The sequence below is a fragment of the Nerophis ophidion genome, linkage group LG17, assembly GCF_033978795.1.
Source record: "Nerophis ophidion isolate RoL-2023_Sa linkage group LG17, RoL_Noph_v1.0, whole genome shotgun sequence".
In the NCBI taxonomy this organism is placed as follows: Eukaryota; Metazoa; Chordata; class Actinopteri; order Syngnathiformes; family Syngnathidae; genus Nerophis; species Nerophis ophidion.
In genome coordinates, this window is record NC_084627.1 from 27,177,497 (window position 1) to 27,465,854 (window position 288,358).

The following is a 288,358-nucleotide window of genomic DNA, read 5'->3' on the forward strand; positions in this document are numbered from 1 at the left end:
AGGGTGAGGACATTGATGGGCTGACTCACTGTCTCACAGATTACCTCAATTTCTGCGTGGACGTGATCTGCCCTGCTAAGACTGTTCGGTGCTACCCTAATAACAAGCCCTGGGTAACAAAAGAAGTTAAAGCTGTCCTCAACAAGAAGAAAGCTGCTTTCAGGAGTGGAGACAGGGAGGCAATTAGAGCAGCACAGCGTGAGGTGAAACGACGCGTGAGGGAGGCTAAGGACAGCTACAGGAAGAAGCTGGAGCAGAAGCTGCAGCAGAACAACATGAGGGAGGTCTGGGAAGGTGTGAAAACCATCACAGGCCACAAGACAAAGACCAGAGCTGTTGTGTGGACAATAGAGAGGGCCAATGAGATGAATAACTTCTTTAACCGGTTTAACCAGCCCGTGTCCTCTCCATCCCCCACTTCCCATCACAGCCAACCCCTCTTCTGCTCCCCTCAACGCACCTCCCCCCCCAGCCATGGCAGCACCCCCCTCCACCACCTCTACGCAGACATTAGTCATCTCTGCGGACCAGGTCAGAGGTCAACTGAGGAAGCTACAGCCAAGGAAAGCAGCAGGCCCAGACAAGCTGTGCCCCCGACTCCTGAAGACCTGTGCTGCAGAACTGGGTGAACCACTTCAAAGGATCTTCAACCTCAGCCTGCAGCTGGGAAGAGTGCCCACCCTCTGGAAGACGTCATGTATCGTTCCAGTTCCCAAAAAGAACTGCCCCAGTGAGCTGAACGACTACAGACCAGTGGCGCTCACCTCTCATCTAATGAAGACATCGGAGCGGCTATTTCTCAGCCTCCTCAGACCACAGGTGCAACATGCCCAGGACAGCCTGCAGTTTGCGTACCAGGAAGGTGTTGGTGTGGAGGATGCTATCCTTTACCTGCTGCATCGAGCCCACTCACACCTGGATAAGGGAAATGGCACTGTGAGGATCCTGTTCCTGGACTTCTCGAGTGCCTTTAATACCATCCAGCCCCGCCTCCTTCAGGACAAGCTCTACAAAATGCAAGTGGACCCCTGCCTGGTTGCCTGGATTTCAAACTACCTCACCGACAGGCCACAGTACGTCAGACTGAAGGACATCATGTCTGACACTGTGATCAGCAGCACCGGAGCACCGCAGGGAACGGTGCTGGCCCCTCTTCTCTTCACCCTGTACACCGCTGACTTCTGCTACAACTCAGAGCTGTGTCACATCCAGAAGTACGCGGATGACACAGCCATCGTCGGGTGCATCAGGGACGGCAGAGAGGAGGAGTTTCGGAACCTGGTGAGGGACTTTGTTGTCTGGTGCCACACGAACGTCTTGCAGCTCAATCCGTCAAAGACCAAGGAGCTGGTCATTGACTTTGGGAGGTCGAGTCCACGGTCACAACCTATTGTGATCGAGGGAGTTGAGGTACAGACCGTGGACTCATTCAAGTACCTCGGGGTTTGGGTGGACAATAAGCTGGACTGGACTGTTAACACGGACCACCAGTACAAGAAAGGACAGAGCAGGCTGTACTTCCTCAGGAGACTGCACTCCTTCAACATTTGTAGAAAACTCCTGTGGATGTACTACCAGTCTGTGGTTGCCAGTGTTCTGTTCTACATGGTAGTGTGCTGGGGGGGCAGTACATCTAAGAAGTACAGCTCCAGACTTGAGAAACTGATCAGGCGGGCCGGTTCTACAATCAGAATGAAACTGGACTCACTGGTGACGGTGGCAGAGAAGAGGACTGTGGACAAACTAGTGAGCATCCTGGATGATGCCAGTCACCCTCTGCATACAGTTATCAGTAGCCAGAGGAGCCTGTTCAGTGCTAGACTGCTTCATCCCAAGTGCAGGACTAATAGACTCAAAAACTCCTTTGTCCCACACGCCATTAGACTGTACAACTCCTCTCTGGGACGGGGGACGGGGGGTATTAGGATGACAGGGGATGCAAAACATTAACAGTGCAATACGTTTTCATAACATGGTCACTACTGCCTACTTTGTCTTGTTATATTCTTATTTTACTGTTATATTGTTATTCCCATTGTTTTTATTCTTTTTGTAATATTTCTCTATTTTGTTTCCTTTTAAACCCCCATTATTTACTTTTTTTTTAAATTGATCTCAACTCTGTACACTGCTGCTGGAATTTTAATTTTCCTGAAGGAACTCTCCTGAAGGAATCAATAAAGTACTATCTATCTATCTATCTATCTGAAACCCACTACTACCCACCACGATGATGAAATATTAACATTGCAACACATGCCAATACGGCCTTTTTAGTTTACTAAATTGCAATTTTAAATTTCCCGGGACTTTTTTCTTGAAAACGTCGCGTAATGAGGACGTGTACGCGTAACGTCACAGGCTGTTATGAATATGAGCGCTGCACACACACAGCTAAAAGTCGTCTGCTTTAACTGCATAATTACACAGTATTTTGGAGATCTGTGTTGCTGAATCTTTTGCAATTTGTTCAAGTAATATCCGAAAAGTCAAAGTACAACAATGAAGTTGGGAAGCTTTAGCCTTTAGCCACACAAACACACAGTGATACCTTGTTTAAAATTCACGGAGTTGAAACTTTAGTATGGATGACAGTGAACATGGATCCCGACTACTTGTCAACCACCAGGTTTCGGTAGAGAAAATTGTTGTTAAAAAGTCGCCACTTACCGGATATCAGCTGAGCTTGCGTCTCCCGTACAGCTGCCATCGACTTCCCTGAGACACTGGCGTCAACACCCGGCCGTAGACATACACACCTCCGACTATCAGGTACTGTTAAACTCACTAAAACACTAGCAACGCAATAGAAATTTAAGAGATTTCCCAGAATTATCCTAGTAAATGTTTCTAAAAACATATGAATCCGTCTCAATGCAACGCGATTGCAATCGGGTTTTTTTTTTTTTTTCTAGTCCGTCGCTATCAATATCCTCAAACACAAATCTTTCATCCTCTCTCAGATTAATGGGGAAATTGTAGTTTTCTCGGTCCGAATAGCACTTTTTGTTGGAGGCTCCCATTAAAAACAAAGTGAATATATGAGGAGCCATCAACATGTCACGTCATCTTCTGCGACTTCCGGTAGAGGCAGGGCTTTTCTCCAGTTGCTAACTTTATCATGGATGTTCTTTACTAAATCCTTTCAGCAAAAATATGGCAATATCGCGAAATGATCAAGTATGACACATAGAATGGACCTGCTATCCCCGTTTAAATAAGAAAATCTCATTTCAGTAGGCCTTTAAAGAGCTACAACTTTGCCATAGGAGCCCACCCCACCTGTTGTAAGTCTTCTGGTTTCTGTGTTATACCATGTTTATGTGTGCTTATCGGCTATCGATTTTTTTTTTCTTGGCCCCAGTCCGTCCCCCACCCCAACCCCACCTTTTTCCCACCTTTTACGGGGCTGCTTTTACGGGTGTTGGAGTGAAGCAGAAACAATGTCATCATCAAATCATTACAGCATCCATCCATCTATTTTCTGCCGCTTATTCCCTTTGGGGTTGCTGGTGCCTATCTCAGCTACAATCGGGCGGAAGGCGGGGTATACCCTGGACAAGTCGCCAAATCATCGCAGATCATTAAAGCAACAAAATAGAAATTAAAGTGTTTTTTTGTCAAATTAACCACAGTCCTGGTTGGTTTTTAGTAAATTCAGGTAAAATCAGCCATCAGTAATATTGGACACATTTGTTGCCTGTGACGTAACATTCAGTTCAGCTCAAACATTTGAATGGCATGCAGCCGTATTCCTAGTGGACTGCCTCCAGGTAGCTGTTGACATTTTCCATGCCAACAAAACAAGCATTCCTGATAGAAAGTGCTCAAAAGAAAACATCACTTTTCAAGCTAGCTCAATGCTTATTACATTACAAATCCCAGAAGCACAATAGTAATTACCATTGGCAATAGTACATGGCCATTTTAACGCCTTCAAATTTGATAATCCAACTCCAACTAAGATGCAGGTTACAATCAGACAGCTGGTGTGTAATAAATACAACACTTATTGTACAAACACTTTGTAGAACTCAACGAAAGACAGAACTGCCATTAACAATGTAATGGCAAAGACCACATCCTGACTACAGCAACACATCAAGGACAAACTGAAATAAATGTGTAAGAAGTGTACGAAACCAAATTGTATTAATGGGACAGCTCAGTTATCAGCTGGGTGTTAAATGTAAATAAAATTATGTATTATTATTAATCAAATCAACAATTATTGTCACATGAACACACACAAAAGTACCAAAAATTGATATTGTTGAGCACTAATACCGATCCCCAAGTAGCAGGAATTGGTATCGTATTGGTTCAAATGTGAAAGGTACCCATCCCTGCTAACTATAAAGATGTTTAACCATGATATTTCATGTTTTGGCACTGCTACAGACTAAAATTAATATTTTAGGAATAAATTCTTATAAATGCTATGTTAAGTTTTTATTTGTCACTGTCACCTGCAGCCTCCCTTAGGTGACAGTCGAACATGTCAAGATAAAACACATCTATACCTAACATACAGATAAGAAACAAACCGTATAAACCCAAGACATCTAATGACAGTAATTTAGAGGGGAACATTATTGCAATTTCAGAAGGGTTAAAACCAATAAAAATCAGTTCCCCGTGGCTTATTGTATTTTTCGAAGTTTTTTTCAAAACTTTACCCGTCCCGGAATATCCCGAAAAAAGGCTTTTAAGGTTCTGATTTTCGCTATCTGCGAAGCCACCGTCCATTTTCCTGTGACGTCATCCAGTGATGCCAATACGGATAGCACAGCAAGATATAGCGACATTAGCTTGGATTCAGACTCGGATTTCAGCGGCTTAAGCGATTCAACAGATTACGCATGCATTGAAACAGATGGTTGGAGCATGGAGGCAGATACCGAAAACAAAATTGAAGAAGAAACTGTAGCTATTCGAGCTATTCGGCCATGTCTGCCTTAGCATCCCCGGTAAAATGTGCAGACTAAACGATCGGGACTTTCGCATTGACACTGGAGTAACTTAAATCTGTCGATTGGTAAGTGTTTGTTTGGCATGAAATGTGGGTGGAGGGAAACGCTGGATGCAAATACAGCTACAAATGTGCATACAGCTAACCTAAATAGCATGTTAGCATCGATTAGCTGGCAGTCATGCCGCGAACAATTATGTCTGATTAGCACATAAGTCAATAACATCAAAAAAACTCACCTTTGTGATTTTGTTGACTTTATCGTTAGAAATGCATCTGCTTTGAGTGTCGCAGGGTATCCATTCATCTCTGTGCCATGTCTGTCGTAGCATCGCCGGTAAAATGTGCGGACCAAATGAGGGACTTTCGCAGCTCTTGACACTGGCGCAACTTAAATCCGTCGATTGGTAAGTGTTTGTTTGGCATTAAATGTGGATGGAGGGAAAGGCTGGATGCAAATATAGCTACAAATGAGGCATAACGATGCAATATGTACATACAGCTAGCCTAATAGCATGTTAGCATCGATTAGCATGCCGTGCTAATCGATGCACATTCTACGTAAATCAACTTGAATCCGTCCCTGATCGTGTTGTTACACCCTCCGACAACACACCGACGAGGCATAATGTCTCCAAGTGACCGGAAAACAGTCGAAAAAACGGAAAATAACAGAGCTGATTTGACTTGCTGCGTGTAATGTGTTTGAGAAAATGGCGTTGACTACCTAGGTGACGTCACGTTCTGATGTTATCGCTCCGAGAGCAAATAATATAAATGCGTTTAATTCGCCAAAATTCACCCATTTAGAGTTCGGAAATCAGTTAAAAAAATATATGGTCTTTTTTCTGCAACATCAAGGTATATATTGACGCTTACATAGGTCTGGTGATATGCTCCCCTTAAATGATTGGATTCACTGTAAACACAGCACCATGGTAAGCTCCTGCATAACCAAAGTATATTGTGTAAACCTTTATCTTGGATTTCTTAAAAAGTATAGTAAATAAACCGTCTCTAAGACAAATATCTTGTGAACGGGCTTCGAAAAATAGTTTTACTATTTAAAAACCTGGTCCTGTTAAGCCAACCACTAATCCCAATAAATATATTTGACTCAGCAAAGGAGTCCAAGTTGATTTTTAATGCTTCCAAACAAAAATGACAGTCGCAACATCAGTGCATCCGTCCAGGTTGGCTCCATCCTTTTTCACCTGCCAATCATGGCTGGGACTGAAGGTATCAAGCTTGTCTCACTTGTAAACTGGATGTGAGAGAGGCGATCAAGTCAAGGGGTCATTTGTAACACAGTTTTTTTTTTGACATGAAGAAGATTTTAAGATTTTAGTGGAATTCTTTGAAAGTCGCTCTTAGAATGTCCTGAACTCCTGCTTCCAATGGCAACGTTGCCATTATAATATAACCCATTGAAGTGATGAAGCCATTATACATGCTTTTTGTCAAAAACGTTTAGAAAAATATTTTACTGATGTCAAATTTATTTTGCTGTCCTATACAACCTGGCTGCTGATCATGACCTCAACAATTGGATTAAGACAACAAAACTGTATTTTCATACTTCCTTCAACCTCCAATGCACATATCAAGAGATCTCGTTTCGAAGCCATCTTTCCTATTAGGTGCCACGCCATATATTAATTTCTCTGTGTAAGAAGGCATTGTTGTTGCCGTCAAGTTTCCCCTGGATTTCTACATTGAATTAAATCTTGCTTGCCAAAGGAAATAATGAAAATAAAAAAAATAAATCAGTTCCAGGACCCAAGTCAAGTCATTTCAAACTTCATTTTTATAGCACGTTTAAACAAACTAAGTTGACCAAAGTGCTGCACATGCCATATCAGTCTAAAAAACAATAAAAGCAGCGGAAACAGTCAATAAACACAACATAGTCATAAACAGAAAGCAAAGTGTAATATTTAAATACACTATTATACAAAATAAAGCAGCCATATAGGATCCAGCTATTGACCTCATTAAATCGCTATTTGCTCTACAGGAATATTTTAAAAGTAACATTCTTGGCATCTTACAGTCTGTATTCGTCAGGTTTGTCACTGACAGTTAAGTTATGTTTTGGTTTTTCCTCTGTCTTTATTTCCTGTCAGCGTTCTTATTTTGGTTATTTCCTGCTTGTCTCCCTGAGCGCTGTTTCCCCACAGCTGCGACTCATTGGCACCTGACCACACCTGGTGTCAATCAGCTAGCTGCTATTTAAACCTGCTTTGCCATCCTGTCTGGGCTGGAGTATTGTCGCTACTACCTGTCATGCTAATACTTGTTGATCTCATTGTATACTACTTGTCATTGTTTGCGGTAAGCTGTTCCTGTTTGATAGTTCCTAATAGCTATTTACAGTTTGCTGTCTCCTAACTCTTTTGTTTCGTGTTTTCCTGTTAGCTAGACATTGTTAGCCATTAGCTTTTTCCAGATTTTCTTTTTGCTGGTTCCTCTTTTCAGTTTGGCTATTCCTAGTTCCTGGTTTGTGTTTTACATTTATTTTTTAACATTAAATCATGTTTTTCTGGACAAAACCTGCCATCTCTGGATCTTGGGGTTCGTCACCAACACTTTGTGACAGTATTGGTGTTATTGGTCTGGACCCCAGGATGCAGAGACAGCAGGTTGTAGGGGAAGATTGTGATCAGTGCACTGTTGGAGTCAAGGACAGCGACACCTTCTGGGTGACTGGAGACAGCACACCCTCAGACGGGGGCGTAGCATGTGCTGGCTGAGAGACGCAGCTGTCAGATGATTAGTCGCGCAGGTGGTACGTGTTAGAGTAATCATCTGTTGTCCTTAACAGTGAGCGGCCGGGCGCAAGGAGTTGGATTGAGACCGGGGAGACGGAAGCAGAGACTGGTGAACAGAAAGCAGAGTGACTGAAAAGTCGATGCATTGTGGATGTGTGAGCAATCGGAAGAATAAATCTCCTGTCAAACCCGAACGACTGGATTCCAGTGTGACCGTGTGAGTAGGAAAGCTTACACAGGTAAACTGCAAGTAAAAACCTTATCATCCCTAAACCCTAAATAGTGGAGCAGGGAAGTGCACAAAAATCGGCAAGGAGCATTCAGGAAAAGCTGTGCAGAATGCTATGGTACAAGGCAAAATTATTCTGATTGCCACTCAGGGTCAGGTGAGGGAGCCAGCGCTTGGGCAAGACAAGTGAAGGAAGCTAAGAAAAAGTAAAAAAACATAAAATAAGAATGCTCGACGGGAATTAATACAGAACCTATGGAAATTAACTATGAAGTCCAAACTGTCATGTGAGATCATGACAGTGGGAATAAACTCACCCTTAGTATTATACTGACCTAAATATTAGATGGCATTATTTTCTTGAAAAATGAATAAAAAAGAGATGTACAGATTGCAGCTTCATAATGTCGCAGTTTGTTGAGCACATTCTATGGATTTTGGGCCTACATTAACCATGTTTCGGCATAAATATTGATATATTAACTAAAAGTATTAATACTACAGTAGTTTAGGCCAGTAGATGAGACCAAACCAATCAGAGTGCGCTGTTCAGTTTGGTGACCACTGATTGGCTGCATTACGATATCTTACTAAAGGAGTGTAAAGGTGACTAAATGGGTGTTATTTCATGTTTAGAGGGCTCTCATAATGTTAAAAACTATATTTCAAAGTTTGTAAACTGTTTTTCTAATGCTCCAGCTACAAAAATATGAGATGTGTAATTATCAATTCCAACTTAGCAGAAATTGATTTGCCACAGTCGGCCCCACAACTAATTGACATCAATAAACAAGGGTTTACTGCAGGGATAGGGAACATATGGCTCTAGAGCCAGATGTGGCTCTTTTGATGACTACATCTGGCTCTCAGATAAATCTTAGCTGACATTGCTTAACGCGATAATTATGAATAATTTCGCTGGTAATCACAGTGCTAAAAATAACGTGCAAAATATAAAACATTCTCATGCATTTAAATCCATCCATCCGTTTTTTACCGCACCTGTTCAAGAAGTCGCATTAATGGTAAGAAGTATTTTATGTCACGATAGAGAGGGTTGCAGCTTGCTGCGGGGTCGTTCTCCCAGGAAGGCAGACAGACTACTCGGGACATGGCATTTAGGTAAAAACATGATTCAATTTTAACTAAAAAAATATAGAAACAAAAATCGCTCACAGCGGAGGCACAACTTGGGCTAAGGAACAAAGCTAACACATAAACAGACTAAGAACATAAATTTAAAAAAACTTACTTGGCATGACATGAAGCACGAAACTATGGCAAGGCATGAAACAAGTCAGCACAGGGCGACTGACTGGCAAAGACGAGCTTAAATGCTGCCTCTGATTAGTGCTCGGGAAGCAGGTGAGCGGGCATTTTGTCCACCAGAGACAGGTGGGCAAAATGAGTAACCAAGGAAACCAGACAAGGGAGTGGAAAAAAACAGGAACTTAAAGAGTCCAAAGGACAAACAGCACATGGCCAAACAAAAACATGATCAACAGACATGACATTTTATTTATTATTGGTTAGCTTCAGAATAACAATGTTATTAAAAAGAATAAAAGACTTATTATACTCAAAAAATGTTGGTATTACTTAAAAATGCGCGCATTTAGTTGTATTCAGTGTTAAAATATATGATATGGCTCTCACGGAAATACATTTTGAAATATTTGGCTCTCATGGCTCTCTCAGCCAAAAAGGTTCCCAACCCCTGGTTTACTGTATTGTACAAAATAAAGCGGCTATATAGGATTCATCTATTGACATCATAAAGCCTTTACAAGCTGTACACAGATTTGTTTAAGGAGACATTTTAACATTCTAAGCAAAATACGTAGCTAAATAAACCCTCAAATACCACAGTGACCCAAATATTGGATGGTATTATTTTCTTAGAAAAATGAGATGTACAGTCCTTCGCCACATCTATGGAAGTACAATTGTCTCACATCAACTTATATATAACAATATGATATTAATACATATGCATATATTAATACTAATACAAATACAAGTGTGATATAAAAATCAATAAATAATTTGTATAAATAAACGCGTATTTGTAAATATATTTTTGAGATTTGAAAATATATACAAATGAAATGTATAAATATAAAAATGTGACGTACAAAAAAATCAAGAATTTGTATAAATACATTTTTGAGATTTGAGTATAAATATGTTTGATTTTGTATTTGGATTTCTATTGAATTTGCATATGTGGATTGCTTTTTTGCTTTTGTGTCGATGAGACATTCCTACCACAAACCAGATGCACAAATAAATGGAGCCTGGTTTGAAAGTGGAGTTACACACTCCCCTGAACAACCAGCAGAGGGCACTGCAGCCAGCACAGATACAGCATTTCAGTACTACTACCACTAGTGAAGTACGCCTTAAAGGCCTACTGAAATGAGATTTTCTTATTTAAACGGGGATAGCAGGTCCATTCTATGTGTCATACTTGATCATTTCGCGATATTGCCATATTTTTTGGTGAAAGGATTTAGTAGAGAACATCGACGATAAAGTTTGCAACTTTTGGTCGCTAATAAAAAAGCCCTGCCTTTACCGGAAATAGGAGACGATGACGTCACCCGTGTGAGGGCTCCTCACATTGTTTATAATGGGAGCCTCCAACAAAAAGAGCTATTTGGACCGAGAAAACGACAATTTCCCCATTAATTTGAGTGAGGATGAAAGATTTGTGGCTGAGGATATTGATAGCGAAGGACTAGAAAATAAATAAAGTTTAAAAAAAAAAAGCCGATTGCATTGTGAGCGATTCAGATGTTTTTAGACACATTTACTAGGATAATTCTGGGAAATCCCTTATCTTTCTATTGTGTTGCTAGTGTTTTAGTGAGATTATATAGTACCTCATAGTCGGAGGGGTGTGTCCACGGGTGTCTTGACGCCAGTTTCTGAGGGAATTAGTCACGGCAGCAGCAGCACGACAGAAGTTCAGCTGATCTTCGGTAAGAGGCGACTTTTTACCACAATTTTCTCACCGAAACCTGCTGGTTGACAAGTGTTCGGGATCCATGTTCGCTTGACCGCTCTGATCCATAGTAAAGCTTCACCTCCGGGAATTTTAAACAAGGAATCACCATGTGTTTGTGTGGCTAAATGCTAAAGCTTCCCACCTCCATCTTTCTACTTTGACTTCTCCATTATTAATTGAACAAATTGCAAAAGATTCAACAACACAGATGTCCAGAATACTGTGTAATTGCGCAATGAAAAGAGACGACTTTTAGCCACTAGTGGTGCTGCGCTAATATGTCTTCTCCAACTTGAGACGTCCCAAGCACGCGTCATCATACGCGTCATCATTCCGCAACGTTTTCAACAAGAAACTTAGCGGGAAATTTAAAATTGTAATTTAGTAAACTAAAAAGGCCGTATTGGCATGTGTTGCAATGTTAATATTTCATCATTGATATATAAACTATCAGACTGCGAGGTCGGTAGTAGTGGGTTTCAGTAGGCCTTTAATAGCCATGGCCTTAGCTCTAATTTGCTAGCTGCCTAACGTTGCCAGACGTCATCGTCACTGTGGTGTTGATGCAAAATCAATACACACACAAATACACAATCATGAAAATGTACATTCAAATCTCAAAAATAAATTTACAAATACACGTTTGTTTATACAAATTATTGTTTTATTTGTTCGTCACATTTTTATATTTTTAAAATTTAGTTGTATATATTTTCAAATCTCAAAAATATATTTTCAAATATGCATTTATTTTTTACAAATTATTTATTAATTTGTATATCACATTTGTATTTGTACAACTCAGCTGTGTTGAAATTAAACAATGGATGTCCGCTCATTTTTTGCAACTTAACGCCAAAAAAACGGAAATGCTGATTAACGGTCCTGCTAGACACCGACCTCTATTTAATAATACAAATGTAACATTTGACAACCAAATAATTAAACAAGGTGACTCAGTGAAAAATCTGGGTATTATCCTCGACCCAACTCTCTCCTTTGAGTCACATATTAAAAGCGTGACTGAAACGGCCTTCTTTCATCTCCGTAATATCGATAAAATTCGCTCTATTTTGTCCACTAACGACGCTGAGATCATTATCCATGCGTTTGTTACGTCTCGTCTCGATTACTGTAACGTATTATTTTTGGGTCTCCCCATGTCTAGCATTAAAAGATTACAGTTGGTACAAAATGCGGCTGCTAGACTTTTGACAAGAACAAGAAAGTTTGATCACATTACGCCTGTACTGGCTCACCTGCACTGGCTTCCTGTGCACTTAAGATGTGACTTTAAGGTTTTACTACTTACGTATAAAATACTACACGGTCTAGCTCCAGCCTATCTCGCCGATTGTAATCTACCATATGTCCCGGCAAGAAATCTGCGTTCAAAAGACTACGGCTAATTAGTGTTTCCTAAAGCCCAAAAAAAGTCTGCGGGCTATAGAGCGTTTTCCGTTCGGGCTCCAGTACTCTGGAATGCCCTCCCGGTAACAGTTTGAGATACTACCTCAGTAGAAGCATTTAAGTCTCACCTTAAAACTCATTTGTATACTCTAGCCTTTAAATAGACCTCCTTTTTAGACCAGTTGATATGCCGCTTCTTTTCTTTTTCTCCTCTGTCCCTCCTCCCTTGTGGAGGGGGTCCGGTCCGATGACCATGGGTGAAGTACTGGCTGTCCAGAGTCGGGACCCAGGATGGACCGCTCGCCTGTGTATCGGTTGGGGACATCTCTACGCTGCCGATCCGCCTCCGCTTGGGATGGTTTCCTGTGGACGGGACTCTCGCTGCTGTGTTGGATCCGCTTTTGACTGGACTCTCGCGGCTGTTTTAGATCCACTATGGATTGAACTTTCACAGTATCATGTTAGACCCACTCGACATCCATTGCTTTCGGTCCCCTAGGGGGGGGGTTGCTTACATTTGAGGTCCTCTCCAAGGTTTCTCATAGTCATCATTGTCACTGGCGTCCCACTGGGTGTGAGTTTTCCTTGCCATTATGTGGGTTCTTCCGAGGATGTCGTAGTCGTAGTGGTTTGTACAGTCCTTTTAGACATTTGTGATTTAGGGCTATATAAATAAACATTGATTGATTGATTGATATTTATTAATATATGCATATGTATTAATATCATATTGATAGATATAAGTTGATGTGAAACAATTCTACTTTCATACACATCACGCATCAAAGTTTGCAGCTTCACTACATCATTAAACACGGGAAAGTGTAATCATGTACAAGGCGGCTTCTACATCCAAGTGGAATGCAGTGTAAGAACATTGCAACTTCGCTAGAAAGCATTTGTTATCTGAGGAGTGAGGATTATTTTGAAATTCACCAGCTCAATGAAAGCAGAAGTGCTGAAAGATACAATCATCCCCGTCAGTCGGCATCTCAGTGAAAGCGGACATTGGAAGTCATTATTTTATGGTCTTATTTGAACCGATCAGCAATAGTGCTGCACGATAACGCTCTGAGGCTCCCACAAAGTCAGCCAGTAGTGGTAGCAAATTATTATAATTATCATCATAAGCGTTATAATACAAAGGAGAGTAATTGCGCTGGTATTTTGTGGTGTTGAATTTTAAAATGATAGTTAAGTAAAAATATAAATTATTAATCCTTAAAAGTCATGTTTATTCTTCCTGTAAAAGGAATACAAAAGAGTGTAAGTGATAGAGTGTGTGTTCCAGTTCAATGACAATATGATGTTCATAATCCTACAGGGCAAACCAATTTGTCCCCAACATGTGCACCATGTAAGTGGCAGCCAGTGAGAGAGAAGCATAAATTACGCCCATAAACGCCTTCACCGTAGGGTTAGCTTTTGCTGTGTAGCTTTCTGTCTCGTGATCAGCTCTTATACCCACTCCTGATGTATTACCATGCCTTTGAGGGAAACTCCATATCAGTACCAGTCCATGAGAACCTGTAAAGGTGAAATAATCCGTTATTACCAAACCTGTAATGACACCGCTATTTTCTCACCTGTCAGGTCTGTGGGCAAATTGGAATGTGACTTTGCCGAGGGAACTTTCTGAGGCGCTTTTAAGATGTGAAGATGTAGTGATGTATTCATTGTGAACCCTCAAAAGTACAACACAGCAGGTAATTCTGAAAAAAGTGGTGCAAACATCCAGTGTTTGATGAGAAATACACACCGGCGTGAAGTTAGTTTCAATCATTTGTGCTGTGCTGGTGTGTCTTTGGTTGAAGCTTTAGAGCTGTGCTATTTAACTGGTGGCTCGGGGGCCAAATTCGGAGTGGGGATGACACTTACACCAGCCACCGAGTTGAGTTCAAAACTTGGGCGACGAACATGCAAATCATCAGATGCAGTCAGTAGTCATCTGGTCAAGGCTCCAGCTTTCAGCATGAGAGTCATGCAATTTAACCCATTCTCACGCCACACCTGACGTTTTTCAGGCTTACATTTCCCCATTCACTAGTCTACATTTATTTTTTCATGTTTTTTTGTCCTGTCCAGCTTCTCAGGCAAATCACATAGTTGATGTAGATGCCCATATCGGCTGCACAAATTTACTTTACAAAAGAGAAGTGTGGGATACTTTTGTGGGCGGCATAGCTCGGTTGGTAGAGTGGCCGTGTCAGCAACTTGAGGGTTGCAGGTTCGATTCCCGCTTGTACCATCCTAGTCACTGCCGTTGTGTCCTTGGGCAAGACACTTTACCCACCTGCTCCCAGTGCCACCCACACTGGTTTAAATGTAACTTAGATATTGGGTTTCACTATGTAAAGCGCTTTGAGTCACTTGAGAAAAGCGCTATATAAATATAATTCACAATTCACACTTCTTGTTGCCTTACTTGTATTTGACTTCATTAAATGTATTTATTTTATCATTTGGTGCAGGAGGGGATTGAAAGCGAAAAAAAGGAAGCCAAAGGGGACATTGTGGGGATAAGAGGGGGATTAGACGGAGAGACAAAAACAACAACAGCAAACAAAACAACTGTCACGTCTATGGGATCATGTTTCGTTTTGGTCTTGTTCGGTTTAGTTTTTTGGACAATCATTTCCTATTTTTGCACTTCCTGGTTTATTTTGTTACCATAGCAACTCATAGCTAGGGCTGGGAGCTGTTCAGATGATGTCGCCCAGCGTCATACCAAGCCACAGCCCCTAGCACGGCTGCCGCCACCAGTTCCTCGGCCTGCCAAGCCACAGCCGCCAGCCCTGCCGCCGCCACCGGTCTTTCGGCCTGCTAAGCTGCAATCTCCGGTCCGGCCTCCGCCACGGGTTTTTCAGCCTGCCAAGCCGCAACCCCCAGCTAGGCCACCTCCACCTGCAAAACAGTTATCACCTGTCGCTGCTCCAAAGCTAGCACCACGACCTGCACCAAGTCCAAGGCTAGCACAAAGTCCAAGGCTAGCACCAAGTCCAAGTCCACGGCTAGCACCAACTCCACAGCTAGCACCAAGTCCACGGCTAAAACCAAGTCCAAGTCCACGGCTAGCACCAAGTCCAAGTCCACGGCTAGCACCAAGTCCAAGTCCACGGCTAGCACCAAGTCCAAGTTCACGGATAGCACCAAGTCCACGGCTAGCACCAAGTCCACGCCAAGCTCAAGTACCTGCACCACGCCGGGCCCCAGTGCCTGCACCACAAGAGGTACCATTGCCTGCACCACACCAGGTACCATTGCCTGCACCACGCCAGGTACCATTGCCTGCACCACGCCAAGCTCCAGTAGCTGCACCACGCGGCCAAGCTCCAGTGCCGCCAGTAGCAGCTCCACGCCGCCAATCTCCAGTGCCGCCAGTAGCAGCTCCACACCGCCAAGCTCCAGTGCCGCCAGTAGCAGCTCCAAGCCAAGACCCGCAGCCTGATGCACCACGCCAAGCTTCGCCGCCTGTCACGATGACGACCCGTCCGCCTCCTCGTCGACCACGCATGTGGCCAATACGTGGTCGGCCGCCACGCCAAGGGCGCCGACCTCCTCGTCGGCCACAGATGTGGCCGTTACCTGGTCGTCCACCATGTCAAGTGCACCGACCTTCTCGTCGGCCACGGATGTGGTCCTTCCCGGGTCGCCCACAACGTCAGGTACAGCGGGCCTCTACGCGTCGCCGCCACCTAACTCTGCCTAGGTGGATATGGGCACACGTGGTATGGCGACCCACCACCATAACCCTTCCCGCCCTCCCATGACTCTTGATCATAGTTTTTTTTTGGACATCAGGGATCTGTCCTTAAAAGGGGGGCTCTGTCACGTCTATGGGATCATGTTTTGTTTTGGTCATGTTCGGTTTTGTTTTTTGGTCAATCAGTTCCTATTTTTGCACTTCCTGATTTGTTTTGTTACCATAGCAACTCATTAGTTTCACCTGTCATGTCACGCACCTGTTCAATCACCCGTATTATTTAAACCTGTAGTTGCCAGGTGGTCAGCCTGGCGACTTTATCTCTACTCCCTTCATGCCATGCCATGCCTGTTAACCACACTGTCCATAGTTTCCCTTCTGCCCATGCCACGTTAGTTTTTTTTTTATGTCACAGTTATTGAGTTTTATCTTTTGTCCATAGTCATGGCTTTGTGCTAGTTTTTGTTTCCAGTAGTCAAGTTTGTTCTACGCCATTGTGCGCGCCGTTTGTTAGTTATAGTGTTAAAAATAAAGGATGTACTTACATTCACTTCTTGCTCGTGTCAACTTTCCTTTGCCTCGGAAAAACAATCCACACCCAAGTCCAAGTTTGACTACAACAACAATAACAACAACAACAATAGAGCAACATCAGCAAATAGGATATGTACAAATATGACGGTAAAAGTGATATCAAAAAAGCCCTTAGTGAAATAAATAATAATACAGAAATTACAATTAGCATTATTACACTACAAATGGAGCAATACAAATACCAATAGAAATAACGGTATTGATAATGAATAATACCAATAATTTAACTGTATTATAAACAATACCATTTTTCAAATGCAACAATACATATATGTGATGATAACTAGAAATACAAAAAAAACAGATAAATGGAGTGGAAGAAAGAAAGCCAGCCTTATTAAACTTGTAGGTTGTTATAGTTATAATAGGTTAAGTTTTGTCAGTGTGCCATTTGTTACCCAGTTTACCCTAGGGTAACAACGTTAATATATGTTTGATGAAACATGATTATATGCATGAGTGTATGTATGTATGTATGTATATGTACAGTATGTGTATATGTATGTTTGTACAGTGAATGTATATGTACAGTATGTGTATATGTATGTTTGTACCTTGTATGTATAGGTACAGTATGTATATATGTATGTTTGTACCGTGAATGTGCATGCGGATGTACGAACTTTGAGTATGTACTGTATTTGTGTATGTATGTATGTATATATGTATGTATGAATAACTGTGTATATGTGAGTATTTATGTGTATTTGCATGTACAATATATTTGACTCCCAGTATGTGTGGGTGCCAGAGTACGGCCCCATTTTTAATAAAGTTTTTTTTTCGCGTCCTGTTGTAGTTTGAGTCACTGATGGATTGACCGAAATAACCAATCCACAAACACACACGGAAGGCACCAAGCAATGTAAACCAATCGGAAGCAACATAAGGCGGGTCTTGTTGTCTAAATCTTTTACACAAACCTTATTGGCCCTTTTCAACATGTGGCTGGGGACGTAGGTGGTCCGTGGAATTTGTGACTGTAGATTTGCCACTACTCTAATTGGCTATTTCGGTAAATGTCCGTAAATTGCTTTTACGTCATCTGCAACTACAGACACCATAATAACGTTCCTGTCTTCTGTCTTTGCTCGTGAGGGAAATCCCTGTGCCAACACAACAAATAACGGACCACAGTTTACGTACTCTGACGTTCTTGACTTTCCGAAAGTGAGGGGAATATAACACATCAGAACAAGCGTATACCATCATCAAGCTAATGGATGTGTCAAGTGCTTTAACAGAGTGCTCAAGGACTGTATTCAAGCAGCTCAAGCAGCCCATTGCCCATGGTAACCAGCAGTCACTAAAATTAGAGATGTCCGATAATGGCTTTTTTGCCTGTATCCGATATTCCGATATTGTCCAACTCTTAATTACCGATTCCAATATCAACCGATACCGATGTATACATTAGTGAAATTAACACATAATTATGCCTAATTTTGTTGTGATGCCCTGCTGGATGCATTAAACAATGTAACAAGGTTTTCCAAAATAAATCAACTCAAGTTATGGAAAAAATGCCAACTTGGCACTGCCATATTTATTATTGAAGTCACAAAGTGCATTATTTTTTTTAACATGCCTCAAAACAGCAGCTTGTAATCTGGGTAATGCTCTCCCTGAGAGAGCATGAGGAGGTTGAGATGGGCGGGTTTCGGGGGGCACAGTTTGAGGTGAGGGGGTAGCGAGGGTGTATATTTTAGCGTCCCGGAAGAGTTAGTGCTGCAAGGGGTTCTGGGTATTTGTTCGGTTGTGTTTACGTTGTGTTACGGTGCAGATGTTCTCCCGAAATGTGTTTGTCATTCTTGTTTGGTGTGGGTTTGCAGTGTGGTGCATATTTCAAACAGTGTTTGTAACGGCCACCCTCAGTTAAGCCTGAATGCCTGTTGACCAAGTATGCTTTGCATTCACTTGTGTGTGTAAAAAGCTGTAGATATTATGTGATTGGGCCGGCAGGCAAATGCAGTGCTTTTAAGGTTTATTGGTGCTGTACTTCTCCCGACGTCTGTGTACCACTTTGTACAGTGGTGTTTTATAAAGTCATAAATTTTACTTTTTGAAACCACCACCTACAATGTCTGATATTAAAATTTAAAGCATTTATCGGCCGATAATATTGGCAGTCCAATATTATCGGACATATCTAACTAAAATGGTACAGAGCAACAGCTCATGCGACAACTGGTCAATCTCCTTTCCAGCTTCTGAGAGGACGGCCGATGTGGACAAAACTGAATATTGTGCCAGAGTTGCCCTCCAACAGGAAAAGACTAAAAGCTACACGGACTTATCCAGGGTGTACATCCGGGATAGGCTCCAGTCCAACCTCCCCCCCAAGCGACTTTGAGAGGGACCAGCGGTAGAAAAAATGGATGGATGTTTTTCAACAAAACTGTCAATAAAATTAAAGTGCTAATGAAAATACAGCTACACCACTTTAGTCATATTTTTGGCGCTTAAAAAACATCTCTATAGGTTTAGCTCCAGACTTTTTCTGCTGTTGTTTTGTTTTGATATTGTGATTACTGCCACAGGTGGGGGAAAAGTGTATTACAATTAAGAATCGCTACGGCCCTTAGAAACCACTTTCAAGAAACTGATAGGGGGCGCTCACTGCTCAACAATGCCCTATTGCTAAGAAACACCGCTGTAGTGTACATTGAAATGATCGATTGGAATTGAATGGGATTTCACTTCAGAATTGCATTCTGCTTCCTGTTTGCGACCTCAGTTCAATTCAATGGAATTGAAATTTGGGAGACGTTCTCAATAGAATTTGAGAACATTTGGTGTTTACATTAAGCACACTAATGGTAATAGATTTACTGTATTCTCCTGATTGGGTCTCATAACAGCCTTTTAATGGGTTGCTAACAGCCTATTCCATTCAGTGCCATTGCAACAAGCGCGACAACGGGGCGACAGACAACTCACTTAGCCGGGTATATTATGATGCAGTATGTCGTTTGTCCTAGTTACAGCTGTGAGCACTAACACAACCAATGTGCTTTTGCAAGCCTCGGTCTCTTTGCACCTTGTTTCACGCTGCTTTCATGAGGGTGTTAGGCTGTGCCTATGGATAGATTGGAACAAAACACAAGCAGACAAGCGGTACAAAATGTATGGATGGATTGATGGACAAGCATGGCTACAAAATAATACGGAGGGGGGGATAAAAGCTTTGAGAGTTACAAGGCTTTGCTGCATTTTTCACTGGAGCATACAGTTACTGTGGTAATATTGGTGAGCATCAGTTTTGATTGGGGGTTGTTTTCTTATAGATTTAATGTTTTGTTGCGCTTTTATGGTACATACTGTGTCATAGATAATACATAATGGGAGGATGCCCAGAGGGATACATTATGGTTTTCTCAGACCATATACAGTACAGTATTTCTTGTTTTATACAGTATTTACATTTGATTCTTTTCCAGGGTTGTGTTAGCTATTATACAAACTAAACTAAAACCATTTATGTAAAGGAAAATAATGTGAAAAAATGATTGAATAAAAAGACATGACGGCTCGGTGACCCGTATAGCCTAGCGCAGTGTTTCTCAAACTTTTTTCACCAAGTACCACCATAATGTAGAACATTTAAATACAGTAGCGCAGTAGGCCAATGTATTCATTAAAAACAAGACAAAGCTTTTATTTAACAAGTACATTTAAATTTGTTGCCACTGTAAAATTGCACACTGTTTGAACAGTAACACTGTGTTTGAATATTAATTAAGTGATTGTTTGGCGTACCTCGAGATGGAGCCCATGCACCACTACCACAGTGTGAGACTCTTGTTTGCACTTATTGTCTGTCATGACACCCCTGCGGGAATAAAATTTGGAACCCCCCCTGGATTTAATTACTACTGACAACTCAATAATATCTATATATTTATTCATACAACGCACTGTGTGAGTTACGTTTGTTGTAGAATGGTATTATCAAAGTAGAGCTGGATAAAATGAGCTGATATACCATCCCCTACATTTTCTTTACCATGTGCAATTGTAACAATTAAACAAGACTACTCAGTCAATGTGAATTTCAATCCACAGAAAAAACAAGTGTAATTGTAAAAATTGGTTACTTGTCCGCTTCATTAGCTTATTATTTTTCAAAAAGAGCTACAATGTTTTGGTTTTATTAGCTTTGTGCAAAATTTGCAATATGGTTTGTATTGCATCTTATCCAAAGGGATGAAAAGTGAATATTTGCATTTACTGTACTTTCCTTAAACAAATAGTCTATTCAGTAGACCATTAATGACAAACTGTCAGAGTGAGTTTGTGGCGAACCCCAAGATGCAGAGAAGGAGGCAGGCATTTTGCAGGTAAGCAAGTTGTAATTAAAATACTAGAACAAGAACAAAAGGGGTACAACAAAAAGCGCGCACGAGGGGGATAACAAAACTAAAAGAGCTAGCATGGGAGCTAGCAAACAAAAGGAGCTTAGCATGGGAGCTAGCGGGTAGCGAGCAGGAAAACAGAAGTTGTTACTTGTAGAATGAAAACAAAACGTAAGCAGGGAACAAAAGACAGTAAGCTACAAACATATACCAAAATATAGCTTACCGCTACGCTGCAATGACACGACAGGAAACGACACGACACGACAGGAGCGACAATACAATACAGCCCAGACTGGATGGGAAGGCTGGTTGAAATAGGTTCTGGCTGATTGACACCAGGTGTGGCCAGGTGCCGATCAGCCACAACTGAGGGGAAACAGCGCTCAGGGATAAACACAGGAAACAGACAAATTAAGAACGCTGACAGGAAATACTACACGCACAGAGGAAACAAAGACAATGCAGAGGAAAAAACTAAAACATAACCAAACTGTCAGGGACGATCCTGACACAAACTGCACTTTTTCGGAAGCTTGTTTGTCATTCCCCTTCCCTATCTGAGAAAAGAACACATATATTTCTTTTTTTATGCATTCCAAATTGTAGATAAGTATGATGGGGCTAACTCTGGCGGTAATAAAATCCTCTCTAATAAAATAATCTCCATCAATGTTTTATATACATACGCTGTAAGTATGTACTGGATGAAATGTAATAACAGGCACATTCATTATAATATGTGATAGTTCGGTATTTGGTCTTTTTAAACATACTGTTTCACACACGTGTCATTTGCTATTTCCTTCAACAACAATCATGACAGACTTTATCAGAGCCAACAAAGACTACTTGAGGACAAAGGATGATCCAGGACCTTATAATTTTTAGCCTGAGCGACCAGTTTTGGAAGCTAAGTTAAAAAGCAGTATCTTCCCGTTTAAATGGAAAATGTCAAAATTCTCACACAGGTAAAAAAGAAAAAGGTGGGCGCAAACAAGCATCTTTTCTTGTCTTTCTCACATTTTCGGGTATATGTAAGATTTCTAAATTGACTAACTTCTTGGTTTATGGCCACAACCTTCTACTATATACATGAGAGTTAACTTTTACCAACTCAAAGGCGATGCAGCAGTTCATTGGCACTGTATGTCAATATAGCTGCATTAGCTAGTTAGCTCTCTGTGATCACGGCACCATTAAAAGTAGTTCCTCTGCGTTAGAGCTTATAATAACAATATTGCTAATACTTGGGCAATATGCAGGTTTTTGGATGTTTTCCTAGAGGGCTTTGTGGGCCTAATAGATTACTCCCATTAGATAACCAGCTGGTAGTTGCTGTATATTACCAATTAGAATGCATACAAAAAGAAAAATGGATGTGTTCTTGCCTTTCATAAGGATTGGAAATGATTGGCAAAATTCCCCAGAAAGTGCAGTTCCCCTTTTAAAAAAAAGAAGCCTTTTTTCAAACCGTAAACCGTACATTGGTTTGACCATATTTCTTTTTACAGGAGCATATCGCAACTGCATTCGGGCGGATGGTGGGGTACACCCAGGACAACTCGCCAACTCATCGCAGGGCATTTCACAGTATTTGTCTCTCCTATGTGAACATTTCAATTAGATTTGCCATCACAGAACCAGATGCACAGAAAAGCCACAATATAAATAAAGCAGATGATTGTACTTATAATGGTTGCAGTGAGCCCATTTTGCACTGCACATTATTTCAAACCTGGGCTTCAAACTCGATATTGCTACTCTTAACACTTGCACAATATTAAATTGGGATCTGTAGTTTGTTCTTATTGTAGCAACAGTAGAAAGGGCCTTCTCGCATAGGTAGAATGGTAAAAAGGCTAATAGAAGAGGATAAAACACACACTGATCTTTTCTCTTTTCCTAATGCGGTAAACCCAAAGGGTTTCGTCGTACCTCAGAGTATTTTAATCCTAGTTGACATTACTTGTTTTCCTTGTTGCTTTTGTCTTTTCGTTCCTCTCACAAACTTCTCCATTTCTCTGTCTTTGTTCGCTCTGTACACATGTGTTCATGTGTGCTTATGACTTTTACTGGGTAGAACTGGCACCCTGTTGATTAGACTGAGCACTGCTGCCACCTAGCTTCAGGCTTGTGCAACATTCAAACATGAGTACTAGCGTGTAGACATAAATTAAAAAGTAGCTGTTGACATCCATTCATCCATCCATTTTCTTCCGCTGATCCGAAGTCGGGTAGCGGGGGCAGCAGCTTAAGCAGAGAAGACTTCCCTCTCCCCAGTCACTTTGTCCAGCTCGTCCAGGGGATCCCGAGGCGTTCCCAAGCCAGCCGGGAGACAAAGTCTTCCCAACGTTTCCTGGGTCTTCCCCGTGGCCTCCTACTGTTCTGGCGTGCCCTAAACACCTCCCTAGGGAGGCATTAGGGTGTCATCCTGACCAGATGCCCGAACCACCTCATCTGGCTCCTCTCAATTTGAAGGAGCAGCAGCTTTACTTTGATGACAGAGCTTCTCACCCTATCTCTAAGGGAGAGCCCCGCCACCCTGCGGAGGAAACTGATTTTGGCCGCTTGTACCCATGATCTTGTCCTTTCGGTCATGACCCAAAGCTCATGACCATAGGTGAGGATGGGAACATTGACCAGTAAATGGACAGTTTTGCCTTCCGGCTCAGCACCTTCTTCACCACAATGGATCGATACAGCGTCCGCATTACTGAAGACGCCACACCGATCCGCCTGTCGATCTCACGATCCACTCTTCCCTCACTCGTGAACAAAACTCCCAGGTTCTTGAACTCCTCCACATGGGGCAAGATCTCCACCCCAACTCTGAGATGGCACCATTACCACAAACCCCCAGGGGTCTCTAGCTACTTTTTAAGAAACACAGAAACAATAACACAGCCACCTCTTTGACTTCAGACAGACAAATAATCATTTTCCATTAGGCTACAATTTGACTTTAGAAAATAACAGTGTTTTGAGAAAAAAAGCTTCTTTCCATCAACTTCTGTTTTATTTGGATGATTAATCACCATCTTATATACAATTATTTGAAATCACTGCCAACTGTAGTTCGATTTCATAACAGGTCAACACTCCACTCTATGGGTCACTCTATCCGTAGGGGGAACTGTTTCAGGAGACAATGTACTAAATTAATCACATCAACAACCACGCCCTGTGAGTGCAATCAGAGCCTGCAATCGCTTTTTCAGTCTCTTTTTCTTTTTACTGGAACGCCTTGAGTGTGGTTTCTCAAATTGAACCATGTTTTGTGAAAATATTGATAGAGATACGTATACTGTATATGCCTTCTTCCTTCAAGAACAGCTTGTTGCTGCAAGTGAGGAAGAGTGCATGGATCGTTGGATCGTTTATGGAGTTATATTTATTTTGTGGCGCTGCGGGGAACCTCTTTTCCCGTGAGGCTGAAATTGTTTGTTGCGGTTTTCGACCAGGCAAGGAGTGAGAAAAAAAACCCAACAACTTAGCCGCTGCGGCCGCAAGGTTGTATGCTACCTGAGGCTTTATCAAAACCTGTTTTTTCTGCTGAGAGGCTGTCTTGCCGTACCAGACCATGTCAAAGGATGATGATGGCACAATGTTCCCCTTGGCCAAGCAAGTCAGCAGGCGGAGGGTGAGATTGAAATGGAGGCGGCATGTGGCTGCTAGTTCCGCAGTCCTCCCAAGGACTCAGCTGACACACTGTGAAGGATGTACCAGCTTCACATTTGTGCTGGAGTTGTGGGTGTTTTCCGGGCTCCACGACACCCAAACCCGCCACCCGATGGCCCCAGGGGTGGCCAGGCTTGCCAGCGTTCCTTTTGGAATGAGAGCCACAATGGGACCCCCCATCTCAGGGGAATCAGACCTCATTCAGCTGGCGGTCGTTCCCGTTACTGACAGTAATTCTCCTGTCCAAAGGCAAAACCCAGTAACTCAAATTTGGTCAAAACTGAGCTGGTAATAATTTTGGAGTTCCTAGGTGATATGCTTTACATTAGTGTATGCAATATTGTAATTTGTTCCGTAAGTAAGCTGTTACGCGCATGGCAGGACCTAGCAACTACCACATAACCGCGTAGATACAACAGAAAAACCTAGTCTCTCAAGGGACCAATCGGAGCTTCTTTGTCAGTCACCTTATTGTCTTTAATGAGACATTTGCACGAATGGGGGCCGACGGTCAACCTGATTATGTTATATTATGGCACGAGGGGATATTTGGAAGATTGGCCCAGGACGTTGCAAGCACTTTCATTAAATGTATTGTTCTTGATTCTTCCCCTTGCATACTCTTTTGGGCAGATAACTGTGGAGGTCAAAATAAAAACTGGACGCTGTACACGGCTCTTGCCCAATGTGCAAACGCAGAATGGGGCCCACCCGAGATTGTGATAAAATATCTGGAGAAAGGGCACACGTTCATGAGAGCAGATTCAATCCATGGCTCAATCGGCAAGAAAATGAAAGCTCAAGAAAACATCTATACGTTTGATGACTTTGTAGATCTTTGTAAGACAGCATCAAGATAGATTGGTTTTCCTTTGTTTTCTCAAAATCAGCTAGAAGTGAGTTACTAGGTTTTGCCTTTGGATGGGAGAATTGGCCTCACGCTTCACTTCTCAGGAACTTGCTCCGGTGACTCCAGTGTACTCGCTACCCTTGGGTACTGAATATATTGAAGTTGGGGTACAAACTCCTGTTTCGAACCAAACAGCGTTTTCCGGAATTATTCCTACCCTCCTAAGCAACATGACAGATGGTCAGTCCCTTGTGGCAGAGGTTTTGATCCTTCTGCAAAAGTGGGCAATAACACCCGTCCCCAACAGAAAGATGTGCCAATTCAACCTCCTTCCTGATTTCAAAGAAGGACGTAGGCATCCGCCCTATCTTGAACCGCAAAGGTTTCAACTGCCTTCTGAAACGCCTGCCCTTCCATATGCTATCTGTCACACCTTCTGTCACCTGTAAGGCACAGGGATTTGTTCACTACAGTGGATCTGTGAGATGCATACTTCCACATTCCTGTACACCGAGAACACAGGAAGTACCTCTGGTTCTTCTTCCAGGGCACAGCATGCAAGTACACCGTCCTTCCTTTTAGCCTGTCCTTGTACCCTCACAACTTCACAAAGTGCATGGAGTTGGCACTGGGCCCTCTCTGAAGCCAAGGTATTATATCTTGAATTACCTGGACGATTGGTTGGACAACTTGTTACATTTAGCTATTGGCAAACACATAACAGTGAAGCATAGCCGAAGGCTGCTGGGCCTCATGGCGGATTCCTCTTGGGTTGCTTCATATGCGGCCACGGAAGCAATGGCTTGCCAAGCACAAAATGAGCCCCCATGTGTCTTTTATTTGCCTCCAAGCCATTGCATGGTGTACCATGGCTCTGGGCCTCAGGGAATGTGTTCCACTAGGCCCAGTGTGCTCAAGGGTGACCATCACTACGAACACCTCAGAACCATCCTGGGGAGCTCTATGTGAGCACTCTTTGACCCGGGGTCACTTTTAGAGGGGGCTCACATCAACCTGCTCTAACTGGAGGCAGGGTATAGGGTCTTAGTTTATTTCTGTCCCATGATTAGGGGTAAGCATGTGTTGGTTCAAACTGACAATTCAATCGTGGTTGCCTAGATCAACCACCAGGGAGGTCTGCAGTCATGGTCCAGGCATGACCTAGCACACAAATTCTTCCTCTCGGCTCATGCTAATCATATGTCCCTGAAAGCCATCCACTTGCCGGAGGAGGTAAACATGGCAGCAGATCTCCTATCCAGTGGTGGCCCCGGGCCAGGGCAGTGGCAACTTAACCCACAAGTTGTGGAAACCATTTGGTGTTGATTCAGAAAAGCCCAGATAGACCTGCCTCAATAGACACCAGAGACCACCCACTTCCCACTGTGGTATTGAATATTGGGACCACTGAGATCATTGGGGCTGGACGCTCTTGCAACCCGGGGGCCCCAGGGCGTGTTGTATGTGTTTTTTCCCCTTTCCGCTAATACCAGCTGTTCTGGCCAAGATGGGAAAGATGGAGGCCAGGGTTCTGTTTGTGGCTCAAGATTGGCCATATCTTCCATGGATAGCGACCTTGCAGAGGCTGCTGGCAGGAACCCCATGGTGTCTCCCAGTCAGGCAAGACATGCTGTCCCAGGCTCAAGGGCAGCTCCGGCACTAAAACCCGGGGACTTACAGTCTGCATGTCTGGCCCCTAGACGGAGCCCACTCTATAGCTTGAGTCCTGCTGTAATGGCAACATTTCAGGCAGTCAGAGTTTCTTCTACCAGGGTGATTCACACTGGGAGATGGAAATGGTCTTGCTAGTGATGTGCAGGTAAGGGCTGGAATATGGATTATCTTATTTTTACAGACACTGCTGGACAAAGGGCTGATAAAATCCACCTTAAGGGGCTATGTAGATCCCAGATTTGACCATCATATCCAAAATGAGTGTAGGATAGTGGGATTGCAGCGCCTTGTTAGCCAGTTTTTGAAGGAATCTTGGCATGTACTGCCACCAAGGTTGGTGGCAGTATACGCCAACCTGGGCGTGTACTGCAAATCATCTACTGCAAATCCCATGATTTGCAGTTGATGATGCAGGCTCTGTCGGAGCCTCCTTTTGAAGCTGAAAACAGTCTTTTTCCATGCTATGGCTTCACTGAAGCTGATCTCTGAACTGCATGCCCTGTCTGTGCATCAATTTCTTGTCTGAGATCAAGTTAAAGTTAAAAAGTTTAATTACCAACTATTGTCACACACATGCACACATGTGGTGAATTTTGTCCTCTGCATTTGACCCATCCCCTTTTTCACCCCCTGGAAGGTGAAGGGAGCAGTGGGCAGCATCGGTGGCCGTGCCCGGGAATCATTTTTGGTGATTTAACCCCCAATTCCAACCCTTGATACGGAGTGCCAAGCAGGGCGGTAATGGCTCCCATTTTTATAGTCTTTGGAATGACTTGGCCCGGGTTTGAACCCATGACTTACCGATCTCAGGGCGGACACTATAACCACAAGGCCACTGAACAGGCTTGGGTTGAAGGATGTTTCTTTGCTTTTTTGTGTTGAGGGCTTTGGTTCTGGAGCCCTATCACCCTCCTCCACATGGATCTGCAGAAGATTCATAATGTTCCCAGGGCTCTGTGCATGTGCAGGCAGGATTTAAAGATAATGTGCATGTAATTGTATGTCTAATACATCAAAATAAACATTATAATAACAGAGGTGTAATGCCACAACGTCAGCTGATGCTGCTTTTTTCAGGCCTCTGATTGGACAAAAGTTTAATGCCAGAAAGTGTATGCATTTGTGTGAAGACCAAAACAGTTTTGAACTTACACTTGTGGATGGAGATCGTTTCAACCTTGGATCTGCGTTTTTCAAACTCTCTCTGTTTGTGTGGACATGGCCTAAATTTTGTGCTAAAATTCCTCACAAGTACAATTAATGATTGAGTAAATATCTTTGGCCCCCAGCTAGAGGATTGGCCTTTTAGTTATGCTATTAATACACTGCTCCCAGCCAAATTATTGATTGAACTTGTGCCATTTCGCACTTGGCCCGCGGACCGTAGTTTGGACACCCTGCTCATTTTTATTAACTTTGATATGCGAAACTACAAGAAGTGACACTCTTTTAAATGTATTTACGGAGGGGTATGAGGTCGAACTGGAAGCATTGACCTCGGCTGCTTATGACTCCGAGACTTTGTTGGAAAAATGTGGAAAAAAAGGAGCCAGCACACAAGTGCACAAAGGTAAATAACACTATATTACATGCTGTAAAAGTATTCACTGACACTCCATTTGTGAACTCAATGCTAATGCTAACAATTGCTAACGCTAAAGCCGATGTGTTTGTGTTGTCTGCGTGAGATAAACACTGACATTTAGTATCTATATTTTGGTATTTACAGCTGAAATGGACCAAAATGAATCGCCTGACCCTCATGAATTCATAATTTATTGAGATGACGACTTTCTGGCTGTTGGACATTGCGGAAAAAAGCCAGATTTTTTCTGAACAATTTGGTACATTTTATTTTTTAAATCATTTCATTTTGTATATATTGAATTTCATTAACTTAGACTTCAGTGACATAACTCTGACCAAATATTGTCTGTTTATGCACAGTGTAGACATACAGTATACTAAACCCTCCTCCATACATCATCAGCCTGATTTGTATAAACTACCTTCAACTGTGAAATGTGGTGGAAACAAAAACCACACACTTCCACAGGAACATATCATTCCAGGAACTAGAGGTTTCAGGAACCCAAACTTTTGGGGGGGGGGGGGCAATTGATTAAGAAGATTCTGTTTAAAATGTTTTCTTTCACAACACTTGGTCTTTGACTGTTTAATCACAAACTTAAGCTTTCCTCGGTAAACTATGTTTTCAAACAAATTATTGTCCTTAGTGTTTTTGACCTCACTACAACTCCTGCCTGACCTTATTTGGTATACTGTTGACCAGGGGTCCCCAAACCTTTTCACCCGGGGGCCGCATTGGGTTAAAATAATTTGGCCGGGGACCGGGATGTTTATTCATATATATATATATATATATATATATATATATATATATATATATATATATATACCGCTTATTCTCTTTTGGGGTCGCCTATCTCAGCTACAATCGGGCGGAAGGCCGGGTATGTACATATATATATATATATATATATATATATATATATATATATGTATATATATATATCCATCAATCCATTTCCTACCGCTTATTCCCTTTTGGGGTCGTGGGGGGCGCTGGCGCCTATCTCAGCCACAATCGGGCGGAAGGCAGGGTATGTATATCTATATATATATATATATATATATATATATATATATATGTATGTATATATATATATATATGTATGTATATATATATATATATGTATGTATATCTATATATATATATATGTATATATATATATATATATACATATATATATATATATATATATATATATATATATATATTCCATCCATCCATCCATTTTCTACAGCTTATTCCCTTTTGGGGTCGCGGGTGGCGCTGGCGCCTATCTCAGCTACAATCGGGCAGAAGGCGGGGTACACCCTGGACAAGTCGCCACCTCATCGCAGGGCCAACACAGATAGACAGACAACATTCACACTCACATTCACACACTAGGGCCAATTTAGTGTTGCCAATCAACCTATGCCCAGGTGCATGTCTTTGGAAGTGGGAGGAAGCCGGAGTACCTGGAGGGAACCCACGCATTCACGGGGAGAACATGCAAACTCCACACAGGAAGATCCCGAGCCTGGATTTGAACCCAGGACTGCAGGAACTTCGTATTGTGAGGCAGACGCACTAACCCCTCTGCCACCATGAAGCCCATATATATATATATATATATATATATATATATATATATATATATGAGGTGGCGACTTGTCCAGGGTGTACCCCGCCTTCCGCCCGATTGTAGCTGAGATAGGCGCCAGCGCCCCCCGCGACCCCGAAAGGGAATAAGCGGTAGAAAATGGATGGATGGATATATATATATATATATATAGGGCTGCGAATCTTTGGGTGTCTCACGATTTGATTCAATATCGATTCTAAGGGTCGCGATTCGATAATACATCGATTTTTTCGATTCAACGTGATTCTCGATTCAAAAACGATATTTTTTCAATTCAAAACGATTCTGTATTCATTCAATACATAGGATTTCAGCAGGATCTACCCCAGTCTGCTGACATGCTAGCAGAGTAGTAGATTAAAAAAAAAAAAAGCGTCTATAATTATAAAGGACAATGTTTTATCAACTGATTGCAATAATGTAAATTTGTTTTAACTATTAAACGAACCAAAAATATGACTTATTTTATCTTTGTGAAAACATTGGATACAGTGTGTTGTCAAGCTTATGAGATGTGATGCAACTGTAAGCCACTGTGACACTATTGTTCTTTTTTATTATGTTTTATAAATGTCTAATGATAATGTCAATGAGGGATTTTTAATCACTGCTATGCTGAAATTATAACTAATATTGATACTGTTGTTGATAATATTCATTTTTGTTTCACTACTTTTGGTTTGTTCTGTGTTGTGTTTGTGTCTCCTCTCAATTGCTCTGTTTATTGCAGTTCTGAGTGTTGCTTGGTCAGGTTTGGTTTTGGGATTGGATTGCATTGTTATGGTATTGCCTGGTAGTGGTTTGTTGGATTGCCCAAAAAAAAAAAAAAAAAAATCGATTTAAAAAAAAAAATGGGAATCCATATGTATTCGAATCAATTTTTTCCCACACCCCTAATATATATATATATATATATATATATATATATATATATATATATATATGTATATATATATATATATATATATATATATATATATGTATATATATATTTATGTATATATATATACACACACACACACATATATATACATATATATATATATATTTAACTTGGGACTTCCCGCGGGCCAGATCTCGAACGCTGGCGGGCCAAATCTGGCGCGCGGGCCGTAGTTTGGGGACCCCTGCTGTTGACCCATACGGTGGCGTGTTGACCTGATATGAAATAGAACGGATGGTTATGAAACACGGCAGTTTGCAGTGTCATACAGAAGTCTACTTCGGCCTCAGTCGGAGAAAAGAGACCAAACAGGCGATTGCACAGCTGTGTATATAAGCTTTGATTGTGCCCACAGGGCAGAGGTGTTTTTGTGAAAATTTCGCCACATTGTCTCCTGAAACCGATCACTCATTGAGAAAGTGACCCCTACAGTGGCGTGTTGAAGTTTAGTTATACAACCACTTTTATCTTCCGTAAACATCCGTTTTACCTTTAGCTTTCTTTTTTTTTGGTGCTGTTATTGGCCATAGCAACTAGGCTGCATTATTGAGGCCACAAGTAACAATCACAGTTGTTTTCATGAATGTTGAAATTACAATTATGAATCACTATTGTTAATTTTCTTAGGAAAAAAATGTTTTTTTACAGGTAGGCTATGTACTTGCAGTGGTGGGGTTGTCACGTCGTCATGCATTTTGTAATGAAATAGTCTAATAGAAAGGCGAAACAAACGTTTTTCATATTTAAAAGTAGCAATGATTGTCACACACACACTAAGTGTGGTGAGATTAACCTCTGAATTTGACCCATCATCCTCACCCCCTGGGAGGTGAGGGGAGCAGTGAGCAGCAGCGGTGGTCACGTCTGGAAAATTATTTTTGGTGATTTAACCCCTAATTCCAACCCTTGATGAAGAGTGCCAACATTATACATATACGTATACACAAAAATTTGAAAATGTGGCTTATCAACGCCTACAGCTGCCAGCACTAAAAGATGAGACTGTTTTGATGCTAAGATAAATGTTATGTTGTGATGTATTTTATTTTGTATCATATTGTGTATGTATTGTGTGCTTTTTTCTTTTTCTCAATTTTTCTTTGAAATTGTAATTTCACTGCCTGTTTTACATCATGGCCAGGGGACTATAGATGAAAACTAGCCTTCGGACTAATTTTAGGCTTTTTTAACCATGTGTATTCATGTGTTTCATGAAATTGCATTGTCTCCTTTGAAATGAACTAATCTTATTATTTATATTAAAATACATTTGTTTTATTCAAGCTTTTTATCATGATATTATGCATTTAAGTCTATCAATAAACAGGCTGTAAAAGTGCTTGATTTGATAAGTAACAGAGTCTTCTTTGAATGCTAATATTGTTACTAGTGGAAGCCTTAATCGTTATTAACATTAGATTAATTATAGCAACTTTGCTTAATTACCTTCAGAACGATTTATATTTAAATCAATAAATGGGTTGTACTTGTAAAGCGCTTTTCTACCTTCAAGGTACTCAACGCGCTTTGACACTACTTCCACATTTACCCATTCACACACACATTCACACACTGATGGAGGGAGCTGCCATGCAAGGCGCCAACCAGCACCCATCAGGAGCAAGGGTGAAGTGTCTTGCTCAGGACACAACGGACGTGATGAGGTTGGTACTAGGTGGGGATTGAACCAGGGACCCTCGGGTTGCGCACGGCCACTCTCGGACTGCGCCACTCTGTCCCTTTCCATTTAAGGTGCTACAATATAAAGAATACAATGTTTATTTTATTCTCTCGTCCAAAAGGACAATTTTTAAAAAGATAGGGAAAAGTGGTCGAAATGGATGGATGAATGTAACAAAGGTCGATTGTGTGTTGTTCTGTAGTCCAGTGTTTTTCAACCACTGTGCCACAGCACACTAGTGTAACGCGAGATGTTGTTTGGTGTGTCGTGGAAAATTAGGAAATTTCACCTAATTGGGTCAAAAAAAAATTTCAAACCAGTAATTATTGTCTGTGCTGTCAAGAGCTTGCCCGTTTAACGGTGTAATACTCTTCTACATCAGTTGGTGGCAGAAGGTAGCTAATTGCTTTATAGATGTCGGGAACATGGTTTGTCATGATCACAATATACAGACGACAGCGGGAGGCAGTGTGAAGGTAAAAAGGTATCTAATGCTTAACCAAAAATAAACAAAATACATTGAAGCTTATGGAATAGATATGGTTAATGATAAAAAAGGTTATAGAATATATTTCAGAACCTTTTACATATATCAGTAACGTATCATTTCTAACCGGCAAATTCCCTGACAAAATGAAAATTGCAAAATTTTGTACCAATTCATAAGAATGGAAACATAGACCAGTTCACTAACTACAGACCAGTTTCATTACTTCCACAATTCTCCAAAATTATGGAAAAACTATTCAATAGCCGATTAGATAAATTTATCAACAAAAGTGGGACGCTAGTGGAGAACCAATTTGGATTTAGAGCAAATATCTCAACATCAATAGCATTAATCAAAATAACAGAGGAAATTACCAATGCAATAGACGGTAAAGAATGTGCAGCCGCAGTATTCATGGATTTACAAAAGCATTTGACACAATTAATCATGATATTTTAATACAAAAACTAGAACTATATGGCATCAGAGGTTTGGTATTGAACTGGGTAAGAAGCTATTTAACCAACAGGAAGCAATATGTGAAAATGGGTGAAAATATGTCAACACGGTTGGATATATCTTGTGGCATGCCCCAGGGATCAATACTGCAACCAAGATTGTTCAATCTTTATATAAACAATATTTGTAAAGTTACAAAGGACTTGAAGTTAGTTTTATTTGCAGATGACACAACTACTTTCTGTTCAGGAGAGAACACACAGAAGATAATACAAATAATAACAGAAGAAATGAACAAATTTAAAAAATGGTTTGATAAAAACAGACTATCTTTGAATCTCAGTAAAACTAAAATAATGCTATTTGGGAACAGTAGAAAAGAGCATCAGACACGAATACAAATAGACGGAGTAGATTTTGAAAGGGTAAAAGAAACCAGATTTTTGGGAGTATTAACAGATGATAAAATAAACTGGAAATCTCGTATACAAAACATACAACATAAAGTGGCAAAAAATATTTCAATAATGAATAAAGCAAAATACGTCCTGGGCCAAAAATCACTTTATATTCTCTACTGTTCGCTAGTGTTACCATATCTGTGTTATTGTGCAGAAATATAGGGAAACAACTAAAAATGTGCGCTACATTCGTTAACTGTGTTACAAAAAACATAAATTGGATTAATTCATAATGTTGGATATAGAGAACATACAAACCCTTTATTTATTGAGTCAAAAATATTAAAGCTCGATGATTTGATAAAATTGCAAACAAGTAAAATGATGTACTCTTAACTCATTCTCTTTCTATGCCACATCAATGTGGAATGCACTCCCAACAGGTATAAAAGTAAGTGCATCTCTATATTCCTTCAAAACCGCTCTAAAACAACACCTCCAGGCAACTTCAACACTTTACTAATACCTTCCTCCATTCACATCCCATCTCCCCGGATTATAAACAACTCAAATGTACTTCTAATGTATATACTTGTTCTTATGCTATGTGAACTCACTATGTTCTCTGTTGGCTGTACATATCCTACTAAGTCACACCTACACTGTTACACTGTTTCAATGTCCACATTTCTCTGTTGATGCAATTGTTGATGACTGAAGTTCTGATATCAACCAAAGCTCCTCATCCCACCCCCTGGATTGTAAATAATGTAAATAATTCAATGTATATACTATGATGATCAACTTGTGTGATGACTGTATTATGTTGATAGTATATATTTGTACCATGAATTGATTAACGTGGACCCCGACTTAAACAAGTTGAAAAACTTATTCGGGTGTTACCATTTAGTGGTCAATTGTACGGAATATGTACTGTACTGTGCAATCTACTAATAAAAGTATCAATCAATCAATCAATCAAAGCAAATTATAACCTCCTACCAAAGAATGTACAACAATTCTTCTCAACTAAAGAGGAGAAATATAACCTTAGAGGAAAATCTAATTTAAAACATTAGTATGCACGTACAACACTTAAAACTTATAGCATATCAGTATGTGGAATTAAATTATGGAATGGATTAAGTAAAGAAATTAAACATTGTACTGATATGATCCATTTTAAGAGGATGTTCAAATTAATAGTGCTTACAAAGTACAACAAAGAAGAACTATGAGAAACACTTTCAACCTTATTGAAAATAAGATATTCTTCATCTCAGTATGTTGGTAATGACTGATTTACTTAGTTACATGTTGCAGGACTGATGTATTACTCATTCACGAATGTCATTTTGCTGTAAGGAGAGTCAGTAGATGAATGTATGTATTTGTGGGCGCTCTGACGTGGGAAAGGGGTAGGATTAAATAAGCTTTGCTTCTTCCTATTCCTTTTCGGACATGATGCGATGTAAGGTGATATGAAACTGATAGGAATTTGCTCATGTTCGAAATAAACTATGAAAAGAAAAGAAAGAAAAGAATGTTGGACGACAGCAAAGACTTACAGCGTGTGGAGCAGACGGCGTCCACAAAGTACATCTGTACATGACAATCAACACCAAAATAGGAGTGCAAGACAAGAACTTACAGACTACACACAGGAAAACACCAAAAAAGTCTAAATAAGTCACAGTGTGATGTGACAGGTGGTGATAGTGTTGTAAGCACAATAAGGCACAATTTGCAAAATGCGCAACCGCATTTTGAAAATTTAATGTCAAATCAAAGTCAAATCAAATCAAATCAAATCAAATCAAAGGTTTATTGGCTTCATCACTATACAGTGTACATCCACGACTAAACTACTGACTAAACTACTGACTAAACTACTACCACAACTTGGTTTACTATTTATAAAATATAATAATTTAGGGTTACCTGGAACTTGAAATAGGCCACCCAGCCTGAATCCACACTTCCCTCGCCAAACACCTTAGTTTCCCAACCCTCACGCTTGGATAAATAGGCCTTGATGCCATCTACGCAGTGTTAGGAGACTGTTTTGCTGTTAGATCACATCCAAATTTGCAAAGTGCGCGAGATTGGTGAAATGCTAACAACAATAGTACACCTACATTGAGAGAAGAGCTATAGTGATGCATGGTTGGTTATGATTTGAATTCATATCCAACAATTGCGAGAACGACTTTTTACCGTCAATATTGGCTGCTGAGTTTCATTGTTTTCTGCTGGTGGTGTGCCTCGGGAATTTTTTCAATGAAAAAAGTGTCCCTTGGCTCAGAAAAGGTTGAAAAACACTGCTGTAGTCCAATGTTTTTCAACCTTTTCTGAGCCGAGGCACGGTTTTTTTCATTGAAAGAATTCTGAGGCCCACCACCAGCATAACACATGAAAAAATGAAACTCAGTAGCTGATATTGACAGTAAAAAGTCGTTATTGTTTGGTATGAATTCAAAACATAACCAACCATGCATCACAATAGCTCTTCTCTCAAGTAGGTGTACTGGCACGACCTGTCACATCACGCTGTGACTTATTTTGAGTTTTTGGATGTTTTCCTGTGTGTAGTGTTGTAGTTTTTGTCTTACGCTCCTATTTTGTTGTTGATTGTCATGTCATGTACGGATGTACTTTGTGGACGCCGTCTGCTCTACACGCTGTAAGGCTTTGCAATCGTCCAGCATTCTGTTTTTGTTTACTTTGCAGCCAGTTCAGTTTTAGTTTTGTAGAGCCATCCCTAGGCTTCAATGCCTTTTCTTAGCGGTCCTCGCCTTTGGTTTAAGCCAGGGGTCGGGAACCTTTTTGGCTGAGAGAGCCATGAAAGCCAAATATTTCAAAATGTATTTCCCTGAGAGCCATATAATATTTTTTAACACTGAATACAACTAAATGCGTGCATTTTTAAAGAATAGTAAGTTTCCTATTCTTTTTAATAAAATTGTTTTTCTAAAAGTTAACCAATAATAAGTATAATACTTCTTACCATTAATGCGACATCTTAAACAGGTGCGATAGAAAACGGATGGTTGGATTAAAATGCATGAGAATATTCTATAATTTGAAGGTTATTTTTTAACACTAAGATTTATTTGAGAGCCAGACGTAGTTATCAAAAGAGCTACATCTGGCTCTAGAGCCATAGGTTCCCTACCCCTGGTTTAAGCATTGGATACTTTTTTATCTGCAAACCATTGTCGCTGTTCCCGACATCTACAAAGCAATTATCCTACTGATATGGAAGAGTATTACATGGTTAGTCTGCCGAGCTCAAGACAACAAAGATACTCAACAACGGCACATTTGCGGATTATAATTACTGGTTTGCCAAAAATATTTTTAACCCAATTAGGTGAAATTACATAAACTCCCACGGCACACCAAACAATATCTCACGGTAAACTAGTGTGCCGCGGCACAGTGGTTGAAAAACACTGCTGTAGTCAGAAGTTCAGAGTAGAGTGGACTGACTTCCGAATGCGCTATTTAGGACAAGCACATTCACCACACTCACTACCCTCCAAAACTACGAATTTAATAAAACTTCCACCTAGTCCAAATTCCCAATTTACCTCTAAATATACGTTCCGATACGTATTAACAGTGTATTGCGTATATTTAGAATTTATTCCAAGCGATAACTATGACGCAAGTGCCGAGCAGACACAATGGTACGTTTACTTACTTTCAACATGGCGACTCCAACCCGTAGAATTGTGTGTCAGAAGCTTTTACAAACACATCAAAGCGGCATCTAATTACGTTGTGAGGCTTTTGGCCATCTAAGACTCACAAGTGCTATTTTGCTACATACTACAACTTGTTATTTGTATGACCTATTTGGAGATGTATCGTCGCGGGACGGAAAAGAAGGAGCCCAACAGCCAGCCGGCTAAGGATGCTAATGACAGTGAGAAGTACGCCGATCTTTTGGTGTTCGGCTACGCCTGCAAAGTGTTCCGAGACGACGAAAGGGCTCTTTACCACGAACATGGAAAGCATCTTATTCCATGGATGGGGGACAAGAGCATCATGATCGATAGGTCGGTTGAACACTTGAACCGAAACACTATGCTAACTATCTATCTTGCCTATTAGCCTGTTTCAAAGTTAAAGGAACTGCTCGGAGTTTGTCTTACAGAAGCCCCGAAGCCACCTGAAACTGACGACAAATGTTGCATTTCCACATGTAGACATGCTTTTGGATGATCTGTGCCATTTGAAAGTCATTTCCAGAGTAACGTGTTGATATGAAAAAGGCCAGTATTTGCATAGCCAGCAGACAAATAGTATTGTCTTCAGTTGATTAACTAAAACTAATGCGTTTTATTCAATACATCACCGATTTGCACTAAAAACACAATTGATAAGTATTGTCAACGTCTAACTAATTTGAATTTGGCATTCTAGAAGTATTTCCTCTGGAAATGGTAACTTACGGCATATTTCGCAGCTTAATGCGGGAAAATATGTGACTGTTCTATTTGGTCTGTCCAGTTCAAATTAAATTATGCCTAAAATTCCTGTCTTCACTAGCACCTGTTTTACCTACAAGGCCAGAGTTGCTGCAACAAAGGTGATTCATGGTGACTTGTATCATTGTTAGCCATTGTATGTTGCCTAGTGCAGTGGTTCTCAACCTTTTTTCAGTGATGTACCCCCTGTGAACAATATTTTAAATCAAGTACCCCCTAATCAGAGCAAAGCATTTTTGGTTGGAAAAAAATAGATAAAGAAGTAAAATACAGCACTATGTCATCAGTTTATGATTTTTTAAATTGTATAACAGTGCATAATATTGCTCATTTGTAGTGATCTTTCTTGAACTATTTGGAAAAAAAGATATACAAATAACAACAAAACTTGTTGAAAAATAAACAAGTGATTTAATTATAACTAAAGATTTCTGCACATAGAAGTAATCATCAACTTAAAGTTCCCTCTTTGGGGATTGTAATAGAGATCCATCTGGATTTATCAACTTAATTCAAAACATTTCTTCACAAAAAAAGAAATATTTAACATCAATTTTCATGGAACATGTACACAAAAAAATTTAGCTGTCAACACTGTGAATATTGCATTGTTGCCTTTCTTTTCACAGTTTATGATTCATATTTTGTTGAAGTATTATTCAATAAATATGTTTATGAAGGATCTTTGAATTGTTGGTATTTTTAGAATATTTAAAATAAATCTCACGTACCCCTTGGCATACCTTCAAGTACCCCAGGGGTACGCGTACCCTCATTTGAGAACCACTGGCCTAGTGCACACACACGCCCAGTTGACTTTTTGAATCACCTTGCCTGGCCCAAGTTGTTTCATGTGTGTGTGTGTATGTCTTTATCACATAACCCAGTTCTTTCCCCCAGAAAGGTAGGTTAAGGGGTCCCGGCAACCCCGAATGCCAACCTCGGCACCCCATTTCTTTGTCTCCGTGAAGAAACTCCAACTGAGAGATGGCGTGGACGCACCCAGGAAAATGTCGTCCATTTGCGTTCTTGCGGCTAGGTATTTATGTACTCGGGTTTGTGTGAATGTAATTCTCTTTGCAGATATTGATGAGGTATACAGGGGGAACCCTGTAAGGTAAGGGGAGTTTCCTTTAATGTAGGGTTCTGTTTTTTTTTGTTTTTTTGCCTTGGATGGGAATATGCCAAATATTTAATTAGGTAATTATTGTATTTTTAACCCTGAGAGAAAACATTACACTTTCGTTATTACAAGCTCAGGCCGACAGAATTTTGTATATAAAAGTTTAGGGGTTTTATATCCCACCCTCCCCTGGTAAGTAGGTCTTCTTAGTGGCTAAAAGTATTTGTCTTCTCGCTAATCCTGCATATCTTCCAACAGATATGATGGGCGTGGTCATTTACATGACCTTTCAGAGTATGACAGTGGGTCGTGGAACACATCCTACCAGCTGTCAGAGGAGGAGGCCAGAATAGAGGCCCTCTGCGATGAAGAAAGATATCTGGCCTTGCACACTGACCTGATGGAAGAAGAGGCGAGACAAGGTAGACATGTACACTAAAGCAGTGGTATGAATATTACATTTTTTTGTAGAAAGGCTTAAAAAAGTGATACGTATTCAAAAAGAGTTTGACATCGTTTGAGTTTGATAATTTCCAGTTCATCATTTTAAATCCTGCTCCAATTGATTCTCAATTTTCATTCTTTAATACATATATATATATATATATATATATGTATATATGTATACATGTATACATGTATATATGTGTATGTATACAGTGGGGCAAAGAAGTATTTAGTCAGCCACCGATTTTGCAAGTTCTCCCACTTAAAATGATGACAGAGGTCTGTAATTTTCATCATAGGTACACTTTAACTGTGAGAGACAGAATGTGATAAAAAAAAATCCAGGAATTCACATTGTAGGAATTTTAAATAATTTATTTGTAAATTATGGTGGAAAATAAGTATTTGGTCAATTACAAAAATTCAACTCAGTACTTTGTAATATAACCTTTGTTGGCAATAACAGAGGTCAAACGATTACTATAGGTCTTTACTAGGTTTGCATACACAGTAGCTGGTATTTTGGCCCATTCCTCTATGCAGATCTTCTCGAGAGCAGTGATGTTTTGGGCCTATTGCAGAGCAACACAGACTTTCAACTCCCTCCACAGATTTTCTATGGGGTTGAGGTCTGGAGATGGCTAGGCCACTCCAGGACTTTCAAATGCTTCTTACGGAGCCACTCCTTCGTTGCCCGGGCAGTTTGTGTGGGATCATTGTCATGCTGGAAGACCCAGCCTCGTTTCATCTTCAAAGCTCTCACTGATGGAAGGAGGTTTTGGCTCAAAATCTTACGATTCATGGCCCCATTCATTCTTTCCCTAACACGGATCAGTCCTCCTGTCCCCTTAGCAGAAAAACAGCCCCAAAGCATGATGTTTCCACCCCCATGCTTCACAGTAGGTAGGGTGTTCTCGGGATGCAACTCAGTATTCTTGTTCCTCCAAACACGACGAGTTGAGTTTATATCAAAAAGTTCTATTTTGGTTTCATCCGACCACATGACATTCTCCTAATCCTCTGCTGTATCATCCATGTGCTCTCTGGCAAACTTCAGACAGGCCTGGATATGCACTGGCTTAAGCAGGGGGACACGTCTGGCACTGCAGGATTTGATTCCCTGTCCGCGTAGTGTGTTACTGATGGTAACCTTTGTTACTTTGGTCCCAGCTCTCTGCAGGTCATTCAGCAGGTCCCCCCGTGTGGTTCTGGGATTTTTGCTCACTGTTCTCATGATCATTTTGACCCCACGGGATTAGATCTTGCATGGAGCCCCAGATCGAGGGAAATTATCAGTGGTTTTGTATGTCTTCCATTTTCTGATAATTACTCCCACAGTTGATTTTTTCACACCAAGCTGCTTGCCTTTTGTAGATTCACTCTTCCAATCTGGTGCAGGTCTACATTTCTTTTCCTGGTGTCCTTCGACAGCTCTTTGGTCTTGGACATAGTGGAGTTTGCAGTCTGACTGCTTGAGGCTGTGGACAGGTGTCTTTTATACAGATAACGAGTTCAAACAGGTTGCATTAATACAGGTAACGAGTGGAGGACAGAAGAGCTTCTTAAAGAAGAAGTTACAGGTCTGTGAGAGCCAGAGATCTTCTTTGTTTGAAGTGAACAAATACTTATTTTCCACCATAATTTACAAATAAATTCTTTAAAAGTCTTCCAATGTGAATTCCTGGATTTGTTTTTCACATTCTGTCTCTCACAGTTGAAATGTACCTATGATGAAAATTACAGACCTCTGTCATCATTTTAAGTGGGAGAACTTGCACAATCGGTGGCTGACTAAATACTTTTTTGCCCCACTGCATATATATATATATATATATATATATATATATATATATATATATATATATATGTATATGTATATGTAAAATATATATATATATATATATTACATATATATAAAATATATATATATTTTACATATATATATTTATATTTACATTTCTATATACATATATATATATATATATATATGGAGTGGGGCAAAAAAGTATTTAGTCAGCCACCGATTGTGCAAGTTCTCCCACTTATATATATATATATATACAGTTGTGATCAAAATTATTCAACCCCCACACAATTTTGGTGTTTTAGCAAGTTGGACATTTATTCCGTATTTTGTTTATAGTCATATCAAATAAAGATGCATTAAATATCAATCAATCAATCAATGTTTACTTATATAGCCCTAAATCACTAGTGTCTCAAAGGGCTGCACAAACCACTACGACATCCTCGGTAGGCCCACATAAGGGCAAGGAAAACTCACACCCAGTGGGACATCGGTGACAATAATGACCCAGTGGGACGTCGGTGACAATGATGACTATGAGAACATGATACTGTGATACTGATGATACTGATGACTATGAGAACATATGAGAACATGATACTGTGAAAGATCAATCCATAATGGATCCAACACAGTCGCGAGAGTCCAGTCCAAAGCGGATCCAACACAGCAGCGAGAGTCCCGTTCACAGCGGAGCCAGCAGGAAACCATCCCAAGCGGAGGCTGATCAGCAGCGCAGAGATGTCCCCAGCCGATACACAGGCGAGCAGTACATGGCCACCGGATCGGACCGGACTCCCTCCACAAAGGAGAGTGGGACATAGAAGAAAAAGAAAAGAAACGGCAGATCAACTGGTCTAAAAAGGGAGTCTATTTAAAGGCTAGAGTATACAAATGAGTTTTAAGGTGTAAATAAGGTGTAAATAAACAAATGCCACTTGAATTACAACATTATATTTTGTAACATACCAAACAGTGTCATTTCTCTTAATATTTCATTGACAAAATTATTCAACCCCTTGAAGATCATAACTCTTAAGAACAGAATTTGAATAAGGTATTTTCAATCAGGTGTTGAAAACACCTGTAGATGTGATTAAAACCATAACGACCAACAATTAAACTGATTGAAAAAGACTGTGACGCTCAGCTTCTTGTAGATGGTCAATGGTGTATTTGCAACATGGTGAAGTCCAGGGAGTGGTCAAAGAAATCAAGAGAGGAGGTAATTTCTCCTCATAAGAAAGGATATGAATATAAGAAAATAGCAAAGACATTACACATTCCAAGAGACACAGTTGGGAGCATAATTCGCAAGTTTAAAGCTAAAGGCACAGTGGAAACACTACCTAGGTGTGGTAGAAAGAGGATGCTGTGTGCGTACAGTGGTGAAAACCCCCCGGGTAACAGCTGAGGAACTACCACAGGACATTGCAGAGGGAGGAACACAGCACTACGAGATAAAGGCCTCCGTGCCAGAACTCCCAGGCGCACCCCACTTCTGACTACCAGGCACAAGTAAAATATACTCCAGTATGCCAAAAATCATCTGGACAAACCCCAAAGGTTTTGGGAAACTGTTCTATGGAGTGATGAGACAAAAGTGGAACTCTTTGAGCCTATGAATCAATGTTATGTCTGGAGGAGAAAAAATGAAGCTTACAAAGAGAAGAACTCCTTGTCTACTGTTAAGCATGGTGGGGGGTCAATCATGCTCTGGGGCTGTTTCTCTGCTTCAGGTACCGGGAATCTCCAGCTCTTTCAAGGCATTATGAATTCTATTTCCTACCTGGATATATTAGCTGCAAATGTCATGAAATCAGTGACGAAGCTGAGGCTTGGGAGAGGTTGGACCTTCCAACAGGACAACGATCTCAAACATACCTCCAAATCAACATCAGAGTGGTTGTAGAAGAAGGGCTGGAAGACCCTGGAGTGGCCTTCACAGTCGCCAGACCTAAATCCTATAGAAAACCTGTGGTGGGACTTGAAGAAGGCAGTTGCAGTACGCAAGCCCAAGAATATGAATGAACTGGAGGCCTTTGTCCAATAGGAATGGGCTAAAATACCTGTAGATCGTTGCAAGAAGCTTGTGTCCGGTTATGTATCACGTTTGAAGGATGTAATTACTGCCAAAGGGTGTTCTATTAAGTACTAAAGATTCATGTAACTAGGGGGTTGAATAATTTTGTCAATGAGATATTAAGAAAAATGTCCTTTTTTGGTATTTTGTAAAATACAGTGTTACAATTTAAGTTGCATTTGTCTATTTGACACATCTTTATTTGATATGACTATAAACAAAATACGGAATAAATGTCCAACTTGCTAAAACACCAAAATTGTGTGGGGGTTGAATAATTATATTAAACTGTGTTTATATATATATATATATACATATGATAGATATATATATATATATAAACCATATGTTTAGGACTATAAGTCACAGTTTTTTTCATAGTTTGGCCAAGGGTGAGACATATACTCCGGAGCGACTTAGGAGTGAAATTATTAACACATTACCTTAAAATATCAAATAATATTATTTATTTCATTCGCGGAAGAGACGAGGGAAATGTAAGCAATCGTCACATACACGGGGAGGGTCATGGCAGAAGTGCATTGTGGGTCATGGAATGGTAACTGCTATATGCTACTGCTGTAGCTATTAAAATGGATCATTTCATCGTTGGCGGTGACTTATAAAAACTGAGAGGGGCTAAACAAAAATGGCACCGAAAAGGAAATCATGTACTGCAGATTACATGCTGGACGTAGTGAAATATGCAGCAGAAAACGACAAGAGGACGCAGCCCATACCTTTGGAGTTGGCAGAGTTGTTTAGAAGCAGAGGTGGGTAGAGTAGCCAGAAATTGTACTCAAGTAAGAGTACTGTTACTTTAGAGATTTATTACTCAAGTAAAAGTAAGGAGTAGTCACTCAAATATTTACTTGAGTAAAAGTAAAAAGTATGTTGTGAAAAAACTACTCAAGTACTGAGTAACTGATGAGTAACCTGATTACGGCAACAAATAATGTACAATGAGCAAATTCAGAGCCAGGAATATCTCTTAAGAAACTAAAACAATAATATATATTAAATAATAGTACATTAAAATAAAAAAAATTAAGGCACATTGAGCCACAATAACTTAACAGCACCATAGGCTCAGTAGGCATTGATTGATTGATTGATTGAAACTTGTATTAGTAGATTGCACTGTACAGTACATATTCCGTACAATTGACCACTAAATGGTAACACCCCAATAAGTTTTTCAACGTTTATCAATTACTTAATAAATGACCAAGTCGAGGTGCTCTACCTCATATATACATACACATACATACACACATATCATATATACACACAAATATCATATAATTTATATATACATTATATAATTTATATTTATTTATTTTGCCGTTTTTGTTGACATGTTCAAAGTTGTTTTAATGAATATACATGCATGTTTAACACATAGATTCCTATCTTTCAAGAAGACAAGAATATAAGTTGGTGTATTACCTGATTCTGATGACTTGCAATGATTGGAATCAGACGTCCACGTTTTCAAATGGAGGAGAAAAAAAGTTTCTCTTTTCTGTCCAATACCACATTAAAGTCTTTTTTTTTTTTTGGCATTTTATTTGTCCAGCTTCCATATTCGTTTTTATACACTTTACAAGAAATACATTGTCGGCAAACTCCGTAGCTCTCTAGCTTGTTTGCGCTGGCTTTCAGAGACTCTTATTTTGTTAGCGCAGGCGCAATGGAGCGGCACTTTTATTGTGAAGACAGGAACTGTGCAATCAGTCTTTAGGCTTTTGACGGGAAGTACGGTTGAAGTAAAAAGTGTCTTTTTTCCTTTACACTTTTGATTGATTGATTGAAACTTTTATTAGTAGATTGCACAATACAGTAGATATTCCGTACAATTGACCACTAAATGTTAACATCCGAATAAGTTTTTCAACTTGTTTAAGTCGGGTCACGTAACCGCCTGGCTCTGTTTGATTGGTCCAGCGTCACCAGTGACTGTATGTGATTGGTGAAACGCAGGCATGCGTATCCTACGTTGAAGCTCTGTCATAAACCAAAACAAACATTAACAGATCGATAAACAAAAGTAGCGAGTAGCGAGCTGAATGTAGATAAATAGAGCAGAGTAAAAGTAGCGTTTCTTCTCTATAAATATATTCAAGTAAAAGTATGTTGCATAAAAACTACTCGTAGAAGTACAATTTATCCCAAAAGTTACTCAAGTAAATGTAACGGAGTAAATGTAGCGCGTTACTACCCACCTCTGTTTAGAAGCGACATCGAGGAAGAAGATTTCATGGGATTTATTGATTAGGAGTGACAGATTGTTTGGTAAACGTATAGCATGTTCTATATGTTATAGTTATTTGAATGACTCTTACCATAATATGTTACGTTATCATACCAGGCGCCTTTTCGGTTGGTTATTTATGCGTCATATAACGTACACTTGTTCAGCCAGTTTTTCACTATTCTTTATTTATTTTAAATTTACTTTCAAATGTATATTCTTGGTGTTGGATTTTATCAAATAAATTTCCCCCAAAAATGCGACTTATACTCCAGTACGACGTATGTATATTTTTTTCCTTCTTTATTATGAATTTTCGGCCGGTGCGACGTAAACTCCGGAGCGATTTTTATATATATATATATATATATATATATATATATATATATATATATATATTTATATATATATATATATATATATATATATATTTATATATATATATATATATATATATATATATTTACATGTTTATACACACACACATGTATGTATGTGTATATATATATATATATATTCTATACATATAAAAGAATGTTGAAAGATGGCGCCTGATGGCCATAAGAGGTAACTGCACTTTTTGTCCATATAGATAAAAATAGTGTTCATGTATGAGATCTAGGGCTGCAAATTACAACCAAAGTATTGATTAAGATTATTGGTATCAATATTGAAATCATAATTACCGATTGTTAGTTAAAGCAGTGATGGGGTTGTCATTTGTAATATCTGATAAAAAGACTTAAGATAAACATTATATATATATACCCAAAAACAAATATTAGTTTTTTTTTTTAATTATTTTTCAACTTTTCAGCTTTTTGTCCTTACATGATGCCTTTATCTCCATGTTTACATTTTGATAATGGGAGTTTTTTTAAATTATTTATTTAAGTTATGTACCTTATATGTACATGTAGATGTTGTATCGGGACCGATCCATAAAGAGTCTGAGCAGAAATATGTTGTATAAGAGTTAACTACACACAATAACACATTAACAACGTGCTATGTCACATGGATGGTTTTTGAAATAATACCTTTGTGACATGAAAAAAACACGAGTAACGTAAAAATAAAACCTTGTGTTTACTTTTTGATGTGAGAATAAAACACAAGGTAGTCAAACAAAAAGGCTTTGTTCTTCTCCAACGCCTCCTATCAGTACAACAGTTTGGCCAACAAAAATAAAGAGTGATCCCTCTCACATCAAATACACAATCTTCACAGCCTGCGTTCAATTCGAATAGATCACAAAACCTTTTAGATAGTATTGATGTTAGTTGAACACTGATGTAGTTTGCACTTAAATAAAGGACGAGTGAACAAACTAAATACTTTATAAACTAGTTGTGACAACATTTGACGACACATTACCTGCTGCATGTTTCTTCACGTCATTCACTCTCAGTCACAGCAGCTGATGAACGCTGTCTTGAGAAAATAAAAGCAACATCAAATAGTTTTCTCCTTCGTTGTATATTTTTAGTGTGGGGACAAGTGCGTCTGTCTCCAATATTGTCCACACTTGTCTCCATATAAACACAGCAGTGCGTTCTTAAGCGCACGGCGGGAAGAAAAGGAAATATGACGTTAAACTAAGCGCTTGGCTCCGTTTCCTCCGAGGGGAAATCTCCGGAGTAAAGTCTGTGTCGTTGGTCCGCCATGATTATCCACACAAACGACGCTAGTGTACATGTGCCTGACTTTGTGTTGCCTAAAATGCATTAATAAATGCATTTTTTCGGTAATCAATAAATTAGACTGTGTTACTAATTGTCTGAAATGTTATCCCTAATTATCATTGTACCGTTTACTGTTACATCCTTAGTCCATTAACAAGTAAAAAGTCAAGGGCGGTAACAAGACTAACGGCATGTTCATGCTGCCGATGTTGGTCAATTTTTTAGGGGCATGACGGAAAATAACGAGGGCTGATGCGACAGTTGCTGCGGTTGCCGTGGTTAAATCCGAGCCCTTTTATGATACAAAGTACAAATGCCATATATATAGTCGATACAACAATGATTGCATTGCTAATTTTATTATCACAAAATCTTTTGTCTTTTATTGTTGTTGTTTATAAATTCTGGAAATACGTCCCTTGAGACAGAAGTGCTTGAATTATGAACAATGTATGACCCTATAACTACTTGGTATTGGATCCATACCCAAATTTGTAGTATCAACCAAAATTTACAGGGCATCCACATTTTGTTATGTTACAGCTCTATACTAAAACGGAAGTAATTCATGGTAATTCTACACACATTACACCATAATGACAATGGAAAAAAGTTTTTGTTTTTAATAGAAATTTTAGCAAGTTTATTACAAATTTTAAAAAATAAAACATTACATTTCAAAATATACACATATAATACCGGTCTCTAGTATATCAAAAAAATAATTAGGAAAGGATAAGAGTAATAAAGATAATATAATGATAATAATCATTGTTCAGCGCTCACACAGCCACGCTCTACCCCACCATGCAATGTTGGTCATTTGTACACAGTATATCTCTTCTGCTTAACTATGTACTACTTCCTGTCGCATGGGACAAACTGCTTCCTGTTTTAAGCGTCTCTCTTCCAAGAATGACTCTTATCAATCAATGTTTACTTATATAGCCCTAAATCACTAGTGTCTCTTATGCCTCTTGAGAAACTCTGCAGCCCTTGTTGATTGCTGCACGCCAGTTGGATCTTTCACTTGAAAGAGCCTCCCAGTTGTCAACATTGATGGAGAAATATTTCAGGTCCCTCTTGATTACGTCTTTAAAACGTAAGTGAGAATGTCCCTGTTTGCACAGAGCTTTGGCTAGTTCGCCATACAATACGAGTTTGGGGAGGCAAGCGTCATCCATACGATGAATGTGCTCATCTTTGATTGATTGATTGATTGATTGATTGAAACTTTCATTAGTAGATTGTACAGTACAGTGCATATTCCGTACAATTGACCACTAAATGGTAACACCTGAATAAGATTTTCAACTTGTTTAAGTTGGTGACATGGTCCTTTCAACAAACGACCAGTATGGAACAAAGGCAGCGGAAGTGAAATGTATTGAGGCGTTGTTCATTCCTGCGGTATGTTGTCCATGACTCAGATGCTAATAGTAGGGTACTAAGTACGCATGTGTGGTATACATGTACCTCGAGGTGCAAAAAATTGTCCTTGTTGTGCCAGACACGCTTTCTCAATTTGCTAAAAATTGATAATGCGTATGTCAAGTTCTGCATCAAGGTTGTTGGTGTTGGAGATGGTGGATCCCAGGTAGGTGATTTTGTCCACCACAGATAGGTGTGTTGGCGATGGAGATAGCAGGGCTACAGGTTGCATTTTGGACAAGGACAACTGTCTTTTTTTAAGCCAATCTGCAGGCCAAACTCTTGACATCCAGAGTCAAAAGATGTGCAGAGCAGGGGTAGTTCAGCCTCTGAGTGGGTGGCAAAGGCAGCATCATCACCATAAAGCAGTTCACGCACTATTACATGATGTACTTTGGTCTTAGCCCACAGTCTGGATAGATGGAAATGTTTTCCTGAGCTCCGGGTATGTATGAGGATGCCAGAGTCATTGGGGAAAGTGCGATGTAGTAGGGCAGAGAAAAATATTCCAAAGAGGGTAGGAGCAAGAACACAACCCTACTTCACCTCACATCTCATCTACAATTTGTCAAAGCGAGTGCCTTTTAACTTTACTATTTCCTTAATGCCATTATGAAATTCAGTAATCATTTTCAGCAGTTTAGGGAGGCAGCCAAGTCTTTGCAGAACAAAGACGATTCCAGATTGACTGACATAGTCAAATGCCTTAGTCAAGTCCACAAACACCAGAAACAGAGGTTTTTGTTGTTCAATGCACTTTTCCTGTTGTTGCCAAACACAGAACTTCATGATTACTGTGGAGCGACCGCTTCAAAACCCACATTGGCTTTCAGGGAGGATATGGTCTGTAAGGACTTATAGTCGTGGTAGATCAGTTCCAGCAAATATCTTTCCGGCAACACTGAGCAGAGAAATTCCTCTGTAGTTGTTATAGTCTGCACGGTCCCCTTTGTTTTCATAGATCGTGATGATGTTAGCATCTCGAAAGACATCTGGGAGATATCTATTGTTCCAGTAAGACACAAAGAGTTGGTGTTAAACAGAGACGAGCACATCCCCACCTGCTTTAAAAACCTCAAAATGGAGACTGTCATCGCTGATAGACTTGTTGTTTTTAAGGGTGTGTATGGCAGATTTGACATCCTTAATGGTAATGTCAGCATCCAGGTCAGTCACAGGGAGAGGCTCAGGATCAGCAGCCGCTATTGCCAGTGTGTTGGCTGTGACGGGCTGGCCATAGAGAATGCTAAAATGTTCGACCCAACGTGTCAGATGAGATTCCAGATCAGTCAGGGATTCACCATCTAGGGAGCAGAGGGGAAAGTACTACTTGGGGACTGGGCCTAAATCTTCTTTCAGGCCTACGAAAAAGACACCTCTTATGTTGCTACTGGATGCACATGACTCGATACGGTCACATAACGTGTTCCAGTATTCTTGCATGGCAGTATGAGTGGCCTTTTGGACATTGCAACATGTCTACCTCCATACTGCCTTATTTGAGCGAGTCTGGCTGAGCGTTTTGAGGCAATTGCTGGGAGTAGCAGATTGGCATGAGCCTTTAATCAGTCTGGCTTTCACTTGGATAGCTTTCCAAAGGTGGATAATGCAGCTTTGGTGGTAATATAGAGTGGAAGTGCTGCCAGGCAGAGGTGATGTGATGTCCGCAGGTGAGAGGGATGGGTCAGTGTTATCTGCAAGCAGTGATGAGGCGGCATAGCCAGACACAATCACTTCTTTGAATGCATGCTGCAGTGCAGTATAGGTAGCTTGGGCCTGGCGTGATGAACTTTTTTGGGCTCAACCTTAGTTTGCAGCGCACAAGAGGATGATCAGTGTCACAGTCTGCTGAATGCAGTGATCGGCAATGGGTTACATCCTTTAAGTGCTCACGCTTCACCAGCACATGGTTAAGTTGGTGCCAGCGTTTAAACGAGGGTGACACCAGACGACTTTGGAAGAATTTGAGCCCTGAAAGAAGGAAGAGGGGATACAGAGTTCACACCCACTCGGGCACACAAGCCACAGGTTGGAACTCCCTTTATACTAACAGTAACAATGTGGGGTCTTTTGAATGATGGAGCTCAGTTGATTGTAGAAAGTTTCCTGTAAATCCAGGTCAGAGGTCAATGGAGGGGCATAAGTGGCTGATTGTGACAGGGCCACAGTTTCTGTGAAGGTGCAGTGAGGAGAGGCATGGGGAGATAGGCACATGTTTTTCCACTGAGAGGAATAGCTTGTTTTGAATTGCAAAGCCAACTCCATGCATTGGTCTTTCGCCATCTGGGAAACAATCCCGGAATAAAGTGTAGTTTTTTTCCTGGACAGAGCCAATGCCGGTCAGCCAGGTGTCACTAAGGGCAGTGATGGAGTTGTTGAGGCGAAGTAGTTCTGCAGCAATGAGGGCTGATTTGCGAGGTGAGGCACAGTCCATCTCAGATGCAATGCTAAGGGAACGCACATTCTAGCATGCAATGGATGTATATGTGGCAGTTGCAGGATGTTGACCAGCCTGCCATACATGTGGGCATTGCCGAGCAATGACAGCGCTTTTGAGAACAGAGCGCTCCCGAGTTGCCAGTCGTGGAGGCATAATATTTGAATATATGAAAATAAGAGATGCTCATAACGGAAAGCGCCGGGGCAGAATCTTGTGAAAGCATGCTTGCCCAAGACAAACTTTCACCTCTGGACTCACAACTACGGGTTCCAACGGAACACAAGTGTGTGACAGTTGGCGTTGTTTGTGAGTTGCCCTGCAGTGACCAACTATCTAGGTCTTTTGCCCCGTGACCTTTGGCGATGTGCTCGTCTGCTTAAGGGGGCGGCTGAGACGGGCCAATTCCAATGCTGTGACAGCAGACACGCCCTGAACTCAGCCTACCAGCCCCTGCTGCCAGGCTAGCTAAGTGGACTTGTTTTTTTCTGGTCTCTCGCCTTTGACCTGTCTGGCTTGCTAAGAGCTACCAAGGGGGGGTACAAGCCCCCTGCCAGCATAGCTCTCAGGGTCATTTACACACACAAGCTTTTCCGCCGCACCAAAGCACTAGTCCATAGAACAGCTAACTATTTAAACTTCCATTTTCGACAGGAAATCCAGTTTTTTTCATATACTCACCACGTCTTACTAGATTCATTTTGTTTGTTTTTTACTACTGCAGTGAGACATATCGACAAGTGTCCGTCCCCAGGAAAAGGTGCGTGGGCTCATTAAAGGAGCACACAGATATTCATGTTCCATGATTAAATCAAATAATGCCATAGAAATGGATACATTTTAAGGCGACATATCTCTGACAAAAATCCAAACTTTATGTAAAAATATTGACGAATAGCTGACCTATTATATAAATAAAGAAGAAAAGGCAGCATTATCATCCTTTCTGTGACACCTAGGAAGAAATTATGTCAGCCAGCTTAAAAAATATTTCACTTTTAACAATGCGAAAGAGACATGAATTTAAATTTGTTTAATGTTTTCAATCTTTCAGTAACAAATCCACAAACTATTATAAAACTGAGTAGCTAGCGAGTTATTGTGATGTAGAAAAATACCATATTTTTATAAATTTTCCCTGGAGATTTCCCATATTTTGAAATGCAAATGTGGATGCTCCTCTAACCTGCAGCATTAGAAAGACATAACAAAGATGTTTGTTAAATCCCCCGTTTTTTGCTGCTAGATGAAGCACAATATTTATATTGCATAAAACATTATGTCACTACTGGAATAGCTGGACAATTAAATCAAATTTTGATTATTGGGCCACGCATCGTTAATGTAAATTTCGGAGCTTGTGATGCTGAAACGCACGGAGTGAATGTGTGAAAAAAGCCCACGTTTACTTGATGTTTTGGAATCTCACCATAGTTGCTACTTTTTATGTGGCACAGCGCTAGTTAGGGCTGCACGACTAATCAAAATCAAATCAACATCAAGGTTTTCTTTAGTGCGGTAAATAACCGCCAGAGGTTGAGGTGTTTTTTTGTCCACCGTCACCGGCTTTTGATTGACAGTCATGTTCGCCAATCAGAATTGTTGAGCCTTGCGTTTTTTGTCTCTCGCTTCAAACATGAAGAAAGACCTCTTACTTTATGTTTATTTAAAGGGGAACTGCACTTGTTTTAGAAATGTTTCCAATCGTACACAATCATTAGGAAATTATGAATTAAAAAAAAAGATTTGCATTCTAAATATTAAATGAATGCAATCAAAAGTCCACTTACAATGGATCATATAGGAGCCGTTCAATTCTGACTATAAAGTCCTTAAAAAGACATCCAAACACCATTGAGGTTTTATATACATGATGTAAGTATATATATTAGTAACGGGTACATTAATAATAATAATAAATATTTACGTATTTTGATAATTTAAAGCATAAGCGGCACATTAATTTCAAAAACGCATCACGTTCACTTTTTTTTTTCTTCATCACTGAGTATTACTCCCTGCAGACTTCATGAGTTCCAACAAACATTATATAATATCACTTAGAGTGCAAGGTCTGCTGTCATTTGAAAGCCGACTGCTGGGATGTTCATATATTCCCATTTCAGTGAAGAATGTCTCATAATTCTCACAAAGAAAAGGGGTGGAGGGACCAAGCGTCTTTTTGTGTTGTCCTTGCCAGTTTCGGGTCCAACATGGCTGTCAAAGTGTACCAACTTGTCGGAATACCTACTCAGACTTGCAGGTGAGATGCAGGATTTGTGATCTATAACAAACTTACAATGAGCAAGGAAGCGAGGAAGCAGCAGACCACTCAATGATGTAAACATTGGGACACAGAAGTGATCACTGCGCCGCTATAAATAGTTTGTCTGCGTTAGTGTTTGTAAGAACAATATCACCAATACTTGGTTAATATTGAAGTCATGAAATGTAAATGGAATATTGTTGGCGCTTTTGGAATTGGTATTTATTGGATTTATTGGTTAAATAGTGGAGCTCCCATTGACTGCGCTGTAAGCAGACTTTTATTTACGTTTGTTTAATATTTAGAATGCATTAAAAAATCTATTAGTCGTCATGTCTTTAATAATGATTGTGAACGATAGGCAAAATTCCATAAAAGTGCAGTTTCCCTGTACCTGTAGAACTAACTGAACGGAGTGACCCCTCTTTTCACTCATTCACATTCTTTGTCTCGGCAGAGACGAGAGTGGGGCACTGTCGCCAACATACTCACAATAAAGAGACCCTCGCGACTCGTCAGTGAGAAGTGCTGCAAATTAACACAAATTGGGAAGTAAAGAAAATGATTATAAAGCCAAATGTCCCGTTGTGGGATTATTTCAGCTTCAAATCAGATGGGCGGTATGAGCCCATTAACACGAACGAATGAGCGAAAATGCTGTGCACACTTAATAGCAATATACAAAAAGACAACGTCCAACCTAATTTTTTCAACTGGGAAAAAATGCACTATAGGAGGTGCAATATCTATTTAGGTAAATTTTTTGCTGACAGAAATGAGTCCATTGTATTTTTTGTTTGTTTATTTAGGATAACAGTGATTTACCTTCCAATTACAGTACAGTTCTACAGTAATGATAAATAAAATTGTTTATCCCTTTAAATAAATGCTTGCATTTATAATATATATTATGATTACATTACATGATAAACACTGTTTAGTTTTTATCGATTATTTATTCAGTTGAAGGGCATTCTGTACACAGTAGCTCTGAGTCTGTCTGCACAAAGCCAAATATTTTATGTAAATTATTACATATTGTTTTCCAGGGTGTACGCCGCTCTCTGCCCGAGCGACCCTGAGAGGGACAAGTGGTAGAAAATTGATGGATGGATTGATGGGTTTTAATGTGGGGCACCTTGAGATTACAATATGTTAAAGTTAAATTACCACTAATAGTTACACACACACTTGGTCTGGTGAAATTACCCTCTGCATTTGACCCTCCCCCTATGTTTATTGACATTTTTAAAATGACATGTCTTCCTTCAATTACTATTCTCCCAATTGTATGCATGTTTATGTATACGATTTAAGAATTGCAAATTAAATCGTAATTGCAATTTTGTAGACAAAAATTTCAATTATGTTTTTTCTCAATTGCGCAGCCATACCGCTAATATGCCTAATCAATAGTTACTTTTTTTAAATATCTTTTACATTCATTACTCATGATTTCTGCATTTGCATAATAATTGCAAATTGAATGGTAATTGGAATTCTATAGACAAAAATTTCGAATGTGTTTTTTTTCAATCGTGCAGCCATACCGCTAATATGCATAATCAATAATTACTCATTTTTTGTATTTTTTACATTCATTACTCATGATTTCTGCATTTGCATAACCACGGTTGGAGTCACATAATTGGCCAATAAAATGGAATCGGATGATTAACGTAAAATAATACCAAGGAAAATGACATTAATGTGAGGTAAATGCTGTAAATATAAAGAGAAGGTACATTTGTTTGGGAAAGTATTAGTATCCGGGACCGCTCATTCATCCCCAAAATATGTCCTGAACTAAATAATGTTGAGATGGCTAGTTTGAAACAACGACTTGAGGGTTCCTGGTTCGATCCCAAGCTTCCACCATCCTAGTCAGGTCCGTGTTGTCCTTGAGCAAGACACCTCACGTGGTTAGGGCCTTGCATGGCAGATCCCGCCATCTGTTTGTGTGAGTGGGTGATTGTGGAAATGATGTCAAAGCACTTTGAGTACCTTGAAAGTAGAAAAGCGCTATACAAGTATAACCCATTTACCATAGAAATCCATACACCCACAACATATCTCAACTGCTTGTGTACAGCCTCAAGTTGCCTCTACTCATCAAGCTGAGAACAGCATAGCACACTTCTTCCTTCTTCAATAATAGTGCTGTGCGCCACATCCAGTCTGAATCCATCCATCCATCCATTTTCTACCGCTTGTCCCGTTTGGGATCGCAGGGGGTCGCTGGAGCTTATCTCAGCTGCATTCGGGCGGAAGCCGGTGTACAACCTGGACAAGTCGCCACCTCATCGCAAGGCTCCGTTCTGAATGTGCTAACAAAATAAAGGTTTTAAAAAAGTACCTTAGCCAAGCATAATTTACTTAAAACATACATTTACACAATTATGGTTTGACCTAAAATACTGCTCAAAATTGTCCAAAAATGTATAGTACCAATAACTGAGGATTTTGCATTTATTGTAATTAACAAAAATGTTATTACATTTTATTTGACACAAAAAACGAATGCAGTGGAGATAGGCTCCAACGACCCCGAACGGGACAAGCGGTAGAAAAAGGATGGATAGAAAACACACTCTATGGTGGCAAATTCAGGGTAACAGAATTAAAAACAAAACGGAACACTAAATTTTATTATTTTTTATATTGCCGTTGTTTTTAAATTGGATATAATTACTATTATTATCATTTTACTTGTTGTGGTTTATTTGTTAATGATTTATATAATTTTTTTAAATGTAGACCGTGGGCCTATAAAGTGATTTGCCTTATTCCTTGATCATTCTCAGACAAACACACACAAACCACAATTTAACTGTCTTTTCTGATGATAGTGATGGTGTTTTTTTGCAAAACTCAATTTCTTTTGATAATTGCTTGTTATAAATCTATTTGGTTGTCTGGAAAATGTTTTAAAAAACATTTTTTTTACAGGTCTGTTCTTTCTGTCTGTACAAAATTACTTACTGGCTTTGTCACTGAGCGTATGAGCAACTTCTATTGAAATCCCTTTTTGAATTAGCTGGATTACTTGCAACCCCAACCATTTGACATTCTAATGAAACAGGGTGTTTTGATCTGAAAGTACACTCCTGAAAGAGATACTCTTCCTTTCTTTAATTGATTTAATAACCCATCATTTCAACAGAATTATGTCTTGTGCCTAAACTTACTGGGCAGAATGATTAGTCTAATGATTGATGTTGCACACAGTCACATCGAGAGGGTTCATCCAATATGACTTTGTTGCCCTTGAATTTGAGAGGCTGATTCCCAATAATTGAGTCTATTATTACCCATCTGGCCACTAAAGGGACAGCGTGAGAGCATTACAGATATTGATAGTTTTAGTAGAATTTTTGTCCTTGTGGCTTTGATGAAGGTATATGTATACTTTTCATTAGGAAAGAGGCAATGTTCTGGTCAAACCAGCTGTTTTTATTCATTAAAAAAACACTTTGCCATGTGTCTTCCTCATTTATCAAGGCTTCTTAAGCAATTTCATTTGTTTTGGTATTGTTCTGTAGCGTTTAGGGGTGTTCCGAGCTGATGTTGATATCAGGTATGAGCAAAATAAATAGTCTTGCATTTATAATCTGATAAAAGGTCTAATACAATCTGTCCTACGGCGCGGTTACTTGTGCAAAGCTGGACAGTCAGTTATCAGCTAAATAACCTCCAATAAGCCCACAAGGTCGGTCTTTCCTTGTATTTTAGTAAAGCCATTTACAACAGGTAAACATGGTAGACAGTATTGCAGTCTAAACCACAACATTTGTCAATACTGTTTAAGTATCAGATACTTATAGTTGCATATTACTTAGATACAAAGTCTCCAAGGCAAGAGCCTATTAAAAAGTATGCAGTAACAAATGTGTCTGCATCATTCTACTTACTGTGTCATGAGTTCACCTTGATTAATTATTTTAGCCACTCGCTGTTGCCAAAAATGCTGTGAGGAGATGGCGACTTGTCCAGGGTGCACCCCGCCTTCCGCCTGAATTCAACTGAGATAGGTTCCAGCACCCTCCGCGACCCCAAAAGGGACAAGCGGTAGAAAAAATGGATGATGCCAAAAAACAATTACCACTATAATTCAACTTGGGCCATTTTCACACAAACACAGATACTTATTAAACACATACTTATCTCTGTGTTTAGGTCTCTTGTCCACATGCAGACCCATACTTTTGTCTTAAAAAACGCAGACTTTTGCAAGTGCTGGCCAAAGTTTAAAGATCCAAAACTCTCCGCTGAGCGTAGGCATGCACACTGCACAAATAAAGACTTGTGATGACGTCACGGTTGTGTGCTGTCATTTCCAAGCTCAACAATACTGTCTTGCTGGCTTTAAACACACTGTAAGAGGAATTATTGTATGTTTGAACTCAACATTCACTCAACATTAATAAAAAAGACACATCAAAATGAGCTTTGCGACACAAAATTACAGTCAGCTTTTTTCTAGCTGTTTTGGATATGATCACTGTCGAACATCCACCTGATGGGACGATTTTGACTAGCAGGACCTTTTGCTCAGTCATAAGAAATGTGCAACATTAGGTCATGTTTTTAGTCTTTGTTTAACAACAAAGCATGAGGTTAACTTAAGTCTGTTGCTCCCATTCTTGTAGATGGTAAAAAGTGAGCAAGCAACTAAAAAATAAAACCATATAGCGTCCTCCTTGTAGTGTGTCATGATGTTAACGACAAAATACACTTCTTTACACATGTACCATATCACTATATCGATGATTAAATGCTTTATAATTTACTTTAACATGCAACATGGTTTCTTTGGCTAGTTACGTGTGCTGAATTTAGAAAAAATGTACACTTCACTGCACATGTAATACATCACCATGTTGCTGAACATGTTAGTTCTATGAGTGTTGGGTTTCAGCAGCGCAGGCGTGCATTCGCTCTTTACTAATGTTCCCAGGGCTCTGTGTACATGCAGGGTGGTTTTAAAGATAATGTACATGTCATTGTACATCTAAAGTTGCTCAAACATAATATAAGGTGTAATGCCACCAAGTCAGATATGGCTGCTTTTTTCAGGCTTCTGATTGGACAAAATGTGCAAGACAGCAAGTGTATGTGTTTGTGCATAGAGACAGTTTTGAAACTACAGATTGAGATTGTTTTAAGTCCAAATATGTGTTTTTGAAACTCCGTGTTCATGTGGACATGGCCTTAAAGACTGCATAAGTTAATTCCAAATGCTTGATAATAGATATGTTAATGTTTTCCAAACCTATACATTTTCATTGTTTGACAACTCTAACTTGGTCAAGCCTTTTCGAAAATTCCACATGACAAACTACCAAAGCTATGTTTGATTCGTGCTGATGTACTATCGGATGAATATCGGTATTGGCCAATATCAAAATCTCCGATATTGACATCGTATTGAATGTGAAAAAGTTGTATCGGACACCACTAGCAGCATTACATTCTATTTGCGCCAAATCTTTTGGTTTTGTAGGTTTCAATGTTAATCTTTGTGTAAAATATTCCAACATGTTTTTTCCACAGAAGAGGAATACAAACGTCTGAGTGAGGCCCTGGCAGATGAAGGCACCTATAACGCAGTGGCATTCAAGTACAGCGCGGACTACTATGACCCCTCCAAGCCGACCGAGGAGGAGGATGCTAAAAAGGTCAAAGGTAAAAAAAACGTGTACTCACACTTAGGGCTGGGCGATATGGCTAAAAACTGTATCACAATGTAAGTGTTTTATATCAGTCGATAGCGTTAATTCTTTATATTTTTTATGACATATGTAAATTAAGGAACAGAATAAATATATATTAAATGTAAACATTTTTATTTAAAATATTACCTTCCTTTGATTATAATCCCCTCAGCTATCAAGGCAGAAAAGAAAGGATATGTTAACACAATGGAAAACAATTTAATAACCAACATAAACTAAATTCTAAAGTTAAATTAAACACAAAAAGTTAACCTTTTAAAATTAAGGCGCAAAAATAAGGAATAAGCAAGAAATAAGAAATGCCTATTAAAGTGTAACAAAATTGTGCGAAGTGTGGAAATGTAAACATGTTTAGTGCCAGGATGATAAGGCTCAGTAGTGTGCTCAAAGTGAGGGCGGCTAAGGTGGTGTAGGTCTTTGGTTTGACTACAGTTTGTTCAAAAGAATCCAAAAAACTGCCCTTTTGTTGAGGCCGTGCTGTACAGTGCGACAAATGTGCCTAAATATAGACTGTGCGACTTAAAAAAAAAACTGTCACAATGTGCGAAAAGGGATTTCAACCCTTTTATCGCATTTTGCTCCTAAAATAAATCCATCCAAATTTGATCAAACTAGAGTAAAATTTTCGCACATCTGTATAGCATGTTTGAAATAAATTTAAACTATAACCAAATGATTGATCATTTGCGCTGAGAGCTGTGTATCCCCCCAACCGCTCCTTGCACAGAGGGGAGCGGGGCTCCTACTCCAAGCTCACACACTCGCTCCAACATGGATGAAACTAGATCTTAGTTGAAGGAACTGGTCTATAAAAGACAACATTTTTTTAACCACCACTTGAAACAAACTGCATTGCGATCTAGTACCTACGTGAGTCGCAGGTAATATTGAACAACAAATAAATGATGGAAGTGACAAACTTGACATTCAAATTCTACCGTGTTGGCTGACAAGGCCATACAGTCATGGAAGCACATTTAATCTATTAAACAGAGGTAACACAAACCAGTGAAAGATTCAAAAGATCTGCCGTCAGAGCCGATAAACTGCTGTTGCTAGTTTGCTAAGCTAACAAAGCAGCTAAAACTCAGACTACTGATTGGCCTCGCTGACACGTCACTAGACAACATGCACCCCCTTTTAAAAGGCACACGCACACCCTGAACCTTATTTTAACTGCATTATGTCAGATATTTAAAGTTTGTTTTTTTAAATGAGACAATAATTAATTTCCCTCGTAATTATCGTATTTCCTTGAATTGCCGCTGGAGCGCGAATTAATTTAAGACCTCTTCTCACTCCTGCGCTTAACAACGGCATGCGGTAAAAGTAAGCATGCGCTAATTATTTTTAAACCTCTTCACTCTGGCACTTACCAAAGGCATGCAGTGAAAATTTGAGTGTGATGTAAGCTTGGACCTTAAATCCTACTGAATAGCTCTTAATCTTCTTCCCTTTATATGATTTCAAATTACCGGTATTGAAATCAGCCTCCTCCATTTTGAAAATGATGACAGGGGAAGTGTCACTCTTGATGTCACGAGTTTGACCAGGCGGTAATACTAAGCATGCGCTAATTATTTTGCAAAGCGAGTTTGACCCGGCAGTAATTCAAGGCAGGCGCATACTATATACCCTGCGGCAATTAAAGGAAATACGGTATTTACATTTATTAAACAGTAATTATGTTACATTTTTGGTAAAGTAAAGAGTAACTATAATTAATGACTTTGTAAAAGGTAATTTTCAGAACACCATTTGCCACACAAAATTATGAAGCAGTTGGCAGGTTGGTGTCCCTGGCTAACATCTTTGTGTGTATGTCTGATATTAATGATTACCTTTAAAAACACAATTGTTAAAGGTCAATTTTTTTTCATGTTGCTGCTGACGTTTAAACATGTCTTAAACCAGGGCACTTTATTTCACATTTTGTTCTTTTGTGTTTTTGTTACCTGAATAATTAAGCATAGCTACATGTTTTTTAAAGAAGATTGGAGATTATATTTGACTTTTCTTATATTATTTTTCAAAACACCTCCTAAGCTTGGGTTCAGCTATACAAAACTTGTTGGTATCTGTTTTTGTGAATTTGGGATCCCCATCAGCCCCAAAAATTGAAAAACAAGGCATGGTGCAGATATTTATTTACATCAACGAATATTTCCATTCATGAGTTAGTTTTTTATCCAAAGTATATAAGTTTTGATCCAAATTGCGCAGCCCTACACTTGTGTTAGTGATAGTGATAGCTAGCACAGTTTAACGATGTTCTGTACGTTTAATTGAGCATTACAGTAGTCCTTATGATGGCATTGTGTTTATATGTATGAGTGTTAATAATAAAATTGTGATATTTAGGAAATTTCATATTGATACAAAAATGTTCTGTCCTACAAAAAAAATTCTGTGCTACTAATTCATTTCATTTAGTAGCACCGGTGCCACTATTGGAAAAGCAAGCGTACAGCACTGTGAGGGGACTTTTCTCGTTTTATTAACACTTTCTTCGCTCTCTGTAGCACTCACTTTTAGCGACTCAATAAGATGGCGCAACCAAATTTGATAGTTGATACTCTTATCTGAATTAGCTGTTTGCTTGTCACTCCCGCTGATCAGTGATCACTTCCTGTTTTGCTCAGTTACCACAGAACAAATGCCTTTGTTCATGGAACCAACCTTACTTCACAACTTCCAATTACTTACATCATTAAATAAATATATGTTGAACATTTTTTATTGATATTGATTACATGTCTTTCGTTATCAATATTGATAATTTATCACCCAGCCCTACTTGCTAATATTGCACATACTGCATGGTGTTTATTCTTAAGACTTGACAAATACACACATACGACTCGTAAATTGAACAACAGATGCCACACGCCTCCTGTATATTAGTGTAGCCGAGGTGAATGTATGGGCACACATTTCAACGTTTTCAAAATAACAACATAAATTGTTATCACTAATAATTGTAGGATAATCTGTGAGGGCCACATGAGTCGGAGGATGTATTTCAGTGTAATAAATGATTGGTCGGAACATGGCGTATGTTTGCTTGTGTTGCGCTTACTAATGTAATCCTAACCCATTTAGTCACCCATTTAATTTAGCCATTAGTCAAACTATTGACAAATTTGACACTTTGTCATTCCTACCAGCTTCCAAAACAAACCTGTCCGCCTATAACCTGGATAACTATTCTGTCTGATTAATTTTTTTGCTATACTAAATCTAAATTGTTTATATTCGGAATGCAGAATAATTAATCCACTTCTGTTGTCCACATGCATAGAAGAGCCTGAACCAGAAGAGAGTGAAGAACCATTTGTTGCTCCTGAAGGACTCGAAATCCCCCCCGATGTGGAACTGGTGAGTATTAAACATCCTATTGATGGGGATGGGCACAGAATATGGTACCAAATCTCGCCGGTCCAAATGGGCACCAATTCACGTAAAATCCAACGGTGCCATGTTGTGCGTGACGTCACGTCCAGTTCCAAACTCAGCCGGTTCTAACTCGGTATGTAGTGATTAATGGTATTAATCTAAACTAAATTAAATCTCCTGACGGTTAGTATTACCTTTTTAAATAAAGTTGATCGAAAAACCGTGATTGATAACTGCACTTTGATAGACTCATGGAATGACTGATGCTAGCTTGCCATCTTAAATGCTAATATGAAAACAAGGTACATTAATGTCTTTCTCCATTAAGAAATGACATGCCTTAGTCTAAATTTATACAAGCACTTTGCTGTCTGAGCAACTAAGATGTTCAATTGAATCCTCTGACCCTACAAGCTGTCCTGTCATGAAAAATAATGATTGTTCGGAGAAATATGAGACAGAGGCCCGTTGAATAGAGTAGGACAAGTAAGTTTATCAAAACAAATTAAATAAATAGAGTAGGACAAGTAAGTTTATCAAAACAAATTAAATAATAAGACTTTACACTATCGGTGAAGCATAAAAAAAATACAAAACATGCAAAATAGTTGCTTTTATAACAGTAACAATAATAAAACAATACATCACAAATGAACAGAAATGATCATAAACAGCTCATTTTTAAATGTTACAAGAAAAAATTGATTTCACTATTAAAAACAATTATTATTTATTAATACACACAAAAGTACCAGAAATTGATACAGTTGAGTACTGGTATTGATTCCCCAGGTACCAGGAATTGGTACCATATCGGTTCGAATGTGAAAGGTACCCATCCTTACTTATCAATACGCTTGTTTTTCTAACTGTTTGAAATACAGAAAATACACACCAATTAAGTGTAAACACATATTATGATAAAGCGCACAGCCTTGCCTGATGGATATTAATTTCAATCAGAACAATCAGTAATTACACTCATGGTTCACAGACTTTGAAGAAGAAACTGCTCACAAGCATAAGGAGTGATTGCCAGATTATATTATTTGACCTGAAGGTGCCCTTGGTAGCTTCTAAGATTGCACAACATAAAACTCTGCTGTCTGTCAAAACTTTAAGCCACATTAGATCAATGGTTTTCTAAGGGCCTTATTATACTTACTGCTGGGTGACATGAGAAAATGTGTATATTTTCTTGATGTCAGTCAATGTCCATGTCTATCACCATATAAATGACATCACTATTTTGTCCAGTGATATATGAAGACATCAAAAGGTTATTTTTGATTAAATATATTTTCTTTCAGTGGTTGAACATGGTAGATGTGCTGAAGAACATACAACTGTTTCAGATAAATAAAGTTGGTGCATATTTAGACTTAGACAGACTTTAATGACCCACAAGGGAAATTGTTATAAACAGTAGCTCAGGTACAAATGATGGAAAAAGATAATCGAACACTCAGGAGGGCACACAAAGTGGGCGAAAACAGTAAGTAAAAGATTTACCAAAATTGACCATTTACAAGAGATAATATAGAGGTGAAATACAAATCCCGTTTCCATATGAGTTGGGAAATTGTGTTAGATGTAAATACAAACGGATTACAAGGGTTTGCAAATAGTTTTCAACCCATATTCATTTGAATGCACTACAAAGACAAGATTATTGATGTTCAAACTCATAAACTTAATTTTTTTTTTGCAAATAATTACTAACTTTGAATTTCATGGCTGCAACACGTGTCAGAGTAGTTGGCAAAGGGCATGTTCACCACTGTGTTACATCACCTTTTCTTTTAACAACACTCAATAAGCGTTTGGGAACTGAGGAAACTAATTGTTGAAGCTTTGAAAGTGGAAATCTTTCCCATTCTTGTTTTATGTAGAGCTTCAGTCGTTCAACAGTCCGGGGTCTTCGCTGTCGTATTTTACGCTTCATAATGCGCCACACATTTTCGATGGGAGACAGGTCTGGACTTCAGGCGGGCCAGGAAAGTACCCACACTCTTTTTTTACGAAGCCACGCTGTTGTAACAATTGTCTTGCTGAAATAAGCAGGGTCGTCCATTATAACGTTGCTTGGATGACAACATATGTTGTTCCAATACCTGTATGGACCTTTCAGCATTAATGGGGCCTTCACAGATGTGTAAGTTACCCATGCCTTGGGCACTAAATACACCCCCATACCATCACAGATGGTGGCTTTTGAACTTTGCGCCTATAACAATCCGAATGGTTATTTGCCTCTTTGTTCTGGAGGACACCACGTCCTCTGTTTCCAAATATAATTTGAAATGTGGACTCGTCAGACCACAGAACACCTTTCCACTTTGCATCAGTCCATCTAAGGTGAGCTCGAGCCCAGCCAAGCCGGGGGCGTTTCAGGATATTGTTGATAAATGGGTTTGGCTTTGCATAGTAGAGTTTTAACTTGCACTTACAGATGTAGCGACCAACTGTAGTTACTGAAAGTGGTTTTATGAAGTGTTCCTGAGACCATGTGGTGATATCCTTTACGCACTGATGTCGGTTTTTGATGTAGTACCGCCTGAGGGATTAAAAGCCGGTAATATCATCGCTTACGTGCAGTGATTTCTCCGGATTCTCTAAACTTTTTGATGATTTTACGGACCGGAAATGGTAAAATCCCTAAATTCCTTGCAACAGCTCATTGAAAAATGTTGTTCTAAAACTGTTCGACAATTGGCTTACAAAGTGGTGACCCTCACCCCATCCCTGTTTAGTGAATTACTTACCATTTCATGGAAGCTGCTTTTTTACCCAATCATGGCAACCGACTGTTCCCAATTAGCCTGCACACCTGTGGGATGTTCCAAATAAGTGTTTGATTGGCATTCCTCAACTTTATCAGTTTTTATTGCCACCTTTCCTAACTTCTTTGTCACGTGTTGCTGGCATCTAATTCTAAAGTTAATGATTATTTGCAAAAAAAAAAAAGTATCAGTTTGAACATCAAATATGTTGTCTTTGTAGTGCATTCAACTGAATATGGGTTGAAAAGGATTTGCAAATCATTGTATTCCGTTCATATTTACATCTAACACAATTTCCCAACTCATATGGAAACAAAGTTTGTACTTGACCCTGGAACAGACTACTGTTGTGCCTTGAAATAGAAATTTAATTAATTCTGTGATGCAGCTCATTCCTTGAAAAACCTGTATTGTGCTACAGCATTTTTTCGGAAGCTGTTTTTATACCCAATCATGGCACCCACCTGTTCCCAATTAGCCTGCACACCTGGGGGATGTTCCAAATAAGTGTTTGATGAGCATTCCTCAACTTTATCAGTATTTATTGCCACTTTCCCCAAATTCTTCGTCACGTGTTGCTGGCATCATATTCTATAGTAATGAATATTTGCAAAAAAATGTAAAATGTTTATCTGTTTGAATATCAAATGTGTTGTCTTTGTAGCATATTCAACTGGATATGGGTTAAAAATCATTTGCAAATCATTGTAATCCGTTTATATTTACATCAAACACAATTTCCCAATTCATAGGGAAACAGGGTTTGTGTGTGTGTGTATATATATATATATATATATATATATATATATATATATATATACATGTATGTATGTATATATACATGTATCTATATGTATGTATATATATATATACATGTATGTATGTATATATACATGTATCTATATGTATGTATATATTTGTATATTTATGTACAGTCAAGAAAATAAGTATTTGAACACCATGCTATTTTGCAAGTTATCCCACTTAGAAATCATGGAAGGGTCCGAAATGTTCATGGTAGGTGCATGTCCACTGTATGAGAGATAACCTAAAAAGAAAAATCCAGAAATCACAATCTGATTTTTTAACAATTTATTTGTATGATAAAGCTGAAAATAAGTATTTGAAAACCAACATTAATATTTGGTAGCCTTTGTTTGCAATTACAGAGGACAAACGTTTCCTGTAGTTCTTCACCAGGTTTGCACAGACTGCAGGAGGGATTTTGGCCCACTCCTCCACACAGATCTTCTCTAGATCAGTCAGGTTTCTGGGCTGTCGCTGAGTAACAGACTTTCAGCTCCCTCCAAAGATTTTCAATTGGATTTAGGTCTGGAGACTGGCTAGGCCACTCCAGAACCTTGATATGGTTCTTACGAAGCCACTTCTTGGTTTTCATGGCTGTGTGCTTTGGGGTCATTGTCATGTTGGAAGATCAAGCCACGACTCATCTTCAATGATCTGACTGAGGGAAGGAGGTTTTTGGCCAAAATCTCACAATACATTGCTGCAGTCATCCTCTCCTTATTACAGTACAGTCGTCCTGACCCATGAGCAGAAAAACACCCCCAAAGCGTGATGCCACCACTCCCATGCTTCACAGTAGGGATGGTGTTCTTGGGATGGTACGCATCATTCTTCTTCCTCCAAACACACATAGTGGAATTATGACCAAAAAAGTCAATTTTGGTCTCATCTGTCCACAAAACTTCCTCCCATGACTCCTCTGGATCATCCAAATGGTCATTGGCAAACTTAAGACGGGCCTTAACATGCGCTGGTTTAAGCAGGGGAACCTTCTGTGCCATGCATGATTTCAAACCATGACGTCTTAGTGTATTACCAACAGTGACCATGGAAACAGTGGTCCCAGCTTTTGTCAGGTCATTCACCAAGTCCTGTCGTGTACTCCTGGGCTGATTCCTCACCTTTCTTAGCATTGTTGAGACGCCACGAGGTGATATCTTGCATGGGGCTCCACTCCCATTGAGATTGACCGTCATGTTTAGCTTCTTCCATTTTCTAATGATTGCTCCAACAGTGGACCTTTTTTCAACAAGCTGCTTGGCAATTTCTCCTGAGCCCTTTCCATCCTTGTGGAGTTGTACAATTGTGTCTCTGGTTTCTTTGGACAGCTCTTTGCTCTTAGCCATGCTGAATGTTTGGGTATTACTGATTGTATGGGGTGGACAGGTGTCTTTATGCAGCAAACGACCTCACACAGGTTCATCTGTGTGAGGTGATTCAGGATAATACAGTGGAGTGGAGGAGGACTTTTAAAGGCAGACTAACAGGTCTTTAGGGTCAGAATTCTAGCTGATAGACAGGTGTTCAAATACTTATTTTCAGCTGTATCACACAAATAAATTGTTAAAAAAATCATAGATTGTTATTTCTGAATTTTTCTTTTTAGGTTATCCATCATACAGTGGACATGCACCTACCGTGAAATATTCAGACCCCTCCATGATTTCTAAGTGGGAGAACTTGCAAAATAGCAGGGTGTTCAAATACTTATTTTCTTGACTGTATATATATATATATATATATATATATATATATATATATATATATATATATATATATATATATGTATGTATATATATATATATATATATGTATGTATGTATGTATATATATATATATATATATATATATATATATATATATATATATATATATATATATATATAAATATATATATAGATATATACTCAGACCAAGTAAAAAAAAAAAAAGATTTAAAACAGCAAAACAAAATCAAACATTTGAACATGTCAATTAATGCACTCAGTATTTGTTTGGGAATCCTTTTGCACGGATTACTGCATCAATGCGGCGTGGCATGAGGGCAATCAGCCTGTGGCATTGCTGAGGTGTTATGGATGCCCAGGATGCTTCAATAGCGACTTTTAGCTCATTTGCATTACAGGGTCTGGTGTCTTTCAGCTTCTTCTTCACAATACCCCACAAATTCTCTATGGGGTTCAGGTCAGGGGAGTTGATAGGCCAGTCGAGGACAGTAATGCCATGGTCAGTACACCAGTTACTGGTAGTATTGGCACTGTGGGCAGGTGCCAGATAATGCTGGAAAATGAAATCATCATCTCCATAGAGCTTTTATAACAGATACAGCTACAATAGCCGTATTCCCATGGTCAAGCCACTCCTGAACTCAAGACAATGGAAAAAGCGTCTGACTTGGGCTATGGAAAAGAAGCACTGGACAGGTGCAGAGTGGTCCAGAGTCCTGTTTTAAAGCTATTAATGCACTTTTGTGCATGATGTCACGCAAGATATTTCAATAACTGTCAAATTAAAATGAGCTGCATTATAGAAAATCAAATAGTGTATGTCCTTTGCTATGTGATAGGTTCCTGCGAACGTTATCTCCTGTTGTTGACAATTTTTTTCATACGGTGTTGATCTGGAAAGGGTTGCTATGGCATTTTGTGGGTGTGGCACTGGTCGAGATGTTGACATGCAGTGTTTCCAGAACTCCTCATTGTCTAGTGGGTGACTTTTCAAATTATGCTACATATTAGCAGTGCTGCTACTTTTTGTAGCAACGCTTTGCCGCATACTTAACATATTACGGTTGTCTGTTCGACATATTCCCACTTGAAGCCAAACCACCGTCAGACGATGGACCCCCTGCTGTTTTTTTGGGAATTAATTCTTCCTTCATTTGTTACCAGTTTCGCACCTTCTTTCTCTCGTATTACCACTCCCACCGCACCATTAGCACCACAGTTAATGTTACCCATGTCGCGACCTCTCTGCTCGGCGAGAGTGTGTCATGTGCGACAGTATGTGACATATGTAAGAAGGTGCGCTACTTTTATCTCTCTGTGAGTAGGAGAGACAAGAAAGAGAGAGAATTGCCTGTAGTGTAATGCCCGCAGCTAAAAGCAACTGCGTGACAACGTTTACTCGAATATCACGATATAGTAATTTTCTATATCGCACAGAGACAATCAAGTATATCGATATATCGCCCTGCCCTACATACAGTACATATATACCTTCCCGTACTAGATTATATTCTATAAACCCGTCTCTTCGAGAAATGCTAAAATATTTAGTTTACTGCGGAGTTACCCCTTTGAGAGTTACTTTTCGCGCTTTCTCTCACTCACCCCTTAAATGCCGCACACTCTGAAAAAAAAAAAACAAAGCAAAAAACCCACCGCGTTAGCGTTGTATGGATGTGAGCTCATATTAATGGCACTGTTAATTCTCATTGAAAGGGTGTTGTGATGACTTAGATGCGCTGACACCAACATATTGCCACAAGACAGCTATGATTTTTCTAATAGGTATTTTACGGATGAACAATAATTTCCCCTCAAGGTTTCTTTAGCTTCTTTTTCATGCATGAGAACAAAGATCTGCTTTTATGGGTTTTTTTGCATTCTGGACACAACACCCCTGTGAATACATAATTCTTTATGGAGAGATGATGAGCCATGTGTCACGAAAGAACGACTCACCGGGATGTAAAGTGCCACTGCTAAAAGCTGCTTGTACAACATGTACATTTTAATCAGTTAACCATTCATTACCATATGACTTTAAAAGTGAATGTTATTTAGTAAATAACTCAATACTAGACATTAAAAGGTGAATGGTATTTCGTAAATAATTCAATACTAGAAAAGTTATCTGGTGAATTGTAAATATCTGTAAGAAAATTAGGTAATGAAATATCTTTATGACAGTTACATTAGTTATGTATTGCCCTTTGATTTTGGGTTGGAAGCAATGTTTTACTGTATATTGCGTAAGCATTTAATTTCTATAGCATTATGCACACATTCCATGTGTAGTAAAGTTCACAATTTAGAGCGCATATTTTCCTTGTTGTTAAAAAAAATCCATGGTAGCATAGAGAAAAAATAATATACGATAATGTTTGACCCTGACAGTTTTTTGGCTGTTGTATTTAAAATCTAGTATTTATTATAACTGTCATTTCAATACGATGTGTGTTGGGTCGCCAAGTGTCAATACTGTCAATGATTAATCATTAAAAACACACCAGCAGAACAGTAATACATTAATTATAGGCCATTTTTTGTTCCACTCATTTCCACGTGTTCCCCAAATGTATGTAATCAAAATGAGCATTGAAGTGCTTTGTATAGAAATGACTCAGAAATAAAAGAGCTAGTAGCAATAGTGAAGTATTTTATCCAAAGACACTCTCTATGAGGCGATATGAACGGCTCATACGAGTAGTTTGTGTTCTTCTTTGCTTATTACAATAGGTCGAATGCGTTCATCCAGTCATTGCATTATTTTTGATGTTGAAATCAAAACCTGCATGACTGTTAGAATACTTTATAAAATATTTTCATTTGGTTCAGTTCATTTATTTATATAGCACACCCCAGCGGTTGCTATATAAACAACCCCAGTTAGCCAAAGTGCTGTACAGACATAAAAAACAGGATGAATAAAATACAATAGTAAAATATACCTTAACAGAAGTTCAGAATAGAAAACCTAAAATATTAAATAAATAACAAATGAATAAAACAAGAAAAAAATACTTTGATTGTCAGATATCCTCATCAGTTATAATGTCCATGCATCCATTTTCTACCGCTTATTCCCTTCGTGGTCGCGAGGGGCGCTGGAGCCTATCTCAGCTACAATCAGGCGGAAAGCGGGTACACCCTGGACAAATCACCACTTCATCACAGGACCAACACAGATAGACAGACTACATTCACACTCACATTCACACACTAGGGACCATTTAGTGTTGCCAACCAACCTATCCCCAGGTGCATGTCTTTGGAAGTGGGAGGAATTAATGTCATCATCCACAATTGTATATTGTTTATTACAACGGATAACAGGGATCGGCTTTTGTTGTCCTCGTCTTGAGAGTCTTTGCTCAGACACAAACAAATGTATGAGGTGTGTTCTAAAGGACATTTTTGTCGGCGAGTTGTGACACTTTGATACAAAAGTGTCGAACTACATTGGTTTTAATTGGATGTGTAGGAGAATTTTAGAGCTTTGTCTTTCAACCACTTACTGCAATCCTTAATGTTGGTAAAGTTTCAAAATAGGATTCGTGAAAAATGTTGTAAAGTTGTCACTACTGTCAAACAATTAGGTCGGTACAACTTTTTGTGTTTTTGTTAGCTGATTGGCTGACTGATTGGTCACAGTCAGCTGTGTCTTGGAACCAGATTCTAACAACATGGGAAGGTTGTAAAAGGCAATCACACTGGAAGACTAAGAAAAACATTAAAGCGTCAAGACAGAAAACTTAAAGCAATACAGTATTTCTTGAAAATATAAAACGCATTGCAAAACAAATGAAAAAAAAAAAGGGTGGGTGGGGGAGGCTGGAGTCACCGTCTATGACTCTGGAAGAAAGCACCTAAAGGAAATGGGACTTGAATTCAGAAACGCTAAACGGTAGTCCTCATTAACAACTAAACAGAAAAAAATAAGGTTGCAATGGGCTAAGGAAAAGTAATTGTGTACTATGGATGACTGAATGAAAGTTACATTTACAATCCCAAAATCTGCATTGTGCAAGGTGATGGAACTTTTCATTCATCCATCCATCTATTTTCTACCGCTTGTCCCTTTTGGGGTCGCAGGGGGTGCTGGAGCCTATCCCAGCTGCAGTTTATTTATAAAACTCAACTGTCTCAAAGGGCTGCACAAGCCCCAACAACATCCTCGTCTCAGATCCCACATTAAGGCAAGAAAAAACTCAACCCAGTGAGCACAATGAGAAGGGTACTGCAGATGTGGGGTGCATGAATAACGATCGCAGCGTCGGTGGTGGAATAAAATGGAACACATTTTAGCGGTATTACGGTCAGGAATGAAGGCTGTTTTAGCATTAATCACAAGGTTACTCTTGATTTATCTACATTTATTACAATATAAATATTTTTTATTAGTTATGTCCATATATTCATTTAAAAAAAATCTGATTATCACACTTTATTTGGATTAATCATGATTAATCACAGGTTATTACTCGCTTGCATAGTTTAAATTACCTTTAAAAGAGACCCCACTATTTGGACAGAATTCCCTATATTGTCAAAATATCGTAAAGGAACATTTTTTTGTTGTTTTACTTGACTGTATTTATGTATTAATTTGCACAAAACTTGCTAACAGTTTTATCTAAAGTCCTCTTGAGTTTTGGCATATGCATTGACTTGATCTGTCTTGTTGTTTTAATATTCAAATGTATCATGGGGTAAGCGTTTAATGTTTGGTGTTAAGTGTCTTCCATATTGACTTGTTTGCTTCTGGAGTTTGTCACTACTGGATCAACTGCTCATTTGCGCATGCTTGGGCAAATTGCTACAAATTCATTGCCAGAGACGTTTCAGTAATTTCTTTGTTGGGTTAATTTCGTTAAGTATTTTTTATCAGATTAATGATGATCGTTGGTTATTTTGTATTAAAGTATTAATTTTGACAGCCCTATTTTATTTATTTGTTGCTTGTCCTTTTTTTTCTTTTTATAGCCGGCAACCATCAAGACTCACAACATCATCGAGCGGACAGCCAGCTTTGTATGTCAGCAGGGTGCTCAGTTTGAGATTGTGTTAAAAGCCAAGCAGGCTAGGAACTCCCAGTTTGATTTTCTGCGTTTTGACCATTACCTGAACCCTTATTACAAACACATCCTAAAGGCCATGAAGGAAGGTCGGTACAATTTAGCGTCTTCCAACAAACAAGAGCAGCCAGAAGGTAAGTTAACTCCTCTGTCTCAATCTATACTTCATTTTTGGCAAATTCTGATCTGCTTTTCGTCAACGTTTTGCTCTAGAATCTAATTCTGATGATTCAGATGATGACGGAGACGGCAACTACCTTCATCCCAGTCTGTTTGCACCTAAGAGGTGCTCTCGTCTGGAGGAGCTGATGAAGGTAATCAAGTGTATTAAGTGTTGTTGGATTGATATACAACCCCTGAAAAAATATATGGAATCTCCTAATCATTTCAAACATTCCGACTCTAAGAAACACAAACAGAAATCAAGAATATAAATTGTGGTAGTCAGTTTCATATTTAGATAAAAACAAATATTATAAAATTACTCCATTCTAATTAAAATATTATGGAATCACCCTGTTCATTTCCTAAGCTAACAACTGCATCAGATTAAACCTGTTCATTAGTCTGACGTTCAAAAGTAGATTTCACTCCTTGGTTGCACTATCCGATCATCATTGCCATGTATCATGTCTCCAACACAAGAGGTGTCAATCAAAACAAAGATCAAACTTCTCAAAATCATTTTTGTGCTTTTGTTAGCTGATTGGCTGACTGATTGGTCACAGTCAGCTGTGTCTTGGAACCAGATTCTAACAACATGGGAAGGTTGTAAAAGGCAATCACACTGGAAGACTAAGAAAAACATTAAAGCGTCAAGACAGAAAACTTAAAGCAATACAGTATTTCTTGAAAATATAAAACGCATGGCAAAACAAATAAAAAAAAAGGCGGGGGGGTGGGGGGGTAGGGAGGCTGGAGTCACCATCTATTACTTTGAAAGAAAGCACCTAAAGGAAATGGGACTTGAATTCAGAAACGCTAAATGAAAGTCCTCATTAACAACTAAGCAGAAAAAAATAAGGTTGCAATGGACTAAAGAAAAGTAATTGGGCACTATGGATGACTGAAAGAAAGTTACATTTACAATCCCAAAATCTGCATTGTGCAAGGTGATGGAACTTTTCATTCATCCATCCATCTATTTTTCTACCGCTTGTCCCTTTTGGAGTGGCAGGGGGTGCTGGAGCCTATCCCAGCTGCAGTTTATTTATAAAACTCAACTGTCTCAAAGGGCTGCACAAGCCCCGACATCCTCGTCTCAGATCCCACACCAAGGCAAGAAAAAACTCAACCCAGTGAGCACAATGAGAAACTTCGAAAGGTACTGCAGATGTGGAGTGCATGAATAACGATCGCAGCGTCGGTGGTGGAATAAAATGGAACACATTTTAGCGGTATTACGGAGATGAATGAAGGCTGTTTTAGTAACACTCAATGTGTGACTCAGTTGAGAGAGTTTATTTTGTTTGATTCCAATGAGATTAATGAAGACGACTGCCTGAAGAAAAGATGCACATTTTCACAGTCATTGATAAAACAATGGGGCTGCATGTCAGGTAATGGCACTGGGGAGATGGCAGTCATTAATGTGTTGGATCCATTATGGATTGATCTTTCACAGTATCATGTTCTCATAGTCATCATTGTCACCGACGTCCCACTGGGTCATTATTGTCACCGATGTCCCACTGGGTGTGAGTTTTCCTTGCCCTTATGTGGGCCTACCGAGGATGTCGTAGTGGTTTGTGCAGCCCTTTGAGACACTAGTGATTTAGGGCTATATAAGTAAACATTGATTGATTGATTGATTACGTCTTCAACAAATGCACCGGGTTTTGGATACGTTTCCTATTCCATCAATCTAAAGCAGGGGTCTCAAACACGCGGGCCATTTGCGGCCCGCGAGACATTATTTTGCGCCCAGCACCTTAATTTGTAATTTAGTGTTGGTGCGGCCTGCGAATTTTATATGAATGACGCTTTACAGTGTCATACTTGTATACCCTCGATTTTTCCGGGAAATTCCCAATTTTCAGTGCCCCTCCAGGGGTAAACATTCACCCGAATTTCACCCAAACAACAATATTAAGGGGGCACCGTGGAGGTACTGCCTTTAGCGTCCTCTACAACCTGTACAAACAGCGTACCATCCCAGTCACATGTTGTATTTGGCTTCTGCAGACGCAGTAAGCAACTGCAAGACATAGTTGATCAACAGCCATACAGGTCACACTGAGGGTGGCCGTACAAAAAACTTTGACACTGTTACAAATATGTGTCACACTGTGAACTGTTGTGTTTGGACCAGATGTTCCTCCAAGGGAATTTAAGTTGCTGGTTAATCCCAAGTCGATTTGATGACACATAAACTGAGTTTAAATGATCACCCAGAACAGAATAGGTATTTTGCAATGTATTCCAAAGCTTTGGAGAGACCAACCTAAAAACAACACATTCAAATCACATCGCCAAGTTGATCTGAAAACATTACGGACGCGCTGTGTTTTTCAATATGTCCTTCGCCCCCACCCTCCAGAACGAATACACATGTCTATTGTTCTCTTTAGCTGGAGACAGGATGAGATAAGGAAAAGGAGTATCTTTCCTCCTCACATTCCTAAAGCCAAAGTTAACTTGCAGTGTACCATGGACATGAGATTAAAAAAAAAAGAGTACAAATGGAAAACACTAGTTATTTCAAATATGACTATTAAAAGAAATAACTCTTAAATATGGATATATGTAAATATATATATGTCCGTCAGAACCCACACCAAACAAGAATGACAAACACATTTTGGGAGAACATCCGCACCGTAACACAACATAAACACAACATAAACACAACAGAACAAATACCCAGAATCCCATGCAGCCCTAACTCTTCCGGGCTACAATATACACCCCCTCAACCCCACACCCTACAATAGGGGGCGGGGTTAGTTGCATGTTAGATTTTTTTAAAGAAATCTCTTCTTGCGGCCCCGCCTCACCTAGTTTCTGCATCCAGTGGCCTGCAGGTAAATTGAGTTTGAGACTCCTAATCTAAAAGATGTTTGGGAATGACGTCATCATTTTTTGAGATCTTACTACATCTTGCCTTAGAGCAAAATTAGTAAAAACATTTTTTCAAAAAAGTTGTATGAGGTCAATATATACTGTCCTCTGGACCCCCTGTAAAAAGCTTATTTTAGCTTATTTGGGGGACCCTTTCACGTACCAACATCTTTAAATGATGACATTTCACCACTACTGTAATTGTTATATGGTATTGTGAATAAACTTGAAATTAAACTAAAACTAAATGTCATGACCTGCAAACAGTCTGGATCTCAATCCCATTAAAATCTGTGGTGGAAATGTAAAAAAATGGTCCATGATAAGACTCCAACCTACAAAGCTGATCTGACAACAGCAATCAGAGCAAGTTGGAGCTCGCTAGTACTGTTTGTCACTCGTGATGTCCATGCTTCAGAGACTGCAAGCTGTTACAAAAACTGGAGGTATTACAACATCCGTCCATCCATTTTAGTTAAGCTAGAACTAGCCAGCGCCAGGCTGGACGATCCCTGTACACATAGCAATTTTCGTAGAATAATACACAACTCACAAAATGTTTTTTCTACTGTGTCTATGACTACGTCAGAGTTAGACATGCGTTCTACTTAGGTGGCAAATTATGATGCGTTCAGTTTATCGCAGCGCCAAGTAGACAATCTGAAAATTCCCGTCATATCAATTCCTAGATATGGTCGTAATTATTTTAAGTACACTGCGCATAATAAACGCAACATTATTAATATTGCTACTACGGATAATTTTATCAACAACTCCTTAAAACAGCCCACTACCTATAATATGGGCTTTCTAAACATCAGATCTTTGTCTCCCAAAACGTTATTAGTCAATGAGGTCATTAGAGACAACAACCTTAACGTCATCGGTCTTAGCGAAACCTGGCTTAAACCAGACGACTTTTTTGCGATAAATGAGGCATCCCCTCCTAACTATACGAATGCGCATATTGCCCGTCACCTCAAAAGGGGAGGGGGTGTCGCACTAATATACAACGAAAACTTTAAGTTTAGTCCTAACTTAAATAATAAATATAAATCGTTTGAGGTGCTTTCTATGAAGTCTGCCACACCTCTGCCTCTGTGCCTGGCCGTTATCTACCGCCCCCCAGGGCCCTATTCGGACTTTATTAGTGAATTCTCAGAGTTTGTTGCTGATCTAGTGACGCACGCCGATAATATAATTATAATGGGGGACTTTAATATCCATATGAATACCCCATTGGACCCACCGTGCGTGGCGCTCCAGACTATAATTGATAGCTGTGGTCTTACACAAATAATAAATGAACCGATGCATCGCAGCGGTAATACGATAGACCTAGTGCTTGTCAGAGGTATCACCGTTTCCAAAGTTACGATACTCCCGTATACTAAAGTATTGTCCGATCATTACCTTATAAAATTCGAAGTTCAGACGCATGTTCGTCAAACTAATAATAATAATAACTGCTATAGCAGCCGCAACATTGAAGCTGCCACAACGACAACTCTTGCGGACCTACTGCCCTCGGTAATGGCACCGTTCCCAAAGTATGTGGGGTCTATTGATAACCTCACTAACAACTTTAACAACGCCCTGCGCGAAACCATTGATAGTATAGCACCGCTGAAGTTAAAAAAGGCTCCAAAAAGGCGTACGCCATGGTTTACTGAAGAAATTAGAGCTCAGAAATTATTATGTAGAAAGCTGGAACGCAAATGGCGCACGACTAAACTTGAGGTGCACCATCAAGCATGGAGTGATAGTTTAATAACTTATAAACGCATGCTTACCTTAGCTAAAACTAATTATTACTCAAATCTCATCCGCATTAATAAAAACGATCCAAAATTTTTGTTTAGTACAGTAGCATTGCTAACCCAACGAGGGACTCCTTCCAGTAGCTCCACCCATTCGGCAGATGACTTTATGAAGTTCTTTAATAAGAAAATTGAACTTATTAGAAAGGAGATTAAAGACAATGCGTCCCAGCTACAACTGGGTTATAGTAACACAGATACGATTGTATATGCGGCGGATACTGCAAATATCCAAAATAGTTTCTCTCGTTTTGATGAAATAACATTAGAAGGATTGTTACAACGTGTAAATAGAATAAAACAAACAACATGTTTACTTGACCCACTTCCTGGGAAACTTATCAAGGAGCTTTTTGTATTATTAGGTCCATCAGTGCTAAATATTATAAACGTATCACTTTCCTCGGGCACTGTTCCCCTTGCATTCAAAAAAGCGGTTATTCATCCTCTCCTTAAAAGACCTAACCTCGATCCTGACCTCATGGTAAACTACCGACCGGTGTCTCACCTTCCCTTTATTTCGAAAATCCTCGAAAAAATTGTTGCAGAGCAGCTAAATGAACACTTAGCGTTTAACAATCTATGTGAAACCTTTCAATCCGGTTTCAGGGCAAATCACTCGACTGAGACAGCCCTCGCAAAATTGACTAATGATCTATTGCTAACGATGGACTCTGATGCGTCATCTATGTTGCTGCTCCTCGATCTTAGCGCTGCTTTCGATACCGTCGATCATAATATTTTATTAGAGCGTATCAAAACACGAATTGGTATGTCAGACTCAGCCCTGTCATGGTTTAACTCTTATCTTACTGATAGGATGCAGTGCGTCTCCCATAACAGTGTGACCTCGGACTATGTTAAGGTAACGTGTGGAGTTCCCCAGGGTTCGGTCCTTGGCCCTGTACTCTTCAGCATCTACATGCTGCCGCTGGGTGACGTCATACGCAAATACGGTATTAGCTTTCACTGTTATGCTGATGACACCCAACTCTACATGCCCCTAAAGCTGACCAACACGCCGGACTGTAGTCAGTTGGAAGCGTGTCTTAATGAAATTAAACAATGGATGTCCGCTAACTTTTTGCAACTTAATGCCAAAAAAACGGAAATGCTGATTATCGGTCCTGCTAGACACCGACCTCTATTTAATAATACAACTTTAACATTTGACAACCAAATAATAAAACAAGGTGACTCTGTAAAAAATCTGGGTATTATCTTCGACCCAACTCTCTCCTTTGAGTCACACATTAAAAGCGTTACTAAAACTGCCTTCTTTCATCTCCGTAATATCGCTAAAATTCGCTCCATTTTGTCCACTAAAGACGCCGAGATCATTATCCATGCGTTTGTTACGTCACGTCTCGATTACTGTAATGTATTATTTTCGGGTCTCCCCATGTCTAGCATTAAAAGATTACAGTTGGTACAAAATGCGGCTGCTAGACTTTTGACAAGAACAAGAAAGTTTGATCACATTACGCCTGTACTGGCTCACCTGCACTGGCTTCCTGTGCACTTAAGATGTGACTTTAAGGTTTTACTACTTCCGTATAAAATACTACACGGTCTAGCTCCAGCCTATCTTGCCGATTGTATTGTACCGTATGTCCCGGCAAGAAATCTGCGTTCAAAAGACTCCGGCTTATTAGTGATTCCTAGAGCCCAAAAAAAGTCTGCGGGCTATAGAGCGTTTTCCGTTCGGGCTCCAGTACTCTGGAATGCCCTCCCGGTAACAGTTCGAGATGCTACCTCAGTAGAAGCATTTAAGTCTCACCTTAAAACTCATCTGTATACTCTAGCCTTTAAATAGACCTCCTTTTTAGACCAGTTGATCTGCCGCTTCTTTTCTTTCTCCTATGTCCCCCCCTCCCTTGTGGAGGGGGTCCGGTCCGATGACCATGGATGAAGTACTGGCTGTCCAGAGTCGAGACCCAGGATGGACCGCTCGTCGGGACCCAGGATGGACCGCTCGCCTGTATCTGTTGGGGACATCTCTACGCTGCTGATCCGCTTGAGATGGTTTCCTGTAGACGGGACTCTCGCTGCTGTCTTGGATCCGCTTGAACTGAACTCTCGCGGCTGTGTTGGAGCCACTATGGATTGAACTTTCACAGTATCATGTTAGACCCGCTCGACATCCATTGCTTTCGGTCCCCTAGAGAGGGGGGGTTGCCCACATCTGAGGTCCTCTCCAAGGTTTCTCATAGTCAGCATTGTCACTGGCGTCCCACTGGATGTGAATTCTCTCTGCCCACTGGGTGTGAGTTTTCCTTGCCCTTTTGTGGGTTCTTCCGAGGATGTTGTAGTCGTAATGATTTGTGCAGTCCTTTGAGACATTTGTGATTTGGGGCTATATAAATAAACATTGATTGATTGATTGATTTTCTCATACTACTAATTTGGTGTACATTTTTTTTCATGATTCCATATTTTTTTCAGAATTTAATGATTCTTTAGTTTACCCAGCAGATGAAGTGTTTTAGACCCTAAACACCTTTTACAGTATGCCGTGCTGATCTATTAATAAAAGCCTTTAAGCATAGGTATGTTTTAAAATATTTTTTAAAATGTTCTTTAAGGGTCCTCAATGTCTTGAACAGCATGTATTATCGGTGTCATTGATAGATAGACAAGCCCGTTTTTTTAATTAGAAAAGTCAAGTTTTAACTCTTTTAAATCATCCTTTCGCAGCCACTTCGAGTTATGGACCCGGACCATCCGCTTGCAGCGCTAGTTCTAAAAGCCAGAGCGGAAAGAAATGGCTTGGCGGCAACACCAACCGTCCCTGAGGAAGCATCAGATCCTGCAGCATCCAACCCAACAGCCCAGTACACTGCTGATCGTGAGTGTTGACTTGTTGTGTCTCAGGAAGTGACACACCTTCCTATCTGCCGGTTTTAATTGGTGTCCCCTTGGCTTTGAATTAATCCCTAGACATGTAAATGTACTTGAACATACTCAATTTTTACTAGGTTTTACTAAAAGAAGAAAACATTTAATGATCTGGAAATAGAAGGATGTGCCGATCGATCAGCCACAGATCAATGTCGGACAGTTTTCTTTAAAATGTATCTTATCGCCATTGCCAGTTTTTTTATTTTCATACTGATCCCAAAGTTTTAGCCCCTCTCGTTGACGCTGTATATGTGTTTAGCCCCCTGGCTGAATAATTATGTTTCTGTTATGCGCCCCTAAGATAATAATAATCACCTCCGTTACAACACACCCCATATCTTAGTATCCTAAGTAAACTTATCACTGAAGGACAAGGATAAACATGTTACACAACAAGAGCAAGCCAAGAACAGTTATGCTTATAGCTAAGCTAGCTTTAAACAACACCAAGAATTAAGTGCATAGTAAACTTCAAGACTTGTAGATGGAACCGCGTTACAGCTGAAATTCAGCAGATTTTAACAGGAAATGATCAAGTAGATTAGTAAGAGTCTAGTGACAGAACTACTGTTGGTGTGCCAGCATTGTCACAGCCAGTACACAACACAAAGTGAGGGGTGGATTGAGCCATAAATTAATGGTGTCAATACCGAAGGCAGTATCAGTATATGATATATATATTAGGTCAATATTTTTTTTTTCTCAAATTTTTGTTTTTTAATTTTTGTTAATTATTTTTCAAACTTCAGTAATAGTTCCTGGGACATAGTAAGACTTTAAGGGTAATACCAAAGGATTTAAATGAGTAGTAGATAGTAGTTTTTGTTTAGTTATTGTGTACTGTAGACTTTGATTTGCTCAAACAGTTTTATGTAATGAAAGATAACAAGGAGCAAGTTTAAAACCCTGATCTGAACATCCCAAGGAAGAAGTTGTAAAATCATTAAGTAATGTGGCTCATGTCGTTATGTTCTAGTAATAAAGTTGTGATATAACAACAATTTCAGACTTCACATTCTCTTTTTTGAATTAGATCCAATATAACTTAATGCAGCTGATAAACATTTATCTCCAAATGTGCACTGAGAATTGTCTTCGTAAAGACTTTATTTCATGGCCACTGGTCCAGCCTGACCCATGAGCATTAACTAGTCCTTGATTGCGATTTATTCATCCATGACAGGGTTGTAGTGGGAGCTCTTTGACCCGCTCTTTGCTTCAGTACTATTGCTGTTGTTTTTAAATTGGCATCAGATGACCTGAGCACTCATCGCCACTGATGTGCATTTGTCATCTAGGTTGCAGTGCTTTGCTTGTCACGGAAACAACAACAAACTCCCACGTTTGGTTTCAACACCTGTAATGTTAATTGTGGTATTCTGCTTAGGCTGGTTATTGCATTTTATTTTTGTGGGAATTCTGTAGAGATATATAAAATTATAGATTTTTCGATGCATCCAGAAGAAAATGTGGGTGATTCATGAATTGATGGACAAATTTAGATTTTTTTACATATGCTAAATGAAATAATACAGAACGTTCCAAAATGCGGCATTAATGCTAATGTTTTGTAAACATTACTTCTAACTGACCATGGGACACCTATTAGCTAGCATCGTTTTAATGTTGTGTGTTAGCTGCGTTAGTGTGGACACACACGGAGGAAAGAGGATGAGAGGACAAGCTAGCAGGAGACCGTCGTCATGGAGTCACGAGGAGTTCTGTCAAAAGGGCACGGCATGTTCAGATGACGCTATATAAGCGCACATTGGTGCGCTTTGCAAGGGTCAAGTGACCAGTGGACCGGACCGACCAGGTAGTCTTAATTTGGATTTATTTAATGATGGTGTTGTTAAACTAAGTGTCATTAGTTAGCTGTATTGGATACATGCATATAGAAAACCCCAAACCAGTGAAGTTGGCACGTTGTGTAATTCGTAAATAAAAACAGAATACAATGGTTTGCAAATAATTTTCAACTTATATTCAATTAAATAGACTGCAAAGACAAGATATATAATGTTCTAACTGAAGAACATAATTTATTTGACAAAAAATCATTAACTTAGAATTTGTTGGCAGCAACACATTGCAAAAAAGTTGGCACAGCAGCATTTTTACCCATTGTTTTACATGGCCTTTCCTTTTAACAACACTCAGTAAATGCTTGGGAACTGAGGAGACCAATTTTTGAAGCTTTTCAGGTGGAATGCTTTCCCATTCTTGCTTGATGTACAGCTTAAGTTGTTCAACAGTCCGGGGTCTCCGTTGTGGTATTTTAGGCTTCATATGGGACGGCGTGGCGCAGTGGGGAGAGTGGCCGTGCGCAACCCGAGCGTCCCTGGTTCAATTCCCACCTAGTACCAACTTCGTCACATCCGTTGTGTCCTGAGCAAGACACTTCACCCTTGCTCCTGATGGGTGCTGGTTGGCGCCTTGCATGGCAGCTCCCTCCATCAGTGTGTGAATGTGTGTGTGAATGGGTAAATGTGGAAGTAGTGTCAAAGCGCTTTGAGTACCTTGAAGGTAGAAAAGCGCTATACAAGTACAACCCATTTATATTGCGCCACGCATTTTCAATGGGAGACAGGTCTGGACTACAGGCAGGCCAGTCTAGTACCCAAACTCTTTTACTTTGAAGCCACGCTCTTGTAACACCCTTGGCATTGTCTTGCTGAAATAAGCAGGGGTGTCCATGACAACGTTGCTTGGATGGCAACATATGTTGCTACAAAACCTGTTTGTACTTTTCAGCATTAATGGTGCCTTCACAGATGTGTAAGTTACCCATGCCTTTGGCACTAATACCCCCATTCCATCACAGATGCTGGCTTTTGAACTTTGCGCCTATAACAATCTGGATTTTGTTTTCCTGTTTGTTTCAGAGGACACAACGTCCACAGTTTCCAAAAGCAATTTCAATTGTGGATTCGTCAGACCACAGAAAACTTTCCCACTTTGCATCAGTCCATCTTAGATGAGCTTCGGCCCGGCAAAACAGACGGCGTTTCTGTGTGTTGTTGAAACATTGCTTTACCTTTGCATAGTAGAGTTTTAACTTGCACTTACAGATGTTGTGACGAAATGTAGTTACTGACAGTGGTTTTCTGAAGTGTTCCTGAACCCATGTGGTGATATCCTTTACACACTGATGTCGCTTTGTGATGCAGTGCGCATGAGGGATCGATCCCCAGATTCACTGAACCTTTTGATGATATAACGTACCGTAGATGGTAAAATCTCTAAATTCCTTGCAATAGCTCTTTGAGAAATGTTCTTAAACTGTTCGACAATTTGCTCATGCATTTGTTCACAAAGCGGTGACCCTCGCCTCATCCTTGTTTGTGAATGACTGAACATTTTATGGAAGCTGCTTTTATACCCAATCATGGCACCCACCTGTTCCCATTTAGCGTGTTCACCTGTGGGATGTTCCAAATAAGTCTTTGATGAGCATTCCTCAACTTTCTCAGTCTTTTTTGAAACATGTTGCAGGCATCAAATTACAAATAAGGTAATATTTGCAAAAGTAACAGTTTTCCAGTTCGAACATTAAATATCTTGTGTTTGCAGTCTATTCAGTTGAATATAGGTTGAAAAGGATTTGCTAATCTTTGGGTTAGGGTTAGATAAGCGTAAGAAAATGGATGGATGTTAACTGGTATTCTCATCATCAGTTCTTTTGAATTATGACACAGGGGTTAGTGAATGTGCCTCACAATACGAAGGTCCTGAGTAGTCCTGGGTTCAATGCCTGACTCTGGATCTTTCTGTGTAAAGTTTGCATGTTCTCTCCGTGACTGCGTGGGTTCCCTCCGGGTACCCCGGCTTCCTCCCACCTCCCACCTGGGGTTAGGTTGATTGGCAACACTAAATGGTCCCTAGCGTGTGAGTGTGAGTGTGAATGTTGTCTATCTATCTGTGTTGGCCCTGTGATGAGGTGGCGACTTGTTCAGGGTGTACAACGCCTTCCGCCCAAATGCAGCTGAGATAGGCTCCCGCAACCCCGAACGGGACAAGCGGTAAGAAATGGGTGGATATATGGAAGACGTTTCTCTGCATTGTAATGCAAGTTATGAACACACTTCATCTACTCTCATCAATTAGAAATTCAATCCATTGCGTACTCTGCTTCCTCCCACCTCCAACGACATACACCTGGGGATAGGTTGATTGGCAACACTAAATGGTCCCTAGTGTGTGAATGTGAGTGTGAATGTTGTGTGTCTATCTGTGTTGGCCCTGCGATGAGGTGGTAACTTGTTTATGGTGTACCCCGCCTTCTGCCCAGTGCAGCTGGGATTAGCTCTAGCACCACTGCAACCTTAAAAGGGACAAGCAGTAGAAAATGGATGGATGGATGTACCATATCTGTTTCACTCATCTGAATCCCTTTTTCTACTTACCATAAAAGTTCTCATGTTACTAGCAGCACACTTTTTTCTTGGAGTGTTTGTTTTACATTTTCCTGATTAAAGACAATTGGATTTGCAATTAAAGTTAACTAGCTCAGTGACTTATTTGTTGTGTGTTACCCTCCCCTCATTGACACTGATCATTTACTTTGTCCATCCCACTGGAGCCTTCGTCTGCTCTTCAGTAAAACAACGTTGATAAGGCGCTACATACTCATGTGATAAGTCACACATGTTATTGGATGAGCCTGAACACTGAACAATAAAGCGCCTCAGCTACAGTGAAAATATCACAGCCTCATAATGAACACCTCTACTCTGATTTACTCTTGAGGTCTGAACACAAGCAGCGTACTGATGTGTTGCTCTCGGGAGACCAATTTAAATGCAGCTGCTCACACCCAGCTCCATTTACATGCTCTCTACCAAACAGTCGTAAATCTTAAACCCAGGCTCCCATTTGATTCAAATTCTTGGCCCATACCTTTTGTCAAATTGCAGAATTGTGTGATGTTTATGTAAAATGCATAGGTCACGTTAGTATCAACACTGAAATGAGGCAAATCACTACTAATACAGTAGCACACAGATGTGTTACTAGAAAAAAAGAGTTATTCCGTGTTCGCTCTTCCAATAAAAAATGTTGCTACAGCTTGGTTATTATACAGGTTACGGAACGTAAATAAAGTATTGTTAGTTTTTGAATGAATTTTTAAAGTGATTTAGAGGTAGAATGTATTGCTCCCATTAGCTGCAATGCTACCCACGTAGAACGAGCCGGTTTTTACATGTTAGAAAGCGAAAAAAAAAAAGACTTGTCTTCTTGTCTCTCATAATGATTGTGAACGATTCCAAAAAAAACATGCAGTTCCCCTTTAGGGCTAAGCGTTTTGGTATTTTTTTGTTTCACAGTGATCTTTTCTTTTTACACCATACACTAACATATAAGTCACGTTAAACCGTTAGCATTCTGTCACTAATGCAAACCTAAATATTTGATGGTTTTTACAACATTAACATATCTGAATACTCATATAAATGATACTCAAATGTTTGCAGTAGGGCTGGGCGATATATCGATATACACGATATATCGCAGGTTTGTCTCTGTGTGATACAGAAAATGTTTATATCGTGATATTGGAGTATACGTTCTCGCGCAGTTGCTTTTAGCTGTGGGCATTACACTACAGGCTCTTCCCACTCCATCTTGTCTCTCCTTCTCACAGAGTGTAAGTGCACCTTCTTACATACGTCACATACTGTCACGTCACAAGTCATACGTATTTGCCATCGCGGAGCAGATAGGTAGCAGCATGGGTAACGTTAGCTGTGATTTTAGCAGAGCCATGCGAGTGGTAATAGGAGAGAAAGAAGGTGCCAATCTGGTAACAAATGAAGGAAAAATTAATTCCAAAGAAAAACAGCAGTGGGTCCATCGTCTGGCGGTGCTTTGGCTTCAAGTGGGAATATGTAAAACAGACAACCGTAATTTGGCAAGTGTGGAGCACAAGCGTTGCTACCAAAAGTAGCATTACTGCTAATATGTAGCATCATTTGAAAAGTCACCTGCTAGAGAATGAAGAGTGCTTACTCCGCATGTCAAAATCTCCATTCAGTCCCACATGCCAGCATCATCAAAATGCGGAGGCAAAATTTTCCAGATCAACACCATATGAAAAACATAGTCAACAACAGAATTTAATAACGTCTGTAGTAACCTACCGCATAGCGAAGGACGAATACTATGTAATTTCCTATTATGCAGGTCATTTTTATTTGACACTTAAAAAGTCTCTGACAACCTTGCACTTTCTGTTTTGAAATGGCATGGATGTTTGTGCCACTGCTTAATAACTGTTTAATAAATATACTTTTGGTCAATTGACTTAGTTGTGATTTCCCTCTCTGCATGAAAGTTTAAAAGTAGCATATATTAATGCAGTAAGAAGAAAAATGTTTTAATGTAGACACATAGAATCATCATACTGCTGTGATTATATGTATCAAGTGTTCATTCAAGGCCAAGGCAAAATATGGATATATATATCGTGTATCGCGAATTGGCCCAATAATATTGAGATATTAAAAAAGGCCCTATCGCCCAGCCCTAGTTTGCAGGACATTTAAACATGTTAAATCGGTTTCATGATGGCAAATACTTGACCCTGGAACAGACTACTGTTGTGCCTTGAAATACAAGTTTAATTAATTCTGTAACGCAGCTCGTTCCTTGAAAAACCTGTATTGCAAAAGAGTCATTGAATTTGAACTTAATTAAAATAAATTTAATTTGTTCTCAGCACCTCAAAACACCCATTTTTCCATCCACCCATTTTCTGCCGCTTGTCCCTTATTGGGGTTACGGGAGGTGCTGTAGTTTGTGCCGGCGGCACATGGTCAGAAAGCGGGTTACATCTGGGTACAAGTCGCCAACTCATCGCAGGGCCAACACAGATAGACAACATTCACACTCACATTCACACACTAGGGACCATTTAGTGTTGCCAATCAACCTATCCCCAGGTGCATGTCTTTGGAGGTGGGAGGGGCCTATCCCCAGGTGCATGTCTTTGGAGGTGGGAGGCAGCCGGAGCACCCAGAGGGAACCAAAAACAATACAATAAATTGTACTACTAACTTTTACAGGAGTTTAGTTAAGCAATGTAATCATGTACTGCATTTACCTTAGAGAGCGGCCTTCTGCTTTATCTCCTTCGAGCTGCTACCCAGTCAAACACACCATTAGCAGCTTCGCCATATTATCATGGATTAATGTCTGCCATTGAGAAAATATTTTAACGTCTTTGTCTTTCGTTAGGGGACAGCGTGGCGCGGTTAGGAGAGTGGCCATGCCAGCAAGCCGAGGGTTCGTGGTTTAATCCCCACCTTCTAACAACCTTGTTGTGTCCTTGACACTTCACGCTTTCTCCTGATGGGTGGTGGTTAGGGCCTTGCATGGCAGCTCCCGCCATCAGTGTGTGAATGTTTGAATGGGTGAATGTGAAAATAGTGTCAAAGCGCTTGGAGTACCTTGAAGGTAGAAAAGCACTATACAAGTATAACCCAGTTACCAGTTATCTGCTCATTTTGATTCAGTATTGTGTAGCTTAGCAATGCTATGCATGAACTGAACAGTTGGTCATGTTTTTGATGATTTCTTTCTTTAGTTCACTGACTATCATCAGTTTTTTTTCAGCATTGTCCTTCATTCTGAATTTCTTAGTTCCCATGATAGGAAAAGCAAAGTTATGTCGATATCTAGCTATACGCTATTGTTTTTGAGTGAGACTCTGGATGTTTCCGTGGGTTGTACTGGGACATTTGCGACACCAACGAACAGCGATGAGGCTTGTTACCCGGAATTTTACTTGCAAACTTAAGACAGTGGACCACTCGTTTCCCTAAAAAAACGTGTATGGTGGGCACTAGGAAGCCAAGTCCCCACGCTGTTTGTATCTAAATAGAAATCTAGTGTCCTGTATGAAAGTGTTTTAAGATCCAAACAAATCCATTTTCAACCAATGTATTCATTTTTCTTTGTTCCTTCATGAAAAATCTTATATATAAATGTAGCATTTCTTAAAGTTAAAAGTTGAATGATATATTACGGCTTATATCTTTTAAATGAATGTCATGGTCAAACAATGACCAGATGGTTTGAATGGCAATATCTTATTCAAAAAGGCACTAAAAATTATTTTCTCCAAATTTCCAGACATTTCCTTCTTTTCATATTTATAGCGTCACATGTTAAAGGGATGAGTTTTTTTGTGCTTTATTTACACTTAGTCATTTGTACTGAAGTAGAACAAATATTTGTCATGCATACGAGTGAAGCATTTATTGATGATGCGTCATGCCATGATATCTGTTTACAGCAAATGCACCTGCCATGTGTTATGGCTACTACATGCTTCCTGATGGAACATACTGCATGGCCCCGCCTCCCCCAGGAGTTGATGCCAGCTCCTACTATAGCAGTGTAGCCTCTTCTGGGATCACTCCCTCGTCTTCCTCTGTAGCTTTTCCTCAGTCAGCCATGGCTCCCATGGTACCGACAACTGCTGACCCTTCTCAAGTCCCCACCTCTGTTGCACCTGTCACCATTGGAGGGATGAGGTACAGTATGAACTATATTGTTACATTGCAAACATTTAGAATGTGTAATTAGGGGTGTGCCATCTTTGTTACCACATGATTCAATTTGATTATAAACGACTAATGATTCTGGATCTATTAACGATATTATAAATACCACGGTATTGTAAAATTATCACAATAATATTGTGACTTGATACAGTATTAATAATAATAATAATGGATTAGATTTATATCGCGCTTTTCTATTGTTAGATACTCAAAGCGCTCACAGAGAAGTGGGAACCCATTATTCATTCACACACGAGGCAGCAGCGGCGGCGGAAGCGATGACCAAGAAGAACACGGACTTGGAATATAATTACAACACTTTATGTACACATTTATATACATATTTATATAATATTTACATATTTATGATATGTAACTACAAGCTCCATTCACAGACAGAGTCCCATTGCTTTTATGAGCGGTCGAGCGAGTCAAAAGCCTGACATTTCTTTTTTTTAAATGTATTCATTTTATTTTTTAATTTTTTTTTTTGTGGCGGCCATAACTCTTTCGTGGCGGGCCGCCACAAATAAGTGAATATGTGGGAAACTCAGTACATCTCCCAAAATTCCCTGCGTAGTGCAAGTGTGCGAGGTCCGTGTGTGTGAGAAACAATAGGACATGCTGTTTAAAACCTGAAGTTTTTATTAAAATCTATCCATACCTCTTTGAGTTATGTTGCTAACAGACCGACAAACAAATACGGGCGAAAATGTAACCCCTTTGGTTTGCGTACTGCAAGGCAAGGTAGCCGCTTTCATCTGTAGTTGTGATGTTTTAACCCACATTTTTTCCAGTAACATTGAATCAACTTGTGGTTTGAATTGATTTGTTATGCATGTTTTAAGTAGGTTATGTGCAAGCCTGCAGCGCAAACAATAAAAAAATATTGGTGGCACTGCACTGCGGGGAAGACAAGTAATATGAGAAGCAACTTGATAAACCACCACCCGGAAAATGTATTTGATGCCAAGGAAGCCAAGCATCAGTTTGTGAGGCATTTACATTAGTAAACTTTTAAATTGTCAGGTAATTTTTGGAGGATCCGCATTTTCCAAAGTGAAATAAGATGTCCACTACAGAGGACACTTTTGCTCTGAAGTTAAAAGTTGAAAGACACTAATTGTGAACATAAGTTTTTTACGACACTGGATGTTTATATTGTCAGTCTAAAGACACTTAACTGAAAGTATATTTAAAAAAATAATAATCATCCATCTATCCATTTCCTACCGCTTGTCCCTTTTTTGGGGGTCGCGGGGGTCGCTGAAGCCTATCTCAGCTTAATTCGGGCGGAAGGCGGGGTAAACCCTGGAGAAGTCGCCAACTCATCACAGGGCCAACACAGATAGACAGACAACATTCACACTCACATTCACACACTAGTGACCATTTAGTGTTGCCATTCAACCTATCCCCAGGTGCATATCTTTGGAGGTGGGAGGAAGCCGGAGTACCCGGAAGGAATAATAATTCAAAAACAATAATATATATATATATATACACACTTATATACATGTATTTGTTTGTAGTAATGATATGATTAGAACATTTGAGCATTTCTGAGCATTTGTGTTCAATTACAGTAAGTGTGTTCATCCTAAGCATTCTTGCTACTCCATTTTACACTCTCTAGCATTTTTAAGTACATTTTTTGGGGGCGGACATTTACTACAAAAATATTGTACCATGAGCTTAATATTGTACTGTGAGATTTTGATACCGTTACATCCTTACTTCACAGGAAATATTTTGAAAAATGTGTTTGTTAGCATTCATTACATGTACTAAACATACATTTTAGAACGATCAATTACATTTTCCCAAACAAAAAGCTTATCTTCTTTCTAAAATATTCATACATAAACTGCCTTTAGAAATAAGATTACTTCAACAAAAATTATCTGCTGTTTTACAGATTGTATTACAAACAAGTTGAATACAAAACAAATAGCTCTTTTGCTTTTTCTAATTTGATAAATAATTCATTACAAAACATCCTATACAAATAACCTGTGTTTAAAATATGGTAATCAGCTTTTTGCAGTTTTACAGGGTGAATACTGTATCAACCTGTCAATCATAGGTATACATTCTTGTGATGTCCGATTGTCTGGCTTTTTCTGTGGCTATGAATGCCCCAGTGGCTCAGTCTGGTGTGAGTGTTGGTGCAAGTGAAAGGACAGTTAGGAGTAGGAAAAAAAGGATTGTTGCTTTGGCGTGGTTGCGACTGACATTAACCAGTTTTACAATAAAGCGATTGTTGATCGACCACCTACTTGTAATCCTTAACGACACAGTAGTCACTACAATCAAATTTGTCTCTTAAAACTGTCCAGTCTGTTTTTTTCTTGGGTGCTGCAGATCTGTTTAGTTTGCTCTCATTAATATAAATTCTGTCTCATCGTGATGCATTGATATATCGGCACACCCCTAATGTTAGTACTTGTATCATGTCCTAAACAAATGTGTCTTTGAGTTTTGAGACCGACACCAAACGCAGGTCACTAATGACTAACTTGGTGAACATCTTTCAATTCTACCAAAAGCAATTACAGAGCTGAAGCTCAAGTCTCCACAGTGGCAGCACCACCAGCTATTATCCCACCACCGCTGGACATCCAGGCTGTCATAGACAAGCTGGCAGAATACGTTGTCAGGAACGGTCTTCAATTTGAATCCAGCGTCCGTGCCAAAAACGATCCACGGTGAGTGCGCTTACCATGAGTAACAAACAATGTACCTTTCAGCGCTTTTCCCTTTTGATCAAGTCGAAGCCATTCATCAGCCTTTTGGCTCTTTGTGCAAGAGCGCAGTTCTCACTCAGCATATGCTCTTCCACTTTAGGTTTGACTTCCTGCAACCTTGGAATCAGTACAACACCTATTATGAGTATAAGAAGAATTACTTTATGCAGAAAGAAGGAAAAAGCTTGACAGAGGTATTGTAACTCCTACACGTTTAACTGCTTTTTTTCTTTATATAGGGCCCCCTTATTCAGCTTTATTAAGCACTAAATGTTGCTGTTCTAGCTTTGATGCATACAACTGGTTGTTATAATAAAGTTATAAAAAGATGCTGATTTGACAGTTTGAGTAAACTACAAATTCAAGAAAAGAATTCAGCAGACCTCCAAGGTGGGAAGACTGATCTGCATATTTACGTAAAGGATTCTTACCGTAGTTATTTTTCAGTTGATTTCGAACCTCTTTAATATAATAGTAAAATGGACAATGATTTGAGTACACTTGCACAGTTCAACATGACAATTACTAATAATCTAAAAAAAAAAGAAATAAATTGTATATTATAAGACACATACAGTAGATAACATATTATATAATGAAAACATGACTCAAATAGCAAAGGCTGAGGGAAACATTTAATGAATAATTTAATACTGAATATTTAAGAAATAACATTAAATAATAGATAAATGAATGCAGGAAAAATTTTAACAAAAGCTGGTTCTCTAGATTCTGCATTACTTGTATAAAATATGTGTTGTGTAGGCATACAAAGTCTGTTGTTGGGAAAAAGGCATGTGTACTATTTTCTAAGCTGGGCAGATAATGATTGAAAACAAATATGTTAACATGTTATGTACAGTAAATGTCAAAAGTTTGAACACACCTTCTCATTCATTGCATTTTCTTTATTTGTGGCTATTTACATTGTAGATTGTCACTGAAGACATCCAAACTATGAATGAACACATGTGGAGTTATGTACCTAACAAAAAAAGGGGAAATAACAGAAAACATGTTTTATAATCTTGTTTCTTCAAAATAGCCAACCTTTTGCTTTGACTACTGCTTTGCACACTCTTGGCATTCTCTCAGTGAGTTTCAAGAGATAGTCACCTGAAATGGTTTTCCAACAGTCTTGAAGGAGTTCCCAGAGGTGTTTAGTACTGGTTGGCATCTTTGCCTTCACTCTGCGGTCCAGCTTATCCCAAACCATCTCAATTGGGTTCAGGTCCGGTGACTGTGGAGGCCGGGTCATCTGCCACAGCACTCCATCACTCTCTTTCTTGGTCAAACAACCCTTACACAGCCTGGAGGTGTGTTTGGGGTCATAAATGATTGTCCAACTAAATGCAAACCGGATGGGATGGCATGTCTGTGGTACCCATGCTGGTTCAGTGTGGTTCAGTGTGCCTCCAGTTTTGAATAAATCCCCAGCAAAACACCCCCACACCATCACCCATCCTCCTTCATGCTTCACAGTGGGAATCAGCCATGTGGAATCCATCCGTTCACCTTTTTCTGTGTCTCGAAAAGACACGGCGGTTGAAACCAAAGATCTCAAATTTGGACTCGTCAGACCAAAACACAGATTTCCACTGGTCTAATGTCTATTCCTTATGTTTCTTGACCCAAGCAAATCTCTTCTGCTTGTTGCCTCTCCTTTACAGTGGTTTCCTAGCAGCTATTTGACCATGAAAGCCTGATTCACACAGTCTCCTCTTAACAGTTCTAGAGACGTGTCTGTTGCTAGAATTCTGTGTGGCATTCATCTGGTCTCTGATCCGAGCTGCTGTTAACCTGCGATTTCTGATGCTGGTGACTCGGATGAACATTCCTCAGAAGCAAAGGTGACTCTTGGTCTTCCTTTCCTGGGTCAGTCCTCATGTGTGCCAGATTCGTTTTGCGACTCGACTTGGGGACACATTCAAAGTTTTTGCAATTTTTCGGATTGTCTGACCTTCATTTTTTAAAGTAATGATGGGCACTTCTTTTTCTTTAGTTAGCTGATTGGTTCTTGCCGTAATATGTGTTTTAACAGTTGTCCAGCTCTCGACTGTATAGTAACCTGACTTCTTCACAACACAACTGATGGTCCCAGCCCCATTGATAAAGCCAGAAATTCCACTTATCAACCCTGATAAGGCACACCTGAGAAGTGAAAACCATTTCAGGTGACTACCTCATGAAGGTAATCGAGAGAATGCCAAGAGTTTGCAAAGCAGCAAATGGTGGCTATTTAGAAGAAACTAGAATATATAACATGTTTTCAGTTATTTCACCTTTTTTTGTTAAGTGCATAAATCTACATGTGTTCATTCATAGTTTTGATGTCTTCAGTGACAATCTACAATGAAAATAGGCATGAAAATGATGGAGAACGCATTGAATGAAAAGGTGTGTCCAAACATTTGGCCTGTATAAAAAGAAATGCTGTATGACGACTCCCTGCCAAATCCAAACGGCAGCGATGGGTAAATGACGTTTCGGTGAGTGTGTGGCACACTCATTGGCTGTATGACAACTGCTGACACTGTGTTGATGTTTCGTAATGACACAATCTGCTGTATTAAAAAATATACTACAGTTGACTATAAAATACAATTATTAATAGTAAGCTATGGAGAAAGAAATATGAAATGTGCAGCTTTGGTCAATACGCTAAAAGGTAAACCGGAAATTACATTTTGTTTGGCGCTGTGAGATCCCACACTTGGAACTTTTCTTTTTTTTTTTTTTTTTAGTTATTTTTTGTTCAAAGACGTGACACGCCGCTCCTATTACGTCTTCCAGTACAAGCTGTTGCTCATGAGCTGAAAATAGATACAGTTGTGATCAAAATTATTCAACCCCCTCACAATTTTGGTGTTTTAGCAAGTTGGACATTTATTCCGTATTTTGTTTATAGTCATATCAAATAAAGATGTGTCAAATAGACAAATGCAACTTAAATTGTAACACTGTATTTTATAAAACACCAAAAAAGGATTTTTTTCTTAATATCTCATTGACAAAATTATTCAACCCCCTAGTTACATGCATCTTTGGTACTTAGTAGAACACCCTATGGCAGTAATTACATCTTTCAAACGTGATACATAACCGGACACAAGCTTCTTGCAACGATCTACAGGTATTTTAGCCCATTCCTCTTGGGCAAAGGCCTCCAGTTCATTCATATTCTTGGGCTTGCGTGCTGCAACTGCCTTCTTCAAGTCCCACCACAGGTTTTCTATAGGATTTAGGTCTGGCGACTGTGAAGGCCACTCCAGAGTCTTCCAGCCCTTCTTCTGCAACCACTCTGATGTTTATTTAGAGGTATGCTTGGGATCGTTGTCCTGTTGGAAGGTCCAACGTCTCCCAAGCCTCAGCTTCGTCACTGACTTCATGACATTTGCAGCTAATATATCCTGCTAGGAAATAGAATTTATAATGCCTTGAACGCCCTGGAGATTCCCTGTACCTGAGGCAGAGAAACAGCCCCAGAGCATGATTAACAGCAGGCAAGGTATTTTTCTCTTTGTAAGCTTCATTTTTTCTCCTCCAGACATAACGTTGATGCATAGGCCAAAGAAGTTCTACTTTTGTCTCATCACTCCATAGAACAGTTTCCCAAAGCCTTTGGGGTTTGTCCAGATGATTTTTGGCATTCTGGAGTCTATTTTACTTGTGCCTGGTAGTCAGAAGTGGGGTGCGCCTGGGAGTTCTGGCATGGAGGCCTTCATCTCGTAGTACGTGCCTCATTGTCTGGGACGAAACCTGCGTTCCCCCCTCTGCAATGTCCTGTTGTAGTTCCTCAGCTGTTACCCAGGGGGTTTTCACCACTGTACACACACATCATCCTCTTTCTACCACGCCCAGGTAGTGTTTCCACTGTGCCTTTAGCTTTAAACTTGTGAATTATGCTCCCAACTGTGTCTCTTGGAATGTGTAATGTCTTTGCTATTTTCTTATATCCATATCCTTTCTTATGAAGAGAAATTACCTCCTGTCTTGACTTCTTTGACCACTCCCTGGACTTCACTATGTTGCAAATACACCATTGACATCTACACAGTCTTTTTCAATCAGTTTAATTGTTGCTCGTTATGTTTCTAATCACATCTACAGGTGTTTTCAACACCTGATTGAAAAGACCTTATTCAAATTCTGTTCTTAAGAGTGATGATCTTCAAGGGGTTGAATAATTTTGTCAATTAGATATTAAGAGAAATGACACTGTTTGGTATGTTACAAAATATAATGTTGTAATTCAAGTTGCATTAGTCTATTTAATGCATCTTTATTTGATATGACTATAAACAAAATACGGAATAAATGTCCAACTTGCTAAAACACCAAAATTGTGTGGGGGTTGAATAATTTTGATCACAACTATAAATGCAGTTTGGCGCTTTAGTCATCGGTCATGTGATATTTTTTTTTCCTAAAGTGACACACACATTGAGGGATAAGGAACAGTACAAACAACATCACTGCTTCAGTATCATTAAACCATTCACTACTAAACAGGGTTATGCTTAGCTTAGCTAAGCTAACCTTATATGTTTGAGCTTTGCAGACTAATTATAAGGGACTCTGTTGACAGTAATGTACAAAGCACAAACACTTTGGATGAAAAATAAATCATTTAATAGCCCAATTGAAACAACATTTCAAATTACAATGCTAGTTTGTTATGTGGGGAATTTGTTATGAGTTCAGATAACCTAAACAACCTGTTTACAACTCCACCCCTGCAACATTTTTAAGTGAAAACATACACGCACACATATTTATCGGACAAAGGGCAGACATGGCATGTATGCCTCCTGACAGTACATAAAGCCCAGGTGGCCTGACATTTACCATTGTGTGCTTGAAAGCACCTTTGGTTGAGCAACCCATCTTTCACCAGCATTAAAATTCCAGTATCCCACCAACAATCAACAGTGAAGACCTGACCTCTCTCTGTCACCACGCACGAGCGCGCACACACACACACACACACACACACACTCACACATACATTCAACCACTGCAGGATCAACAAGTAATCATATTGTACAGTAAACGTAATAGGGTAGGGTATAGAATGCTGAGCGAGCCTTACTTGGTAGCCCCTAGCAACCCTTCCATTCAACAAACTGCAGTCCATTTATCTTAAATTTAGTTAAAATCTTTATTTATTAATTTTAAAATGCTTCATGTAAACACGCCATTCGGAATACTCGGTTTATGCCGAAAGTAATTGTGATTGTTGCACCTAAAATCACACCTTCCGAAATTTGGGTTAAAATTATCCTTACTGCGCATGTTTTTGATGTCTGCTATACTTTTACGGTGGAGCAGGACTGCATTTAATAATCTCAGAATAAAGCGTTTGTCTTGCTGATTGTCTCGTTAAATGGGGAAGACCCCCCATATAACATGCTCAGACTCAGCATTATATACTGTAGTATTGTATACTTTCTTTAAAATGAGACTAGCGAAAATAAAAGTATGGTCTGGAGTGTTACGTGTCGATGTAACAATAAAAGACGGGATCCAGTTGTCTTAATGAGCTATTGTTCACAACATTACAGCTACTCAAAGTGCTAACTGCTAGCCTCAAACACATACACAGAATGTCGTAACATGAAGACTAGCTGCAACCCATACATAATTACAACTTAAAAAGTACAGAACACCTCCTTTTAAAAGAAGAGAGGTAAAACAAAAGTAGTTAACATTGGGGAAAAATGATACACCGTGATAAGCCGAAATGCACAAATCCATGTTTGTTTAGAGTAGAAGTCTACTGCTGCTTCAGCACCTGCAGTGAACAAACTTGTCCAATACATGGCGTCATAAAACAATAGATAACACACCTCCCTGTGTGTTAGGTTCTGCGTATGTGAAAGTAAAGTATTCCGATTTAAGGTCATAAATTACATCATTTTTTTTCAGGGTCCACGTACACAGTAGCATTCTAATCAGAAAAATTATCAGATTAGATAAATGTTTTCCATATACACGTGGCTATAAAGTACTGTATATCAAACAAACATAATAAGTGGGTGATAGATCAAGTTTCTATGTAATAACAAAGCCAAAAAAACAGCAGCTAAACTCCATTTTCCTATGCAGCTGCCACATGCCACAGTCCACTAGCCCTGTGGTGCACTCACAGTTTAAAATCACAAAACTCCTTAACTTTAACAGCCAGGTCGCTACAATGACTAAGAATTCACAATGTATAAATTATACAATACAAATATTTAATTTAGTAGAATACACTTTACCTTGTTGGTTTATCTCTTCCACCGAAGAAAGTGGGAGTAGGGGCGTAGGCAGTGTTGACAACGCTGTGGATACTTCCTAAATGTTTTCAAACCACATGTTAGTTGTCTGTTTATTTGGAATTACATTGAGCTAGAAAAACAAGAGAAAAACTGTAAAAAGGCTAAAACACTGAAAAAGAATGTATAGTCACTATTAGCACAATAGCTAACAATAGGACTGCTCTGCTGATGGAGCTCAATAAACCTGCCAGCAAAAAATTTGCTGCACGCACAAAATGGCTGCCATGTAGGCACACAATAGGTGGTTCAAACTTTCGTACACGGAGACAAGGTTGTACACCAAGCATTTTTCTTGTCGGCCTGTGGTTATAAGGGGTTTTTCAATCCAGGTTCCATTGTATATATTTTTACATTAGGCATTGGAAAAATTCTGCCACCTGAGTCACTGCTGTTGTTTCCTTAGCAGGGCTGTACGGTGCGCCTAAATTCGCCTAAAAATACTGTGCGACTTGAGGAAAAAAAACTTGTGGCACTAATAGGGATTTCAACCCTTTCATCGCATTTTGCTCTCAAAACAAATCCACCCAAATTTGATCAAACTAGAGTAAAATGTTCACCCATCTACATAGCATGTTTGACGTAGACTTAAAATCCCAGTTTCGCTATGAGTTGGGAAATTGTGTTAGATGTAAATATAAACGGAATACAATGATTTGCAAATCCTTGTCAGTTGAATGCACTACAAAGACAAGATATTTGATGTCCAAACTCATAAACTTTATTTTTTTTTTGCAAATAATAATTAACTTAGAATTTCATGGCTGCAACACGTGCCAAAGTAGTGTTCACCACTGTGTTACATCACCTTTTCTTTTAACAACATTCAATAAACGTTTGGTAACTGAGGAAACTAATTGTTGACGCTTTGAAAGTGGAATTCTTTCCCATTCTTGTTTCATGTAGAGCTTTAGTCGTTCAACAGTCCGGGGTCTCCGCTGTCGTATTTTACTTCATTATGTGCCACGCATTTTCCATGGGAGACAAGTCTGGACTGCAGGCGGGCCAGGAAAGTACCCGTACTCTTTTACTACGAAACCAAGCTGTTGTAACACGTGGCTTGGCATTGTCTTGCTGAAATAAGCATGGGCGTACATGATAACGTTGCTTGGATGACAACATAAGTTGCTCCAAAACCTGTATGGACCATACAGCATTAATGATGCCTTCACAGATGTGTAAATTACCCATGCCTTGGGCACTACACCCCCATACCATCACAGATGCTGGCTTTTGAACTTCGCGCCTATAACAATCCGGATGGTTATTTTCCTCTTTGTTCCGGACGACACCTTGTCCACAGTTTCTAAATATAATTTGAAATGTGGACTCTTCAGACCACAGAACACCTTTCCACTTTGCATCAGTCCATCTTAGATGAGCTCGGGCCCAGCAAAGCCAACGACGTTCCTTGCTGTTGTTGATAAATGGGTTTTGCTTTGCATAGCAGAGTTTTAACTTGCACTTACAGATGTAGCGACCAACTGTAGTTACTGACAGTGGTTTTATGAAGTGTTCCTGAGCCCATTTGGTGATATCCTTTACACACTGATGTCTGTTTTTTATGCAGTACCGCCTGAGGATCAAAGGTCCGTAATATCATCGCTTACGTGAAATGATTTCTCTAGATTATCTGAACCTTTTAAAGATTTTATGGACCATAGATTGTAAAATCCCTAAATTCCTTGCACAAAATTCCTTGCACAACATTTCTCAACGAGAAATGTTGTTTTAAAACTGTTTAACAATTTGCTTACAAATTGGTGACTTTCGCCCCATCCTTGTTTGTGAATTACTTAGCATTTCATTGAAACTGCTTTTATACCCAATTATGGCACCCACCTGTTCCCAATTAGCCTGCACACTTGTGGGATGTTCCAAATAAATGTTTGATGAGACTTTCTCAACTTTATCAGTATTTATTGCCACCTTTCCCAACCTCTTTCTCGCGTGTTGCTAGCATAGAAATTCTAAAGTTAATGATTATTTGCACACAAAAAACTGTTTATCAGTTTGAACATCAAATATCTTGTCTTTGTAGCATATTCAACTGAATATGGGTTGAAAAGGATTTGCAAATCATTGTATTCCGTTTATATTTACGTCTAACACAATTTCTCAACTCATATGGAAACAGGGTTTGTAAATAATAACCAAATGGAGACATGATTAAAGGAAGTGTCACTGATCACTCATTGAGGAGCCCCGCTCCTTCTAGCTCACACTGTTTTCCAACACAGAAGAAACAAGATATTAGTTGGAGGAACTTGTCAGTAAAAGACAATGTTTTTTCACCACTTCAAACCGTGACACAAACTGCACTGCGCGCTAGTAACTACGAAGGTCGGCAGGTATATTGAACAACAAATCAATGATTGAAATGACAAACTTGCCATCCAAACAATACCCTTTTTGGTGTCAAGAAGAAACAGCCCTGGAAGCACATCCAATCTATTTATTAAGCAGAGGTAACAAACCAGAGAAAGATTTAAAGGAGCTGCCGCCAGGGCCGACAAACAGCTGCTGCGAGCCTGCTAAGCCAAAAAAAACAGGTCAAGCTAAATGCCTGTGAGACTCAGACCGAGCGTAGCCTCGCTGACCTCATACGACTCTAGGCAACAGGCAGCGCTTTTTTAAAGGCACACACGGACGCACACATTGCTCTCATATGAAACTTATCTCAACTGCATTATGCCAGATATATCTGACATTTTTTTTAAGTAACAAATTAATTACTTTCTGTAGTAATTAATTACTACAGAAAGGGGGGGGGGGGGAATAAAAGATTAAAATAAAATAAAATAACAAAATCGGTCTAAGCCTGGGCCCTTAGAGAGGGGGTACAGACTGAGCCCGAGGAAAAAAAACAACTCATAGCCATAGTACACATCCCTCTTACATGTCTGTAAGAGGGAAACATCAAAAATCTTTAGTTTTTGTTAACTGAATAATTAAGCATAGCTAAATGTTTTTTTAAGAATTTAATATTATGTTTTACTCTTCTTATATTATTTTCAAAGCTTTTCCTTTTTTGTTTTTTTACCTCAAAACATTTCTTAAGTTAGAGTCCTATTATGCAAAACCTACTTTTCTTATTGGTTCCTGTTTTTGTGTATTTGGTATCCCCTATCCATCCATCCATATGTTTTCTACCGCCTGTCCTTATCAGTCCTGAAAATGTGAAATCAAGGTATAGTGGAGATATTTAGTGTTATTAACAGATATTTCCATTAATGGGTTAGTTTATGGGCCAAACTATGAGTTTTGGTCCTTATCGCCCAGCCCTACACTAGTGTGACCGACAGTGCTAACACAGTTTAGGTAAGTTCTCTGTGTTTAACTGAGCGTTACATTAGGCTTTATAAAGGCATTATGTTGTTTGAGTTTTAATAATGAAATCTATACATCCATTTTCTACCGCTTATTCCCGTTTGGGGTTCGCGGGGTGCGCTAGTGCCTATCTCAGCTACAATCTGGTGGAAGGTGGAGTACACCCTGGACAAGTCGCCACATAATGGCAGGGCCAACACAGATATACAGATAACATTCACACTCACATTCACAAACTAGGGCCAATTTAGTGTTGCCAATCAACCTATCCCCAGGTGCATGTCTTTGGAAGTGGGAGGAAGCCGGAGTACCCTGAGGGAACCCACGCAGTCACGGGGAGAACTTGCAAACTCCACACAGAAATATCTCGAGCCCGGGATTGAACCCTGACTACTCAGGACCTTCGTTTTGTGAGGCAGACGCACTAACCCCTCTTGCCACTGTTAAGCCCAATAATGAAATTATGATATTTAATACATTTTGTATTGCTACTGAATTTTTTCTGTGCTACAAAAAATGTTCTGTGCTGACTACACTCGTACAGCTCTGGTCCTTGGGCAACCTTGCTCCAAGTGCCGCTCTCACTGATGTGTTGATGTATATGTTAATGTTTGTTAGTGGTCAGACAGGCCGTAGGCATAAATTGGCAGCCATGTTTCTGTCAGTCTACCCCAGGGAAGCTGTGGCTAAAATGTAGCATACCACCATCAGCGTGTGAATGTGGTGTGAATGAATGATAGGTTCTCAGTTCTCACTGTGAAGCATTTTGAGTGTCTAAAAAAAGCTCTATATAACTCTAATCCATTATTATTATTATTAATTGATGATTAAAAAGTGTGTCAATAGAGCTAAATTATTTGTGATGAATTGTGTCTTGAAGCACAGTGGACCCAACACAACAAATACTACTATGTTGAGAGCATGCAAACTACTTGTCTGCCACTTATTATTCAGCTGGTACAACACTCTAACCCAGGGGTGTCAAACTCAAATACAGAGTGGGCCAAAATTTAAAACTGAACAAAGCCGCGGGCCAACGTTGAACAAATTAACCTTTTAATAGGGGCCCAAACAAGTTTTGCATTGGACATTAAACAAGCAAGGCTTATATTCAGTAACTTTATAGTGAGGTGCAAAATCGAGCTTAAAATAATAATAATAATAATTAAAAAATATCAATGGCTTTTCAAATAAAATTTAAATACAAATATAATGCCTCTTTTCTATTTGCAGCCTTCTGAGGTAAATATCAAAATATATTGCAGCGTCCCGAAAGAGTTAGTGCTGCAATGGGTTCTGGGTATTTGTTTTGTTGTGTTTATGTTATGTTACAGTGCAGATGTTCTCCCAAAATGTGTTTTTCATTCTTGTTTGGTGTGAGTTCACAGTGTGGCGCATATTTGTAACAATTGTAAAGTTATTTATACGGCCACCCTCAGTGTGACATGTATGACTGTTGACCAAGTATGCCTTGCATTCACTTATGTGTGTGTAATAACCGCATATATTATGCGAGTGGGCCTGCACGCTGTTTGTATGGAGGAAATGCGGACGTGACGACAGGTTGTAGAGAATGCTAAAAGCAGTGCCTTTAAGGCACGCCCTCAATATTGTTGCCCGGGTGAAAATCTGGAGAATGCTTGCCCAGGGAGATTTTCGGGAGGGGCACTGAACTTCGGGAGTGTTGGCAAGTGTGAGAAATTGCGGTGTTCCAGCACCACCGCTGCTGTGTAATAACAGCGGGCGAGCTGTAATGTTAATTTGATATTGCCTCAAGGGCCAAATTAAATTACATGGCGGGCCAAATTTGGCCCGCGGGCCAGAGTTTGACACCCATGCTCTAACCCCTTACTCAAGACGTGTCTGTTCATGCCTTCAAGGCAGATGACCTGCAGTACACCGCCACACCTGCTGTTAATTCTCTCACCTTGCAGTGTTCATTAAGATCATGAAGGTTTTTTCCTATGGAGCAATTTACCTTTGAGGGATCCAATTTAGCAGCTTGTCAGGGTGACCCATTACAGCAAATCTCTGGATGATGCCATTATACTGTCAAGATACCAGCGTTTCATGTGTGCTTCATGAGTAATTGGCTGCAGATAATGGTCACTCAGAAAATGCTTTTTCTGGAAAATAAGACTTCCAATTAGGCGTTGGGCAATGGTTCTACAATGTATAATTGTCTTGACATTTTTTTAATTGCACTGCTGTTTATTAGGTCGGGTGTTTTTGGTACAAACTTGGGAAATAAATATCTTCAAATTTGCTCTGACTTGCAGTAAACTTAGTAAACAAATCCTGCCCTACTTAAGGGAAAACTTCTGCATTTTAAGGAAATGTAGAAGAACAAGCATCAACCCATCCCATGTAGGACACTTTGGGAAGTTAGGATGCAAGTAGAAGCCTTGAAAACGATCCAGTTAAAAATAAACATTTTCAAGGCAGACGGTGATGCTTTGACTTCAAGATAACTTCTAAAAGTAGCATTTCAAATTTATAACATGTTATGATTAGCCATCTGAATCTGAGAGGCTGATTTATTTATTTGCTTTCCCGCTGTCAGACTCGTCCGGCATGGCCTCATTCTGTGTCACAACAGGAAAAACGGCTAAATCCCTGCTGTGTTAAAGGGGCCTTAGATACTACACATGGAATTAAAATTTTAAGATTTATTTTTAACGTTAGTGCAAAAGACGGTACATATATAACATTTTAAAGGTAACTTTAGGAGCCTAGTTACACTAGACCAGGGGTGGGCAAATTTTTGGGCCCAGGGGCCACATTGGCTTTTTGAAAGCAAGCACATGATGCATTTCAAAGCATATTATATCTGTTGGAACTAAGAGTAGGCTTCTCTAACATGGGCTATCTTATTCATAATCCATCTATTTTCAACAATATCGTATCAGAACATCAAAGAAACTTACAAATGGTATTAAAGGGTAAAACTCTTTTATTGAGAGCAGTGTTGTTGATCACCTTTTTTGCCAATGCGTCAAAGTCTAGCATCAGTTTTGTTTTGGCAATTCTCAAAACAGATCTTTGCTCAATTCTCCATCCATCCATCCATCATCTTCCGCTTATCCGAGGTCGGGTCGCGGGGGCAACAGCCTAAGCAGGGAAACCCAGACTTCCCTCTCCCCAGCCACTTCGTCTAGCTCTTCCCGGGGGATCCCGAGGTGTTCCCAGGCCAGCCAGGAGACATAGTCTTCCCAACGTGTCCTGGGTCTTCCCCGTGGCCTCCTACCGGTTGGACGTGCCCTAAACACCTCCCTAGGGAGGCGTTCGGGTGGCATCCTGACCAGATGCCCGAACCCCCTCATCTGGCTCCTCTCGATGTGAAGGAGCAGCGGCTTTACTTTGAGTTCCTCCCGGATGGCAGAGCTTCTCACCCTATCTCTAAGGGAGAGCCCCGCCACACGGCGGAGGAAACTCATTTCGGCCGCTTGTACCCGTGATCTTATCCTTTCGGTCATGACCTAAAGCTCATGACCAGAGGTGAGGATGGGAACGTAGATCGACCGGTAAATTGAGAGCTTTGCCTTCCAGCTCAGCTCCTTCTTCACCACAACGGATCGGTACAACGTCCGCATTACTGAAGACGCCGCACCGATCCGCCTGTCGATCACACGATCCACTCTTCCCCCACTCGTGAACAAGACTCTTAGGTACTTGAACTCCTCCACTTGGGGCAGGGTCTCCTCCCCAACCCGGAGATGGCATTCCACCCTTTTCCGGGCGAGAACCATGGACTCGGACTTGGAGGTGCTGATTCTCATTCCGGTCGCTTCACACTCGGCTGCGAACCGATCCAGCGAGAGCTGAAGATCCCGGTCAGATGAAGCCATCAGGACCACATCATCTGCAAAAAGCAGAGACCTAATCCTGCGGTTACCAAACCGGAACCCCTCAACGCCTTGACTGCGCCTAGAAATTCTGTCCATAAAAGTTATGAACAGAATCGGTGACAAAGGACAGCCTTGGCGGAGTCCAACCCTCACTGGAAATGTGTTCGACTTACTGCCGGCAATGCGGACCAAGCTCTGGCACTGATCGTACAGGGAACGGACCGCCACAATAAGACAGTCCGATACCCCATACTCTCTGAGCACTCCCCACAGGACTTCCCGAGGGACACGGTCGAATGCCTTCTCCAAGTTCACAAAGCAAATGTAGACTGGTTGGGCAAACTCCCATGCACCCTCAAGAACCCTGCCGAGAGTATAGAGCTGGTCCACAGTTCCACGACCCGGACGAAAACCACACTGTTCCTCCTGAATCCGAGGTTCGACTATCCGACGTAGCCTCCTCTCCAGTACACCTGAATAAACCTTACCGGGAAGGCTGAGGAGTGTGATCCCACGATAGTTGGAACACACCCTCCGGTCCCCCTTCTTAAAGAGAGGAACCACCACCCCGGTCTGCCAATCCAGAGGTACCGCCCCCGATGTCCACGCGATGCTGCAAAGTCTTTGCTCAATTCTGTTTTTTGTATTTGGTGGGCCGGATTAAGGGGACCAACGGGACGGATGTGGCCCTCGAGCCGTAGTTTGCCCGACCCTGCATTACACCATTTGTGCTGTGCCAGACTTGGGTGCGATGTCCCTGCCTTTATCCTCCCTTCCTTTCCAGTTTTCTTCACAGTTTATTTGCACTCTGCCTTATTCTTGTCAACAGTTTTTTTTTCTTTACAGCACTTATATATTTTCAGACGTAGATTAGCACTATTTTTTTTTTTTTAAATCTTGACCGTCAAGGTAAAATACTACTACTACGATACCTATATATTGTCTTAGTAAAATAAACGGGTAGTATATAGAGGACATAATTACTAATCAGGAATAAATTACACTGATCTGAGTGTATAAATGGTGTAGAGCAGGGGTCGCCAACCCGTCGATCGCGATCAACCAGTCGATCTTTGGGAACCCACCACTTGATAAATGTATGTATTGATGTGACATCAGTGACAGCCCCACCCGAAGAGTGACCAACAGATTTGCCAACATGCACTCATTTTAATCCCTGAACATGTCTCTCTTCAGCCTCTCATCCTGATGCGTCCCATATATGACCATAGGATGAACAGTACTAAGACTATAGTGGCCAAACACAGTATTTTATCCAGCTTGGGCCATCTATGATCCATCCATCCATCCATTTTCTACCGCTTATTCCCTTTTGGGGTCGCGGGGGGCGCTGGCGCCTATCTCAGCTACAATCGGGCGGAAGGCGGCGTACACCCTGGACAAGTCGCCACCTCATCGCAGATCGATGATCCATTACTTGTTTGTCATTGGCCATAAGCACATTCAAAAAAACTAAATTGTGCCAAAATTTGGGAAAACGGCAAGAAGCACAATGAGAAAAAAACAAAATCGTAACATCAGCCAATAATGACAAGTTTTGTCTTTTAAAAAAAAACTTAAAAACATACATAATTATATATACTATGTATGTATGTATTTATATAATTAGTGAGTATATATATATATATATATATACATACATACATATATGTATGTATATATATGTATGTATATATTTATATACACGCATGTGTGTGTGTATATATATATATATGTGTGTATATATATATACGTATATATACACATATATATGTATATATGTATGTATATACACATATATATCTGTATACGGTGTGTATATATATATATATATAAAACTACACACAGAAAGATCCTGAGCCAGGCAGTAAAAAAGTCCTTAATCTAAAATGTAATCAGTTGTTTTTTATCCTTTCGTTTCCTGAAAGCTGAATAAATGTTATGAGTTATGCCATCCATCCACCCATTTTCTACCGCTTGTGTTGCTAAGTAATTCACTAACTGGCCTTTTGGCATAGGTATTAAAGCAAACATGTTTTCAAGAAACTTGTTTGTGTTATTTAAAAGATAGGTTAGTGCTCTAATGTATGTACACGTCTAAATATTTAATTTTTATTTAAAAAAAAAAACTTTAGTTATACCGGTCATTTTTTTTTCCTTCGTAGTCTTAGTTACGCTTTTAGTGTTGTTCTTTTTATTGCTGTGTTTAGTGTATTAATAATTGTATTTTTGTGCGGATGTACAGTTTGTATTTGATCAACACACAACCTCACATTGTCCTTCGAGATGATTTAGGTACTTATTTCCCTTACCTTACTTGCCAAGTACCCTCTGTCTCTAGTCGCATTTGTTTTACCTGTAAAAATGAAAAATTAACATTTTGTGTGTAATTCTTTTTTTGGCATTTCCATGTTTAGATGAACATGCTTCAGTGGGATGAATCCGGCAGTGATTCCAAGATAAGCAAAGGTATTTCTCATCTCCCTTTTACCGTTCCTGCCTGGATAGGTACTATGTTGTGCTTTTTTTAATCTTGTTTTTTTCACCAAGTATCCAGAAGTCTGGTGGTATTCACACTAGCAATTTTTGACAAAAAATTTCTGGAGTCGGACAGAATCCCTCAGATTGCACATGCTTGCAAATGAAGACAGTCTTTTACAAATAATTTTAACAGACAGCAGGCTAGAGAGTATGATTAGCTAGTGATGGTAATATACAAAGAGGATTTCAAACTAAAGATATGGCGTTTTGTGAACACGTTGAGTCTAATAAATGAATCTTATCTGTTTCTGTGCTGTTTGCAGCCTCTTTTGCCCCAATCTGTTTTGCCATCAAGGCAAAGGAGAATGACCTATTGCCCCTAGAGAAAAACAGAGTTAAGCTGGATGACGACTCGGACGAGGACAAGGTTTTTATTTTTCTGCTTCAAATTGAAACGGGACTCTTGACATCATGTGATTTGAAATAATTTGTCCCAACGAATTAATGTGTTTATAGTTGCTGGAAAGCGAGGGTCTGCAAGCCGCGGTTGCTGCCGCTGTTGCTGCTGCTGAAGTGGTTGTCAAGGAATTACCTTCTGTTACTGTGGTAGAGGAGAAGAGACGGTGTCTCACTTTGGAATTGATGGAGGCCAAACAAGGTACTGGTAACAAAAAACATCCCTGGATTTGTTTATCGGTTTTTATGTCCATTGTTGTCTCAAAGGGAAACTTACATTTATACATAGATGTCTACCTTTCTGCTGTAAAATTGTCCATGAGGATGAAACAAAGTACAATCAGAAGAGTAAAAACATAATATTGAATTAAAGCAAGTGGAGGAGTTCAAGTACCTAGGAGTCTTGTTCACGAGTGGGGGAAGAGTGGATCGTGAGATCGACAGGCGGATCGGTGCGGCGTCTTCAGTAATGCGGACGTTGTACCGATCCGTTGTGGTGAAGAAGGAGCTGAGCCGGAAGGCAAAGCTCTCAACTTACCGGTCGATCTACGTTCCCATCCTCACCTATGGTCATGAGCTTTGGGTCATGACCGAAAGGATAAGATCACGGGTACAAGCGGCCAAAATGAGTTTCCTCCGCCGGGTGGCGGGGCTCTCCCTTAGAGATAGGGTGAGAAGCTCTGCCATCCGGGAGGAACTCAAAGTAAAGCCGCTGCTCCTCCACGTCGAAAGGAGCCAGATGAGGTGGTTCGGGCATCTGGTCAGGATGCCACCCGAACGCCTCCCTAGGGAGGTGTTTAGGGCACGTCCAACCGGTAGGAGGCCACGGGGAAGACCCAGGACACGTTGGGAAGACTATGTCTCCCGGCTGGCCTGGGAACGCCTCAGGATCCCCCGGGAAGAGCTAGACGAAGTGGCTGGGGAAAGGGAAGTCTGGGTTTCCCTGCTTAGGCTGTTGCCCCCGCGACCCGACCTCGGATAAGCGGAAGAAGATGGATGGATGGATGGATGGTTTGACAGACGAGAAAAGGAGGAAAAAGGGGGCAACCAGCTGTTTATTTACCTAATAAAAATCAATATTTAAAAATATCTCCTGTTAATTTGGTGAATGTGTTGGCAAATACAGTACTTTATTTAACACTAATACCACCTTATTTGTATTTCTACAAAGATTTTCTTCTCAATTGGCCTAAAGCCCACGGAATGTGGGCCATTTGCGGCCCATAGGCCAATATCTTGTGGCCCTTCATAGTGAAAAGTTAAGATTTGCACACCCTGTAATAGTTATATATATTTTGGCAAACTTGAATACAACTACACTGTAATTACCGTAACGGTAAAAACACAAAAATTACAATGAAAAAACAATCATTGGGCAACACCAAAAACATCTTCCCATAAGAAAGCGGAAGTGTCTCTGTCCATCTCATGGAGAACTAAACGGTTTCAAAATATATATTTTTTTTACATCTAATTTTACATTTATAATGATTTGCTCTAGCTGCTGGTAGAGATAATTAACAACTTTAGTCACGTGGTTAAAACGGGACTCTGAAGTGAATACGTTGTGTGGCTTGTAGGTAAATTGAGTTTAAGACCACTGACCTACAGCCCTTATAGTGATTTGTAATCCATCGAAAGATTGCAAAGTAGATGATTTGAGAAAGTGCTGGCCAGTTATTTCTTGTTTTAACGTTGGTGTACACATTCAGGCACTATACTTGTAGGCCTGCAGCAGTCCAGTCAGCTTCTCTAAATAACGTTTTGACATCAAGCCTCTGATCCGTTTGACGGTTAAAGACTTTTTTTTTTATCCACAATGCTGCTCCTGGATTTCACATGAACTTAAGAAAACTTGGAATTCTCATGTTCTTATTCTACGTGTTAATTACTGAATAATTAAGGTTTTTCTTACCCTGTGATGCAATGCTTTTTTTTCCCTTTCCTGCAACCTTTTGCTGTTTTATCAGAAGAAAAGTTACCTTGTCATACAGGTTCACGGACTTTGACCCAGCTTCAAAACCTTTTTTGAGATCTTCATCCCTCTTGAGTGCATCTTAAAATGATCACAAAGCAGCTGACATAACACCTGGTCAAACATAACAGTTGCATTTAACCAAGCAAATTGTATTGTAGATCCTAAAAGGGACAAGCGGTGAAAAATTAATTGATGAAGTTTCCGAGTGATTGTAAACTAAGGCATTGAATAATCAAACCTTCAGAATGGAAGGTTGAACTCTGAAGGAAAGAATACAGGTCATGGTGTCTGAGTCAACAATTAAAGGAGACTTTATGATTTTGATGTTTATTTAAAATAATTTGGTCTGGTCTAGTCTCTAGATAATATGTATATGTACATGTGGATATGCTTTGGTGTAAAATGTGCTCTTCAGTCAATTTTATAACCCATATTTGACTCTGTCTGTAAGAGGTTGGATTGTGGTCTGGAGGCGTTTCCAGATTGCAAATGAAATTGAGACCCACCCTCTCTACATTTTCAAAAAAATAAATCGTGATACTTTTAACATGATTTTTTTTTTAAATGTACTCTGTTTAAATATTTATATTTAAATGGTCAACACTTTTTTTTCCAGACATAATCGGAAATCAACAAACCATATAAACATAGTGTAAATTGAACTAGTCACATTATTAGACACACCTGCACACACTGATCGTTTCAGAGAGCGCATTAACAAGTTTTAAAGATCATAATTCCACCAACTTTAGGATGATTAACTTGAATTATATCTGAAGAAAACTTTTGTGTTTATTTTTTATTATCTGACGCAGTGGTTATTTTTTTCAATTTAGATAAAGCAGGAATTTCAAACTCACAGCCTGTGGGCCAATTGCTGGTCCATATTCTGTGGCCTTTTACTCAAAGTGGAACTGCTTTTTTTTTTGCCTATAAATCACAATCCTTATGCAAGACAAACACACATGTTTTTGATAAATTTGTATGCACTCTAACTAGTAAATACATTTGAGCAAAAGTAAGCTTACAATGGAGGCTATTGGAGTCACTCTATTCCGCTTATAAAGCGCTCAAAAACACATCCAAAAACACATCCATAAACCTCCAGCTTTTTGTAAAGCTTCTGTAAGTATATATGTAGTAGAGTAACAGGCACATTCATGTTAACATGTAATATTTACATATTTTGATCATTTTAAGCATAAAGCGGTACATTATTTTCACAGAGACATCGCAACGATAATTGTTTCCTTCAACAACATCACTGTTTATTTACAATTCATGCAGAGACCATGTTGACATAACAAACTTATTCAAACATCACCTGCTGTACAATGTCTGCTCTCACTTGGATGCCGACTTTAAGGATGTTGATATATTAATACTTGCGAAGATTAAAAAAAAAAAAAGGGGGTTTGTGCAAACCAGCGTCTTTCGTTGGTCTTTCTTTCCTTCTCTGGGTCTAAATTGGCTTTCAAAGTGTACCAACTTCTCAGTTTGTGTCTACATCATTTTACTATCAATTTAAGAGGCATGATTTATAATCTAGAATTACCTTTCACAAGCCCAGAGGCCAGAAAGCAGCTCACCAGCTGTTGATGTCAATACAGCAGCAATAGAAATATCCCTATCTCTGATCGATTTGCCATTAAATTTTGCTCCTTGACGTTAACGCTTATAATAACAATATTGCTAATACTTGTTAATATTCAGGTCACGAAATGTAACTGGAGTATTGTTGGCGCTTTTTGGATCTTTATTTATTGGGTTTTATGGTCGAAACAAACACAATTAACACATTGGCCACATTGTAAGCAGATGTTTATTTACAAATTAGAATGCATAAAATAAGAATGTGGGATTAATAACAGTGTCAAATTGTACACTTTTTACCTATAATTATGCATTGTTGATAGATAGATAGTACTTTATTTATTCCGTCAGGAGAGTTCCTTCAGGAAAATTAAAAGATGATTTAAGGTCTACCATAGCTCAGGGTCACAATAGCTGCTAGTAGAAGTATTTAACAAATTTAGTCACGTTTTCAAAACATGATTCTTAAGTGAATACTTTGTGCGACCCAGCCTTACCCAGACTCTACCTCCAGCATCTCCAGTAAATTGAATTTGAGACCCGTGGTCTAAAGCATTTAGTTTTTTTTTATGTTTACCATTAATGTTGGAGCGTAGCATTGTTTTTGTTGCAGATGTAGCTATTTCCTTTAAGTGCCAAATACGCTTGTATATTTTCAAATTGGTTCCAATGATTGACAACAGTTATGCATGTTCAGATAGCACCGTTGACCATGGTCAACTTAGATTACTAAATGTGTTCCTCTGTAGTTGATATCGTTTTTTACTGTAATCATGGCGTACCAGAGGAGAAAGATTTAAGTACCAAACAAAAACTGCATATTTATCTAGGCAGATTGTTTGTAGAATTTATTAGATAAAGAGGGAAAGAGCAAGAGAGAAATAACTTGCCCTGGATCATAACGACAGTTCCTAACTGGAGCCTTGAAAGACAAACAGACAGACAGTTCAGACAAATGTGCTACTTTTCAGCATCAAGGGAGCTGACAGGTCCACTTAAGGTCCAACGGGCAGGTTTCAGAGTGTAATCGTCTCTTTTCAGAGCTGACCGACCGCCAGAGAAAGAGGCTTGAAAAGCTTAATAAATAACTGATTGAATTTGTTTGGCTATGTGGCAAAGTGGCTGTCGGTCAGCGGGCCAAACTTGATCAGATAGCAGGAGAATCAGTGGCAGACAGCTGAATGCTAATCTGTATCGATGGGCTGGAAAACAGCCACATACACCTAAAGTGGCTTCCTGTGATAAGTGGACCAATTCTTTGGACTGTGTTTCAAAATGTGAAACACCAGTGGGGCGTTTTCAATGTAGATTTTGTACATAGTGGCACCTTGGTTTTTGTTCGTAATCTGTTCCAAAAGGTCAGACAAAAACCAAAGCCATTATTACCATACAAAATAATGTACATTCAATTAATACAATCTATCCATCCATTTACTACCACTTATTCCCTTTTGAGGTCGCGGGGGGTGCTGGCGCCTATCTCAGCTACAATCGGGAGGAAGGCGGGGTACAATCTAGTCACCCAAAATATTAAAACAACATATTCAGTAAGAAATAAAATATAGTTTAACTTCTATCCCGTGCGTCACCTCCACCTCCATCCCTAACAGATCATGACATATTTGGCCCCATTGTGGGTTATTGCACTTTATAAAAGGCGCAGAGACTTGAGTCACCAACATACAGGATACTTTGTCTGGGCCCCCAATTCCGCGGAATGATACCAGCCTGGGTACACCACAGTTTATTAGGCACAAAGTTAAGCCATACCATAACTTCGATGGGGTACAAAAACCTGGGGAAATTTTAGTAATTATGTGTCGAAAATTAAATTGTCTAAAAGGTTGAGCGTACAAAAATCTAGGTACCACGTTACTTATTTTCTCTTGCCTAATTGTATCCTTCCCGTATGTTGTTTTGGTGTTTTCTAAGCCCTTTCACATGTTCTTTCACCCGTTTTTGTTTCTCCATCTTTCTTTATCTTCATCTCTCAGAGCTACTAATGTATTCCTCCCCCATTGTCGTGCAGATTTCTCCTCGCCTATTCTAATATGACCCTTACTCGGATTTATATGTCATCTCTGATTTCTCCAGATTTGTCCGCCACCACAGGCGTAGTTTGGCTTATCATTAAGTGCAAAAAATGGCAAACTGCAACCATCAACTTTTGTTTGATCTGACAGCATGCGGAAAATAAATCCCACCATCGATTGCATGTAAATTTTTTGGCTTACATTTCCACAGACCAATAACCATCTTGTATCTGACAAGGTAGCGTGAAAAGTAGAGCATTTCTTATTCTTCTTCTTCATATTGTTTATTTCCGTCCTTAATCGAGTGGAAATATATTTCAGCAATGGTAAGAAAACAATATTGTTAAAATATTCCCTCTTTCATCTCAGCCAAACAGAGACTGGAGGATCGTCTGGCAGCTGCAGCCAGAGAAAAGCTGGCGCAGGCATCCAAAGAGTCCAAGGAGAAACAGCTACAGGCTGAGAGGAAGAGGAAGGCAGCGCTATTCCTCCAGACTCTCCGCAGCCCATTAGCAAGGGAGCCAGAGGCCAAGAGAGCTGAACTAGACTTATCTACACGGCTTGAGGTAGATAAATGATTGATAAAGGGGCTTCTGTAATTGTCATTGTGTTCATGTTCCTACATAATTTAAACAGACTATTAACCTACTCACCCCTGCTGAAATTATGGTTAAGCAATCCTTAAAAGGACAAATAGTTGGCACCCGAAAAAGACAGCGTCACTGTAATTTGTCTCTTCTGTTCCTGCAGTGGGGTACAGAAAATACAATTTGTACATTTACATAATATCCATTTGCATGACATTTTTTTTAATTAATTCATGAAACATTTTTCTTAAATCATCAATTACTTCTAAATTATAAACTATTATTGTGACCCCAAAAAACTGAAAATAGTTTAAATGTCATATCCCTAAATTTGGTCATTAATTTGATTGATCCATACATTTAATTAGGAATGGTCCTAATATTGATTAGTTGGGTAACTGATCAATAATCATGTACTTGATTTTGTCTATTTGATTGTTGATGGATTTCGAATTGAGCGCACTACGTAGCTGCAACTAGCAGAAGTGCTGTTGTTTCAGTCTTTACTAGTTTGATGTCTGAAGAAGATTTCTAACATCTATGCAGACTTGTAAAACAGTGCTTCTCCACACGGCGCTGGCCTCGTGAAAAAACATAAATAGCTTTTCAAACAACAATGAATCAATTTCCATCAATCCATCCATCCATCTTCTTCCGCTTATCCGAGGTCGGGTCGCGGGGGCAGCAGCCTAAGCAGGGAAGCCCAGACTTCCCTCTCCCCAGCCACTTCGTCTAGCTCTTCCCGGGGGATCCCAAAGCGTTCCCAGGCCAGCCGGGAGAAGTAGTCTTCCCAACGTTTCCTGGGTCTTCCCCGTGGCCTCTTACCGGTTGGACGTGCCCTAAACACCTCCCTCGGGAGGCGTTCGGGTGGCATCCTGACCAGATGCCCGAACCACCTCATCTGGCTCCTCTCAATGTGGAGGAGCAGCGGCTTTTCTTTGAGTTCCTCCCGGATGACAGAGCTTCTCACCCTATCTCTAAGGGAGAGTCTCGCCACATGGCGGAGGAAACTCATTTCGGCCGCTTGTACCCGTGATTTTATCCTTTCGGTCATGACCCAAAGCTCATGACCATAGGTGAGGATGGGAATGTAGATCGATCGGTAAATTGAGAGCTTTGCCTTCCGGCTCAGCTCCTTCTTCACCACAATGGATCGGTACAACGTCCGCATTACTTAAGACGCCGCACCGATCCGCCTGTCGATGTCACGATCCATTCTTCCCCCACTCGTGAACAAGACTCCTAGGTACTTGAACTCCGCCACTTGGGGCATGGTCTCCTCCCCAACCCGGAAATGGCACTCCACCCTTTTTTGGGCAAGAACCATGGACTCGGACTTGGAGGTGCTGATTCTCATTCTGGTCGCTCTAGTGAAAGCTGAAGATCCCGACCAGATGAAGCCATCAAGACCACATCATCTGCAAAAAGCAGAGACCTAATCCCGCGGCCACCACCCGGAACCCCTCAACGCCTTGACTGGGCCTAGAAATTCTGTCCATAAAAGTTATGAACAGAATCGGTGACAAAGGGCAGCCTTGGCGGAGTCCTACCCTCACTGGAAACGTGTCCGACTTACTGCCGGCAATGCGGACCAAGCTCTGACACTGATCGTACAGAGAGCGGACCTCCACAAATAGACAGACCAATACCCCATACTCTCTGAGCACTCCCCACAGGACTTCCCGAGGGACACGGTCGAATGAAGTGAAGTGAAGTGAATTATATTTATATAGCGCTTTTCTTCTCAAGTGACTCAAAGCGCTTTACATAGTGAAACCCAATATCTAAGTTACATTTAAACCAGTGTGGGTGGCACTGGAAGCAGGTGGGTAAAGTGTCTTGCCCAAGGACACAACGGCAGTGACTAGGATGGCGGAAGCGGGAATTCAACCTGCAACCCTCAAGTTGCTGGCATGGCCACTCTACCAACCGAGCTAAACCGCCCCAATGAATGCCTTCTCCAAGTCCACAAAGCACATGTAGACTGGTTGGGCAAACTCCCATGCACCCTCAAGAACCCTGCCGAGAGTATAACGCTGGTCCACAGTTCCACGACCAGGACGAAAACCACACTGTTCCTCCTGAATCCGACGTTCGACTATCCGGCATAGCCTCCTCTCCAGTACACCTGAATAAACCTTAGCGGGAAGGCTGAGGAGTGTGATCCCACGATAGTTGGAACACACCCTCCGGTCCCCCTTCTTAAAGAGAGGATCCACCACCCCGGTCTGCCAATCCAGAGGTACCGCCCCCGATGTCCACGCGATGCTGCAGAGTCTTGTCAACAAAGACAACCCCACAGCATCCAGAGCCTTAAGGAACTCCGGGCGGATCTCATCCACCCCTGGGGACTTGCCACCGAGGAGCTTTTTAACTACCTCAGCAACCTCATCCCCAGAAATAGGAGAGTACACCACTGATTCCCCAGGCACTGATTCCTCATAGAAAGACTTGTTGGTGGTCCAGAATCTCTTCGAAGCCGTCCGGAAGTCGTTTTCCATGGCTTCCCCGAACTCCTCCCATGTCCGAGTTTTTGCCTCCGTGAACGCTGAAGCTGAACACCGCTTGGCCTGTCTGTACCTGTCCACTTCCCCTGAAGTCCAATGAGCCAAAAGAACCCGATACGACTCCTTCTTCACCTGGTGTCCACCAACGGGTTGTAGGATTACCGCCCCGACAGGCACCAACTATTTTGCGGCCACAGCTCCAATCAGCCTCCTCGACAATAGAGGTGCGGAACATGGTCCCCTCGGACTCAATGTCCGGCACCTCCCTCGTGACATGTTCAAAGTTCTTCCAGAGGTGGGAATTGAAACTTTGTCTGACAGGAGACTCTGCCAGACGTTCCCAGCAAACCCTCACAATGCGTTTGGGCCTGCCAGGTCCTCCCCCACCATCGCAGCAAACTCACCACCAGGTGGTGATCGGTAGAAAGCTCCGTCCCTCTCTTCACCCGAGTGTCCTAAACATGAGGCCGTAAATCCAATGACACAACTACAAAGTCGATCATGGAACTGCGGCCTAGGGTGTCCTGGTGCCACTTTTATGTTTGAACATGGTGTTTGTTATGGACAAACTGTGACCAGCACAAAAGTCCAATAACAAAACACCACTCGGGTTCAGATCTGGGCGGCCATTCTTCCCATTCACGCCTCTTCAGGTTTCACTGTCGTTGCCAACATGAGCGTTGAAGTCCGCCAGAAGAACAAGGGAATCACCCGAGGAAGTACTCCCTCGAGTGTACCCAAAAAGGGTAGGTACTCTGAACTGTTGTTTGGTGCGTAAGCACAAACCACAGTCAGGACCCGTCCCCCCATCCGAAGGCGGAGGGAGGCTACCCTTTTGTCCACTGGGTTGAACTCCAACGTGCAGGCTTTGAGCCGGGGGGGAAACGAGAATTGCCACCCCAGCCCATCGCCTCTCACTGCCGGCCACGCCAGACAGTGGAAGAGAATCCAACTCCTTTCAAGAGAAGTGGTTCCAGAGCCTTGCTGTGCGTCGAAGTGAGTCCGACTACATCCAGCCGGAAATTCTCTACTTCGTGCATTAGCTCAGGCTCCTTCCCCCCCAGTGAGGTGACGTTTCACGTCCCAAGAGCTAGCTTGTAGCCGAGGATTGGACCGACAAGAGCCCTGCCTTCGGCTGCCGCCCAGCTCACATCGCACCTAACCTCTATGGCCCCTGCTACGGGTGGTGAGCCCATTGGAGGGGGGACCCACGTTGCCTCTTCGGGCTGTGCCCGGCCTGGCCCCATGGGAACAGGCCCGGCCACCAGGCGCTCGCCATCGTGCCCCACCTCCGGGCCTGGCTCCAGAGGGGGGGCCCCCGGTGACCCGCGTCCGGGCAAGGGAAATCTGGGGCCTTTGTTTTTACTTTTCATAGAGGTTTTCGAATCATTTTCCCTCTTTTTATAACTAAAAGCCTCACTTAAATTCTTCATTTAGTCAAAAATCAACAGTGCGCCTTAACCTGGTGCGCCTAATGTACGGAATGGTTGTGCTTACCGCCCTCGAGGCAGTTTTATTTGGTACATGGTTTAATATATGTGACCAGTAGATTGCAGTCACACAAAAGAAATATGTGGGGACTGCGAATTGACACCAGCAAGCAAGCCCAAAACTTTGATGTTTGAGAATATAGAGCATTACACACGGCGCTCAGAAATCTGTCAAAATGTTTTACCACAAAGCCGCATGATGGATTGTCGCCGCATTACGGCCACCGTTGTCAGACGTACTGTGCTTCAACCAAAGGGAATTAATATGCTCTAAGAACTCCAAAATGGCACCTATTAGGAGACATCTGGTTTTGCATTATTAAGCAAACCAACTTTTTCTTACCTGTTGGTCCCTGCTGGTGTGTATTTGGGATATGCATCAGTAAGTCTCGAAAATGTGCATGCTTCCGCCGTTGTAGCCCGCGCCGTAGTCAACAGGCTCATTATTTTTCTTTATCTTCTTTTTGCGTGGCATTTATCCTTTGCTGTTGTCATTTCTAATACAAAGTAGCGTACGGTTCTTAATTATATCTGTCAGCGAACTCTCTACGGAAACGCCAAAACTAAGATAGATAGATAGTTGTAAACAAGATCGCCCACAAAATGGCGCATCCCGAAGAGACGGTAAAAGAGCGACTTAAAGTTGGTCTGTAAAACATTTGGGCCAAAGAACCTCTATTACATGTTATGTAGACTTCAAGATAGTGTTTTAGATGTAGAAGATAAAAAGTCATAACATGACACCTTTTAATCTGGTGCTCCTTTGTTTAAATACAGACCTGAATAGACCTGCTCATTTGCAGTGCGCCTTATAATCCGGTGAGCCCTATGGTCTAAAAATGATGTTTTTCATAGATAATCAAAGACATTACCTCAAGGCTCACTCCTGATACTTCTCGTCTCAAAAATAAATATAAGAACAAGAATTACACTAACATTTACAGATTTAAATACATTTTCCAGTGCATTTAAATAAGGGAGTCTTGATACAACTTGTTTAATTCCGATACTTACTGTATATTGGAGCCTTGAGTATTGATATATTAAAATATTTGCTCCAATCTTACATTTTTTTTATATATTTTGTTGTGTAGAATGAACAGGCTTGATCAAGGGAAATTACTCAAAAAACAATGTAGATATGTAAAACACTAACCTATTTATTATTAGCCATCTTGAATGGACCTATGCTCTCTTTAATTAAGTTTATTTGGTTATTCTTTTTTGGCAATACCTGAAGGTTACAATAATTCATAGAGTGAGAATCATGCCGCCATAAGTTGAATGAAGCTATACAGACACATTTGCTAGTGGTTATGTTCTAATTTGTGTGGCACAACAGAGTCCACACAACAGCCCAGTGGGTTATGCCTTCCTGAATGTTGCCATCAATGTTGGGAAAAGTGTGGTTTTAAAAACCACACTTCAGTTGGAATGAGAATCTTTGCTTCAATTAGCATGTTTGTATTGGCAAACTTCAGCAATCATACTGTATAATTACGGCTGACAGGTAGAGCTACTGCATGCCACTTTGAATTGGAAACACGCGGCTATGGTGACAATGTAGGTCTTCGTCCTAATAATGTCTTGCTCAATTGGCAATGGGAGCTCCAGGCCGCCAGCTTCAAAATCTGTGAATTAAAGATTCAGTATTTGTATTTCATGTGAGATACAAAGTATTTATTACAGATGCAGAAACACGTTTGTCTTACCATTGTACTGTATAATGATGCAATATATATATATAAATAAAAACCCAGTTTCCATATAAATTGGGAAATTGGGTTGGATGATTTGCAAATCCTTTTTAACCCATATTCAGTTGAATATGCTACAAAGACAACATATTTGATGTTCAAACTGATAAACATTTTTTTTTTGCAAATAATCATTAACTTTAGAATTTGATGCCAGCAACATGTGACAAAGAAGTTGGGAAAGGTGGCATTAACTACTGATAAAGTTTAGGAATGTTCATCAAACACTCTTTTGGAACATCCCACAGGTGTGCAGGCTAATTGGGAACAGGTGGGTGCCATGATTGGGTATAAAAACAGCTTCCCAAAAAATGTTCAGTCTTTCTCAAGAAAGGATGGGGCGAGGTACACCCCTTTGTCCACAACTGCGTGAGCTAATAGTCAGACAGTTTAAGAACAACATTTCTCAAATTGCAGTTGCAAGAAACTTAGGGATTTCAACATCTACGGTCCATAATATCATCAAAAGGTTCAGAGCATCTGGCGAAATCACTCCACGTAAGCGGCATGGCCGGAAACTAACATTGAAGGACCGTGACCTTCGATCCCTCTGTATCAAAAACCAACATCAATCTCTAAAGGATATCACCACATGGGCTCATGAACACTTCAGAAAACCACTGTCACTAAATACAGTTGGTCGCTACATCTGTAAGTGCAAGTTAAAGCTCTACTATGCAAAGCAAAAGCCATTTATCAACAACATCCAGAAACGCCGCCGGCTTCTCGGGGCCCGAGATCATCTAAGATGGACTGAAGTAAAGTGGAAAAGTGTTCTGTTGTCTGACGAGTCCACATTTAAAATTGTTTTTGGAAATTTTCGACATTGTGTCATCCGGACCAAAGGGGAAGCCAACCACCCAGACTGTTATCGACGCAAAGTTCAAAAGCCAGCATCTGTGATTGTATGGGGTAGGGCTGCAACTAACGATTAATTTGATAATCGATTAATCTGTCGATTATTACTTCCATTAATTGATTAATAATCGGATAAAAGAGACAAACTACATTTCTACCCTGTCAAATACTTTATTAAAAAAAAAAACTGCATACTGGCACCATGTCCTTTCGACTTGCCAAATAAAACAAGGCAAGTGTTACAAAAACGTTTTTTTATAAAGTGCACTATTGTCATGCACAATAGCAACAATTTTGTTTAGGGGAATTTCAAACCTTGCTACTACCTATTCCAACCATTCTGCAATGTTGGATGCTGAATGCATTTCCTCTAGTGGCATGGTCGTAAGGCAGATTGACTCCATGTTCCATTCATCTCCAATGTAGTGGCATGTATTGCCAAGGTAGGCTACACTTCTCCACACATCAGTAGTGAGAGCAAGTTTGCTCTGGGTGGCTTTTATGTCAGTTATCACAGCATGAAATGTCTGCTCGTACTTCCTCTCCATCAGTTTGGTAAAATGGGTCCTAGAGGGAAGAGTGTAACCAGGGTTGAGGACATTAATAATTTTTCTGAAACCGTCATCCTCCACCATTGATAGTAGCCTCATGTCAGTTGCCAACATATTCAGGATCGCATCAGTCAATGCAGCCGCTTGCTATGGTGTGCACACCTTCCTTTGTACCAAGTCTCTAATGCTGGCTTGTTTCTTTCTGAAATGAGAGAAACAATATTATGAACGTACATAGTAGCATCATTTACATGTAAATTAATACACACCTATTTGATTTATTTAATAATTTCTGATGTAAAAGGCACATTTTTTCATATCATGGTCACTGCTGCTTAGTTTTTCTTGTTATATTGTTATTTTTACTGTTTTATTTTTAATCTTATGTTGCTTTTTTATTTTTTATTCTTATTGTAATATTTTCTTTTTCTATTTAAACCCCCATTATTTACTCTTTACTTTTTAAATTCGATCTCAATTTTGTACACTGCTGCTGGAATTTAAATGTTCCTGAGGAAACTCCCTGAGCGAATCAATAAAAGTACTATCTATCTATCTATCTATCTATCTATCTATCTATCTATCTATCTATCTATCTATCTATCTATCTATCTATCTAAATACGCCAGCACATTAAAAAAAAAGCAAAATTAAATAAATGGACATAGGGGATGCAGCATACACCAATAATAACACAGACATGTAACTCATCAGATCAGAACTGAATCAGATATTGTACACATTTCTGTTATGAATAATAAAGGATTCATCTTAGGCTGCCTCTGAATAATAGCACGAAATATTCCAGCACCTTCATAACGCTTAGTTAAACTAAAGCGTCACTCAAGTCTAAATATATTGATATAGCTTTATTGATCCATTATGAAACCAACCTCAGATATTTCTGTCTGTTACGTTTATTTCCAAATTGGTAAACGTGCGTTTTCTTTCTCAAAACGGAGTCAAATGTGCCGGAGACACATTATCAGCCCCGCGTTGCAACAAAGGGATAACGTTAACGTTACTCACAAAAAAGCTGAACTTATGAATGCCGGTTGCCACTCATAACAACACAGAAAATGAAGACGTCGCATTCTCCAAAAAGTTCTAACACTCTGCTGCGCTTACTGAAAAAAATCTCCTCGTTAACAAAATATTAAAAAGACACAAAGACGGACACAACGGATCGATGTACTCGGGACTATGGACTGAAAAAGTTATATAAACCATGAGATCTTCCCTTCATCCATGGCTCCCACATGCTTCCTGTTCAGGTGCTCCCGAAGCGATGTAGCACTACCGTGCCACACAGGAAACGGTCTTCTTTGCAGTGTTTAAAGTGAAGTATTCCCACACTTTTGACGACTTAGGTCGTACACTTTTCTCCATTGCAGCATTGACCTCTGGATGTTTCTGCGCCGAACTATCCGTACTGTTACCCTCCGCCATTTTTTGAATGTCTCCAAACAAACGAGACTGCGTGGTCACGTGAGCTGAACATAACACTTCATGAGGCGTAGCCTCAGCGCCGCCCTGGTGCTGTTTTGTACTGTTTTTGTACTTATTTTGATTATTGTTTCTCAGCTGTTTGTAAATGTTGCAGTTTATAAATAAAGGTTTAAGAAAGAAAGAAAGGGAAAAAAAAACCTCATCGCATGTGAATTGCATATATCCTATTAATCAATGACTAAATTAATCGCCAACTATTTTTATAATTGATTTTAATCGATTAGTTGTTGCTGTCCTAGTATGGGGGTGCATTAGTGGCCAAGGCATGTGTAACTTACACATCTGTGAAGTCACCATTAATGCTGAATGGTACATACAGGTTTTGGAACAACATATGCTGCCATCTAAGCGCCGTCTTTTTCATGGACTCCCGTGCTTATTTCAGCAAAACAATGCCAAGCCACATTCAGCACGTGTTACAACAGCGTGGCTTTGTAAAAAAAGAGTGCGGGTACTTTCCTGGCCTGCCTCCAGTCCAGACCTGTCTCCCATCGAAAATGTGTGGCGCATTATAAAGCGTAAAATACGACAGCAGAGACCCCGGACTGTTGAACGACTGAAGCTCTACATAAAACAAGAATGGGAAAGAATTCCACTTTCAAAGCTTCAACAATTAATTTCCTCAGTTTCCAAACGTTTATTGAATGTTGTTAAAAGAAAAGGTGATGTAACACAGTGGTGAACATGCCCTTTCCCAACTACTTTGGCACGTGTTGCAGCCATTAAATTCTAGGTTAACATTGTTATTCATAATATTTTTGTCGTAGTTGATAAGTTAAGAAGCCTGGTATCTGTCAAAATAAACACTGAAAAGCAGGCAGGGAAACCCTATTAAGTAATATTCAGTATCTAACATGTGTGCATAGCCGGTCTGTTGCCTTATAGGCCAGTTGTGTGGGGGTTACTCCAGATGTTTGTTAACTTCCGCATCGTAGTGTTTCCAATACGTTCATGTATTTGTGGCGGCCTGCTACAGGAAGTGTTGCTTGTGTCATGCATTTACTCTGTAATCAAATAGCAGTCACAGAATTGCATGTATTTACAGTGGGAGCGTCATGCAGCAGCCTTGGACTAGCGGGATTCATGACTAGCTATATAGTATTAATAATAGAGCCTGGAGACATTTTTCTGTCATTTAGTAACCCTTCACTTTCTCAGTGTGTCGTGGTAATTGTGCAAATTAGACAATAACAATATGTTTGCCATGTATTCCTAACCCAAACAGAGCTCTGACCTCAACGTCATTAAAAGCATCTTCTATATAAATTAAAAAAGGAGACTTACAAACCCTCTTCGAGATCAAGAGATTTGAATTCACAAATCTGTGTTCCTGGAGGTGTGGGGGCGGTTTTCGCCGCACAGGAACATCCTTTTTTGCACGATGCATTTTCTCTGAATTGATCTTGGTGCAGACATCTGTGGTTGTGGAATATCAATAGGTTAACTGTTATTATAGTTCCCTTGGCCTGGCGCCTCTATTCATTTGTTAAAGCTTGACAATAGTCTATTACATAACATAAACTTTAACGATCAATAAGTTAAAGAAGATCTCGACATGCGGTGGCTGATTTGTAGTGTCACCGTTGTCGCTGTTCTTGTGATCATTCAGCATCACTTTTCCTTTCCATGGCTACTTTATAACAAACTTTTATAATTTGTCCAAATTAAACAGTATGGTATGAACTAATGTGTAATTTGGCAGCTGCTTTTCATACTGTATCATAACTAATTAAATTATGGCACTTCATTTGAAGTGATAAGGGAATGTCACCACTGTACTCCTAATCTTCAAGTGCCTCTCCCTCCACCATTGTCTTGCCTAACCACTGTTTCTGTTTACTGTTCCTCTTGCTGATATTGAAACCTAAGTATATATTGCCCTGGCAGGTGAGATGCCAGCCTGTGTAGGGGATAAGATTCCCATAAGTCAGACCTAATTTTAAACAAACCTTGCTTCCCATCATTTCATTATCTCTGCCTTAGCCCAGACTGCCGATAGTGCTCCAACCGAACGGTGTGATAAATATTCCTCTCCCGACTTCCCTGACTGTTGTTTTTAAAATAACTATTGATTGTCCCATGCACTTGGCACTCCACATTGCAGACGTCGCCGCTTTATCTGATTTTCCTCCTGCTTTCGTCTGCTTTCTTTGTCATCCCTTCTGTTTGCATTATCCCTCCCTTGTCCTTGTTTTATGCTTCACCCTTCTCTTAAGGAGTTTACCACATTGGGAATGGAAAGATTGACTTGAGAACTGAAGAACTATAATGGAGCCTTATGGTAATGTTAAAGTACATACTGTATGACCAGGTTATTTTTACAGCGCCTTTCACAGTAGACATTGCTTTCTGGTCTTATGTCAAGGTAAAACATTTTGAAAGACATAAAAAATAGGCTTGTTATGCAAAACGCAAATGTCCGCTGCAGAGGACGCTTGTTCTCAGAAAGGATACTTATCAGGCATCCTCATCCATCCATCCATCCATTTTCTACCGCTTATTCCCTTTGGGGTATCGAGGGGCGCTGATGCCTATCTCAGCTACAATCGGGTGAAAGGGGGGGGTACACCCTGGACACGTTGCCACTTCATCATAGGGCCAACCCAGATAGACAGACAACATTCACTCACATTCACACACTAGGGATCATTTAGTGTTGCCAATCAACCTATCCCCAGGTGCTTGTCTTTAGAGGTGGGAGGAAGTCGGAGTACCCGAAGGGAACCCACGCAGTCATGGGGGGAGAACATGCAAACTCCACACAGAAAGATCCATAGCCTGGGATTGAACCCAAGACTGCTCAGGACCTTTGTATTGTGAGGCAAATGCACTAACCCATTATTTTATCATGATTTAAAATACTAAACCCACTAACTTGTACCAGTGTTAGAGCTACTTCTACATGGCCAAAGATGCCAAAAAGGCACAAAAAGGCATTGTAGCAATGGAAAAATTGTGTAGTGAACTGTAATTACCCAATGTGGGCTGCAGAAGGCAGCGAACATTCTTGTCACAGTTAGACTAGTCTGGGAGCCAAAAAGTAACACGGAAGTGTACATGGAGTTGTCCTCGTGAGGGTGTGTCGTGCTTCTGCCTGTTGGCTCTACAGTGCCAGTTTTGTGAAAACAAATAAAAGACTAACTTGCGCACAGTCTGCCTCCTTCGTATATCCGCCACCATTAGAGTATGTTCATGAGTTTATTAAGATGACATGTTATAAAAATCTTCATGTTATAATTGAACAAACGTGTAGCCTTTATCATGAATGCAATCTTACATGCGTGAATTTATTAAGTGACTCGCTAGTTCAACAAAATATTTCAAAGTTACAATATTTGTTTTCAAATTTAGCCGCCATATCGCATGTACAGTTGTCAAAAAAGTATTTAGTCAGCCACCGATTGTGCAAGTTCTCCCACTTAAAATGATGACAGAGGTCTGTAATTTTCATCATAGGTACACTTCAGCTGTGAGAGACAGAATGTGAAAAACAATCCAGGAATTCACATTGTAGGAATTTTAAAGAATTTATTTGTAAATTATGGTAGAAAATAAGTATTCAAAGCTCTCACTGATGGAAGGAGGTTTTTGCTCAAAATCTCACGATACATGGCCCCATTCATTTTCTCCTTAACACGGATCAGTCGTCCTGTCCCCTTAGCTGAAAAAAAGCCCCAAAGCATGATGTTTCCACCTCCATGCTTCACAGTAGGTATGGTGTTCTTGGGATGCAACTCAGTATTATTTTTCCTCCAAACAAGACGAGTTGAATTTATACCAAAATGGATACATGGATGATACATCATGTGGCCAGATGAAACCAAAATAGAACTTTTTGGTAAATACTCAACTTGTTGTGTTAGGAGGAAGAAGAATACCGAGTTGCATCCCAAGAACACCATCACCTACTTTGAAGCATGGGGGTGGAAACATCATGCTTTGGGGCTGTTTTTCTGCTAAGGGGACAGGACGACTGATCCGTGTTAAGGACAGAATGAATGGGGCCATGTATCGTGAGATTTTGAGCCAAAACCTCCTTCCATCAGTGAGAGCTTTGAATGGTTGACCAAATACTTATTTTCCACCATAATTTACAGTGCACTATCAACACCGTGTATGGTGCGGTGTATGGTGTCTGCTGACTTCGACTGCGGATGTTGTGGATCGGTGGAGGGAATACTTCGAAGACCTCCTCAATCCCACCAACACGTCTTTCTTTGAGGAAGCGGTGCCTGGGGAATCTGTAGTGGACTCTCCTATTTCTGGGGCTGAGGTCGCTGAGGTAGTTAAAAAGCTCCTCGGCGGCAAGGCCCCGGGGGTGGATGAGATCCGCCCGGAGTTCCTTAAGGCTCTGGATGCTGTGGGGCAGTCTTGGTTGACAAGACTCTGCAGCATCGCGTGGACATCGGGGGCGGTACCTCTGGATTGGCAGACCGGGGTGGTGGTCCCTCTCTTTAAGAAGGGGGACCGGAGGGTGTGTTCCAACTATCGTGGGATCACACTCCTCAGCCTTCCCGGTAAGGTTTATTCAGGTGTACTGGAGAGGAGGCTTCGCCGGATAGTCGAACCTCGGATTCAGGAGGAACAGTGTGGTTTTCGTCCTGGTCGTGGAACTGTGGACCAGCTCTATACTCTCGGCAGGGTTCTTGAGGGTGCATGGGAGTTTGCCCAACCAGTCTACATGTGCTTTGTGGACTTGGAGAAGGCATTCGACCGTGTCCCTCGGGAAGTCCTGTGGGGAGTGCTCAGAGAGTATGGGGTATCGGAATGTCTTATTGTGGCAGTCCGCTCCCTGTATGATCAGTGTCAGAGCTTGGTCCGCATTGCTGGCAGTAAGTCGGACACGTTTCCAGTGAAGGTTGGACTCCGCCAAGGCTGTCCTTTGTCACCGATTCTGTTCATAATTTTTATGGACAGAATTTCTAGGTGCAGTCAAGGCGTTGAGGGGTTCCGGTTTGGTGGCCACGGGATTAGGTCTCTGCTTTTTGCAGATGATGTAGTCCTGATGGCTTCATCTGGCCGGGATCTTCAGCTCTCACTGGATCGGTTCGCAGCCGAGTGTGAAGCGACCGGAATGAGAATCAGCACCTCCAAGTCCGAGTCCATGGTTCTCGCCCGGAAAAGGGTGGAGTGCCATCTCCGGGTTGGGGAGGAGACTCTGCCCTAAGTGGAGGAGTTCAAGTACCTAGGAGTCTTGTTCACGAGTGGTGGAAGAGTGGATCGTGAGATCGACAGGCGGATCGGTGCGGCGTCTTCAGTAATGCGGACGTTGTATCGATCCGTTGTGGTGAAGAAGGAGCTGAGCCGGAAGGCAAAGCTCTCAATTTACCGGTCGATCTACGTTCCCATCCTCACCTATGGTCATGAGCTTTGGGTCATGACCGAAAGGATAAGATCACGGGTACAAGCGGCCGAAATGAGTTTCCTCCGCCGGGTGGCGGGGCTCTCCCTTAGAGATAGGGTGAGAAGCTCTGCCATCCGGGAGGAGCTCAACGTAAAGCCGCTGCTCCTCCACATAGAGAGGAGCCAGATGAGGTGGTTCGGGCATCTGGTCAGGATGCCACCCGAACGCCTCCCTAGGGATGTGTTTAGGGCACGTCCAGCTGGTAGGAGGCCACGGGGAAGACCCAGGACACGTTGGAAAGACTATGTCTCCCGGCTGGCCTGGGAACGCCTCGGGATCCCCCGGGAAGAGCTAGACGAAGTGGCTGGAGATAGGGAAGTCTGGGCTTCCCTGCTTAGGCTGCTGCCCCCGCGACCCGACCTCGGATAAGCGGAAGATGATGGATGGATGGATGGAATTTACAAATAAATTCTTTAAAATTCCTTCAATGTGAATTTCTGGATTTTTTTTTCACATTCTGTCTCTCACAGTCGAAGTGTACCTATGATGAAAATTACAGACCTCTGTCATCATTTTAAGTGGGAGAACGTGTACAATCAGTGGCTGACTAAATACTTTTTTGCCCAATTGTAGTCATGAAATGTCTTATAGTGATGTCGTGAAGAGATTTTGTCGAACCAAACAAAACATTGACATAATGAAATAAACTATGGATGGCTTTTATTGATGTGGTGAAGATACTTTCTCAATACAAACAACGATTTATTGACATAAAAAATGGATATCGTACAGTCTTGGAATGGTTAATAGCAGAGGATGGTAGAGTAGCCAGAAATTGTACTCAAGTAAGAGTACTGTTACTTTAGAGATTTATTACTCGAGTAAAAGTAAGGAGTAGTCACCCAAATATTTACTTGAGTAAAAGTAAAAAGTATATTGTGAAAAAACTACTCAAGTACTGAGTAACTGATGAGTAACCTGTTAGTTTAATGATTCCAGCAACTAATAATGCACAAAAACATAAAAATAGCAATGAGCAAATTGAGAGCCAGGAATATCTCTTACGCAACTAAAACAATATTATATATTAAATAATGATACATTCAAATTAAAAAAAAATAAGGCAAATTGAGCCACAATAACTTAACAGCACCATAGCCTCAGCAGGCATTCATTGATTGATTGAAACTTGTATTAGTAGATTGCAGTACAGTACATATTCCGTACAATTGACCACTAAATGGTAACACCCCAATAAGTTTTTCAACGTTTATCAATTACTTAATAAATGACCAAGTCGAGGTGATCTACCTCATATATACTGTACATATACATACACACATATCATATATATATATATCTATATATATATATATATATATATATATATATATATATATATATATATATATATATATATATATATATATACATACATTTATATATACAGTATATAATTTATGTGTATTATGCGGTTTTTGTTCACATGTTAAAGGTGTTTTAATGAATATACATGCATGTTTAACATATAGATTCCTATCTTTAATGAAGACAAGAATATAAATTGGTGTATTACCTCATTCTAACGACTTGCATTGATTGGAATCAGACAGTATAGTGCTGATAACGTCGCGGTTTTCAAATGGAGGAGAAAAAAAGTTCCTCCTTCCTGTCTAATATCACATGAAAGTCGTTGGTTTTTGGCATCTTATTTGTCCAGCTTCCATATTCGTTTTTATACACTTTACAATAAATACATTGGCGGCAAACTCCGTAGCTCACTAGTTTGTTTGCGCTGGCTTTCGGAGACTCTTATTTTGTTAACGCAGGCGCGAAGGAGCAGCACTTTTATTGTGAAGACAGGAACTGGGAGATCAGTCTTTAGGCTTGTGACGGGAAGTATGGTTGAAATAAAAAGTGTCTTTTTTCCTTTACACTTTTGATTGATTGGTTAATTGATTGAAACTGTTATTAGTAGATTGCACAGTACAGTGCATATTCCGTACAGTTGACCACTAAATGGTAACACCCCAATAAGTTTTTCAACATGTCGGGTTCAACGTGTGACGGTCACGTGACCACCTGGCTCTGTTTGATTGGTCCAACGTCACCAGTGACTGCATGTGATTGGTGAAACGCAAGCATGCGTAGTTCCTACTTTGAATGCGTGTCTGACAAAATCAAAACAAACAAAGCGTGCATTAACAGATCGATTAGAAAAAAAGTAGCGAGTAGCGGCCTGATTGCAGATAAATGGAGCGGAGTAAAAGTAGCGTTCCTTCTCTATAAATATACTCAAGTAAAAGTAAAAGTATGTTGCATAAAAACTTCTCTTAGAAGTACAATTTATCCCAAAAGTTACTCAAGTAGATGTAACGGAGTAAATGTAGCGCGTTACTACCCACCTCTGGTTAATAGATATTTTCTCACCAAAAGCAATGCCCCATTGATGATGTTGTACAGTCAAGAAAAAGAGGTGTGATTTTCGGTTTATAGTAACTGTTATAAACCATTGGTAAGTTTTCTTGCAATCGTACAGAATTTCTATGTAGGAAATGCCTTCCAAAGCATCTTAATAATACATTCAACTTCAGGGGGTAAGGCTCAAGTTACCCTCAAAGGGGCCCCCTTTGTACCTCGGCTGATATTTTTCATTTCTTCTATTTATTTTTTTTCGTTACTGAGATTCCTGATGTATGGAGAACATACAGTATACCATGATTTCGTAACTATACTTTTTTCCACGCTTTGAACCCTGATACTTATACATTGATGCAGCTAATTCCTGCTGCTAATTCCTCGATTTTTGGGGGGTTCACAAGCTTCATGCCGCCAATAAATTTAGCCTTGTCACACGCCTTAAAATGAAAGTGAAAAAGAGGCTGAGAAAATGTCAAAGTCTGTTTAACTCCGATACTGAAGACAACTTCAGTGGTTTCGGTGCGCAGTGGGAAGATAATGAAGGTAGCGCTCAATTACTTTTCTGGCAGGCTACTTTATGTTGTGTTACAGGCACTGTCTTTTGTTAAAGGTGTAAGCGTCTGTGTAAATAATCAGTGTTTCAATCTGTACATTTGCGGCTTATTTATGCACAAAATAAAATGAGCAAAAAAAAATTGAGTTCGAATTACAATTATTGTAGGTTTGGTTTATCGTCCTGAAATTACGGTACAGTTGAATTTACAGAATTATTTATTTTTATTTTCTTTCTAGTATATTTTTTTTCTGCATATCAGCCAAATTGAATAACAGACTAGCTTTGCCACTATTACTACTAAGTAAGGAATAATTTTTTTATGCCTCCTGAGGTTCAAGATAATGTAGTGATGCAATATAAACTCGATTATTTTAATGTTCGATTACTCACATTCTAGATGGCGGATAATATTTTTATAACTATTATTCCCATGTATACTTTCCTGGTTGTTGGTTTATTATATACATTTTCAAAACTTATCATATTAATTTGATGTAAGTGCCTCAGTTGCTGTGGTTGCTTCAAGAAACCTTGTGAGAATGAGGCTTTGCATAAATCGGACGTTTGTGCGAGGTTCTTGGCCACTCGCTGGCCTAGATGGGCTCAATCTGTAGAAATAAGTTTACATCAGCATGAAATGAAATTGAAAAGTAGTAGTAGTAGTAGCGCTTCACTGATTGCACTTCTAAAAATGGAATGGCCTCAATAACAACTCAAGCTTCAACCCAGAAAGATGAAATCTGCCCTTGCAAGATTTAGGGTCATGTTTAATCCACTGATGGACTCGGGCTATCATTTTCAGCAGCAGTCCAAACTAATGTGAGCCGACGGGGCAGCATCGGGTTAATGAGAGACACCAAGCAACTTCATTGTGCTGTCCAGCAAACAATGGTTTTCATTCAGAATAATAGCAGCTTTGGATGGGAATTGTGGAGTAATGTTTGCAAGAAAGCAATGGGTTTTGATTTGATGTCCATGCTATATTAATTGGCCGCAACATCTCCTTTATGTACTATACCAAAATGTTTGTCTCTTACAGCAGTGGTTCTTAAATGGGGGTACTTGAAGGTATGCCAAGGGGTATCAGAGACTTTTAAAAAAATATTCTAAATAGCAATAATTCAACAATCCTTTATAAATATTTTTTGAATAATACTTCAACAAAATATGAATGAAAGTTCATAAACTGTGAAAAAAAAATTGCTTCAGTGTTGACCGCTAGATTTTTTGTGGACATGTTCCATAAAAAATTATGTTAAAGATTTCTTTTTTTGTGAAGAAATGTTTAGAATGAAGTTCCTGAATCCTGATGGATCTCTATTACAATCCCCAAAGAGGGCACTTTAAGTTGATGATTACTTTTATGTGTACAAAACTTTATTTATAATTGAATCACTTGTTTATTTTTCAACAAGTTTTTAGTTATTTTTATATATTTTTTTCCAAATAGTTCAAGAAAGGCCACTACAAATGAGCAATATTTTGCACTGTTATACAATTTAATAAATCAGAAACTTAATACATGTATTTTACTTCTTCATCTCTTTTTTTCAACCAGAAATGCTTTGCTCTGATTAGGGGATACTTGAAAGAATGGGGTACACATTCGACAACACAGCGGCTACTTGCTGAATGTTTCAAACGACACATTGCTTCTCCATTGTTTTATCTGGACTCCTATTGAGTTAGCAAAACAGAATAAAAAAAAATGTAAAAAAAGCTAAGAAAAAAATTATCAAATTAGCACGGAGATCCATCTGCCCACCCACAATGGCTGTGCTGCGCTATGTGGCACACAATGGGTGGATAAAACGTTTTTACACTGAGACAAGGGTCGTACACTAAAGCAAATTTTTAAATATTCAATATATTCATCAATCGAAAAGTTCATGTGATGGGTTTGTAAACAGAGATTCTACTGTATTATTGTGTTACTTGGTCAACACTAAAACGATACGGCAAATGTGAGATGAACTGCTTTGATACAAGTAAGACATTTCACTCATATTTCAAATCAAAAGTTGATTTGTTTAGTTTCGTTTTCATTATTGTATTATTGTTTATTATGCACTTTTTTTTAACGAGAAATACCGAAAATCACCTTCATTCTCAACAATTCTGAGAGTGCACGACAAGTAACGAAGCAGCTAGATCATGGGTGTCAAACTCTGGCCCGTGGGCCAAATTTGGCCCGCCGTGTAGTTTCATTTGGCCCTTGAGCCAATATCAATTTAACATTATACACACCGCCGCTGTAACACCGCAAATTCTCATACTTGCCAACCCTCCCCATTTTCCCGGGAGACTCCCGAAGTTCAGTGCCCCTCCTGAAAATCTCCCGAGCCATCAATTTTCCCCAATTTCTCCCGATTTACACCCGAACAACAATATTGGGGGCGGGCCTTAAAGGCACTGCCTTTATCGTCCTCCACAACCTGTCGTCCACGTCCGCTTTTCCTCCATACAAACAGCGTGCCGGCCCAGTCACATAATATATGCGGCTTTTACACACAGACACAAGTAAATGCAAAGCATACTTGGTCAACAGCCGAGGGCGGCCGTATAAACAACTTTAACACTGTTACAAATATGCACCACACTGTGAACCCACACCAAACAAAAATGACAAACACATTTCAGGAGAACATCCGAAACACCGTAACACAAGACAAACACAACAGAACAAATAACCATACCCCTACGCCCTTGCAGCACAAACTCTTCCGGGATGCACCAATATACACTCCCCCACCCCCAACCCTGCCCACCTCAACCCCCCATGCACTTTCTCTTGCGACTTCAAGGCTTGAATGTTTGATTCATTCCTTATTGTTATTTTATTTTCAAATGTATTATTAGCCTGTTGGAAAAGTTTATCTTGATAATTACCTCAGAAGGCTGCAAATAGAAAAGAGGCATTGAATTTGTATTTAAATTTTATTTGATATGCCATTGATATTTTATTATTATTATTATTATTGGAAACTTGATTTTGCATGTCACTTTAAAGTTATATAAGCTTTGCTTGTTCAATATTCAATGCAAAACTTGTTAGGGTCCCTATTAAAAGGTTCATTTGTTCAACCTTGGCCCACGACTTTGTTCAGTTTTAAATTTTGGCCCACTCTGTATTTGAGTTTGACACCCCTGAGCTAGATGTTAAATGATAAATGGATTGTACTTGTATAGCGCTTTTCTACCTTCAAGGTACTCAAAGCGCTTTGACACTACTTCCACATTTACCCATTCACACACACATTCACACACTGATGGAGGGAGCTGCCATGCAAGGCGCCAACCAGCACCCATCAGGAGCAAGGGTGAAGTGTCTTGCTCAGGACACAACGGACGTGACGAGGTTGGTACTAGGTGGGAATTGAACCAGGGACGCTCGTGTTGCGCACGGCCACCCTCCCCACTGCGCCACGCCGTGCCTGTTAAAAATATAATGTAGTAACACGTTTGGTTTTAGACAGTGTTGGACATCGGTCAATGACTTTATTAATGATATCATCAGATGTTGCTGTATGAGTAATGTACCTTGAAAAACAAAGATCCATGTTCTCCACTTCAAGTTACCCTGTTTTTGTCGCGTTCCTGTTTATCCACACTTAATTCCTTCTGTTCGGTTTAAACTGCACTGCAAGGCACAACAAAGACGCAATATCCCCACTGTGTAAAGAGGTTATGAACATTGTGTACGCTCTCTCTTCCCAGCCTGCCATTTACATCTCTTGGATCTTGCTAAATAAATGGCCCAGTTATTGATTACATACAGAGAGATAAGGCTTTTGGGTATTTATTTACTCTCCCCAAACGTCAAATTGACAAAGAGACCAGTTGTCTTCAATCAATGAGTAGCCCTTTTGTGTCTTTAGAATAATTACAAAGTGCAATCGGGGCATTGAATCGAAAAGTAAAATGCGCTGACTGAATTTTCATGCCTCTGTCCCGCTTCTAGATGCAAGAGGCCCTTTCTCTTCTGTCTGATCTGCCTCCCTCGCAAATGTCCTCTGTGAAACCTGCATATCTTCAAGATGAAAGATCTCACATAGAGAGCAGAAGAAGCCATCGCAGCAGGGAGGCCCACTCGTCGTCGCACAACTCTACCTCCAGAAGCGCGGACAAAAAAGATAAATACCGAGACAGCGATCGTGAGAGACGCAGAGACCGGGAGAGGGAGAAGGACAGGGATAGGGAGAGAGAAAGGGAAAGAGACAAAAAGAAGAAAAAACACAAGAGAAGGTCGAGGTCAAGATCTACATCGAGACCAAAGAGCAGACACTCGCTTCCCAGTGCCTACAAGAGATCACGCAGGTCACGGTAAGATTAGGTCTTTTGTAGCCTTTTCTTTCAATTTTTACTACTCTTTCATTTTTTTTTACTGAGTTTAGGACAATTCTTAATTACCACTTGGACTATACAAGCCGATCACACTTGGTCTTGCAGTCACACTGCTCTACAGCATTAGGTCAAGACTGTGCTTTTGCAGCTTTGGTCATGATTGTATTTGTTGTACCATGCCTCATACAGTACACAAGTCAAGCAGACTTGAGGTTTGGTTACATGTGTGTAGTAGTATAAATGTGTCTTTAGAACCTTCCTAGGAACAAACTAAAGACCATGTTTACTTGGGTTTTCCAAAAAAAAAAAAAAAAGATTTTCAAATTAATTGCGATTCTTATTTGTAATGATTATTAGTTGATTAAAAAAAATCAAAAATTTATTTAAAAGAAAAAAAAAATCTATATTTTATTGTTTTTTTATATTTTATTTTATCTGTCCTGTCCACACACTCAGCCAAATCATGTGGGATACTTTTCTTGTCCTATTTGTATTTGACTTTAAAAAATGTTTGGGTCTAATTTTTTTTTTTTTTACACGAAATCAGTTTTCTTTTAAGTATTATAGAAATGTATTCGAGCTGTTCATCTTTTTTTTGGAGGAATGTAGTTAGTTATAAAAAATGGAACCCAATGTTATTAAAAAAGTATTGGTTTTGAATCAAGAATCCTTTTTAATCAAGAATCCTTTCTGAATCAAATCATGTGGTGCCCAGGATTCACAGCCGTAATGTTTACAAACATTGGTAGTAATTAAGGCTTAAAGACAATTTGTTTGTATTTTTTATTTACTGGTTATCTAATTGGTTGTTCTGTTGAAAGTCCTGTGCTTTTGTTTCCTGTGCTCTGCCTTAAAATGTTGTTGTACTCCTCTGACAAGGTCTCGTTCATATTCCCCCGGAAGAAGAAGCAGGGATGGTCCGTCATCAGAAAGGAGACAAGTCAAAGAGCGCGAACCTCATCATCACAGTAGCCGCTCTAGTGTGCCAAGGGAGCTTTCCAAATCCAGGTAAAGCTTCTAGCAAACACATTCACTTTTTTGAAGGGCCCATATTATACTATTTGTTAGCAATTTTAAATTAGTCCCCCAGGTCCCACAAAAGTGTGTTGCCTTTTGGGCACAAGCCTTGATTCTGAAATTTAGACAGTTTATAAGTGCTTTTAGCCCTACTGGGAACACGCCGTTCTGTGTCTGAAACTCTGAAACCAATGAGCTGCTTGTTCATGTCTGTCTATGACAGTGTGTGGATCTCTGACAGCAGTGATTTGCACTTTATCCTAGGGCTGGACGTTTATGGCAAAAATAATACCCTATTTTTCGGACTATAAGTCACAGTTTTTTTCATAGTTTGGCCGGGGGTGCGACATATACTCCGGAGCGACTTATGTGTGAAATTATTAATACATTACCGTAAAATATCAATTGTTATTTATCTAATTCGCGGAAGAGACAAAGAAAATGCCAGCAATCGTCAAACACACGTCAACCAATAAGAATTCGGCGGGGGAGGATCATGGCAGAAGTGCATTGTGGGTCATGGAATGCTAACTGCTATATGCTATGTACTACTGCCGTAGCTATTAAAGTGGATCATTTCATCGTTGGCGGTAACTTGTAAAAACTGAGAAGGGCCGAACAAAGATGTCACCGAAAAGGAAATCATGTACTGCAGATTACAAGCTGGACGTAGTGAAATATGCAGCAGAAAACGACAAGAGGAATGATGAATTGATTAACGTGGACCCCGACTTAAACAAGTTGAAAAACTTATTCGGGTGTTACCATTTAGTGGTCAATTGTACGGAATATGTACTGTACTGTGCAATCTACTAATAAAAGTATCAATCAATCAATCAAAGCGCATACCTTTGGAGTTGGCAGAGTTGTTTAGAAGTTGGCATTCCATGACCCACAATGAACTTCTGCCATGACCCTCCACCGCCAAATTCTTATTGGTTGACATGTATGTGACGATTGCTGACATTTTTTTCGTCTTTTCCGCGAACGAGATAAATAATATTATTTGATATTTTACGGTAATGTGTAAATAAATTCACACACAAGTCGCTCCGGAGTATAAGTCGCACCCCCGGCCAAACTATGAAAAAAACTGCGACTTATAGTCCAAAAAATACGTTAGAGAAGCAAATAGTTGTTAGTGTTATGATATACTTCTCATGGCATTCAATCGATCGCAACTGTACTGTTTGATTTGTCTTGGAAGATGTTTTGTCGCTTATCCGAGTAGGCTTCATCAGTTTGTGCTCATAGACTTAAATGAGTCAGATCTAGTCCAGTGTTTGGTGCAAAAATCCCAAATGACCCTGATGACAATGAACTGGATGAATAAGAAGCATCTTAGACATCTGTTGTAATATACGTACCGTAAATTCCGGACTATAAGTCGCTTCTTTTTTCCTACACTTTGAACCCTGCGGCTTATTAAACGATTACAGCTAATTTTTTGATTTTTCTTTACTGACGGCCATAATACAATCAATTAAAAAAACTACAACAAGCAAATACAATGAGAAGTTTTATTGTTTATGCTATGGCCCACTCTTTTGGATGACTTAGCGCATTACAGTGTTTTTCCATTTTGTGCTTTCAACCCGAAGTGGAGTGCCATTCAGTCTTCTAGCCGTCCACACTGTTTCTACTTGTATGGATTAGTTTATCATAAATCCGAGCAACTTTAGTAAGTCTTGCAGTATAACTAGAAGTGTTTATACTTACCAAACTGTTCCATGTGTGATGTCTGTTGGATATTTTCATGCGTATTTGTACGTGCTATTGTAATGACGCTAGTGTCCTTAGCATTAGCTCATTTGCTAACACGTCTACGAGTGTCTGTGTCAGTATCGTTAACTTATGACGGCATTCTTTTTGTATTGTTTCAGTTTCACAAATTCTTAAGTAAACTCACCAAGACGTCACCCTGGAGTTATTAAGTCTGTTTAGCTGATTGGAGAGCTAGGTTCCACAGCGAGTGGGTTCATGACGACAATTTCTGTATTGTTAGATCAGCCATTTTACTGCCCTGTTACAAGCACTGTTTGGAAACAAATAGGGTATGTAAATAAACATTTACAGAAACTTAGACTTTTGACACCTCTTATTTACACTTATTTTGCCAACATTGGGTGTGCTTTTTTTGTCAGTGAATAAAATGCCACAGTACGTCAATTTCCACAACATCACAAGCTCAGGAATTTGCAAGCACGTCACATGGCCCATTAATACTTATATTATATTTATACTTAATAATTATAATTTTTTTCATGAGAAGCCGAAAATTTAAAATCCATTAATCTTCCAGCCCTACTTTATTCACTTTTTGCATATACAATGTAACTCTGAACTTGTCTATGTTAATAGATGCTATATATAACATACAACAACATAACATTAAGAAATAGGATAGGAGGATACAAACTCTGGCAACACCAGTATAGATATTTGAGCTAGAGTGGTAACATTATACATTGGTACATCGGCTTATGGATTCAGCAGCTCAAGATTTTTGGGGGGTTCTGAGCTGTCTCTTGACTAATTGATATGGTAGCAAGTAAACATTGTGATTGTCACAGTAAATTGAACCCTTTAGGATCCGACCAATCTGGCTCGTTGGCTAATAGCTAGCAAGTCATACCTTAGTATTTACAACCTTTGGTCTGAATAAATTGAGTGTGAAGGAAGCGGATATTATTATTTGAATTTGAGAAATGGTTCCCTCCGGGTACTCCGGCTTCCTCCCACTTCCAAAGACATGCACCTGGGGATAGGTTGATTGGCAACACTAAATGGTCCCAAGTGTGTGAATGTGAATGGTGTCTGTTTATCTGTGTTGGCCCTGCGATGAGGTGGCGACTTGTCCAGGGTATACACCGCCTTCCGCCCGATTGTAGCTGAGGTAGGCACCAGCGCCCCCCGCTACCCCAAAGGGAATAAGCGGTAGAAAATGGAAGGATCATTAAAAACGTGCTCTGTGCACGTGACTGACTTGGCAAAGCAGTGTAAACATTGTGGACCATACTACCGCAGAAGGAGTCAACAAAAGGCCATAGTCACGCCTGCTGAAAGCGTATGAATTATTTTTTAAAGGAAAAAAAATGTATCCATTAAAATATGGAGAAACTGCTGACTGTGTTTGACAAAGAAGCGATTTGTAGAAGATACAGCAAAAGTAGATCTCAAAGGTAAAATACAGTCCATAATTATCTCATTATTTCATAAGACTACTCGATTTATTTGTAGTGCATTATATTGTATTGTTTTTATCCAATGTTTGTTATCTAAAAGTTAGTTTTCCTATTTAAAAGCATGTTAAAATGAGTTTTCCTATTTAAAAGCATGTTAAAATGGTGGTTTGGGGGGCCAGGACTGAATAGACTATCAAGTTAGATTGTGCCATCTTGTTGTCCCATGGTTGATTTTTTTGCATGAAATGAGAAGAGGAAGTAAACATGAGTGCTGCAAAGAGTGAAGAAATTGTCGATAAAACAGGAAAAGTCACCTCGACAGTATAGCAAGTTTCTGGTTCTAGGTTGTGTTGACATTTCCTTTCCTCTCTGCCTTGGTAGACGAGGGTATTATTATCAAATGAAGGTTACATTTTAAATATATATTTACATTTAATATATGTTTCTCCTAGTCCTTATTTTCATCCATCCATCCATCCATTTTCTACCGCTTATTCCCTTTTGGGGTCGCGGGGGGCGCTGGCGCCTATCTCAGCTACAATCGGGCGGAAGGCGGGGTATACCCTGGACAAGTCGCCACCTCCTTATTTTCAATAGGTTATAAAAAAATATATATTATTATAGATATCGACCGATATAAAACACCTATAGTATAGTGTAATACAGTTTTTTGCCGTATCGCCGAGCCCTACTCGTACGGCAAGAGTACCACTGTAAGTAGCATTGCTCGTTACTTACAGTGCCATGGTTTGTAGCTGTAGCTTTTTACACAACCTTGTGTATCATAACGAAAATTCAGAGCCGGTGCTTATTTAGGTAGAGTGTGGTATGTCCATGATGAAAGGGATTTTAGGTTTTTGACATGAAAGCCCTGAGCTTTAAAAGCATTCACAGTGGAGCAAACAAGTGATGGAGATGTGTGATGTAGGGATTTTTTTTCAAGCGTTGTGCTCATAAACAGGCTTTAGGAATACATATATTACTTTTACAACATCATTAGAAAGTCCATTTTACATGAGAGAGGACCTTTAAATGTTTCAATTCCATCTTGTGTTTTTTAATACTTGAGACTTACTTGCTGTCTAAGTTGTTGGCTTGTGTTGGTGCTGAAAGTTTTGTAGTATTAATGAAAATAAATGGTTTGTCTATGTTGATTGGAAGCCTTCAAAAAAAGCCTATGACAAAAAAAGAAGTCATAAAAAATGCTTTGCTCCTTGTTTACTCACATATTCATTGACCTATAAGTCAATGAAGCATTGCGCGGGGTTGCAGTTATAACATAATAAATCAATCAAATTTACTTATATAGCCCTAAATCATGAGTTTCTCAAAGGCCTGCACAATCACCACTCACTGTGCATTTTTCATTTTGCATTAATTGTAAGTGGTAATTACCTTCATACTAAAATCAGTAAAATCAATTGATTGTCAATTTGCAGCCTTGTATGTGGAGACATGAAGTACAAAAGTGATTGGCCCATTTGCTGACATTGATACACCTCTGTTACTGCCTAGTACATAGATAAGTATCTGGCGGCCATGCATCACTATCCAGCGGTCCATATCTGTACGCCTTTCTATACGGACTTGAACCAATCTAAAGTATTTTTAGGTTTTGATAAAATTACTCGTTTTGAGCAGCTTTTATAGACGTTACAATCAGTTGCCTGTGAGTCGAGCCATCCCCCATTATACTACTCAGCCAATCAAGCGACTTATAGTCCAGAAATCATTTCAATTATTTTAAAATGACATAGTGCAGTAAAGTGTCGTTTGGCACTTTTTTCCTCTGTAGAGTTATAAGTCTGGGGAAAGAGCGAATAGAAACTGTTTGGAAAAGGTGTTGGCAATCTAAAGAAAACTGGGAATGTAATTGTTCAAGGATTATGTTTGTCACATCCATTGCAGGGCAATCAGATCAGCACATTGGTGTGCACCACTGCCAGGAAAGAGTACAAAGTACCAACACACCACAATAAATAGGACAGCTACTGTGTTTTTTTTTTGGATTTGCTGCTCATTCCTAATTAGTGTTAGCTTCTGCGCAAATGAAGGGGGTCACGCTCACTTTGTCAATCAAAGCAGCTGCCAATCACAAATGTAACCAAATGATCACTTGTGCAATCCCTTCATCTGTTGGACTCAAAAATTGAGCCATCCACTAATGTCAACAACCTCCCAAGTATCTACTCATTTTAAACAAATAACAGTGTTTCCTGTAAAGTATTTATAGATCAATGCCCCCTCACTGCCTCACAATGGCAGGCAACTTTCTGTTTCCTGTAGAGTGAGAGTGATGTCATGAAGAGCAGGTATTCAGTATTAAATGATAATTTTTTTTTCTCAAGGTTTCACAAAAATAACATGAATATTTGACAGACTGCTAACATTATGGCGTGCGCCTCATACGTCATGGCGTGTAATGTGCTTTAGTCGACATGGTAACAAGACCCTGATGGGAACTGGAACTGACAGTTGTTCTCCAGCATCAATTTAAAAAACAGGGCTCTGCTGAATACAAAAGCTCCACTGTCTACTCATCTCCCTTCCCAGATGAATTATTACTGTCTGAATTCAAAATGTTCAAGATCCTTGTTTGTCACGTTTCATCCGACAGGTCCCCGTTTAGCAAAAGGGAGAGCTTATTGTCTTCAAGAGCCAAGAAAATTACAGGTGCCACCGTTTCACCTTACCCATCACCCAACAGAGCTTTGTCCCCATCATCAAGCCCCGCCTCCAGCCTAGCCCAGTCCAGGTAAGCCGAAAAATGTAGTTTGTGTTCTCTTACTTCTCTATTAACATGATTTTGAACACTTGATCCAGTGTTTGTGTAAAGCGTCTGGTCATCTAGTCCAGTGGTTCTCAAATGGGGGTACGCGTACCCCTGGGGGTACTTGAAGGTACGCCAAGGGATATGTGAGATTTTTTTTTAAATATTCTATAAATAGCCACAATTCAAAAATCCTTTATAAATATACTTATTGAATAATACTTCAACAAAATATGAATGTATGTTCATAAACTGAAAAACAAATGCAACAATGCAATATTCAGTGTTGACAGCTAGATTTTTTGTGGACATGTTCCATAAATATTGATGTTGAAGATTTCTTTTTTTTTTTAAGAAATGTTTAGAATTAAGTTCATGAATCCAGATGGATCTCTAATACAGTCCCCAAAGAGGGCACTTTAAGTTGATGATTACTTTTATGTGTAGAAATCTTTATAATTGAATCACTTGTTTATTTTTCAACAAGTTTTTAGTTATTTTTATATCTTTTTTTCCAAATAGTTCAAGAAAGACCACTACAAATTAGCAATATTTTGCACTGTTATACAATTTAATAAATCAGAAACTGATGACATAGTGCTGTATTTTACTTCTCTATCTCTTTTTTTCAACCAAAAATGCTTTGCTCTGATTAGTGGGTACTCGAATTAAAAACATTTTCACAGGGGGTACATCACTGAAAAAAGGTTGAGAACCACTGATCTAGTCTCCTGCTGTCTTACAAAAAAATCCCACAATTTTAAGGGGAACTGCACTTTTTAGGAATTTTGCCTCTGTGAGAAAATGACACATTTTTCTTTTTTTATGCATTCTAAATCATATAAGAACACCAGCAATAGGTGGCTAACATTGCAGGTAATAAGGATTCGATCTATTCCGCCTATAAAGCGCTCTAAAAACCTCAGAAAACTCCATCAACATTTTTTATACTGCCAGTAAGTATGTAATGTCGTAACAGGCACATTCATCGATGCAATATTTACATAATTTTCTAATTTTAAGCATTGCGGCTGGTGCATTGATTTCACAGAGCACATCACAACATCGTCAACAACAACTAATCATGGCAGAATTCATTATAGTCAACGACGACTACTTTAGGACAAATAACGATCAGAACCTTTTATTTTTTGAGCCTGAAAATAAGGAGAATAAGTTTTAGATCGCTGAGTGACAATCAGATCATGCTATACTGAAACACAAATCTTCTTGTAACAGTAATGCTAAGTGCTAAACAAGAAATACGCGCGTGATAAAACAATCACTTAGTGTACAATGTCTACTCTCACTGAGATGATGACTAATGGGATGTTATATATTTCAGCACAATAATTGTTCCCTGTTTAGATGATGAAGTAATTATAGTCCTGACTCCTCAGATTAAAACAAAAAAAGGTTGGCACAAATGAGAATATTGTTGTATCTTTTCAGTAATGTTTTTTAGTCTAAGTTGAATTTCAAAGTTGACCAACTTCTCGATTAATGGACACAACCTTCTACTATAAAAGTGTAAGGCAAGATCTATAATCTGGCATTACCTTTTACTAACTCCAAGGTAGGATTGCACGGTATACAGTATTGGTATAGTACCGCGATACTAATGAATCATATTCGGTACTATACCGCCTCTAAAAAGAACCGGTACCAAAATATTGGTTTCAGGACGGCACTACTCCAAGGCGAAGTGCTAGCTCAGTAGTTACCTAAGTTGTCAATGCACTGTGTTACCAAAAATACTTCCTTGTTATAATAACAGTGTCGCTAAGACAAGGTTAATTGGCCTGTCACAAAATGTAAATTACATTACCCCCATTAGCTACATTGTTAGCCGTCTAATACAACCAATTTTACAATTTATAAAACAAAAAAGAGAAGATGTGTTCTCATCTCCTGTAGGGATTGTGAATGATAGTCAAAACAAAAACAAGTGCAATTCCCATTAAGTGGATGACTTGAGTTCAAAGTGATATTATCCGATGTCCACAATTGATGATACCTTATGGATGCTTTTGTATTCTGTGTATTCTTCACTTTCTACTCTTTGCCTCTTACTTTGACTGCTCCACATTCCACTTTAAACATTTTAGAACATATCATGCATATTGTATAACTTTCCCGCTAATCCTTCTCTTCTTTCTGTCTAACAATGGTTTTCCTCTCGTCACCCTCTGCAGGGGTACTTCTCAGGAGAAAGAAGAGCCAGTGTCATCCTCCATAGTATCAGCTGTTCAGTCAAAAATAACTCAGGTGCGTATCCTACAATATATCATTTTTTCTTTCATCTATTTAATGTATTTTTAAACTAGACTTATGGATCATACCTGTCAACCAAAAACAGGTAACTCCCGTATTTTGACCTTTCTTGTCGTTCTCATATTTTTCTTTGTTTTAACATTCATGAAAAAAACCATACTATCTACTAATGCCGGAGTGCAGCTTCCGGTGCGCTTGTCAACACATCCTTTTCCCAGTCAAGTCAGCCCTGCAAAATAGATGTTACCTTACTTGTCATCTGTTTTCCGTAAATTATCCCTTATTTTTCAATGCAAATGTTATGTACGATAAGGACATAACCGGTATATATTTTCAAACATTTTCCGCAAATTTTTGAAATCAGAATAAATTATGACTCTATCAAATTGTTTTGAACAGGGTTATTCAAACTTTTTCACTGGCGGTCGCATACTGAAAAATCACAGGTTATAAGGGCCGTTTGATATTTTCATTTTCAAAACAGATAGATGGATTTTTTTAAAGAAAAAAACACCCTGCATGTCAGCTTTGGTGTTATCAACATTTTAAATGTTTTCTTTAATTGTTTTTTTTATAGTTTTTCTTATTGCAGAGTTTTTTTGTAATAGTTAGGGGTGTCACGATACAACTTGTTTTCCTTCCGATACAAATATTATACATCTTGAGTATTGGCCAATAACATCGGATCATAGTACATACTTACAGTATATTATTTTTTAGTGTGGAATGTTAGAAATTGCTTGATCAACAAAATTACATACGAAAACAACGGTAGTTATGAAAAACACTAAACTTATGACAGCTTTATGCTTTTGAAGTGGAGCAATAATTTGTTTTTGGCGAAACATAATGGTCAAGACAATCCATTAGATTGGGGTCATGATGCAGTAAATCAACTGATGGAGGACACGTTTGTTACTGGATATTTTCTAATACGCTTCTGCCTTAAAGACTTTGTCTATAAGTAAGATGCAACTATAATTATTTGATAATTGTTTACATTGACAAATGTCATGTTTTAGACGGCAATATTGTTTAGGGACACTTGTTACGAATGTTTGTGTGCTCTGTTGTTGTGTAACTGCTTGTTCCTAGTAGCCTATATAGCATACCATGCTTAGTTTTTGTAAATGACTTCACATAAATACTATAAAAACCAACCTTGTGTGCTTATTAAAGTACATATAGTTGGTAATTGGCTGTACAGCTTTGCACAAGTAAACACAACACTGTAGGACTGTGTGTATGGTAGCTAAAATCAGAGATTTGAGATGTAAGCCAAAATAATTCGATTTTTGGTTTTTTGCAGATATCCAACCAATATCAATATTTGATTCGGATACCCATACTGTTCGTATTTTTAGAATGTGCCTAAGGCGAGTAACAAAAAAAAATATGTGTGCTACATTTTGGAAACTTTCGTCCAAGAGGTTCCTCTGTATTAAAACCAACGCCAAATGCATTTAATACCTTTTCTGGTTTAGAAAATTACTGTGGCTCAGCCACAGAAGGAATCAAAACAGAATTAGGACAGTTTGATAAAATCGGTTTGATAAAATCTGGTTGCTTGAAGCTTCACATTAAAGCTGGTTTACTGAAAAAAGGTTTCGCAAGGGCTTTGCTTTTATCGGGACCGAATTTGGAGTATAAGTGTGGCATTTGCTAATGTGTGAGAATGAATGGCAAGAACGCACCCCATCCAGTATTCAAAAACATGTTTTTAATATGGAGTTTGGAGCACGAAACAAATCGGTGGGCTCACTATGTGGAAGGAAAGCATTTTATTTGGGCCACTTACCATTACCCATATCATTAAACCATAAAGCTATACATTAATGTTGGAGATACTGTACATTATGAGTGGCTGGATAGTTCAATAGGCTGCGATGTCTGCTCTCCGAACAAAGGGAGGAGGGTCAAATCCTAGTTTGGGTTTATGGTAAGGGATGCTATTATCAGCATACCATTTATTTTACCATACTGGCCCTTGGTCAAAGGTAATTAAGGACCCCTGCTGTAGACTAACTGGTTTGAAATGGGACGAGGTGGCTATAATGTCAGTACTACAGTCTAGAAGCAAACCTATTTGTCACACGAAGCCTGCATTCACTCACCTAAATATATTCTCTGACCTTGGTCAACATTATTTGTGCTCCACCTTGTTTAACATTACAGTGTCAAATTTATGGCCGTCATCAGGCTGCTTTCCATAATCGGATGCACCCGCATGTCTTAAAAAGTATGATTTGTGAGAAGCTGTAAACTGGAATGTTTAAGGAGAGGAAAGGGATAGCTAGTTAGTGGTAACTAAGCTTGTGTGTCTCCGCTCATGTTTTGAGTAATGACTGACCGCTGATAGAACCATGCGTCCCAGGATTTAAAACATTACCTGCTTGTATCACAGCACGCCTCCCAACATCCCGCTGTTTCTCTGCAGTGAACATAGTCGCAGCCACTCATTACAACTTAAACCTCCCTTCTGTGATGTTTTACAAACACACCCTGAATAATTCAGCAGCTTCTAATAGCCTCGTTGCTATTCGCCTCATACTGTCTCGTCATTGTCGTCGCGTTTGCTTTTCTTCTCCTGTCTGCTCGTCTTTTCTGCTCTGGGTTTGTTTCATACGCAGTGTAAAGAATCCATTACACAGCGTGAGTATCTTATACACCTGCACGCCATTAATTGCACAATTGCTTCCCCCCCTTTAAAATGATCCGACAGAAAAAGCTGGGATAGCTGGTGTTTACTACCACATTTTCCAGTGGTCGCTGAAAGGTGGTACAGTGGAAGCTCGGTGGATCCTCGATTTTACGAACTTAAAAGGGTTCGCAAATACAACTTAAAAATTTGACTTAGTATACAAAATGCATTGTAGGTCTTGCTGGCCTCTGAGTAGCTTATTTACACGGCTGAATGCAAGACTCTGCTATAGTTGTATTGTTTTTTTTACAAGAAGTTTAAAACAGCGTGAACGTGCAGCATCATGACTGCCATAACTGTCATGATCACTTCAGGAAAAAAAACGATTTGGTGAGGTTTTTCTCGTTTAAACATCACCTTTAACGCCATCACTTTATACATGTTGGTGTATTCACAGCACTTTGACTGCTAAGTTTGTATCAAAGCAAGTTTTATTCTGTTAAACACTTTAGCGTTAGCAAAGCTGGCTGTGGACTACAAACAGCATACAGTATTTTGGAAAACAGCATGTTGTCTTTTTACTCTACACAAAACCTCTGGCCAAAAAGGATGGCTACTGCTAGGGGTGTCAAATAAAATCGATTTTTTATTATTTTTTGTTACGATATTAATCAATTAAAATGTTTTTGTTTTTTTTCAAATATATAGATTATTTTATTTCTGTACTGTCCAGCCAATCAGATAAAACATATTGTTGCTCTAGATGCCAATATCTGCAGTACAGAGTTACTTTAGAAAAGAGAAGTATGGCATACTTCTCTTGTTGCCTTATTTGTATTTGATTTTATTAAATGTTTAGGTATAATTTTATTAAACAAACCCAGTTTTCTTTTAAGTAATATACAAACCCCATTTCCATATGAGTTGGGAAATTGTGTTAGATGTAAATATAAACGGAATACAATGATTTGCAAATCCTTTTCAACCCTACTACAAAGACAAGATATTTGATGTTCAAACTCATAAACTTTATTTTTTTTTTGCAAATAATAATTAACTTACAATTTCATGGCTGCAACATGTGCCAAAGTAGTTGGGAAAGGGCATGTTACTCAATAAACGTTTGGGAACTGAGGAAACTAATTGTTGAAGCTTTGAAAGTGGAATTGTTTCCCATTCTTGTTTTATGGAGAGCTTTAGTCGTTCAACAGTCCGTGGTCTCCGCTGTCTTATTTTACGCTTCATAATGCGCCACACATTTTCGATGGGAGACAGGTCTGGACTGCAGGTGGGCCAGAAAAGTACCCGCACTCTTTTACTACAAAACCACGCTGTTGTAACACGTGGCTTGGCATTGTCTTGCTGAAATAAGCAGGGGCGTCCATGATAACGTTGCTTGGATGACAACATATATTGCTCCAAAACCTGTATGGACCATTCAGCATTAATGGTGCCTTCACAGATGTGTAAGTTACCCATGACTTGGGCACTAATACACCCCCATACCATCACAGATGTTGGCTTTTGAACCTTGCGCCTATAACAATTTGGATGGTTATTTTCTTTTTTGTTCCGGAAGACACCACGTCCACAGTTTCCAAATATAATTTAAAATGTGGACTCGTCAGACCACAAAACACTTTTCCACTTTGCATCAGTCCTTCTTGGATAAGCCCGGGCCCAGCGAAGCCAGCGGCGTTCCTGGGTGATGTTGATAAATGGGTTTTGCTTTGCATAGCAGACTTTTAACTTGCACTTACAGATGTAGCGACCAAATGTAGTTACTGACAGTGGTTTTCTGAAGTGTTCCTGAGCCCATGTGGTGATATTCTTTACACACTGATGTCGGTTTCTGATCCAGTACCGCCTGAGGAATCAAAGGACCGTAATATCATCGCTTACGTGCAGTGATTTCTCCAGATTCTCTGAACCTTTTGATGATTTTACGGACCGTAGATGGTAAAATCCCTAAATTATTTGCAATAGCTCATTGAGAAATGTTGTTCTAAAACTGTTCGACAATTTGCTCACAAAGTGGTGACCCTCGCTCCATCCTTGTTTGTGGATTACTTAGCATTTCATGGAAGCTGCTTTTATACCCAATCATGGCACCCAACTGTTCCCAATTAGCCTTCACACCTGTGGGATGTTCCAAATAAGTGTTTGATGAGCATTCCTCAACTTTATCAGTATTTATTGCCACCTTTCCCAACTTCTTTTTAACGAGTTGCTGGCATCAAATTCTAAAGTTAATGATTATTTGCAAAAAAAAAACGTTCTATCAGTTTGAACATCAAATATGTTGTCTTTGTAGCATATTCAACTGAATATGGGTTGAAAATTATTTGCAAATCATTGTATTCCGTTTATATTTACATCCAACACAATCTCCCAACTCATATGGAAACGGGGTTTGTATAAATTCATCACAGCTGTTTAGTTTATTGAGGAATTATACATTCAACTGGCACTCAATGTTATTTAAGTATTGATTTTGAGTCCAGAAAGGTTTTGAATTGAGAATTGCAACTTACAATGGCATTCTTTTTTAATTGTTTCAGTTTCATAAATTCCTTAGTAAATTCACCAAAACATCACCGTGGAGGTATTGAGTCTGTTTAGGTTATTGGAGTGCTAACTTTCGCAGCTAGTGGGTCCATGACTAAGACTGTATTGTTTGATCTGCCGTTTTACTACAGAAACTGTTGGGAAACAATCAAGGTATGTCAGACTTTCCTCGAGATGGTTAAGATAGCTTTGAGGGTGGAGCTTGGTTAGGGGCGTGGTCACACGTCATCACATAATTTGCTTAATTTGCTACATAATATGGTTTTCTTTAAAAAGGCTAAAAAAATGCACACACATACATTTTAAAACATCTATGATTAATTAGTGTTACTAGGAGTGTAACGGTTTTGTATGTAACGCGGTATTTCGGTTTCAAAGTCTTAACAATAATACCGTGACACCTGAAGGTTTCACACAAAATCTTGGTGTGTAGTTTTTCCGGGTGCGTTAGCATTGGCGGGTCTGAAAAGAAACTACATCTCCCAAAATCGTGGAATGCCATAAGCAAGAAGTGAAGTGTGTTCGTAATCGATGATAGCAGTTGTTGATGCAGCGCATCAAGGTAATCACCCAAAAATGTTCAACGCGGGAAATTGGAGGAAACTGAAGTACTATATGAATCCTGAAGCCATCCAACCTTGTTTTTACCACTTGGTTTTCTGGATCTGGAGCCTATGAGCTGAGCTGCACTTGGGCAGAAGGCAGCTTACACCCTGGACATGTCGCCGTCTCATAATCTGTCATCCAATGTGTGTGTGAATGGGTAAATGTGGAAGTAGTGTCAAAGTGCTTTGAATACCTTGAAGGTAGAAAAACGCTATGCAAGTACAACCCATTTTTTTTTTTTTATAGTGCCATATTTTCAATTGTTGCTGCTTATTGTACAATATACTTTAAGATGTTTTCAAGTGTTTAGAGACTTTTTAAAAAATGACTTGTATCAAACCTTGCCTATTTTTCTTGTGTTATTGTAGAATGTACTCGACTTTAGACACTCTACTTCTGTCCCTGATGAAAAAGACAAGCAGTAGCGAGTATGACGTCACTTGCTGAGCTCTGCTTTCTGTCCTTAAAAGCCGCCAATGTCCTCTTAATATTTGCACATTTTGCACAAAACCCAAACCCAGTGAAGTTGGCACGTTGTGTAAATGGGAAATAAAAAACAGAATACAATGATTTGCAAATCCTTTTCAACCTATATTCTATTGAATAGACTGCCAAAACTAGATATTTAATGAATAGACTGCCAAAACTAGATATTTAATGCTCTAACTGAGAAATTTTTGGGGGGGAAATAATCATTAACTTTGAATTTAATGCCAGAAAAACATTGCAAAGAAGTTGTCACAAGGGCATTTTTACCACTGTGTTACATAGCCTTTCCTTTTAACAACACTCAGTAAACGTTTGGGAACTGAGAAGACCAATTTTTTAAGCTTTTCAGGTGGAGTTATTTACCATTTTTGCTAGATGTACAGCTTAAATTGTTCAACTTACGTTGTCATATTTTACGCTTTTCATATTTCACACATTTTCAATGGGAGACAGGTCTGGACTACAGGGAGGCCAGTCTAGTACCCGCACTTTTTTTACTATGAAGCCATACTGTTGTAACACATGCAGAATGTGGCTTGAAATTGTCTTGCTAAAATAAGCAGGGGTGTCCATGAAAAATAGCTTGCTTGGATGGCAACATGCATTATGTTGCTCCAAAACCTGTATGTACCTTTCAGCATTAATGGTGCCTTCACAGATGTGTAAGTTACCCATGCCTTGGCCACTAATACACCCCCATACCATCACAGATGCTGGCTTTTGAACTTAGTGCCCATAACAATCGGGCTAATTCTTTTCCTCTTTGATCTGGAGGACACCAAATCCACTGTTTCCAAAAACAATTTGAAATGTGGACTCGTCAGACCACAGAACACGTTTCCACTTTGAACCAGTCCATCTTAGATGAGCTCGGGCCTTTACACACTGATGTCGGCTTTTGATGCAGTACCGCCTGAGGGTTCAAAAGTCAGAGGCATTCAATGTTACGTGCAGTGATATATCCAGATTCTCTGAACCTTTGAATGATATTATGGACCGTAGATGGTGAAATCCCTAAATTCCTCCCAATAGCTTGTTGAGAAATGTTGTTCTTAAACTGTTGGACAATTTGCTCACGCATTTGTTGAAAAACTGGTGACCCTCACCCCATCCTTGTTTGTGAATGACTGAGCATTTCATGGAAGCTGCTTTTTTACCCAATCATGGCACCCACCTATTCCCAATTAGCCTGTTCACCTGTGGGATGTTTGGAACATCCCACAGTGTTTGATGAGCATTCCTTAACTTTCTCAGTCTTTTTTGCCACTGGTGCCAGCTTTTTTTGAAACATGTTGCAGGCATCAAATTACAAATGAGCTAATGTTTGAAAAAAATAACTTTTCTCGGTTCTAACATTAAATATGTTGTCTTTGCAGTGCATTCAATTGAATTTAGGTTGAAAAGGATTTGCAAATCATTGTATAGTATTTTTATTTACTATTTACAAATGTGCCAGCTTCACTGGTTTTGGGTTTTGTAGATTGCCTCAGTGGGTATATCTGGGATATATTAAAGTGACACCCACATCCCAGACATGCTAACAACGCTCCAGACAATGTCGTGTGTCTCGTTTACAACTGGTTTTGTTTGGGCATCGCTGTTTTCGGTGATAAGTCTTTTTTCGGTGACAGTTTTCATTGCATCACTTGCCAATAGTGCACAAATTATAGGTTATATATATATTTATATAAGTTCTTACTGTAACGACCTGCTTGTGGTAATGTTTTATGTACGTGTAGTTTTGATTTGATGTTAAATTTTCCATGATGACAAACACATTGTTAGTGCATGAAAGCGTATTGGCGGAGAATGAGGAAGTGTTGTGTGTTGGGAAACACAGAGGCAAAAGTGTTTGTACGGGAGGTAAAACCTGTTTGAAGTGTTTGTTATCATAAGATTGGCAGTAAAAGTTAAAAATGTCTGACTTCTTCTTAGGGCTACAAAACATTATATTACTTAAACTTTTTTTTCAGGTAAAAAACATTATTTTCAGGGTGTGGCAGGTATTATATAGCCAGGGCGGTGCGTCACATCCAGTAACATTAAAGGGAAACCCAGTATGTAAATAAACATGTACAAAATGTTTTTGTGTAAAAAAACTAAATTCACAATGTGTATATAAGCAGCTTATAGTTAGGTGCAGCTAGTATATTTAAAACAAATGTTTTCTTCTAGAATTTGGTGGGTGCAGCTTTATAGTCTGGAAAATATGGCAGATGGTTGTTGCTTGATGATTCTTTGTGAAAATTTAATGTGAAGAAAAAAAAAAGGTTAGTTCTGCATGTAGAAATATACACACACAAGTGTCTGCGGTATAACGACTGAACCTCAAATCAACTTTGCTTGTAAATCTTGCCATTTGGATCCAAAGGTTGAGGAGCAACAGATTTTAAAAAAAGATAGCAAGTCTTAAGATGCCGCAGGCTGCAGGCACATGTGAAAAGATAATGAAAGGCAGAAAAAGGAATGAGAAACTCAAAAGGCTTCAAGCAGGTCTTTATGGCAGAATGATGGCAGCTGGTGGTCTGACTCCTGCCCACCTTGACACTACTCAGTGTGAAAGAGGAGGGGTTCGTGCAAGCAGAATGTCAGTGCAAGTCATCACAGACAAGTGTGTGTGTGTGTGTAGTGTACAGTTCCAGTCACTGGGGGCCAGTGAAATGGCCTTTTGAGCGATGCGATATGACAGTTTCACCCCCTCTGTGATTACAGCTGTTAATTTGTCTCATCTGTCGGCAGAGCTCATGGGGGGGTATTTGTCCATGTGCAAACCAACCACTCCCAGGATGTAAGCTAGAGTATCCCTGGAGGAAGGCAAAGGAACATGTAAACTAAAGGTGTTTTTTGGCATGTAGACTGGGATATAGCATATGTTTATGTGTGCCTCTTTAAAGGAAGGCAGGAGGTGCAATTAGAAGAAGCAAATATGTTCTCTCACTATGCAGCAGCTATGAAAATATCTTTCCCAAAGGGCTTCACACGCGTGTAACTTGAGCGTCTGTGCCGTTTCCCTCCGAGCTGGTAAAACCCCAGTTAGCGTCCACAAAGCTTTGTGCTTAAGGAGATCGGCCGGCTTCTTATCAAGGGTGTTTGTGCAAAGCCGGGCGGATACTAGAAAGCAGAACAATGGAAGACAGTGAGGGACTGGGGACATAACAGGGGATTCTATCAGCATCAGTACTACCACCATTTGTAAGGTCCTATGTCATGGTTACCATTTTTGTTTCAAAAGTCACTTCCTGTCAATGAGAAAGGACGCAAAGAAAAAGGCTCTGCTTCTGCTACCGGAGTTTTTGTTAAGTCTGAATATTTTGACCACTGATTTGCGATCACAGCCACAGGAGATTCACCTGGCATCTTCGACCTGATTTTGATCAGTTGAGAGGCTTTGATACGCTGAAATAAGACAAGTAGGAAAAGCCGTTAGCCTCAAGCCATCGGCGCCTTACCGCAATTCAAAGTGGTTGCCTAACAACCAAAAGCTACGACGAGTTTAAAGCTGTTTTAAAGTGCTTCCCACGTCGCAGAGTGATACAAGTTGACAGGCTTACACCTCAAATTGATCTCTGAATGGTGCAAGGGACAAATTTGTTGAAACAAAGAAGTTAAAAGTGCCGCAAGTCGCAAAAGCAACTGCCGTTAAGACACAAGAGGCACTGACGTCATCGACCTCCCGCGATGCCAAAACCTAAAGGAAAGACTTAAATCCCGTAACGTTCAGTGTCAGCTGACATAGGAAACAACTGGGAACAAGATGTGAGACTGGACACAGGACATGATGGGAATCAAGAAGGGGTACTACAAAAAATACTCCATGAATTTAAAAAAGAAATGAAGGAAGAAATTAAAGAAATGATGGGTGGATGGAAAAAAGATATGAAAGAAATGAAAGAAGAAATCAAAGAAATGAAAAAAGATCTGAGAAAAACAACAACAACAAAACACAAACAAGATGTGAAAAGTCTGCAGCCAAATATAGAAAGTCTCCAAACTCAGAACAACATGAGAAAAAATGAAGCCGCTGCTGATATGTTCCAACAAATGAAGACCCTTCAAGAAGACAACTACATGCTGTGGAATATCATTGATGAAATGGAGCAGGATAAACGAATGAATGATATAATCGTGACAGGGCACCGAATTAAACCAAGATCTTATGCGAAAGCTGTGAATAATTAAGGTGAACCAGACAAAATGGATATTGTTTCAGCAGAACAGCAAGTGGTCAACTTTTTGCAATCAAAAGGAAATTGAAATCGACATTAATACCATCGAAACATGCATCCGGATCACTGAACAGAAGAAACAACAACGCCACTCCAGTCGTGCCCGTGAAACTCGTAAACAAAAAATCTAAAATGGCATTGCTGAGACAGGGAACGAAGCTGAAGGTAACAAATGTGTACATGAATGAGCATCTCACAAAACGTAATGCTGGAATCGCCAAGAAAGCAGGGAAAAATCCAGGGAATTTGGAGCGCCATCTGTAAAATCTAAATAAAGCTGAACGGAGGTCTTGAAGCAAGAGTACTTGTTGTCAATGACATCAAAGAACTGGACAATTTTTAATGTTTACACAGCTTCCACGACAACGATGATAATGGACTCTGACAGAAAACAAGCACCTAAAATCAACATTAACACTACTATGATCCAAGAGACGACTAAAAAAGAAGACCTAGATTCAGGATTGCATCCACCTACATTAATAGAGATTATTGAAACAACATCAAAGATTGTTGAACAAGAAAATATGGAACTACTAAACTTCTGCAAAAAAAAAACACAAAAACCAGGATTTGGAAAACGCTATAGATCCAGATACTATTTTTTTCTCCCACATCAGTAATAATTGTTTTTATTACACAATTGAGCAATATATTAGCAACACTAAATGTGATAATAAATTGTCAATTATTAATTTTAATAGCAGAAGCTTGTATGCAAACTACAACAACATTAAGAACTTTTTGGACCAAATCAACGAACCCTTTAAAGTTATCGCCATCACAGAAACATGGATTAATGATAAAAAAGGAATAGATTTTGATCCGGAAGGATATGAACTAAACTATATCAACAGAACCAACAAAAATGGAGGAGTAGTAGCAGTGTATGTGATGAAGAACCTGAACTACAAAGTGGTAAAAAACATGTCATTTGCTATAAATAATATCTTAGAATGTATTACCATTGAGATATGTCAGGAAAAAAGCAAAAACATATTTATCAGTTGTATACACCTTAGTCAAGTATAGAAACATTAAAGAATGGATTAAGGCAATTTACATGGACAATGGTAAAAAATAATTTTCTTATGCGGTGACTTTAATATTGATTTATTGAAAAAGTCTACAATGTACAGCATCAGTTTATATCCTAAAATCACAAAGCCAAGCAGAATCACAGGACACTGTGCCACGCTTATTGATAATATTTTTACCAGTGATTTTGATAATAACACTACAAGTGGTCTACTTATAACCGACGTTAGCGATCATCTGCCAGTTTTTACAATATATGATGGAAACTGCAAAAAGAACATGGAAGACAAAAAGACCTTTTGAAGACTGTGCACAGAGAAGAGGATGATTGCTTTCAAAATTGAGCTACAAAAGCAAGATTGGGACAATGTGTACAATGAAGAAGAGGTTGATGAAGCATATGAACATTTCTCAAACAAGTTCATAATACTTTATGACAAACATTGTCCATGGAAGCAACTCAGTAGTTAGCAGAGAAAGAATAATCAACCGTGGATGACAAAAGGATTAAAATGTGCTTGTAAGAAGAATACACTATAAAGAAAATTTGTAGCACAAAGAACAACAGAGGCAAAGTTAACAAACATACTACGATCATGTAGAAAAGAATATTACAGTGAATTATTGGACAGGAACAAAAATAATATGAGAGCAACATGGGGCATTCTCAATAGCATTATTAAAAATGGCACTAAGAGGGATTACCCCCAATACTTCTTAGATGGAAATAAACATAATGACAACATAAAGGAAGTAGTTGAAAGCTTTAATAATTACCTTGTAAATATTGGACCAAAATTGGAAGAAAGGATTCCAGACCCAGTTTCAATTGAGGACTATAATGATACCATAGAGCGAAATCCCAACTCCATGTTCCTCAGTAATGTGACACAGGAGGAAATAGTTAAAATTGTGCAAAAATGTAAATCTAAAACATCAACTGATTGTAACGGAATGGATATGGAACCGATAAAAAAGGTTATTGAAGAGATCTCAGGACCATTAATGTATATTATTAACCTATCATTTCAAACAGGTACATTTCCAAACAAAATGAAAATAGCTAAAGTTGCACCAATTTATAAGACTGGAGACAAACATCTATTTACAAATTATAGACCTGTTTCTTTACTTCCACAATTTTCTAAAATCATTGAAAAACTGTTCAATAACAGATTAGAGGGATTCATAAATAAAAATAAAATACTCGAAGAGAACCAATACGGGTACAGAGCTAATGCTTCAACTTCAATGGCTTTAATTAAAATCACAGAATAAATTACCAATGCAATAGATAGTAAAAAATGTGCGGCAGCAGTGTTTATGGATCTAACTAAAGCATTTGACACAATTAGTCACAATATTTTAATCAAAAAACTAGAACGATATGGCATCAGAGGGTTAGTCTTAAACTGGATAAGAAGTTATCTAACGAACGGGAAACAATACGTGAAGCTAGGCAAACACACTTCTACAACGCTAAAAATAACCTGTGGTGTAACTCAGGGATCAATACTAGGACCTAAATTATTCAATCTCTATATAAATGACATTTGTAAAGTTACAAGAGATATAAAGTTTGTATTATTTGCGGATGATACATCAGCGTTTTGTTCAGGAGAGAACACAGAAGATAATGAACAAATCAAAAACATGGTTTGACAAAAACAGACTATCGTTGAATCTCAGTAAAATTAAAATAACGCTATTTGGTAACAGTAGAAGAGAAGGTCAAATACAAATAGACGAAATAGAAATTGAAAGAGTAAATGAAACCAAATTACTAGGTATAATGATTGATGATCAATTGAACTGGAAACCTCATAAAAATATACAACATGAAGTAGCAAGAAAACACGTCAATAATGAATACAGCTAAATATGTTCTAGACCAAAAATCACTTTATATTCTCTACTGCTCACTAGTGTTACCAAATCTGAGCTACTGTGTAGAAAAATGGGGAAATAATTACAAAAGTACTGCGATGAGGTGGCGACTTGTCCAGGGTGTTACCTGCCTCCCGCCCGATTCTAGTTGAGATAGGCACCAGCGCCCCCCTCAACCCCAAAGGGAATAAGGGGTAGAAAATGGATGGATGGATGGAATTACAAAAGTACACTTCATTCACTAACAGTGTTACAAAAAAGATCAGTTAGAATAATACATAATGTTGGATATAGAGAACATACAAACCCTTTATTTATTGAATCAAAGATACCGAAATTCCACGACATAGTGAAATTGCAAACAGCTAAAATTATACACAAAGCAAACTATTAACCTGCTACCCAAGAATATACAACAATTCTTCTTAACAAAAGAGGAGAAATATAATCTTAGAGAAAAATGTAATTTAAAACATTTGTACGCACGTACAACACTTAAGACCTTCAGTATATCTGTATGTGGAATTAAATTATGGAATGGATTAAGCAAAGCAATCAAACAATGTACTAATATCATCCACTTCAAGAAAGTCTTCAAACTTATAGTGTTTACAAAGTACAAAGAAGAAGAATCATGATAAACATTCTGAATTTATTCATCCATCCTTTGTCATTCTCAAAATAATCTTACTTATCTCATCGTATGAAATATAACTTACTTCACCAATTATTTATTGATTTATTTTTATTGTGATACTTGTGGAGTATATTGTGAATACATTAAGAACAGGAAGTGAACAAAAGTTTTAGCAACTGTGATGTAAAAGAAAAGGGGTAGGATTTAATAAGCTGTGCTTCTTCCAACTCCTTTTCGAACATGTTGAAAAGAGAAACTGGAAATTGTGATGTATCATGTTGTATGCTTGCATGTTCCAAATAAACTCAAACTCAACTCAACTCATTTGTGTCCAGACTGACTGAATGCACACATCCCAGTGCACCGACAGTCATGCTGAAAAAGAAGAAGGGATATCGAATGATTAATATTAGGTCATTTCCTTCAACTGGACCAATTTTGGTTTTGCCTCGGTTCAAAGCAGTCAGCTTCTAAATTCCAAATAGTCGAGCTGAAAACGGTGAAAATAATCTTTAATCACTAAACGCATCAGTTGGATTGAGAAACGCAAACAAACAACGATGGACGATATATTTACTTCTTGGCATGTGGCAGTCGAGAGGAAACTGAGGACAGCAAAAAAGATGAGCTGCAGTAAAGTGGAGACTGTGGAGTAAAGTACTACAACACCCAGCTAAAGTAAGCTAAAGGTAGCCTGTTTGTTTTTGTCAAACAGTACCTTATAGTACCAACATTTGCTGATGGAAAAGCATGCCACTGGAAAAACAATTGAAGGTAAGACATTATGTCTTACGAGAACATTTTGGAGAGTTCAGTCCTTCTGACTTTGGGGAAGGTGTGTGCGTAGGTAGCGTGCAAGTCAGCACAGCATGTTAAGACGTGTAATCCAGTCCATTGAATGAATGTTCCTGATAGACATTCCAAGACTACTTCATCATGGGAGCTGTTTTCCTCATTTCTTTCTGTCACTCTCTCTTCAGGATCTGATGGCCAAAGTACGAGCCATGTTGGCCTCCTCCAAGACCTTCCAGCCTCCCACTTCCTGAAGGCATCTTGACCGTCTACTAACCAGCAGCACTCTCCCATTTCATGGAGATTTCTCCGACTGAGTTCGAATTCTTTTTTTTAATCATTCGTCTAATTCAAAAATCTGTAAATTGGGAGCGACTAAAGACCAGAATGAAATATCTAGTCTGACTGCCTTAGTTGATGGATCATGTTGACTTTTTATGTATCAAATGTTCTCTTTTGCTTCAACAACACTTGCCAACTTGTGTTGTTAGTCACATATCCACAGGCCTTGATGCGCCTTCTGTGAAGGATCCTTGATCAGTTCTGTCACTCTCTACCTTTTTCCCTTCAAGCACCTCACTTTTCTATGTGGGATGTTTTCATTTTTTACTTCTGTTAGCTTCAACGTGAATGACCATGAATATTTGTTTTGGATCTGTTAATAAAGTTCAATGAATGATGTCCTTGAAGCCTGTTGTCGTTGGTCGCCACTCAGCCCGTGTCAACGCTAGGTCCTATTTACGTCCCTCCTAAGATGGACCCCAAATCTAAATCCCATCGCTGATAAAAACTAAGTTCATAGTCTGACATCCTCAGGGTGTTTGCGTCTGAAACCTGTGACCCAGTGGGCAGTTAAATCAGGGTGCGGAAATCATTCCCAGACTTTTCTCGAACGACCGCAGGCAGAGTGCAAAGCTCATAAAAGATTAAATACTGAGAAAGATAACTGTTAAAGGCCCAGCAGAGCCATAAGATGATTGGCAATAAGTATTGTAATGGACAAGCCATAAAGAGACCCTAGAAACAGAAGTTTGTCCACAAACCCACTTTAAATACACAGATTACTTTACTGTTTTTAAAACTCTCTAAATGCAGACGTTTTATTAAATAAAGCAATGACGACAATATTACACTTCACACGTAATTAAAGAACATGTGTTGAAACTGACTAATCCACTCTCGGACCACCGTTTCTTATCTTTGCAAACAAATAATTAAGATCACCTTGCGCTTCAAAAATCAATTAATAGAAACAATGCCCTCATAACTAAGACTAAATACTATTTTTAGGTTTTTTTTGGAGGGGGGGGTGGTTAGTTTTTAGTTGTACAGGTTATTGGGCAGTGGTGGGCACATTGTTCTTCTTTTATAAAGTGGGGGGGAAAAAGCTTATTCACAAATAAAGTTTGAAGGACTATTAAAGTGAAAATAAAATGCCATATAAAGTAAAACAAAATATATTGTAATTGAAACTTTATTCCAGGAAAAAGTAGGATTTAAATTATTCTTGTCAATAAAAAAATATATTTTTCCTCAAAATTATAAATGGTTTGTGGTTCTTGTATTATATTTACTGTAGGGCTGGGCAATATGGCCTTTTTTTAATATCTCAATATTTGTAAACCATGTCATGATACACGATATACATCTCGATATTTTGCCTTAGTGAATGAACACTTGATGCATATAATCACAGCAGTATGATGATTCTATGTGTCTACATTCAAACATTCTTCTTTATACTGCATTAATATATGCTACTTTTAAACTTTCATGCAGAGAAGGAAATCACAATTGAGTCAATTGGGGGCTGGTGCCTATATAAATATATAATGTTTCATTGTGGCCCCAGTTACACTGTATTGTCAAAAGTATTTGGCCACCTGCCTTGACTCACATATGAACTTGAAGTGCCATTCCATCCCTAAACCATAGGGTTCAATATGATGTGGGTCCAGCTTTTGCAGCTATTACAGCTTCAACTTTTCTGGGAAGGCTGTCCACAAAGTTGCGCAGTGTGTTTATAGGAATTTTCCACCATTCTTCCTAAAGGGCATTGGTGAGGTCACACACTTATGTTGGTGGAGAAGGCGTGGCTCTCAGTCTCCATTCTAATTCCTGCCAAAGGTCTTCTATCGGGTTCAGGTCAGAACTCTGTGCAGGCCAGTCAAGCTCATCCACACCAGACTCTGTCATCCATGTCTTTATGGACCTTGCTTTGTGCACTGGTGCACAGTCATGTTGGAAGAGGAAGGGGCCCGCTCCAAACTGTTTCCACAAGTTGGGAGCATGGAATTGTCGTAAATTTTTTTGTATCCTGGAGCATTCAAAGTTCTTTCACTGGAACTAAGGGGCCAATACAAATTCCTGAAAAACAACCCCACATAATTCCTCCTCCACCAAATTTCATACTCCGCACAATGCTGTCCGAGATGTAGCGTTCTCCTGGCAACCTCCAAACCCAGACTTGTCCATCAGATTTTCAAATGGAAAAGCTTGATTTATCAGTCCAGAGAACGTGTCTCCACTGCTCTAGAGTCCAATGGCGACGTGTTTTACACCACTGCATCCTACACGTTGCATTGGATTTGTTATGTATGGCTTGGATGCAGCTGCTCGGCCATGGAAACCCATTCCATGAAGATCTCTGTGTACTGTATGTGGGCTAATTGGAAGGTCACATGAAGTTGGGAGCTCTGTAGAAACTGACGGTGCAGAAAGTTGCCGACGACTTTGCACAATGCGCTTCAGCATCCGCTGACCCCTCTCTGTCAGTTTACGTGGCCTACCACTTGGTGGCTGAGTTGCTGTTGTTCCCAAACTCTTCCATTTTCTTATAATAAAGCCCACAGTTGACTTTAGAATATTTAGGAGCAAGGAAATTTTACGACTGGATTTGTTGCACAGGTGGCATCCTATGACAGTTCCACGCTGGAAATTACTGAGAGCGGCTCATTCTTTCACAAATGCCTAAGTGCTTGATTTATACACCTGTGGCCGGGCCAAGTGATTAGGACGCCGGATTCTCATCATTTAGATGGGTGGCCAAATACTTTTGGCAATATAGTGTATTCTTTCAGAGCAAATATTCCCTCAGTTGATTTATATTCTTGGTGTAAGTCACTCCAAAAGTTTTTTTTTTTCAATCTTTCCTTGAAGTTAACAATTGACCAGTATCCACCCTTTTCCATTTAATTGTTGTTAGAAAGTCCTCATCTCAACACATTTTTAATTGTAGAATAGGAAGTTATAAATGACACGCTGCATTCTGTAATTTCAGCACATTATTAACATATGATAAATATGAAAACATAAATACTTATTATGAAAGTGTTACGCCTATTGTGATGCCAAATTGTTCCTTCGAGGATGCGTCAAATTACAACACAGCAAAAGGTATGAACTAATGATTTATTTAACAAAAGGTGCTAGAGAACAAAAATACTGGAGCTAAGAAAAGGCAAACAAAAGACGCTAGCATGAAAGCTAGGATAAACAAATAGTAAACTAAACTGGCACATAGGCACATAAAGGGGAAAACAAAACATTTAGCATGAGAGTTAAGAATGAATAAAATTGCGCAGCATGAGAGCTCGCGAGAATAATACAGAAATTGCATGTAAGCAAAAGCGCAAAGCAGATGTACCGTTGTGTATGAACAAATTAGAGTCCCAGGCCGAAGAATGAAAAGAGGAAGGCTTATAAAGGGAAGGTGATTATTTGTAACAGGTGTGCGGGACCGTGAGTAGCAGGTGAACTAATGAGTGACCCTGGTGACGGAACAAACAGGAAATAAGAGGTAGAATGAAGGAGTGATACAACAATGGAAACAATAAACAATAATATCAGAAGATCCTAGTACGGATCTTAACAGAAAGTTCAGTTTAACCTTTTTGATGGATTTCTTTTTAACTCATTTCCACTTCAAATTACTATAATTTTTATTTTTGTATTTTTCAAGCGCACCGCATGATTTAAAGCAGGGGTCACCAACGCGGTGCCCGCGGGCACCAGGTAGCCCGTAAGGACCAGATGAGTAGCACGATGGCCTGTTCTAAAAATAGCTGAAATAGCAGCACTTACCAGTGAGCTGCCTCTATATTTTAAATGTTATTTATTTACTAGCAAGCTGGTCTCGCTTTGCTTGACATTTTTAATTCTAAGAGAGACAAAACTCAAATAGATTTTGAAAATCCAAGAAAATATTTTAAAGACTTGGTCTTCACTTGTTTAAATAAATTCATACATTTTTTAACTTTGCTTCCTATAACTTTCAGAAAGACAATTTTAGAGAAAAAAAACAACCTTAAAAATTATTTTAAGATTTTTAAACACATACCTTTTTACCTTTTAAATTCCTTCCTCTTCTTTCCTGACAATTGAAATTATTGTTCAATTAAATGGAATTTTTTTTATTGCAAAGAATAATAAAGAAATTTAAATTTAATTCTTCATTTTAGCTTCTGTTCTTTGGCGAATAATTTTTGTGAAATATTTCTTCAAACTTACTATGATTAAAATTCCAAAAAATTATTCTGGCAAATCTAGAAAATTTGTAGAATTAAATTTAAATGATTTCAAAGTCTTTTGAATTTAATTTAAAATTGTTGTTCTGGAAAATCTAGAAGAAATAATGATTTGTCTTTGTTAGAAATATAGCTTGGCCCAATTTGTTATATATTCTAACAAAGTGCAGATTGGATTTTAACCCATTTAAAACATGTCATCAAAATTCTAAAATTAATCTTAATCAGGAAAGATTACTAATGATGTTCCATAAATTATTTTTTAATTATTTTTATTTTTTTCGGTTGAATTTTGAATTTTCAAGAGTCGAAATTGAAGATAAACTGTTTCAAAATGTAATTTTCATTTTTTTCGTGTTTTCTCCTCTTTTAAAAAGTTCAGTTAAGTGTTTTTTTTATCAATTATCCCCTACAGAAAACCTTCCGTAAAAGTAAAAATGTATGACGCAATGACAGACAGAAATACCCATTTTTTTATATATATAGATTTATTGATTAAAGTTAAAAAATTGAGCAAATTGCCAATTTATTTAAGTGTGTATCAAACTGGTAGCCCTTCGCATTAATCAGTACCCAAGAAGTAGCTCTTGGTTTCAAAAAGGTTGGTGACCCTTGATTTAAACGCTTTGGGCCCTATTTCCTTTTCTTAAGCTCGCAAAGATTAGTGCGTATTTGTATTGAAATGCCACTATGGACAAAAAACTACTATATATACTATTATGGATAGTTTGAGCAGCTTTGCAAAAAAAGCCATCGTTAATGTTTCAAAGGTAAGGATTTTGTAATTTGGCTTCATGACAAATAATAAATCTGTTTTTGGCGTTTCTTTTTTATGCTATCAGAGAGTTTTCTTTTTATACGTCATGGAGCGTTGGTGAAAAATGTAGTGGTTCAATGAAAAGTATTTGATTTTTTCTGGCCTCCGTCCGCCTGTGCAGCTGCAGTGCTTTTGATAAGGCGAGCTGTGTGCCGCCACACCAATAGACACTAAAAGAGCCCTTTTTTACGAGGCAAATTCTCAAAGGCGTGTCTGAATTTTATGTAAAATAGAGTTGTACATATTTTAGATGAGGTGTGTCCAAACTTGTTGACTTTGGGGCCGTATTGGGCCATTCAATTTGGCCAATTGAATGTAATCTAACAGTTTGTATAGCCCATACATATATGTGTACATGTCATATTAATATAATGGATGTATAATTAATCATTACTAAGTGGATATTAAAAGTCGATGAAAGTTTGTTACCTCAATCAGAAATATCGAGCAGATAAAACACCAAACACGTATAACTGTGGAAAGAATGCATTTTTCCCAACATGCATTGTAATAGATTTAAATGGGTGTAATTTGGAATTTTTCATGGTACTTGGATGTTTTTTTTGTTTTTATTTTTAAATAACCACTAGGTTCAGCGAGGGGTTGTGTTATGTATGACCAGGTTTGTTGACTTTTTGTGTTGGTTTAATTTTTTTGCGGCATAATTAGGGAAGGTTGTTTGAAATGGGTCGTATAAGTAAATGCTAAGTACAAACCCCGCTTCCATATGAGTTGGAAAATTGTGTTAGATGTAAATATAAACGGAATACAATGATTTGCAAATCATATTCAACCCATATTCAGTTGAATATGCTACAAAGACAACATATTTGATGTTCAAACTCATAAACATTTTTTTTTTGTGGAAATAATCATTAACTTTAGGTTTTGAGGCCAGCAACACGTGAAAAGGAAGTTGGGAAAGGTGGCAATACATACTGACATGGTTTAGGAATACTCATCAAACACTTATTTGGAAAGTCCCACAGGTGTGCAGCTAATTGGGAACAGGTGGGTGCCATGATTGGGTATAAAAACAGCTTCCCAAAAAATGCTCAGTCTTTCACAAGAAAGGATGGGGCGAGGTACACCCCTTTGTCCACGACTGCGTGAGCAAATAGTCCAAACAGTTTAAGAACAATGTTTTTCAAAGTGCAATTGCAAGAAATTTAGGGATTTCAACAGAGAATCTGGAGAAATCACTCCACGTAAGCGGCATGGCCGGAAACCAACATTGAATGACCGCGGCCTTCGATCCCTCAGACGGCACTGTATCAAAAACTGAAATCAATCTCTAAAGGATATCACCACATGGGCTAAGGATCACTCCAGAAAACCACTGTCACTAAATACAGTTCGTCGCTACATCTGTAAGTGCAAGTTAAAGCTCTACTATGCAAAGCGAAAGCCATTTATCAACAACATCCAGAAACGCCGCCGGCTTCTTTGGGACCGAGATCATCGAAGATGGACTGATGCAGAGTGGAAAAGTGTTCTGTGGTCTGATGAGTCCACATTTCAAATTGTTTTTGGAAATATTCGACATCGGACCAAAGGGGAAGCGAACCATCCAGACTGTTATCGACGCAAACTTCAAAAGTCAGCATCTGTGATGGTATGGGGGTGCATTAGTGCCCAAAACATGGGTAACTTACACATCTGTGAAGGCACCATTAATGCTGAAAGGTCCGCACAGGTTTTGGAACAACATATGCTGCCACCTACACCCCTGCTTATTTCAGTAAGACAATGCCAAACCACATTCAGCACGTGTTACAACAGCGTGGCTTCATAAAAAAAAGAGTGCGGGTACTTTCCTGGCCCGCCTGCAGTCCAGACCTGTCTCCCGTCGAAAATGTGTGGCGCATTATGACGCATAAAATACGACAGCGGAGACCCTGCTGTTGAACGAATGAAGCTCTACATAAAACAAGAATGGGAAAGAATTCCACTTTCAAAGCTTCAACAATTAGTTTCCTCAGTTCCCAAACGTTTTTTGAGTGTTGTTAAAAGAAAAGGTGATGTAACACAGTGGTGAACATGCCCTTTCCCAACTACTTTGGCACATGTTGCAGCCATGAAATTCTAAGTTAATTATTATTTGCAAAAAAAAAAATAAAGTTCATGAGTTTGAACATCAAATATGTTGTCTTTGTAGTGCATTCAACTGAATATGGTTTGAAAAGGATTTGCGAATCATTGTATTCCGTTTATATTTACATCTAACACAATTTCCCAACTCATATGGAAACGGGGCTTGTACATTTCACGAGATCTCGGGGATCCGAGATAAGGGCACCTGTAGTAAAGTGGACCACAAACAGTTAATTCTGTCTTTTAAAAATTGCAGAAGCAAATCTACTCGGTCCTGCCATTTGAGATATGTAACGCCTGCTGAACTGCAACACCGCCGAATGTCTGTCAATGCATTTTTACACACACACACACACACACACACACACACACACACACACACACACACACACACACACACACACACACACACACACACACACACACACACACACACACACACACACACATCGTTCTTGTTCAACTCCCGCTAATCCAGCCCCCGTTTCAGCTGGTAGTTGACACAGGCCCCCATATCCCTATGTAGCTGCCCCGGATATGCCTGTATATGCTTCCTTGATTTCGGACCTCCAGAATCAGCATGGCCTAGTCCAGGGGTCGGCAACCTAAAATGTTAAAAGAGCCATATTGGACCAAAAATACAAAAACAAATCCGTCTGAAGCCGCAAAAATTGAACAGCCATATTACATACAGATAGTGTGTCATTAGATATAAATTGAATTAAGAGGACTTAAAGGAAAATAATTGAGCTCAAATATAGCTACAAATGAGGCATAATGATGCAATATGTACATATAGCTAGCCTAAATAGCATGATAGCATCGATTAGCTTGCTAACGATGTCTGATTAGCACTGCACATAAGTCAATAACATCAACAAAACTCACCTTTGTGCATTCACACCCAACGTTAAAAGTTTGATGGACAAAATGAGACGGAAAAAGAAGTGGCATAAAACACGTCTTAGAAAGTCGGAGAAAGTTATACATGTAAACAAACTACGGTGATTTCAAGGACCGCCAAAATTAGTAGGACAAAATGTCGCTCGCCAAATACTCCAATCAGTCAAGCATGTTTAATGTAAATAGTGTGAATTATAACAATTTGTGTCATGTTTGTCTTAAGTTTTAAAAAAAAAACTCCAGAGAGCCACTAGGGCGGCGCTAAATAGCCTCATGCAGCTCTAGGGTTGCCGACCCCCGGCCTATAGTCCATTTGAGTCAACAAGGTGAAATTACGCCTGAAAACCTTTTACAGGTAGACTTCATGACCGTACCTGCCGTGAGGATGAAAACTGAGTATTTCATTGTGAAAGTCAACGGCATATTTTTTTTTGTGTTAGTGCATGACTTCATGTCCCAACAAAAGCAGATTTGAGCTCAACTGAACCGCCGTGTTGCGGCGACGGGCAAAATTAAAGCTCTGCATACATTTAATGACATGGATTTGAATCAAAACGGAAAGAGTGAGTTGTGCATCAAGTGAAAATCCATGGTTAGTCCTATTTTGAATTTTATGCAGAACCAGTGTCCTCTACAGTAGACATTTTATTTTGGTCTATTTATCTGGTCAGGGTTACAAGAGTACTCTGCTGTTTTTAGAGGGGAACTGCACTTAATTTTGTAATTTTGCCTATTCTTTTACAATCATGAGAGACAAATTCTGCTTACAATGGAGCCAGTATAGGAGGTCCTCTATTCCGCCGATAACTCCCTCTCGGCAACCATCCAAAAGCAGCAACAATACTCCTTTTACATTTCATGACTTGAATAATAACCAAATATTAGTGATAGTGTTATTACATGCGCTAACACAGACAAAGTCTTTATGGCTGTGCCGTGATCACAGACAGCTAACTAAGTCGAGTGGCTGTTTTGACATCATCAGCTGGTGAGCTGCTTTCTCGCCTCTGAGCTTGTGGAAGTTTATTTGAGATCATAAAAACTGCCTCTCACCTTGAAAGTGGAAGGATAATCCGACAAGTTGGTCAATTTGACATCCATCTCAGACCCGAAACTGGTGTGAACGACACGAAGAGTCCCTGGGTTTCTTTGTGAGGATTGTGAGTCATACTTCATCTACAAATCCCAAAACCAGTGAAGTTGACACGTTGTGTAAATCGTAAATAAAAACAGAATACAATGATTTGCAAATCATTTTCAACTTATATTCACACTTTCTTGCTTGATGTACAGCTTAAGTTGTTCACAGTCCGGGGTCACCGTTGTCGTATTTGACACTTCATAATACGCCACATATTTTCAACGGGAGACAGGTCTGGACTACAGGCATGCCAGTCTCGTACCCGCACTCTTTTACTACGTAACCACGCTGTTGTAACACGCACATAAGGTGGCTTGGCATTGTCTTTCTAAAATAAGCAGGGGCGTCCATGAAAAAGACGTTGCTTGGATGGTGGCCTATGCTGCTCCAAAACCTATATGTACCTTTCAGCATTAATGGTGCCTTCACAGATGTGTAAGTTACCCATTCCTTGGGCACTAATACACCCCTATACCATCACAAATGCTGGCATTTGAACTTTGCGCCTAGAACAGTTCTGATGGTTCTTTTCCTCTTTGGTCCGGAGGACACTACGTCCACAGTTTCCAAAAACAATTTGAAATGTGGACTCATTATACCACAGAACACTTATCCACTTTGCATCTGTCCATCTTAGATGAGCTTGGGACCAGCGAAGCCGGCGGCGTTTCTGGATGTTATTGATGAGGAAAATATGTACGTTAAAGAATATATATATATATATGTATATATATATATAAGGGACGGCGTGGCGCAGTGGGAGAGTGGCCGTGCGCAACCCGAGGGTCACTGGTTCAAATCCCACCTAGAACCAACCTCATCACGTCCGTTGTGTCCTGAGCAAGACACTTCACCCTTGCTCCTGATGGGTGCTGGTTGGCGCCTTGCATGGCAGCTCCCTCCATCAGTGTGTGAATGTGTGTTTGAATGGGTAAATGTGGAAGGAGTGTCAAAGCGCTTTGAGTACTTTGAAGGTAGAAAAGCGCTATACAAGTACAACCCATTTATCATTTATTTATATATATATATATATATATATATATATATATATATATAAATTGATCAGAAGATCAGTTAAAAAAAGGCAAATGACGGAGATAGATATATACATATATCCATATTTAAAAGTTTTTTCTTTTCAAACTCTAGTCATATTTGAAATAGCTAGTGTTCCATCTGGTACTTTTTTATCTCATGACCGATGATACACTGTGACTACCTTGAGCTTGGAATGTGACGAGTAGCTATAACTCCCTTCTTATCTCTCCCTGTCCCAGGCTTAGGAGAAGAATAGATATGTGGATTCGCTCTGAAAGGGGGGGGGGGGGTCTCGTGGCATATTGAAAAAGACAGGACTTCCGTAGTTTTTTCAGATCAACTTAGGCGATGCGAATTGAATGTGCTGTTACATGGGTTGGTCTCCCAAAGCTTTGGAATAAAATGTCAAAATACCTATTCTGTCTGGGATTCATTTAATATCAGCTTATGTGTCATCAAAAGAACTTGGGGTAAACCAGCAACTTAAATTCCCTCGGAGGAATATCTGGTCCAAACGCAACAGTGACACGGGATGACACGCTAAGAATTAGACATCTCTTACAATCTACTGAACGGAGTCACATAAATCAAAGTAAGCAGAGCCTTTTTCTAAAACCTGCATTAGGAGTCTTTCCTGAAGTCTGTAAGTCAAACACTGTTTTGTACCCAAGACACAGAGTGGTGATTTTGATAGATTGGTTTTCCGCCATTACATAAAAGTTGTAAATAAGTGGTCAACTCATGACATTGTGTCAAGATTACCGTGACGGGCTGTTTCACTGACGAGTAAGCAAATAGTCGGGTGTGGCTCGCCCTGTTTGAGATTTGGTCCCCCCTTAAAGAGTAACGGGTCAGATGACCGCTGTATGGTAAATAGTAAGTACTCCCTGGTTGTGAGTTCCATGTGACATTAACATGTGCACTAAAACTAAGGATGGGTTGGAAGCCATTTGTAAAAGTACAATAAAGATTCCCTGGTTGCGAGTTCCATGTGACATTGACGTGTGCACTAAAATTAGGGACTGTACAAGTGGAGGCTCTTCTATACCATATGACCAATTCCGCGGCTGGAGGCCATTTGTTAAAGTACAATAAAGATCCCTGGTTGCGAGTTCTAGGCGATACTGAAGTGTGCGCTAAAATTAAGGAAAATAGACACAATGGCCAGGGAGTGTGACAGACAGGAATGTGATGGCGGCTGGGGAAAATGTGATGAATGGTCACAGTTTAATGATCAATTAAATGTGCTATTGATGACAATGGAGTCTGCGGGGAGGGATAAAAAGGAACGAAGTAAAGTAGTTAAGGAGATGACTCGAGCACAGAGCGAGGTGCCTAACGGGTTAAAATCCATCCATCCATCCATTTTCTACCGCTTATTCCCTTCCAGGGTCGCGGGGGGCGCTGGCGCCTATCTCAGCTACAATCGGGCGGAAGGCAGGGTACACCCTGGACAAGTTAAAAGAGGGCCTAAATAACTTTTGTGCTCAGGAATTTAAGCGCTTGACGAAAGAGAAAAGGGAGTTAGAGGGAATAAAAGTAAGCGGCAGTTACATGGTAAAGTTAAACGCAGAGAAAGAGCTTTTGTGCAGTTTCTTTTTTTTTTATTTTGTGCGTGAGTGTGTGTGTGTGTGTGTGTGTGTTGGTGAAGAGAATGGATGGTTAAAACCTTACGTGAATGGTTTTAAGGAGAGGAGAATAGGAATAGAAACATTGTGTGAAGTGTAAGGAAGAGATGGATACAGGATGTGGTTTGTAAAGGAAAAGGCAAGTTGAAGAAAAGATGAGAAAGTGACAAATGAAGGTATTCAAAAATGGTATTCGTGTGTCAGCGTATGTTGTTGTTGGTGGTTCGCTGCAAGTTTGTTTGTTTGTTTGGTTGGTTGTTAACTCCTAAAGCGGAAATACATTTGTATTTTATATTTGTTCTTACTTTACCTAGTTCAGAAATCATATGAGTGAATGATCCATCCATCTATTTATCTTCCTCCGCTTATCGGAGGGCGGGTCGCGGGTGCAGCAGCCTAAGCAGGGAAGCCCAAACTTCCCTCTCCCAAGCCATTTTGTTTAGCTCAGAGTGAATGATAAATGTTGTTTATTACTATTAAGGTTTGATATAATACAGCTGTACTTCTGGGTGAGAAAAATAGTTGACTGTTGAGGTGGTTTTTAACTGGGTTGGTGATTCCGCCCGGTTAACTGTGTGGGTGTGATTGTGACTGTGCGGTATTATAGTACTGTAAGAAGGGTCTGAGATTTGGATTTCAGAAAAAAGGCTCTCACTCTTTGTTAAAAAAAATTGTTGTTGTGCACGTGTGATGCAGAAATAAAAAGAGGCGTTGTGAGAGATAAGACATAAGTGTTTGACTATTATAAAAGCTCTGTTAGGAGACATTTGAAATAAGAGATGTGTCTTGGTAACGAGGGCGTGTGAAGAGGGCTGAAGAAGTACAGACAAAAGTCGCCACACTCAGCGCTCCAGTCATCACAAATCGTAGAGCAGCTATGAGAACTTAAGTAAACAGACAGCAAGCAAACCACAAATAATAATTGAAATAAATAACTTAGGTCCCAATAACGAGGCTTGTGGGACCCGACAAGTTAATCTTTTTGGCTGTGATCTAGTCTTATTAATTTCCACATATTGAGATTTATTACTCAAATAACTATTTAACCACTGTTGGGAAACACCTCTTATACCATAGTTTTACAATGTATGGGGGTACTGAGATAGGATAATGGCATAACATAGAATAAATAAGGAGGCACACCAAATCTCAACAGCGTTCAGTTAGCTATAGACTTTTGGAAGTATAATGCGAATAACTACAACCTTTACAACCGTTTGCATTGAATAGTGTTGAATAATAATTACAAGTAAAAGCCTAGATAAGTAACTATAATAAGAGTCGATATGTAAAGTGTTAGGAAGGAGAGAATTGTTGGTCGGGTTATCACTTAGCACACGACCTTGTGTGTGTGTGTGTGTGTGTGTGTGTGTGTGTGTGTGTGTGTGTGTGTGTGTGTGTGTGTGTGGCCCGCGCTATCAAAAATAATGGTGAATTGGAATCTGGAGGAACGAGAATACATTTATGCCTTTATTTTGTAGAATATCACGCACGACAGGAAGTCAGAGTGCACAACTAACTAACCGATGGACACAAATGATAGTTTAATTAACTTATAGATAATCTTTAGTTGATTTAAAATGTTACTTAAATATACATGAAGTAGTATGTATAATCTTTGAATTAGGGGTATTGATTAACATTTAATGGGACAATTATTGCTGTGATTTTAAACGTGATATGCAGAATTGGACTAAGCAAGAGGACAAAGACAAGGCTGTGACAGAGTAACAAGGAAACAAGTCCTTAATTTACAAATTACTGAAGCAAAAATGTCAAAAGAACTAAAAGGTCAAAAATCAGCTAAAGTATATTCAGCAGTGGGTGACCTTCCTTTTGAGCTCCAGCAGGTGGAGGAAAGAATCCTCAACAGACGTGAGACCAGACGGTTGGACTTGGGTGGTGGACAATGCGGCGCTTCAAGACCAGTCCTGGGTGGAAACTGTTTCGCCTGTGACCAGCCTGGTCACTGGGCTCAAGACTGTCCCAACATTTCCGAACAGGAAAGGTTCCGTTATGCCGCCAGACAAACACTAAGGCGTGGCAGAGGGCGGCCACAGCAGAAACCCCAACATGAAATACAGACAGCCCCCTTGCTGGACATAAGTGTCAACGGACAATGTTATCAGTTCGTGATTGACACTGGTGCCACCCACTCATTTCTGAATGCAAAGGTACCAAAGAAACTGTGTGCTGCCCTTTTGAAGGTTGAAGGCTTCGCTGAGGTCACAAGAATGTTACCTGTCACCAAACCACTTCCGGTTCAAATTGCTGGACACACACTGAAGCACCCCTTCGTGGTCGACCTGCACACACCGTGCCTGCTTGTTAATGACCTGCTTTACAAACTGTGCCCTGACATTCAATATCGCACAGAACGGACCTTCCTGGTGTTACCTGGCGGCACAACCGCCAAGCTGCGACACCACTACCAAGGCTCCTCCATGAGCATGAGCTCATACCAAAGCCTGGAGCACCAGAAATAGCTGACACCTTCTGAGTACCCCAACTGCTGCTCCAACTGTTCTATCAGTGAAAACCCTGGCTGACTGAGCTTTTTCCGTATGTACCACCACCCGACCCGCCATATGCTGTGATAACCAGTTAGACGACTCATACCAGGAGGCCTTTGACATATCTTTGCAACAACTAGTATGGTATAAGATGGACACAAATGCCGTCCCACATTGATCCCTTGCTCTCTGTCCCGCCTACGAAAACCAAAGACTTAGGTCCAATGATGAAACAGGGCGTAGCTGCCGATGATTGAACCAACACACAAATACCACATTTTCAATTGTTTCAGTTGTCTGTTAAACACATAGCTATGGGCTGCACTTTGGACACCAAAGTGCAGATTTTAGTCAATAAAATCATTGACTAAAAATTATTTGTTTAATCAGAGGCCTGACATTGAGCAGACCCATCCTGATGGTGGTATTGACAGGCTTTGATGTTGGCTTTGATTTGGAGAGAATAGGAATGAGGTTGTTTAGGTTATCAGGGTGGCTAAGTTTCCCAATGTTTACTCTCTTGGTAGTCACAACAGGAATGTAGAAGGTGCCATGATTTGATGTAGGCAACCTTGCTTAACCCTTTTCTGTATCAGAAATATTCAGGACTGCTGTCAGGGCGCGGCTGTGTTTGCCGTAAGGGGGAGTAGTTTTAACATTTTTCAGTGGGTAAAAAGTTATAACTAAATTTAATTTGAATATAACGATTTTGTACACGGATAGTAGTTTAGTAGATTTATTTCGAATATAGAGGAGGTGAGGGTGGATCGTGTATAGTTTTTGATTTCGTTGATATGATCAATCCGGTACGACGGAAAAGGTACTTGCTGACTTGCGTTGACAATTACAGTGGTTGGCCGGAAGCAACCCCAACCTCAGAAGAGGATGCAAAATCAGTAATTACATGGCTTGTGAATGACCTAATACCAGAGGTGGGTAGTAACGCGCTACATTTACTCTGTTACATCTACTTGAGTAACTTTTGGTATACATTGTACTTCTAAGAGTAGTTTTAATGCAACATACTTTTACTTTTACTTGAGTATTTTGATAGAGAAGAAACGCTACTTTTATTCCGCTCCATTTATCTACATTCAGCTTGATACTCGCAACTGATTTTTATCCATCCGTTAATACACGTTTTTTGTTTTTTTTCGTTGTCACACATACCTTCAAAGTATGATTTATCGCATGCCTGCGTTTCACCAATCAAATGCAGTCACTGGTGACGTTTGACTCCGTTTCACCAATCAAACAGAGCCAGGCGGTCAAGTTTCAGCTGCAAACAACAACAACAATGGCTGAGACGACAACGAACGCAAACACCCCTGGCCTCACATAAAATCGATGTTCACGCTTCAGACAACCAAAAAAACGGTTAGGTGTCTCCCCAAACAAGTGGACATTTCAGCTTACATGAACTCAATGTCAAATTTGAAGAAGCACTTGGCGGTAAGTAACATTAATAGATATTCTGGCTGTCACCGCGGGCTAATTTTAGCTTCCCTGCTATGAATCACTGTCAAATGTACGTAGTTTGGGTATAATTTATTAACGTACTGCAACCTCATAGACAGACAAAGACACACACACTCACGCATGCATACAAACAGCAATCAGAAGTGCACATGTGTTCCCAGGTGCAGCCCACACCTACCAGACTTTATGATTTGTGTAACGGTTAACTTGTTATTTTCCTTTGTAAATCTCTGCCTATTGAGCCTATGGTGCTGTTACGTTATTGTGGCTCAATTTGCCTTAATTGTTTTTATTTTAGTGTATTATTATTTAATATATTTAATATAATATTGTATTAATCATAAAATTTTAAAAATAATATATTATTCCCCTCAGCGATTATTAAAGTATTTCTGATTTCTGATTCTTATATATTATTGTTTTAGTTGCTTAAGAGATATTCCTGGCTCTGAATTGGTTCATTGCTATTCTTATGTTTTTGTGCAATATTCGTTGCCGTCATCATTAAACAAACAGGTTACTCATCAGTTACTCAGTACGTGAGTAGTTTTTTCACAACATACTTTTTACTTTTACTCAAGTAAATATTTGGGTGACTACTCCTTACTATTACTTGAGTAATGAATCTCTAAAGTAACAGTACTCTTACTTGAGTACAATTTCTGGCTACTCCCCCAAAAAGATTAGGTCAGACAACAACACCCATTTTAAAAATGCTCACTTAGCCTTGGTCGAAAAGGCTCTCGGGCTTTATAGAACACAGATTCAGTTCGGTGTACCATCCTCAGTTCCAAAGGTAAAGTCGAGAGAATGAACAACAATTAAAAAAAATTGGCTAAAATCTGTGCACAGACCAAATTGAACTTGAATGTCCGTGAATAAAACTTTTTTTATGGCCTTTGAATTTTTCACCCTATGAACTGCGTACTGATCAGCCCTTCCCAGGACCAGCAGCTCCCCTGGAAGGAGGAATCAGCGTGAGACCAAAATTTTATGTTTACAAAATGCAGAATTTATGTGACAGTTCCTCTGTGCAGATTCGAGGATGACAGCCCGCCACTCCAAATTCCCTTCCGCCCACTGAGAGTGTCAGGGTCTCAAGGTCATCAAGCGTAAGTGGACGGAGCCCAGGTGGCCCGGTCCCTTCAAGGTCGTGGAACGGACGTCTCACGCCTGTTGTGACACACACACACTCCGTGCTTCCCTCTGCTGCGGGAGCGCTCAGAAGCTCCGCTGGGAACACTAGACACGCCCCCGCGCTCATCAGGAAGACCGCGCCCACTCTCCGCCGCAGCCGGAGGCAATCAACGTCCGACAGACCTGGCATTGATGAATGACGGCAGTATAAAGACGGTCGACGCTGACTCATCGACGTAAGAACATAAATCTGCTCGTCGTAAGCTGCACGTCTCTGACATCCCTCCTGATCTCACTCGTTGCTTGTTTCCTTGTGCCTTTTGTTCCCTGATCTCTGTTGTCTCTCGCTCTCCCCACAGCGCTCGTGTCGCCACTGCCGTTTTCCCTCCTGGACCTGGTTTGATCCCCCCGATCCTTGACCCCGTTTTGGAATTTCGGACTTCTCTCTCCTGCCTTTGACCCCGCTCGAACCTTGGACTTCCTCTGGCTTCATACCCTTGGACTTGGACACTGTACATCCAACACGCACCTCAACAAAACCTCACTGTATCTACATATGATAAATCCAGCACATAGTCTTCCATGCAAACACACAGTAGCATACACAATCCACGTATTCATTAAGTACTCAATTAACCTTTTGAGTTTGACATTCTGTTGTTGTGCCGTCTCCTTCCCCAGTACTACATAACAGTACGTTCCGACCAAGATAGAACCAGACGGCACCCTTAAGTCTTCAGCCGGACCTCGGGCCCTGACTTCCCCAGGTACTGACCTGTCCACCATCCAAGCTGTCCTGCGACAACATCAGACCTGTTTTTCAACCCTGGAGAACAAGTTGGACGTTGCATTTACCAGCCTGTTGTCCAGATTAGACAACCTCCGCACTGGTCGGGTGACACTTCCCACACCAATTGTTAGCGCACCTAGTACACTCGCCACCGGAGGAGCTGCTCCACTCCGTGAACCCAAGATAGCTAATCCAAAAAATTTCGAGGGAAATATCGAACTTTGTAGGGGCTTCCTGGTTCAATGTGAGTTCATTTTTTTTACACCAACCTTTAACAAACGCTAACGATGGTGCTGAAATAGCCTTTATGTTTTCCTTACTCTCGGGACCTGCTCTGAAGTGGGCCACGTCAGCGCTTAGCAAGACTTTGGGGCTAAACACTAATTATGCCGCTTTTCGCAAGGAGTTTTTGGCGGTCTTTGAACATTCCGCTGATGGCGGAGATGCCGCCTCTAAACTCCATTCTATTCGACAGCGCTTCCGTTCTATGGCAACTTACACCTTGGATTTTCGAACCCTGTCAGCAGAGAGTGGATGGGACGACAAGGCACTTCAGAGCGCGTATAGAAGAGGACTAAACGAAACCATTAAGGACGGTTTGTTGCGGGACAGACCATCTACCTTCAAGACCTCATAGAGTTAGCGCTGTTATTTGACCAACGCCTTCTAGAACGTGAGGCGGAGAGGAGGAGCATCTATGGCAGCACAGCTTCAGCTAAACCCTCTCGTTATTTCAACCGTACCCTCACCAAGCAGTCTGGTTCAGTTGGACCGGTTCAAACCACCCCTTTTGAACCAATGGAAATTGGCAGGTCCTAATTCACCTTCGAGGAACGGGAACAGAGGTTCCAACTTCATCTCGGTCTTTATTGTGGCCGGGCGGATCATCATATACGCGACTGCACTTTTCGGCCAAAAAATCAGGCTCACCAGTCAAAGGGGATCCTGGTAAGCCATACAACTGTCCCATAACTCCTTCTCGGCATAATCCTAGTATTCTGTTTCCCGTGAGTCTGACTTGGGAAGCTAAGACATTGTTTGTGGATGCATACCTGGACTCCGGAGCCGACAAAAGCTTCATGGATCTAAGGTGTGCCAAAGAAAAGGGTATTCCATTAATGCCCTTAGAAAATTTTGTCCTTGCCCAGGCTCTAGATGGCCACCCTTTGGGCCCCATCAAGTACCGCACTAAGCCACTATCTCTTACCCTTTCTGGCAACCACACAGACATTGTCTCGGACCATGGTCCCCAGTTCACATCCCTTGCAGCCTTCTGCAATGGAATTGGAGCCACGGTCAGTCTCACTTCTGGTTATTATCCGCAGAGTAATGGTCAGGCTGAGAGAGCTAACCAGAGTGTGGAGACCATGTTGCGCTGCATTTCCGCTCGACAGCTTTCTTCATGGAGCAAGTTTCTTCCTTGGGGCGAGTTTGCCTATAACTCCATGAAGAGTTCAGCTACAGGGTTATCACCATTCGAGTGCTCCCTTGGGTACCAACCCCCTATGTTTCGCCAACAGGAGATTGAAGCATATGTGTCATCCTCTCGCAAGCACATCAAGAAATGACATCAGGTATGGAAGGCTACCCGTGCGTCTCTAGTAAGATCATCTGAAAGAATGTGCAACAGTGCCAACCGGCGACGCATTCCAGCCCCTGTTTACTCTCTGGGCCAGCAAGTACTACTACGTACCAAGGACCTTCACCTACAGGTACCATCCCAGAAACTTGCACTTCGTTTCGTAGGACCCTTCACTATTGAGGCTATCATCAACCCTGTTGCAGTGAAATTGTCTTTGCCACTTTCGGTTGAACGACACCCTGTTATCCATGTTTCCCAGATAAAGCCGGTTGCTGGTTCTCCATTTTCCACCCCCAAAACCATTTTTCCTTGTGCCTTTTGTTCCCTGATCCCTGTTGTCTCTCGCTCTCCCCACAGCGCTCGTGTCGCCACTGCCGTTTGCTTTGGTGTGCTCTACCCGATCCTTGACCCCGTTTTGGAATTTCAGACTTCTCTCTCCTGCCTTTGAGCCCCGCTCGGACCTTGGGCTTCCCCTGGCTTCATCCCCTCGGACTTGGGCGCTGTACATCCAACACACACCTCAACAAAACCTCACGGTATCTACATATGATAAATTCCATAAATACTCTTCCATGCAAACACAGAGTAGCTATACACACTGCACGTATTCATCAAGTACTCAATAAACCTGTTGAGTTTGACATCCCGTTGTTGTGCCGTCTCCTTCCCCAGTACTACATAACAACGCCCTTCACCTGGCTAGTAAAGGGGACACCTGGTACCACCTCTCCCTCTACATTCCTGCTGAAAAACTTGACAGATCTCCACTGCCGACATCGCCACATCACCTGCCCCACTCGACCCCCTAGCAGAACTTACACACACATAGTCTTACAGTAACTTACACACACATAGTCTCATAGCCCAGAAGACGACGCCGAGAGAAATCTCCCCCGCTTGAGCTGCCATCTACCATCGTGTAGATCTACCAGACATGCTCAACTGCTGTATCATATATCCTTACTTGAGACCAACCAATGTACTTGATGTTATCCAACTTCTCTTACTTGTTTTCAGCATAACTATTGGTGTCGTTAAAATAAGTGAAAAGTTTGTTGTTGATCCCCATTTCGTTACCTAAATGTACCCTGATTTTAATAGACAAAAGGCAGGATGTTGCACCCAGCAGTATTCCCTGATGGACTGGTTCTTGAGCTTGTTCTAATGTCCTTGTGCCTCAGTCCTTCGTTCCTGACGACAGTGACGGACAAATGTCTTAGAACATATGGCGGACTTGAAATAGACTGGATCTAGGGGGACAGCAAGACATCATTTTTTGACCTGTGCAGTGTGATTGATTGCGAGGGACATAATAGCTATTACCGTGCTAGTAACCTCTACCTTTGTTATGACTCAAACCTGAACTATTGGTGTCGGAAGCAGAATACACACTCTAGTGGGTGGTGCCCCTCGTGGACGCAGGTAACCCACTACACAGGGCCTTGGAATCCCACTGGCCCCTATTATTACATCAAAACTATTCGGGAAGGGATGACCTTCCAGAGGAATTTTGATTGTTCCCAGAACCCCCTCGCCCTTGCATTTGCCAACCTGGGAGTCATGCCCAATTGGCCCAGCCCTTTTTATGTTGTTTTGGAGGTTGACCAAACTGGTACAGACTCTAAAGGGATTATTAAAGTTAATGTCCTTGAGAGGGCGTTAACTACATCAGCCCCCTCTGTAGCACCTAAAGTGCCACTCCAACTTGGTAACGTTTCAAAGGCTCTCACATCTGTGTATACTAAAGACATCACCACTGAAGACCTGGTAGCTTTGACCCTCGGAGCGGGTGCAGGCAACCTGTGGCTCAGGTGGATGACTAGCATGGCCAAGAACCAAAACATGGGTGACTGTGTTGCTTGTTCCACTGGAACCCCCGCCTCTTTTAAGTTGACTGACACAAATGGCTCAAACTGCCTTATCTCCTTGTTTTCTGAACCCACGCCGCCAAGGTGCGATTTGTTGGCTATTGTGTACCCTCTTGTTGACAATTCCACCCGACTTCTTCCCTTTGTGGCCCAAAAGCTGAATTACACATGTTTTCAATTCAGAGGACCCTCTTCGTCCCCCAACAAATTGGGTCACATTTACTCTTCCTGGTGGACCACACTGATGGATGGCTCCAAAATAGGCCCTTGGGCACGGGCTAACTTATTCTGGTATTGTGGGGACCACAGATTGTACATTAGAATCCCGACGTCAGCCGTTGGGCTTTGTGCTATGGTTAGACTGGTGACGCCACTCACCCTAGTGGGTACCAAATTAAAACTCTTGAAACTCCTGTTTCAGCGGCCTCTTTAACTTCCCGCCGACGCCGCCATGTTCTATCTAGGAGGAGTGTAACAGGCTCCTTTGATTTGATGAGAACCCCTGATAGTGTTTACTTTGATGAAATAGGGCAACCAAGGAGTCCCCTCACAACATAAGTTGTGGTGTGAATCCTGTGCAGGTTTCGAGAGCCTTCCTATCATTGGTGATATTTTCCCTGTGACTGCTACTAAAAATGTAGAACGCATTAACTATGTTTTTTATAAACTGTTGAGACTGACCAACCTGACTTGTAACGCTGCTGAACAACTTGCTGAACAACTTGCCCTGACCTCCCTCATGGCCATCCAGAACCGCATAACCCGTGACCGCATCCTCGCCAAGGAGGAAAGTGTGTGTGCAATGTTTGGTGACCAATGCTGTACCTTAATTCCTAACAACACCGCCCCTGATGGCTCGATCCAGAGGGCCTTGGAGGGCCTCCAAACCCTGTCTAAGGAACTTACTGAAGTTTCCAGTGTCTCTGACTCCTTCAAAGATTGGCTCCAAGGCACGTTTGGCAGGTCTCTATGCACTCGCATCATTGTTAGAGCCGAATGTCAACCCCACCCTGTTTCTGGGTTTGCTATGTCTCTGGAGGGGGTCAAGCAAAAAGGTGACTTTTGAGAATTGCTAGTTTCCCTCGCTGACCATGACGACTTTGACGTGGACTTCCTCCATCCATCTCTCATGTAACTATGCTGTTATTTTATTGCTAGCTTGCTAAAACTTTAATGGGGGGCATGCTTTAGAAGTTCTGTAACTGTGATAGAGATCTTTTGGAGAAGATCTGAAGTGGGATTGACGGAGATAGATGTATACATATATCCATATTTAAAAGTTACTTTTATTTAAACTCTAGTCATATTTGAAATAGTTAGTGTTCCATCTTGTACTTTAATTTATCTCATGACCGATGGTACACTGTAGACTACATTGAGCTTAGAATTTGACGAGTAGCCATTACTCCCTTATCTCTCCCTGTCCCAGGCTTAGGAGAAGAATATATACAGTATGTGGATTCGCTCAACTTAGGCGATGCGAATTGAATGTGTTGTTATATGGGTTGGTCTCCCAAAGCTTTGGAATAAAATGTCAAAATACCTATTCTGTCTGGGATTCATTTAAAATCAGCTTATGTGTGATCAAAAGAACTTGGGGTAGACCAGCAACTTAAATTCCCTCGGAGGAACATCTGGTCCAAACGCAACAATATATATATATATATATATATATATATATATATATATATATATTGGAAATTAATCAGCAGATCAGTTAAAAAAAGACAAATATTGATCGGATCATGGGATCAGATCAGCAGATCAGGACATCTCTATCTCTAATCACCCAATGAATCTACATCAGCCGAATCCCACCAACCCAACCAAGCTACCCCTTTCCATGCCTGTTAAACTCACTATTTTACTTCCACTAATCTCACCAGAATGTTGAATATACATATGCAAAAACTTCAGGTGGCATGTTGAATGCGTGTCCACAATCCAGCCAAAAGCAAACAAGTCCTGCATATAGTCAATTGCCTCTTCCCTGTTCGCGACCCCCTAATTTAAAGGACTATGGGCCAAATATTAAATCACAATGATTTCTAATCAAATGAAGCTCGCCTGCATCCACATTGAGCAACTCTGGACTCAGTTGTGCTTGACATTTGCAATTTCATTAACTCAAACTGGCGTCGAGAGAGATTGTGTGCATGTGAGTGCAGGCAGGAAGTGCAGGCAGGAAGAGATATGTACACTCAGTGTGTAGTAAATAAAAAACATTGTGAACTGTTGTTTTTTTCTCACCTAACTCATTGCTTGTCGAGTCATTAAACACTAAACAACCTCAACCACCAACAGAACTCACCGACTCAACTAACCCAACTGCCTACCTTGCTCTACTTGATCACTCATTTAAGTAACCAACTGACCAACTAAAGCAAACAACCTCAACCTAGCGAACACAACTCACCAATTCCACTTAAACAATTGTCTAACCTGATGTACTGCATTACTTATACTTAGGAAACAGATACAGCACCACAAACTATAAAAGATGAACTGCCCTACCTTTTGAAGCACCAGTCTAACTGACCATCCCTGAACAACAAATCAAATTATTTTCCTCATCACCCGAGCTGACTGGCAAATACTGGCAATTATGGAAAAGCTCACATTGATTCAAACATAATACTATTGCTTGGATTTACATGATGTCACATCTGGCTCATTAAATATTTGTTCAGGTCAAGCTAGTGCTTAAAGTTAAAAGTTAAAGTAGCAAGATAGTCACACACACACTAGGTGCGGCAAAATTATTCTCTGCATTTGACCCATCACCCTTGATTACCCCCTGGGAGGTGAGGGGAGCAGTGGGCCCGGGAATCATTTTTGGTGATTTAACCCCCAACTCCAACCCCTTGAGGCTGAGTGCCAAGCAGGGAGGTAATGGCTCCCATTTTTATAGTCTTTGGTATGACTCGACCGGGGTTTAAACTCACAACCTACCCATCTCAGGGCGGACACTCTAACCACTAGGCCACTGAGTAGGTTAATGGGTACTTGGCAATATTTAGCCATTCTTGAAAAAAAATGCCCAATCCTTGTGATGTTTTCAGCTGTACAAACTGTTCAAATTTCGAAAAGGATAAACGTTTTTTCAGAGTTCCTCAAAAAGGTAATCAAGAAGGACAGAAGAGTGTAAGATTTTATAGGAAACGACGACGGCAGAATTGGCTCTCGAACATCGCACTCCAGTCCAAGAGAGCAGAGTTGAAGAACCCACTAGTTTGCATTGCTGACTTTTTTAAGGGTCTGTTAGATATATTTTCGACACACTTTACACGTTTTTTATTTCCCATTGAAGTATTATCTTGAGAGTGTTTGCATTTTAATTTTCAACAAACAGAAACCAGAAAGTCAGGAGCAATAATACTTTTTCAAAAAAGGTACTTCTAAGTCTCCCTACTTGTTTAGTGTGTACACAAATGTGTCAGAGTGCATATTACAACAGGACAAAAATCAAATATGGTGATGATTCAGTAATTGTTGGTTCGATAAATGGATATTCAGTCACAGGTGTCAACTGTGTATAGTATAGTGTGCATGGACGCGTCCTCGCAAGACGCAAAATTAAATCATGAAATTACTTACCCTACGTGAGCAAAGAAGATGCATCAATTTTCGTGATCCAGCCACACACAAATAAGTTGTATACCTGTTCATCGCTTTTGTTGTGTAGAATGATGTCAAGAGCCCAAAATAGTTTATGTCTGGGAACTCCATTGACAGAAAACACTTGATATCACTGACATATCTTGTTTTAATAAAGTCTAGAGATGTATTCCTTGCATAGTTTAGATTTTTTTGCTCGTATCTGCTTTTTGCAGGAAGATCTAGGATTGCATCGGGCAGCACGGTGAAACAGGGGTTAGTGCATGTGCCTCACAATACAAAGGTTCTGAGTTGTCCTGGGTTCAATCCCGGGCTCGGAATCTTTCTGTGTGGAGTTTGCATGTTCTCCCCGTGACTGCGTGGGTTCCCTCCGGGTACTCCGGCTTCCTCCCACCTCCAAAGACATGCACCTGGGGATAGGTTGATTGGCAACACTAAATGGTCCCTAGTGTGTGAATGTGAGTGTGAATGTTGTCTGTCTATCTGTGTTGGCCCTGTGATGAGGTGGCGACTTGTCCAGGGTGTATACCGCCTTCCGCCTGAATGCAGCTGGGATAGGCTCCAGCATTCCCTGTGACCCCAAACGGGACAAATGGTATAAAATGGATGGATGGATGGATCTAGGCTTGCTGCACGACAGCCTTCTTCCCGGAAGTGAAAAACAGTGGCGGTCAACCACTGTGAATGACTACAAGCAATTCTCAATCAATAGTACAAAAAATATATTACTAAGTAAGTCTACCTCATTACCTAACTGGTCAACCACCTTCACCTCCTTCCACCAACACAGAGTGTCAATTGCAAGTATTCCGACCAACTCATTCAACTCATTACTGCAAAACGATTTTCTTTAACTAAATTCAGACAAAACGGAAATCATTGTCTGTGGCTCACAGGAGCGAAGACAAGATGTGCTCGGTCATCTTGAGACCCTCTCTCTGAAAAGGGAACACCAGGTTAGATATTTAGCGGGCAATAATGGACTTTAACTTCAACCACTACATCAGGTCAATTGCATCAGAAGATTTTTGCCATTTAAAAACAATGCAAGAATAGTGTCCAAAGCCGACTTAGTAAGTCTAATATATACCTACACTATATTGCCAAAAGTATTTGGCCACCTGCCTTGACTCACATATGTGAAAAGTGCCATCCCATTCCTAACCCATAGGGTTCAATATGATGTTGATCCACCTTTTGCAGCTATTAGAGCTTCAACTCTTCTGGGAAGGCTATCCACAAGGTTGCGGAGTGTGTTTCTAGGAATTTTCCACCATTTTTCCAAAAGGGCATTGGTGAGGTCACACACTGATGTTGGTGGAGAAGGCCTGGCTGTGTCTCCATTCTAATTCATCCCAAAGGTGTTCAATCGGGTTCAGATCAGGACTCTGTGCAGGCCAGTCAAGTTCATTCACACCAGACTCTGTCATCCATGTCTTCATGGACCTTTCTTTGTGCACTGGTGATAGAAGAGGAAGGTGCCTGCTACAAACTGTTCCCACAAGGTTAGGAGCATAGAATTGTCCAAAATGTTTTGGTATCCTGGAGCATTCAAAGTTCGGGGGAACTAAGGGGCCAAGCCCAACTCCTGAGAAACAACCCTACACCATAATTCCTCCTCCACCAAATTTCACACTCGGCACAATGCAGTCCGAAATGTACCGTTCTCTTGGCAACCTCCAAACCCAGACTCGTCCATCTGAAATTTCACGACTGGATTTGTTGCACAGGTGGCATACTATGACAGATCCACGCTGGAAATCACTGAGAGCGGCCCGTTCGTTCACAAATGATTGTAGAAACAGTCTCCATGCCTAAATGCTTGGTTTTATATACCTGTGGCCGGGCCAAGTGATTTATTTATTTATTTATTTACATTTATTGATTAGGACACCTAATTCTGATCATTTGGATGGGTGGCCTAATACTTTTGGCAATATAATGTATGTCTCCAGCAGGTTAGACCAGTGTTTCTTAACCTTTTTTGAGCCAAGGCACATTTTTTGCTTTGAAAAAATGCGGAGGCACACCACCAGCATAAATAATTAAAAAATGAAAGTCAGTTGACAGTAAAAAGTCGTTGTCGCAATTGTTGGATATGACTTTAAAGCATAACCAAGCATGCATCACTATAGCTCTTGTCTCAAAGTAGGTGTACTGTCACCACCTGTCACATCACACCCTGACTTATATGGACTTTTTTGCTGTTTTCCAATGTGTAGTGTTTTAATTCTTGTCTTGCGCTCCTATTTTGGTGGCTTTTCCTGTTTTTTGGTATTTTCCTGTTGTAGTTTCATGTCTTCCTTTGAGCGATATTTCCCGCATCTACTTTGTTTTAGCAGTCAAACATTTGCTATTTCCGACATCTGCAAAGCTATTAGATACTGGCTGCCACCTACTGATATGGAAGAGTATTAAACGGTTACTCTGCCGAGTTCTAGACAGTATAGACACTCAACCACAACACATCCTTTGCAGTCTATAATTACTGGTTTGCAAAAAATATTTGTAACCCAGATTGGTGAAACTAGATAATCTCCCACGGCACATCAGACTGTATCTCACGGCACACTAGTGTGCCGCGGCACAGTGGTTGAAAAACCCTGGGTTAGATTACTGTAATGGCCTACTTACTGGGCTCTCTAAATGAGCTCTAAAGCAGCTGATATCCAGAATGATACTGCTCGAATCCTGAAGAGACGCAGGATATATGACCATTTTAGTTCAGTGCTTAAGTCGCTGTACTGGCTTCCTGTTGCTCAGAGAATAGACTTTAAAACATCTCTGCTTGTGTAAAAGTCTTTTCATGGTCTAGCTCTGAAGTACATCTCTGACATGTTAGAACCGTATGAACCATGTGGGGCTGTGTAAACCTCAAGGAGTGGTCTCCTGCTGGTGCCCAGAGACAGGACTAAACATGGAGGGACTGCATTTCAGTTTTTTACTCCTAAAATTCGGAGATGTTTTCCAGAAGAGATCACTCAATCGTGTCAGATTACATTTTTTCATTTATGTTACACCATTTTTATACATTGTGGAGAGATGGAGCCGACAGCAGGGTCGGACAAATGTCAGTCCTACCCGAGATGGCGGCCAGGAGGCGGGGCGTGCGGCGGAGAGAAGAGGCGGGACGCACTCAGAGCGACGCGCCAGTCAGCCAAGTCAGGTGCGTACACCACACACCTGTGCTCAATCTGCTCATCTGTTGCTGCAGCACGAAAGAGGGGAGGGGGAACGATCGGGAAGAAGTAGGCGAGGAAACCACGGCAACCAGACAACAAGCACGACGATCGAGGACAAGAGCGAGATGACGACCCCCCGCAGCGGACGCAGACGCCGGAAGCCGAAAGGCGTGCAGCGATGGCCGGCAGGAAAAGCCCGCGCACTGAAAAGTGACGCGACCGAGTGGCCAGAAGAAGACAGAAGGTTTATTAAAATAATAAATCCAAGTCAAACCCACTATGATGCGTCTTGTGTCCAGTGTCACGGCAACCCACACGGCGAGGACGGCTGGGAGTCCGCCACATACATCTTTAATCAAACTTGAATTTAATTTGATGCATCTTTTTTTTACTAAGATAAAATCATTGCAAATAGAATGTACATTTTTTTGTGAAAAATAATTTCTACATAATTATAACATAAATTCACATATCTTTGGTTAGTGTCAGGAACTCGCATGGCTGTAGTAGGCGTGACCCCAAGATACAGAGACAGAAGACGATGTGCAGGTTAAATGTTATTTAGTTTTTCAAAGCAGTAGCAAAGCACAGGCAAAAGAAATGCAAACACTTGAGCAAGCACCAACCAATGCAAAACTGTGCCCCAATATTAAAGTGTGGGGGATATGCAATTGCATGCAGTAAATCTTTCTGTGAAAATGAAAAGAACACATACATTTGGCCAGAAAGTGTTTTATCATTTCAAGCCTTTTGCAGGTCATGTTCAGTAAATGACGTGGCGGGCTGCACAAATAAAGTTGCAGTCCACAATAATTCATCTAGCTGCCGTTTAAATGGCATGGCGCACCAATTGAAATGACCAGGTCAGACCTATTAATTGTGGCAGGCCAGATCTGACCCCGGAGCCTTGATTTTGACACCAGTGACCTAATCCAACTCACAACACTGACTTGACCTGAACAAACAATAACTCAACCCAAACATACCAGACGCTATAAACCACAGGGGTCAAACTCAAGGCCAGATCTTGGAACGTCACATTATTGTATGTGGCCTGCAAAAGGCTGGAAATGAACACTCTCTGGCTAAATGTGTTCTTTCAGTATTGACAGAAAATGTACTGCATGCAATTGCATGTGTTCTACACCCGTAATTCTCAAACCATGGGTAGCGCAAGTGTTACGCCAAGTATTATAATGTAACAGTTTCAATTCCTACACAAACCTCTGCCTTGTTTTTAATAAAAACTTAGGCCTACCATGATAACGTATTTTCGTGTTGGTCATCATGGTGGTACTTAAAGTAAAGTTAAAGTACCAATGATTGTCACACACACACTAGGTGTGGTGAAATTTGTCCTCTGCATTTGACCCATCCCCTCGATCACCCCCTGGGAAGTGAGGGGAGCAGTGGGCAGCAGTGGTGCCGCGCCCGGGAATCATGTATGGTGATTTAACCCCCAATTCCAACCTTTGATGCTGAGTGCCAAGCAGGGAGGCAATGGGTCCCATTTTTATATTCTTTGGTATGACTCGGCCGGGATTTGAACTCAGAACCTACCGATCTCAGGGCGGACACTCTAACCACTAGGCCACTGAATAGGTGAAGAGCCAAGTGTTTTCCTGACATGGTAGTTGGTGAAAAAAATAACTACTCTACACTTTATTAGTTGATGTACAGTACAGGCCAAAAGTTTGGACACACCTTTTCATTCAATGCGTTTTCTTTATTTTCACGATTATTTACATTGTAGATTGTCACTGAAGGCATCTGTAAGAATATTTGCATCTAAGTTACCACAAAAGTTTGTGTTTCAATGAGTTTCCAACAAGAAACAAAAATGTGTCTTTGAACCTACCAAAAAGAAGGCTTGTAAAACTTCAATCATCAATCAATGTTTACTTATATAGCCCTAAATCACTAGTGTCTCAAAGGGCTGCACAAACCACCACGACATCCTCGGTAGGCCCACATAAGGGCAAGGAAAACTCACACCCAGTGGGACGTCTGTGACAATAATGATTATGAGAACCTTAGAGAGGAGGAAAGCAATGGATGTCGAGCGGGTCTAACATGATACTGTGAAAGTTCAATCCACAATGGATCCAACACAGTCGCGAGAGTCCAGTCCAAAGCGGGTCCAACTCAGCAGCGAGAGTCCCGTTCACAGCGGAGCCAGCAGGAAACCATCCCAAGCGGAGGCGGATCAGCAGCGCAGAGATGTCGAGGCGGATCAGCAGCGCAGAGATGTCCCCAGCCGATACACAGGCAAGCAGTACATGGCCACCGGATCGGACCGGACCCCCTCCACAGGGGAGAGTGGGACATAGAAGAAAAAGAAAAGAAACAGCAGATCAACTGGTCTAAAAAGGGAGTCTATTTAAAGGCTACAGTATACAAATGAGTTTTAAGGTGAGACTTAAATGCTTCTACTGAGGTGGCATCTCGAACTGTTACCGGGAGGGCATTCCAGAGTACTGGAGCCCGAACGGAAAACGCTCTATAGCCCGCAGACTTTTTTTGGGCTTTGGGAATCACTAACAAGCCGGAATCCTTTGAACGCAGATTTCTTGCCGGGACATATGGTACAATACAATCGGCAAGATAGGATGGAGCTAGACCGTGTAGTATTTTATACGTAAGTAGTAAAACCTTAAAGTCACATCTTAAGTGCACAGGAAGCCAGTGCAGGTGAGCCAGTACAGGCGTAATGTGATCAAACTTTCTTGTTCTTGTCAAAAGTCTAGCAGCCGCATTTTGTACCAACTGTAATCTTTTAATGCTAGACATGGGGAGACCCGAAAATAATACGTTACAGTAGTCGAGGCGAGACGTAACAAACGCATGGATAATGATCTCAGCGTCCTTAGTGGACAGAATGGAGCGAATTTTAGCGATATTACGGAGATGAAAGAAGGCCGTTTTAGTAACGCTTTTAATGTGTGCCTCAAAGGAGAGAGTTGGGTCGAAGATAATACCCAGATTCTTTACCGTGTCGCCTTGTTTAATTGTTTGGTTGTCAAATGTTAGAGTTGTATTATTAAATAGAGTTCGGTGTCTAGTTCGGTGTCAAAACTTCACTGTGTAGGGGGGAAGGAACATGAAGGTGTTTCTTTCATGTATTGTAATCAACAGAAAAATAGTGTCTGACCCAAGAACTACAAAAGCAAAGAGGAAGCAGGACCAGACTCCCCTCCAGGCACCGCTTTTTTTTTTTTAACTCTTTTACAACCTATTTTTTGAACTAACCTTTTCTTTTGAACTGAATTGTAATCAAAGGAGATGGCTATTTAAGACCCGGTCCCGTTGGAAACAGCTGTTGCCATGTGGTCAGGGAATGTCCAAATAAAAAAATGAGGCGTGCAATCTTTTGGCAGAGCGTGCTGGGACACTGTACAAGGGTACAGTGTCCAGGCGTTTCTCCCCACTGAGCCAAATTGAATTCCGTCTCTGTTTGATTCTTTGCTTCTTGTCCTGTTTAATAGATGTCATCGTTGTTTGAATCTGACCGCATCAAAACTATGAATAAACTAATGTGGAGTGATGTACTTAACGAAAAAAGGTGAAATAACTGAAAACATGTTTTATATTATAGTTTCTTCCGAATAGCCACCCTTTGCTCTGATTAATTTTTCACACTCTCTTGGCATTCTCTCAATCAGCTTCAACAAGTAATCACCTGAAATGGTTTTCACTTCACAGGTTTGCTCGAAGCTCATTGAGAGAATACCAAGAGTGTGCAAAGCAGTAATCACAGCAAAAGGGTGGCTATTTTAAAGAAACTAGTATATAAAACATGTTTTCAGTTATTTCACCTTTTTTCTGTTAAGTACATAACTCCACATGTGTTCTTTCATAGTTTTGATGCATTCAGTGACAATCTACAATGTAAATAGTCATGAAAATAAATAAAAGGCATTGAATGAGATGAAGGTGTGTCCAAACTTTTGGCCTGTACTGTAGATGTTTATGGTTATCAAAAATAAATGCTTAATCATCTGCTTGTCATTTTGACTTAAGATTTAAAAGCCAGCTAGCCATCATTCATTAAGTAAAAATATCACATACTAGCGGCCTTCTAAAGGCAGCCTTAATTGTTATATAGACGATATTGACACCCCTGCTATAGACCGTCTGGGATCCACCTTCCAACCGGAAGACCTTCATGGCCCATGTTGTCAAACCAGGTGTGGAGAGACGGAGCAGACAAGCCGACAGCAGGGTAGGACAAACGGCGGTCCTACTCAAGATGGCAGCCAGGGGGCGGAGTGTGCGGCGGAGCAGAGAGGTGCGTAGATCATACACCTGCTCTCAATCCCTGCATCTTCTCCTGCAGCATAAAAGAGGAGAAGGAGGAGCGATCGGGCGGAAGGAGTAGGAGAACCCGCAAAAGAACCTGAAGACCGAGAACGACCGAGAACGACCGAGAGCGAGCAGACGACCGGCCGACTGAAGGCGAGAGAGGAGCAAGCAGGATCGGAGGCGCTGAAAAGCGATCCGAGCAAAAGACGGAAGCTTTATTGAAAAATAAAACAAGAGTCAAACCTGCTCAGCGATGTCCGTCCTCAATGTCCCTTGCAACACACACGATGGCGGCAGGAAGCCGTTCACACCAGGTAATGCTGATTATTTTTGCATTTCTTTATGTTCTTAGATTAGTTCTAAGTGTTAAAGTCGTATATTGTCAAGCTGTTTAATGTGTTTTTTTTTGTTATCTTTATGTGATTTGAGGTAAGTCGGACCTTTCAAACCGTCCTCAATTCGATCCTTTGCTATGGGTTTGTATTACTGTGACTGTTGTCATGCAGAATTAGGTAGAAATTCCACATGTCCTGTCTGATGGCATGTCTATGTGTTAATCATCCATCCCTAAAAGGTGTGAAAAACTGCTTTTTCATGTGAATCCAAAACAGAAAATTGACAGTAAACTGTGTGTGCCAAATCTCCATTCTTGTCTTTGCGCCCGCGATTTAGGCGGCTTTCATCACTTTAGTTTATTGCTGGAAGTTGACTCGTGTCCCAAATCTTGTGATCCAATCGTTGCTCCGTTGGGGCTGCTCAGTAAACAGCTCAAATGTGTCCGCTTTTGTGCAACTCACTTGTCTTACTCAACGCTTGTCTGGGATCTTCTTCAGTTGGGAGTCTCTACAAAGGTTTTTGCCGCTACCAACGTTGAAAATTAAGAATTCGACTCGATGTACCAATCAGATTACTTAACCCAGGGGTCGGCAACCCAAAATGTTGAAAGAACCATATTGGGCCGAATATATACAAAAAAAAAATCTGTTTGATGATGCCAAAAATTTAAAACCTTAGATACAGTGCGGCCAAAAAGTATTTAGTCAGCCACTGACTGTGCAAGTTCTCCCACTTAAAATGATGACAAAGGTCTGTAATTTTTCATCATAGGTACACTTCAACTGTGAGAGACAGAATGTGAAAACAAAATCCAGGAATTCACATTGTAGGAATTTTAAATAATTTATTTGTAAATCATGGTGGAAAATAAGTATTTGGTCAACCATTCAAAGCTCTCACTGATGGAAGGAGGTTTTGGCTCAAAATCTCACAATACATGGCCCCATTCATTCTTTCCTTAACACGGATCAATTGTCCTGTCCCCTTAGCAGAAAAACAGCCCCAAAGCATGATGTTTCCACCCCCATGCTTCACAGTAGGTTTGGTGTTCTTGGGATGCAACTCAGTATTCTTCTTCCTCCAAACACGACGAGTTGAGTTTATACCAAAAAGTTCTATTTTGGTTTCATCTGACCACATGACATTCTAGCAATCCTCTGCTGTATCATCCATGTATCCATGTTGGTATAAACTCAACTCGTCGTGTTTGGAGGAAAAAGAATACTGAGTTGCATCCCAACAACACCACACCTACTGTGAAGCATGGGGGTGGAAACATCATGCTTTGGGGCTGTTTTTCTGCTAAGGGGACAGGACGATTGATCTGTGTTAAGGAAAGAATGAATGGGGCCATGTATCGTGAGATTTTGAGCCAAAATCTCACGATAGTACGGATAGTACGGACTGTAGTTGGTGCAGGCATGCACAGATGTGTTATAGGCGAAAGACACCTGTTTCAGATAATCATCCCACTCACCACCGCAGGCGAGCAGCGATTTGGCCAGTTGGTCGACCAGAGTGCGGTTAAAGCGTTCAACCATTCCGTCCAATTTGGGATTATAAGGTGCAGTGCGTGTCTTCTTAATTCACAGGAGCTGACACAGTCTTTGAACAATCCCGGCTTCAAACTGCCGCCCCTGATCACTATGAATCGTTTCAGGGACACTATGCACCATCACATAGTCATCAAACAAACACTGTGCTACTGATCGTGCCGTCTGGTCAGAGAGAGCATAGAGATTCACAAACTTGGTAAAGTAGTTTTCCACTACTAACACATATCTATTTCCCTTAGAAGTCACTGGCAGTTCAAGAATGTCCGTTGCTACTCTCTGAAGTGGCCGAGTTGCATGAACGCTCTCCTTCGGTGCCCGATGCTTAGGCACCGGTGCCTTGCGTGTTTGACATGGGATGCACTTTTCACACCACCGCTGAATATCTTTAAACATGAACGGCCAGTAGCAAGTTTCCCTTGCACGTTCCCACACTCGTTCCACTGAGAAATGTGTCGATGCAGAGCCCCCATGTAGATGCTGCAGCACATCAGAGATAAGCAAGGAGGGCATGACAACCGGACACAGAGCATCTCCGGTGAGGGGAGAGTTCACCGTCCTGCAGAGTAGTCCATTAACAACAGATATTCAGTCCATAATTTTTGAAACCACCGGGAACTACCTCTCATCTGCCCCTTAGATGGCCGAGAGCCACATCTTTCCATCCAGTCCAACACCTGATTAATATCTGGGTCGGCCCGTTGTAGCCCCCTCAGTTCCATTCCATCATGTGAAAGTGCATGTTTGAACGACAAGTCCTGCGCCCCACTGTTGTTCTCCACATGCTGCGCCCCAGTACGTAGGTCAAAGGTTGGGGGTTTTTGTGTGGGTGTTTGTAGCAGTTGAGTGACTGATTGGGGAACGCTGGGCTCTATATCTGAGCCTATGACATTCACGTGTGTGGTTTTCTCACCTGTGTTTACCACACTAGGCTCAGGGTTTTGAGGACGCTGTGAGAGTGCATCAGCATTTGCCGTTTGCCGTCTTTGTGCTGTATACTCCAGTTGTAAGGGTCCAGTTCCAGTATCCATCTTGCTCTGCGTCCCGTGGGATCCTTGTCAATAGACATGCCACGCAGGCCCAACAGCGGCTTGTGATCAGTTATGATGGTAAAGGCAGCTGATCCTATGTAGTGTCTGAATTGTCGTGTAGCCCACAGCTCTCTGTCGAATGTAGACCAGCGCTTTTCTGGGGAACTGAGTGCTTGGCTAGCGTATGACAACACTCGTTCCAGTCCGTCCTTGTCCTGAGCCATCACCGCCCCCACTGCTTCCAAGGAGGCATCTGTGTACACCTTAAAAGGAGTGTTAAAGTCAGGCATGATGACAATTGGAGCAGATGAAAGCACCCCCTTCAGGTACTCAAAGGCTGTGTCACACTCACTTGTCCATTTAAAAGGTGTGTCTTTGCAGGGGAGGCGGTGTAGAGGTGCTGCACACTGGGCAAAGTTTTTAACAAAGCGTCTGTAGTAAGAGCAAAGCCCCACAACGGCTCTCACTTCAGTTGGGTTCTGTGGGGTCGGCCAGGTTCTGACTTTGTCCGTGTTTCGAGGGTCGGGCTGTAAGCCGTGGTGACAAACAACTTGTCCCAGGAACACTACATGATCTCGAGCCAGATGACATTTCTTATGATTCAGCCTGAGGCCAGCTGCATGGATCCTGGAGAAAATTTCACGCAAACTGGTGAGATGGGCCTCAAAGGTGGGGCTGTATATTAAAACGTCGTCAAGGTACACCACACACACTTGCCATGGGAGCCCTCTGAGTAGCAGCTCAATCATGCGCTGAAATGTTGCAGGTGAGTTAGTAAGGCCCATCGGCATAGACCGCCACTGGTAGAGGCCTCGGCCCGTGGTGAAGGCAGTTTTCTCCCTGTCTCCCTCAGCGACCTCGACCTGCCAATATCCGTTAATGAAGTCCAATGTGCTAAACCACAGGGAGCCCGCCAGCGCATCCAGGGTCTCATCCACCCTGGGGAGCGGATGAGAATCTTTCACGGTTATACTGTTCAGACGACGATAATCAATGCAGAATCTCCACTCACCATTCTTCTTCTTTACAAGGACCACGGGCCAGGCCCATGGGCTGCAGCTTTCCTCAATCACTCCGTCCGCCAACAGGGCAGTCACCTGCCTGTCTATTTCCTCTCTCTCTGCCGCAAAGGAGGATGATCACCGGATAAGTGTGCATCTGCCAGTCCCCTCTTTTGACGGGTTGAATATCCCCTGATGCTCGGCTAGCAGTGCAGCCAGTTGTGCTTTCTGATGCTGACTGGCAGAAGACTCCTCCAGTGACACAACAGGCACCTCACTGGATGAAATGGCCGAGACGGTCTCGGTTGGACCCGGAGGAAGTGTCACAATTTCTGCCTCATCCATGGAGAAAAACTCCCCCAGGTGCACGCTTTTTCTCAGTATAATGTCCTGATTTGTAGGGTTCAACACACGGGCAGTGGTAACTCCGTCCTTTACAGATGTCAACGTGTGAGCTATGACACACTCACTTTTGCCTTTAAGGTTGGGTGATAAATAACCCACAAAGTCAGGAAGCTGATCAACGGGCCCAGGTGGGGTCACACTCACAGGCACCAGCATCTCGCTGAGGGGGGGCAGTGTCACTACAGTGGTGATGGAAACATTGCAACACTCCGGAATCAGGTCTTTGCCACTCAGGAGTGGAAGTACAGTGTCCCATAGGTGTAGTTGGCCACGGGCATAATCCAGGAGGGCGTGATTTGAGACAAGAAAGTCCAAGCCCAGTAGGGCTGTTTGTGTGGACCCACTAATAACATGGAAAAACTGCTGCCGGTAAGTCTTCTCCAGATGCAGGGTAACTGTTATAGTGCCCAGTGTGTCGAGCAACTGTCCATTCACCGCCCGTGCAGCAATAAAATCCGCCGTTAAGGGTCGCTTGTGCAGGGCTGGAACAGACATGCGAAAGTTGTCACTGATAAACGACTCTGTTGCTCCTGAATCGATCAATATGTTAATTTCAGTCCCTTCAATGCTTCCCCTCACATATGAGGTTCGCTGTTCTGTCTTGTCCGGTGTCATTGCATTACTCATGGAGGGGATAAACATCTCTCCCTCCATAGAGGCCATAGGTTCTGTAGCTGATGTTTGGGCTGCAACATCAGCTACATCTCTTTTCCCGACTGGTTTGAGGCATCTTCCCTCCTGGGGGAGAGAAAATGCACACCTCGCCGTCTCTGTGTTTCCTCATTAGAGGGGCTCCTAGCAGGTTTTGGACCCCGCCAACTTGGGGAATTAGGTCGGTTGTTGTAGGGGCCCCAATAGTCCTGTTTCTCTCTCGGCCTTCCTTCTGCGCGCCGCTCGCGCCAGCCGCGGTCAGGTGAACGCCCTCTTTGCTCATATCCACAGTCAGGAGAGCGCCCTCTCTGTTGACCCTATGTGCGGGACAGACAGCCTTGCTCCCCACAAGTACACTGACACTGACTTCCACGTACTGGATGAGGTGCTCGCTGTTCATCTTTCCAGTAGCTGAATCGCAGTCGGGTGTTTTCCTCTGCCATTCGTTTAATTTCCATCCTCATTTCCCGCACATCTGCAGTAAGTCTCTCTATAGTCCTATACAAACCACCACCATCATCAGATATGGAGTGCACCATGGCCGCTGTACCGCTTCCTGTGGTAGGCTGGTGCACCTGTGTGCTGACATAGTCCATCCTCAACGCCTCCCTTGCCATCTCACACCGGCCAGCGATGGTCAGGGCCTCCTCCAACTCAGTCGCTCCCTGCTCATGACATTTAGCTCTCAGAGCCGGGTCGAGTCCAGCCAGAAATCTGCAAAATTTCTCCTCTTTCTGAGCTATATCCCCGTAGCCTGGGAATGCCTCTTTAACGAGTTTGCTTATGTCTTTTGCATATACTTCCAGACTCTCTCCGGGAGCACGGAGGCGGGCAGAGATGTTTGCTCTGAAACAGTCTAGAAAACGTTTTTGTCCAAAAGCCTCTTGCAATTTTTCTTTCACCTGATCGTAATCCGCCTGAACGGCAGTTGGCAAGCTATCCCATAGAAGAAAAGCAGCCTTTGTCAGCCGCGTGGGTAAAATCCTCACCAGTTCATAGTCAAAGTTACTGCACGTACCTCCAACCAGCGCCTTCACTGCTACTTCATATTGTCTGGCCCAGCAGGGGAAACTTTGTTTTTCCTCACCAGAGGGAGTTCAATCTTTACATTGCTGGCGAAAGATCTTTCTCCACGTTGCTCTCAGTAGCTATAGTCCAGTGGGTCTTCGCTTTTATTCCACATATTCCACATACATCAGAAGATCGCAGCCAGATGAAAGAAGTCTGTGTATTTTCTGACCAGACGAAGCTTCACCGTTGCTAGCTGCGGCTAACTGAGATGAAGCTAGCTGACTCTCCGGACTTTACGGTAATTAGATGTCTTTCTTTCGCGGGACTTACATCCCACCGCTGCCACCAATGTAACCAAGGGTTTATATAAGTCGCCTAAACTGTATCACACTACAAAATAACAAACACGGAGGCTCCAGTTTCACACGAGGACCACTTTATTTTCTTTCCTTTCAAAACCTCCGCTCCACTCCAAGATGACATCATTTCCGTTCTATCTCCCTTCAAAATAAGAGCTCAAGGCATATACTGTATAACAGGAACTAAACATAACAAGGAGGCAAACCATAAAAATAGGTTACAATAGCCTACTATCAATGGCTGACGCAATTCTTCGTTGACAGAAATGTTGTATTTTAGTTTTTATTCCACACATTTTTGCAAAAGTGGAAATCATTAGTAAAATGGAGGCTTCTCACAGGATGAGATAACCTCTGGAAATGACTGTCTCAGAATGGCCAAAAGTATAGATGTGTGTGTCCAAGTTAAAGGAAATGACAGGCTGTCGTTTTCTAATGGATTTATTACAATCTTTGCAAGCTGGCTAACATTTGCTGTGGTCTGGAACAACATGGCACACAAACAACTATGAGAAATGCAGCCAATACTACATACAGATCATGTGTCATGAGACATGCAAATATGAATTAAATACACAGATGACACAAGAAAAGGAAATTAAATGAGCTCAAATATACCTACAAACGAGGCATAATGATGCAATATGTACATACAGCTAGCCTAAATAGCATGTTAGCATCGATTAGCTTGCAGTCAAAGATTGACCAAATATGCCTGATAAGCACTCCAGCAAATCAATAAAATCAACAGAGCTCACCTTTGTGCATTCACGCACAGCTTAAAACGTTTGGTGGACACAATGAGACAAAGGAGTGGCATAATACACGTTTTTCTGTGGCAGCATTAAAGAAAGTTGTACATGGAAACAAACTACGATGAGTTCAAGGATCGCTGAAATTAGTAGGATAAAACGGTGCTTGCCAAATACTGTCATCAGTGAAGCATGTTTAACACAAATAGTGGGATTTCTGTTAATTAGGAAGGTTTGTGTCATGTTTGTCCTCCTACAGAAAAATATATTAAAACATTTTTTTTTCTCCCCCCATTTTCACACATCTCTGAAAAAGGTCCAGGGAGCCACTAGTGTGGCGCTAAAGAGCGGCATGCGGCTCGAGAGCCATGGCTTAAGCCCATACTGCGTGAACCTACCGTAGCATGGTGTGTCTAGTTGCTCTAATATGTGATATTAAGTACTCTAGTCAGTTCCTCCAGGAATTGGGAATGTCACAATTGTCCCATTTAAAAACAAATTCACGCACGACTTTCCCGCACATTTTGGGTGATCGGTGTCATTTTCACCACTTGAATTTGCCTCTAAGCGGCACTCAAAAGACTACGTTAACTATCTCATCAAAACGTATGTTTCTAGTACAGTTGAAGCAAGGACAACATAACAATATATCTACTCTTTATTGCTGAAATTGCAAAAATTGTTACCGCGTAGCTCAGACCTACTTTCAGTTCCGATCTACAGCACTAAGCCTTCTGGGTAATGTAGCGTATAACTTCCTAATTTACAATACAGGTATGTATTTAACTTTTATTCATACAGGTTAGGACAGTGGTTCTCAACCTTTTTTCAATGATGTCTGTGAACATTTTTTTTAATTCAAGTACCCCCTAATCAGAGCAAAGCATTTTTGGTTGAAAAAAAGAGATAAAGAATTAAAATTCAGCACTATGTCATCAGTTTCTGATTTATTCAATTGTACAACAGTGCAAAATATTGCTCATTTGTAGTGGTCTTTCTTGAACTATTTGGAAAAAAAGATATAAAAATAACTAAAAACGTGTTGAAAAATAAACAAGTGATTCAATTATAAATAAAAATGTCTACACATAAAAGTAATCATCAACTTAAAGTGCCCTCTTTGGGGATTGTAATAGAGATCCATCTGGATTCATCAACTTCATTCCAAACATTTCTTCACAAAAAAAGAAATCTTTAACATCAATATTTATGGAACATGTCCACAAAAAAATCTAGCTGTCAACACTGAATATTGCATTGTTGCATTTCTTTTCAGTTTATGAACTTACATTCATATTTTGTTGAAGTATTATTCAATAAATATATTTATATAGAATTTTTGACTTGTTGCTATTTTTAGAATATTTATAAAAAATCTCACGTACCCCTTGGCATACCTTCAAGTACCCCCAGGGGTACGCGTACCCCCCTTTGAGAACCACTGGGTTTCGGCAATTAAGAACAGATTTCTATTTGCAATGCTGATCTAGCAAAGAGGAAACTTTTACATATTAGAGACGTTGTGTGATGAGGATCTTGTATTGACCAACAAACATTTTAACGTTCAACAGTTGGCAGATGCTCTTAAGGTGCAGTGGTAACTATGTTGGTACATAAATGAATGTTTAACTTTTTAGGGTGTAAAACATACATCGAAAATATCTGCAACTTGTGGACAACAGAGCAGACAATGGATAATAAGAAACACTTTGATGATTAATATTATTATTATTATTTACAATTGTTAAACCAGTACAAGCATTTGACAATGACTTCTAACGGTGTGTTTTAAGGGTTGTACGGTATACCGGTATTAGTATACTACCACGATACTAGTGATTCATATTTGGTGCTATACCGCCTCTGAAAAGTACCTGTCTTCTTTCGTTTTTAAAAAAATTTATATTATGTTTATTAACTCAGGAAATATGTCCCTGGACACATGAGGACTTTGAATATGACCAATGTATGATCCAGTAACGACTTGGTATTGGATTGATACCAAAATTTTTGGTATCATCCAAAACTAATGTAAAGTATCAAACAACAGAAGAATAAGTGATTATTACATTTTAACACAATGTGTAGATAGAACATGTTAAAAGAGAAAGTATGCAGATATTAACAGTAAATGAACAAGTAGATTAATAATCTATTTTCTACCACTTGTCCTTAATAATGTTGACAAAATAATAGAATAGAAAATGACACAGTATGTTACTGCATACGTCAGAAGACTAAATTAAGAGCCTTTGTTTGTTTACTTACTACTAAAAGACAAGTGTCACATGTTGGTGACGAACCTCAACATGCAGAGAAGGCAGGCTTGGTGCAGGAAAACATAATTTAATGTCCATGAAATAAAGACAAAAAACACAAGTCAGAAACGAGGAGGACAAACTGGAAAAAGGGAACAGGGATCCAGCAAACAGGAACTTTGAACAAAAAGACAGTAAGCTACAAACAGCGACAGAGTATAGCTTACCGCTACCGCTTACAGCTACACTGACATCAACACGACGGGTAGGAACGACAAGTAGAAATGACAATAATCCAGCGCAGAGTGGAGGACAAAGCAGGTCTAAATAGCATCTGGCTGATTGATACCAGGTGTGGCCCAGTGCCAATCAGCCACAGCTGAGGGAAAAAAGCAGTCAGGAAGACAATAAGGAAATAACCAAAATAGGAGTGTTGACAGGAACTAAAGACAGGAAACAAAGACAAACGCAGAGGAAAAACTAAGACATAGCCAAACTGTCAGGGACAAGCCTGACAACAAGTTTTCTTGTAAGTTCACTATTTTATTTAAAGACAAACTTGCAATAAGAAAAATATGTTTAATGTACTATAAGATTTTTTGTTCAAATGAAGCCAATAATGAATTATTTTGTGGTCCCTTTTATTTAGAAAAGTATCAAAATAATGTTACAGTTACCGGTACCAAAATTTTGCTATCGGGACAACACCAATGTGCTTGCTAAATGTGGTGTAAAACGAGTAAAAAAATCAATGTTTTTTGTATTTTTCCCTTTTTGTCCTTTTTTTGTAGGTTAAAGTTGCAAAGAACACATTACATACAAAACATTGATACCAAATTCAAAAAATCACAAGTTATTTAAATGTTATTGAATAGAAAAAATAAGCCTCAGAGCAGTGTAGCTTTTGCTGCAACTTTAAAAAAAAAAAAAAGCTGTCAGGAATTTCAGGCCGCAACAGTCACAAAAAAGCCCAATGAAATCCTGAAGGGATATCGTAGTCACTATTTACTTTCGTCCACTCGCAATGGCCGGTAATGTTTCTGAAAACATGTTTGAATTCATGCTTCAGCTTTTCAACACAGCACAAGGGAAGATTACCGCTCAATAGTTTCGCACTTGAAAACAACCCTATCCTGAAATTGCAGGTTTCCAAGGTCTAAAATGAATGTTTTTATCGGTTTCCAAAAAAAAAAAGAAAAAAAGTGCAACACAAGTTGTTAGCTAAGTCTTTTTTATTCCAGAGGTACATTGGGAGCATGGACTCCACACATGAGAAATATTTGGTTGTATAACTGCAACAATTATCTATTTATCTCTTCCTCTTAACCCTTTGACATCACAGCTTTTCAGGTTCTTATCAAACAACTCATTTAGAGGGTCGACAATCCCTTAAATGATTCCATTTTGCATCAGGTCGATTGGATTAGTGAATGCTCCTGGGGTTAAAAAAAATATATAATAATATGTACACGCATAACAAGGTCAAAAATCCATTTGGAACACACCGTATTGACTCATACCTCTTATTAAAGTGACTAATGAGAGCTTTCCAGATCTGCAGTCATTTCAGTCAATATGTCATATATGAAAGCAGAATGAAGCAAAAACAACCATAGAGATTTGTGTGGTATACAAATGAAAAAGATACCCGCTCAGCCAACTGTTGGCTTGGGATGGGTACCAAAACCTCATTCCAATGTAAACGGTAGTAAACGGGACAAAAAAAGAAGTAGCTATTGGTGATTTATCCATCCATCCATTCCCTTTGGGGTCGCGGGGGGTGCTGGAGCCTATCTCAGCTGCACATGGGCGGAAGGCGGTGTACACCCTGGACAAGTCGCTACCTCATGGCAGGGCCAACACAGATAGACAGACAACATTCACACTCACATTCACACACTAGGGACCATTTAGTGTTGCCAATCAACCTATCCCCAGGTGCATGTCTTTGGAGGTGGGAGGAAGCCGGAGTACCCGGAGGAAACCCACGCAGTCACGGGGAGAACATGCAAACTCCACACAGAAAGATCCCGAGCCCGGGATTGAACCCAGGACAACTCAGGACCTTCATATTGTGAGGCAGATGCACTAACCCCTGTTCAGAATCAGAATCAGAAAAGTTTTATTACCATTGTTTGAAAACGGGTTCACAAACTAGGAATTTTACCTGGCGCAATCGTGCAACATAAAAGACATATAAAACAGAATAGAATAACATGAGCTGTAACTGAGCTATCAGGTCTGTTCCACCGTGCTGCCTTGGTGATTTATTTCAGTGCTACATTACGTAAAAAAATGAGGTCACAGCAAGTGAGGTTGCATTCACAAACCCCCGCGATTAGGAGTATCATTGACAAGCAAGTTAGTTTTCTTTATCTTCTATGTGTCTGCAATAACTGTTGTGGATGGTACTGATCATTTTTGAATGCTTTACTTTGAGACTGTCAGGGTTATTAGTTGTTGAACCCCAAGATGCAGAGATGGAGGCAGGCATTGGATATGAAGACATATAAATAATATAAATTAATATAAATAATAGAACAAGAACAAACAAAAAGCACGCACGTGGGCGGAATGACAAACTAAGGGAGCTAGCAGGGAAGCTAGAGGATAGCAAACAGAAAAACTGGAAATAACTAATGGCTAACAAGAACAGCTTACCGCTACAACGACCAGGACAAAATGTAGCACGACAGGTAGTAGCTGAAAAGAATCACAGACACGACAAGAGCAACATATGGCAACGACAAGTCCGAATGACAATACAATGATCCAGCAACTGACACAAGACAAAGCAGGTACAAATAGGAGCAGGCTGATTGTCAACAGGTGTGGCCAGGTGCCAATCAGCCGCAACTGAGGAGGAACACAGCACTCAGGGAACAAGACAGGAAGCTGACAAAATAAGAGCACTAGACAGGAACTAAAGAGAGGAGATACTAAACACAGAGGAAACAGACAAATGCAGAGGAAAAAACTGAAACATAGACAAACGTTCAGGGGAATGCCTGACAGAGACCATGGATTTCATATTATAAAGTATTTCAATAACTTGTCAGTTCAACTTGAATGTCACCAAATTACATAAAATTTAACATTTTAACTTACAAAAAAATTGCATGTTTTTAGCATTTGTAAGTAAATGCGTTATACGTGTATAGCACTTTTCTACCTTCAGGATACTCAAAGCGCTTTGACACTATTTGCACATTCACCCATTCACACACATTCACACACTGATGGCGGGAGCTGCCATGCAAGGCGCTCACCAGGACCCATCATGAGCAAGGGTGAAGTGTCTTGCTCAAGGACACAACGGACATGACGAGGTTGGTAGTAGGTGAGGATCGAACCATGAACCCTCAGGTTGCTGGACCAACTCCGCTGTACTGGTTTAAACACTCACACCGTTTTTCAAATACTGATTTGGCACTAGTATCGGTTAAAATGTACTTCATCAGACCTTATCATTTATTTATTATTATTATTTTCCTTTTAAATATGTATTTAATTATGTTGTACTATTCATTATATTTATATGTATTTTTTTCAAAGTTTATTTCTAATGTATGAATTTATTGGGTTATTTATGTATTTGACTTCATTTCTTTATGTATTTTTTCATTTACTATATTTGTATGCATTTTTTGAAATCTATGTGTGTCATATAAACATTGATGTAGGAAAATACAAATCTAATATATCAATTATTAATTCATACATAAATAATTAATTAAAAAAAACCTCAAACTGTTTTAAAAAAAAATACTTTGCAGGGAAAACACTGCATTGCAACTCTTTGGCTTGCACAGCTTTTCTACAGAGCTAAAAATAAATGTGTGGCATACCCCAGGGATCATTACTTGGACCAAAATTGTTCAATCTCTGTATAAACAACATTTGTAAAGTTACAAATGACTTAAAGTTAGTATTATTTGCAGATGAAATAATGGTTTGTTCAGGAGAGAACGCACAGAAACTAATACAAATAATAACAGAAGAAATGAACAAATTAAAAAGATGGTTTGACAAAAACAGACTATCATTGAATCTCAGTAACACTAAACTATTACTATTTGGTAACAGTAGAAGATAAAGGCAAACACAAATAAAAATATGCAGAGTTGATATTGAAAGGGTAAAAGAAAAAACATTTTTGGGTGAAACAATGGATGATAAAATGAACTGGAAATCTCATGTGAAAAAATACACAACATAAAAGTAGCAAGAAACCCAACAATAATGAATAAAGCAAAACATGTTCTAGACCAAAAATTACTTCATATTCTCTACTGCTCACGAGTGTTACCATGTCTGAGTTATTGTGTAGAAATATGGGTTAAGAACTACAAATGTGCGCTTCATTCACTAACTGTGTTTCAAAAAAGATCAATTAGAATAATAAATAATGTTTGATATGGAGAACATGCAAAAATTTTATTTATTGAATCACAAATATTGAAATTCAAGGATCTGGTGCATTTGCAAACAGCTAAAATTATGTATAAAGCAAACTATAACCTGCTACCCAAGAATGTACAACAATTATTCTCAAAAAAAGAGGAGAAATATAACCTTAGAGGAAAATCTAATTTATAAAATGTGTATGCTCGTACAACACTTAAAGCTTTTAGCATATCAGTATGTGGAATTAAATTATGGAATGGATTAACCAACTAAATGAAACAAAGTACCAATATGATTCAGTTTAAGAGACTGTTCAAACTAAAAGTGGTCACAAAGTACATAGAACAGGAATTATAATGAACATCTTGAACCCTTTTCTTCTTTTGAGATAAACATTATTTATGTATTTAATATTTGTTTTACTTACTATGGTAAATTATTCATTTATTCACCTTCTGTTACAGAGAATAACGAAATAGGATAAAATTGCCATGGAATGAAAAGGGGTGGGATTAAATAAGCTCTGCTTCTTCCTACTCCTTTTCGGACGTGCTGTAATGGAACAACTGGAAATGTGTGATGCATTATATTGTATCGTGTGCATGATCCAAATAAACTGGATCTGAACTGAATTGTGCGCCTTGTTATTAAAGGCCTACTGAAACCCACTACTACCGACCACGCAGTCTGATAGTTTATATATCAATGATGAAATATTAACATTGCAACACATGCCTTTATAGTTTACTAAATTGCAATTTTAAATTTCCCGGGAGTTTTTTGTTGAAAACGTCGCGGAATGATGACATGTACGAGTGACGTCACGGACTGTAAGGAAATATTACCGCTGCACACACACACAGCTAAAAGTCGTCTGCTTTAACCGCATAATTACACAGTATTTTGGACATCTGTGTTGCTGAATCTTTTGCAATTTGTTCAATTAATAATGGAGAAGTCAAAGTAGAAAGATGGAGTTGGGAAGCTTTAGCCTTTAGCCACACAAACACACGGTGATTCCTTGTTTAAAATTCCCGGAGGTGAAACGTTACTATGGATCAGAGCGGTCAAGCGAACATGGATCCCGACCAAATGTCAACCAGCAGTTTTCGGTGGGAAAATTGTGGTAAAAAGTTGCCACTTACCGGAGATCAGCTGAGATTGTGCCGTCCATAAAGCTGCCGTCGATTTCCCTCAGACACCGGCTTTAAGACACCTGTGGACACACCCCTCCGACTATCAGGTACTAATAAACTCACTAAAACACTGGCAACACAATAGAAAGACAAGGGATTTCCCAGAATTATCCTAGTAAATGTGTCTAAAAACATCTGAATCCGTCCCAATGCAATCGTCTTTTTTTTTAACTTGATTTTTTATTTATTTTTTCTAGCCATTCGCTATCAATATCCTCAAACACGAATCTTTCATCCTCGCTCAAATTAATGGGGAAATTGTCGTTTTCTCGGTCCGAATAGCTCTTTTTGTTGGAGGCTCCCATTAAAAACAATGTGAGGATGTGAGGAGTCTGTGACTTCAGGTAAAGGCAAGGCTTTTCGATTAGCGACTAAAAGTTACCAACTTTATCGTGGATGTTCTCTACTAAATCCTTTCAGCAAAAATATGGCAATATCGCGAAATGATCAAGTATGACACATAGAATGGACCTGCTATCCCTGTTTAAATAAGAAAATCTCATTTCAGTAGGCCTGTAATGAGATGCCTATAATCTCATTACTATGATATTCATTATGTTTAACGCTTGTGTAAGTGTTAATAAGAACAATTGTTCTGGGGGAGTAGTGAGTAAATATAACAGTGGACCTTCTTCCTTTGACCAGAAAAACTAAGACTCAAATAAAACATGCTCATACTATAGTGTTGGCCTCGACCATAATAAAGACACTCCTAGTCCCGAGATGATGTTCTTGTCCTCCGGTCCTTGTGCCGAGCTGTTCAATATCCTGAATGGTATTAGTCATATAGAAAATAAAAAAAAATCTTTTTGCACCCAAGGCATTGTGCAAGTGGAATATGGAGCACAAAATAAGAGTTATTTTTGCCAAATATCCATTTAAATGGCCTTGACAAACGCCTCTTAGTAAAACACCCGACAGGCATTGAATTGAGTTTTTATTAAAGGATCACAGTAAAACATATTGGAACCATTTCTGGGGATCATTGGCTGTTAGGATGTTTCAAAGGCAAACATCTCTGTTTGAAAGCCACCATAATAAGAGTTGTTGATGTGAAGATTCAGCACGCTCAGACTGGTGCCTTCTTTTTGACGTTGAATTCATGTCATTGTTAGGGAATTGCCATTTTTTTAAATAGTTCAGGACAAAATTACCACATGGACCCAAACACAGTGTCACCTCTATTTGCCACCTTTTTGGTTCACGGATGTTTCCATGGCGCCGAGTATGCCTCTGTATGTGTGTGTGTGTGTGTATGTGTGAGCAATGTCTTGGTGTAAGAACGCTTCATTCATTTTGCGTGCTGCCCATTTTGATGACATCACTTCCTGTACACCTGGCCTCGGCCATTTTGCAGATCTCCGATGTGATCAGTAACACTTAAATTGTGTCCAAACTCTCAGTCTTGCAGAGACAACTGCGTTTAGCTCGCATTTTGATTGATTGATTGATTAAAAATTGTATTAGTAGATTGCACAGTACACTACATATTCTGTACAATTGAGCACTAAATGCCATCCATCCATCCATTTCCTACCGCTTATTCCCTTTGGGGTCACGGGGGGCGCCGGTGCCTATCTCAGTTACAATCGGGCGGAAGGCGGGGTACACCCACTAAATGGTAACACCCGAATACGTTTTTCAACTTGTTTAAGTCGGGGTCCACGTTAATCAATTCATGGTACAAATATATACTATCAGCATAATACAGTCATCACACAGGTTAATCATCATAGTATATACATTGAATTATTTACATTATTTACAATCCGGGGGGTGGGATGTGGGGGGTTTGGTTGATATCAGTACTTCAGTCATCAGCAATTGCATCGTCAGAGAAATGGACATTGAAACAGTGTATGTCTGACTTTGTAAAATTATTTACATTTGGTTATTTACAATCCGGGGAGATGGAATGTGAAGGTGTTGTTTTGGAGCGGTTTTGAAGGAGGATAGAGATGCACTTACTTTTACACCTGTTGGGAGTGCATTCCACATTGATGTGGCATACAAGGAGAATGAGTTAAGACCTTTGTTAGATCGGAATCTTGTTTAACGTGGTTTGTGGAGCTCCCCCTGGTGTTGTGGTTATGGAATTAGTTTGACATATACTTCGGTATCAGGGAGGTGTAGCGGATGTTATAGACTAGGCTCAGTGCAAATTGTTTACACTCAAAAAATTATTCAAGCCCTTCTTAGATGTGACACACCTAAGCATTGTTGAATTTATTCAAAAAATATCTACTTTTAAAATATACACATATATGTTTAATCAGTAAAACATACATTTTCTCATAATTGATCCTATGGGATTGATTTGTTGTTGTTGAACGCAAAATGAATGAGTTCAGAACTTTGCACATGTGCATATCATCTTCGGGGGCATAACTCATTCGCATAAGGTCTTCTGGCAGGACTGGACTGCATCAGCAGGAACCATAAAGGAGGTTGGAGCTCGGTCTTTGGCAAGTATTCATTGTTTTCACTTTAAGCTATTCTGTAGACCCATTTCTCGTAAAGTTTGCCTCGAGTTATTTAAGAAAAGGTAAAACTGTTTCTTGGTGTTTTATGATTGAGACTTAGTTCTCTGTCCTTTCTATCAAGTAAATTTGACATCTTTCTTAAAATAAAACTAAGTTCTTGGGTCTGTGTTGGTACGCAAATCTGACATCTTGGTAGTTATGTAAAATTGACTTCTTGATGTTTTGTTTTCACTCAAAATCAACATTTTGGTTTGTGTTTGCAAGTAACTTAGACATTTTGTGGTGTTATATTCAAGATTGTTGAATTAAGGATTATTGTACATTGAAAATATCAACCAGGTTTTGTCTGATGTGTTTTTATGGCATCAAGGGTGATTTTTAACTTGCTTAATTTCCAATCAATTTTGAGTTGTAATTTCGCTTAGTAACAAAAATTATTTTATTTTAACTGTATTTGTTAAAAATATAAATGCTAAATCAGGCTAGAATTAAGACATGGACCATGAACCAGACTTTGTGAATATTGTTTGTGACCAACAAGTATGTGCTCCAATCACTGTATCACAAAAAAACCTCTTTACATTCTTTACAAGTGTATGTAAACTTTTGATTGCAACTGTAAATATATATATATATATATATATATATATATATATATATATATATATATATATATATATATATATATATATATATATATATATATGTAGGTGAGGGAAAAATCACAAGACTACTTCATCTCTACAGAACTGTTTCATGAGGGAGATTTCTCCTGATGATTGAGGGAACCCCTCATGAAACAGTTCTGTAGAGATGAAGTAGTCTTGTGATTTTTCCCACACCTACATATTGCGCTCTACCACAGTATCGAGCACTATTTTCTGGATAATCCAATCAAGACATATATATATATATATATATATATATATATATATATATATATATATATATATATATCTTAAGTGCACAGGAAGCCAGTGCAGGTGAGCCAGTATAGGCGTAATATGATCAAACTTTCTAGTTCTTGTCAAAAGTCTAGCAGCCGCATTTTGTACCAACTGTAATCTTTTATTGCTAGACATGGGGAGACCCGAAAATAATACGTTACAGTAATCGAGGCGAGACGTAATCAGCATTTCCGTTTTTTGGGCGTTGAGTTGCAAAAAGTTAGCTGACATCCATTGTTTAATTTCATTAAGACACGCCTCCAGCTGACTACAGTCCGGCGTGTTGGTCAGCTTTAGGGGCATGTAGAGTTGGGTGTCATCAGCATAACAGTGAAAGCTAACACCGTATTTGCGTATGACGTCACCCAGCGGCAGCATGTAGATGCTGAAGAGTGCAGGGCCAAGGACCGAACCCTGGGGAACTCCACACGTTACCTTAACATAGTCCGAGGTCATACTGTTGTGGGAGACGCACTGCATCCTGTCAGTAAGATAAGAGTTAAACCAAGACAGGGCTAAGTCTGACATACCAATTCGTGTTTTGATACGCTCTAATAAAATATTATGATTGACGAAATATGAGGTTTTAATTAGTTTATGTGCGGCCTGTCAAGATATACGTCTCCAGCGATTTTCATGACGATAGGTGGCAGGGGCAACATTTTTTTTTTTCAAATTTTCAAGGTGGTATTATGGTAGATACAATTTTGAAATGTCATATTTGGTGTCAAAAATGTTCACAGGACTGGATGCGCTTGCAAAAATTGGTGAGTTTTTGTGCGTGTTAAGAAATCTCAAGTATGCGATTCAAGGGGGAAATGATGAGGTGGCAACTTGTCCAGGGTGTACGCCGCCTTCCGCCCGATTGTAGCTGAGATAGGCACCTGTCAGGACAAATTAACGCAGCACCATTTGCAGCTAAAAGTCGTCTCTTTTCATCGCGCAAATAAACAGTATTCTGGACATCTGTGTTGCTGAATTTTTTGCAATTTGTTCAATTAATAATGGAGAAGTCAAAGTAGAAAGATGGAGTTGGGAAACTTTAGCCTTTAGCCACAGAAACACACGGTGATTCCTTGTTTAAAATTCCCGGAGGTGAAGCTTTACTATGGATCAGAGCGGTCGAGCGAACATGGTTCCCGACCACTTGTCAACCGGCAGGTTTCGGTGAAAAAATTGTGGTAAAAGGTCGCCTCTTACCGGAGATCAGCTGAGCTTGCGCCGTCCATGCAGCTGCCGTCGACTTCCCTCAGAGACTGGCCTCAAGACACCCGTGGACACACCCCTCCGACTATCAGGTACTATTTAATCTCACTAGAACACTAGCAACACAATAGAAAGATAAGGGATTTCCCAGAATTATCCTAGAAAATGTGTCTTAAAACCATCTGAATCTGTCCCAATGCAATTGCCTTTTTTTTTTACTATCTTTTAAAAAAAAAGAAATTTCTAGTCCTTCGCTATCAATATCATCATCCACAAATCATTCATCCTTGCTCAAATTAATGGGGAAAATGTCGTTTTCTACGTCCAAATAGCTCTTGCTGCTGGAGGCTCCCATTATAAACAATGTGAGGACGCGAGGAGCCCTCACCCTTGTGACGTCATCGTCTGCAACTTCCGGTAAAGACAAGGCTTTTTTATCAGCACAAAAAGTTGCGAACTTTATCGTGGATGTTCTCTACTAAATCCTTTCAGCAAAAATATGGCAATATCGCGAAATGATCAAGTATGACACATAGAATGGACCTGCTATCCCCGTTTAAATAAGAAAATCTCATTTCAGTAGGCCTTTAAATTGGGATCATCACTCTTCTCCTTTTTAACTTCCAAGTGGGTGACACAAAGAAAAGCTTCCACTCTTTCAGTGAGAAACTTTTGCTTCATTAGTAGGAATCTTCAGACCTCAAATATGAGATGTCTTTTCATCAACTTTTCAAAACATCTCTTTTCTAGAGATGCCCAACAAAGATTCGAACCATTGACCCCCTAAATTAATGATAATAATAATGGATTAGATTTTATATTGCGCTTTTCTATTGTTAGATACTCAAAGCGTTCACAGAGAAGTGGGAACCCATCATTCATTCACACCAGGTGGTGGTAAGCTACATTCCTAGCCACAGCTGCCCTGGAGTAGAGTGACGGAAGCGTGGCTGCCAGTTTATGCTTACGGCCCCTCCGACCACCACCTATCATTCATTCATCATTCATTCACCAGTGTGAGCGGCACCGGGGGCAAGGGTGAAGTGTCCTGCCCAAGGACACTACGGCAGCAATTTGGATGTCAAGAGGCAGGGAGCGAACCTGCAACCCTCAGGTTTCTGGCACGGCCGCTTTACCCAATTCGCCATAACCGCCCGTAATTGTGAGACCAACATGCTAACCACTAGTCTAGTGCACACGCCGATCTCCAAAAAATGAATTCATGCAATGTTTCTGTCCTCAAGCTAACCGGCATCAACAGTTCTCGGCTGCCCAGGTTGCTGGACAGAAGTGCTTGTAATCCAACTTGTGGCAAGTGCCTACAAAACGTCTCTTGCAAGGCGAAATCATTGCCACTCGGCGGTGGGGCGCTCAGGACTGTCCAAAGAAAAAGAACCTCATGGAGTGTGGACGGATGCATGATTGCCATCTCTGCCTCCCGCGGGGCTTTTCAATTCACCTCTTAAACGGAAGGAGACAAAGATAGCGGCCAGCTGCTTCTGCTCATCTTGCTGAGCATGAAGAAGCAATCCACTGCAATGCTGATGCTTTTCGGAGGCACTAAAGTATTCCTTCCTGCTGGGATCACACTAGCAGATTTCTTCGGGTGTGGATTGGAAATCCGCATATCTCGACCTGATGCAGCACTAAGAACAACAAAGAGCCTTGTGTTTAGCAGATGAGCAGGATGACTCTCAACTTACCTGCTGACTGTTCAATCTTTTTCTGTAGCATTCGGATTAACACCGACTCTTTAACTTTGTTTTCTACCTGAATTTTGGCCCAAAAAGCTCATGCTGGCACAAATATAGCCGGAAGGTGGTATAGCTCGGTTGGTAGAGTGGCCGTGCCAGCAACTTGAGGGTTCCAACTTCGATCCCCGCTTCCGCCATCCTAGTCACTGACGTTGTGTCCTTGGACAAGACACTTTATCCACCTGCTCCCAGTGCCACCCACACTGCTTTGAATGTAACTTAGATATTGGGTTTCACAACGTAAAAGCGCTTTGAGTCACTAGAGAAAAGCGCTATATAAAAATTATTCACCTCTTTTGAATTTGGTTTAATATTTGTTTTATTTTATTTTAACAGCATAATTCTGGCTACCGTATTTTCCAAACTATAAGGTGGTACTTTTTTCCATTGCTTTGAATCTCCAGCTTATAAAACGGTGTGGCTAATTTATGGATTTTTCTTCGCTAACATCCATGATGTACGGAGCCCCTAAGGGGACATGGGGAAATTTTTTTGGGGGGGAAACTTATTATTTTTTTTTTTTAGATATGTATCTCGTGCGCATGAGAAACTATGTCGTGCGCAGGCAAAAGTATCTCGTGCGCACAAGAAACTTTTGCGTGCACACGAGATATGTACAACGTGTGCACGAGATATGTATCACGTGAGCACGAGAAAGCATTGGATGCGTCCGCGTGGTTGGAGGTGTGTGTGAAAATGCAAGTTTAGGAGTTAATTCGGCTGTGTTTCCAACTAAGATGTTCCCCCATAATCTCCCGTGTTTCAGCAGTGTTTTCCTTCCGTTGCCCTGGATCTCGACTGCCTCCCTCGTTCCTAGACTCCTCGCTTGCCCCTGGACTCTGACGCCTCTCTCTCACCCCAGATCACCTGCCTGCCCCATGGACTGCCTCGTTCCTCGTATCTCGTTCAACACTTTGGTAACACACACTTCAGTTAAATTCTACACATAGTCTTACACCATACACACTCTTGTGTTTTGTCAGACTTCATTTCCTTAGTTTATTAGTTAGTATTGTTTATTATTCTTATTATATATATATTGAAGATATATATAATAAATTATTGCACATAATGCCCCCTGGTGTCTGCTTGCCATCACCTGCCCTTAGTCAAGACAAGACTTTAGCAAAATAGTTTTGACGATGGATTGATTGAATGAAACTTTTATTTGTAGATTGCACAGTACAGTACATTTTCCGTACAATTGACCACTAATTGGTCACTCCCGAATAAGTTGTTCAACTTGTTTAAGTCAGGGTCCACGTAAATCAATTCATGGAGCCATCTCCTTCCTCTGAGTTCAAGACCCCTTGGGTCAAGTTCTTTAAGAATTAAGCGTACCTCTTCTTTCTAGACGTGTAATCCATCCTCCTTGCATTTAGTGTACATCCACACAGCAGGCCACTTGTTTGTAACTGCTGGTGAATGAAATCTACCACGCGATCCAAAGAGGTGTATCTTTTGCGCCGAAACAGTCTACATGCCTTCATAATTGGTTTTAAATGTCTTTCAGACACAATATACCGATGACGACTTGCAAGCAAAGCAGCAATGTCCTTACAGTGAAGTCCGAGTTAGGAATACGGCCAAATTAACTCCTGAACTGCCATTTTAACACACACCTCAAACCACGCGCACGCATTCAGTGCTCTCTTGTGCGCACGCAAAAGTTTCTCGTACGCACATGATACGTATGTAAAAAAAAAAAATGTTCCCCCCCGAAACATGTTTTTCCTCATGTCCCTTTAGGGGCTCCGTAATGATGTCTTATATTCAACAAATAGTTTTCATATGACACTGACACAGACACTGAAAAGGTTTGTTGTTGTATGTACTATGGCGCAATCTTTTGGACAAGTTCACTCAGTGCAGGTGCTGCGGGTTGAAAGTCAATCAATCATCAATCAATCAAAGTTGATTTATATAGCCCTAAATCACGAGTGTCTCAAAGGGCTGCACAAGCCACAACAACATCTTCGGCTCAGATCCCACATCACGGCAAGAAAAAACTCCACCCAATGGGATATAATGAGAAACCTTGAAAGGACCTCAAATGTGCGGACCCCTCCCCTGGGTGACCGGTGCAATGGACGTCGAGTGGATCTAGTGTGAGAGTCCAGTCCATAGTGGGGTCAGCAGGGGATCATCTTGAATGGAGACAAGTCAGCAGCACAGAGACATCCCCAACTGAAGCACCGATGAGTGGTCCACACCAGATTTAGACTTTGAACCGCCAGAGCGTCATCTGTGGTCATCTAATAACTTCTCCGCGCAGGAGAAGGGGGCAGAGCAGAATAGAGTCGGCATATCAACTGGTCTAAAAGGGGGGTATATTTAATGGCTAGCGTATACAAATGAGTTTTAAGATGTACTTTGTGTTCTGTCCCTTGAACCGAAATTATAACTGCCCATAGCGTTTCTGCTTGAAAGGATTCTTCATTCATCACTCCAAGATACGTTTGTAAGTTTTACAATATAACTAAAACCATTCATACTCATACTTGCCAACCCTCCCGGATTTTCCGGGAGACTACTGAAATTCAGCGCACCTCCTGAAAACCTCCCGGGACAAATTTTCTCCAGAAAATCTCCCGAAATTCAGACGGAGTTGGAGGCCACGCCCACTCCAGCTCCGTGAGAACCTGATTCAATGTTGTGACCCTCTTAAACAGGACAATACTGCCATCCACTGTACATAGAATAGAATGTCTGTTCTGAAGCCCACAGTAAAGAGACTTAACTTCATCACGTCGCCTAGTTATTGACTCCAACCCAATATATTACACCGTCGACCAGCAAAATGAAGAAATACGCTTGCAAGTTCCAGAACGATTGGAAACAAGAATTTCAGTTTATCCAGGAGAGTTCGAAGGAGAAGGGGTATGTTGCCTGTAAATTTTGTAGAACAGACTTCTCCATTGAACACGGTGAACGGATATACTCAGCCATGAACGGTCAGTCAGCGAAGCACAAAGCGTCCGCAGCGCAGCATCGTTCACAACCCAGTATTATGGCCCACCTCGAGAAATGAAGACCCGGTGGTGTATCTTATGCTGAGACAAAGATGGCTATGCTGATAGCTGGAAGCAACATCCTGTTCTCATTTGCGGATGTCTACAACAAATCTGTGAAGGATGTTCCCGGATTTGGAGATCGCTCGCCAGTACGCAAATGGCAGAACAAAGGTTACTCAAATAGTAAAAGGTAAGTGTTGTTGTTTTAGTAACCAGCAAGCACAGTACAGTTAGTAGAACAACTGTGTTTTTATTACTGTGTATTTGATAGGTGCCGTCTGAAATTCAACTATTTATTTTATTTATATTTATAATAAAATAAATATATATAGCTATAATTCACTTAAAATCAAATATTTAATATATATATATATATATAAAATACTCGAGTTGGTGAATTATATGCCACCCCTCTTAACCACGCCCCTAACCACACCTCCGCCCCACCCCCGACCACACCCCCCACACCCCACCTCCCGAAATCGGAGGTCTCAAGGTTGGCAAGTATGTTCATACTTACTAAACCATCCCATGTGTGATGTCTGTAGGAGTGTTTTCATGCATATATTTACGTGTTGTTGTAATGTAATCAAGCGTTTTTAAGCGAATATGCGTACATCCTACAAGTGTCTATGTTTGTATTAACAACATTTTTTTTGTAATGTTTCAGTTTCGTAAATTCAGCAAAACGTGACCGTGGAGTTATAGAGTCTGTTTAGCTGACTGGAGAGCTAGCTAGCTCTTGCAAATAGTGGGTCAGTGACGATGACTTCTGTTTTGTTTAAACAGCCCTTTTACAGCTGTGTAACAGACATTGTTTGGAAACATTTAAAGGGAAACATTATCACCAGATCTATATAAGTGTCAATATATACCTTGATGTTGCAGAAAAAATACCATATATTTTTTTTAACCGATTTCCGAACTCTAAATGGGTGCATTTTGGCGAATTAAACGCCTTTCTATTTATCGCTCTTGGAGCGAAGACGTCAGAACGTGACGTCACCTAGGTAATAAAGCCGCCATTTTCTCAAACACATTACAAACACCGCGTCTCAGCTCTGTTATTTTCCGTTTTTTCGACTATTTTCTGGAACCTTGGAGACATCATGCCTCGTTGGAGGGTGTAACAACACTAACAGGGAGAGATTCAAGTTGCACCACTGGCCCAAAGATGCGAAAGTGGCAAGAAATTGGACGACATTTGTTCAAAATACGAGGGTGTGGGGAAAGCCGATGAAATGGTCAGTCGTTTGTTCCGCACACTTTACCGACGAAAGCTATGCTACTACGGAGATGGCAAGATTGTGTGGATATCCTGCGACACTCAAAGCAGATGCATTTCCAACAATAAAGTCAAAGAAATCTGCCGCCAGACCCCCATCGAATGTGCCGGAGTGTCTGCACATTTTACCGGCGATGCTAAGGCAGACATGGCACAGAGATGTATGGATAACCTGCAGATGCATTTCCAACGATAAAGTCAACTAAATCACAAAGGTGAGTTTTGTTGATGTTGTTGACTTATGTGCTAATCAGACATATTTGGTGGCGGCATGACTGTCAGCTAATTGATGCAAACTTGCTATTTAGGCTAGCTGTATGTACATTTGAAAATATATTTGCATTCGGCGTTTCCCTCCACCCACATTTAATGCCAAACAAACACTTACCAATCGATGGATTTAAGTTGATCCATTGTCACAAGATGCGAAACTTCCAATCTTTGGTCTGCACATTTTACCGGCGATGCTAAGGCAGACATGGCCGAATAGCGTCAATAGCTATTCGCTCAATAGCTTCAGTTTCTTCTTCAATTTCGTTTTCGCTATCTGCCTTCATACTCCAACCATCCGTTTCAATACATGCGTAATCTGTTGAATCGCTTAAGCCGCTGAAATCCGAGTCTGAATCCGAGCTAATGTCGCTATAGCTTGCTGTGCTATACATATTGGCATCACTGGATGACGTCACAGGAAAATTGACGGTGGCTTCACAGATAGCGAAAATCAGGCACTTTAAAGCTTTTTTTAGGGATATTCCGGGATGGGTAAAATTTTGAAAAAAACTTCAAAAAATAAAATAAGCCACTGGGAACTGATTTTTATTGGTTTTAACCCTTCTGAAATTGTGATAATGTTCCCCTTTAAGGTATGTAAAAAGGGATGTAACCAGTGCAGTGTCAGCCGTGCCCACCCTAGGCTGGAAGCTGTTTATTTCAAAGCAGCATCAAAACAGGTAAAAATAAGATAGCACAATTAACTAACGTGAAAGTATAAATACGAGAGTAAAATGTTGACAAAAACAATATCCAAACATTGAATTTTGTCTTGTCGATGAGTGGGATAAGTTTTGAATATGTCCAATGACAGCTCTTTAATGGCGTACATTGAAAGAGGCGAAGTGGTTAATTATGAACAGGAGCCAATAAGATGCTTTTCCTTTCGAGATGAGGAAGTTGCTGCCAAAATCAAAATGTGTGGATTTAACATGTTCCACAGTGAAATGTCTGTACACCTGGAAGACAATAAAGAGGACACATTTCATTTTTACTACTATGATGTCATAAGCAGGCTAGTCATCGATAGTACTGTAACATCTACACATCTGTAAATTAAATTGGTATTGTGCCCAAAACTGATTCCCTGTCAAAAACTGATTCCCGCCACAGGAGCGTGTACAGCTTTCGGGCTTTGTCCGTCCAAAGTTGATTACTACATATAAGGCAAACACTTATATTTGTGGTTTTTGGAACAATATGTGTTTTATATTAAATTATTCAAGTCTTTATCATGTTCAATGAATGTTAGACATTTCTATGGTGTTAATGGGATTGTAAAGGACTGTTGTTGATCTGATTTTGATGTACTAAAAACTCTTCCTCGTGTAAAGGACCGCACACCAACACGTGACTTCCCCAGCCATGCCATGGAAGTCCCGCCCCCAAGTCAATGCCATTGGCTAGAAGCCTGTAGTCAGCCACTACCTCACAAAACAAACCTGACTTAATATGTTTTGTTGTAGCAGTTTTATTCAGAAAGTAAATAAAATGATCAATATGGCTAGAAAAAAAGCATTTTCCTGCGACACGGTGTGTTCACAGACCATGGGAAAAACAACCACCATGACACACACTTACATACACATTTTCCACAGCAGGTAGTTACAGTATGAATGGCTATATATAGTTTATTATTTGTGCACTATTGCCTAATGATGCACCAAAAATTTAGTTAAAGTTAAAGTTAAAGGGGAACATTATCACAATTTCTGAAGGGTTAAAACCAATAAAAATCAGTTCCCAGTGGCTTATTTTATTTTTCAAAGTTTTTCTGAAAATTTTACCCATCACGCAATATCCCGAAAAACGGCTTCAAGGTGCCTGATTTTAACCGTCGTTATATCCACCCGTCTGTTGTCCTGTGACATCACAGCGTGACCACACAGAAACACACATGGCGGATAGAACAGAAAGGTATAGCGATATTAGCTCGGATTCAGACTCTGATTTTGGCGACGTAAGCGATTCAACAGATTACGCCTGTATTGAAACCGATGGTTGGAGTATGGAGGCAGATAGCCAAAACGAAATTGAAGAAGAAACTGAAGCTATTGAGCCATATAACGAGTGACAGCGGCACGGGAGGAAGCGAGGACGAATTCGGCGATTGCCTTCTAACTAACGATTGGTATGTGTTTGTTTGGCATTAAATGTGAGTGGAGGGAAAGGCTAGATGCAAATATAGCTACAAATGAGGCATAATGATGCAATATGAACATACAGCTAGCCTAAATAGCACGTTAGCATCGATTAGCTTGCAGTCATGCCGTGACCAAACATGTCTGATTAGCACACTCCACATAAGTCAATAACATCAAAAAAACTAACCTTTGTGCATTCATGCACAACCTTATAAGTTTGGTGGACAAAATGAGACAGAAAAAGAAGTGGCATAAATCATACCCAGGGGGTTTAACTCGCTCGTCTGCGGGAAGAGACTGCCGTCGTCTCTGAATAGCTCGCACTCCGGCAGATTCAGTGGTGGTCTATTTTCCAATATTGCAGATTTCGTTGACTTTATCGTTGGAAATGCATCTGCTTTGAGTGTCGCAGGATATCCACACATTCTTGTGTGGATATCGGAAAAATAACAGAGCTTATTTGACTTGGTGCGTGTAATAAGATTGAGAAAATGGCGGATTGCTTCATGTTGTGAATCGCCAAATTCACCCTTTTAGAGTTTGGAAAAAATTTTCTTTTTTCTGCAACATCAAGGTATATATTGACGCTTACATAGGTCTGGTGATAATGTTCCCCTTTAAAGTACCAATGATTGTCACCCACACACTACGTTAGGTGACATTTGTCCTCTGCATTTGACCCATCCCCTTGATCACCCCCTGGGAGGTGAGGGGAGCAGTGAGCAGCAGCGGTGCCGCGCCCGGGAATCATTTATGGTGATTTAACCCCCAATTCCAACCCTTGATGCTGAATGTCAAGCAGGAAGGCAATGGGTCCCATTTTTTTATAGTCTTTGGTATGACTCGGCTGGTGTTTGAACTCCCAACGTAGCGATCTCAGGGCGGACACTGTTAGACCCGCTCGACATCCATTGCTTTCGGTCCCCTAGGGGGGGGGGGGTTGCCCACATCTGAGGTCCTCTCCAAGGTTTTTCATAGTCAGCATTGTCACTGGCGTCCCACTGGATGTGAATTCTCCCTGCCCACTGGGTGTGAGTTTTCCTTGCCCTTTTGTGGGTTCTTCCGAGGATGTTGTAGTCATAATGATTTGTGCAGTCCTTTGAGACATTTGTGATTTGGGGCTATATAAATAAACATTGATTGATTGATTGATTGATAACAAATAGGCCACTGAGCCGGAAAAAGACTTACTTTAATCACCGTAACAGTGCTCCTAAAACCGATGTTGTGCTAATTTGTGAGCTATTCTCACAGGATTATCGCACAGATATACCCGCTGACAGCGATCTTCATTATTTAAGATCACACTGGGGGCTTTTAATGAGAGAAAGGCTCCCATCAACGACGTCAGGTTCGCTTTTTGTCACGGAGATGGCACGACAGTACCCAAACAGAGTCTCTAAACACGTTTGCAGTCTCCAATAACACCAGAAATAAAAGCTAGATTTTTTGTCGGTCCTTTTTATTAAGGAAAAAGTGACAAAGTATTGGTGAAATCTGTGAAAAAAAAAAAAAATTCTCAACGATGTAAATTGTACAAAAAGCAGCAATAATTGAAAAATAGAACAAAACAATATTATGTAAGAACACATATGTCAATACTATACTTAATAACAGATTGTGTTGTATGTATATTCACGTTGTTGCCTTTTTTAAAGCATATATGCATCATAGCAAATCATGCGATGATGTCATATCGACCACACCCCCACCGCCACAGGTGTTTTGGTAATTTAGGGAAAACCCTGAAAAAAAATAAAACCCTAAATAAAAATGTCTTTGTGGGAGTCTCCTTCTCGTTGGGTTCTTTTTGGACCAATATGACACTCAACACCTGTCGCTGTGGATGTATTATTTATTTTTTGTCTAATTCTTTTCAGCAGTCTCTCGTAGTCTTTTTGGTGCTTTTCAGCAGCTTGTGTCGCGCATCCCCTTCCCATCCGCCGCCCTCATGGTCTCCGACGCTGCTAATAAAGAGACAGGTGATTAGATAACTCGTTCCAGCTGAGATATCTCCTCACCTGTCAGTTGCTTCACAGCTGGCCCCTGCACATGCCCTGCCCACAGGGAACGCGTGGACCACGCCCCCTCCACAGTCTTAAATCACAATTATGCTTTGTCAGAAATGTTATGTAATATTATTCCGTGATATTTGAACATAAAGAAATGCTAGTACATAAGTTTAGGAATATGAGGGCCGGCTGAAATAATGTGTAAATTTTTTTACAACATGAGTCCTCAATTACAGAATGATTTAGCAGCCTGAATATTACAGTTTATCAATTAATAGATAAGGTTAAAACATTGTCATGCACCAATATGAAGACCATTTATTTGTACAACATGTAATGTACAGAATATCAGAAGTATTTATTCAGGTTGAAATATCACAGATTACAGCTGGGATAAGCCATTGTCGCTTAATGCCTTTTAATGCCAATGTGAGACACAGATCCTCTCTGGCTGACAGTGTATTTAATTATAGCTGACAAGCAGCTAGCATCTAATTATGTGTCTCTATACACAGTGTGTAGCCACTCCCCTGAGTTAATAATAATCCCCTCTATAATGGCAAATAAACTACATTCCTTACTTTCTTAAGCATCATCCCTCGAACTATCCATTTTCTACCACTTGTCCATTTCAGGGTCGCGGGGAGTGCATTCGGGTGGAAGGCGGATGGACAAGTTTCCACCTCATCGCAGTCTAAGTATCATTATCAAGGATTTATTATCACTGGAGTACAAGGAAAAAAAAGGCTACACACCGAGAGCAAGCTAGTTGCAGGCATGCTAATAGCAAAGTTAACCGTTAAGCTAGTTCGAAACAACACTAATACATAAAAGCTTAGTAAAGTTTAAGAAGTGCAGATGGAACCACGCCTCCATGGCTGAGTTAGAAAGCATCCAATAACAAATGTATCCGTGTCATTCAACCTTTCGTGTCATGAGCTTAACTTAATGAATTATTGTGATCTCTAGGTGTTGCAAAAAAACAAATTAACTTCCATCCATTTCTTACCGCTTGTCCCCTTCAGCACTTCAAAAGCCTCAATCCGTCACAAGGTTTGTGTTTTGCAAACCTATCATTGTTTTCTGCCTAATTTTACTCGAGCAAAAGTTTTGTGATTTAGTATTTGTATTGTATTGGTATCAACCAAGACTCAAGGCTTCATATCGGTATCGAAGGTACCATAGGACACCCCTAAGATATTTAGGTAATGTTGCACATGTTGGTCCTTGGTAGTAAAATTTCACTTCAGTCTGGCTCGATCCCGAATATTTTTAAACATGCTGTGTTGAACCCCATTCTTAAAAAACCTAATCATGATCCGGTGGAGCCTATAAAATTACCTGCCCATATCAGAATCAGAATAGTTCAGAATCGGAATCAGAATAGTTTTTTTTTGCCACTGTTTGAGAACGGGTTCACAAACTAGGAATTTGTCTTGGTGCAACCGTGCAACATAAAACCCATATAACACAGATTAGGTAATAAAATGAGCTGTAACTGAGCTATCAGATCTTCTTATTGTTCATGAGTCTGATGGCTGAGGGGAAAAAAACTGTTCAGGTGGCGGAAGGTGTGGGTCTGGATGGACCGCAGTCTCCTGCCTGAGGGGAAAAGGGAGAATAGTTTGTGTCCAGGGTGAGAAGAGTCAGTTGTGATCTGAGCCACACGCCTCCTGGTCCTGGAGGAGAACAGGTCCTGGAGGGATGGGAGCCTGCAGCCAATCACCTTCTCAGCAGCACGTACGATGCGCTGCAGTCCATGTTTGTCCCGGACTGTGGCGCCAGGGAACCACACTGTGATGGAGGAGGTGAGGATGGACTCGATGATGGCCATGTAGAACTGCACCAGCATCTCGGTCGGCATCTTACGTTTCCTCAGCTGCTGCAGGAAGTACATCCTCTGCTGGGCCTTTTTGATTAGGGAGCTGATGGTCGGCTCCCACTTGAGGTCCTGGGTGATGGTGGTGTCCAAGAAACAGAAGGAGTCCACGATGGAGACGGGGGTGGGAGAATCCATCAGGGTTGGGGGGAAGGTAGGGCTGTGACTTTCCGGAAGTCCATGGTCATCTCCACTGTCTTATAATTGTTCAGCTCCAAGTTGTTGGGGCTGCACCAGGACGCCAGCCGGTCCACCTCTCTCCTGTAGGGGGGACTCATCGCCATCCGAGACTAGTCCGATGAGGGTGGTGTCGTCCGCAAACTTGATCAGTTTTACGGACTGGTGACTGGATGTGCAGCAGTTTGTATACAGGGAGAAGAGCCAGGGGGAACGTACACAGCCCTGAAGAGTACCAGTGTTTGTGGTTCGACTGTCTGAGACAATCTTCCCCAGCCGCACGTGCTGTCTTCGGTCCGTCAAGAAGTCATTGATCCATCTGCAGAAGGAGTCGGGTATGCTGAGTTGGTAGAGCTTGTCTTGTAGCATTTCAGGGAGGATAGTGTTGAAGGCAGAGCTGAAGTCCACAAACAGGATCCTGGTGTAGGTTCCTGGGGAGTCCAGATGCTCTAAGAGGAAGTGGAGAGTCGGGTTCACTGCATGATCCACAGACCTGTTGGCCCTGTAGGCGAAATGCAGTGGGACCAGGAGGGGGCGGTGATGTCCTTGAAGTGGGGCAGGACCAAGCGCTCAAAATAATTCATGATCACAGACGTCAGCGCCACCGATCTGTAGTCATTAACTCCTGTGATCCGTGGTTTCTTGGGGACAGAGACGATGGTGGAGGTCTTGAAGAAGGACAGCACACAGCATAGCTCCAGACAGGTGTTCAAAATGTCCGTGAAGACAGGAGCAAGCTGATCTGTGCAGTGTCTCAGGGTGGAGGGGGAGACACCATCCGGCCCGGGTGCCTTCCATGTGTTTAGCTTCAAGAACTGCTGGCGCACATCCTCCTCTCAGATGGAGAGGGCGGGCGGGAGGACGTTGAGGGGCCTGTGGAGTCCTTTGACGAAGGGCTGGAATCCTTTGACAAAGTGCTGGAGTCTTTTGATGAAATGCTGGGGTCGTTGGTGGTAGGGGTGGTCGTGGGGGTGATGGCGGGGGTAGCAGAGCTGGGAAGAGCTGATGGCTGTTCGTGTATTGAGGCCCTGGGTGAGAGTCCTGGAGTTCAAGGCCTGGGGGGCTTTGGGCTTATAGTTCGTAAGGGCCCTCGGCCCCCTCCACACAGCTACAGTCATTGTAGCTGAACTATTCCTGTAGATGGTTAGAGTACGCAGATTTAGCTTTCTCCACTTCCCTGCTGCAGTGGTACTTTGCTTCTCTGTAGGTGCTCTGGTCCCCGCTGCTCTCCGCAGCCTCCTTCTCCTTGCACAGCTGTTGGAGCTTGGATGTGAACCAGGGCTTGTTGTTGTTATAACAAGCCCTGGTGCGCGTTAGAATGATGTGAGTCTCATTGAACAGTGTGTATGAGGTCACAGTGTCCGTATACTCGTCCAGTTTGTCCTTGGCTGCTCCAATTGCCTCCCAGTCTGTCGTCTCCAAACATGCACGTAGTTCCTCTACAGCAGGGGTCGGCAACCTTTACCACTCAAAGAGCCATTTTGACCCGTTTCACAAAATAAAGAAAACAATGGGAGCCACAAAACTCTTTCGAAATTCAAAAGGAAATAACACTGCATACAGAGTTTTTTTTGCTTTGTGCTATGTATAAACCAGGGGTCTCAAACACGCGACCCGTATCTTAATATGAACATTTAATGTTAGTGCGGCCCTCGAGTTTTGTATGAATGCCGTTTGACACTTTCCAACCCTCCCAAATTTTCCGGGAGACTCCCGAAACTCATTGCAACTATTCTCGCGAATGTCTGTTGATTTTCACCCAATCAACAATAATAAGGGTGTGCTATGAAGTCGCTACATCATTTACTAACAGTTTGCCAGCCCCGTCACATGTAATTTGTGGCTTCTGCAGACACAAGAACACGACTGCAAGGCATACTGTACTTGTTCAACAGTCATACAGGTCACACTGAGGGTGCCGGTTTAAACAACTTTAACACTCTTATTAATGTGCGCCACACTGTGAACCCACACCAAATTCCTCTTGAGAGTTTCCAGTGGCGTGATGATGGCCGCTGACTCTGGTCGCTACACAGTTTTGGTTTTACCAGGATACTGATAGATCGCCTCAAATCTGAGATGAGGTTTTCTGGTACTGTTCTCCAGTAGTTTACTTCTTATATAAATGGAAGAACTTTTAATTTTGATTTTAATGATGTAATGTCCAATGTGTCCAAACTTTCAAGTGGTGGTGGCCCAGGGTTGTGTCCTGGGGCTTGGTTTATTTTTTTGTATCTGATGCCGCTTGGGTGGTTGATCAGTAGTTTTAAAAATGTTTCTTATAATTTCTATGCAGATGATATTCAACTGTTATGCTACTTCAATGATTCAGAGTTTCACTTTTTATCTGGGTTCTTGGAGTGCATAACTTGTATTAAACACTGGTTGTCCTCAAATTTCCTCCAGATAAATTCTAACAAAACAGAAACTGTGATAAATGCTCCTGATAAAAAGATCTCCCTGATCCAGAACTCCCTGGGTGCTCTGGGTGCATCTGTTAAAAGCAGCCTCAGAAACCTTGGCATTGTGTTGGATCAGTCAATGTCTTTGGAGGGTCGCTGTCATCAAGTGACCAAAAACCGTTTTTATCATCTTAGATATATTTCTAAATTGAGAAATTAGTTGTCAAAATTGGATCTCGAAATGATCGTTCAGGCGTTCATTTAATCTCTTATTGAGTATTGCAATTCTCTTTTCACACTATTCAACAAGTCAAAGCTAAAGACACTTCAAACTGTACAAAATTTGGCTGCCTTACTTTTGATCGGTGCACCCAAAACAGCCCATATTACCCCTGTTTTATCCAGTCTTCACGGCTTCCAGTTAAATTCCGCATCAAGTTTCAAAATTTAGTTCTGACATTCTGTGCAGTGCATGGTGGGGCCCCTCAGGACATCACTGACTTGCTATGCCCCAGCTCTTCAGGGCGCAGCCTCCGGTATTCAGGCCAGGGTCTTCTAAAGATTCCAAAAACTCATTTTCAAACCTGTGGAGACCTGGCATTCCAAGCTATAGCTCCCAGACTCTGGAGCAATTTGCACCAGTAACTCTGTGATCCTGACAGTGTTGAGACTTTTAAAAAACATTTGAAAACTTCTCTTTTCAGTAAAGCTATTATTTAATGCAGTTTTCAACTATCATTCTTAATATCACGGCCCGAGCGCACCCCAGTAGGCTGCGCTGGGCGCACTTCCAGGAATGCGCGCCATTCTGGCTACAACAAGCAGCTGCATTCAATCATCAACAATCAACACACCTGTCACTGATGAGAGGATCTGCCTTTTTAAGCCAGTGCGAACCTGCATCCTGTGCAGAACATAGTGACCTGTCCTATACCAGAACATAGCAACCTGTCCTGTACCAGAACATAGCGACCTGTCCTGTACCAGAACATAGCAACCTGTCCTGTACCAGAACATAGCCACCTGTCCTGTACAGTAAGCCGAACATATCTAACTCTATGCACTCTTTTCTCTCTCTGTGTTTTCTCCCCCGCCGTGTTCAACCGTCTCGTGTCCTCCTTGTCGCCTTCCAGCAGCATACATCCATTGCCGCGCCACGAGTTGTGTGTCTCGTCTCTCCGTATTCCCTCTGATTCCCTGGCGGCCTCTTGGATCTCGACTTCCCGCCTGGACAGCGAGTCTTGCCCCTCTTGGACTTCCGCCTCTTGCTCAACATTACAGGTAACACTCATTTAATTCCTACACATAGTCGCACACCATACACTTTTGGATGAGTCACACTCCATTCCCTTGTTTATTATTATCATTTCTTATTTATATATATTGTTCACATATATAAATTAAAATAGAGCTAAGACGACGTCCCTCCTGTCTGTGCCGTCTTCTTCCCTTGTACAACTGTAACACTTAATCCACTGTGTATCTTTTTTATGATGTTGCCCCCGTTGTTTTAATTGAAATGTTGTTTTACTTCACCTGTTTTGTACAGCGCTTTGTGATTTCATCTGTGAAAAGCTCTTTATAAATAAAATGTACTTACTTACAGTACATGTTCCCATTTGTACATGTAAACAGCAGCGCTTGAGGCTGTTTAGTTGCAAAGTTAAGGCAACCACAGCTTTTGTTATGAAGGAACTTCAGTTTCTTATCATCCTCCATAACTCCTCTGAATTTTTGTCTCCTTTTTCTATTTGTTCCTTTATTCCCTCCTCACCTTTGCGACTGTTTGTTTCCGTGTGGAACTTTGACTTTCCCGTAGCATCATTCACTCCCTTATAGCATTGCTCCCCTTTTGTATTCCAACAGCGGACACGTTCCAATCCCATGTGATTTATTGCTGCGCTGCTTCCTTTATCTGAAAGTTTTTCTTGTTACAGTCCCAGCCAGATGCCGACTTGCTGTGTATCCCATTTTTGGATGTTGTTCTCCGCATCGCTTCTTCTTCCCCCAGACGAGATGGACAATCGGAGAGACAGGAAGAAAACTTGGGCTTGTTTCCAAGGTGAGAAAGCGGCAGTGTTGTTGTGTTTTGAAGCTCACGTCCATCCTGTTGATGTGTGAGTCTGTCTCTTGGCGTCTTCTCATCGCCCGTACCCACAATGCATTGTTCCTCCTGCAGTGTCAAATCCTTCAGATCCATCCTCCAATGCTCGAAAACTGGTGTGTCAAATTCCTTTTCTTTCAGGGCCATATGTATCATTGAATAATGTATACATATAAATTTCTACACAATATTACTACACTTTTATTAACTAGATATATCTATTTTTTTAAAAACACTTTAAAATACATCTGGAGATTTTGCAGTAAAAAATACTGAAATTTATTTTGACAAGTTTTTTTACAGCATAGAAATGTGAAATGGAAAAAACAATACCACAGTTTTTACTGTAAAATATGTTTATATATATATATATAGACTATTACTCTAAATGGAAAAACAATACCACAGTTTTTTTTTTAAATTTACGATAAGCTTTTTTTTTTTTACACAAAAAAATATTTTTATGGTCCATTTAAAAAAATCATATGTCAAGCCAATATCACTTACTTAAGCATGTTTGGAATGTTCTTTTAGATCAAGTTGAAAATATATGAAATTTATTGATGTATTTTTGTCTGTCAAATTGGTTGATTGAGACGACCCCATTCATCGCGGTTTACCTGACACATAAAACATGATGAATTTGAGGCTTGCACTATCCACTTCAGCCACCAGATGGCAATTAAAACTCCAACCACAGCGTCAGTTTCTATGTAGAGTGGCGCTTTTCATCATTTTCAGCAGACTGCATTGCAAAATGATTGACCCCCCACCTTCCTCTCACATGAGATCCACCCAGGAATGAATCCCTTCCCTACTCTAGGCAAATTAATTACAGGCTTTTGCGGGCCATGTAAAATGATGTGGTCACCTCCCCGAGTCTTGAATTTGATACCCATGCTGTAAACTGTGGAGCACAGCTGTCTAAACAGAGGCACCTGAATAACTGTGACAGTGGAAAAGCCTCTAACAAGCGTGACTGAGTGGTTAACATTGGGCTCCTTAGTCTGACGCCCGGGAATCGCTATTGTCTTTCTCCTTTGGTGCTTTTGGATCGGACCAGAGTGGCATTTTCTGTCTACAAACATGTGAGCGTGTTGGTCATTCCCTTTTGTCTTCATACTAAAGGCTATTGTCAAACACAAACTGTCTTTGTCCGAATACACAAGGAAAACTGAAACCTGAGCAAGGTGACCCAAAAAAAACAGAAAACACAAAATTATGTGAAAACATGTATATATATATATATATATATATATATATATATATATATATATATATATATATATATATATACATATATATATATATATATATATCAATCAATCAATGTTTACATATATAGCCCTAAATCACTAGTGTCTCAAAGGGCTGCGCAAACCACAACACAAACCACTACGACATTCTCGGTAGAGCCCACATAAGGGCAAGGAAAACTCACACCCAGTGGGACGTCGGTGACAATGATGACTATGAGAAACTTTGGAGAGGACCACATATGCTGGCAACCCCCCTCTGGGGGACCGAAAGCAATGGATGTCGAGCGGGTCTAACATGATACTGTGAAAGTTCAATCCATAGTGGATCTAAAACAGCCGCGAGAGTCCAGTCAAAAGCGGATCCAACACAGCAGCGAGAGTCCCGTCCACAGCGGAGCCAGCAGGAAACCATCCCAAGCGGAGGCGGATCAGCAGCGCAGAGATGTCCCCAGCCGATACACAGGCGAGCGGTCCATCCTGGGTCCAGACTCTGGACGAGAGGTCCATCCTGGATCCCGACTCTGGACGAGCGGTCCATCCTGGGTCCCGACTCTGGACAGCCAGTACTTCATCCATGGCCATCGGACCGGACCCCCTCTACAAGGGAGAGTGGGACATAGGAGAAAACGAAAAGAAACGGCAAATCAACTGGTCGAAAAAGGGAGTCTATTTAAAGGCTAGAGTATATAAATGAGTTTTAAGGTGAGACTTAAATGCTTCTACTGAGGTGGCATCTCGAACTTTTACCGGGAGGGCATTCCAGAGTACTGGAGCCCGAATGGAAAACGCTCTATAGCCTGCAGACTTTTTTTGCCGGGACATATGGTACAATACAATCGGCAAGATAGGATGGAGCTAGACCGTGTAGTATTTTATACGTAAGTAGTAAAACCTTAAAGTCACATCTTAAGTGCACAGGAAGCCAGTGCAGGTGAGCCAGTACAGGCGTAATGTGATCAAACTTTCTTGATCTTGTCAAAAGTCTAGCAGCCGCATTTTGTACCAACTGTAATCTTCTAATGTTAGACATGGGGAGACCCAAAAATAATACGTTAGAGTAATCGAGACGAGGCGTAAGAAATGTATGGATAATGATCTCATCGTCTTTAGTGGACAGAATGGAGCGAAATTTAGCGATAATACGGAGATGAAAGAAGGCCGTTTTAGTATGCTGACCTACTGCCCTCGGTAATGGCACCATTCTCAAAGTATGTGGGCTCTATTGATAACCTCACTAACAACTATATATATATATATATATATTGCTTGCTTATGGTTGTCCATCGAGTCCGATGACGACATCCACTTCTATCGGTGAGTTCGTTGGTGGCTGAATAGCCCTATCCTGGATGCACATGTAAATGTGGTGGTGGAAACGGCAACTGTAGGTGTATTCCTCCTGAGTCTTTTCTCCTGTCTCCTGGCTGTCCTATCCTCTTCCAACAGCCGGTTGCCATCCTGGCACAACTGACGCCAGGTGTTACGATCAGCAGCCACACCCTCCAGGGCCTCAGGTCTGATTTTACACTTCCTTAGTGCAGTCTTCAGCTGGTCTTTATATCGTTTTTTCTGCCCTCCAGCAGAGCGACGACCATGGTGTAGCTGGCCGTATAGCACTTTGCGAGGCAGGCGATCTGAGGGCATCCTTACTACGTGGCCCAGCCATCGTAGTTGGTGCAGGGTGATCATGGCCTCAATACTCCTGCAGTTGGTTTTTGAGAGTATTTCAGAATGAGGCACACGATCACACCATGTAATCCCCAGGATGCGCTGTAGGCAACGTATGTGGAACTGCTCTAGGTCCTTGATGTGGCGGGTGTAGGTTACCCAGGCTTCACAGCTGTAGAGGAGGGTAGTGAGGCAGATGGCTTGATAGACAGAGACCTTTGTGTGGAGATGGAGGTTCTTGTTTTGGAAGACCCGACGCCTGAGTCTCCCAAAAGCTGCCGCTGCCTGCTTTATCCTGTTCTGGACCTCACTATCAACAGTGTTGTCACTAGAAAGAATGCTCCCCAGGTATTTGAAGAATGGAACGACTGCTATTTGTTCTCCAGAAACAGTGAAGACAGGAGATGTAGATGGCTTGTTGGAGCTCCACTGGCAGACTACTTCCGTCTTGCTGGTGTTGACGGTCAGTCCCATCCTACCGTACGCTCTCACCGCAGCAGCAAGAACAGACTGGAGGTCTTGTGGGCTGTGAGATACAAGAACACAGTCATCTGCGTACTGCAACTCAACAATTCTCTCCCTTTGCAGTTTGGTGGTAGCCTGAAGCCTCCTGATATTAAACAGGTTGCCATCTCGACGAAAGTCCACTGTCACACCGCTCCTGTCCTCAATCTCCTTGTGGAGAAGCTTGGTAACACATAGCAAGAAGATGTTGAAAAGCACTGGTGCTAGTACACACCCCTGCCTTACTCCTGTATGTACGGGGAAGGGGGCAGACTCTTGACCTCCTATGGTCACTCGAGCAGTCATTCCATCATGAAACTGACGGAGGATGTTAACAAACTTAATGGGACAGCCACACCTGAGGAGGACTTCCCATAAAAGTTCCCTCTGAACCGTGTCGAAGGCTTTGGAGAGGTCGACAAAGGCCATGAAAAGGTCCTGGTGTTGTTCCCTACATTTTTCCTGCAGCTGTCTAGCTGTGAAAATCATGTCCACTGTGCTCCTACTCTTTCTAAACCCGCACTGTGATTCAGCCAGAATCGACTCAGTGATGTTATTAATCAGCCTCTGGAGCATCACTTTTGCCAGAACTTTACCGGCAACAGCAAGGAGTGAAATGCCCCTACTGTTGCCACAGACAGCCTTGTCACCCTTGTTCTTGTAGATAGTGACTACATTGGCGTCTCTCCATTGTTGTGGGACATTCTCTTCAGCCCAGACTTGTGTGATGTACCGGTGCAATGTTCTTGTGCAGAAGTATCCTCCTTGCTTCAGCAGTTCAGCCGGGATGTTGTCATTACCGGGGGATTTGTTGTTTTTGAGGGAGCGGGTAGCTGATCGGACCTCCAGGAAGGTTGGGGGCTCGTCCAGATTGTGCATGACAGGAAATGTAGGCAGTTCATCCAGAACAGTGGGGTCTGCATCAGATTCCTGATTCAACAGGGTGGTAAAGTGTTCCTCCCATCTCAGCAAGATGCTAGATTGGTCTTTCAAGGTACACAGGCCGTCTGCTGTTTTCAGGGGAGTGATGCAGCGGTTTGTTGGGCCGTAGGTCTTCTTGACAGCATTGTAGAAGTTGTGCATGTCATTTTTATCGGCAAAGGTTTGGATCTCATGTGCCTTTTTTCTCCACCACTCATTCTGCATCCTTCTAACAGCCCTTTGCACCTCTCCTTGAGCTCTCTGCCATTTATGCCTGGCGCTACTGGATGAAGGGTTCTCTAGAGTTGCCCTGTGTGCTCTGTGCATATCCTTCAACAGGACATGGATGGTGTCCGAGTTTTCATCAAACCAGTCTTGGTGGTACTTGCTCTGGAAGCCGATTGTTTGGGCTGCTGCCTCATAGATAGCTGAGCTGATAGAGTTCCAGTTCTGGTCAATAGAGTTCTCAGAAGAGTTCAAGGAAGACTCCACCTCCCCAAGTTTTTCAGCCAGTGAGCGGCGAAAGTTATTTCTTAGGTCAGGGTTTTCCAGGCGGGCGCAGTCTAGCTTCTTCCTTTTGGGTCTTTGCCGTCTCAAGGGGGGGCGCACTTGCATGTGGACATTGGCCATAATCAGATGATGATCTGTCCAGCACTCTGCACCTCTCATGGCACGGGTGGTGAGGACATCTTTGATGTCACTACGCCTCACTATGATATAGTCTATGAGGTGCCAATGTTTAGAACGAGGGTGCATCCATGAAGTCTTATATTTAGCCTTCTGCTAGTAGATGGTGTTGGTTATGGTTAGGTTATGCTCTGAGCAGAGAGTAAGCAATCTCATCCCATTTGAGTTAACCTGACCAACTCCATGTTTGCCAAGTACTCCACTCCATATCCTGCTGTTCTGTCCCACTCGGGCATTAAAAGCCCCAAGCAAGAACATCTTGTCATTCTTGGGGATCCGGCAGAGAGCCTCATCAAGTGACTGGTAGAAGGAATCCTTGACCCCACTCTCAGATGGCAGGGTTGGTGCATAGGCACTGAGAATTGTGGCATAGCGATTCCTGACCAGGGGGATACGGAGGGTCATTAGTCTCTCACTAATGCAGACCACTAATGCAGACAGGTGTTTCAGTGAGTCTTGGCAGCAGGGTGTTTTTGATGGCCAGTCCTACACCATGCAGATGTTGTCCTCCTGAGGGGTAGTCTTTCCAGAAGAATGTGTAGCCCATACCTTCCTCAGTTAGAGAGCCTTCATCCAGGATCCTGGTCTCACTCAGGGCTGCAATGTCAATGTTGTAGCGATTCAGCTCTGCAGCAACCAAGGCAGTTCTCCTGTGAGGTCTGTCAGAAGTGCCGTACGAGTCCAGGAGAGTCCTTACATTCCATGTTGCCAGTTTCAAGTTGCATGATTTTCTATTTTTATTTCGACCGCGGGTATATGGAATGGCCCGATAGGTGCGGTATCCTATCCAGGCGAGATTGAGTGGGCAATTTTTAGGCCACCTTTTCTAGGCCCATCCTCAGTTGAGGTGAGCAGTGCCGTCCCTAGATAAGGCTGCTCAAACACACAGGGGTCTGCCGAAAACAGCTTCCACTCAACTGAGCTGTTAGCGACCTATACCCTGTGCTGCTGCCGTGCAGAGTTCTAGCTAAGAGCTTCCAGTCCATTCAAACCTGCTCCCGTCGCCAGAAACCCCATCGCCGTCAGACTTCAACCAGATGTAAATCCAGGTACTGTTCACCATGGTCAGAAGTGGGTACCTGCGCAAGGAGATATTTCAGTGCCAAAGGAGGTGCGTTTTCTCCAGTAGCACTATCTTCGCCACAATGAGGTAAACCCGGTGGCATGGGTGAGCCCATGACGATCAGTCCCTCGCCATGACTGCAGGAGGTTGCCGGGTCCTTATTCCTTCAAGGCCCGCCTATTGCGCACCACCAGCACATTGCTTTTCTGTTAGGGTGTGCTCCCTTAGCCTTTGCCTAAATAAGCTGACCCACAAGGCAATGGGGCTATTTACCCATAGTTGGGGCAGGGTTGACGGGCGTCAGGGTGTGTTCCACACAATGGTGGGCCTATACGCCACATCTCTGGGGCCCACTGCTGCTCCGAGATCCCCTTCAGTTTAGTTCGGGGTCTGCAAAGACCCTTATCCGTGTGTGGCCACGAGGAGGCACTGAAGGAGTCTTGGTGTTGGAGAGGCTTTGTACCAGCAGGAGGAGACTTACGCACTCGGCTCCTCTTTTCACCCCCTGAGGGGGGCTAGCTGGCGGCGGTAGCTGTAAGCAGAGAGTAGCAAGCAGAAAGCAACCATGCACTATCTACAGACATCTCTCTACTTCTACTGCACTAGACGCGTCACACACCCTGTGTATACACACACACACACACACACACAGCACATTTATAAAAACACACACACACACACACATTTTTATATATGCAGTATATATATATATATTTTTTATATATATATATATATATTTATACATATATATCAATCAATCAATGTTTACTTATATAGCCCTGAATCACTAGTGTCTCAAAGGGCTGCACAAACCACTACAACATCCTCGGTAGGCCCACATAAGGGCAAGGAAAACTCACACCCAGTGGGACGTCGGTGGCAATGATGACTATGAGGACGAAAGCAAGGATGTCGAGGGGTTCTAACATGATACTGTGAAAGTTAAATCCATAATGGATCCAACACAGTCGCGAGAGTCCAGTCTAAAGCGGATCCAACACAGCAGCGAGAGTCCCGTTCACAGCGGAGCCAGCAGGAAACCATCCCAAGCGGAGGCGGATCGGCAGCGCAGAGATGTCCCCAGCCGATACGCAGGCAAGCAGTACATGGCCAACGGATCGGACCGGACCCCCTCCACAAGGGAGAGTGGGACATAGGAGAAAAAGAAAAGAAACAGCAGATCAACTGGTCTAAAAAGGGAGTCTATTTAAAGGCTAGAGTATACAAATGAGTTTTAAGGTGAGACTTAAATGCTTCTACTGAGGTGGCATCTCGAACTGTTACCGTGAGGGCATTCCACAGTACTGGAGCCCTAACGGAAAACGCTCTATAGCCCGCAGACTTTTTTTGGGCTTTGGGAATCACTAATAATCCGGAGTCTTTTGAACGCAGATTTCTTGCCGGGACATATGGTACAATACAATCAGCAAGATAGGATGGAGCTAGACCGTGTAGTATTTTATACGTAAGTAGTAAAACCTTAAAGTCACATCTTAAGTGCACAGGAAGCCAGTGCAGGTGAGCCAGTACAGGCGTAATATGATCAAACTTTCTTGTTCTTGTCAAAAGTCTAGCAGCCGCATTTTGTACCAACTGTAATCTTTTAATGCTTGACATGGGGAGACCCGAAAATAATATGTTACAGTAATCGAGGCGAGACGTAACAAACGCATGGATAATGATCTCAGCGTCTTTAGTGGACAGAGTGGAGCGAATTTTAGCGATATTACGCAGATGAAAGAAGGCCGTTTTAGTAACGATTTTAATGTGTGACTCAAAGGAGAGAGTTAGGTCGAAGATAATATCCAGATTCTTTACCGTGTCGCCTTGTTTAATTGTTTGGTTGTCAAATGTTAGAGTTGTATTATTAAATAGAGGTTGGTGTCTAGCAGGACCGATAATCAGCATTTCCGGTTTTTTGGCGTTGAGTTGCAAAAAATTAGCGGACATCCATTGTTTAATTTCATTAAGACACGCCTCCAGCTGACTACAATCTGGCGTGTTGGTCAGCTTTAGGGGCATGTAGAGTTGGGTGTCATCAGCATAACAGTGAAAGCTAACACCGTATTTGCGTATGATGTCACCTAGCGGCAGCATGTAGATACTGAAGCGTGCAGGGCCAAGGACCGAACCCTGGGGAACTCCACACGTTACCTTAACGTAGTCCGAGGTCACATTGTTATGGGAGACGCACTGCATCCTATCAGTAAGATAAGAGTTAAACCAAGACAGGGCTAAGTCTGACATACCAATTCGTGTTTTGATACGTTCTAATAAAATGTTATGATCGACGGTATCGAAAGCAGCGCTAAGATCGAGGAGCAGCAACATAGATGACGCATCAGAGTCCATCGTTAGCAATAGATCATTAGTAATTTTTGCGAGGGCTGTCTCCGTAGAGTGATTTGCCCTGAAACCGGATTCAAAGGTTTCACATAGATTGTTAGACGCTAAGTGTTCATTTAACTGCTCCGCAACAATTTTTTCGAGGATTTTTGAAATAAAGGGAAGGTGAGACACCGGTCGGTAGTTTACCAGGAGGTCAGGATCGAGGTTAGGTCTTTTAAGAAGAGGATGAATAACCGCTTTTTTGAATGCTAGGGGAACAGTGCCCGGGGAAAGTGATAAGTTTATAATATTTAGCACTGATGGACCTAATAATACAAAGAGCTCCTTGATAAGTTTCCCAGGAAGAGGGTCAAGTAAACACGTTGTTTGTTTTATTCCATTTACACGTTGTAACAATTCCTCTAATGTTATTTCCTCAAAACGAGAGAAACTATTTTGGAGGGCAGTATGCGCCGTATATACAATCGTCCATCCATTTTCTACCGCTTATTCCCTTTTGGGGTCGCGGGGGGCACTGGCGCCTATCTCAGCTACAATCGGGCGGAAGGCGGGGTACACCCTGGACAAGTCGCCACCTCATCGCAGGGCCAACACAGATAGACAGACCACATTCACACACTAGGGCCAATTTAGTGTTGCCAATCAACCTATCCCCAGGTGCATGTCTTTGGAAGTGGGAGGAAGCCGGAGTACCCGGAGGGAACCCATGCATTCACGGGGAGAACATGCAAACTCCACACAGAAAGATCCCGAGCCTGGATTTGAACCCAGGACTGCAGGAACTTCGTATTGTGAGGCAGATGCACTAACCCCTCTGCCACCGTGAAGCCCAAGCCCAGATACAATCGTATCTGTGTTAATAGAACAGAGTTGTAGCTGGGACGCATTGTCTTTAATCTCCTTTCTTTCACATATATCTTATGGCTTAACTACATGGTCCCAAACACACCAGTCATCAGTCAAGACCTTTGAGTGTCTTTATAACCGCGCCTTGAAAGTCCTAGACAAGAAGAGTATACGATATCATCGTTGCCAAATTTTAACCAAATACAACATTTTAAGTTTTACCAATTTTATTTTGTTACATACAGTCAAACCGGTTTTTAAATGCTTGGATAACTCCGCTCCCCAATTGCTCTGCAAGGAAATTACAAGACTGCAAAGTGGTACCAGATCTACCACCAGAGCAATGTCAAAAGGCAACTGTTGCGTTCCATTCCATAGAACATCTTTAGCCCAGAATGCCTTTTCAATAAAAGGACCACAACTATGGAACTCTTTACCTGACACTTTGAAAAGTATATCTGCATTTTCACTTTCAAAAAACAAACACAATTATGGCTAGTTGAGCAGCAATCCTGTTCCCATGTTTAGTTTTGACTAATTGTTTTTTATCTAGTCTGCACTTTGTGTTGTTATTATTATTATTGGCTTTTATCTAGTTTGCACTTTGTCCGTATTATTTCCATTATCATTATTATCGACAAATTTTTGCCTTATTTATTTTATTTTCCTATTTTAATGAAGTTGGATCTGTGTTGTTGTTGTTGGGGAAAAGTGTTGTAAATTAGCTTTGGCTACAAACACTATGATGCATACTGTCAGAGATTGTGTGTGACGAACCTCAAGATGCAGAGACGGAGGCAGGCATTGAATAAGGAAACATGGTTTTAATTTAAAATACTAGAAACAAAACCAAACAAAGGGTCCAAACAACAAGCGCGCACGAGGCTGATAACAAACTAAGGGAGCTAGCATAGGAGCTAGAAAATAAAAGGAGCTTAACATGGAAGCTAGCAAAAACAAAAAGGGTCTAGCGTGGAAGCTAGGGGGTAGCGAGCAGGAAAACCAAAATTGTAACGTGTAGCACAAAACAAACTGGAAGCAAGGAACAAAGAACAGTAAGCTCCAAAGATCTAACAGGTATAGCTTACCCCTACGCCGCAAATACAAGACACCGTACAACATGACAGGAGCGACAAGAGCGACAACGAAAGGACAATAATCCAGCACTGACTGGAAGAACAAAGCAGGTAAAATAGGAGCGGGCTGATTGACACCAGGTGTGGCCAGGTGCCAACCAGCCGCAGCTGAGGGAAAACAGCACACAGGGAGACAAACTGGAAGCTGAACCAAAATAAGAGTCCTGACAGGAAATAAGGACAGGAAATATTATACACACATATATATATATATATATATATATATATATATATATATATATATATATATATATATATATATATATATGTGTATATATATATATATATATATATATATATATATATATATATATATATATATATATATATATATATATATATATAACATATATATATATTATATACTGTATTTACTTTGGGGCAGAAGTGGCTGTTTTAAATTTGTGCGAGAAAGACAAATAACCCTTGACCTTAAAATTGTCGCAATTAAAAAGGAAAAGCAAATTAAAGGAATAGAACCAAAAATTCCCCCCCACCCCAAAAAAAAATATCTTAAGAAAATAAAGTTCTATAGGTAACAAGTGCTTATCATAAAATTGCCATTTTTTTATTTTTTTATTTTTATCGAAAAAATAAATATTTGCAATAAAGATTTAAGTTTTCTGAGAAATTAAACAAAAATGTTTATTGCAACAAAAAAAGCATAGTTCCAAAAAAATATCATAAATAAAGTTAAGTTAAAGTAATGTATGATATACCAAATATTACTATATCCTTGGGATATTGGTCTTAATTCTTACAAAATGTTTGCAATGTTATGAGCATAAACTCTTGTTATTACAAAAATAGAAGCAGCAACATTGCTCACTTTGAACAATAACGCTACACAAAAGCTCTTTAGAGACCTGCCATGTATGAACAATTTGTAAAGCACTTCTTTTACCTATGAATCTGTGATCATAGTATTAAACAATAATCTTGTGGAATCCTCCTTAATAATTTTCTCTTTTTATTTTTATAATCTTGCACTTTTTTTCCTTGTCTTTTATCTGTCTTTTCTGTCATGATTCGTTGCCCGGATCATGTTTTGTTTAGTTTTGGACTCCCTCAGTTCCTGTCTTGATCTCCCCTGGGTCTGTGTTTTGGTTGCCGTGGGTGCAGACTGCTTTCACCTGCCTCTGATTAGTGTTGGGCACGCTCACCTGCTGCCAGGCACTAATCAGAGAGCTAACAATTCCCATTATTTGCCACACTTACTCTGGCTTCCTTATTTGCTACTGCAAGATGTTATCTTGAGTATTTCTATGTTTCTTGATTGTAGTTCATGTGCCATAGCTCCCATGCTATCGGAACGCTTTTATGTATTTTTGTGTTTTGCATGATTTATGGACAATAAATCATTTTCTTACATGCGCACTTTGTCCGAGTTCCGTCTGCATCCATGCATCAACATGCGACCTAACCGTGACATTTTTAGTATGCCCTCAAACACATTTTTGTTTAAAACGTCAACGTTGTCATGGCTGCGCTGCAGAAATCGTTCTATTGAGATGTGTTTTTATCAGCAGGACTGGTTGTATTTCTTTTGCAACAAGAACATGCGTCATGGCGGCTACCTAAATAGAGTGCCAGACGCTAAGAAATGTCTAATGTTTCTGGTTGAATGCGTTGAGGGCCATAAGTGCAGCACAGTGTGCTCTCTCAAGTGCTCGACAAGTGGGTTCCTGACTGGAATGGAGAGGCTTTACTGATGAGGTAAGAATATCTAATTATTACTGATATGAATTGATCCTGTTCCATCGTGTCTGCATTGAGAATCATCAGTAGCAGCAACCAGAACACCACTGTTTCGAACACTAATGATAGCAGTGATAATAAGCAGCAGCTGGAACAAGATTGTTTCATGCACTCATCTGGAATTTCATCACAAAGCAAATTAAAACATATTTGGTCCTTCCTATTCACAGTGAGTACTGTTCATTTATATTTGCAAATTTTGCCTTTGGAAATACTGTAAAATAAAATATGTTATCGGCTCAAACTGTCATCAGTTAACCTTTTTGAAGTTTGAAGTGAAATGTTCCCATTCTTAAGTGTAAAAAAAAAAAGCAAACAATAAAAATGTTTTAAACACAAATATTGAGTTGTCACACATTACTTTTTATGTTTTAGCATGTTTAACTTTAATACAAGTTTAAAAAGAAGGTAGCTAAATCCTGGATTTGGCTACTCACAGCTCGCTCCTCCCCCTCCAAACCTAACCAAACCTTGGGTGAACTCTATCTTCTCACCCTATCTCTAAGTGGGGAGCCCCGCCACAAAACTCATGACCATAGGTGAGGTTGGGAACGTAGATCGACCGGTAAATTGAGAGCTTTGCCTTCCGGCTCAGCTCCTTCTTCACCTCAACGGATCGATACAGCGTCCGCATTACTGAAGACGCCGCACTGATCAGCCTGTCGACCTCACGATCCACTTGGTCTGAATAGGATTGGGCTGATTGACTCCAGGTGTGGCCAGGTGCCAATCAGCCGCAACTGAGGGGACACAGCACTCAGGGAGAAAGACAGGAAACAGACAAAATAATAGCGCTGACAGGAATTAAAGACAGGAAATACTACACACACACAGGAAAAAATAAAACACAAACAAACTGTCGGGAGAAAGCCTGACAGTATCCCCCCTCCCATAGCTGATACCAGACGTTTTAGGAACCCTCCTACCCCCCTAGAAAAAAAAACAGTCCAAAGTCACGGGTGGGTGGAGGTAGGACAAGGAGGTGGGCTGCCAGGCCAAGTGTCCCCGCACCCAGCTGGGAGGAGTCAGGTGGCGATGACGAATAGAACGCGTCTTCAATTGGCGAGGCGGTCGCCCATTAAACGACCACATCTGTGGCCGACAAGAGTATAGTGGCGCCCTCTGCTGGCCCACCGGAAAGGGTGGTGGTGGCGCCCCCTGCTGCTGGCCCACCGGAGAGAATGGTGGCGCCCCCTGCTGCCGGCCCACCGGAGAGGATCGCAGCGGCGTCTGCTGCGGGCCCACCGGAGTGCGTGGTGGCGTCTGCTGGTCCACCGGAGTGTGTGGTGGCGTCTGCTGGCCCACCGGAGTGCGTGGTGAAATCAGTTGGCCCACCAGAGTGCGTGGTGGAGTCTGCTGGACCACCGAAGGTGATGCCGCCGTAGGTTGCAGACCCACCGGAGGTGATGGCGCCGTAGGTTGCACACTACACCGCTACAACAAAGAGGACGTGGAGCAGACAGCGCATACTGAAGCGACTGTCAGAAAGCGGCTTGAGGATGATGTGTAAAACATAATTCATGCAACATTTTGACCAAAGAACCACCATTACATGTTATGTAAACCACAAAGAAGTGTTTTCAAGTCATAAAATAATAATAATTTGACTCCTTTAATGCGCCCTATAATCCTATAATCCATTCATCCGCATTGCGCTCTATAGTCCGGAAAATCCATCCATCCATTCTTTTTTCTACCGCTTTTTCCCTTTGGGGTCGCAGGGGGCGCTGGCGCCTATCTCAGCTACAATCGGGCGGAAGACGGCGTACACCCTGGACAAGTCGCCACCTCATCACAGGGCCAACACAAATCGACAGACAACATTCACATTCACATTCACACACTAGGGACCATTTAGTGTTGCCAATCAACCTATCCCTAGGTTGATTGGCAACACTAAAATAATGAAAGACCAAAGAAAAAAAAAACAGCCTGCTTGGCAGCTTTGTGTCAACATTGCAACTTTTTCTCGATAGATTTCACCTCATTGCAATATTTGTTATGTTTTTTTTTATTTTTGCAATAGCATTTCCAGCAAATGGGATCTTTGATCCAAGACACAACTTACATTTAACTAAAATGTTCTTTTCTCTGTGCTCGACAAAAGAAAAGTAGTGAGAATATCTCCATGTTAAGAAACTCGACTCTGGCTCCGCGATGATGTCTTCTCAGTAAACACAGACTCACCACCTCACCCCGACCCCAACCACACACAGGCTTAAGTTAAAGTTAAGTTAAAGTAAAGTTAAAGTACCAATGATTGTCACACACACACTAGGTGTGGCGAAATTATTCTCTGCATTTGACCCATCACCCTTGACCACCCCCTGGGAAGTGAGGGGAGCAGTGGGCAGCAGCGGTGCCGCGCCCGGGAATCATTTTTGGTGATTTAACCCCCAATTCCAACCTTTGATGCTGAGTGCCAAGCAGGGAGGTAATGGGTCCCATTTTTATAGCCTTTGGTATGACTCGGCCGGGGTTTAAACTCACAACCTACCGATCTCAGGGCGGACACTAACCACTAGACCACTGGAGCGGTGACACAGGAAGAATCAGAAGGACGACACTGCAGCTCTCCAATAAAACACACTGAGATCGTCTTTTTCTAGTTGATACTACAAACGTTTATACGTAAAAAATAACGTAAAATAACGCAGTAAAGCATCATGTAGTAACGGTAACTGAGTTACTGAGTATAGAAAATAACGCGTTAAACTACTAGTTACCGCCGAAAAGAACTGCATACCAGTAGCGTGTTACAAAGTAACGCGTTAGTCTCAACATTGCTCACTAGTTACTAGTGAGCAATGTTACTTGAATACTTGAATACTATATTCAAGTAATTATTTGGAGGACTACTTATTACTTTTGCTTGAGTCATATTAGTCTAAAGTCTTCCTCAAATAGTGTCAAGGCGTGGACTATGGTGTGGTTTGTTTTCCCGTGGTGCAAAGCAACTGGACCGGACATGGCGTGAAGGTAAGGACATCTTTTAATTAATAACTCAGAAAAAGGTACAAACAAAAGGCGCTCACAGAGGAGGTACAAAAACTTGGCTCTGAAAACAAAAACTTGCACAATGGCAGAACAATGAACAACTAAAACAAAGACACTTATTGTGACCGAGAAAGAGCATTGATCAACGGCATGGATACCATGGGTGTGTGGGAGGCGATGTCGCCAGGCTGACTGCCTGGCAACTACAGGCTTTGGTGATTAACAGGTGCATGAGTCCAAATGAACCAGGTGCGTGACATGACAAGTGAAAACTAATTGGTAGTAATGGTGAGAAAACAAACCAGGGTGCGCAAAAAAAGGAACTAATGGAGTCAAAAACAAAACAGAAAAGAACTAAACAGAACATGATCACAAAGACATGACAAATAGTGGGACTCATATAACATTTCAAATACGTGCTCATTGTAGCCATTAATCCTCACTTCCTTATTTTGATTTAAAAAAAAACAAGCACAAATACATTTATTATTTTATGTTTTGTAGGTTAAAGTATTCTATATACTGTGCTCCCAAGTTGATGTTACTGATCAATTTGAATGTATTGTCTTTTGAGTTTATTTATTAAATTTTTCAGTATCCAAGGCTTAAGTCAGTCAAAAAATGTTTACTTTAAATAAGGATTTATCTTTTTTAAATTTCAGGTAAAATTATGAACTTTAGACCTTCTGGCTAAAAAAAATGTTAAAAAAGTTATTTGTTGTAAGATAATCTATATTTTTTCCTATTTAATATTAACACAGATACGGTGTTATGCACAGGTGTTCCCGGTGAGAGCCGGTGTTCCCGGCTGGCCTGGGAACGCCTAGGGATCCCCTGGGAAGAGCTGGACGAAGTGGCTGGGGAGAGGGAAGTCTGGGCTTCCCTGCTTAGGCTGCTGCCCCCACGACCCGACATCAGATAAGCGGGAGAAGATGGATGGATGGTACTTATAACATTATTGTAGGCAAATGTATGGAAGTAAAAAATGTCGACGTTGAATTTATGTAACTGAATTTTTTGCATTCGAATTTTGTGAATGCAAAATTCGTCTTCAAAATTCATTCATCGATCCATCCATTTCCTACCGCTTTTTCCCTTTGGGGTCGCGGGGAGCGCTGGTGCCTATCTCAGCTACAATCGGGCGGAAGGCGGGGTACACCCTGTACAAGTCGCCACCTCATCCAGTCTTCAAAATTCTGTGTTTTAAAATTTAGTGTATAAAAATTCATCCATCCATTTCCTACCGCTTATTCCATTTGGGGTCGCGGGGGGCGCTGGTGCCTATCTCAGCTACAATTGGGCAAAAGGCGGTGTACACCCTGGACAAGTCGCTACCCCATCGCAGTCTTCAAAATTCAGTGTTTTAAAATTTAGTGCATAAAAATTCAGTGTAAAAATAAAATCAATGTATAAAAACTCTGTTTTAAAAAATTCAATGTATGAAAATTCAGTGCATACAAATTCTCTGCTTCAAAACGCAGTACCAACTTCTAGTAAATTAAGTCTGAAGCAATAGATTCTTTCTCAGAAGCAGCCAATGAGGAGTCAAGTTTGAAGTCAAAGAGGCAGGTTACGCAGCAGCCACAGGCCAATTAATTTGCTCCATGTGCTTGGATCCCTTTTTGTAAACACTTCGAACAGTGGAGGTTGCCGTGCATTAGTGAAAAAAAAAACTAAATTCTACAAGAAACGATAAAAGCTGATCCCACGGTGGTACACACACTCACACAATAATGCCTGATACTAAAATGATATAACAGACCATCTGAAAAACTTGATTACATTTTTTTTCTTTACTGGCTAAGACACTCAGAATGTACATAAAAATATGGAATGTGGGATTTATGAAATTACCTATGAACAATACTGAATATAGAGTATATACGAACGTCCCACCACTACTTCCAAGACCACCTGTGTGTTTGACATATTTTATAATTGCACAAGAGCAAGAGATATGCACACGGGAAAACAAACGCAATAGGTAAAAAAAAAATCATCCGTATATTGAATATAATATCACTGTTTTGCAAAACTTTGTTGTAGAAATCTGCCTCTGTCTGGCACTCGGGTATCACGCTTGTTGTTGTGTAAACAAGCCCCCCCCACTCTGCCCCACTCTGTTTGTCCCAGGTCTGCATGAAGCGCAGCGTCCTATGGTTACCGTAGTAACTCGTATGTCACTCAAAAGTACATATTCCAACCATTGGAATTATTTGTACAGTTTTAGGATATCCAGCAGGCCGCATTGAAATGTTTATCATGTTTTATTATGCCCAGTTTACTGCCTTTTTTATGCTGTTTTCCAAGACCGTGTCACGTGACCTCAAACTTGACACCTCACTGGCTGGTTCTGAGACAGGATCGATTGCCTCAGGCTTAATTTACCAGAAATAAGTCTTGCTTTTTGAAGCAGCAAATTTTTCGACACTGAATTTTTCAGCACTGAAATTTTAAACAATGAATTTTTATACACTACATTTTCAAACACTGAATTTTTGTACACAACATTTTTAAACACAGAATTTTTTTTAAACTGAATTTTTATACACCAAATTTTTAAACAATTATTTTTTTATGCACTGAAGTTTTCAATCAGAATTTTTATACACTACATTTTCAAACAATTAATTTGAATACACTGCATTTTTAAACACTGAATTTTTAAACAATCGATTTTTAAACAGAATTTTTTTTATGGACACAATTTTGAAAACACTGAATTTGCATACAATAAATTTTTAAACACTGAAATTGTATATTTTGAAATTTTATACACTGAATTTTCAACACTGAATTTTATACCCTGAATTTTGAAAACAATTATTTTTTATACACTCAATTTTTAAACACTGAATTTTTATACAACTAATTTTAAAACAATTCATTTTAAAACACCAAAAGTTTCTACTGAATTTTTAAACACTGATTTTTTTATGGAGTGAATTTTGAAAACACCAAATTTTCATGCACTCAATTTTTAAACAATGAATTTTTATACACCAAATTTTTCAACAATAGATTTTTAAACACAGAATTTTTTTAAATGGAATTTTTACACATCAAATTTTTAAACAGTGATATTTTTTATACTCTGAATTTTTTAAACATAATTTTTATACACTTAAATATTTTAACAATTAATTTTTTACACACTACATTTTTAAACACTGAATTTTTATACGCTGAATTTTTAAACATTGAATTTTTAAATAATGAACATTAAAACACTGAAATTGTAAACACACACATGTTGCCAAAATTTTTAAAAGAATAAATAGTCAGCGTAACTTTGTCACAAAATTCAAACACAATTCATAGTACTTTTAGTCAAGTACTATGTTTGTCTAACCTACCTACCTCTGGTAAAAAGTAAGTCTAGTATTTGTTTTCTTAAAGCCTTTACTGAACTTTTGACAGAAGTTCCTAAATTTCAAATTGAGCTGATGAGCGAGTGCTGCTGTGATTAGCGAGAAAAGGTTACGTCTCAGTCGAGGACGCCTGGAGGGAAGTGGAGGAGCTCTGACTGCTCGGTTCATCACAGCGGAGCCAGCTGGTCAATTATAAATTGGCATGTGTGAGAAGACGAGAGTGAGGATGATTATGGACGCTTGTCACCAGCACTGCTCTCAATTTGACATAAGAGGCCAGCCAGGAAGGTGAGGAGAAGGAGTGTTCTTCCAGACTTAAGGGAGTGTCGGGAGTTGAAGTAATACGATCGGAGAGGATGTACTCGTTGTCTCAAAAGGGGAACATGTAGGAGTTCACTTCATCACAGATGTGGAGTCTAGAATTTCTGGTTCAGTCAACTTAACAGTCCAGGCTCAGAACAAAGCATGAATCACTCAGGCCCCAAATTGGAACAGAGTCCAGTTTAACTCATTTATGAAACAATTAAGTCAAAGACCCTGCAGACACGTTGAAATGTCGTAAAATTTCATGTTGACAGATAAAAACATCCTGTCGTTTATAGTTTTTTTTAGCGTTCACATTATTCCACACTAGGGTCTCTATCTCAATTTACCTGGGGGCCACTGGATGCAGAGTCTGGAGGAGGCAGGGCCGCAAGAAAAAAAATATATTTATACATATATATATATATATATGTACATATACATTTTTAAATGTCTTTATTTTTATTTTCAACACAAAATAAAATCTAAATATAAATGAACAACATGAGAATTAAGTAATGTGAGGCAATGCAAATTAAACAATAAATTTTTTTTAAAAAGGGTTATCGGGGACTGTTATTACTGACGGACAGGTGTCGCGGTGTGACTGCGTTTTTGTCGCTTTCACTCATTTGCTGCTTTTCCACTAATGCAGAAGTAGGCAACCCAGAATGCTAAAATAGCCATTTTGGACCCAAATAACAAAAATCGTCTCTGTCTGGAGCCAACAGGAAGGGGTGGAGTTTACAGTTATGGTAGCACAATTAGCCCCAAATGGGTTAACATCACAACTAACATGTTACACGTCCGAATCGCACAGCCACTCTCTGTCGGAGTATCAGCGCTGCGGTCCAGTGCAACACAGTTTTGCATTGTCGCTCAGTCCTTCGGCGGAGTGCTTCGGCAGCTACCAGACAGGTCGTCTCCCCGGCCCGGACTGTTTACGGCGGCGCCGGGGGAGGGAGCGAGAGAGACACACACACAATGAGTGAGCTCGAGAGAGAGAGAGAGAGAGAGAAAGAGAGAGAGAGAAAGAGAAAGAGAGAGCGAGAGCGAGCAGGCGGCTGAGCAAGGGAAGGAGGAAGGGGGAAGAGCGCGTGCGAATCTAGTGGAAAAGCGGCAAAACGTTTCTCTGCTTGCATCACGCAAGTCACGTCAATGTTCAGCCCTCGATTGGTAGACTCCTTCAGCTCCGCACACAACATTGTCAAGCGGCATTCATATAAAACTCACAGGCCATACTAACATTTCATTTTAAGGTGGGGGCCGCAAACTAACGTCTCGCGGGCCGCAATTGACCCACGGGCTGCGTGTCTGAGACCCCTGTTCTACACCAAAGTTCATCTATTTATTATTCTTCTGCAGCTGATATAGGCTCCAGCACCCCGCGCAACCAAGGAAAGGGACAAGCGGTAAAAAATGGATGTATAGAATGTTTTTCATCCGTCTCTAAGTCCCAAACTGTTGATCCGGTTGATAATTTTCAAGCATCAAAACGTTCAGCACTTTCAGGACATGTGGGCTCTTTCAGCAAATGTTCCCCAATATTCCCGCTTTGACAGTGAATCATAATTTTCATGTTGTTTGGACCTTTTTTCTTATGATTACTCCTTTCATATTGTTCAACTAATTTGAACCATTCCACCATTAAAATATTTGTCTTGATTAGGACAATAAAGTATTTTAACACAAAGAATTCCCAGTTTTTACAGCGAACATGATTTTCTAAAATATTGGACAGCACAATTGATACTGGGCCCACCATTCTCACTTACGGTTCTTCCTCCTTGAAAATAACCTTGAATGCAACTAAATGTTCAACACTATCAAGAAAATATTTGTGGTAGTGATAAACATTTATTTAGTCTAAAATTGGCAAAAAGCAATAGCTTTGCAGTAATGCATTCTGGGCAGTGATGTAATTTTACCTTTTGCATTAAGATTGGGAGCCATCTTAATGTTTCAAGAAATAGTCACACAAAGGGCTTGTTTGCAATATGAAAACAATAATTTAACTGAGCATAACTTTTATTAGTTTGTGTACCATACTCTACGTCAGGGGTCACCAACGCGGTGCCCGCAGGCACCAGGTCGCCCGTTAGGACCACATGAGTAGCCCGCTGGTATGTTCTAAAAATAGCTCAAATAGCAGCACTTACCAGTGAGCTGCCTCTATTTTTTAAATTGTATTTATTTACTAGCAAGCTGGTCTCGCTTCGCTAGAAATTTTTAATTCTAAGAGAGACAAAACACAAATAGAATTTGAAAATCCAAGAAAATATTTTAAAGACTTGGTCTTCACTTGTTTAAATAAATTCATTTTTTTTTTTTACTTTTCTTCTTATAACTTTCAGAAAGACAATTTTCGAGAAAAAATACAACCTTGAAAATGATTTTAGGATTTTTAAACACATATACCTTTTTACCTTTTAAATTACTTCCTCTTCTTTCCTGACAATTTAAATCAATGTTCAAGTATTTTATTTTATTATTGTGAAGAATAATAAATACATTTTAATTTAATTCTTCATTTTAGCTTCTGTTTTTTCGACGGAGAATATTTGTGAAATATTTCTTCAAACTTATTATGATTAAAATTCAAAACAATTATTGTGGCAAATCTAGAAAATCCGTAGAATCAAATTTAAATCTTATTTCAAATTTTTTTGAGTTTCTTTAAAAAATTTTGTTCTGAAAAATTTAGAAGAAATAATGATTTGTCTTTGTCAGAAATATAGCTTGGTCCAATTTGTTATATATTCTAACAAAGTGCAGATTGGATTTTAACCTATTCAAAACATATCATCAAAAGTCAAAAATGAATCTTAATCAGGAAAAATTACTAATGATGTTTCATAAATTCGTTTTTAAATTTTTTCAAAAAGATTCGAATTAGCTAGTTTTTCTCTTCATTTTTTTCGGTAGAATTTTTAATTTTAAAGAGTTGAAATTGAAGATGAACTATGTTTCAAAATTAAATTTTCATTTTTTTTCATGTTTTCTCCTCTTTTAAACCGTTCAATTAAGTGTTTTTTTCATCATTTATTCTCTATAAAAAACATTCCGTAAAAGGAAAAAAAATGTACGACGGAATGACAGACAGAAATACCCATTTTTTTATATGTATAGATTTATTTATTAAAGGTAAATTGAGCAAATTGGCTATTTCTGGCAATTTATTTAAGTGTGTATCAAACTGGTAGCCCTTCGCATTAATCAGTACCCAAGAAGTAGCTCTTGGTTTCAAAAAGGTTGGTGACCCCTGCTCTACGTAAAGTTTCACATTCATGAAGCGTTGTTAGGTGATGTAATGTAATGTAATGTAATGTAATGTTATAGCATGTCATGTTGGCTAATTTACGGATTCCAGCACAAAACGGTGTGATTTAGACTACAACCTCTTTATCGCCCTTATCAATGGAAGTTATGGTTTATACTCGTTTTTTTACTCTAAATGTTGGCTCATTTGCAAGTAAATGTTTCATACAATCAGCTAACATTTTTTAAGGTAAAAAGTATGTTATTTATCACAAAAAATTGCTGAACACGTACTGTTGCAGCAAAGAATTCTGGGTAACTAAATGTCATTTTCAACGGCTGAATCGCTTCCTTTTACATCCAAATTTAGACATCAAGATGACAGCTTTGGTGTTTTAAAAGGATAACACACGTGCCTTTTATACCCTATTGATGTAGGTTCGAATCCCAGAATGCACCAACAGGATATATGTTTCTTAGATCATTTTACGTCTATGAGTCAAATAGTTTAATTTCAACTACTACATCACACATTTATCATTTCCATATTCATAGTACGTTTCAGTAAAGTTTCCGATCAACAATCAAAAAATATCAACAGTAAAACCATTTGTACTATCAAAGTACTTCCATATTCCAACCATTTGACAGTCAAACTGTTTCTATCCTTCCTTCTATATTCCACTAGTATTTCAACTGGCATTCTTCGATATTCAAACATCCATCCTTCCATTTTTTTACCTCTTGTCCCGTTCGGGGTCGCCAGGGGTGCTGGAGCCTATCTCAGCTGCATTCGGTCGGAAGGCGGCGTACACCCTGGACAAGTCGCGACCTCATCACAGGGCCAACACAGATAGACAGACAACATTCACACTCACATTCACACACTAGGGACCATTTAGTGTTGCCAATCAACCTATCCCCAGGTGCATGTCTTTGGAGGTGGGAGGAAGCCGGAGTACCCGGAGGGAACCCACGCAGTCACGGGGAGAACATGCAAACTCCACACAGAAAGATCCCGAGGGCAAGATATTACTACAATACTCTACATTCCTTTACCACCCGAGCGGTATAGCTCGGTTGGTAAAGTGGCCGTACCGGCAACTTGAGGGTTCCAGGTTCGATACCCGCTTCCGCCATCCTAGTCACTACTGTTGTGTCCCTGGGCAAGACACTTTACCCACCTGCTCCCAGTGCCACCCACACTGGTTTAAAGGCCTACTGAAATGAGATTTTCTTATTTAAACGGGGATAGCAGGTCCATTCTATGTGTCATACTTGATCATTTCGCGATATTGCCATCTTTTTGCTGAAAGGATTTAGTAGAGAACATCCACGATAAAGTTCGCAACTTTAGGTCGCTAATAAAAAAAGTCTTGCCTTTACCGAAAGTAACAGACGATATGCGCGTGATGTCACTGGTTGTAGGGCTTCTCACATCCTCACATTGTTTACAATCATAGCCTCCAGCAGAGAGAGCTATTCAAACCAAGAAAGCGACGATTTCCACATTAATTTGAGCGAGGATGAAAGATTTGTGGATGAGGAAAGTTAGAGTGAAGCACAAAAACAAATTAATAAAAAAAGCGACGGCTCCGGGCGGCGGCAGTGTGAGCGTTTCAGATGTAATTAGACACATAAAAGTCTTGCCTTTACCGAAAGTAACAGACGATATGCGCGTGATGTCACTGGTTGTAGGGCTTCTCACATCCTCACATTGTTTACAATCATAGCCTCCAGCAGAAAGAGCTATTCAAACCAAGAAAGCGACGATTTCCACATTAATTTGAGCGAGGATGAAAGATTTGTGGATGAGGAAAGTTAGAGTGAAGCACAAAAACAAATTAATAAAAAAAGCGACGGCTCCGGGCGGCGGCAGTGTGAGCGTTATCATGTAATTAGACACATTTACTAGGATAATTCTGGAAGATCCCTTATCTTTTTATTGTTTTAATAGTGTTTTAGTGAGATTGTAAAGTCATACCTCAAAGTCGGATGGCTGCGGTGAACGCCAGGGTCTCTGATGGAAGCCATGGAGGAGCCAAGCTCACAGCTGCCTTTTTTGACAGCTGCTGCAGGAGGATGCACAATCCACTGATGTCTCCGGTAAGAGTCGACTTAATATCACAATTTTCCCATCGAAAAACTTGCTGGTTGACGTAGAGGAACATGTTCGCTTGACCGCTCTGTGTTAAAGCTTCACAACAAACAAAGAAACACAGTGTCTCGGTTACTAAAGGCAGCTGCAATCCACCGCTTTCCAACAACAGCATTCTTATTTGACGTCTCCATTATTAATTGAACAAATTGCAAAAGATTCAGCAACACAGATGTCCAAATTACTGTGTAATTATGCGATGAAAAGAGACGACTTTTAGCCGTAACTGGTGCTGGGCTAATATGTCCGCTACAACCAGTCATCATACTCGTCATCATTCCGCAACGTTTTCAACAAGAAACTCTGCGGGAAATTTTAAATTGTAATTTAGTAAACTAAAAAGGCCGTATTGCCATGTGTTGCAATGTTAATATTTCATCATTGATATATAAACTATCAGACTGCGTGGTCGGTAGTAGTGGGTTTCAGTAGGCCTTTAAATGGAACTTAGATATTGGGTTTCACTTTGTAAAAGTGCATTGAGTCACTAGAGAAAAGCGTTATATAGATATAGTTCGCTTCGTATTTCAGATCAGCTCCAGCTTTGGGCATTCACACACAATTCCTATTGGAATTGTATTGTCTACTTCTACTTTGTGTTGGTGTTATGTGCTCATTTTATGTGCCTAAAATAATCCCCAAAAATCTACAAACGGACTGCATTGTGCCGAGTGTGAAATTTGGTGGAGAGGTAAATATGGTGTGGGGTTGTTTTTCAGGAGTTGGACCTGGCCACTTAGTTCCAGTAAAATGAACGGTGAATGCTCCAGGATACAAAAACATGTGTAACAATTCCATGCTCCCAACCTTGTGGGAACAGTTTGGAGCAGGCCCCTTCTTCTTCCAACATGACTGTGCACCAGTGCACAACGCAAGGTCCATAATGACATGGATGACAGAGTCTGGTGTGGCTGAACTTGACTGGCCTGCACAGAGTCCTCACCTGAACCCAATAAAATACCTTTGGGACAAATTAGGATGAAGACTGAGAGCCAGGCCTTCTCCACCAACATTAGTGTGTGACCTCACCAATGCGCTTTTGGAAGAATGGTCGGAAATTCCAATAAACACACTCCGCAACCTTGTGGACAGCCTTACCAGAAAAGTTGAATCTGCAAAAGGTGGACCCACATCAATATTGAACCCTATTGGTTATGAATGGGATGGCACTTCAAGTTCATATGTGAGTCAAGGCAGGTGGTTAAATACTTTTGGCAATATAGTGTATGTCAAATGCAAACGCCACAACACAGCAAGATAAAGCCACAACACAACTGTAAACACCATAACACAGAGCCACAATACAACACAATTTGGTTTAATTTAATTTCAAACATATATACCGTTACAATATGTTACATCCATCCATCCATCCATCTTCTTCCGCTTATCCGAGGTCGGGTCGCGGGGGCAGCAGCCTAAGCAGGGAAGCCCAGACTTCCCTCTCCCCAGCCACTTCGTCTAGCTCTTCCCGGGGGATCCCGAGGCGTTCCCAGGCCAGCCGGAAGACATAGTCTTCCCAACGTGTCCTGTTATGTTACATCACACATTTGAAACCGTTTAATTTCTCATTACAATATATCTGAAAAGGAGTAGAAAGTAGTCCTGGGTTCGATCCCGCACTCGGGGTCTTTCTGTGTGGAGTTTGCATGTTCTCCCCGTGACTGTGTGGGTTCCCTCCGGGTACTCCGGCTTCCTCCCACCTCCAAAGACATGCACCTGGGGATAGGCCCCTCCCACCTCCAAAGACATGCACCTGGGGATAGGCCCCTCCCACCTCCAAAGACATGCACCTGGGGATAGGTTGATTGGCAACACTAAATGGTCCCTAGTGTGTGAATGTGAGTGTGAATGTTGTCTGTCTATCTGTGTTGGTCAGGGACGTGCACATGATTAAAGAGGGGCAGGGGCTCAAAGTCAGAAAAGGGCAGGACATTTTTTTTGGTCCTTTACACAATATGGAAATTCATGTAAAATTAAATTTGCTAATAGGAAGCTAACTACTTAACTGTGTGTCCTTTTTAGGTAAAAGTGATTGCCATATCTTTTGTGTCAACACATTATTGTCATAATGACTTAATTCACATTATCACAGGCTTGGAAGACATGAAAATCAACAAAACACTGGTTTATTATTAGGCTATTTATTGTTAAAGATAAGCACTTTAATATTGAACATTGAACAGTGCAACATGAACTTTGAAATGCAAAAATAAATACCCAAATGGAAAAAACTTCAATGTGAAAATCTGTCCTTCTTCCCTTAACTTGATGAAAACATCATCAATTTTTTAACTTATGGTCTTTCTCACTTAATGCTCAGACTAAACAACTGAAACGCAATACAGGGCCAAACATATGGACCAGGGGCCAGTAGAGGGCTGTAGGGTGGAGGCCTGTTCTTCTGTTCTCAGATTGGACAAGGTATCCATCACTCCCCCAACAACACTATATGCCGTGGACAGGTCAATACTCTGGTTCTGGAGTGCATCAAAGGCAAGTGCAGTGACATCAAAAACTGGTGTGGCTATTGCAAGACACAGTAAGAACTCAAAGTCGATGGCATTAAGGTACATTCTTGCATCACCAGCAGCAGTATCTGGAGGCTCTTGGACAGTTAGATCAGTGAGGGTCTTCACTACAGCATCCATCAGTGCAATATTTGAGACGACCTCTTCTCCTACATCACTTGTAGCTCCTTCAACTTCCCCCTCATCTATGGCTTCCTCTGCCTCCCTTCCTGTGGATTCTTCCTCCCCAACATTTACCGGGATTTCTATGGCTTCCTCTGTGTGAGGAGTTGCGTCTAAAGCCTCTTTTCTCTCAGGTGTTGCTTCTACACTCTCCTCCTCCTCTCTCTCAGGTGTTGCTTCTAAGGTCTATGCCTCTCTCTCAGGTGTGACACTTTCTGAGGTCTGTGGTCTTTCTTGAATTCTGGTGCTAGTACTTGGTTTTAGCCATGCATTAAGAGGTCTGCTACTTAGCTGCTTCCTGGCGCTCCTTCTCCTTCCTTTTCTGTATCCTTTCTTTTTTTGGCATTGTGCTGCAGGCATAAATAATCAACATGAATCAAGTTTAAATACAGATGGTAATATTCCTAACAGATAACCTACATCTTATACCCCCAGAATGCTGAAATTATTATTATTATAAATAATAATAATAATAATTATTATTATTATCATCGTCATTCTTCTTCTTATTATTGTTTTAATTATCATTATTATTATTATTATTTTATTTTTATTTTTATTTTTTTGTTAACCCACAATAATAGCAAAGTCACAATAAACTTTATATCTAAACCTCTACTTTGAGAGAAATGTGATCCGCCGTTAACACAGTGCATTTTATTTTGTAAATTAACCCGGTGTTTTATTTTGTATTTTGTACACTACTTCCTGTCCCGCACGATCCGCTCTGCTCTGTGCGGAATTGATGTGCCGTGCTCAATTGATGCGCTGTGCTCCGACGTCCGGCAAAAAGAAAAACTGACACATTAAATAATAGAATAATACACCGTTTTTCTGAAATATTACCCATATTAGATGCTGAATAAGTGGACGGAGACCAGACCATAACTCACAGGTTCAAGCAGGCACGTGCACACATAGGGCCCTATGGGTCCTTGAGCCCCTGCCCTTTTTTGCCTTGTCTTAAAAAGTGCCCTCTGCCTGTGTGTGTGTGTTTTTCTTTTCTTTTTTTTTTTTCTTTAAACAACATTCATAAATTCCGGTCAGGGGAGTAAAAAAAACAAAACAAAACAAAAAACAGCGGTACAAAAACTCCACGTTTTCTTGTAATACCGGGTTGTTTGAGCCAGAGAGAGAGAGGGCGAGTGAGTTAGTAAGTGAAAGGAGAGAGAGCCAACTGCGCCCCTGAGGAGACGTGACAGTGGAGAAACTTGAACCTGTGAGTTATGGTCTAGTTCCCGTCCACTTATTCAGTATCTAATATGGGTCATATTTTAGAAAAACGCTGTATTATTCTATTATTCAATGTGTTAGCTTCTGTTTTTGCCGGACGTCGGAGCACAACGCGTCAGCTGTGCACAGAGCAGAGCGGATCGTGCGGGACAGGAAGTAGTGTACAAAATACAAAATAAAACACCGGGTTAAGTTTCAGAATAAAATGCACTGTGTTTACGTCGGATCACATTTCTCTCACAGTAGAGGTTTAATACAGCCACAACGACAACTCTTGCTGACCTACTGCCCTCGGTAATGGCACCATTCCCAAAGTATGTGGGCTCTATTGATAACCTCACTAACAACTTTAACGACGCCCTGCGCGAAACCATTCATAACATAGCACCGCTAAAGTTAAAAAAGGCTCCAAAAAAGCGCACCCCGTGGTTTACAGAAGAAACTAGAGCTCAGAAATTATTATGTAGAAAGCTGGAACGCAAATGGCGCACGACTAAACTTGAGGTGCACCATCAAGCATGGAGTGATGGTTTAATAACTTATAAACGCATGCTTACCTTAGCTAAAGCTAAATATTACTCAAATCTCATCCACCGTAATAAAAACGATCCTGAATTTTTGTTTAGTACGGTAGCATCGCTAACCCAACAAGGGACCCCTTCCAGTAGCTCAACCCACTCAGTTGATGACTTTATGCAATTCTTTAGTAAGAAAATTGAAGTCATTAGAAAGGAGATTAAAGACAATGCGTCCCAGCTGCAACTGGGTTCTATTAACACTGATACAATGGTATATACGGCGGATACTGCCCTCCAAAATAGTTTCTCTCGTTTTGAGGAAATAACATTAGAGGAATTGTTACGTGTAAATGGAATAAAACAGACAACATGTTTACTTGACCCTCTTCCTGGGAAACTGATCAAGGAGCTCTTTGTATTATTAGGTCCATCAGTGCTAAATTTTATAAAATTATCACTCTCCTCGGGCACTGTTCCCCTAGCATTCAAAAAAGCGGTTATTCATCCTCTTCTTAAAAGACCTAACCTCGATCCTGACCTCATGGTAAACTACCGACCGGTGTCTCACCTTCCCTTTATTTCAAAAATCCTCGAAAAAATTGTTGCGGAGCAGTTAAATGAACACTTAGCGTCTAACAATCTATGTGAAACCTTTCAATCCGGTTTCAGGGCTAATCACTCCACGGAGACAGTCCTCGCAAAAATGACTAATGATCTATTGCTAACGATGGATTCTGATGCGTCATCTATGTTGCTGCTCCTCGATCTAAGCGCTGCTTTCGATACCGTCGATCATAATATTTTATTAGAACGTATCAAAACACGAATTGGTATGTCAGACTTAGCCCTGTCTTGGTTTAACTCTTATCTTACTGATAGGATGCAGTGTGTCTCCCATAACAATGTGACCTCGGACTACGTTAAGGTAACGTGTGGAGTTCCCCAGGGTTCGGTCCTTGGCCCTTCACTCTTCAGCATCTACATGCTGCCGCTAGGTGACATCATACGCAAATACGGTATTAGCTTTCACTGTTATGCTGATGACACCCAACTCTACATGCCCCTAAAGCTGACCAACACGCCGGATTGTAGTCAGCTGGAGGCGTGTCTTAATGAAATTAAACAATGGATGTCCGCTAACTTTTTGCAACTCAACGCCCAAAAAACGGAAATGCTGATTATCGGTCCTGCTAGACACCGAACTCTATTTAATAATACAACTCTAACATTTGACAACCAAACAATTAAACAAGGCGACACGGTAAAGAATCTGGGTATTATATTCGACCCAACTCTCTCCTTTGAGGCACACATTAAAAGCGTCACTAAAACGGCTTTCTTTCATCTGCGTAATATCGCTAAAATTCGCTCCATTCTGTCCACTAAAGACGCTGAGATCATTATCCATGCGTTTGTTACGTCTCGCCTCGACTACTGTAACGTATTATTTTCACTACTGTAACGTATTATTTTCACATGTCTAGCATTAAAAGATTACAGTTGGTACAAAATGCGGCTGCTAGACTTTTGACAAGAACAAGAAAGTTTGATCACATTACGCCTGTACTGGCTCACCTGCACTGGCTTCCTGTGCACTTAAGATGTGACTTTAAGGTTTTACTACTTACGTATAAAATACTACACGGTCTAGCTCCATCCTATCTTGCCGATTGTATTGTACCATATGTCCCGGCAAGAAATCTGCGTTCAAAGGACTCCGGCTTATTAGTGATTCCCAAAGCCCAAAAAAAGTCTGCGGGCTATAGAGTGTTTTCCGTCCGGGCTCCAGTACTCTGGAATGCCCTCCCGGTAACAGTTCGAGATGCCACCTCAGTAGAAGCATTTAAGTCTCACCTTAAAACTCATTTGTATACTCTAGCCTTTAAATAGACTCCCTTTTTAGACCAGTTGATCTGCCGTTTCTTTTCTTTTTCTTTTATGTCCCACTCTCCCTTGTGGAGGGGGTCCGGTCCGATCCGGTGGCCATGTACTGCTTGCCTGTGTATCGGCTGGGGACATCTCTGCGATGCTGATCCACCTCCGCTTGGGATGGTTTCCTGCTGGCTCCGCTGTGAACGGGACTCTCGCTGCTGTGTTGGATCCGCTTTGGACTGGACTCTCGCGACTGTGTTGGATCCATTGTGGATTGAACTTTCACAGTATCATGTTAGACCCGCTCGACATCCATTGCTTTCCTCCTCTCTAAGGTTCTCATAGTCATCATTGTCACCGACGTCCCACTGGGTCATTATTGTCACCGATGTCCCACTGGGTGTGAGTTTTCCTTGCCCTTATGTGGGCCTACCGAGGATGTCGTGGTGGTTTGTGCAGCCCTTTGAGACACTAGTGATTTAGGGCTATATAAGTAAACATTGATTGATTGATTGATAGATATAAAGTTTAATGTGACTTTGCTATTACTGTGTGGTTTAACAAAATAATATTAATAATAATGATAATAATAACAATAATAATAAGAATAACAATGATAATGATAATAATAATAATAACAATTATTATTATTATTATTAATAATAATAATTTCAGCATTCTGGGGATATAAGATGTAGGTTATCTGTTAGGAATATTACCATCTGTATTTAAACTTGATTCATGTTGATTATTTATGCCTGCAGCACAATGCCCAAAAAAGAAAGGATACAGAAAAGGAAGGAGAAGGAGCGCCAGGAAGCAGCTAAGGGTAGCAGACCTCTTAATGCATGGCTAAAACCAAGTACTAGCACCAGAATTCAAGAAAGACCACAGACCTCAGAAAGTGTCACACCTGAGAGAGAGGCAGAGACCTTAGAAGCAACACCCGAGAGAGAGGAGGAGGAGAGTGTAGAAGCAACACCTGAGAGAAAAGAGGCTTTAGATGCAACTCTGCTACTGATTGTGAACTGATTTCACAGCATTTCATGGAAGCCCTGAATTTACTTTGTGGAGCATATTTGTGTATGGGTGGCCTCCACCCTACAGCCCTCTACTGGCCCCTGGTCCATATTTTTGGCCCTGTATTGTGTTTCAGTTGTTTAGTCTGAGCATTAAGTGAGAAAGACCATAAGTTACTACTTGATGGTGTTTTCATCAAGTTAAGGGAAGAAGGACAGATTTTCGCATTGAAGTTTTTTCCATTTGGGTATTTATTTTTTATTTTTCTCAAAGTTCATGTTGCGCTGTTCAATGTTCAATATTAAAGTGCTTATCTTTCACAATAAATAGCCTAGTAATAAACCCGTGTTTTGTTGCTTTTCATGACTTCCAAGCCTATGATAATGTGAATTAAGTCATTATGACAATAATGTGTTGACACAAAAGATATGGCAATCACTTTTACCTACAAAGGACACACAGCTAAGTAGTTAGCTTCCTATTAGCAAATATATTTTTACATTAATTTCCATATTGTGTAAAAGACCCAAAAAAATGTACTGCCCTTTTCTGACTTTGAGCCCCTGCCCCTCTATAATCATGTGCACGTCCCTGCGGGCAGGTGATGGTTAGAATCAGTAACTGAGGCTTTTGAGTACGTTCTTTAATGGAGTCCTTGTTTCCTAAGTCTGCACATGTAGCCTATAGTCTTTTAGATTAGATTAGATAGTACTTTCTTTATTCCTTCAGGAGAGTTCCTTCAGGAAAATTAAAATGTTCAGCACAATCCCATTCATCCCATCCATCCATCCATCCATTTTCTACCGCTTATTCCCTTTCGGGGTCGCGGGGGGCGCTGGCGCCTGTCTCAGCTACAATCGGGCGGAAGGCGGGGTACACCCTGGACAAGTCGCCACCTCATCGCAGGGCCAACACAAATAGACAGACAACATTCACACTCACATTCACACACTAGGGCCAATTTAGTGTTGCCAATCAACCTATCCCCAGGTGCATGTCTTTGGAAGTGGGAGGAAGCCGGAGTACCCGGAGGGAACCCACGCATTCACGGGGAGAACATGCAAACTCCACACAGAAAGATCCCGAGCCTGGATTTGAACCCAGGACTGCAGGACCTTCGTATTGTGAGGCAGACGCACTAACCCCTCTGCCACCGTGAAGCCCCACAATCCCATTCAAGATCAGACAAACATTACAGGGGGACAGAACAGAATCGCTGACGGGTCTGCCGGCTTCCAGCGCCCCTTACAAAAAAGGTGAGATACAGGTAAACAAGTGGGGGAAATGGGAGAAAAAAATAGAAGATTAAAATAAAATAAAATATAATAAAAATAATCGGTCTAAGCCTAGGCCCCTGGAGAGGGGGTCCAGACTGAGGCCAAGGGAAAAAAACAACAACTCATAGCCATAGTACACATCCCTCTCACATGTGTGTAAGAGGGAAACATCAAACATCAAAGAAAACCAAGGACATGAAAGACATTAAAGCAGCAGAGCTGATACAACCAGCCACTTCTACACACAGCTATGAATAAAAAAGTAAAAGAAACATATACACTGTGGTGACCTCTGCGGTGTTCCACGTCGTCGTCTGCTGGGGTGGGGGGGAGCATGGCCAGAGACAGGAGCAGACCCAACAAAGCAACCAACAAAGCAACTCTCGGCCAGTGTCCAGTCCGCATGGATGAGCGAGGATACGTCCAAGGAGACTGAGGTGTCCGACACCTGCTCACCCAGCCAAGACACTGTGAAGCTTGTCCGTCCCGGCGCTCAGTGCCAGCTCCGCAGCCCTGTCCACTCATCTGCTTCTCCTCCAGTCCCTCCAAACGGACTCCGGTGTGGCAAAGACCCAGCAGGGGTTTCAAACGTACGGCCCGAGGGGTGGATCAGACCAGCGAACAGGATTTATCTGGCTAAGTATAAAAATCAACCCGACATTTCTTAATGACTGAAACAGCTGTTCTAATCCACTGGATGTCGCAATAGCAATTCTTTGTATCTTTGTAGATGATGCTACATATGTACAAAATAAACCACATGAAGTTAGTATATCTGTCGAGGAAAATGATCAAACTACATAAATAACATCCTGTAATTTGATTTTGGTATAATTTTTTTTATCTTGATGGATTGAAAATTGACACCAATGAGTTGACCGATGAACATTATCACATAATTTATTCAAAAAATATAAACAACGACAGTATTAACTGCAACATGTAAGTGTAAAAAAACAACAACATTATGATTTGTACATTTATACTTGTTCTATTTTTAAACAAAGAAAACAATCTGAAGTTGTGTTTATTTTTAAGTTATCGTGCCGTGATTTTTACCAGTCCGGCCCACTTGGGAGTAGATTTTTCTCCATGTGGCCCCCGATCTAAAATGAGTTTGACACCCCTGCTGTATGCTGTCATTTTTATTTATCTCCAAATACTTCTGGATCTGCCTCCCGGGAGCCTTTTGGCCATGGAGACCAGCAGCTGGGTGTCTGCCACACCGGAGTCGGTTTGGAGAGACTGGAGGAGATGCGGATGAGGGGACAGGGCTGCGGAGCTAGCACTGAGCGCTGGGACGGAGAGGCTTCGCGGTGTCTTGGCTGGGTGAGCAGGTGTCGGACACCTCAGTCACCTTGGACGTATCCTCGCTCATCCATGCGGACTGGACACTGGCCGAGAGTGGAGTCGACTGTCTTGGTTGCTTTGATGGGTCTGCTCCTGTCTCTGGCCGTGCTCCCTCCACCCCAGCAGACGATGGCGTGGAACACCGCAGAGGCCACCACAGTGGATATGTTTCTTTTACTTTTTATTCATAGCTGTATGTAGAAGTGTCTGGTTGTATCTGCTGCTTTAATGTCTTTAATGTCCTCTGTGTTATTTGATGTTCGATGTTTCCCTCTTACACACATGGAAGAGGGATGTGTTCTATGGCTAGGAGTTGTTTTTTTTCCCTTGGCCTCAGTCTGCACCCCCTCTCCAGGGCCCAGGCTAACACCGATTTTTTAATTTTATTTTAATCTTCAAATTTTTTCTCCCATTCCCCCCCACACGTTTTGACAGCAATAGTTGCCAAAATGTTGAAGTCTGTGTGAGTAAGATGACTATAAAACTGCATTTTCACAAATTTGTGCTTTATTTTGATGAGTGGGCATATGTTTTGTCCGAAGTGTCATTTTGCAAATAATCTAGGAATTAAGGAAATTGATTGTGGTGTATATCTGGGGTGTCAAACATACGGAACAGTTTTTTATCCGGCCCGCGGGATGAGTTTGCAAAGTATAAAAATGAGCCAAAATGTTTGAATGAAAGAAACTGCTGTTGTAAATGTGTCCACTAGATGTTGCTTCAGCAATTTTTTGTATCTTTGTAGATGATGCTACATATGTAAAAAAATAAACCACATTTTAGTGCACCAGTCGAAGAAAACGATCAAACTACAAAAATATCATCCTGTAATTTGATTTGAATATCATTTTATTTATCTTGATAGATTAAAAATTAACACCAATTACTTGACTGATTAACATGATCACATAATTTATTTAAAAAGTATAAATAACGACAAATAAAGATAGAATTACAACATGTAAGTATAAAAACAACATTATGATTTGTACATTTTCAGAATGTGCTTGTTCTATTTTTAAACAAAGAAACCAATCTGAAGTTGTCTTTATTTTTAGGTTATATGGTTTTACCAGTCCAGCCCACTTGGGAGTCGATTTTTCTCCATGTGGCCCCTGATCTAGAATTAGTTTGACACCCATGGTGTATATCTTTTTAAAAAAGACCCACAATCAGTAAATTTGTGTGTAAGAAAATGGGTAAAAAAAACTGTAATGTACGCAGTAGAGCATGATGGGGAAAAGGAAATAGAGAGGCACTCTACAACGGCTCCCTAGCGCTCCTACATCATCTTATGTTATTTAAAAACTGTAGTGTTTTGTTTTTCCCTTCCTCACATTGATTTACACCCCTCACCATCACCTACACTTCACACACACGACAAGGAGCTCACCAGATCGTCATGGAGCCTGACAGTTCTAAAGACACAATCCCCCTCCCACCCCCCATGCTGGGCCCTGTGATTTGTTCAACCAATGCAGTCTACTCTTGAAGTCTGGACGCTCTTCCCAGTGGAATATCAAGCAAGGCGTCTGTGCAGAGGTTCCAGTCGTGCACACAGCCAAGGTGTCATGTTATCCTTGGAAGACATCACTGTTTTCCAATGCTAACACTTTGTGGGGGTGCGGGGAAGTTAGTAGCTGTGCAAAGGCATTGACAAGAGATGATTAATTTCTTCAAACAGATTAATCACACTGAATTTTGATTCCATTTGCTCCAAAATAGTTGCTTAACTTAAGTGTTTCTATCTATTAGGGTTGTACAGTATACCGGTATTGGTATAATGCCGCGATACTAATCAAACATTTTTGGTAATATACCGCTTCTTAAAAGTGACGATTTTTTGGCATCACAACATGTTCTTTAGTTTTTTTTTGTTTTAAAATGTATATTATGTTTATAAATGTTATATTTCTACTGGTGAAGGAGATGGCACAGCAACGGAATGTCAAGTTCAACAGGTTTATTGAAGACTTGATGATTACGTGGAGTGTTTATGCTAGAGATGCGCGGTTTGCGGTCTCATCCGCGGATAAACCGCGGGTCGGGCGGGTGACATGACAAAAAAATGGATTTTAAATAGATTCGGGCGGGTGGCGGTTGAATCCATTTGGTAATATATGATATACATGGTTCAGGGATTGGTAACCTTTAACGTTCAAAGAGCCATTTTGGACCCGCGTCACAAAGTGAAGAAGACAATAGGAGACGTAAACATTTTCAAAAATGTCTGCCGGCAGTCACCCAGTTAATAATTATTAGGGCGTTTTCTGAAGCCTTTGCCTTTAACGCCTTCTACAACATGTACAATTTACTTGCCAGTCCAGCAAAATGTTGTGTGTGGCTTATGCAGACACACGCACACAACTGCAAGGCATACTGGGTGATACAGAGTACACTAATGGTTGTGATATAAACAATTTTAACACTCTTACTAATATGCGCCACGCTGTGAAGCCACACCAAACAAGAATGACAAACACATTTCGGGAGAACATCCTCACAGTAACACAACATAAACGCAACACAACAAATACCCAGAATCCTTTGCATCCATGACACTTCCTGACTATATTATACACCCCGCTAGCAGCAAATCTCGCCACCCCCCCCACCCCCACGTGCGTCGGTAAGGTAGGCGGGGTTGGGGGTGCGGGGGTGTAAAATATAGTCAGGGATAGTCATGGATGCAAAGGATTCTGGGTATTTGTTGTGTTGCGTTTATGTTGTGTTACTGTGAGGATGTACTCCCGAAATGTGTTTGTCATTCTTGTTTGGTGTGGCTTCATAGTGTGGTGAATATTAGTAAGAGTGTTAAAGTTGTTTATATCACAACCGTCAGTGTACTCTGTGTCACCCAGTATGCCTTACGGTCGTGTACGTGTAACTGCAGAAGCCACATATAACATGTTGCTGGACTGGCATACAGTTCGCACATGATGTAGAAGACAATAGCTTCATAGCACGCCCTTTTTTTCGTTATTTGGATGAGCATCATCGGATATTCGCAAGAATGTTGGTGGCTCCCTTCTTTACTCTGTGACACGGGTCAATTTAGCTCTTTTAGTGGTAAAGGTCGCCGACTACGGATATATAAAAACTGGCGGGTGGGGGGCGGTTGCGGTTCTGATAAGATATTGGTTCGGGTGGTTGGCGGTTAGTTGCACAGCAACAGAATGTCAAGTTCAACAGGTTTATTGAAGACTTGATGATTACGTGTGTATTCTACCATGTGTTTGCATGAAAGACTATGTGTGGGATTTATCATATGTAGATACCATAAGGTTTGTTGTGGTGCGTGTTGGTTGTTCAGCGTCCAAGTCCAAGGGGAAGAAGCCAGGGGAAGTCCAAGGTCCGAGCGGGGGTCAAAGGCAGGAGAGAGAAGTCCGAAATTCCAAAACGGGTCAAGGATCAGGGAAAACAAGACAAGTCCAGGAGGGAAACAGCAGTAGAGACACGAGCGCTGTGGGAAGAGCGGGAGATACAGGCATCAGGGTAACAAAAGGCACAAGGAAACAGGCAACGAGCAAGATCAGGGGGTTGTTAGAGACGTGCAGTTTACGGGTCGTAGATATTACGTTCCGACGTCAATGAGTCAGCGTCGACCGTTCTTATACTGCCATCCTTCATCACTGCCAGGTGTGTCAGGTGTTGATTGCCGTCGGCTGCGGCGGAGAGTGGGCGCGGTCTGCTTGATGAGTGCGGGGGCGTGTCTGGTGTTCCCAGCGGAGCTTCTGCGAGCACACGCAGCAGAGGGAAGCACGGTGTGTGTGTGTTTGTGTGTGTGTGTGTGACACAACAATAAACTCAGGAAATATGTCCCTGGACACATGAGGACTTTGAATATGACCAATGTATGATCCTGTAACGACTTGGTATCGGATCGATACCCAAATTTGTGGTATCATAACACATGTCCCTGGACACATGAGGACTTTGAATATGACCAATGCATGATCCTGTAACGACTTGGTATCGGATCGATACCCAAATTTTTGGTATCATCCAAAACTGATGTAAAGTATCAAACAACAGAAGAATAAGTGATTATTATATTTTAACAGAAGTGTAGATAGAACATGTTAAAAGAGAAAGTAAACAGATATTAAATGAACAAGTAGATAATAATTCATTTTCTACCACTTGTCCTTAATAATGTTGACAAAAAAAATAGGTGTATAAATGACACAATATGTTACTGCATATGTCAGCTGATTAATTAGGAACCTTTGTTTGTTTACTTACTACAAAAAGACAAGTTGTCTTGTACATTCACTATTTTATTTAAGGACAAACCTGCAATAAGAAACATAGGTTTAATGTACCCACAAATTTGTTGTTGAAATAAAGCCAATATTGAAATTTTGAGTGGTTCCCTTTATTTAGAAAAGTATTAAGGATCGAAATCATTTTGGTAATAATTGTTATCGGGACAACACTACAATCTACCTGTTGACACATTTCTTGCTATCAATGTACCGGTGACATTCCTGTCAGCGACTTTTTTTTTTGTTCCATAATAATGACGAAATTCATTGCTGCAAAGTATGCAAATGACCTCCATTATTATAATTATTTCTGCCTCAACGTATGCGATGACCTGATTACTGACCGTATCGCAACCTTACAAGTGACAGTTAAGGTGAAAGAGCTTCTGCAGTCAAAAAAAAATATGCGTGAGTTATCTACGCCTACACATGATTGGCCAGCTTTGTTTGTGATTAATCTAAAAATAATTGATTGTGAAGGGAAATAGACATACTAGTTTTAACATCCAGTGTTGTGTACTAGGCAAAGGGAAGGAGGCAAATCAAATTAGAGCGATGGGAAAGTACAGCACCAATCCCGGAGTCGGAGGCGTCCACCTCCACGAGAAAAGGCACGTCCAAGTCAGGGAGGACGAGGACAGGCCCGGAGATGAAGCTCCTCTTCAGTTCTTGGGGGCGGCATAGCGTAGTGGGTAGAGCGGCCGTGCCAGAAACCTGAGGGTTGCAGGTTCGCTTCCCACCTAATGAAATCCAAATCGCTGCCGTTGTGTCCTTGGGCAGGACACTTCACCTTTGCCCCCGGTGCTGCTCACACTGGTGAATGAATGATGAATGAATGATTGGTGGTGGTCGGAGGGGCCGTAGGCGCAAATTGACAGCCACGCTTCCATCAGTCTACCCCAGGGCAGCTGTGGCTACAGATGTAGCTTACCACCGCCAGGTGTGAATGAATGATGGGTTCCCACTTCTCTGTGAGCGCTTTGAGTATCTAACAATAGAAAAGCGCGATAAAAATCTAATCCATTATTATTATTATTATTATTGCCGGCAGTAAGTCGGACACTTTTCCAGTGAGGGTTGGACTCCGCCAAAGCTGTCCTTTGTCACCGATTCTGTTCATAACTTTTATGGACAGAATTTCTAGGCGCAGTCAAGGCGTTGAGGGGTTCCGGTTTGGTGACCGCAGGATTAGGTCTCTGCTTTTTGCAGATGATGTGGTCCTGATGGCTTCATCTGACCGGGATCTTCAGCTCTCACTGGATCGGTTCGCAGCCGAGTGTGAAGCGACCGGAATGAGAATTAGCCCCTCCAAGTCCGAGTCCATGGTTCTCGCCCGGAAAAGGGTGGAATGCCATCTCCGGGTTGGGGAGGAGACCCTTCCCCAAGTGGAGGAGTTCAAGTACCTAGGAGTCTTATTCACAAGTGAGGGAAGAGTGGATCATGAGATCGACAGGCGGATCGGTGCGGCGTCTTCAGTAATGCGGACGTTGTACCGATCCGTTGTGGTGAAGAAGGAGCTGAGCCGGAAGGCAAAGCTCTCAATTTACCAGTCGATCTACGTTCCCATCCTCACCTATGGTCATGACCGAAAGGATAAGATCACGGGTACAAGCGGCCGAAATGAGTTTCCTCCACTGTGTGGCGGGGCTCTCCCTTAGAGATAGGGTGAGAAGCTCTGCCATCCGGGAGGAACTCAAAGTAAAGCTGCTGCTCCTCCACATGGAGAGGAGCCAGATGAGGTGGTTCGAGCATCGGGTCAGGATGCCACCCGAACGCCTCCCTAGGGAGGTGTTTAGGGCACATCCAACCGGTGGGAGGCCACGGGGAAGACCCAGGACACGTTGGGAAGACTATGTCTCCTGGCTGGCCTGGGAACGCCTCGGGATCCCCGGGAAGAGCTAGACGAAGTGGCTGGGGAGAGGGAAGTCTGGGTTTCCCTGTTTAGGCGGTTGCCCCCACGACCCGACCTCGGATAAGCGGAAGAAGATGGATGGATGGATGGATGGATGTACATACATTTAGCCTAAATAGCATGTTAGCATTGTGTAGCTTGTAATCATGCACTGGCCAAATATGCCTGTTTAGCACTCCAACAAGTCAATAAGAACAACAAAGTTCACCTTTGTGCATACACGCACATCATAAAACATTTTGTGGACAAAATGAGACAAAGAAGGAGTGGAAGATTTTACATGTAAACAAACTGTTGTGTCCCAGTCCACACTATGGTGGGTTCAAGAAATTAGTAGGACAAAACGATGCTCACCAAATACTCTCATCAGTGAAACATAGACACAAACATATTAAACAGCGGGCTTTCTAACAATTGGGAAGGTTTGTATCATGTTTGTCCTCAAACAAAAAACATACAAAAAAAAATATATTTTACCCCCCATCTTTTTCCATTTTCAATCCTTTTTCATAAATGGTCCAGGGAGCCACTGGGGCGGCACTAAAGAACCACGGGTTGCTTACCCCCAACCTAGAAAATAACGCTGTGTAGTAATGCTTCTAACAAATTTTCAGTCAAAGAAAACGTGTTGAAATTTTATTTTTTTACATATGTTGATGTGTTATTTAACAAATATATATATATATATGTTAAAAACCACTAAACTAATCTAAAGTGGTATCTCAACCTAAGAGGGCCCCAATTTAAGAGAGTTTTGCGATAAGAGCGGCCTTTCAGCTAATTGTTGGGTTTTATGTGGCAAGCAAAAATTTGAGTTACACCATTAATCAGTGTAGCAAATGTCACAATCCGCCGACACATCTGGAGCCTCATGTATTAAGAGTTGCGTGGATTTCCTACGAAAAATGTGCATACGTTCAAATCCAAAAAATATCGTACCTAAGAATGAAATTCAGATGCATCAAAGAGTACACATTTCTTTGTAACGTGGAATTGATCGCAGAAGTTTGCTTTGCTGGGTGCGCACAACTCATATTGACATTAGACGTGTGCCGGAGATCTGCACGCTCTGACCAATCGTAGTTTAGTATGAGTCGGATGGAGGTGTTTCCGTCTCGTGTTTCAAGCCAACAAAACAGGGTTAAGACTGTGAACCTGTCAATGTTGTGGAATAAGATAACCGCACAGAGGAACAAATAAGAAATATGTGGTATTACCACAGGAAGAAGGTGGCAAAGAACATGGATGTGTGTGGCCAAAACATATCAAAGATAAAAGATAGTTGCTGCAATGATACGTAAAACGTGTTCATACACGAGCCTGCTTGCAGCCAGATTAGAGTTTCATATAAAAATTATGTAATATTTGGTTTGCAATTTTTCAAATTGAAACATGCCAGTATATCAAAAAGGATACTAAAGACTGTGACTTGTATGATTACTCAATTTATGATTAGGACACAGGAGAGCCGCTTGCTGTCGCAGCCCTACGTTACACAAATTCGGAACATTCCTCCTCGGTCTCCGGTGCCATTGTTCTGTTTGATAGACTGGAAAAGCTGGTGTTGGAGACACAGGAACACGTTTTGACAGCAATAGTTGGCAAAACAACCACCCAGATAAATTAATAGACGTCCTCACAAATATTAATTTGAGTATGAAGAATTAAATGTATTGGTGAAAAAGTGATCTTTTTACATTATTAAAATGTAATTTTGGCAAAGCCCGAACGATCATCTCGGGGTGTTGTCAAAGTATCCAGAGCATGTAGAAATGTGCGCTAAAGTTGACGCAGTTTACTCTTGGTTCATTTCATCTTTGCCATGAAAAAGGTAAGCCAGGATTTTGTGCCTACCCAAGCTCAACATGAGCCCTTTGGTCTTAAGTGCTAGCATTAGCTTTTATCAAGAGATTGACATAATTTAGTTTTCAAACCGTTAGAAGGAAGAACGCGAGTGTGAAGGACATTGCTGAGAAGAAGCCGATGACGTTCATAGAATTAAAGAAAGACATCATCATAAACATGACTGAGTTTGTAGCCAACTTGGCGAAGTAATTTGAGCGTATCACTGCTAGTCTGCGCCATACTGAAGCACAATGAGTCTAAAGCCAGCCAAGACTGTAAGGGAAATTCACTTTCAGCTACTCTCTAAACGTGAATACAGTCCCTAGTAAAATAAAATATAAATATAAATGATGCTGGATTTTACAAAGAAAAATGTCACTTGGGGGATTGTAAATGTCTCTATATCAACAAGGAACAATGAAACGAAGCTTGAAAAAAGGCTCTGGCAGTGTTTTGTGCCATGTTTTGTGGTCATGTTCTGTTTTGTTTTGGATTCATTGGGCACTTTAGTTTTTTTTGTCACCATGCCAACCCATCAGTTTTCACCTGTTATGTGTTCACGACTCAGCCACCTGAGTTGTCTGGACTCACGCACCTGTCATCACTGCACGAATTTAAGCCTGTAGTTGCCAGGCAGTCAGCCTGGCGACATCACCTTCTACTCACCCTCGACACACGCTTGTTATCCATGCTGATGATCCATGTTCCTTTCTCGTTCCAAGTAAGTTTTTTGTTATTCATGCCATACAGCAAGTTTTTGTTTTATGTCCATAGTTTTGACCTAGTGCAAGTTTTTGTTTTCATAGCCAAGTTTTGAACCTCCTCTGTGAGCGCCATTCGTTTGTTCCTTTTTTGAGTTCAATCAATCAATCAATGTTTACTTATATAGCCCTAAATCACTAGTGTCTCAAAGGGCTGCACAAACCACCACGACATCCTCGGTAGGCCCACATAAGGGCAAGGAAAACTCACACCCAGTGGGACATCGGTGACAATGATGACTATGAGAACCTTGGAGAGGAGGAAAGCAATGGATGTCGAGCGGGTCTAACATGATACTGTGAAAGTTCAATCCACAATGGATCCAACACAGTCGCGAGAGTCCAGTCCAAAGTGGATCCAACACAGCAGCGGGAGTCCCGTTCACAGCGGAGCCAGCAGGAAACCATCCCAAGCGGAGGCGGATCAGCAGCGCAGAGATGTCCCCAGCCGATACACAGGCAAGCAGTACATGGCCACCGGGTCGGACCGGACCCTTCCACAAGGGAGGGTGGGACATAGAAGAAAAAGAAAAGAAACGGCAGATCAACTGGTCTAAAAAAGGGAGTCTATTTAAAGGCTAGAGTATACAAATGAGTTTTAAGGTGAGACTTAAATGCTTCTACTGAGGTGGCATCTCAAACTGTTACCGGGAGGGCATTCCAGAGTACTGGAGCCCGAACGGAAAACACTCTATAGCCCGCAGACTTTTTTTGGGCTTTGGGAATCACTAATAAGCCGGAGTCCTTTGAACGCAGATTTCTTGCCGGGACATATGGTACAATACAATCGGCAAGATAGGCTGGAGCTAGACCGTGTAGTATTTTATACGTAAGTAGTAAAACCTTAAAGTCACATCTTAAGTGCACAGGAAGCCAGTGCAGGTGAGCCAGTACAGGCGTAATGTGATCAAACTTTCTTGTTCTTGTCAAAAGTCTAGCAGCCGCATTTTGTACCAACTGTAATCTTTTAATGCTAGACATGGGGAGACCCGAAAATAATACGTTACAGTAGTCGAGGCGAGACGTAACAAACGCATGGATAATGATCTCAGCGTCTTTAGTGGACAGAATGGAGCGAATTTTAGCGATATTACGGAGATGAAAGAAGGCCGTTTTAGTAACGCTTTTAATGTGTGCCTCAAAGGAGAGAGTTGGGTCGAAGATAACACCCAGATTCTTTACCGTGTCGCCTTGTTTAATTGTTTGGTTGTCAAATGTTAGAGTTGTATTGTTAAATAGAGTTTGGTGTCTAGCAGGACCGATAATCAGCATTTCCGTTTTTTTGGCGTTGAGTTGCAAAAAGTTAGCGGACATCCATTGTTTAATTTCATTAAGACACACCTCCAGCTGACTACAATCCGGCGTGTTGGTCAGCTTTAGGGGCATGTAGAGTTGGGTGTCATCAGCATAGCAGTGAAAGCTAATACCGTATTTGCGTATGATGTCACCTAGCGGCAGCATGTAGATGCTGAAGAGTGCAGGGCCAAGGACCGAACCCTGGGGAACTCCACACGTTACCTTAACGTAGTCCGAGGTCACATTGTTATGGGAGACACACTGCATCCTATCAGTAAGATAAGAGTTAAACCAAGACAGGGCTAAGTCTGACATACCAATTCGTGTTTTGACACGTTCTAATAAAATATTATGATCGACGGTATCGAAAGCAGCGCTAAGATCGAGGAGCAGCAACATAGATGACGCATCAGAATCCATCGTTAGCAATAGATCATTAGTCATTTTTGCGAGGGCTGTCTCCGTATAGTGATTTAACCTGAAACCGGATTGAAAGGTTTCACATAGATTGTTAGACGCTAAGTGTTCATTCAACTGCTCCGCAACAATTTTTTCAAGGATTTTTGAAATAAAGGGAAGGTGAGACACCGGTCGGTAGTTTACCATGAGGTAAGGATCGAGGTTAGGTCTTTTAAGAAGAGGATGAATAACCGCTTTTTTGAATGCTAGGGGAACAGTGCCCGAGGAGAGTGATAAGTTTATAATATTTAGCACTGATGGACCTAATAATACAAAGAGCTCCCTGATCAGTTTCCCAGGGAGAGGGTCACGTAAACATGTTGTCTGTTTTATTCCATTTACACGTTGTAACAATTCCTCTAATGTTATTTCCTCAAAATGAGAGAAACTTTTTTGGAGGGCAGTATCCGCCGTATATACCATCGTATCTGTGTTAATAGAACCCAGTTGTAGCTGGGACGCATTGTCTTTAATCTCCTTTCTAATGACTTCAATTTTCTTACTAAAGAATTGCATAAAGTCATCAGCTGAGTGGGTTGAGCTACTGGAAGGGGTCCCTTGTTGGGTTAGCGATGCTACCGTACTAAACAAAAATTTAGGATCGCTTTTATTACGGTGGATGAGATTTGAGTAATATTTAGCTTTAGCTAAGGTAAGCATGTGTTTATAAGTTATTAAACCATCACTCCATGCTTGATGGTGCACCTCAAGTTTAGTCGTGCGCCATTTGCGTTCCAGCTTTCTACATAATAATTTCTGAGCTCTAGTTTCTTCTGTAAACCACGGGGTGCGCTTTTTTGGAGCCTTTTTTAACTTTAGCGGTGCTATGTTATGAATGGTTTCGCGCAGGGCGTCGTTAAAGTTGTTAGTGAGGTTATCAATAGAGCCCACATACTTTGGGAATGGTGCCATTACCGAGGGCAGCACTTATTATTATTATTAGTTTGACGAACATGCGTCTGAACCTCGAATTTTATAAGGTAATGATCGGACAATACTTTAGTATACGGGAGTATCGTAACTTTGGAAACGGTGATACCCCTCACAAGCACTAGGTCTATCGTATTACCGTTGCGATGCGTGGGTTCATTTATTATTTGTGTGAGACCACAGCTATCAATTATAGTCTGGAGCGCTACGCACGGTGGGTCCGATGGGGTTTTCATATGGATATTAAAGTCCCCCATTATGATTATATTTTCGGCGTGTGTCACTAGATCAGCAACAAACTCTGAGAATTCATTGATAAAGTCCGAACAGGGCCCTGGGGGGCGGTAGATAACAGCCAGGTGTAGAGGCAGCGGTGTGACAGCCCTCATAGTAAGCACCTCAAACGATTTATATTTATTATTTATGTTAGGACTAAGGTTAAAGTTTTCGTTGTATATTAGTGTAACCCCCCCACCCCTTTTAAGCGGACGGGCAATATGCGCATGTGTAAAGTTAGGAGGACATGCCTCATTTAGCACAAAAAAGTCGTTTGGTTTAAGCCAGGTTTCGCTGAGACCGATGACGTTAAGATTGTTGTCTCTGATAATATCATTAACTAATAACGTTTTGGGAGACAATGATCTTATGTTTAAAAAACCTATATTATAGGTAGTGGGCTGTTTTAGGGAATTTTTAATCAAATTATCCGTAGTAGCAATATTAATAATGTTGTGTTTATTATGCCCAGTGCATTTAGTATAGTTACGACCATATCTAGGAATTGATACGACAGGAATTTTCTGATTGTTTGATTGTTGCTTTGATAAACTGCACGCATCATGGTTAGCCACCTCAGTAACGGGGATTTTCCGAGTGTTTGTTTGTTGCTTTGATAAACTGCAGGCATCATAGTTAGCCACCTCGGTAAAACACATGTCCAACTCTGAAACACTCAAAGCAGAAAAAACGTGTTCTAATTTAACTGACTCCTTACCCAGACCAGTAGTCTCGCATTTTCCATTTAAATCCGTCTTCAGGATGGAGGGAAGTGGTGTTCTGTGGGGATTAGCCTTCTGCTTTTGTTTTAGCCCCGCTTGGCATCCGCGTTTCCGATCACACCGCTGGCGTCTGTTCCGTAGACGGCCCCCGCTGCTACTATACTCCCCTGCTTCACAGGCCGCTGGATGTAGCCACCGACGTATTCCCATGCTAGTTAGCACGTTTAGCACGCACGCGTCTATCAGTCCAAAACGGCCCGATATGTCCACATCCAGAAGTGTCTGGCGGTCGTACGTGATCACGGAGTGACCACGATGTGAGCCAGCCATAAAGTTTGTAGAATTGTCCGGTATTTCTGCCAAATGTTCCATCTTTAGCAGGAGCTCCGCCATGTCGCAGCCCGTCCGGGCGCCGCCATCTTGGAGTTGTTTTAATAGTTAATAATAATTAAATATGTCGTTACCTTCACGTCGTGTCCGGTCCAGTCGCTTTGCACCACGGGAAAACAAACCACACCACAGTCCACGTCATGACAGTTTTGTACTTCAAGATCGCAGATTTGTTCATATTTCTGTTAATCTCAATAGGATTCAGCCTCAGGTCATTCTATCGTAATGCAGAAGCTCAGCGTCCAGGCTAGCCGAGGCCAAGCCCACTTTCCATTCACTTCCTTGGATGTTCTGCATCCAATGAGCGGGACAAAGCCGACCATTTCTCCAAAGAATGTCTCGTCTGGCTGCAGTGACACAACTCACCCAACTCCCTCATTGAAGTCAATGGATGCTCAGCTTCAACACTGCTCGGTGCACTGTGGCTTTCTTTGTTTATAATGTATATTTTCTGCTGGATCTACTCTCTATTTAGTGCTGCCCCTTTTTTTTTTGCTGCAACTGTTACATATACTCTAATATTGTACATGGTAATTGGGATTTCTTATATATTGTATACAGTGGGGCAAAAAAGTATTTAGTCGGCCACCGATTGTGCAAGTTTTCCCACTTAAAATGATGACAGAGGTCTGTAATTTTCATCATAGGTTCTGTGAGAGACAGAAAGTGAAAAAAAAAATCCAGGAATTCACATTGTAGGAATTTTAAAGAATTTATTTGGAAATTATGGTGGAAAATAAGTATTTGATCAACCATTCAAAGCTCTCACTGATGGAAGGAGGTTTTGGCTCAAAATCTCACGATACATGGCCCCATTCATTCTTTTCTTAACACGGATCAATCTTCCTGTCCCCTTAGCAGAAAAACAGCCCCAAAGCATGATGTTTCCACCCCCATGCTTCACAGTAGGTATGGTGTTCTTGGGATTCAACTCAGTATTCTTCTTCCTCCAAACACGACGAGTTGAGTTTATACCAAAATGGATACATGGATGATACAGCAGAGGATTGGGAGAATGTCATGTGGTCAGATGAAACCAAAATAGAACTTTTTGGTATAAACTCAACTCGTCGTGTTTGGAGGAAGAAGAATACTGAGTTTGCATAAATGATCATGTTTACAGTGATTGTTTTATATGTATTTTTTATGTATGTCGCTTTGGATAAAAGCGTCTGCCAAATACTTAAACAAACATATATAAACACCTGGAAGTCTTTATATCAGCTAAAATCACCAATCGGTTTCACTGGATTCAGAATAAAAAACAAATTCTGTCTTAATTCTGTGGTTGGCTTTTACAATCTTTGTCTTCATGATTTATTTTAACTTTATATTATTTAAGTATGACATTTTTCAATTTAATTCATTTCATTGTCAAGCAATTCTATTATGGTCATACTCCTATTTGCTACCGGCTACGATGTCAGTACTATTGAATATCTTTGCTCCTTCTCAACTCTGTCAAAATATTCTTTTCACAAAATACAACCACCCATCCATCCATTTTCTACCGCTTGTCCCTTTTGGGGGAGTGCTGGAGCCTATCTCAGCTGCATTCGGGCGGAAGGGAATGTTAAGTGTTACTTGTGAAAAGTAATCCCCCGATTCCTATTTTCAACAGTCCGCTCATTTGAGCAGGAAAATGCTGAACACCAGCCATCTTTGTTTTTTACCTGTCAACTGTCAGTTTAGCATCTTTGTTTTCTACCTGTCAACTGTCAGTTTAGCATCTTTGTTTTTTACATGTTAACTGTCGGTTTAGCATCTTTGTTTTCTACCTGTCAACTGTCAGTTTAGCATATTTTGTTTCCACCTGTCAACTGTCAGTTTAGCATCTTTGTTTTCTACCTGTCAACTGTCAGTTTAGGCTGCTTACTGGCTCATCATCACCACTTCAAGATGGCAGCCAAATTTCTAGAATCACAGCAGCCAATGCTGCGTCTACTTACAAGATGTCTATGGGGTAAACAGGGGAGAACAAGGAACACAAGAAAGAAGCAGGGTTTGGTCATTTTAATGTGAAATAAATTATATTGATATTTTCTCAATTCATTTGTTGTTTAAAAATATATCGCTATATCTTACAAACTCAATATATTGCCCAGCCTTAATTGTATGTATTAATTGTAAATATTACATATATGTTATATTTTATATTGCTGCTATGGTACATTTTTAGTCCTGCATTACCCTTTCCATCCTTTGTAATTGAGCTACTCAATAAAGTTGGTCTAATTCTAAGAATGAGAAGAAAGTCGCATCAGATGTCGCCAAAGTAACTGATTTTGAACAAAAGTCTTAAATACATATTTCACCAAGTCTTTTTTTCCCGTAGTTTTCACTAGGTTTTAAGACAGGGGAAGGAGGGCCTCACAATTACTATTGTGACATCTGGTGGACACATTTAGAACAGCAGTTTCTTTAATTTAAAAATGCGCCTTAATTTTACACTTAGCAAACTTGTCTCGCGGGCCGCATTGACCCCGTTCGCGGGCCTGGTTTGGCCCACGGGTCGCATGTTTGACACCCCGGGTGTAGAGACTCTAGTAATTACAGCCTACACTCACAGGATGTCCTCCACATGTTGGTTCCTAGAGCCAAGTCAGAACTGGGTACAAAAGCCTTCAGTTATGCTGCTCCCTGGTCATGGAATGACATCCAGAAAGATCTGAGGCTACCAGAATTAATCACTTTGGGGAAGTTTAAATCCATTTAGATGATCGAGAAACTACCATATTTCCTTTAATTGCCGCAGGGTAAATAGTATGCGCCTGCCCTGAATTACTGCCGGGTCAAACTCGCTTCCCAAAATAATTAGCGCATGCTTAGTATTACCACCTGGTCAAACTCGTGACATCACGAGTGACACTTCCCCTGTCATCATTTTCAAAATGGAGGAGGCTGATTTCAATAGCGGTAATTTGAAATCGCATAAAGGGAAGAAGATTAAGAGCTATTCAGTAGGATTTAAGGTCCAAGCTTACATCACACTCAAATTTTTATTGCATGCCTTTGGTAAGTGCCGGAGTGAGAAGAGGTTTTAAAATATTTAGAGCATGCTTACTTTTACCGCATGCCTTCGGTAAGCGCAGGAGTGAGAAGAGGTTTTGAATTAATTAGCGCGCCGGCGGCAATTCAAGGAAATACGGTAGTTCTCTTGGGTAATGTACTTGCTTTTAAATTTGACCTTTTTTTTTTTTAATTTTTGACCTGTTGTGGTATGACTACTGTTGTTCTGTTGTATTGTGTTGTTGTAATCATTATTGTAACTGTTTGTGCCGCCCTCTTTGTCATGTCGCTCTTGAAAAAGAGATTTTATTCTCAATGAGTCTTTACCGGGTCAAATAAAGGAAATTGAATTGAATTGATTTCATTATAGGTTAGCATCGAGCTAGCATCTTAGTTTGACTGCTTTCCGTCATCTTGAATGTCAGGTTGAAATGATTTGTAGTATATTAAAAGAAAAGTCTGCATTGCTTGTCTTTAAAGGCCTACTGAAATGAGATGTTCTTATTTAAACGGGGATAGCAGGTCCATTCTATGTGTCATACTTGATCATTTCGCGATATTGCCATATTTTTGCTGAAAGGATTTAGTAGAGAACATCGACAATAAAGTTCGCCACTTTTGGTACTTTCTGAAAAAGCCTCGCCTTTACCGGAAGCCGCAGACGATGACGTCGCAAACATATTCACATTGTTTTTAATGGGAGCCTCCAACAAAAACAGTGATTCGGACCGAGAAAACGACAATTTCCCCATTAATTTCAGTGAGGATGAAAGATTTGTGTTTGAGGATATTGATAGCAACGGACTAGAAAAAAAACAAAAAAACGCGATAGCATTGGGACGTATTCCGATGTTTTTAAACACATTTACTAGGATAATTCTGGGAAATCCCTTATCTTTCTATTGTGTTGCTAGTGTTTTAGTGAGTTACATATTACCTGATAGTCGGAGGTGTACGTCCACGGGTGTCTTGACGCCAGTGTCTCACGGGTGTCGACGGCAACTGTATGGACGACACAAGCTCAGCTGATATCCGGTGAGTGGCGACTGTTTAACCACAATTTTCTCACTGAAACCTGCTGGTTGACATTCGGTAGGATCCATGTCTGCTTGACCGCGCTCTGATCCATAGTAAAGTTTCAGCTCCGGGAATTTTAAACAAGGAATCACCGTGTGTTTGTGTGGCTAAATGCTAAAGCTTCCCAACTCCATCTTTCTACTTTGACTTCTCCAATATTAATTTAACAAATTGCAAAAGATTCAGCATCACAGATCTCCAAATACTGTGTAATTATGCGGTTAAAGCAGACGACTTTTACCTGTGTGTGTGCGTAGCGCTCATACTTCCTAAAAACGCGTGACGTCCTGGGTACATGTCATCATTACACAAAGTTTCCAAGATGAAACTCCCAGGAAATTTAAAATTGTAATTTAGTAAACTAAAAAGGCCATATTGGAATGTGTTGCAATGTTAATATTTCATCATTGATATATAAACTATCAGACTGCGTGGTGGGTAGTAGTGGGTTTCAGTAGGCCTTTAAAGTGGTGATTGTAGTTCCTGCAAGCCAACCAGTTGAGAACCAGAGACCGAAGCAACAATCTTTTTCCATCAGCAGGCGTGTGAATGTCGCCTCCACTTAGCAGAACTTGCCTCTGCACTTCCAAATGGTAATAGACGTTTTGTGTTCAAGGTGAATTTGTTTTACAGTAGCCCCGTTTAAACTGACTTATAAACAGGGTTTATGAGAAGAGAACGTTCTGGGAACTGAGCGTTTATTGAAGCTGTTGCTTTCCTCAATATATATTTATTTGAGAATACTCTGGGAAAAAGCCAGGGCAGATGAAATGACTACATTGGTTTGAATACAACTCTTTTTCCCAATGTGTCGTCCTTAGAACGTCCTTGCAAATGAGAGCAGTTAATTGCCCGTATGACAATGGCGCTTATCTGTGACGCTGTGCACCAGTCAGCTGCTACCGCACCAAAATGAAGACAAGGAGTGGAGGAGTGGTCCAATCCTTTATGCTCCTGATCCCATCAATGTCTGGGCCTTGCTCTAATTGAGGATGTGCTCAATTGGCCCGATTGTCTCCCCCTCTCTTCTATTACTCACTTAAGCAGCTCCCACTGAGCTGGAAATGATGCCTCTTCCTCCCCGGTGTCTCGCAGTCGTCTTTTAAGAGATCACTCTAGGCTGAATAACCCTCAATGACTTATTAGGGATCCAAAGATATTGGACTCGAGGGAATGGGTGGATCGATGCGTTTTAGAAAATTAAATCGGTTTGTGTTTTAATGTTTGCTCCTGAGGTCATTTGAAATGCATACTTATTAATGTTGCACACTCACTGTTTCATAGCTATCTCATTCATGAGAGGTGAAATGTGTAACCTTGGCTAAAGAAATAGACCAAAAACAAATGGTTCTTAGTACTATCTGTGCCGCACCCGCCAAATTATAGAACAAATAAATATTTTTGCATGTATTAACCGCACCGAACTATAAGACCTTGTAAATGTTTATTTACATAACTTAATTGTTTCCAACGTTGCCTGTCACATGATAGTAAAATGGCGTATGAAACAAAACAGAAGTCACCGTCATTGACCCAGTGGCTGCAGAAGATAACTCTCCAATCAGTTTAACAGACTGGATAACGCCACGGTGCCGTTTTGATGAACTTACTAAGGAATTTTTGAAACTGATACAATACAAAAATAATGCCATTGTAAGTTAACAATACCAACAAAGACACATGTTAGCATATTAGCTAATGCTAACAACACTGGCTTGATTGAATTACAGTAGCACGTACAAATATGCATTAAAACACTCCTACAAACATCACACATGGGAGGTTTAGTAAGCATGAATTGTTTTAGTTATATTATAAAAACTCCAAACGTTGCTTGGAGTGATGAATGAAGAATCCTTTTAAACAGAAATGCTATAGGCGGATAGTAAACGTTTCCAAAAACACTTTGAAATGTGGACTCGTCAGACCACAGAACACTTTTCCACTTTGCATCAGTCCATCTTAGATGATCTTGGGCCCAGCGAAGCTGGCTGCGTTTCTGAGTGTTGTTGATAAATGGCTTTCACTTTGCATAGTAGAGTTTTAACTTGCACTTCCAGATGTAGCAACCAACTGTAGTTACTGAAAGTGTTTTTTTAAGTGTTTCTGAGCCAATGTGGTGATCTCCTTTACACACCTATGTAGCTTTTTGATGCAGTACCGCCTGAGGTATTAAAGGTCCGTAATATCCTCGCTTACGTGCAGTGATTTCTCCAGATTCTCTGAACCTTTTGATGATTTTATGGATCGTGGATGTTGAAATCCCTAAATTCCTTGCAATAGTTCATTGAGAATTGTTGCTATTAAATTTTTGGACGATTTGCTCAAGCATTTGTTCACAAAGTGGTGACCCTCGCCCCATCCTTGTTTGTGAATGACTGAGCATTTCATGGAAGCTTCTTTTATACCCAATCATGGCACCCACCTGTTCCCAGTTAGCCTGTTCACCTGTAGGATGTTCCAAATAAGTGTTTGATGAGCACTCTTCAACTTTCTCAGTCGTTTTTGCCACTTGTGCCAGTTTTTAGAAACATGTTGCAGGGATCAAACTCCACATGAGATATAATTTGCAAAAAATAACGTTTAATATTTTGAACATTAAATATCTTGTCTTTGCAGTCTATTCAATTGAATATAGGTTGAAAATGATCTGCAAATCCTTGTATTGGGTTTTCATGTACGATCTACAGAACATGCCAACTTTACTGGTTTTGGGGTTTGTAAGTTAGCAATTTGAGCGCTAGCTAGGAAATTAGTAGAATCACAACATTTTTCAACGTGTGGTAAATAATCACTGTTTTACGATGATTAACTTTTGAAATGGTAAAATAACTATTGAGAATTTTACTGTTTCATCTCTATTGTGTAACAATCATAATAAAAATAATTGGCAAGCTTTTTTTGAGGCATTGAGGCAGGGAAACTTTCAACTGGTTTGACGATCGCTTGCTGGGTCAAAGTTGATTGGCAAAAATGTGCTGCGAAATTGTGGGGATCGGGCAAAGTTTCGAGTGATTTGATGAATTTGTGTAAATTCACATGATGGCACTGTGACAACATTCGAGAGGGACTGAAAATTATCATCAAGTTGCCCTCTGAGGGTTTCTGTCACTGCGCTGTGGCCCAGTTAGACACCCCTTTGTTAGAACAATTCAATACATGATTACAACTTCACCAGATGTGTTTTTTCATTGATTGCAGAACATGTTAGTGACATGTTTCCGTTTGGCAAGTTACTCCCCAAGCGAAAATATGGCTTAGACTGTCATTTGAAAACACTCATGACTGTTTTGGACTTTTGTGTTATTTTCGGTAGGTTTTGATCAAGAAGTTGACCCCAGGATGCAGAGACAGGAGGCGAGGTTGAATTACAAAAATGTAACAATTTTAATGAGTCTAAAAGGTTTAACTAAAGGTGATTAGGCAGACGTGCACACTATGGAAAGACTAACAAAATCTGGACCCTAAGTGGTCTGCAGGGGTGATGGTCAGGACGTACTGGGCAAAAGCAAAAAGGGATCCAACGCAAAATCCTCTTTACCTCAAAAGGGTGAAGGAGCAAAACACAAGAGGTGAAGAATAATCAGAATAAGGAGAGACAACGTACCAGGTGGGATGAAGCGAATCACTCGTGTGCACGTGGGAGGTGCAGGGAGCAGCTGGCGGTGATGAACTTAAATACTACCGGGTAGCGATTTGTTGCCGGTGTGCCTCGCTGGGGACTAATTGACAGAAGGAAAAAACTGACACAAAAAACAAAGAGAAGACAGAGAAATGACAAAAACACAACCATTTTTCCTCTTTTCAGTGTTATTATTTCAGTTCCTTATAATGTTTTCTGGTCTGCCTTTTTGTTATTTTACTACTACTTCTAAAGCCTGATCTCCTCACCTGCACCCAAGCAGAAGGGTTTATCTGCCAGTGCTGCTTTTGTCTAGTTCAGATGATTGTGTTTTTACCTTACCTTATCTCAGGGGTCGACAACCCAACATGTTAAAAGAGCCATATTGAACCAAAAATACAAAAAACTAATCTGTCAGGAGCCGCAAAAAGGTAAAGGCGCCAAGTAAGTGTTATAATGAAGGCAACACATTAAGTTAGTGTCTCAGAGGGTGAGATAACTCCTGGAAATTACTGGCTTAAAACTGAAAAAAGGTATAGATGTGTGCACTCAAGTTAAAGGACAGGCTGTCTTCTTTGTAAGCTGGGTAACCTTTGCTGTGGTCTGGAACAACATGGTAACGTTTGCTGTTGTCTGGAACAACATGGTAACGTTTGTTCGGTCTGGAACAACATGGCACAATATCAGAAATGCAGCCAATATTACATACGGATGATGTCATGAGACATGCAAATATACATTAAATACTCAGAGGACATAAGTAAAGGAAATTTACTTATGGCGGCGCCCGGACGGGCTGCGTCCTCGAGGGGCTCTTGCTAAAGATGGAACATTTGGCAGAAATACCGGACAATTCCACAAACTTTATGGCTGGCTCACATCGTGGTCACTCCGTGATCACGTACGACCGCCAGACACTTCTGGATGTGGACATATCGGGCCGTTTTGGACTGATAGACGCGTGCGTGCTAAACGTGCTAACTAGCATGGGAATACGTCGGCGGCTACATCCAGTGGCCTGTGAAGCAGGGGAGTATAGTAGCAGCGGGGGCCGTCTACGGAGCAGACGCCAGCGGTGTGATCGGAAACGCGGATGCCGAGCGGGGCTAAAAACAAAGCAGAAGGCTAATCCCCACAGAACACCACTTCCCTCCATCCTGAAGACGGATTTAAATGGAAAATGCGAGACTACTGGTCTGGGTAAGGAGTCAGTTAAATTAGAACAAGTTTTTTCTGCTTAGAGTGTTTCAGAGTTGGACATTTGTTTTACTGAGGTGGCTAACTATGATGCGTGCAGTTTATCAAAGCAACAAACAAACAATCGGAAAATTCCCGTTACTGAGGTGGCTAACCATGATGCGTGCAGTTTATCAACGCAACAAACAAACAATCGGAAAATTCCCGTTACTGAGGTGGCTAACCATGATGCGTGCAGTTTATCAAAGCAACAATCAAACAATCGGAAAATTCCTGTCGTATCAATTCCTAGATATGGTCGTAACTATACTAAATGCACTGGGCATAATAAACACAACATTATTAATATTGCTACTACGGATAATTTAATCAAAAACTCCCTAAAACAGCCCACTACCTATAATATAGTTTTTTTAAACATAAGATCATTGTCTCCTAAAACGTTGTTAGTTAATGATATTATCAGAGACAACAATCTTAACGTCATCGGTCTCAGCGAAACCTGGCTTAAACCAAACGACTTTTTGGCGCTAAATGAGGCATGTCCTCCTAACTTTACACATGCGCATATTGCCCGTCCGCTTAAAAGGGGTGGGGGGGTCGCACTAATATACAACAAAAACTTTAACCTTAGTCCTAACATAAATAATAAATATAAATCGTTTGAGGTGCTTACTATGAGGTCTGTCACACCACTGCCTCTACACCTGGCTGTTATCTACCGCCCCCCAGGGCCCTATTCGGACTTTATCAATGAATTCTCAGAGTTTGTTGCTGATCTAGTGACACACGCCGATAATATAATCATAATGGGGGACTTTAATATCCATATGAATACCCCATCGGACCCCCCGTGCGTAGCGCTCCAGACTGTAATTGATAGCTGTGGTCTCACACAAATAATAAATGAACCCACGCATCGCAACGGTAATACGATAGACCTAGTGCTTGTCAGGGGTATCACCGTTTCCAAAGTTACGATACTCCCGTATACTAAAGTATTGTCCGATCAGTACCTTATAAAATTCGAGGTTCAGACGCATCTTCGTCAAACTAATAATAATAATAACTGCTATAGTGGCCGCAATATTAATACGGCCACAACGACAACTCTTGCTGATCTACTGCCCTCGGTAATGGCCCCATTCCCAAAGTATGTGGGCTCTATTGATAACCTTACTAACAACTTTAACGAAGCCCTGCGCGAAACCATTGATAACATAGCACCACTAAAGTTAAAAAAGGCTCCAAAAAAGCGCACCCCGTGGTTTACAGAAGAAACTAGAGCTCAGAAATTATTATGTAGAAAGCTGGAACGCAAATGGCGCACGACTAAACTTGAGGTGCACCATCAAGCATGGAGTGGTGGTTTAATAACTTATAAACGCATGCTTACCTTAGCTAAAGCTAAATATTACTCAAATCTCATCCACCGTAATAAAAACGATCCTAAATTTTTGTTTAGTACGGTAGCATCGCTAACCCAACAAGGGACCCCTTCCAGTAGCTCAACCCACTCAGCTGATGACTTTATGCAATTCTTTAGTAAGAAAATTGAAGTCATTAGAAAGGAGATTAAAGACAATGCGTCCCAGCTACAACGGGGTTCTATTAACATTGACACGATTGTATATACGGCGGATACTGCCCTCCAAAATAGTTTCTCTCGTTTTGAGGAAATAACATTAGAGGAATTGTTACAACGTGTAAATGGAATAAAACAGACAACATGTTTACTTGACCCTCTTCCTGGGAAACTGATCAAGGAGCTCTTTGTATTATTAGGTCCATCAGTGCTAAATATTATAAACTTATCACTCTCCTCGGGCACTGTTCCCCTAGCATTCAAAAAAGCGGTTATTCATCCTCTTCTTAAAAGACCTAACCTCGATCCTGACCTCATGGTAAACTACC

At 40.6% G+C, this 288,358-nt stretch overlaps 1 protein-coding gene across 2 annotated transcripts; it reads left to right on the top strand.

Moving 5' to 3' along the window:
* Positions 1–38,128: 38,128 nt before the first annotated feature.
* Positions 38,129–161,870, top strand: sfswap (splicing factor SWAP). 2 transcript variants are annotated; one of them, XM_061876699.1, is made up of 19 exons: positions 38,129–38,505; positions 40,319–40,482; positions 60,024–60,155; positions 63,507–63,583; positions 73,902–74,127; positions 74,207–74,307; positions 81,571–81,721; positions 90,071–90,311; positions 92,891–93,049; positions 93,189–93,282; positions 109,004–109,055; positions 109,391–109,494; positions 109,584–109,725; positions 115,497–115,693; positions 136,669–137,030; positions 137,931–138,059; positions 143,871–144,008; positions 146,219–146,291; positions 161,370–161,870. In XM_061876699.1, the coding sequence occupies exons 1-19, from the start codon at positions 38,294–38,296 to the stop codon at positions 161,433–161,435; spliced, it is 2,820 nt and encodes a 939-aa protein (XP_061732683.1). In that variant the 5' UTR covers positions 38,129–38,293; the 3' UTR covers positions 161,436–161,870. The 2 variants fall into 2 exon arrangements, with proteins under 2 accessions (XP_061732683.1, XP_061732684.1); XM_061876700.1 differs by having other exon boundaries at positions 63,510–63,583.
* Positions 161,871–288,358: the final 126,488 nt, after the last annotated feature.

Coding starts and splice junctions, on each gene's coding strand:
- sfswap (XM_061876699.1), top strand. CDS start 38,294: ATGACCTATTTGGAGATGTATCGTCGCGGGACGGAAAAGAAGGAGCCC. Junction 38,506..40,318: donor AAGAGCATCATGATCGATAG/GTCGGTTGAACA, acceptor ATCTTCCAACAG/ATATGATGGGCGTGGTCATT. Junction 40,483..60,023: donor GGAAGAAGAGGCGAGACAAG/GTAGACATGTAC, acceptor TTTTTTCCACAG/AAGAGGAATACAAACGTCTG.